At 41.0% G+C, this 288,358-nt stretch overlaps 10 protein-coding genes and 1 long non-coding RNA gene across 34 annotated transcripts; 8 read left to right on the top strand and 3 right to left on the bottom strand.

Moving 5' to 3' along the window:
- Window positions 1–33,320: 33,320 nt before the first annotated feature.
- LOC117538051 lies at window positions 33,321–36,828 on the top strand. The gene is made up of 2 exons (XR_004567817.1): window positions 33,321–33,453; window positions 34,482–36,828. It is a non-coding gene; the product is annotated as an uncharacterized LOC117538051 (long non-coding RNA).
- Window positions 35,800–43,053, bottom strand: utp6 (UTP6 small subunit processome component). Its single transcript, XM_034203555.1, has 19 exons — window positions 42,793–43,053; window positions 42,479–42,563; window positions 42,334–42,375; window positions 42,109–42,201; window positions 41,917–41,964; window positions 41,757–41,820; window positions 41,550–41,668; window positions 41,277–41,354; window positions 41,100–41,181; window positions 40,575–40,656; window positions 40,297–40,475; window positions 39,894–39,973; window positions 39,713–39,790; window positions 39,056–39,235; window positions 37,929–38,009; window positions 37,445–37,554; window positions 37,206–37,272; window positions 36,877–36,949; window positions 35,800–36,319 (listed from the first exon to the last, which is right to left on the bottom strand). Exons 1-19 carry the CDS (start codon window positions 42,882–42,884, stop codon window positions 36,165–36,167), a joined length of 1,788 nt encoding a protein of 595 aa, XP_034059446.1. The 5' UTR covers window positions 42,885–43,053; the 3' UTR covers window positions 35,800–36,164.
- Window positions 43,054–43,785: 732 nt separating this feature from the next.
- On the top strand, window positions 43,786–58,294 carry suz12b (SUZ12 polycomb repressive complex 2 subunit b). 11 transcript variants are annotated; one of them, XM_034203417.1, is made up of 17 exons: window positions 43,786–44,091; window positions 44,344–44,488; window positions 45,054–45,100; window positions 45,187–45,251; window positions 45,379–45,447; window positions 47,167–47,216; window positions 47,943–48,028; window positions 48,130–48,361; window positions 49,215–49,308; window positions 49,391–49,496; window positions 49,618–49,795; window positions 52,734–52,822; window positions 53,180–53,323; window positions 54,558–54,715; window positions 54,981–55,179; window positions 55,912–55,991; window positions 56,507–58,294. In XM_034203417.1, the coding sequence occupies exons 1-17, from the start codon at window positions 44,077–44,079 to the stop codon at window positions 56,820–56,822; spliced, it is 2,073 nt and encodes a 690-aa protein (XP_034059308.1). In that variant the 5' UTR covers window positions 43,786–44,076; the 3' UTR covers window positions 56,823–58,294. The 11 variants fall into 11 exon arrangements, with proteins under 11 accessions (XP_034059308.1, XP_034059303.1, XP_034059305.1 ...); XM_034203412.1 differs by having other exon boundaries at window positions 43,787–44,091; window positions 56,489–58,294; XM_034203414.1 differs by having other exon boundaries at window positions 43,787–44,091; window positions 49,391–49,505.
- Window positions 58,295–59,744: 1,450 nt separating this feature from the next.
- atad5b (ATPase family AAA domain containing 5b) lies at window positions 59,745–66,244 on the top strand. 3 transcript variants are annotated; one of them, XM_034203539.1, is made up of 12 exons: window positions 59,745–60,523; window positions 60,653–60,982; window positions 61,074–61,170; window positions 61,277–61,359; window positions 61,572–61,720; window positions 63,487–63,658; window positions 64,171–64,445; window positions 64,552–64,645; window positions 64,743–64,807; window positions 65,346–65,529; window positions 65,703–65,826; window positions 65,915–66,244. In XM_034203539.1, exons 1-12 carry the CDS (start codon window positions 59,968–59,970, stop codon window positions 65,952–65,954), a joined length of 2,169 nt encoding a protein of 722 aa, XP_034059430.1. In that variant the 5' UTR covers window positions 59,745–59,967; the 3' UTR covers window positions 65,955–66,244. The 3 variants fall into 3 exon arrangements, with proteins under 3 accessions (XP_034059430.1, XP_034059429.1, XP_034059432.1); XM_034203538.1 differs by having other exon boundaries at window positions 60,650–60,982; XM_034203541.1 differs by having other exon boundaries at window positions 59,784–59,852.
- A 2,429-nt stretch (window positions 66,245–68,673) lies between these two features.
- Window positions 68,674–71,916, bottom strand: tefm (transcription elongation factor, mitochondrial). Its single transcript, XM_034203542.1, has 5 exons — window positions 71,690–71,916; window positions 70,571–71,049; window positions 69,841–69,990; window positions 69,471–69,649; window positions 68,674–69,333 (listed from the first exon to the last, which is right to left on the bottom strand). The coding sequence occupies exons 1-5, from the start codon at window positions 71,730–71,732 to the stop codon at window positions 69,069–69,071; spliced, it is 1,116 nt and encodes a 371-aa protein (XP_034059433.1). The 5' UTR covers window positions 71,733–71,916; the 3' UTR covers window positions 68,674–69,068.
- A 6,392-nt stretch (window positions 71,917–78,308) lies between these two features.
- LOC117537883 (arf-GAP with dual PH domain-containing protein 2-like) lies at window positions 78,309–86,831 on the top strand. Its single transcript, XM_034203274.1, has 11 exons — window positions 78,309–78,586; window positions 79,134–79,264; window positions 79,745–79,836; window positions 80,074–80,162; window positions 80,307–80,419; window positions 80,537–80,683; window positions 85,033–85,116; window positions 85,211–85,273; window positions 85,430–85,507; window positions 85,691–85,919; window positions 86,021–86,831. Exons 1-11 carry the CDS (start codon window positions 78,499–78,501, stop codon window positions 86,047–86,049), a joined length of 1,143 nt encoding a protein of 380 aa, XP_034059165.1. The 5' UTR covers window positions 78,309–78,498; the 3' UTR covers window positions 86,050–86,831.
- Window positions 86,832–87,497: 666 nt separating this feature from the next.
- rhot1b (ras homolog family member T1) lies at window positions 87,498–101,002 on the top strand. 2 transcript variants are annotated; one of them, XM_034203489.1, is made up of 20 exons: window positions 87,498–87,842; window positions 88,817–88,875; window positions 89,192–89,273; window positions 89,412–89,455; window positions 89,549–89,602; window positions 89,759–89,811; window positions 90,194–90,302; window positions 91,454–91,555; window positions 91,811–91,909; window positions 92,019–92,127; window positions 92,220–92,340; window positions 92,578–92,662; window positions 93,426–93,571; window positions 93,734–93,834; window positions 94,443–94,573; window positions 95,342–95,425; window positions 95,905–96,027; window positions 96,709–96,911; window positions 98,657–98,779; window positions 99,494–101,002. In XM_034203489.1, the coding sequence occupies exons 1-20, from the start codon at window positions 87,806–87,808 to the stop codon at window positions 99,609–99,611; spliced, it is 1,983 nt and encodes a 660-aa protein (XP_034059380.1). In that variant the 5' UTR covers window positions 87,498–87,805; the 3' UTR covers window positions 99,612–101,002. The 2 variants fall into 2 exon arrangements, with proteins under 2 accessions (XP_034059380.1, XP_034059381.1); XM_034203490.1 differs by lacking the exon at window positions 98,657–98,779 and having other exon boundaries at window positions 99,494–99,708.
- Window positions 101,003–107,628: 6,626 nt separating this feature from the next.
- rhbdl3 (rhomboid, veinlet-like 3 (Drosophila)) lies at window positions 107,629–180,284 on the top strand. Of its 4 annotated transcripts, none has more exons than XM_034203504.1 (10): window positions 107,629–107,710; window positions 108,005–108,629; window positions 109,238–109,261; window positions 149,725–149,883; window positions 156,746–156,970; window positions 157,430–157,578; window positions 162,176–162,288; window positions 176,524–176,624; window positions 177,318–177,378; window positions 178,137–178,408. In XM_034203504.1, exons 2-10 carry the CDS (start codon window positions 108,489–108,491, stop codon window positions 178,406–178,408), a joined length of 1,245 nt encoding a protein of 414 aa, XP_034059395.1. In that variant the 5' UTR covers window positions 107,629–107,710; window positions 108,005–108,488. The 4 variants fall into 4 exon arrangements, with proteins under 4 accessions (XP_034059395.1, XP_034059393.1, XP_034059394.1 ...); XM_034203502.1 differs by having other exon boundaries at window positions 107,635–107,813; window positions 178,137–180,284; XM_034203503.1 differs by having other exon boundaries at window positions 107,635–107,883.
- Window positions 180,285–182,059: 1,775 nt separating this feature from the next.
- Window positions 182,060–189,387, top strand: znf207b (zinc finger protein 207, b). Its single transcript, XM_034203334.1, has 10 exons — window positions 182,060–182,100; window positions 182,711–182,837; window positions 182,959–183,097; window positions 183,319–183,507; window positions 184,029–184,104; window positions 184,263–184,324; window positions 184,689–184,822; window positions 185,859–186,095; window positions 186,476–186,632; window positions 188,607–189,387. The coding sequence occupies exons 1-10, from the start codon at window positions 182,060–182,062 to the stop codon at window positions 188,756–188,758; spliced, it is 1,314 nt and encodes a 437-aa protein (XP_034059225.1). The 3' UTR covers window positions 188,759–189,387.
- A 2,403-nt stretch (window positions 189,388–191,790) lies between these two features.
- LOC117537924 lies at window positions 191,791–198,939 on the top strand. 4 transcript variants are annotated; one of them, XM_034203336.1, is made up of 5 exons: window positions 191,791–193,470; window positions 194,220–194,299; window positions 194,944–195,297; window positions 197,948–198,054; window positions 198,480–198,939. In XM_034203336.1, exons 2-5 carry the CDS (start codon window positions 194,239–194,241, stop codon window positions 198,678–198,680), a joined length of 723 nt encoding a protein of 240 aa, XP_034059227.1. In that variant the 5' UTR covers window positions 191,791–193,470; window positions 194,220–194,238; the 3' UTR covers window positions 198,681–198,939. The 4 variants fall into 4 exon arrangements, 2 of the variants coding, with proteins under 2 accessions (XP_034059227.1, XP_034059226.1); XR_004567795.1 differs by lacking the exon at window positions 191,791–193,470 and adding an exon at window positions 196,270–196,651 and having other exon boundaries at window positions 193,834–194,299; window positions 198,480–198,665; XR_004567796.1 differs by lacking the exon at window positions 191,791–193,470 and adding an exon at window positions 196,273–196,651 and having other exon boundaries at window positions 193,844–194,299; window positions 198,480–198,665.
- A 661-nt stretch (window positions 198,940–199,600) lies between these two features.
- Window positions 199,601–254,519, bottom strand: tnrc6c2 (trinucleotide repeat containing adaptor 6C2). 5 transcript variants are annotated; one of them, XM_034203328.1, is made up of 23 exons: window positions 253,738–254,519; window positions 242,307–242,413; window positions 241,973–241,994; window positions 231,394–231,792; window positions 220,909–223,638; window positions 219,954–220,157; window positions 219,296–219,462; window positions 219,112–219,186; window positions 218,911–218,968; window positions 218,593–218,735; window positions 218,278–218,424; window positions 217,035–217,181; window positions 216,458–216,577; window positions 216,110–216,193; window positions 215,366–215,642; window positions 215,078–215,239; window positions 213,917–214,099; window positions 213,453–213,602; window positions 213,096–213,212; window positions 212,190–212,405; window positions 207,476–207,549; window positions 207,237–207,376; window positions 199,601–206,620 (listed from the first exon to the last, which is right to left on the bottom strand). In XM_034203328.1, exons 2-23 carry the CDS (start codon window positions 242,373–242,375, stop codon window positions 206,281–206,283), a joined length of 6,024 nt encoding a protein of 2,007 aa, XP_034059219.1. In that variant the 5' UTR covers window positions 242,376–242,413; window positions 253,738–254,519; the 3' UTR covers window positions 199,601–206,280. The 5 variants fall into 5 exon arrangements, with proteins under 5 accessions (XP_034059219.1, XP_034059221.1, XP_034059222.1 ...); XM_034203330.1 differs by lacking the exon at window positions 217,035–217,181; XM_034203329.1 differs by lacking the exon at window positions 213,096–213,212 and having other exon boundaries at window positions 206,281–206,620.
- Between the last annotated feature and the right edge of the window lie 33,839 nt (window positions 254,520–288,358).

Below are 288,358 nucleotides of genomic sequence, written 5' to 3'. Positions count from 1 at the left end.
GACAGAAGATTCCTGTATAAGAATTTGGCTGGATATAAGCCTTAAGCTATTTCAGATGTACTGGGTTAAAAAAAAAGCAATACAAGAGAATGTTTTTTTGGAAGAATGGGTTCATATTTCTATACTTCATAGTGTATGTGCCTGCGCTGTTGTGTTGGAGCTGGTTGTAGTCGGCCAGTTGCTGCCAAGCTCAGTCGAAAACATCGTAGCAGTTTCAAGGCTGTGGATTCTTGAGAAAAATTGCTGATAACTCAAGTTAATGTGGATTTATGCTGTCTGTTTGAAATATAACAGACTTTATGTTTTACTGTTAGTTATTATATTTTATGACAGTCACAAAATAGCATTCTAAAAATAGAGATCTTGAAACAGCTTTGAACTCAGCTGTTGCATCCCATCTTTGTCAAAATGTTGGACTGGAAAGTAGTTAATTTAAAATAATCCCCCTTATTTCACATTTCTTTGGAAGGCTTAACTAAAGACTGAGTAACCAATTGATGGAAAAATGAACTAAATACATTAATTATACGTTATTTACACATTTGAGATGGCTTAACTATAAAAATGGCTAAGTAATGAAATAATTGTTCAGAACTATAAACTCATAAATTACACAAACAAGAACATGGAGCAGGATTTTTAAATGTTTTTTTCTTGTTCCCTTCTGAAATTTAAAATGAATGATAAAATAAATCTTAATCTCCAGCAAATGTAGGTGTTATCAGCAAAGAGTAAAACACAGGTCAGGACAGAGAAGGGTTTTAAACAAGAATACTTAGAATAACAAAGGAAAACATCGAATTAACAGTATAAAATAAACACAAAAGTGTTAACATGTATAGACATACAGTACATCATTTAATATATTACATGTATATACATTTTAATGTGAATCTACAAGTCATACTGTACAGTTTGTACATAAGCTGAAGAAGGATTGAGGTTTTTTGAGTGGATGTTAAAGCCTTGATTGTGGAGCCTAATGGCTTCTGGTACAAAGGATTTCAGTCTTTTATAAACATTCAAATCAAACCACTCGTGAAAAGAGAACTGTTATAATTACCATGTAAATCATTACTGTGTCAGGGTGAAAAGAAAATGAAATGAACTTGGCAAAAAGGATCGTGAGGTACTAAAATTAAGGCCAATTGCTTATTTGCTTTTCTCTGGAATTATATTATCACCCCAGGTACATTTATCACTGTCAGTTCATATTCTCTTAATATAAATAATAGTTTAACACAAAACATATCACACATTTTCCCCCAAGCGGTCCACAATACATACATGCAAAATAATTGTCACTAAAATAAACTTGCACTGTGAATCATGTAAATATGAGTACATGGATAAACAGGCAAACACTCATTATTTGTTATAATAACCAGTAACAATATTAGAAGTGAAAATTAAAATAAATATGAAAATCAAAAAGTGGTGTTTTTAAGTTCAATAAGTAATAAACCACAGGGCGATAAGTTAATTAGGTTTGCATTTTAAATAGTTCCAATAAACAAGTATAATGCCATACATTATTTATTGTACTTAATTGTATAAATAATAAAAACTAGTGATTTTAATGTCATGTTGATTAAAACAGATTACTCAGACTAGCTGTATGCCAGCAGCATTTTATACATTTACAGACTGACCAACTATTTAATTTCTAGATTAATTATTATGCTTGTTGGCTCTTATAGGAACACTTTTTAATGCATGATTCTCTTAACATGGCTAATCGGTTGCCCTAAAACATTCAAATGGAAACTTTGGCATTTGTATTAAAACTTTGGCTTTTCTAAGGAGCTCCATCAGCACTTGGACTGTTTGCTATCAGTGGTGTGAAAGTATGTGTTATGTACATCTGATGTACTTTTCTCTTTTGTCTTGTGTAATTTTGTGAGCAGCGAATGAGACTCTCTGACTCCCCTCCTCGTCCCTCTCTTATTTTTGTATTGTTTCAACTCGTCTTGCACATTTTCTTTTGTTTACTTTATCTCTCTAAACTGTTGCTCTTCTGAAAATGAAACTGTTTAGCTTTTATTTCCGCTCTATTATATCACTATTTTTTTTAATTCATCACTGACCTCTGTATACCTTGAAAAAAAACTAACCAAAATCCCCTCATAGTTTCTGTCAGAAATATTAACTCCTTATCATATCCCCACCTTTAGGGAGGCTGTACAATCTTCAACTTTGTGAACATATGTGGACAAAGCCCAACAAAATGTAATATGACTACTCAGTGCAAACATATGGTTAAATGTGGTAATAATAGTGCAGCAGATTTGTTTGGCAGTGCTTTACAGTGTATTGGGTTTAACTGTTGGCTGTTATATATTTGGCCAGCTTTAATAGCTGCTCTAAAGCTAGCATTGTTTAGGGGTCCCCCAGGGCTTGTACATTGGCCCTGAACAGTTTCTGCTCTGGAAAAGCATCTGCTTTGTGCTCAGCTCTGAAGTATCATCATTCAGATCACATATCTAACCACTATACTGATCTTAATAGCTTTAGCCCACAGCCCTCTGATACACAGAGGACAAAACTCACAGAGACACTATCACATAAGCTCAGTTGGTCACTCTCGTACAAAGGACACACACAGATGTTCCATAGATAAGACACAGTATTAGATGTTTTTGTGTCTGGATCTTTACATGTGTGACATCACTTTCCAAGGCTTGATGGTCCACAAGAAATGAGTTTTGTGCAAACGGGTGTTTATGATGAACCCTTAGTTGGCCTATTTGTTTTATATGCGTTTTAAAAGGCATTGTGGAGCAACTGCTGTTCACAGTGTCACACAGCTAGCAGAGCAGTGCAATATTCAATATGTACTGTACATATATGTATGGAGGCAGACAAACCTGTGTGTGCATGCATGCCTTAGGCTTAGACAGTAGCACAGCGACACTTTGATTGAAACACGCCTATGAGACTCACATCAAACACCAACTCTTTGTCCTTCAGGGTGTTATCATATAGTAACATCTCAGGCTCAATCTTCCTCTCTGATGCCCTGAAACAAGGTAAAGACACCACAAGTAAAGGTATCAATCACTTAAGTTGCTGGTATCTTAATATCTCTGTTTCTTCCATTCCCAGCAGTTATCCGTCTTGTTAATCTGTCAGACAAGAAAAAAAGACCGAAACACAGGTTGTCTTGTCAGTCAGACTGCACATTGGTTTGCTAAGTGAACTCCTGAGGTTAGCGTACCTCAGGTCTGGGTAATGCATGGATGCTAGTGGGGCAAATGCAGTCAGTGGATAAAGACCTATTAAACTACCATTAAACCTTTGAACCCTAAGCATTTCGGGACATGTTCGGCTCATGTTACATTTCACAAGGGCCTCTTTTTTTATCTGCAATATTGAAGTCGTGCATCTCCATCACAGCTGGACGTAGGGAGAATTCAAAGTGTCTTATGTGCAGTATAATTACATTACATTGCATTTAGCTGACGCTTTTATCCAAAGCGACTTACAATAAGTACATTCGACCAGGAAGACACAACCTTGAAGAAAACAGAATCATATAAGTACATCAGGTTTCATAGAGCCAAACATTTCAAGTGCTACACACTTTATTTGACATAAAATGTAATACATTTAATATTTACATATTCCTAAATGCCTGAAATTGTAACCAATATTGGAAAAGAATGAGGGCTCCACATGCTTTAGAACTACTTACGTTTTTACAACGTTTACTTACAACACCACACTTCCTCTCCACTCTGCTCCCTGTTAACAGCTTGCAGTTCAGTCAAAGTTTGCTGATTTTATTTTTTTCATCCCAGTCATTCATTCTCAGCTTTCCAGTTGGGGTGGAAGAGCTCAAAATTGTACGTTTTTTTTAACAGGAGCTGGTTCGTGCAAAAGTTAAATTGTTGGCGCACATGGCCTGGATGACTTGATGCCACATGCTGGATGGGAACGTAGGAGGAGTCTTTGGTGAAATTATTTCAGGGAAATTTCTTTGTGACTCACACTTTGGTGCTGGCTTGTAGGGTTTGGTGAAGTCCAACATCCTCTGATCTGTTCTTCATACTGTCTGTAAAGCATGGAGGGAGAGTCAGTGTGGGGAGACAGGTTTTAACCCCCACCCTTTGTAGTCACATGCAGTCTGGGTGACACTGAGTCATCCTTGCTTTTCTAAGCTCTCCTCTTTCTTATTAGTATTCTGCATCATGCCTGTTCTCACCCCGTCCTGCCAGTGTTAGGAACACTGTACTCTGCGCTGTAGGTCTCCTCAGTCCCCTGCAGGCTTTCTTCTTTAAATCTGGGTCAGGACCCAATTGAGGAGGATAAAAATGTCCCTCAAATACTCTGAGAAAATTGCCATCTACAACTTTACTTTTTTATTAGAAAACCTAAAGCCTTCCTGTACCCTTGCTATGTTAGGATGAAATACACTGTAGCCTGTAGAGATGTCGTTTTTCATGCCAAGGGAGAGAGTTGCACCATTTCTTCAGTACAGAACTTCTAATGACGCAACTCATGCTGCAGATAACACAATAGTCTGAAAAATCTGTCTAGATTCACAGATAAAAATATGTTGAAAATACATGTACACAGTCACCATTTACTGTATATAGGTCAGTACTTTGTTGGTTTTCATCCAGTTCAGGAAATGGAATGTATTTTTAGTATTGCTTGTGGTTTGGTTTCAGTCTTGTATTCCAAACTGAAATGTCTCAACAATTATTTTATGAATTGCAAATACATTTTTTTTGCAGACATTCTCTGACAATTAGTTCTAATGACATTGGTGATCACATGACATATGTTCTATTACCACCAAGAGGTTTTACAATTGCGGTTCTGTTTGAAATGTCTCAACAACTATAGGATGGATTGCTAAGACACTTGATAAGGATACATTGTGATAATGTTGGGAATCCCCTGACCTTTCATCCTGTGCCATCATCAGATCTAAATGGATGACATTCCTATCGACCGAGCTGTACTTTTTGGTTAGATCCAATAAGCATTGTTATTGATTTAAATAAATATTGACTACCTGTCATTTTCACAGTCCGAAACTCCAAAATAATGTCCTTGAAGGTCCAAATCAATTCCAAAGACTTTCATTCAACCTTACATCACAGAACTACAGAGACATCTCCACATTTGAGAGGCTCTACTTGGGGGCGAATGAATGGATGACTGCCAAATATCAGAATATTAAAAAAAAGGGAATGAAAGATTATTAGAATGCTAAAGTTAGCATTTAGCTTAAAGCACTGCTGTCCCTGGCTTAGTACACCCTCACAGGGCAGCTTGCTAAAATAGTAACATCTGGACTGTATTACATGAGAATACACACTCCTGGCACATCCAGTACATTTCACTTCCAACTAAAGCATTAAAGCAACATTTTCCTGAGTAACATCTTTTATGATTACATATTTAATTTCCGTAAAATGTAGAAGTGAGTTGCGTCTCGCAAGAAAGATCTTGAGGTAAAATGTGCATTCATACCCATATCTTTATAACCTAGGCCATGATTGAAGGGCTCTGCTTACACTGGGCCTTAGCCAATGTAAATATATGTTTGGCTGTGCCGCCACAGTTCATTGAGCTGAGTGAAATATCTGAAATAACTCTTAGTCACAACTAAATCACTATATCACTTTATCAAGCGCAGGGAAGCTTGACATTTAACATGTTGTTACCTGACTTGATTGAAATGCTCTTTAATTTTAAACATAAGTATAATTGGTCTGTAATACAGTGAAATGTAGGCCAGGGTATATTTTCTTGACAGCCTATAGCAAGAGAACATGCAGAAGGTTTGGCAGCAGAAGCTTTTTGTGTTTGAGTACTAGTCTTATACTCACAGGTAGACGGTTCCACCAGGGATCGCTCCTACAGCCCTTAGAATATCACAGAAGATTTGATGAATCTACTTTTCGACTGACAATCTTTACCCCAATGGTCTGAGGGAACAATCATTCACAAATGGGGCTTTTCCAGTAAATAAGCTCAGCTGAATTCGTTGAGAGGCCTCTTACGTTGATTTCATGCCCACTTTAGTTTTGTTAAGCTGTCTCTCTTGGTGAAGGACTTTAACTTTAAAACCAAGCAGCAAATTACCATTACATTCCAACGTTAAATTAATAAAGAATTAAGAACTCACATCGCTAGTATTGCTGGTTGAAAACAATTGCCAGTTCACAAATATTTGAACCATAAGAATAAGGGGCCATAAAGCTGACGGTGAACTGTTTCTTCATGAACCTATTATCCCAGTCTATACATGGCACACACACTTGTGTGCGAGGCAAACTCTGTGACCCGCAGAGAGATTCCTCCTATGTAGACTGCTGGTGTGAATACTGGCATAGTGCCTAGAGAAAACATGTTTTATACGGCTGTCATGATAAACATGTTCAGGCAACATGGTGGAGATCTGGAAATTCTCCTAAAGTAATACATCGGAAAAGAAAGGGAAGGCTTTCACAAAAAATAGTAGTGAAAGCCTAAATAGTTTCTCCTCTTTGTTTAGTTGCCAGCCAGAAAGCAAACATTTCTACTATCATTGTCCTTTTCCCATTAAGCGTTATCTAGATCTTTAGTTAAATGTGCACTGATGCAATTTTAATGACTACACAACTTATCTCAGACTCCCACAGCATGTACTTTACAATAAGCACAGTCACTTGGCTGATTCTTTGAAATGCTTTACTTAGATGTAATTTTGAGATAATAAGCTATATTTCATTTACTTGCTTTCTGAGGGTTTTGTTTAAATATATTTTTTGTCCACCATTATTAAAGAGCCCCACCCAAACCAGTCAAAAGATTGCTTACAGGTTAATGATTTAATAATACAAATATAATTAAATAACCATGTAGGTAATTTTGTGTATTAAATACTTTATCAACTGTCTGAATATTTATTTGAAATGGTTTGTTCGTTGGTTTGAATACAAAATGTTATATGGGTCTTGTAACCTAATATGCATTATTAACATGGGGTAAGGCAGCTTTTACTTTTTACATGTTGAACATTGACATGTTGAACCTACATGTTGAAATTTGGGTTTGTTTATTTAGTTCATTATAATCAGTTGTTAGCTCACATAGATCTGTTTAGAATAAAACACAAGAAAATAAACAAAATTGGAAGAAACTAATGTTTTTTAGTATTGCTAGTCAGTTATTGACAAAGGGGAAAAATACAATGACATTTTAAAAAGCTTAGTCGTCCCATCCTTTTTTCGACAGATTATTTATTCTAAATTGTGTAAATAAGCCAGTTAAAAGTCTCCCTTGACCAGAGCAAAGGCCAGTGAGTGACCCTGATGGTGTGTCATGCAGGATAAAAAAGGCAACAGAGGGCTTTTTTGAGGAAGGAAATCATAGTACTTCCAAAATAGATTTGGTTTGCTCGTATGGTTTTGGCAATGACGATCTGGTTCTGCCTGGAGATTAAGAAGGGGGGGGAAGTTACTGAAGAAGAGAAGGAGTTTTTATTAAGATTGTGTGTGCGCTTGTGTATTTGCGTTGAATGGGGCTTTTTGTTCCAACGTGACTCACCGTGTTCAAGCCACGGTTGGTGCCTGAAGCGAGAGATGTAGGGAGGGTGAAAGGCACAGAAGAAAAAGAGTTGACGTGGTTAAGTCATTAGGAGACTGCTTGTTTGGTTGTCAAGCTCTGGCCTGCTTTTTTGATGAATCGATAATCCTAATGCCTGACTGTGAAAGACACACACAGAGTAGGATCTATCTTCTGGTCTGCCTGGCTCCAGATCATTAACTGTTGGCTAACTCCTCCAAAGATTATGTGTGCTACTATGGCTAAAAGTACATTCGATACATTAGTCAAGCCAGATGGTGCATGTGATTTCTCATTACGTCTTTTACATTTGTCAGCTAAATAGTTGACGTTCATGAACCTCTTGTCATGGTTCTCATTACTCTGTAAAAACACAAATGAATTCTTAGTTGATTTTTGGAAAACCACTTTTTCGACTGTTTGTTTATAAATCGTAAAAAAAAATTAAAAAAGATGTAATGACTGCCCAAAGATTCAAGTAAGACACCCACAGTATGGTGAGTGGCTCAATCCACATTTAACTTCTTTTGAAAGATTAAAAAAATCTAATATTGTTTCTACAACATTTCTACAACATTTCCCATGAGCCCCCGACCATCCTAGGCTAAAAGGCACAGCTCGGCAACAGTGGCAAGTACATAGACAAGTCAAGGCGTGGTTATTACCTCAGACATGTGTTAAATAAAATTGACTAATCAATCACCGAAAATACTTTATTAATCCAAGGGGGGAATTATGTTTAATGACAAAGTAACAGGAGAGAAAGGGAATATTTGTACACAGTTTAACAATTGGGAAATGACTTTAAAAAAGTATATATATTAACATAATTTATTTTGGATAACCAAGTTTATGTTAAGTTTGTACTTTTCACCCTCTCAAGTAATACATTTTTAACTTTTGTTAAATCACAGAAAGTCAATGACAGATTGCATTACATTTTAGAAGCTAGTGGAATAACAGCTTACCCCTTCAGGACTTCAGGCTCTCTAAATTCATGTTAAAATGTTATGAATCAAATGCCCACCACCTGTTGCTCGCACACCTCACCAGTATTTTTCGGACACCACTCCTTTGCTCCCCAACACTCAATGTCACCCAAGTGTGAAAGAAACCTCCACTTGAGGCCCACCCATGACTGCCTCTCAGGAGCTCTCCAGGAGGTGGTCACGCACTTGTTATCCCCTTCACCCCTCCACTCTAGCACGGTTTACCATGGATGTTTCAAAACCATCTGACCTGGTTGTGCTAACGGGGGACTATTTTGGGAGAGGGATGGCAAAACCGTCTGCTCCTTGCAACGGCCATTAGGGAAAAAAAGTGTGTGTGTGTGTGTGTGTGTGTGTGTGTGTGTGTGTGTGTGTGGTGTGTGTGTGTGTGTGTGTGTGTGTGTGTGTGTGTGTGTGTGTGTGTGGGTGTGTGTGTGTGTGTGTGGTGTGTGTGTGTGTGTGTGTGTGTGTGTGTGTGTGTGTGTGTGTGTGTGTGTGTGTGTGTGTGTGTGTGTGTGTGTGTGTGTGTGTGTGTGTGTGTGTGTGTGTGTGTGTGTGTGTGTGTGTGTGTGTGTGTGTGTGTGTGTGTGTGTGTGTGTGTGTGTGTGTGTGTGTGTGTGTGTGTGTGTGTGTGTGTGACCGTGTGCACGACCATGTGCACTGTTGGGGTCATATGTCGCTGTAGGCCATAGGGATTGCTGTTGAAATTGGAGATTTCGTACTCTTGCAAAACCCAGACAGACGCTTAAGTTTATTCTCTGGCAACTGCTTGTTGTCATTTCAGCCTTTCACCCATATCATTATTAACATCTTGCTCTTATAGAGGCGAAAATAGGGAGTTCTGCTTACTGTGCATCAAACTATGCTCACTTTATGTGGGAAGTCGGTATGATTTTCACAAACTTGCACATCCAGTTTTCACAAGATATCCCTACAGCTTATTAACATTTTTAAATAAATGTATCCCATCAGCTCAGGGCAGTTGGCAAACAAGCCACCTACCGCTTTTAACAGAATATTGAATTATGCATAGGCCCGTGAGGAAAGGGCCTGATCAACAGGTTTGGCAATGGAACATGCCAGCGAGTGAGCTTGGCATCTCTCTCTATTTGCATCTGAAACATCATCTCCCTGTGTGGGACTTGACTAATGCAAGCAAGGAATTGTGTGATGGTCAAAGGCATGAGTCATCATGCTCCATGCTTTTAAGGTAACTTTGCACGTATAAAAGTTGTAGGATTGCTCTAGTTCTAATATTGGTTAAAAAGTGAACAAATACTTTAAGAAGAACTGAAGAGTTTGACATTTTCTGAAAAGCCTGCATGCTCTTGATTCATGTGCAGAATTGTAAATGTACATTTCGCTGCCTTCAAATGGATCGTATTCCACTCCTGCATTAGCTCATCCTTCATTTTTACTTCTACACTTTACAGGCATTTTGTACGATGGAGTATTAGGGCCACACTTAGAAGAAAAAAAACAGAGAGATTTCGAGAATAAAGTCGTAATAATACGAGAATAAAGTCATAGTTACGAGAATAAAGTCGTAACATTACGAGAATAAAGTCGTAATGTTACGAGAATAAAGTAATAATTACGAGATTAAAGTCGTAGTTTCATAAGTGACTTGAGAAGCGGACTTGGAGGAGATTGTCTCCTTTCTGCAGGAGGAAATGGCTGGTTCTGGCCGACTACATTACATTACATTGCATTTAGCTGGCGCTTTTATCCAAAGCGACAATAAGTGCGTTCGACCAACAAGATACAAACTTGAAGAAAACAGAATCATATAAGTACATCAGGTTTCCTAGAGCCAAAACATTTCAAGTGCTACTCAACTGGCTTTAGATAAGCTAGTCCTTTATTAGTATATAAGTGCTTTGTTAGCAATTCTTTGTTAGTAATTCTATCGCTCGAAGTGAAGTCGAAAGAGAGTTTTCAGTCTGCGCCGGAAGATGTGTAAGCTTTCTGCTGTCCTGATTTCAATGGGGAGCTCATTCCGATTCCACTACAAGGCTATCGTTCGACTCCTTCTGGATCCAAAGCCTTGATTACAAGTCTCATCGTTTCTTGTGAAACAACAAACCCCCTTTGAACAGCTCGTAGATGTAACCAACGATGATAGCCTTGTAGTCGGCCAGAACCAGCCATTTCTTCCTGCAGAAAGGAGACAATCTCCTCCAAGTCCGTTTGGTTCTTTCTTCGAAATAATAGACATAGTTTCTTGCACAACCTTTTCAAAGTTCTAATACTTATGATAATCTGATGCTGATGTGCCAAAAGATTAAGTATTTCGTTATTTGAGAAACCTAAATAAAGTACTGCTCCACATTCCTCATTTTATTGCAGGACGCTCCTGTTGTCTCCTTCCCAAGTCACTTATGAAACTACGACTTTAATCTCGTAATTATGACTTTATTCTCGTAACATTATGACTTTATTCTCGTAACTATGACTTTATTCTCGTACGACTTTATTCTCGAAATCTCTCTGTTTTTTTCTTCTAAGTGTGGCCCTAATACTCCGTCGTAATTTTGTAACCATTGTGACTTGTCATATGATTTTCATCCTACTCTAAGGTGGAGACATATTACAATAAAGACTGACTCACACACACACACTCACTAGGGACCGGTCTTTAGAGTGAGTGGGCCAGTTCCTCCTTCTATTTCTCCTTATGTGTCCCTCGTGCTGGAGGTGCAGAGCTGCCAGCATTGTTCACTAGCTACACTGGACGCTAACAGCTGTGTGCATTTACCGATTATAAACACACAAGTCACTGCAGACATTTCAGGCTTGTAACAACATTTCGTTATTGTTACCAGCAGGTTGTTTGAATATAGAATGTGAGGAGCTGCATGTAATGTGTGTAGGTGTGAGTTCATCTGGGTTCTTGCCTTTGCTGTTTTATCTGCGTGTGTCTGTTCAGTGTCTGGCAGAAACGCAGCACGGATAAGGCGTGTCTGCATGTCTGAAAATCCTCCTCTGGTCCCGCTGGACTGTGTTAGCAGTTCCTCCGAAGCAGGGTGTGGATCGCGAGGCCGTATGAACTCCTGATGCCGCTCCGGGGTCAGGTTCATGAGCATTATGGGTAGGCCTTGAGATGCAGCTCCAGGGTTGGGCTTGTATGCTTTATGAATGGGCCACATGATGCAGGTCTTTGAGTGTAGAGCATTACTTCCCTCCCACAGTTATACTGCTTTTTTCACTTTTTTGGTAGGACCTCAAGTTGTTTTTTAATATTGTATAACAAGGATGACTGGCAGGAAATAGATATTGTTTTCTTTTAATTTATTAGTGTGTGCTTTTCCACAGTTCATGAGGTTTCAGAGGGTTAAATCATAATTAAGTAAGGATATTTAAATAAGACACTACTTTCTGTCACAGCAATAAGATCCTGCATATCAGCTGTCTATCATTATTTAAACTAGGCTGACATTTACAATATTACACTTTGAATTTTTCAGAGCCGTTAATAATTTGGTGGAGAGATTTGAAGGAACTCAGTGGGTTTGCCACAGATCATTAGGATATTTAGGTCATCACATACCAGATAAGGTACTTGACGCTTCGGCGATTGAAACCTGTCTGTTACAAACCAGTTTAAAGTTGCTGCATTTCTGTTGTTCTTTTAGTAAAAGTGGTTTGCTAGGTAACAGCAGCATGTAACATACCATAGAAACGGCAAAACAATGACCTAGCTTATCAAACATTTGAGAGAGAGAGAAGTGTGTTTTTATGTGCATGGAATGTCTGAGTCATTACGTGTGTGTGTGTGTGTGTGTGTGTGTGTGTGTGTGTGTGTGTGTGTGTGTGTGGTGTGTGTGTGTGTGTGTGTGTGTGTGTGTGTGTGTGTGTGTGTGTGTGTGTGTGTGGTGTGTGTGTGTGTGTGTGTGTGTGTGTGTGTGTGTGTGTGTGTGTGTGTGTGTGTGTGTGTGTGTGTGTGTGTGTGTGTGTGTGTGTGTGTGTGTGTGTGTGTGTGTGTGTGTGTGTTTAATAAGGTTAGTATGGCCATTAGATCATTTTAACACTTTTATTCTCCACACTGAGTTCGGAGCTGTACCTTTTGCTGTCACTTTGCATAGAGCATGGAGGCACAACTACTTTGTTAACATACCAGTTGAAGTCTGAACGTGTTTCTCTGTTCAAAAACTGGTGAAGCTCTCTAATTCTACCTCAAGTTTGTGTGTGTAAGTGTAATACTTGTAACAATCATTGAGTTATTCATTGTTTAATTCCTTATTTGCAACCATGTTCTGAATTCTGAAACAATTTTGTGATCAATTATTTTTAACGGGAAACCTAACGCTGTGACCCGTTCTAAAGCAAATTGATAAATCATACAGTACTGTTGCCATAATGTCATTATTCGCAGCAGGGGATAGGCATCAGAGCAGTTATCAACAAGTTAAGAAACGATGTATATACAAGTACCGTTTAGACAAATGAGCGTGTCATAAATCCTATCAGGTGTGTTTTGTACGGGGAATATTTAAAAGATAAGTCTGATGATTTACTTGTTTTTTTATTGTCAATGAATCTTATGAAAAAAACAAGAATATATTCATACTATCAAGTAGCCTATTGTCTGTGTGGCAAAAACACGTGTGAATAAACACATCAAAGTAGTCCCCAACAAAAAATCAAGTTATGTTTGCCTAAAACTACAGTACTTAGCTGGAATGTATACATCTAGCTAAACAGACGTTTAATACAATATATTTGAGACATTTGTTACATCTAGCATGAAAAGTTATAACATACAGTCATTTATTTTCCACACAAAAACGACAACACAGTTAATATTGTTTTCAACAGAATATTTATGTAATATGTTACACATATTCAGTATACATTATTCAAGAATAAAACATTTCACAAATCTTTTTTTAATCCAATTATTAATTGAACACTATGCTCTCCTCACAGTCTTCAAGGTAGTTATCGCTTGAAGGGACAGCCGTCTATTTTTGCATCTGCCTTACATCCCTCAATTCGTCTTTCAATCTTAACAATTAGCCACGGTCACATATAAGCCTGCGGTTCAAAGTCTTGTCACTTGATTTTCATGCCGCCCTCAGGACTGCAGTGAACAATCCTTCCTATTCATATCTTGTCTGTGGATGAACCCAGTAAACTTGGGTTAGTGAACACTACTCTGATTTAAAGTCCTGAGTGGCCTGTGGCCCGCTGCCTGGGGACACTGCCTCTCAATGACGCTACCTTGTGATGTGACAGCAGGCTTTTACACACACACACACACACACACACACCACACACACACACACACACACACACACACACACACACACACACACACACACACACACACACACACACACACACATATATATATATATACACATTTCTGATGAAATTGATTACACCCTTTTACACTTCACCAGCTACTAACTAAATCAAATAGGGAACATTCGGAGAAAATGTTCAGTAGTAAACTTTAACAAACCTCATCTCCTACTTTTCTCCCGCTTGCCTCCATTTTACAGATTTTTGGAAAGATACCTTGTCCTGGTGGTGAAACAATTTGTTTTATTAGCTGTCTCAACACCTTCAGAAGCATTTTAACTACCTGAATATGAAACCTTCCATGCAACATAAAAATATATGGTATAAGCCCTATCAGGCTCCAAAGCTGTGAGTGAAAACATCACCATTCATTGAGACTTCTTGGAATATTAGCATTTAGCTCTGCATGCCTATCAATAAAATACAAACCAACCATTAAGAGAATCTCATCGAGAGACATTAGGCCCTCTAGGTAAGACATTTAAGACACGAGAACAACAGGCAAAGGCCTCATTCTTGTGAAACACTGTTTAAAATAAGTCTTTAGCACTTCCTTCCCCCGGGGTTAATGGTGCTCTCCTAAAGCTAAGCAGATGATTATTGACAACGTGCCGCCAACATTTTATGGTCTTTGAACCACGAGACATGGCATGGCGAACAGGATAGAGACCTCATGACTGCCGTCAGAGAGGGAGGGCGGGGAGGCTCAGTCTCCCCATCAGCTCTCTCTGTGGGACGCTTTTGTCCGATAAGAGGTCACGCACCACACCTGATTTAAGTCATGTGCTCCTCATTGCATGATGAGTAACACAAGACAACAGGGATGTGTTCTGCTCTGTGTGTACATTTGTTTGTGTTGAGGAGAGCATCAACATCTCTGGCTGGGTACATTTTGTGCTCATCCTCATCTGAAAAAGAGCTTGTTTGTTGTTTAAGTTCATATCATTCCTCTTTCTTTCTTCTGTCTGCGTTTCACATGTGTGTCCAAGTTTGTGTTTCTTAGATACATATCCAAAGTATGTGCGAGGTTGGAGGAGAAGTGCTGTGTGTCAGTGAGTGGGGGCGAAGGGTCTGGGTCAATGCTTTTGAGACCTTAACTTTGCTCCGGAGGACTCTTACTCCACACCCACGCCTCATTCTATTAAACTCTGGACGACATCAACATTCCTGAGATTAATGTAGAGACAAACTCTAAAGCTACCCATGCACACACACAATATATTACTGCTGTGGGATACATCATATGACCTGCCAAAAAAAGCCCAAATGAGAGTGAAATATGTCCAGATACAGCTTTGATGTATCTGGACATGATGTATATCACTTTGAATGATCCTTATGTTTGCCTACATTACCAACAATGCAATTTTAGTTACGTTGAATGTTATGCTAGTAGCGACTTTTGTACACTAGCCTCAAGCAGAGATTGGTAGTGGGTTTAGAGATAAGATGATTCAACTCTTAACTCAAGACCTACAGATTGTTTAACTCTAACTTAAAGGGTCTTCAGCCCCAACTGATGCTGACTCAAATAAGATCACTTAAGCCAATAAATACAAATTTGCTCGATTCCCTCTGGAGCCACTTCAAGCTCTAAATAACTTTTCTCACATGTGCAGTAGTCCTCCCCAACCAGTGGCCAATCTATGAAGTTCTCCTTTAGCAAACAGTTTTTTATTGCCCACACTTAAACACCTTAATCATGTAGTTAATTCACCATGACTACAAATTGGCCCTTGCCTCAAACAGTTGCATAATTAAACTGTGCATTCATGTGGATGTTGGCTTAATGATTTGGTTGAAAAACGTTCTATGTTCCACTTAATTTACTAAGAAAAACATGAAGTCACGTTGTTGGTATTGTTCACAGACCCAACAACGTGCCTTTGGGGAGATTTGTTGGCACATGATTCAATGAAGCGTGTCGCTGTGGTCATTTCCTCATTTGATTGATGATCTTGTCATAGTTTCCTTAAGTCATATTTATAACGCACAATACAATTCATTCTTCTTAGTAAATGTGGTGGTCAGGTGCAAACACAGGCGGTATCAATGCTTTTACCTCATAGGTTATGTGAGCTAACAAGTACCGCCCTCAATGTTCTGTCACTAATTCATCTTTCAACATTAAATTAATTTGCAAGGGCATGATACCATGGACTTTTTTAACCTGTAAGAAACAATATACACTGTTAACTGTAGTACAATATAAACATGGAAGCAACCATAGTTGAGTTTACAGGGACAATTGGATTTCCTAATTAGGAACAGACAATGCAATGACTTACATGTGGAAAGATAGATAGATAGGCTCCAAACCAGGAGCTTGTAGGATTGGTACCTCTCTCTAAAAGAATGCTACTTTCTTCATCTCCTAATCTTGAGACGCTATGTGGGTGATCGTGTCAAAGCCATAATGGAAAAAGATTAAAATCTTCACAATGTTCGCCTCTACACAGTATATAAACCATCACATATTGATGCTGTGACTCACTTACTCACGGACACATACCTTCTTCTAAGTCTTTGATCACATACATGCTCATTTATCCCTTCATGTTTACCCAGACAGATCAATCCAGCTGATCCAGCAGCTGCCGGACTTTGACCTTAAACTTACCCTGACAGATAGCGCTCCTGTAGGACACTTCCTGTCATGTGTGCAAGCATGGTGCGCATTAGCATGTACTGTATCTATAACTGTGCATGCACTTAGTGGTCCAACGGGGCTACACTCACTGTTAGTGGGTTATGTTAGATTATGTGGTTGTACTTGCATGTGTGTGCATACATTTATCCGCACACTAACATCCAGTATTTCTGTCCATGTGGGTGTCCTGGTGTACTGTATGCTTCAATATGTATTCCACGTAAGCGTCTGCTTGCATGCATAGTGTGCATGTTTAAACTATGTGTGTTTCAGGATAAACATGTGTGCATCAGGAGCATGGGTTGTAACTCACTCTGACTGCGAGCCGCGGCCCCCGACAGGGAGAGCTGCGGCTCTGGCAGGTCTCAGCAGGGCTCTGAAGCTCAGCTCGGTTCCGCTGGTGGTTACAGGCCCGAGTCCATGTCAAACTGAAGAGGTTTTCTAGAGAACTCGTACTGGGAGGCCTCCAGAGTGAAAACGGTACAATGTCATCATGTCTTATTGTTGGCAGCCATGTGAGCTCCACAATAGGTTCGGAGCCACAGAGCGGAAAAGAAGCACGGACATTTATGCCAGCTGAACTGTACAGTGTTTGCCATTTTCCCATGATGAATGGTAGCAGGAGCGCAGGCCTGCCAAAGGCTGCTTTTAAGAATAAGGATCAGTGCTGCACCTTGTAAATCTTTAATCAAACTTTTCACTGGCCCTTTAACGGTTTACATGCAGCAAAACCTCCAATTTTCCAAAAGCGAAAGCAGGCTATTGAAGGAAACAAACACCAACTTGTTTTGTTTGACTATGAATTAGATTAAAAAAAAATATTGAATCTATTTTATTTCAGAGATTGATCTGTTCTTACCACGCTGTCTAAAAGCAAAGGTTAACAGCTTACATATATGTAATCAAGCAACTACATACATTTTAACATAGAATTTAAGCTAGCGATATATTGTAAAGCTGGGGTAGGCAAGCTTTTTACTCGCCAACAATTACTGGGACCAGTGACTTCACAGTATGTAGCACATTTTACTTAAAACTGAGATTCATTTTCAAGCCAATTCAGCCTTATAACTATTTGCTACTACCCCACTTCCCATGTTTGTTTTGTCTTGACTTGTTTTCTATTTAATACAAGTACCTGAATTGATAAATCCTGTGTTCACACCTAAGCAACAGCTGCACCTGTTTTTCTCTTAAATTAAGTAGAACTGAATAGACTTGTTGTTACAACTCATTATCTGGCTGCCACTTGACCTGCATATAAATCATATAGCTGTTCCCTACACCCCCTGATTTTAGTGAAGTAATACATTTAGATGTTAGTACATTTTTGTGGGCACAATGTTAATGTTTCCTAATTATTTTGATATCCAACTAATACCATGTTGATCTAACGATGAAGATGCCTGTGAAACACATGCAAAGCTGCTGCTGTCTCTACGGATGGCTAAGCAGCACGTGTCAGGAACAGCATACGGAGGGAAGGGAAGACAAGAAGGAGTGAATAAAAAAAAGACATGTGGATATGCAAAGTGAGTGGGGAGAAAAGGCTGTAAGAAGAAAATACAAAGAGAGGGTAGTGGGATGGGATGATTAGAAATGGGGTGCAGAGGAGGGGAATGTAGTGGGCGAGAGAGGTTACGGCTTGGAGTCTGACCCAGATTTTAAATATGGTCTCTGACAACTGGTTCTGACCATGCCGCTGTGTGGTCTTCTTTTCTTTCCATTCGTTACAGATGCATAACGACCACACGCCTCTCCACTCGGCACTCTGTGCAGTCACTCGACGAGTCAGAGCACGTTCACTTAATGCAACATTAAAACGACGACAAGCTCGGGGTCAAAGCGTCACCGGGTTCTCTTAAGGGGCTTTTGAAAACCCACATTGTGCGTTTCAGCACACGCATGTGCTCATCAAACACGGATCACACCTCAGGCTCTGAGAAAGGGCTCGAAATCAATCATATTATACAGTGCGTAGCTGCTTTAAAACCGATTTCGCTTTTATTCAAGTGTTTTTTATATACAGGCAGAAAAGATCGGCTGTGAAGGAGACAGGACATTTCTCTATGTACCAGCAGGAGAACACTGGGTGCAAGCTGAAGTCTTTGGCAGAGGTTGTTGGCAGTCCTCTTTTGCTTTTGCTGGTTTGTTGGCACTGCAGACGCCTGTTTGGTTATTTTTTATTTTACAGCCAAGCAGGAGCTATAACTAAGCCAATTCCTTTACAAGAAGAAATCAAGATTTTTGGGAGTTTGGCAGGGTTAATGGGATTCATTTTTTAATTGCCAGTATTAATAAATCAATATAAAATCATATCAAAGAAACAAACTATAGTTTGTGGTGAAGCTGAAATGTGTACTATTCAGCAACTCGAAAAGGAGGACGGACATGTCTTTACTTTTGAGAGGTATTCTAGTCTCTTTAGCATGGCTAAGTGTCGGTGTATGTTTCTTGAATTTATAACCCGCCTGCCTGGATAAACATGAGCAGACACACACACACACACACACACACACTCTAACGCCTCCTGCACTGTGTGTTAAGATTGTTGGGAGTTAGGTGACACTGACAGATGCTGAGAATGCTTGGACCTAAATTAAGCCCACTGCTTCATCAAAAACATCCTCCCTTCCTGCTTGGGCCGAGCTTACGTTGACTTTTCGTGGGGCACCCAGGTCAATTAGTGAGAGACTATCTTAATGAATTGTGCTATCAAATTCTCTCTCACTAATAGTGTATTAAATGTAAAATGTGACTTTATATTAATGCCTTTATTTACAGTTACACCTTTGTTAGCTAAAGTAGTGCAGAAAAGCTGGAAGAGCTGGCTTGTTTTCACGATTTATTTAAATGATCACATACGGCTGATTATAGATATTACTGTGATTTAGTTGCAATAGCGGTCAGGTTTAAACAATGTGTTGTTTTCTACTCATTTTAAACAGTGCTATATCTACTTCTGTTGCCTTAAATTGCAGAATGTACTCGAGGAAGTATGGCACCTCATAAGCAGATTATTCAAACACAGGTATTAGGCTATTTATTCACCTGCACACACTTGTACATGCACGCATATGACAGATGTAAAAAAAAAAAGCGAGAAAAGGAGTGAAACAAAGTCAGGTTGTCGTATAATTGTATGAAGTCATTGCATGATCTTTTTAATGACACATAATCTAATTCAAATTTGCAGCAAAAAGGTTTTATACAAAAAGCTCATGTTTGAGTTGACATGGACTGTGCAATTAGATCAACCAGAACATGAACAACTTCTTCCTGGTCATAAGTGTTCTTTTGACTCGCAAGTACACTTTGATTTAACACTTACATGCATTTACGTAAGTACAGCAAGTTATAAGCATGACCTTTATATTAAAAGCAGCATTGTTCCACTGTGTGGCTATTTTTAAACTTCAAGGTACATGTTTGAGTATTTCTTTCCATAAGCTCACTGAAATACGTATTTATCCGCATGTTCACACAATAACAGTATGACCCATGCAGTAACGGAGAGCAAAACAAATTGGGTGGGAGGCAAGGAGGAGAAGAGGGAGGAGGAGAGGAGGAGAGCTCTGCACCACCCTGCTCCAGCTCCACTTCCACTAGTGACCCCATGGCTGTAAATCTGAGAGAAGACCATTCCCTTCACCTCTTTGTTTCTTTTATTCTCCCTTTTTCTTCCCGGCACTTTACATAATCACTAACAAATAGCTACTGTCAATTTTAAATGAATTCATTATATAACCTTTTGGCAAGTCATAGACATAATGCTAATCTGTTCGGCAGATTCAGAAGGTGAAATTTCAATGTCTGGTTGAAGATGTTTTTTTAAGGAAAGCATGACATTAAACATGTGATCTGGCTAACACAATAACAAATGTCCCTGTCTCTTTGCTTTACCAGACATCGCAATCACACTGCCGTCTTGACAGATTGATTAAACAATTCATTAAGCCATTTTCTCTTGCTCATTAGGCATGTGTGTCTCCTTACACCCACTCCAAAGCTTTCTTTGTTACAGCTACCAGAAAGAAAGAAAGAGAGAATAGGTGGGAATAGAGAGGAATCAACTTCCAGGAAAACTAAACTGTAACCGCTTAATTATCTTGATGCCTGCAACACAACATATCCCTCAGAGTCAGAGCCAGGCAGATCCCACAAATGACACAACATTAAACATGGTGGTTACCAGCTTAACGGGGTAAAATATGGAGTTCTTTATACAACCCCCACTTGCTTTAACAACCAGGATTGGATCAGGTTGAAATGACTCCTAAACTGAAACTAAAGATGATAGTATCTGCAGCAGTGTCAAAGTGTCTTGCCAAATTCAACCAAATCGTCCTCGTAGTGTAACATATTATTAATGAAATACTGTTGGCTGTTGGACTTGCTTTCGGAATACAAAACTGCTTTAAAAGTGGCCAAAATGTTCATGAGTTGCCTTACTGGTAAGTGATTTAGTTTTTCTGGGCATTAGGCTCTACCTGTCTGAATGAAGTATATCCGTGCAGTCTCAGGACACTGCTTGAGTCACAGGCCTGTCGCTGGTGGGACGGATTGAATATCATTATGTTCTATTAAGCCAGAGATCCATGTCCAACATCCATTATTTATTCTGACAACTGTGATCTTAGATCATAATGCTCCGACTTTTATCTCAAACTATAGTATCAGTCCTATAAAAGCCAAACCCGACAAATGCAGGACGTTATGAATAAAATGAGTTTTGGGTGCGGACGTAGCATCTGGGACAACTTGCTGTGTCCCAAAACAAATTGACATTTATGTCAGAATTGTTTGCCTTATCTCTGCTAGTTTGACTGCTTCTACAACATGTTCACTAGTAGCATGTACAAATAAAGTGCCAACATTAAATCCGATACCAACCAGCTGCATTAATCAAGTGGTTAGTTTCAGGTGTAACGTTACAAATGGCTTGCTTAGAATTCACGTTGTAGAGCTTGTTGAGGTACATGCACAGTCTGAAAATAAGCACTGCTTGAGAAGCCACTTTCAGGGGACTGAATATCCTCTGGGAGTCGTTTTATAATCAAGTGTGTACGGTTTGCGTTCTTTATTGGATCAGTGTCATGAAAAAATACCCTGTAAAATATTTTTGCATGCAGACTTTGTTAGCTTTGCACACTGTATTAGAGCAGGTTAAATGGATGGGTTAAGAGGGGAGGATGGAGGGAAAGAAACACATTTAGTTGAATTTATCCTCTAAACTCCACCATGTTCCTTCATAACAAGTTGATTTATGACTAGCTGTTGCTGAGGCTCTGTTTTTATTTATGTCAGCTCTAGTCTACAGTATATCTTACTTTGATGTGCCTTGATTGATCTTCCCCTTAATTATAAAGCAAGAGGATATTTGACAATCAAGCACAGAGGGAGATTGAAATGTCACCAGCAGAGAGCCAACTGAGAGACTGAGATATCAGACTGTAATGCAGGTGGGGAATATCTGATCCACACGCCTTGGCACAACTCACAGTGTTAGTAGTTCCACTCAAACAACGTCTACATGTGTTATTTAGTGAGCTTAAGAGGTGCTGGCTAGTTGTCTTTATGCTAAGCTACGCTGACAGGCTTCTTGCTTTTTTATTTACTATATATAGACATAAAAGCATTGAGGTATAAAGAGAACTGGAGGGACCCGTTTATTAAATGTTACTCAGCAGCGCATTAATCCAGACTGCAGTGATAAATTACCTGGATTATCCAGTCATTTCTTGGCCCATTGAGCAACCACACCTACTGTACTTACTCACGCTGCGAGATAGTTAATTGGCATATGTCATAACATCTCATATTAACAATAACAATAGAAAAGCATTTATAGAAAATAAGTCAATGTCAAAAGTGGTGAAAGACATGACAAGGGGTATTTATCTCCAGTAATCAACATCTTTTGTATGTACTGTTCCTGCATATTGCCATACTCTATGACAATGTTTACATTCCTAAACCCACACTGCCCAAAATAAGTCAAGAATAATTTACAAGAGGGATATGGAAGAAAAAACAGTCAACCCAAATCTGAGTTATTAAAAGTCTACATATTTGGGATGCAGATGTCAAAAGATATTTCCAAAATATTAGTTTGGGAGTCAGACAGGTATTTCTGCCCAAGTATGAGAGTTCAGTAATGTGCCTTTTTAAGTTCCAAGAATGCACATTACTGAGCTTGAGATTGCCGTGGCCAGCCCGTCACATTGTGGTAACGATCACTCTGATGCGAACATAAAAAAGCTCTTCATTCAACACTAAGCCAGACATACTCCCCACACACACATACACACACACACACACACACAAACACACACAGAGGCAATTTATTCTTGTCCACATCAGTTGCAATGGTTACAGTTAGAAAAGCAAAGCAGATGCTGATATTTTTCAGCTGCACATGTGCGTTGCAGATAATACTTGCATACAACGCTAGTGGTTCCAAATCTGGGGGGCCCGTGGTTATAAAGGTCTTTATCCCCATGAAATCTGTAAACATGCCGGGTTTTGTTTTTTGCACAATAAATATGCATGCTGACATGTCAGTTTTAAGGCCTCCTCCCTAAAAGTAACTTATTCCTCCCTATTCAAGATGTCACACTCTAAAGTTGCAGTTATGCATTAATTACAACGTTTCTAATAAATCCTATAAGAGTCTTCAAGCAAATGTATCTAAAGAGGGGGACTTTGGGACTACTGCTCTAGGGGTATCACAAGTATAATAACCCATGCACACTTACACACAATCTCCCTTTCTCCTTAAAACCAACTATGATCATGCTTTTCCCGTGACTAATCATTTTGCGAAGGCGAAGACTAAAAAAACCAGCAACTGATGTTTTCCAAGGCAGCTTGAATAACTTCCATTGACAGCTTTCGATGGAAGCAGAAAATCTCTTCTCTGTATTGGAGCATGTTTTTTGGGAAGATGGGTTTTCCCTTTTTTGTAATATCCTCAAAGCCAAGCTTGGCACAGAGGCCCTCTGGACGGGAGGATGTTGGCTCGAGCCAGACAATGAGCCACCGCAGGGAGGAGAAAAGATCAGAGCAACCATGTGGCTCTGTCATGCCCCTGATTTGCTAAACATTTGTTTACTTCACTCCCTTGTTAGCCAGACATGTTACATACATTAGAAGTTTGGTGAAATTGTCAGCATGTATTGGCTGCTGTCTATTTTTTGGAGAAAAAACGAACTGGTAAAGGCCTACCACAGCTCGTCATTAGCTCTCTTAGCTCAGAAGTTGTGAAGGAGGAAGGTGCGGGGAAGTAAAATGGCTACCTTTCCATTCTAACTACTGAGGAGGATGAACAGATAAGACACTTACCGCCGCAGGTTTATTTGGTGAGTTTTGGTAGTGGAACCACTTCTTTGGCAAAGGATCTTAGTGCCAAAATAAACACCGACTTTTCCTCACCCCTTATACACATACACAAACGTGAACACACTCGCTGACTCCACACAATGGCATGACTGTTTTTTGCAGTTTCAAAAACACATTTGCCAATCGCCCTGCGGAGCTCATTATTACTTTATATCGGGGCACACAAACGACAAACCATGTTCAGCCTCCAACAAATGTAGCAATGCAAAGAGACAGTGCCAATGAGGTCTGCCAACATGCATCGTTGACCCCAAACAGCCAGAAAACAACTGGAAACTGACAGTGTGCCCATCTCTGTGGTTGGCAGAGGAGAGGAGAGAAGGAATGACTTTTCAAAAATATTTGTGGATGAACTCAAGCTCAGGCAGGGAAGAATCTATAAACTATTTCTCCTCATACTATAGCTCTAATACTTTCACATCAACACTCTGCTTACGTAGAGTATATGCAAACAGTATCACAAAGACAAACAGTGGAATAAAAAGCCCTGCTGCCGTCTTACTGAATGCATGCCGGCGCAGAAAAAGTTAAATACCTGCAAGCAGTTAAACGTTCCATATGAAAAGCAAACAGTGAGTATAGGAGAGGTTGAGAGGCGTAGAGTTAATGTGTTGAGCTGTGTGAGTGAGTATACATGTGTGTGTACACAGTGCTGACCCCTAAGTCAATTTATCTTGTTTCCATACATGTGTGAGAGACTGACACGCCTTCTACACCTACAAGATAGCTGAAGCCTGGGAGACATGTCAGTGTTTGTTGTGACCTTTTAGTCCACCTACAGGCTAAACTTACTGCAGTGCGGAGAACAGGCATATTGATATGTTTGCTCACAATTGTAGTATACTGCTGCCAGAGTTTTTCAAAAGGATCGACTCTCTTTCCTCCACAGTTTATTTATTGATGCTGTTATCATATCATGTTTAAGTTTCTTCTTGTAACCATTAGCTGTTTCAAGCAAGGTAAATGTGGTTGCTGCATAACATATTTAGTAATATCTTACAAAGTTAAGACTGAGTGATGTATACATCTGTTGCTTAGAAACATCCTATCACAATGAATCAACTATTTAAACAAGTCACAGTAGCATCAGAAGATGTAGCATAACGTCCAAAAATAATATTACGGTTGGTCAAAGAAATGTAACAACTGACTGCAAAACTTTCGTAGATATGAATGACTTTATTTTTTGTAAAAGCAAACATGAAGTAGTTAAGAGGGATTCATTCAGTTTTAAACAAGTGCAAATATCAGATTATGTTAACTTAGTTGAAGGCAATTTATGGTATTTACATATTTAAATGAAATGCCGCAAAATGGGGCACTTCTAATGTGCCAAAATGAAGAGGCTTTATATCTGACAACGTTCTGCTCTTGTAAACATTTTATTACAGTAAACAATCAATCATCTTTGATGTGTCGGTTTGGTTGCGCTTTGAACGGGTCCCCTCTGAAATTAAAAATCATCACAGCTCATTTTAAAACGGCAAGTTTCTGGTCCATATTCCATATCCAGTCAGACGGTTGTTGGAGGGATTGACGCAGGGAAGGTCCACTCCAGTTCTCCCTGCCCTCTAGCTTTTGTCTGCAGTGTTTGTTCTGGAGTTGAGTGGTTCTTTTGGTGTTGGAGCTCTGTCAGCCCACACCCTAATGCAGCCTGTGTTAGACAGAGATCTGGGACTGAGCCGCCTCTGGTAAGCAGAGGGGGCCTAAACTAGTCTTATAGGCGTGTCCCTTCTGCCTGTTGAGTCATGCCGCCATGGTGTACTCATCACCAACTTCTTATGCTGAATATGAAAAATTTGAATTAAACCTGTCAAAACAATTAAGTTATTGATTTATTTTAATAAATATAAACAAAGGCATTGACCCTTTTTCTGACCTCATATTGGCAGGTTTTCCCTACCATTATAAAACGTAAGCATTCCAAAGACATTGCACATTTTTGATAACGGAGCCTTTTTATTTATTGTTTTGGTTGTGTGGTTTTTCATTGTTTATTTATTTAGGATATTATATTTTTAAATATTTTTGGAATTTGGGGTTATTATATTGTCCTACAAAATTAGTTTTTAGGGCAGGCCTAATCAAGAGTTAGAGTAAAAGATCTTTGTGGCAGGTGTACAGGACACACATAAAGTAGAGTTGAGTGCACATGTTTACAGTTACACAAACTTCCCCCTCCACCACGGAGCTATGTGTTAATGCTTAATTCTCCACCACTCACAACCAAGGACATCTGCAGGTTCAGCTGCCGAGTCTCAAGCAGATAAAGAGAAGTCGTGGTGCACGGCGTTCCTGTGGCTTTTTCACTTTTATATTCTCCGTCCTGTCATCACTCAATACAACCCTGTCAGGCGCTCTGAAGTGGCACATTTATCACTGTAAGGATGGATTTACGCAGCAATGAAAGAGCTGTTTTATAAGCCGAGCTACAAAGAAGAAAAATAGCTACTGGACTTTAAAATGCCACCCTCTGTTCTTTATCTAGAGAAGATGCATATTCTCTCTGGTCTTTCTCCAAATTAGACAATACTGTCAAATGATGTAATCAAAGGAACTCTTTGATTACATCAAATTTACAGTCCTTTTGAAGAGTTCCTTTGATTACATCAAATTTACAGTCCTTTTGAAGAGTTCCTTTGATTACATCATTTGACAGTATTGTCTAATTTGGAGAAAGACCAGAGAAACCTGCACTGACTTGCTGTAATTTAAAACCAAAAATAAAAGCAGACCGGTTCTGAGGCACAACATTTCAAAATGCCTCAATATTTACACTTTATAATGCTCAACCTTTTGATAAAAAACCTGAGCTAGGCTGGCATCATCTTTAAAGCTGCTACTCAACTTGGCCTATCATTTGAAATATTCTCTTACACCAAGAATGACAATTGCTTATCAGGACGGCTGTTATAGCTTCTGATGAAATTCAAATAACATTTCAGATAATGATGCAGTATTTTCAACATGCACTCGCCAGTCACACGGAGACTGCGAAAAAGGCATTCGGGGGGGGGGGGAGTCATGTGACTCAGCCCTACTTGAGTGAATTCAGCTTAGATAAAAGGCTAAAAAGTCATTTACTGTCAGTTTGTGCTTCATGACGCCCTGAGGTGCTCCAACTGGAGGGGTATACGGCCTCACGTGTGAATTTTACTCCAAGCTCGCCTTGTTCAAAAAGCCAGGCTGGTGTTGAGCTTGTGCCTCAGGGAGTAATGGCGACTGGGTGGTGGCTGAGCAGCCGCCATGAGGGAAGCACACCGTCAGTCCTGTGATAGCCGTATGAGATTCCACATGCTCTGATGAGTAATTCCTCCCTCCCTGCTCCATCACTATGTGGTTCATGGCCCTGAGTCATCGTCCGCACTTTCCCTCACTCCCCGTCCGTCTGTCTCTCCCTCTCTTTCCCTCGACGTGAAGAGGATTCTTCCTTCAGCAGTGGCCGTCCCAACTCAACAGAATATCCTCCCTCCGATGACTCACTCACCAATATCAAGAGCTCCACTCCACACCACCCTCTCTCCAGCCAACACAGCCCACCTCACCACACCCAGGCCTGGATCCCAGTCCTCCACGGCCTGCTTGCCTCGATGTCTCTCTCTATCTGTGTGTTTGCCTGCATGTCTTTTCCTGTGTCTGCCTGGATGCCATTTTCTAGAACTCTCTGCGTTCCTGCTGTCTTGACAAGATGTCTCATGGTTTACCTGTCTCTATGCACCCATCTGTCTGCCAGTATTTCTACCAGCCTGTACTGTGTGCTCTCTGAGTTGTGATAGTCTGCCTTTGCCGCTTGTCTTATTTGTCAGACTAGCTGTCTATCTTCCTTTCTGTCTCTCTTTCAGTTTGTCCCTTGGCAATGATTGCAATGTCAAAATACAATAGGATAAGCAGGGTTGACTCCCCTGACTGAATATTAATCTAGGAAGACTTGTGCAGAAATACAATGACAGCGTAATTCATAAGTCTGCCAAAGGGAAACATTGGAATTGTTAGTACATACATTCAGCCAGTGCAGTTCCAGATACACTCAACAACATTTTCATCATTGTGCTTATAGGCATCAGCATATCACATTTTACGAAAGTTACTGTTGGTACTGTTCGTTTTCAGTAAATCCTTGGAGAATGCGTCTTTTCCATACACGTGTTCTGCAATTCAATAAGCGCGATTCCATGGTTTGTCTAACTAAGGTTACCGCTCTAAAAGTAGTCAATGCAACCAATACATGCAGTTTATTTGACGAGTGCCCTGGTTTTGCAGCGCGACAGGTTGTTAATGTAAGTCCCCAGACGCCGTTCACAGATCGTCTACATGTTGCGACAGGAGATTTGTTGACCATTGCAAGAGCAATAAGGATTTTTAGGGGCATTATGACTGGGTTAATAAAACACAGCTGCCCTTAAAAGTCCCTCACTTTTCTTGCTGCCTTTTTCTCTCTCCCTCCCTCCCTTTCTAGCATAATCGTTCTATGTCTCATTCCAGACTTTTGAGATCAAACTACAACATTCGCTGGCTCCTCGAGTGCGATTTGGTGCATAACTTTGGTATCTGTTCAATCGTGGCTGAAGAAATTAAACAACCAGGAGTGACCGCAATGTCTGAAGTTTGACCTTTTTAAGGGGGTCCAGGACATATATTTCATAAAAAGCCAGCACGCCTCCCAGTATTTATGAATTGTATATTTATAATAGCAGAGTTTTATTGGGATTTGCAGTGACGTTTTTAAAGGGGGTTGAATGAGTTCAGAGCAGAATTTCCGAGAAGGAGCTCGCCATGTGTTCATTAGAAGTTGAGCTTTAGCAGAGAAGGTAAACACAATGAGAAGCTTTTACCTTAGCAGAGTTGTCTATATGATGCTCACAATAACACATGTAGTAATGGAGAACTAAGTGAACCCAGAGCAGAAAACAACCTTGAGGAAAATGTAGGTAAAGTCTATTTAAAGTAAGTCCACAACTCTGCTTAGTGCTTACAAATTGCATGAGGAGAGAATATGAGACAGCCATGGTAGGGAAAAAAAATGTAAGCAACTGTGCAGTAAGTGGGGAGATGAGTCCGATTGGGCCTTTTAAACAACATGAAATGCCACTGAGAGAGGCTTGGCAGGCAGTAGCAGCCAGCACTGTTTAATATCACAACTATAATCAGCACACTTGGTGACTATCCCAGAGCTCCCCGTAGCCACGCTTATTCAAACCAGGCTCATTCCTCCAAGCCTCCCTTACTAGGCCCTCAGCTCTCATACTCACACTGGCTCGTACTCTCCTGCAGCATATATGGAGAACTTTTGGCTGGAGTGCCTTTATCTGCTTTCTGTGATGTGTCATAGTAGTGGGCTACGTTTGAGGGAATCAGTGATGATCTCGATCTGAGGTGAAAATATTTTCATCTATTCTCTATTTTTGATTTAAGTACATTTATGATATAGGATATGTTTTTCATGTTTAAAAAATGCTCTACATGTAATGTTAGATAGCAGTGTGATATCGCCTATACAATCATAATAATTAAATTGGTAATTAAAACTTAAGGGGTTACGACAAAGTGTTCTTACAGAAGTAACAAAAGGTAGCAGGTCTGTAAAAAACGAACACGCTGCCACTGATCAGTTATACACAGCCTCCAAATAACTTATGATCAGGCTTTAACGTTTTAATAAATACAACTGACGGAAAGATTAATGTAACCACTTCCCACCTACCGTGAGGCCAAGGGAGTCTTTTTCATTTACAGGACTGTTTAAGGTGCGTAGTAATAATCACGGAGGTCTCCTGTTTTTAAAATAAAAACCTCATGCTTCAGCGAATGTCTTACCTATGTGTCACTTGCAGCATGAAGATGCCACCCTGGCTCTCTGCTCTATTAATTACATAAAGCATCTAGTGTCAGGATGCTAAATTCATTAGTGAGGTATGTGTGGCATGCTAGAGTCAGGACAGATATAGAAACAGGCCTCCAAAACAACCTCTTCCCCACTTGACACATGTGTTCTACATAATGGAGTTGTGTTTTTATCAATTTCAAGCGGTTTGTGTAAAGTTTGAGCTGTAAGCTTCAATATAAATGGTTAAACTTTATATTAAACTAAATTCAAATGGGGTAATTTACCTGTAACGTAACCAATTTGTTTTGTATTTGGCGCTCTTTGAAGATGGATTAATTCAATAACTTATTGTATTTTTTGGGTTTCTTTCTAATCTCATTTCTATTCAATTTATGTCTGGGCTGAAGAATAAAGCCTGAAAAAAATATGAAAAAGGAAAACAAATCAGAAACGGTGCAGCAGAACAAGGTCAGCTGAGAAATGCAGGGCCGTTTTTTTTCTTTCTAGATAAGTGTCATGTGAAAGTTGTTCATTGTAAGCATCAAATAGAAACACCCTCTGGTTTTTGTGACTTTGAAGAAGCATGCTTCTTGCACAAGGCTGTACAGTTCAACTTCTACTTATTAAAGGTTACGCCGATTAGTAAGCATTGTCATTCACCATTTGACTCTGAGCTATTAAAAAGTAAATATTTCATGTAGGCTACATTTCATTGGGTTAAGTATCTGCAGCTGTTTGCAAATGCAATGCTCTTTTGCTCCTATATTCTTTGATTAGTTAACTGCCTGAAGCTTTTTTCATATATTTAAGACATTAAGAGATATTTTCGTATACTATGCTCTCTTTAATGGGTCTTATGGTTGCCCATGTATTAGTGGCTTCATGATGACCTATTGTACTATTATTGTACCTTTTGTTCTTTGATAGTATCGCCATATTATTCCCGACAAAATATAGAGCAGTTATTAAATCGTGTGTTTACTGACCTTATCGAGCGTTTTTGGTGAGACTTTATCTGCTGAGATGTGCGTGTGCTTTTAAAAAAAACCTTTTTATATTATCCGTAAGACTTCCCATCTGTTCCCTATTTATTTTCCTAATACGAAGCAGAAGTGAATTTTCAATGACTTGCTGGTTACATGAGCCAGAAACTGGGACTTTGTAGGCCAGTTGAACGAAGTGAGGACTCACCTTGCCCGCAAAGACCCAGCATCTAACTCACACCATCATCGTCATGGTCATCATCAGTCCCATCACTGGGGACTCGGCGTAGAGGAAACTACAAAGGTTTATCTATGGATTCTGGAAATGTCTTAAATATCCTACCACCAAATTTGACTTCCAGACGAGGTAATAAAGGAATGCGGGTGTTATAATAGTAGGGTCATTAAGCATCGTTCCCGTGCCGATACATACCAATGGATCTGTCAGTGTCTCCAGGAGCAGGCGATGCTGTCCGGTTGTTGTTACCTGCGATCCGTGCAGGTGTCAGCATCCCGCAGCCATATGGGGACTTTGCGTAAAAAGCGCCGCCTGTCTGGTTGGTTTTCTGGCTGATTGAAGGAGATCGCGTCTGCAATAGAAGTTTAACTTCACCGTCCATCCACCGCCAGCTCCAGCACCACCCCAGCAATATATGATCACTGGGTGTTGCATGCATCCCAGATTGAGCAAGATTATCCTTTTGAGGCGTGGGGGGGAACACATTGTCTTTCAGAAGCAGTCGGACAGTCCCCCCCCCCCGGCCTATATTTTCCTCTCTGTCAGGGGTGAAAAAACATGCAACAGTGTCGCGCCTGTACCAGTCTACCCCTCACTCACCCCCCCCCCCCCCCCCCTCTTAATACAAAAAAAAAATCTTCTTCGATTCCCCCCCGAGAGATCCCCGGTGCGCACCCAGCAAGGCACCCAATATCCATACTGGGAAGAGACAGCCGCGGAGAGAGAAAGGACCCTGCTGTTGGTACTGCCATGCTGCAGCCTGGCTTTTATGAGCAGGATATTCCCAAACAGCTGGAAGGAGCTGATATATGGTGCTGCGCCCTCGTGTTGGGCCCTCCCCAAAATGGACCGGTGAAAAGTGGTAACCTGGTTATTTTCAGCGCGTCACTGGCTCCTCTCCAGTTATAGGTTCCCGTCGGGGAGCAGCAATGTGGCCCCGAATTTCCAATTATTTTGCAAGAGGACTTTTAGAACAGCCAAGAGCAATACACTGAGTATTGTCCAAGCATGCGTTTGGCTGTAACGGCACACATTCCTGCGGTGTGTTGGCTCGCCCGTCCTCATGCAGGTCTCTGCCGCGCTAAGCTGCGTCTCCGGCGGCTCCTCTGCGCCTCTCTCGAGGTGTTCCCCTCTTTTATCTATGCTTCAGGAGGCTTTAAACATCCCAGGTTCATCACACCTCTCACGTTACCTCCCTGAATCGACAACATGTTAGTGGGCTGCGACCCCTGCCGGTAGGAAAGCGCCATGACACTTCATTACATGCATGTGACACTCACAATTTTATTCACGTGAGTGTTGTCACGTAAAACAGCGTGACAGTTGAATCATTTTTGAACACTCGGTGAGTTCATCACATGTATAAGACAGGAACAATTATATCCTGCTTATGTTATGAATGGACTTGTTTTCTATAAAAACATTATTGTAATTTTGCTATAATATTTGTTCACATTAGTCCGTTTTACATTGCTTCAGACGTGTGAAAAGCAAGTCAGATATTGTACTTAAATAAAAGTAGAAGTAATCAGATCTTGTACTTAAATAAAGTAGAAGTACTCAGGTCTTGTAGGCTACTTAAATAAAAGTGGAAGTGCAGTCTAGAACAAGGGAAAGTCCTTCATTCAAAAATGTTACTCAATTAAAGTAGCCTACAATAGTGGCATCTCAATGTACTTATACGTACTCATTATGCAGATTGGCCCATTTATATTATGTTTTGATTATAATTATTGATGAAATAATGTGTTTATCAGTGCTGGTAAAGGGGCAGCTAGTTTTAAAGACGTTATATACTGCAGGGTTGTAAATGTACTTTAGCTGTGACTAAAGTCTTCGTTAAGTGTTTTTATATTTCACCTCATTAATCCAAATCTGCATGTAACCAAAGATATTAAATAAATATAGTAGAGTAAAAGTACACAATTTATCTCTGATTTGTAGTAGCATTTTCTATCTCATTGTTTTTAGTATTTTTGTTATCATACTTTTTACATGTTGCATTCTATTACAATATAATTGTGTTTCTCGGTGTCATGCTTCACTTTTAGTTGGTTACCTACGCTATCATATGGTTAATGGTTTGAGTCAGCTGCTTAATTTAGACAAGCCCACAATAATACCGGAAATTGGTTGTTGTCCTACCAAAATAAAAGAAAGACCTGCAACTTTTGTCCTGAATTATTTACCCGAGTTGCAGATGTAACCTTTTTTTCCGTCACACTCCTTTTTTCGTGTTCTTTTTATATGCATTTGGGCACATTTTGTCACTAATATATTGTGTAACTGCTTGGGAAATAGATGAATCGTATTTTAAAAGGTTTGACCGGAAGCGAAGTGTTTGATTCGACGTCAAACGGCAATGTCCGACTCTGGAGGCGACCTGACAGGAACACACCCGGCTTCTCCTAAACATCGCATCGTGTCATCACTCCGGCAGCAGCAGGGCGGATGTTCTTCATCGTCTTCACCATCACATTAGCATCTGACACCCGGCGGTGAGTCTCAGTCTATGGTCGCTCTCTGTAAATGAATGACATCGCATACAGGCTATACACAATCCTCGTCTTGTTATATGTTCTAATCTCATGTCAGATCACGTGAAACTAGTTTAGTACTGGACCAATAGTCAGTTTACTGGTGCAGAGATAGACTTATGTAAAGACCCCTTTGTGTTTAAGACACTGCAAGTTGTGCCTCTGTTGCTAAAGCAGATAAAGACCACACATTACAAGCAATCAATCTTGTTTGTTTTACTGTCAACATAACGCACTGAAATTATAGAGAATTCCCGCTTTCAGTGTTAAATCTATACTTATTGAATATTAGTGCAACAACTTGAAGCATATTTACTTTATAGCCTGGGAAAGTTCTAATGTATAGTAGTTTCTCTTTCTCTTAAAATCACTGTACATTTTACATACATATATTCAGTTTAATATTTAATATGCCATCTCTCACATACTTATGTGAATATAATAACTTGCTTTATATCTTGTTAATTTGTAAATTCAACATGTATATTTTCTACTTTCTTGTTTATTTCTAGTCTTTTAATTTGTATTTCACAATGCCATGTCTTTATGCTCCTGCAACACAACAATGTCCAAAATTGGGATCAATAAAGTACTATCCTATCTCTCTCTCTTATTTTATACCCAGAATACTCTTTTTAAATTAAATTCACATGTGCAGATATATATAAGTGGAATAAAAAGTGCAATATGTGCCTCTGCAATTTAGTGAAGTAGAACTTTAAAAAGCATCAAAGAGAAACACTCACCTTGATTACAAGTTGAATAATTCAACAAATGTTTCTTTAACGCATCTTAGAAAAAGAGTGCATTGGTGTAAAGATGGCTTGTTGATCAGAAGTTTAACTCTTCACACGGTCTCTTTTTTTAACTATTTTTTATAATCTTCTCGGATGGAGTCACTCAGGATCACATGGTCTGTTCATGTTTGATGTGCATTTTGGTGGATATTAGTGTGCCCACACAGTGCTCTCTCCTCACTCTCCATGCAGTGCAGTGGTGCCGACAGGTGGCGTATGCGGGCGCCCCTCACGATGGTTTCTCCCACCATGAAAGCGTTGGTAGATGCTGTATGGGGGATTTGGAGCATCGGGGCCTCCATTTATGACTACATTCACACCAACGCCATGGAGGAGCGCATCCACGCCCTGGAGGACATCATCACCATCCACCAGTGTGTGATTGGACTTCTGTCCACAGGCGTATTGGTACTCTTTACTTACGTCTTTTTCAAGAAGCTCTGATGATGTGTGAAGGGGTGGACTGACCAGATTCAGGCATTAGGGTTCAGTGTGGTTGAGAACATTGACCAGACATTTAATGAGGGATTTGTACACATTGGGTACATCTACATGGGCACACTGTCTTTATTCAGATAGTGTCCCATGATGGGAAAAAACACCTCAAAAAGTTATTCATAATCCAATTAAATAGAGAATACGTCTGTAGGTGTCTAGGAAATGCCTCAACATCGTGATTCACAACTTTTCAAAAGGGAACATTAATGAAAATAATAATTAGCCATAACTTCTGCCTTAAAGCACATTGTTTTAAGTGTAACGATATTATTTGTTAAGTTTGCACTAATATTCTCAAGGACTGACCGAGATAACAGGAGGAACTAGTGTCGGAGTGCAGAGGTTCTTTAATAGTGTTGAATTTAAACTAAATTGTTTATTGATATTTTACTTAACTGTCATCATAGTTCTGCTATAAACATATTTCAATAGTTAGACTATTATTGAGTACGTTTTGTGATAACTTTTACCAAGCCTGTAAAGATATTTCATTTGTCTGAGATTGTCCAATGAAAGAAATTGCATCCTAAAATCCCTTTGCGATACAATTTTATAGGTGTATTATCTACACTATTAGACTCTAAATCCTACATTTGTCATGTTATACCTCCTAGCTTAAACATTACTGAGGGTGCCTCTGCAGGGATATGCGACAATTTGAAGTGTCCTTAAAAAGTAGCTATAAATATATATCTATGGACAGTTCTTGTAGCTGGCCATTGAATTATTGTATAGCAGTGATGGATATCTCAAAGTGCTACTGCTTGTATTTGTTTTTTTCGGGTTGGAGTTTGAAATATATTCTTGGTACCGACTGCACCTACTGGTTACATTTGTGAATTTAAGAAGATAAAGGATGTTTTGTCATAGTAACTTAATTAACCAACTATTCCTGCCAAGATAACTATTTGAAGAAGTGGTGGGTCATAAAAACTACTGCTGTGTGAATCCATAGTTTAGAGAAAGTGTGTTTATCTGTGTACATGTGTAATGTCTCAGAGGGACCAGGACATATTGAAAGACTGTTTTAATATCATAACAGCATCAAAGTTGGCATCACAACATTTCAAATAAATGTGGAACTCTATAAAACTGGACATCCTTACCATATTACATGCTACCAACATCAGTATGATATCAAATGTGGTAACAAACTGTCATAAATGGAAAGTTTTAAAATACAACTGCCCTTTCAAGAACATTTTACCCAACAATGCTGGAACAATTGAAGAATATTCAACAGGCCTGAAGGCAATGAAACAACTCATAGATGGTCATAGCACCAACCATGACCCTGCTGATAAACTTCTACACAATTGTTGAACACTGGCTGTTGCTATGGGAACTTACGACACTACTTGGACCTTTTTAGGTGACTCATAAGTGTCCAGTCTGCATCAGAGTAAACCTGCAGGTGAACCTCTCCACGCTCTCCCCCTCCAGGAACTTCATGGCTCTCCAGTGGATCTTGCCACTGTTCTCTGGCTGACCAAAGGTTCCCATTTCCTCCTGGATGTACTGCAGCCACAGATCTTCAGAGAAATACAAACAACAAAACATTTTTAAGGAAAGATAGTGCCAGGAAAATAAAACAATCTGACACCCAACAAGGCTTTTTTCATTTATCCCAATTAAAAAGGTTTCCTTTGGCCTTGAAACCAGATTAAAAGTGTGTTTGGGATCCAGCCACAGATACATTTTCAAGTCTAAGATTTTATTTTAAATGTATTTTGTGAACAGATACCAGCTACAGTGGAGGAAATAAGCATTTGATCCCTTGCAGATTTTGTAAGTTTGCCCACTTACAAAGAAATGAACAGTCTATCATTTTAATGGTAGATTTATTTTAACAGTGAGGGTAAGAATATCAAAAAGAAAATCCAGAAATGTACATAATATAAGGGATCAAATACTTATTTCCTCCACTCTATCTGGTCATATAACTAATACTGTATTTGGCATTGACACACGTCTTGTTATATTTTAGTCCTCTATACTTGATTACCAGGATTTTGTGAATAAATATTTTAAACAAACATTACTCTTCCGTTTGTCTCTAGTTACTTTGAGGAATTTAAACTCTGCTCACCATCATCTGAGGTACCAAACTCCTGCAGGGCCCTCTCAAAGTAGTCTCTCAGAAAGTTCATCTTTGGAGTTTCCTGGAAGAACAAACAACATTTACAGCTCAAGACTTTTCAGCTCTTGTCTAAGTTTATTGGTAGTACAAATGATATCAAGTTCACCAAATAACTGTCCCCACAATTTCTTGGTTTTTGTTCAAAGTCTTCTGTAACAATTTGTAAATCGAACTTCCGCTTATTGTCACATGATCTGTTCTCCACCTCAGACCTAAAGATTGAGGTGCAGGTTATGCAGGAGATTTTACACGTTACAAAAAGTAGTTTCTATACTCACTTGTTCCTTCTCAATATTAATCATTGTGGTGAAAAAGGCCTTGGACAAGGGACGATTTTCCTGTAAGCTGCAGAAGAAAATAAAAGATTTCTTAATTTAAAATGTACAGCTTTGTTACAGGAAACACTTCTCCAGACTTTATTTTGTATTCACACCAGTGTTTTGGGACTGATTAAATTCCCTTTCATGTTATTCATCATTTAGATTAAACAGCAGCAGACAAAGTGAAATGTTTTTACCTTGTAAAGGCCTTCCTTGCTTTCTTGTAGCCTCCGGTGGAGAATGACCAATCTAGGTAGCTCTCTTTCATCTCCATGGAAACAGCCGGTACTGCAGACAGCTGACCTCTCTGGGAACAAACACAGAACAAACTGTCTGCAAGGCATCCTCATTTCGGAGGCCAAAACACTGCAGATGAAAGGGGCTATTCATCGATTCCATTTCATCTTTTAAGTATTCACCTGCCGGTATTATCCAGAAAATAACCTGCTTTTTCTGACTTCAGTATATCTGTGTACAACATATTCCATAACTACCAAAATAATTACTATGCCTGCTTTTCCACCAAAGCCAAAAGCGTTGTTACAGGGCAAACAAATACCCGTAAATCTGTGCTAAAAGTTTACAACCTGTTAGTTATCACTGAAAAGATACATACCTGCTAATGCTGAGGAGCAGCAGCAGTTAGTTTCAAAGAGAATCAGGTGTGTTAATATGGACTACCTTAAAGACAGCTTCTGTCTCCTCAGGACTCTGGTTGGCCACACTCCACTGGACCTGCAGCTGCCAGAGAGGAAGACTCTCCTGTCGAGACAAAACGGAAAGGATTTAGCCATCAGTTGGTTTCTAATCAGCACACTGTCAGTGTTGCTTTCTGTAGCATTGAGCAGTGGTTAGTGGTTATGATATCTCCATCCTATCCTAAACTTAGCAAATATACCTAAACTTGCCAAGCTTAGATCAAACTAAGGCTTCAAGACTTAAGAACGGGTTCTTCCAATTATATGGAGCGAAAACTAGTCAGTAACCTAGTGTAGCATGTACAAATCCCCTCTTTGTTCTCAGCTGGTTCCCCCAACATGTCAACGTGCCTTTACGTCATCTTTTTTTACTAAGCTCGCCTTCTTTGCTGTGAAACATGGAAACATTTTATTGTTTGACATTCTCTGAGGGTTTACACCATTTCCCCCCACTTAAGGAGAGTGTTTCTCTTGAGGGAAAAGGCCTAATGAGTGTAGTAATCCTCCTCACACTGCTAGTCTTGTGAAACAGCCACCACAACAATAACCAGCTATTCTGCTTATTTCTGTAAAGGCTGAGACGAAGCATGTATATTCATAGACATACAGCATTATACATTTATGGTGTCAGTGTAACACAAAAACAAGGCAAATAGTGTTTATTTTAATGAACAAGCGAACAATTATGATTAGGCCCAAATATCTGATGTGCTGCAGGGGATTTTTTAATGATTAGTTCACGATCCCACCAAAGCTTACAATTCTAAAAAATCTATCGTTTCGTGTGTCTAATTTTAGTAGTTTTCACACACCGTCAGCTATCCTCACATATGGAAGGAGGCAGCTGAAGCCTATTTAATAACTTTGACATATTAAAATAGATCCTAATTGGGCCAAGGAGATGACCCACTTATACAGCTGTGTGTGTGTGTGTGTGTGTGTGTGTGTGTGTGTGTGTGTGTGTGTGTGTGTGTGATGAGAGCAATTATTATAGTGCAGTAGGAGCACAACTGATGTGGTGAATGTGCTTAATGTAAGCAAACAACATGACTAAACTGGATGTGATAGAGGAACAATTATGTAGAGTAAAAGAGTGTGTGTTATGTGCACCTTGGGATTGATGTGTGTGAGAGCCTCCTGGAATAGCCTGCCCACGTCTCCACTCCCCAGTTGCATGAGCGTCCGCAGACTCAGGCTCCACACTGACACTGATTTGCTGTAGCGCTGCGTGGCAGCCATGGCAATGCTGGCCGCTCCCTCATCATCTCCAGATGAGAGCAGGATCTTCAACTTTATATTGAAATAAAAGAAATGTAAATCACAATTAGATCTCCGTCTCCTCTTTTTTTATTTAAGCTTTGTATCTAAAAAGGTAAATAAATACTTAATACAGTCATTAATGAATGAATACCAATTAACTAGTAATTTGGAGTGGATACAAGTTATTTTTCACTTATAGAAACAACCTTGGCTTTAACCCGAAAGGCCAACATCACATTCCCTATTTACCCTGTTCTGGTCCTCTTGCCAGGCACACATGAACCCTTTGTACTTTGACATGTTCACGCCTTATGAAGTGCATTTGGAAATGGCCTGAAACCGACCATCAATCAAAACCATTATTGGCCTCCCCATATGCTTAAATAGCACTGTTCTCACAACGCCAATCAAGCTACACTAATGCTTTTGTCAACAGACATTTGATCAGTGTTCCAATTAAGGGAGACTGTAAATCCATTAACAGATTTAATTAAGTCATTATCTTACCCAGGTGGTGTAAAACTCCTCCTTCAGCAGTGAGGAGTCGTGCGCACGCTGCAGCACTCCCAGCTGCCTCTCATTCCTCTGTTACACACAAATACATAGATGCACATCAGGATTTACCCCTTGAACAGCCACCTATAAAAATACTATATCCACTGACATCTTTCAGTGTAAACGCACTTACCTTTTCCTTCAGCTCTTGGACGTTGGTCTTTCTCTTCAGCCTCTCCCAGCAGAAGGCCACATAGCAAGTCCACATGGGCTCTAGACACGGAGCACAGCAAGGGTTTCTTATATAGACACATTGAGTTGGCAGGGTATATGCAAGCAGGGCATTAATGCAGCATAGATTTCAGAAAGGCAGTTTAAGGTTGTTTGAAACTTTCAGGCTGCCTGGATAAGATTTTCTTCTTTTCTAAATAAAACTTCAATTGAAATATCCATAGGCGATTTTTATACTTGTTAAACCCCACAGGCCCCTGAAGTAATACATTGATCAAAACTATGAACCAAACCTCAATCCAACATTTGCCTTTGAAAAAATATCCCAGTTATGTCTACTTGCTCACTGTGGATGTATGACCTACCGGTGTTGAGGCTCTTGACCCCCTCCTCATACACCTGGCAGCAGCGCTCCTCTCTGCGGTTGATATCCGAGGCGCGGCCCTTGGCGGTGTGCAGCTCCTCCCCGGCCCCCGGGGCCTCCAGCTCCCTCTTAGCCATGAAGTCCCACGTCAAGCTGTCTTCTGTGTAGTTATCCTGTAAGCTGCAATACAAGAGGAGGGGAGCAGGTACATTCATGCTTAGGGATGAAGTCCTGTTTGAGTTCATGAATGCTGTGTGGCTGAGTGAGCTGCTGCCTTACTCTTGCAAGATGAAGTCCTGGAGTTCTTTGGTGAAGTCAAAGATAGCTGCTATGTTCAGAAGTGAAATGACAAACTCTGCTTCTGTTGGACAAAAAGAGCAGTGGTTCAAAGGTTAGATGTCTCAATCTGGCCATTTCTGTTGATGAACGGAGATTGGACATTTTTAGAATAACTTTTTTACAGCAAGTTGGATGTATAGATTGACACTACTTTCCAGTCTGTATCATCACTGTGACGCTAGTGGCCACCGCCAGTTAGCATAGTTTAGCATAATGAGTGATGTTGGGGGAAACAATGTGTGAACAAATTAGATTGTGGTTATACAAGGGATTATGTGTATAATCTTTGCCAAGTGAAAAAAGTGACGTACACAAATATTTTGACAAAGTTTATGTCTAATGCATAATTTTCTTACTCAAAATATAAATATACTAAATGTTTTAATAAAATTAAATATGAAATGTACAATGTTATGGTGGTTTTGTTTTGGAACAGAATCAGAGATTATTTTAGAAAAATCCTACCTTTGATTTTCCCTGTAGCATCTCTATACACAACCTCAGCCAGTTTCCCACTCAGAATCTCTGGAGAAAACTCATATTCCCCCTGAAAGAAGTGAGAAGCAGAGTATTCAGGCATTGAAAACAGTAAGAGCTTCTGTGTGTATTATTTTATTTTTTGGTGAATTTTGAAACACTCACCAGGTCCATCTTAGCTGTCTCCAGGTCGTTCTTCTGCTTCCTCAGTTTCTCACAATGCAGCAGCTCCATACGGAAGTACTAATAAAGAAGTTGTTGGATACAATTAGAAAATAATATTTGACAAATACCCAATCATCCCTCTTTCAACCACAGCTACGGCTCCTTTCACTAAACTTTGTAGAAGTAAACTAGATAAGTAAGTTCCTCAGGTTTCATTACAGCGGAAGTGATAGTGTTGGATATAAGACGAAACAAGTATATATTTTATTGTACCTCCTGGTAGACTTTCTTGTTGTTTGGATGGAAGCGCAGAGCCCTCAGAAACAAGTGTCTGGCACTTTCTGAGGAACTTCTGTCCTCCAGCTCACTCTTGGCTGCCATGATCCACAAGGCTTAAAGAGGGAGAATCACAAAGTCACTATTAAAATACAGTTCATAGTCACTTTGTTCAAACTGTCTGAAAAGCATTATCTTCTTTACCTGGTTTGTCCGGGTGTATAGCAAGCATGGCTGAGAACACTTTGCTGATCTGGCCTTTGGTAGCCTGAAGAAAAAGCAAGTTAAAGATCATTGTTACCATGAGGAGACACTGTGTTTGGTCAGAGTTGGACTTAAATCAAATTAATAGATCATTACATACCCATTTCTTACAGAAAGCGGCATGGGAGAGCCACAGCTGCACATCACCCTGTGGAGAGAAGACTATTCACTCAGTTATGCTTACAATAAACTGTCAGTCAAAGGACAAAGCATATTGATACTTTCTTGTAATAGATGAATGCATTGATTTCATTATTACACACCAAAAATGTAATATGAATGTATACATTACCTTCCACTTATTTGTTGCTCTTTTAAAGACACTATTTATTCTATGGATGATTGGGAACTCGATCTCCTCTTTTTTGAACTGGTAATGTATGTGCTGCAAAAGTAAAGTTAGAGACGGTCAAGTGATGTGACATTCACTCCAATTGTTTCGCATGCATGTTAAAGTGTACCACTAGTATACAAAAAAGGTTAATATGAATATAAAAACAAAGCATTTGCCACTTACCACTCTTCTCTTCTTGACCAGCTCTAACACATTGATTTCATACTGCAATTAAACGAAATTGTTGTTAGTACTTTTAACACTATCAGTCATAGCTTGAATAATGTGATCAAGAAAAACCTTATAGATGATGATTAGGGCACCTTACCTGGATGTATGCAATGAAGTCCTCTTTATTTACAATCAACCTATGCAGCTTGTATTCAAGAGCTGTGGCTCTTTTGATTATGGATCTGAAATAATAAAAAGGAAACAAGTTTATTTAAGATGGAATCTGACAATCCCAATTTGAGCTTATTCTTTGCAACGAGAAAGTAATAATGTGACAAAATATATGTTTTTGTCAAGTTTTCCTCTTTAATCTATCCCTATTCCTGTCAATTGCCAACACAACAAATGTGAGATGTTTGTCTGCTGAATACACACATTTGGAAACCCTCGGTAAATCAGATGTTGTCTTACTTGACTTCTTTCTTGGTGAACAGCCCCACTCTCTCCAGCTGCTCTAACTCGGGGATCCTCTCCTCGATCCGCTGCTGAACGATCTCCGCCATCTTGTCCACGCAGCTATTACGGGTTATTCGGTGATAATAAAGTTAGTAATGTCAACTTTATAACGGAATACCCAACGACTAGCAGCAATGAGGCTGGTTTTCTCCTACACATGTGTGGAAGTTGTGATCCGCCGATCACTTCCGGTTCTGTCTGCAAATAGCTCCGTCTGGAAACACGATCAGTGTGAGCAGCTTTGTGACTAAATGTAATTCTGGCCAGCTTCTGTTACTAACAAAGTGATTAGTTTGATATTAAAGAAAATTAAATAGACAACTGCTAAATAAATTCAAATGGGGATAACATAGCTATTTTTATTTGTTTTAGCTCATTTAAGAAAATGAGTCTTAGCATGTTATTATCCGTATTGTTTTTATAATGTTTTTGATACAATTAAATATAGGCTTTTTCTCTTTACAATGCACTGAAATATTTATAATATGATCAATTAATTAACAGTAATAAGTTACAGAAACGTAGAAAAAAAGGTGTATGACTATTAATTTTTGCCTTTTTTGTGTTTTTATCATGTTGTAAACTGTATGCATTTATGCAGCTTATGCAGTTCAGTTTAAATCAACACTGTGATTTAATAAAAAACGAATATAATGCAACTTTCACAATATGATGCTGTAAATTATATACAATTGTCTATATAATAATAATACAATTGTGATAATGTATTTGCACTTTTCCTAAAACATCCAGAACAAAGTGCTTTACCATAAGGGAACATTGAATAATAAGAGACTCTGAGCTGTAGGCTGAGTTTGATGAGCTTTCTGATCAACTAGATTTCCCGCAAAATCACAGAAAGCAAGAGCGGGTTGTATGTTATCTCCGGAGGTTAGCAGCCAATCACAGTGCTGGATTCTCTCAGTACGTCTCCTATTGGCTGACAACTGACTCCTGCTCTGTTGTTCAGTACAAATTGAAGGAATCCAAACCGAGAATAAATTACACAAAGATAATAAATCATTTTATCCATAATACTCCAACCAGCTCCGATATAAAACGTTATTTATAACAGTTGAATGCTGGAGAACCTCAGACATATAGAGGCTTGTTTTCTAGTAAACCATGCTAGCATTGCTAGCTAACTAGCCAGCGTCTCGTCGCCTCCTCCTCATCTTCATGGGTTTCTGCTGCTGAGTCTGCCAGGCTTGTGCTGGAGGCAGCGAGGCTAACCAATTAATGCCATCGGCCAGGGTGGGTTGTCTTTATTTATGCCCGACATTTAGGGCAAGCCGATGTTATGATTTTTGATAATCATAGTGTGAAAACACGGATGAATACTTCGCTGGAATACCAAGCTAACTAACATGTTAGCATTGTGCTCTTACCCAAGCTAGTTAGCTCGACTGCTAACTCGAGTATTTGCCTACCGGCTAACATGTTGTTTTGCCACCATTTGTTCTGTAATGATGAGTGTGTTAACATGTGCCATCGTCTGACTCGCAGAACTCAGGACATATTATGAGTGGGGCGAGTTGCAAAGCTAACGGCGCTGTGTACCCCGCCTCATCAGCAATGATGAATTCTGTGAAGAAGCCGAAGATGGAGCAGATTCAGGCCGACCATGAGCTGTTCCTGCAGGCCTTTGAAAGTGAGATTTCAACACTCGGCACTTTGTAATTTCACTTTTCTGTCTTGGTAACGCGAGAATAACTTTTCAGTGCATTCAGTTAGCATTTTGTTACCTAGTTATCTTTGCTGCTGCATATTTTGTTTACAAAAACGGCTTTTGACTGACAGGCCTCCCTACTTGACAGCCTTAAGCGAGCTCCAGATATTGATTATTTATTTTCTAACTAAATTAATTTCATTTTAGCTGTTCTAAGGGTGGCACGTAACAGACTGGAAGAAATAAATAGTTTATTATATGGTCAGTTTAACTTTGGCTGTTTTAGCTTCTAATCCACCACCTGTTAACACCCCTTATTTTGGCATGTGTAATCAACAATATGGATGACATATTTAGATGTTGACTCAGGATGGGATTAGCAGCTTGTTGTTGTTGGGCAGAAGCACTCTGTCAAAATGAGAGCAACCCGTTTGTTATGCTTATGTTACAGATTTAAGTGGATTCCTGGTTAAACGTAACCAGGAAACATAGTAACAGCATTGCGATATTTACCAAATATCATAATACAACTTTTTTATTTTTCCAGAACCAACTCAGATATACAGATTCCTCCGCACAAGGAATTTGATTGCAGTGAGTGAATTACTGTACATATGTTATTAATTACCCATCGGACTAAAAGTTAGTGACTAATTAATGCTTTTTTGTACAATTTTCAGCCCATATTTATGCACAGGACGCTCACCTTCATGTCTCATCGAAACAGCCGATCAAATGCCAGAAGGTATAAACTTATGTTTTTTCAGTTATGACATATTAATAGAGTTCCTTTTGTATAATCTGATGTATGCTCTGTCACAGTTGTAATGTATTATTTCTGAACCTTTGTTACTTGTCATCTTTCCTCTTAGAAAAACATTCAAAGTGGATGATATGTTGCAGACTGTGGAGAGGATGAAGGTAGAGCAGGATTCTCCAAGGTAACAGAGCTCTACTGTACAAGCGTTGTTGTGTCCCTTCCTAATGGTGTAGTATTTTCAAGGGACTTTAATTATTAGGGAAACTGTATTGACATCATTTACGAACATATGAACATTCATGTTAAAGGTAGGGTATGTAAGTTTGAGAAACCGGCTCGAGATCGCTAGAATTTGAAAATACACGACCGGAGAAAATCTGCCACTTCCTTACAGAGCCCCTCCTCCAACACACGAACGCCGCACATGACCAATGAGGGCACGAGATAAGTTTGTGCACAGATGGAAGGCTGACAGGCAGGTAGGCCATCCAGTTACTTTAGCCGGGCCGGCTAAAATGATTGGTCGTACTTTTTACAGTATTACGACAGTGGTTCTCAAACTTTTTTCAATAATGTACCCCCTTTGAAAAAAAAAATCAGCCAAGTACCCCCTGATCAGCGCAAAAACAATTTAAGGAAAAAATGCCTAATATAAAGAGGCGCTGCACCATCAGTGTCTGATTTATTAAAACAACAACCTTGTAACTGAGAAACACTTAAATGCTACATTTAAAATGTTTACAATCCATCACTAAATTCATGGCAAACCCATTTTAACATCATGCAATAACACTAAGACGACATTAGTTGCATTGAACTGATCTTTTTAATAAGTTGTACAATGTAGTGAGAAACATGGGCTTGTGCTTCACTGAGGATCTTTGTCATTCTGACAGGGAGGCAAACTGCAGTTATTACACTTCGCCTTTTGAAATATGTATAACTCTGTTAATATAACACCCACACTGCTCAAACTTCCTTACTTTTCCTAAAATTTGTATATTTATTCATTTAGTTATTTATTTTGGGGCGTGGGGAATGAAGAGAATATTATGAGCATGGGATTTTGACCCCTCATATAAACATTATGCATAATGCTGCGCTATACTTTGCGGCCACACGCCGTTGCCAAGCAACGCTTATTGTTTAGGTCCTTTGATAAGCAGGCAGTCATATAATTAACTAGAACTATCTAGATCTGATAGATTTGGATATAAACGCGAGTGAAGTATAACCGGACGTGAGAGAGAGATCAGATCAGCTGCTGCTGACGGAGAACACGCAGCTCTGCATGATCACAGCTCCGCCGCTGTGACGGACCGTTGAGTGGAGCAAAATTAAATACACTAAGAGTTAGACATAACACACTTGGCTAGTTTATCTACTCTGGAACTAGCTATACTAGTTATACATATCATGTGTATTATTTACTGTCGGGTCACTTATTACAGGTTCAGCGAGCTGCACGAGACTGACGGGCTGTCAGGAGAGGGAGAGGAAAAGAGAGCACCCCGTTTATATTTCCCATTTTATTATCCAGAATTACTGTAAACCTTTGAATAAAGTAGTTACTATTAGTAGTTTGTTTAAATGCATTACTTATGTTGTTTTTTTCATTAACATAAAATAAATCTCACGTACCCCCTGCAGTACTGCGACGTACCCCTAGGGGTCCGCGTACCCCCATTTGAGAACCACTGTACTACGGCTTCCACAGATTACATTTTTTTTATGGATTTTTTGTCAAAGCACTAAAGATATTCATTGCTATCGGGATGTTAAGAGCATTCCATGGAATATAACAAAAAGTGTATCTCGAGCCGGTTTCTCAAACTTACATACCTTTAATAGTATGAGCGCTTGATTTGACCTATTTTCACTTTCGTATTTTTCTCTTCAGTTTGTCTTCACATCTACAGCTAACATTCACTGGGTTCTTCCATAAGGATGGTGAGCAGGATTTACTTAACTACTTGTGTGTTGTGAATTTGTTCAAAGGGATAACATAAATCAAATCAAAGTTGAGTTTTTTGTTTTGTTTGGACTCTAGTTATGCTCTGACAATCATGTGTGTTTCACTTTAATATTATGTTGTTGTGTATCTAAAAGGGATATAACAGGGTGTCTGTGGGGTCTTAAAAAGTATTAAAAGTTGATAAATCAATTTAGCGAAAATTAAGGCTATTAAAAAGTATTAAACGGCATTTTCCAAGGTATTAAATGTTGTAGCTTGTTTTCAATAAGTATATAAATTGTCCAAAGAGGTTGTATTGTAAAGTGTGCCTGAATGTAACCATTGCATAGGTGTGCAGTGTGATTCTGTGTAGTTTATTTCTGGCATCCCGTTGGATTTGCCGTCATCTGAACAGGACATCGCACGCTCACTGCTTGATAGCGCGCGAAGGTCCGTTTACGCCAGTTGTTAAACAACATCGTTATGGGGAAATGCAAGTTTGCGTCTAAATGGTTGGAAGATAAGGAGGAAGGACAATCAATACTGTATAGTAAATGTGAGGTAAAGTGTGTCGCCAATGTAAACCGGTTAAAACTCCAAGTGGCGATGAGGTCTTAAAATGTATTAAAAGGGTCTTAAAAGGTATTACATTTGACTTCAGGATTCCTGCATATACCCTGTATAAGGACTGTCACTGAACTGAACCTTTTCTCTCCTTACAGAAAAGCCATCTCAGAATTCAGAAAATGAACAAAATTCTGTGTCTTTAGAGGTGCTACTTGTCAAAGTCTGCCATAAAAAACGCAAGGTAAAGTAACATATTAACAGTCTCTCACTTGAGCAGCCAGTCATGTTGTCTTACTTACTCGTGCTGTTTGTTAAATTAAGTTTGGTTGGTTTTTCTTTCAGGATGTCAGCTGCCCGGTAAAGCAAGTGCCTACAGGTAAAAAGCAAGTGCCTTTGAATCCTGAGAGTAACCAAACCAAGCATGGCTCCTACCCCTCCTTACTCGTCTCCAGCAATGAGTTTGAGCCCAGCAACAGCCACATGGTCAAGTCTTACTCGCTCCTGTTCAGGGTGTCACGCACAGGAAGGAGGGATACCAATGGCCTGGTCAATGGAGAGGCCAACGAGAACATTGGTAGGAAATCCACATTGAAGTCTTTTGTTATCTGTTTTGACCAAGTACAGTTTGTTGTTATGAGATCATCATAAGGAGACGATTGCTTAGTTTTCACTGCATTGCACAGCTCAACTCTTTTTTTGGTTTTCCATTAGAAAAAGTTTGTGTTCTACGCCGTCCACCGTTCCAAAAATAAATGCAATTCTTCAAACTGAAATTATCACTTCTAGGTCCGTCCTGTGGTGCCATTAGGCCCAAATATCTTTTTTACCATATACATTAATTTGGAAAGATGTGTCTGTAAATCAGATTATTATTTTTGTGTTAGCTAGCCCGTAACTGTTGTAAAATGCACAAATGGCTGACATTGGAGTTATTTTCTACCTCCCTTTATATCAGTAAGACTGAATATCTGGTAAGTGGAGTTAAGTGGAACCCTGGTGTGCTTGCTATAAGGCCCCATAGATGCAGAAAATCTGGGCAATTTCATTATTAAGTAGTTGAGCCATTTTGGCTTCTCGCACCATTAGGCAATAATCATTAGGATTAGTCTTTTTATACGTCCGTGGCTGAGCCGATACAAGAAGGTGGAGTTAACTCAGTGCCTACCACTGATTGTTGTTTTGTTTTTTTATGGCACGCACAATAAGCCATATCACTACCTATACTCTCATGCGGCATTGCTATTGCGATCATTATATATTCCCGCTTGTGCTTTTTCAGGGGCTGGTACCTGAAGTAAATCGGGCTGAGCCATGCAGTGTAAATCAAGCATACGCTAGATAGATAGATGTAACCCAAATAATTGCTGGTTTGATATGAAATATCTCACACTACTTTTGTATTTTGTTCTTGTGCAAATAAGTTACAGATGCTCCTAGTAGAAAGAAAAGAAGTTCATCCCATAGAGAAGGAGAGACCACAGAGACCTTTGTTGCACAGATGACTGTTTTCGATAAGAATAGGTAAGATTTAAGTTTTAAGATCACTGTTTTGTCGTTCCTTTGATTGTACCTTTTTTTAGAAAGCATTGCTTTTAATCTGCAGGAGATTGCAGCTGCTGGATGGAGAGTACGAAGTGTCGATGCAAGGGATGGAGGACAGCCCTGTCAGCAAGAAGCGCGCTACATGGGAAACCATTCTCGATGGAAAGGTGGGGGAGGTTTGTACATAACGTGTTTAAGGGTTTCCTCCTGTAAGCCTTCCTTTCTTGTCTTTGTTTTCATCTTCACATCAACACATTGCTGACATTACTCTTTATTACTGTCCTGCAGAAACGGCCACCATTTGAGACCTTTTCTCAGGGACCCACATTGCAGTTCATGTTGCGTTGGACAGGCGATGCTAGCGGAAAGTCCACTGCCCCAGTAGCAAAACCCCTCGCTACACGCAACTCCGACAGCTCCAGCCCCATGGAGACCAGAACCAGCAATCACCGAGCTGCCCTCATGAGTAAGTACATAAACAACGCAGGGTAGCTTGAACCTTATAAGATGAGGCTGAATTAGAATAATAGGAGGATATAAATATCATTGTCTGGAAATCACTTGAATTGCATTAAATATGTTTCTATTAAGAACAAGGGGCAAAACACATCTGTCTATATATGATGGGAAGAATAGTACATAGTGAACATGTCTGCCTTATTCCAAATGCGTCTAGGTAATACCAAGCAAAGACCTCAATAAAATCTATTTATTTCAGTCAAGATTCTCTGAAAAAAGCCAAATGGATCATGGTTTTTGATTTCTCCGCCCAATGTGGGATGGTTTATTTGTAACTGAATCTGGCAGTAGGCTGCCAGCAAGTCATTGCTGTTGAGTCTGTGCAATATTTACTTGACTATGTAACTGCTGGCAAATTAACATGTCACTCTTTTGAAAAAGGCTCTGATGCGGCTTTCACACCAGCGCCTTTCCCGTTGTAGCTCCGAGCTAGAGCTTTTCTGGTTCAGCTCCGGTTGCCCTTTTCTGCTCCCGCTTTGTTCACACCACTCAGAACCGGGATGGTATTGCCTCGTCGTTTGCGTCATGACGTAACCGTTTACATGTCTGCTTCATAAAATCCAAACCGCGCGGAAATCCCTCACCGATTGTATGGTTATGCTCTTTCCATCGTTGTGTACAAACTGGATAAAACGCAGGCATTTTGTTGTTGTTCAGGAGGTTGATCCCGCCCATGCCCCTGCCTCGACGTAAGAGAGACGTAAGCGGCCCGCCTCTTAGCTCCGGAGCTCTTGCTTCTAGACCGACAATTTTTTGGAGCTGTAAACGAACCGGATTCCGGAGCTAAGAGGCGCCGCTGCTGCGGTGTGAAGAGGACAAAACGGTACTTTTCAGGCTTTAGCTCCGAGCCGCCGCTGAAAACGCTTTGGTGTGAAAGGGGCATGAGTCAGTAGAAGTCATGCATGAAGTCTGTATATTAGTATCAAACAAAATGTTTGCCTACTGTTTAAGAGCAACAAAGACAGCAGAATTCTATGTTATACTGTTTCTAATTATAAACTAAGAGGATATGTATATTAGGGTCTCAAAGTAGGGATGTCCCGATCACCTTTTTTTGCTCCCGATCCGATTCCGATCATTTGATTTTGAAAATCTGCCGATACCGATTTTTCCCGATCCGATCTTTATGCAATGCATTAAGAGAAAAAAAAGGAAAAAAGCATTCAAGTTTATTTTTTTAATTTAAATGACAGTACCCAACTATCCATTCTATCCAACATGGATATAGCTTCTTTTGTTCACAGCAGCATTGGATCAGTTCAGTTGTGCAGCATTGGATCAAAACAAAATAAAGCTTATCAGTGGTCCACCACAAAATAACCATATAAACAAATTGAGTGCAGATAGTGCACTAACAAAACAAAAGTATTATATTTCCATCTTACTGGAGTAACACAATTCAATAGTAATCAGCAGCGAACCACTTCAACACGTGTATTCACTGCATTCATTTTGTTATTCTATCTACAGTATTGTTGTTTTATAGTTATTTGTTAATGTTTGTAACCCAATTTGTGTTCTTTGAAATTGAAAAGGATATCGCATTGTGTGTGTTACTTTCGTTGCAGTTGTATGTCTTAAGTGTAATTTGGCTTGGCTTCCTATTTATGGACATGTTTTTATTTTGAAGGAGAGTTAGCGCTGTTGACAGGAAGTTGTTGTTGCTTTGGAAACAACGTGACGGAGAAAAGTAATATCTACATATAAAGACAGAGAAAGTAAACGATAACGTTTATGGTTAAGTGTTAGCACCCCCCGAAGAGGCACAAGCTCTTACATTGATATTGGAGATTTCAATAAATTCAATTTGAAAAAAAAACTGGGAAAAAAATTAAAAAACAAATTTCCGAATAACGAAATTGAAACCCGAATAGTACTCCAACGAACGAATATTTGGATATTCGGGTACAGCCCTCGTGTACTCGCCGTGTTGTTGTTGGTGGTGTTTGTTTCTCAGGTGGCGTATTAGATTGGTCGTGTTGAACGTAGCTCTGTTCTTTCCACCACGCGGAACCTCCACCTTGCAAACATTGCATCTGGCTGTTACACTGCCTTCGCTTTCAATTTTATAATACTTCCAAACTCCTGACATTTTCTCTGTCCCGAAGTCACCAGCTGAACGAAGCCTCTCGTTAGCTTACTGCTACTATTAGACACTGCGCCCACTCTGTTGCCAGCTTTGAGAGAAATAAGAAACCAGGTCTGAAAACAAGCCCAAGAGAAGCAACACATACATGATGTTGTGTCATTTTAAACCAAAACTAAGGCCTCAGGATGACTTTAAGACGTGAACATGGTCATTTTTGTTTTGTAATATTAAATACAATTTAAAAAAAAAAAAAAATTATAAAAAAAAAAAAAAAGGATTCCCGATCTTTTTCTCCCGATTCCGATCTTTTAAAAATCAAGTGATCGGCTCCGATCCCCGATCACGTGATCGGATCGGGACATCTCTATCTCAAAGGTTGAGAAATTTGAAATGACGTCAAGGATCTCTTTAGCACTGGTCATTAATTAAGCCACAGAGAAACATTAATTCAACAGCAGAGGAATTTGTTCTAATATCCCTTGCTGATGCATCCCATGAGAAATATTTATAAAAAAAAGGTTTCCCCTCTAATTAAACTGAACTTAATAACGGTTGTGGAATGAAAGGAAAAATCAGCCAAATATTGCATGGTCATGTTATCTGTTCGACGTGTAATAAACCAGTTAAATCACCTACGTTTAAAAAGCAATAACGTTAACATGGAGATGAAACCTGCTATGTTGTGTATTAAATGTTTGGGAAATGTGTGCTTGTTTGTCTCAGTTTAAATGTGTGAAATCAAAGTGATGATTTGGCGATTGTCCAAAGAAGTAACCTGTTCATCTGTTCCCGTCAGCAGTGAAAGAGTCAGTGTGCACAGACATTCAGACGAGGAAAGAGCAGGTCCTGTGTGAGCCGCGGCAGAAGCTACGTATATTTTATCAGGTACACCACAACACAGTAAGAAACACAACTGGGCCTGGGACACTGATTAACAAGAGTCTTTTGGTGAGGTTGCTCAAAATGTACGTATAATGTCACATGTTTGGAATTACTGTCACATTTTGAGAGTTTAACTGGTTTATAAATGTACATCTAGACTAGTACAATGTTCATAAATGTAGCCAAAAAACATGTTTCACTGTTCAGACCCTGTGTGTCACTCAGTCCTTATGGTCTGTGTAGCAAAATGTGACAGTAACGCTGATGTTATGCTAGAATAGAATAGAATCATCAATTTACATCTGATGGAACCTGAGCCTCTTGTTTACCTTGTAACTAATGCAATATATCCATGTTTAGTTCTTGTACAACAATAACACACGGCAGCAAACAGAAGCGAGAGATGACCTTCACTGTCCCTGGTGTACCCTGAATTGCAGCAAACTCTACAGCCTGCTCAAACACCTCAAAATGTCTCACTCGCGCTTCATCTTCAACTACGTGGTAAGAAACCCAATGTGTTTGTCTGTAGGTGTGTGTGGTGTTGCTCATCTTAACAAGACGCCACCTGATTTGTAGCAAAGTTTAAGTAGGCCTGTCACGATTGTGGATGAAATTCTGATAAATGATTCTTTGATAAAGTTTGTCTTTTGTTGTATTTAATAAAGAAAGTCAAAACACAAGTGAAATCGATCTCAAATGCAGGGACAGAACAACTTAATCTTCAGAGGATAAAGAGGTTCTGTACCTAGAATACAGTAACAGTCACACTATATTCATGAAAGGAAGTAGCCAACTAGTCCCACCCATAAACTACCGTAGGCTTTTCTAAACACCCCCACCATTAAACCATAAAACCCCCAGCCCTATAACCATTTGCAAAAATCCCTTTTCCCCCTGTGGAATGTCAGTCCTTCACATATGTGTGTTACACACACACAAAAAATACAATTTAACAGAGTAAAAGACATGATGTATGCTTATATGTGATAATATGATATGATAATTTGACACAACAACGATAACTACTTTTGTCTGACTATATATTGTCCCAGCAGTAATTGCAGGTCGTTACACATATATAGCCACAATAGGAAAATGTGCTAGACCAATAAAGTAAAAAGATATATAACATTATTAGCCATGTAGGTTACTGTTGATGTGTCTTTTTTAAACCTGCTAGATAAGGTGCTTCAATGATCATTCTCGTAACTTGGGCCACATTGTAAAGGCTCCTCAAATCTGCATCTTTACTAGGTTTTTGTTTCAATAAATAACTCCTATTGGCCTGCCAGGTAGTGAGACTACCCTCACATAATTCATTTTTGAATACAGACATGGGAGACTGCCCTGTATCCTTTCTCTGTAATCTGCCTAGCAGCTTAATTCTGAGCTATTTACAGCTTAAACAGATCTGTTGTCTGCACCTGACCTGACTGCAGGGCAGTATCACGGTCAGATAAACAAGGGGTCTAGGAAAACTATTGTACCTACTTTTTTATAATAGCAGCTAAACATTCCTTTTTCTTACCCTCTCTACTCTCTTACAAAGCTGTCTTCCCTAGGGAACCCTTGTTTCTCTGTCTGAGCAGCACTTTTATCCAAAGCACAATGTGGCTTTCCCTTAAGTGAGAAATCACACGTATAACAATGATAACCTGCCCCTAATTTTAAAGCAAATTTCTTTAAGAGTTTCACTGATGTTCCTTTTCTTTTTGTACTTGTTTTTTTTCTGCAGCCTCACCCCAAAGGAGCGCGGATAGACGTGTCCATCAATGAGAGCTATGACGGCTCATACGTTGGCAACCCTCAGGACATCCACAGCCAGCCCGGCTTCGCTTTCAGCCGCAACGGCCCCGTTAAGAGGACGGCTGTAACTCACATACTGGTTTGCAGGTAAACTTGTGACCTCCGTTCAGAAGCGGTGTTTAAATTGAACTCAAATTGGACAATGCAATTAACTTATCAGTTAAATCTGATTTTCACAGTCTGGTTGAGTTAGTAATTCATTAAATGAACATCTAGGAGCTGTCATGAGCAGGGAGCCCGCTCAAAACAGACTAAGACCAAGAGATTGTGGCAGTATTCCGTATCAGCATATGTAATATCTAATAAAGGAGGGAGTATTACAAAAAGATGCTTTCTCTCTCCTGTCCACTAGGCCCAAAAGGATCAAAGCGAGTCTGTCAGAGTTCCTTGAGACTGAGGACGGAGAGTTGGAGCAGCAGAGGACTTATGTGAGCGGACACAACCGCCTGTACTTCCACAGTGACAGCTGCATGCCCCTGCGGCCCCAGGAGATGGAGGAGGACAGCGAGGACGAGAGGGATCCAGACTGGCTCCGAGAGAAGACTGCCACGGTGAGGAGCCATTACTCATCTGCTGTTTGGTTTCTGGCTCACTGTTGAACTGGGTATACACACACTTTGAGCTCAATTTCCCACAAAGAAAAACAAACTTATCATCTCACCTTGGCTGAGTCTTTACACCTGTGTATAATTAACCAGTTGTTCTTGATTAGGAGTAGGGATGGGTGGTGTTACCGTTTTATCCCCGTGTCACGTTCTGCCATGACATGGATTTTGTTTTATTGTGAACTCGCACGTTTGGGTTTATTGTCATTGATTTAGATTGACAACAACATTCATTTTTTGGTAACAATTTCATAAAAATGGTTTGTCCGTGTGAGTGTTTCGGAGGTTCATACTGAGTGAATATAGATTTTGGTGTCGGATTACCATGGCAACAAAGATTCAAAGCATTTGGGTCAGTCCTGCTTGCCATAAATAACTTAAAGATGCTCAGAGCAACAACTATTGAACAACACAGAACACATCTTCAGCTTGCTCTAACGCCCGTACACAATTATATATTTTAGTATTGATTCCCTGATTCTGCTAATATTGCTTTTTAAAGTTGTTCCATTGCTCTCAAGGCCAATTTTCATTAGAATGTGCTTATGTGGGTATTTGTCGAGATAACAGCAAAGGTTTTAATAAACAATAAATTACACTGCGAATAACCATGGTGCATGGTAGTTAGTCATCAGTGTTTTTGCATCACCCTAATCTCACATCTTTTCTTACCTGCAGCAACTGGATGAGTTCACAGATGTCAATGAAGGAGAGAAGGAAGTGATGAAGCTGTGGAATCTGCACGTCATGAAGTATGGGTACGTGGGAAACATTACTGCATCTTCATGAAGTATTCCTTAAAGGTCCCCTATTATGCAAAATTCACTTTCACGTCTTTTATACATCAACATGTGTCCCCTCTGTGGAAAGAGATTCTGAAAGTTTCAGGAAAAAATATTCGCTCACTTTTTGTCCTGATCCATTTATATAAAACCTGTCTGAAAATGAGCTGATCTGATTTTGGCCACTTTATGATGTCATAAAGGTTTTTTGGCTTGTGTAACCATTAGCCAATAACCAACCAAGGTAACCCCCCCCCCCACCTTATCACCTGAATCTCCTCCTGGAGCCATGTTTTGTATATAACTGAGAACTATAATATATTGATGAAAAACAGTATAATAAGGGACCTTTAAGCTTTAAGCAATATAATCGTTGGTTAATGTGTATCATTATGAATGTTAATCTTGACAGATAACGTTTGCTTAGTCACATATACAGTAGGACTAATCTTTGCAGCTCTACTCTTGTTTAGAGTTCCTCTTTTCTCCAGTTTCATAGCAGATAACCAGATGAATCAGGCCATCCTGCATTTCGCGGAGAACAATGGAGCTCACATAATCCGCCGCAAACTCTGCCGCAACTTCCTCCTGCATCTAGTCAGCATGCACGACTTCAACCTGGTGAGCACAGCCACCATCGACCATGCCATGGCCCGTCTGAAACAGATCCAGGAGGAGCTTCCAGACACAGAGGAGGAGGCGCAGCCGGGCCAGAGTCTGGTACCAGCAGCAGCCTGCAACGGCACCGTCACCCCCTCCACCGCAGGGAAACTGGGCAAGAGGACAAAAAGCACACTTACAGACTGATGAAGGATGGATGGATCAATGATTCTCGTATTGTTTTGTTTTTTTCGTTTCATCCTGAATGAACATTTCCAACTCTATGGTGCTTAGATAGGTGGCAGAAGTGGTCAGCGGAGGATCTGACCACAAGCAGACCAGTATACAAGGTAAACAAGTTTTGGGAACTTGTGAACTGAACCAAATATCACCCACATCTACACAAACCAAGATTATGAGGACTGTGGAATGTGAGTTGAACCTACTTAATGTGCATTTTGTAGGAGCCATTGAACTATCTGTCTTTGGGTGAGAGAGTGAACAAACGGTCGGATAATGTGGCGCGACCGCCTTTGGTATGTGATAGACAACTGCATCATGACTACAGTTAAAAATTTACTGGTAACATTGTCACTCTTAATTATTTGTACACATACACAATAACCTTGTTGAGAACTTACCCTTTTAGCTGATTATTTTAGCACTTGGTGTTTGTATTTAGAGAGTTTACCTTGAAATTGTTTCCTCTTTTTTTATTCCTGCTGCACCAAATGTTAAATGCAGCTTTCCCAGTGTCATCAGTGGAGACACTTTCGGGGGTCCAATTTCACTGTTGTGAATGAGACTTCCTTTTAAGGGTCTGACGGTTACAGTCAAAGTCCACACTATTGCCACCAAGTTATAGATTATATAAAGCCTGTAGAGCTTGTTAGGAACCCAATGGTTGCAATGACAATAGTACTGTACTGTAAGCATTGGGATCTGGAACCACATTAAATTATGGTTTGGGTCCATGCTAAAACTCCTACTTCATCACCCCTAAGCCTTTCGGCCTGCATTGATAACAGCTAAAGGAAAGCCAGGGAAATCACTGTTTCTGAATATTTTATTTACGTAAAACAACCAGCAGCACATCATCCCATTTATCATGCATAGCATTCAAGATAAAAGTGATCAACTTTTTCTGATTGCTTGAGTTTGTTTTCACTTTGAGCTTTCAACACGTTTAGTTTTCTTTCAACATGAATGTCGGAAGCTATTGATAGAAACGTAATCTCATCAAATGTTTAACTCTGTCCCGGTATGAATCGGATCACTTTTTAAGTTTCAACGCGATATGCTCTTTATTGGATGTTTGGTTTTCAGATCCAAGTCAATTTTATGTCCCGTTGGGTGCAATTTATGCCAAAGGGGAATATTTCATCAGTCTTTTAGTTCTGTATATTATTTAGCATATTTTCTCTTGTTCATTCCACAACATAAAAAGCAGCTGTAGTTGTGTTTTCTTGTGTGCACCTAAATTGGTGCACATCAACACTCATTCGGTTCAACAGACATCTCTTTTCTGGCTGTATGGGACAACTAAATTGACAATACTCCTCATTTCATGGAAGGTTTCTGTTTTCATCTGACATGTTCACCATTTTATGTAAAAAAAAAATGTACACTCTGGTTAGGGGGACTTTTATATTTAAAGAAATAAAATACATTTGACCTTATTCATGGCTGTCATGTTTGAGTGATTTATGGACACTAGTCATTATTACATTCTATCGTGGACTGTCTGGCAATTCCAGTTGAATAATAACTCAATTTGAATCCGCGTGGACCTTGACTTATAAAGGACATACTGTATATGTTATAATATAAAGAATGACATGTGTTATTAATTGCATAGCTGTCTTTTGAGAGAAATTACCAGCTGCATATTATGTTATAGGTCTTTTAGGTGATATAATTCAGACCTGCAAAACAGTTGGCTTTTCTTAACTTGAAAGTCACTTTTTTCTTGAACTTTTGACCACATAGTCAGACCACATCTGAATGTAGTTTGGTCAATCATTTTTAGTCGCGAAAAAAGCAAGTATCAGTAGCTGAGGTGCAGTTCTAATAAGCTTTAAAGATCAGACCCCTTTTAAAATGAATGTTCAAACAAGGCAACATTGCATCTCTCCAGTGAATATCAAAGGAAAAAGGTTACCCATCATTCTGACCTTGCAAATTTCCCAGACACATTAGGTGTATCTATATGGCGCTGGGTGTATCCAGGGAAAGCTTCTTTCTAAAGGGAAGACATATTCCATATTGTCAATTGTGTTTCTTTTGATTTCTTTTTGAAAACCGTGTTAAAATAAAGTTGTTCTGCTGTTCCTGCCGTTTCCAAAAAGTGTCAATAAATATTTCCCCTGACCTCTTGACACTCCAAAGCCATACTTTTACTCAAGCTACTGTGAAGGAAAAGGAGTGTGCACCATTGTCCAGCGTCTGGCTGTAATGAACATATTTAGGTGGCTCTCACACGTTCATGTGCTTTAAATTGCTTTCAAGGCAGAGGCTAGGTTCATATAAGAGAGTAACATGTTGTTTTGGCCAAAGCTGCCACTGGCCCACCTAGTTAGGCTTTCTTTATTTGTCTCGTGATTTTTTTCATTTAACAAATAAGCAGTGAGTTTATTTTTCAAGGGACTCACTCTTCAAATATAGAGCCTTCTAGACATTGTGGCAAGCTATTTTATTTCATTAATAATTTGTATAGCACCCTCCATCCAAGAAATGCAGCACGAAGCGCTTTACAAAAACGAAAGATGAATACAAACACATCAATAAAAAGTTATCTTCAACTTTTGTACATCCCTGTAAAGGCAAAAATACACGATCTACACAGAAGTACAATATCTGGTGACAACAGCGAGAGCTACCACTCTGCAATGAATTCCGAGGAAGAGTATTTGAGATGGGATTTTCGACGAACATCTGTATCTTATACCAATTTCACCAAGTATTGTTTATTTATTTAAGTCCGCAGTTAGTAACAACGTTTAGGCGTATGTGATGCGAAACTCAAACTATGTCCCTATGTATGCATCATGAGTTTGGTAGCCTCGCTAAACTAAACGAGAGCCTCCTCATTATTTGTATGAACACGATCTTTGTTTATATCATACGGTCTCGCGCACGTTTTAAACGTCATTTCAGGGTAGTTGGGATGTTTCTGGATTCAAAACAGAAGTTTGTTTTATTTTTGGCTTTTTCAATTCCCTGCTACAATGAATTAAGGTACTGTGGAGCCGATGAATGGGAGTCGGAGGAGTGCACTATTTAGTTCGCTCGCTTGGTTAGTGTAGCAAATTGTCGTTAGCATAATGCCAAGAGTCTTTGAATTAGGAGTACGATGCGAAACAAACTCAAGCGGAGCAACAAATGTAAAGATGCTCCATGTCCGAGCAGAGAGCAGACGAGAACAGCCGAGGTGATCAGGTTGGTGTTGTCAGACTCGAGTTGTTCCTATGATGAAACATCACCAGAGAGAGATTCAGCCTCGCTGGCTGCAGGAGACACACATGTTGCTCCTGCAGGCATCTCCACCACACAAGTTAAACCACTTCAGGAGCAGAGGAAGACTTTTTGCCCAAAATACGTTAAAATTGCACCAATTTTCTTACGTACAACTAAGCAAAGCCAGAGTAAACGGAGCCGGGATGTGAAACTGGATCAGCCTGCAGACCAGGTGCAGGAATTAGTGCTCCCTGATGTGCAGCTGGGGAAAAGTCAGCAGCGTGCATCACCTACAGAGAGAAAGAGATCCTGGAGAGCACAGCTGTCAGCCTCAGCTCTGCACATCTGCATGGAGGAAATCCAAACCTCCAACCCAGCGTTATCAGTGCAAACAGTGTTCAATACTTTGCAGAAGAAAGCGAGTGAGAGGCTGCAGAATGTGGGATCCACAGGTTAGATTGAGTCACAGTCTTTTATGTTGAGTGTGCTTTCAATTGATGATTTAGTTAGTTTATGCATTCAAAAAGTAAGTTAAAGCTTGATTTTCTTCAACTGAACTTCTGCTCTTCTTTCCGAAGCAGAAAACTCCCGTCAAATCCACTTAACTGAGAAGAGAAAACGGATAAATGAAAACTCTGAGAGGGTGTTCAAACGTCTGAGGTCTAGTGTCACAGCAGAGGATACCGTTGGTATGGGTCACTGTCCCGTGTCAACACATTTTATCCAGGAATATCCTGTCCCATTGGTCCAACAACAGCGCAGAAGCAACAAGCTCAGTCGTACTCACAGGCTGAGGCAGCAACGTGGGAGCCCAGCAGGCCTGGTGAACCACTATGAGCCCCTTCCTCTACTGATAAATCAATCAGAGTCTTGCATCCAGTCACTCAAAACCTCTGATATCCTTCAAAAAGGTAAACCTGTCAAACTATGATTGGTTTATGACATGTTTCATGCCTTCTAATAGCACACACACATAACATTTCCTCCCTTTCGTTTGTCTAGATTCCAGTTTTGAGGATGTTCTCTGGACAGACAAATACAGTCCTCAGCATATTAGTGAAGTCATTGGCAACTCCGCCTCTGTGAATAAACTACAAAGGTTGGTTTTATACAATACTCCCCCTCTGACTTTACTGATATATTGTAGTAGAAAAACACGTGAGGGCATAATCTTTTCATTTGTTGTGTGTTTTTATTGAATTCAGTTGGTTAAAGAAATGGAAACTAAGAGCTGACTGTGACGAGAGGAGAAAAATGGAGGAGAAGAAGCAAGAAGATAACAGCAATGGTATGAGCTGGTATTTATCATATTTGCTCTTGTATTTCAGGGTTCAACTTTTAACGTGGTAAATTTGGCATATTCAAATTTTTAGTATAGCAAATAATTGGTGACAAGCTTGCTTATAATGTGCACGTGAATTTTAATGACTCAGGATATTATAGAACTTTCCATGTGTGGGGTTATTTGGTTGGAAAATGCATGCCTTTCCTCCTGTGCAGACTCATGGGACTGTGGAGACTTCCAGGGTGAGGGGGGGGGCGAGGGCGACCGAGAGGAGCCGCTCTGCAACACCATGCTGATCACCGGACCTCCAGGGGTGGGAAAGACCGCCTCGGTGTACGCCTGCGCCCAGGAACTTGGCTTCAAGGTTGGGTTCAAACTGGGTCAATATCTTTGTATCTCTTCTGCCAAATGATGATCATCTACATCGATATACATATCTTAAATATAACCATGCCAAAAAATGTGCTCTTCATTTCCACCAATAATTGATGCCTGGTAGGGTTGAAAATCTCCGTTTCTCCTCACCTCTGTGAACAGCTGTGATAACAAAAATATGTCAAATCTTATCCACAAAATGCAGTAAGAGAAGACTTAGAAGAATACAAAAATATTTAAAAGGATAATATGAACAGTTTGTTAATGACTAAATAAACTGTTTCATTAAAAAACCTGGTCTCAACCCTGATTCCCTCAATAACTACCGGCCCATCTCTAACCTCCCATTCCTGTCAAAAATTCTGGAGCGAACTGTTGCCTCCCTACTAAAATCCCATTTGGACTGCAATAACCTTCATGGACCTTTTCAATCTGGTTTCTGTACTCGCCACAGCACAGAATCTGCCCTACTCAAGGTGACCAACGACATTCTCCTCTCTGCTGGCTCTGGTTCCCTCTCAATTCTCATTCTCCTTGACCTAACAGCCGCATTTGACACGATCAACCATTCCATCCTCATCAACCGCCTCCAGTCTTCCATTGGCATTACCGGTACTGCCCTCTCCTGGTTTAAATCCTATCTCTCTGACAGACATCAATTAATCTCCATTAACAACTCCAAATCCCCCACAGCCCCCGTCAATCATGGCGTCCCTCAGGGTTCTGTACTTGGTCCCCTTCTGTTCATCATCTACATCCTCCCAATTGGACAAATCCTCCGTCAACACCAACTCCAGTTCCACTGTTATGCTGATGACACGCAGCTCTACCTCTCAACAAAATCAATTTCTCCAACCACACACTCCCAGCTCAGCACCTGCCTCACTGACATTAACATTTGGATGCAAAACTATTTTCTAAAACTTAACTGTGACAAATCGGAACTTATAATCATTGGCCCAAACTCACTTACCCGCTCAACCCAAGATTTTTCTCTTACCATCGATGGCTCCATTGTCAACCCCTCCACTCACATCCGTAACCTTGGCATCATCCTCGACCCCACCCTCACTTTCCTCCCTCACATCAACCAGGTCACAAAAAACGCATCCTTCCATTTAAAGAACATCGCCCGTATTAGACCCTCCCTCTCATCGACCGCTGCTGAAACTCTGATCCATGCCTTGATAACATCCCGACTGGATTACTGCAACAGCATACTTTTTGGATCACCTGCATTCACACTAAAAACACTTCAATATGTCCAAAACTCAGCTGCCCGCTTGCTCACCTCCACCCGACGCTTGACCACATCACCCCTATCCTCCATGACCTCCACTGGCTCCCCATCAAACACCGCATTGACTTTAAAATATTCGCAGCAGCCTCCCCCACACTCTGGAACTCCCTCCCCAGCCACGTCAGATCCGCCAACACTCTCACATCATTCAAACAATCCCTCAAAACTCACCTTTTCACTCTTGCCTTCAACTCCTAATCAACTAACCCCTTGCCCTTATTCCTCCTAGCTTAGCACTTTCTACTTTTGTTGTTATTTTGTTTTACTTGCTTGTAAGCGCTTTGAGCACCAGGAAAAGCGCTTTATAAATGTAATGTATTATTATTATTATCAGTGAGATCTGAGGTTATTCCACTGACTGTTCACCAATTTAAAGCAAGTTGACCAATTCCACTGGCTAAGTAACCTAATTAAGAGGAATTCGACTTTATTTCATCTTTCATTTCCAAACAAAGGTGTTTGAGGTGAACTGCTCCTCCCAGCGCAGTGGCCGCCATGTTCTGTCCCAGCTGAAGGAAGCTACCCAGTCCCATCTAGTGGAGATGCCAGGGAAGGACCCACTGAAACCAACCTACTTCAACAACTACAGCATCAACAGCTGCACTCCTAGACCTGACACTTTACCTGGTGAGAATACACTGTGCGTTCTGAAGTCCAGATAAACATAATAATCATCTCTTACTTACTGACTTACTTAGACAAACTCGCAACAGTTTCTTTCGTAAGAAAATGATGGTGCTGGATTTAAAGGTCACCTATTGTGCAAAATCCACTTTTTCATGTCTTTTATACGTTATTATGTGTCACCTCTGTGTAAAGAGATTCTGAAAGTGTCAGGAAAAAAGATCCATCTGAAAATGAGCTGATCAGATTTAGGCCACTTTATGATGTCATAACGTTTTGGCTTGTGTAACCATTAGCCAATACCCAACCAAGGTAACCCCCCCCCCCCCCCACCTTATCACCTGAATCTCCTCCTAGAGCATTTTCTGTATATATATCTAGAGACCTATAATATATTGGTGAAAAATAGTATAATAGGGGACCTTTTTTACATAGTGTTTAAATGTATACATGAAGACAGGATTGGATGCTCCAATATCATATTTTATAGACTTTAATGTGTTTTTCTTTCACAGGAAAAACAGTGCGTCCCAAAAACATCACCTGTACCTCTAAAAGGAAAGCAGCTCAGAACTTAGGTCACCCAAGTCGCAAAGGAAAAGCAAATCAACCAACAGTCACTTTGACCAACTACTTTCAAATGAAGGCCAAAGCAGATCGCTTACACTTTGGGGATTTATTGCCATCTGATGAACCAGATGGCAGGAAATCCGTAAACCCATCACCAGGCTCTGATCAAACGGTGCCGCAGAACAAAAAGACTGCCACGTCGCTCATTCTGTTTGAAGAGGTAAACCATCTGGCAAACCCACACTGTAACACATATCATTATCTGGATTTGAGTCTGCACATGTTTAGGCTGGTCTGATCCTTTTTGCATCCGTCTGCCACCGCAGGTTGATGTCATTTTTCATGATGATGTGGGTTTCTTTTCGGCCATCAAAACGTTCATGACGACCACTAAAAGACCGGTCGTTCTGACCACCAATGGTAAACGCATACACTGTGTCGTTTTAGAAAAGCTTTCAGAACAAGTTGTGATGTAAAAGAAATAAGTATGGCTAAATCAAATAAATATCTTCTTTAGATCCCTTATTCAGGGAGAGATTTAACAGCAGCTTGGAGGAAATCATTTTCAAAACCCCATCAGTGGTAAGTCAGACTTTCATTTCTATAATATTGTACAACTTCAGTGTGACATACTTAGATGTTTCCTGAAGTAGCTCACACAGTCTATGTTTGTAACTGTAGGAGCCATATGTTAAAATGTATAATTTGATATATATATATTTGAACATTGTATTTCTTTGTTCTTAGTATTATTATATCATTTATTTAAATCCGCTGTAATACAATTTACGTCATAGCCGACCGCAGCTGCTGCTAATTAGAAGGAAAAAGAATCACGGAGCAAAATAGTTTTTTGACCTTTGAAAATATGTGTTTGTACTAATACCTTTTTCTTTAAGTAAACAGTCAATCAAACTTACCTGAGACCTACTTTTGTTGGAGTCAAGCTTATTGCTACATCCGGATATTCAGATCGTAAAATGTTGGATTAGACGGTACTACAGTGACATAAAAAGGATCTGCTTGATAGTGTGTATAGGCTTCCCACACATGCAGAATCATGATGGCAAATATTAGCATGAATAACAGTTTGTCATAAACTTCCTCCATGCATTACAAGGTGAATGTCTGCAGCTACCTGCAGCTGGTGGCTTTGGCTGAGAGCGTGCAGCTGGAGCTGGACGCTGTCAAGAGGCTGGTCAGTCTGTGCAGAGGAGACGTCAGGCGCTGTCTGCTGCAGCTGCAGCTCTGGCTGCAGAGTGGAGGAGGACAGACATCTTGTGAGGAGCTTACTCATGTACAGTGTGAGTTACTCTAAATAAATCACAATCACTCCCCTAATAGACAAGAGTTGTGTTACCAATAACATCAATTCAAATTCGCAGGATTTGCAGATTGTTCTACTTTGTATTGCAATCCCTACACTGCAATCTCAGGATATATAAAGCTCCAATTTATGTTATATTCTGTTATCTAGATTTGAGTGGTCGTAAAAGAGGACAAGATGTAGACTTCCAGCTTCCTAAATCTGACCCATGCTGTGCTGCTAGCATGCTAGGTCTCCACACTGTGACCCAAAACCAACTGGTAAACCTTTACAGGCAAGTATTGATATGTTAAGATCGTGTTTAATCACTCCATTCACTTTTTATCAGAACAAAAACTGACATCATCTGTTGATCTTTTTAGTCTAATGTTTGGTATGAAAATGACACGGAGCAGCTCCTGAGGCTCCTGGCAGAGAGCTGGAGAGGGGGTGTTCCTCTTCTGTATTCAAACCTGGAGCTTCTTCTACCCGCCGGGGCCCCGGGGTCTCGTGCTGCGCTGCAGAACGAGCCGGACCCTCCTCACATCGATCTTCACGTCAAGCAGCTTGATGGATATGTCAGTGTTAAGGCATCAGCCACCAACAGCAAATCTGTTAAGAACATCTCCAGGCTTAGCAGAAACAAATGTATCACAGCAATGATTGACGACACATCATCTTCCAGTTTGACACAAAGAACTCCATTATCATCAAAAAGGGCTCCTTCAGCAGCTGCTACTAAAAGAGACAAGACTGAAGAAAAAGCAGCCAGAGTTGAAACCGACTGCCTGGACGCTTTGACAGACTTCTTTGACCTCATGTCGTACCTTGACTCAACAATGCCAGCTGCAGCAGCGCCGCTCGTTTCAGGCCGACCTGAGACCTTTGTCTGGACGGGGGCTGAGATAAAAGATGGGATGACGGATGAGATGAGTGCAGACGATGATGTGTGCTGGACTTTGAGCCAGGAGGGGCTGCTGGACGTTCAGGCTGCTGCTGAGGGCTTGGGGTTTCACAGGTGCTGCTATCGAGTGTCTGAGGCGTGGACTGAAGCCCACAAATATAAACAGGAAGTGGGAGACGCAAGTTGGCGGAGGCTGGTGGAGAGACTGACATTACCTGCCTCTTCCAAACACCAGGGCCTCAGCTTTAGTTTTCAACCTCCGTGTGCAGCAAGGTGAGTCTACTCTCCATCCTAACTTCTGAATTATTATTATTTTTACTACCAAGCATATCAGTGTTTTTTTAAAGGTCCCATGTCATGGCCATTTCTACTGATCATAATTCCATTGTTGAGGTCTACTAGAATAGATTTACATTGTTCAATGTTCCAAAATCACATTGGTTTCTCATACAGCATCTCTGTATAGTATGTGTATTCACTCTGTCCTAAACGGCTTGTTGGAGCTCCTGCCCCCCCTCCCCCCTCCCTATGAGCCCACTGTGCTCTGATGTGTGTTTATGTGTTACAATGGCGTTTGTTAGCAACCATAAAATGACACCAGCAATGACAATAAGATGAGAATGCTGCGTGGGGTCTGGGTGCCGTGGGGTCTGGGTGCCGTGTTGGCGGGACGTTGCGGGGCTCGCTGCTCCGCCCTTTGAGGCTCGAGGAGCGGACAGTGTGAGCTGGATTACTGGTGTCGTTTGCTGGTTGCTGCGTGGGGTCTGCGAGACACCAAGGAACTCAGCCTGAGCACACACACACGTGAGTGTGTGGCGAACTGTGAGTGGAGATCCACGGAGCCGCGGCTGAGAAAAGATAAGGTGTGTGCCGGCGAAACTCCGCGGAGTAGCGCGGCTGAGAACGTGTGTGTGTGTGTATGTGTGTGTGTGTGTGTGTGTGTGTGTGTGTGTGTGTGTGTGTGTGTGTGTGTGTGTGTGTGTGTGTGTGTGTGTGTGTGTGTGTGTGTGTGTGTGTGTGTGTGTGTGTGTGTGTGTGAGAGAAGCTCCGCGGATTGGTCCATTTGGACCTGGTTATCGTTACGTCACTATACTCAGGAAGAAAAAAATGGAAAAAGACAAATCTCCAACGAGGCGTTCTGGGGCAGCATAGACAGGTCTTTTCTGTGTTAGAGTTTTACTCGCTACAGGGTGTACTTTGAGGGTTTGTGACTTTGTAGACCCTTTACATGCATAAAAAGCTACATAACACACAAGGGGACGGGTAATAACCGGAAAAGCATGACATGGGACCTTTAAGGACTGTTAGGGTTTTTTGTTTACAATGAACTTAGCAAAACAATTGTTTACAACACTATGCATGTGTCTTTCCCTCCAGTGTGTGCAGGCGGAGGTACGAGCTGAGCAGGAAAGTGCTTGGCAGTAAATCCTTCGGCCTGCTGGGGAACAGACGAGCCGTCAGTGTGGACTACATGCCCGTCCTCCGATACATCTGTCGGTCTCAGAGAGAACAGAAAGAGGAGCCAGTCGGGTGAGACGGACACATCAATTAAATTAAAGAGGCCAACTACCTTTAGTACAAGTGATTAATAATTTAGCACTGATGACAGCACTGTTTTTAACAAATTAAATCTACTATTAAGAAATACCTCGCCCGCAAAGTTATCTATTGTATCTCCATTACTCACCCTTGTTCCTTTACATATGCATGTCAGCTAGTCTTAATATTAAAACCACTTCCGCATGTACATTGTTTTGGGGGGGAGTGAGCATAGGACTTGGATTATATTGTATGAGTTTTAAGAGATGGTGAATGGATGTGTTGAAATACCTTTTTATATCTACATGTTGTGATTGTTGGTTCACAACAAGTTAGAAAACGTTTTATTTAAGAATTCATGGTAAATACAAAGGGCCATTTTTGGGTTGTAGTGTTCCTTTAACTTCATTATAATAAACTGGTGACACCAGGGCAGTCAATGTGACAGATGACACAAATAATACTTAAGACTTGCAGACAAACTCTAATGATTGCTCCCCCACTGTAGGTGTCTGAACTACCTCAGCAGCACTCGCCTGGGCCTCTCAAAGTCAACCATCCAACTCCTGGCAGAAGATTTCCCGTAGAGAACCTCACACTACCTCACATTACTCCAGTCAGTGTTTTATTTAACTTCTGTGCATTTATTTAACTTATAACAATCTCCACCTAATTACTTTCAAATGAATTTGATGCAGCTGATGAGAAATCACGTTTTATTTCTGTGAAAAGTAAATAAAATCTATTTTGGCAAATGATAATTTTTAAACGACGAGTGTTCAGGCACTTATGTGGGTTGCCTTGAGATCATTGCAGTGTTTTTCCTGAAAGTTATTGCATAATCCAGACAGCATTTACTTTATGATGAAGGTCCACTGCAGCAATAACAAAACATTGCTACAACCCTCATGCTAAGCATACCAAAACGACAGTATTAAGTGTTTCATGTAACAGAAAACATATTTATTATCTTGTATCATCACCTTCTACCAAATCTGTTCAAGAGGTAAATGTTTGTTAAAAGTCCACAAAGGCTCAGAATTCCACTCCCAGGTTTGTTTTGGCTCCTGGGATGAGATCAGACCATGTGGCGGCTAAGCGGAGGATTTGCTGAGCAGTTCGTAAAAAGCCACAGCCTGGAGCAGAGCGTTACAGAGTTCCTCTCCTTCGCCCTGGCTGCTCATCTGGAAAGCATTCCTGTACTTCATCAGCAGATTGGGGGGGAAGTTTATCCTCGGGAGGTCCTTTGTCACCGAATCTGACATCAGTTTTCGCACTATCTGCGCTCCACTGGTCCGCGAGTCGCCCACCATGAGTTCAAAGTGACGCCCCACAGCGGAACGCATCATGTTCAACGCCCTGCAGAGGAAGGAAGTCAAGGGGGGAAATTATGGAACAAGTCATTGTTCAAAGCACATTTCACAATAAAAGTCATGTGTGTAGTACAGTACAGTATTTAGGCAGCTTTTATATTGGTAAAGTTGTAATTCTCTCACTTTGGAGGTATGTTGGAGTCCTGGGCTAAGTTTCTCGGCTCCAGCAGAGAAAACAGCATGGCCTCCACAGTCCTCATGTGGGTCATGATCGGGAACAGAGCTGTATTCTGCACCGAGATGGAGCATTTCTCGATTATGTAAAAGTTAGCTGAGGGGAGGATTTTCAGAACTGCAGAAACCTGAAGGCAGACAGGAAACAGTATACATTTTGCATTAGTACTTGGGTTTATTTTGTGTGCCTTAAATGACATCTAGATGTTAACAAAAGGGAAAACAAATTGACAATAGGTGTCATATTTTCTCTCCTCAAAACGAATCAACTAGTGTAACATTTCAATTGTAACAGGGGAAATCTGGTAATTGTACTTACATCATTCAAGTAAGTAGAAGCCAGGTATGTTTTCTTAAGGAAATGTGGACATTCTAGCTCATGCCAATCCAACACCATCATCTCACGGTCCACATGAGCCCAGGCGATTTTATTAGTCCCGCACACGATTGACACAATTGCATCCGCCTTCTAAGCAGACAAATAGAGATTCATGATAGTTACAGAGAATGATCCTGATTCTGAAATAAGACACAGTCAGTGCTATGACATCCAGACAGAGACACAAAATACGGCAGCATCTTTGTATAGTCCTTTTGTATCCCGCCCCTTTGTAGTAATTTTGTTCTCTGTGGTAGTTTGTGTCTTTGACGTATTTTTGATTTTCTATGACATCATTTTCAGTCTTTGATTATGTCTCTTAATAATCATTTGCTGTTCCTCTGTAGTCGTGTGTCTTTTTGTGGTCATGCTAGTTTGTGGCTCTTGGCAGTCATTGTGTCCCTCTAGTCATCTATGTGACTTCCGCATCCCAACTTATGTTTTATATCTATTCATTGTTTTGCTTCTCTTTTGGTATTTTGTGTCTGCTTATGTTTCTGTAATTCTTTTGTGTCCACTGTGGCATTTGGTTCTTTATCCCATAAGATATGTTATCATAACTTAACAGAGTTTCCCAGCCAGTTGTGCCCCTCTAACCCCACAGGCACCCTCAGGCCAGTGATGCATGTAAAGACAAGTGCAGGTGTTTGGAAATACACAAGGACCTTACCTCCAACCAGGACCTGTCGACCTCTGGCTTGATAAACCTGGCCAACTGAATCTTCCCGTTCCCCTCCCTCTTCCCGGGGTAGAGGATAGAGTTGAACACAGTGACAGCACTTTTGTGTTTCAGCAGCGGTACGTTCACCACACTCTCCAGAGTTTTAAAAGGTCCGTTTTTAGTCCTGTATTCCACGATGTTGACTGACTTGCGGCCTCGGAGGAGCTTGACGCCTGCCAGCTCTGACGGTGAGGCGTTGTTGAGCATCTGGAGGATGGTGTCTTTTTGTTCGGATGTGTAGCAGGCATCCAGGGATCTATTGGGCTCATCGCAGGAGGGGGAGGTGATGGAGGCGTTCAGGGTCTCAAAGCCTGCCACGGGAACCCGGCTCTGCCAGCAACTTGTGCACTGGAGGTACCGCGGCTCCAGCTTCGGGAGGCAGCCATACCGAGAACGATGGAGTAAACCAGACTGTCCCGCATACTGACCTGCAGAGGAAACACAAATCAACCCTGGTAAATATATATATTTTTGTATTTATTTATTCAAGAACATATATGAACATCATATCTTGTATACGAAACGGGCTAGACATGTTAAGTAATAAGACAATTACATAAAATAAAAATACAGTTTCCTATTTCAGATTAAGTATTTGTTAAATACACAATTAGTTTTGATTGCCTTTTTAATCATAATGTTTTTTTAAATGAATTTCCCCCGAGGGAGATCAATAAAGGTTCCTCTTCTTCTGATATGACACTTAATAGTGCTACTAAGTATCAGAATCATACACTGTAGTTGTGTTATGATATTAAACATTGTGAATCTTTGAATGTTAAAATGTCTATCCTGGAGTTGTACTTTCTGTCCACCTGTGTCATATAAAACCCAAAATGCTAACAGGCTGACTCCTCAACACGTGAGAAGAAAGCCGTCGTGTCTGTTAACTCACTGTTATCTCCCTGACCTAATTTTCACTGTGAAAACTCGAGAAGAAAAAGTCTAAAAAATATAAAACTGTTGAAATAGCAACAGAACCGGCAACTGTGACAACTAGCTACACGTAATTAGCATCACACTGCTACTATGGGAATTTAAACAGTAAGACATCATTTTACAACTTACTTCTCTGAACGACCGAAGACAGAAATTGCCTGGCCAGCCACATTCTCGTTATTTAAAATAAATAGTTATATGTTTTTGTTACAACATTATACTCTATACATCCATGCATTATACAGGTTGAAGAGTTTGCCCTTTTGTCCGACTGTTTCATTACGTCGGCTTCGAACAACATCGCGACAATGGTTCCGGTTTTCTTCTTCTCTGTTTTACTTGCGGATTGCAAATGGACGTTAAAGGTTAATAGTGCCACCTAATGTATGGGAGTGTATAGTTTAATGTGGTGCTCACGTGGTAACTTTACTGTACAACAGTATTCAATAGCTGTACACAAGCAACATTTTGATGCACTTTACTGCAGTTTGTATTTCTACAACACTGCTGAATATTGTACATCTTACTCCAAATATTGGTCTATAGTTTATCAAATGTGTTTTATATATTTATTATACATGTTTTATTTAATTTGCTTCATTTTCACCAGTTTTAATATGAAAATGTTGCTTACTCTTCTGCATAATAAGTAATTGAAATACATTTAGCGGATAATGCTTTCGTAACTTTCCCTAATGGATATTTAAATGCAGGATATGACAAAGCATGTTAACATTGTGGTATTGCTACTTTCATTTTTTTTAAATCTGTAACTTTTAATAGATAGTTTTAGCTAAGCTACCTATATGAACTAAAATATTGTGTGTCCATTAGCTTGTTTTGCCGTTTGCCTGTCCCTTATATTGGCCAGAAAACATCAGTGCAGCTTTACATTTTCAGCCATCTGTATTGACCGTATACATTTCAGCAAAAAGGAAGTGCTTACGCTCAGATTTTTTCTTTTAACTTCCTGCCTACAATGGTAGGGGGATTGTGAGGCGAAGTCCCTCCCCTTCCGAAAGCCTCCATGGGACCCCGGAAGCGGAAAATTATACATTGAAGTCAATGGAGAGAGAAAGGTTATCTTTTGATCCCGTTTGAATTGTGCCACGAATGACACATATGATGTTTGTCAATTTAAAAGAACATTTTGCAAGTAAAAAAAATAAAAATGTGTCGTAAAACTGTGAAGTTACACATTTTTTCGTGTGAAACCGCTCAGTGAACTACAGGTCTCTCGTCTCGCACAATACGCGTCACCAACATAAAGATGGCCGTCACGTTAGCACATTTCACCACATTCTTTCAGAATGAGAATAAAAGTATTTTACGAGGTGAAAATCACTACAAGTCTGGGCACGTTGAGAGCTGTACCTATATGAAAGGGGAATTAGTCGGTTCTGTAAGAGCCAGCATGCGGGACCGGCTTTACAAGGTTTCGGTGAGTAATATGAGTGCAATGTGTAACGTTAATGTCAGCTAGCTAACATTAGCTAACAAGGTACACTAACGTGTTTTGTTTTAGCAACTAGTTTTCTCCTTAAGAACTTCGTGGTCTCTGTGTATGCTGTGGATAACATTAGTGTTCACAAGAACAAGGTACACTCCCGTGTTTGTTTTAGTTGCTCTTCAGATTGAAGCGGCCAGTTTTATATCGACTATACTGTATGTGTGATCTCCTTTTTCTCGTTGTGTCATTTGACTTGATTTGCTGTGTGTAGATTCAAGGATTTTGGTTATATAGGCACAGCTGCGTGTGACTCCCTCTGGTACACCGGTATGTGTTTTCCTAATGTAGAGAGCATTGATTAATTAATAAACTACACACTGAGTCTAGATCCTGACCAAATCCTTTTTTATTGTTGATCAAATGTTTTTTCAAAAATGTATTCATACACATTTAGAAAAATACAATGTACAATCACAACCAATACAACACAAATTAGAAAAAATACAGAAAAAACAAACAATAACAACAGACAAGAGGACAAAACTATGGAAAAATAAACCCTCCCAGATCCGGACCATCCTTGTATTATTGCTCATTCAATCTATTATAGCATGCTAACAAATGGTACTTACTTTATTTTTACAGATCTGCATGGGAGACGATGGCGCGATGCAGAGCGCTGTCTGTGATTGTGCACAGGAGATGTACAAATGCAGCCACGCTGCAGCATTGGCAATATTTGCCATGTGGCAGATCAGCTCCACAGATGTTGAGTGCCAGTGGAGGAAGCCTGGCACTTCCAAAGTAGTCCAGCCGGTGTCTCAACTTTACCAACAGCGAGAGGAGACATACAACCCACTGGCCAGAGACATCGCCAACTGTCAACTGGGGGGTTGTAAACCAGGCCGAAGGGGTGAAGGCTTTTGTGGAGGCCTATCAAGTGACAGTGTTCGAATCGAGTCTGGTCTCTTTGTGAGTGAGTCGGGTGTTCTGGGAGCATCACCCGATGGACTTGTGCAGCCATCTGCCCTGCTGGAGGTGAAGTGTCCACACAGCCAGAGGAACATGACCATCATGGAGGCAGTCCAGTTACCATCCTTCTGTCTCCGTGAGGAGGGTGGGTCATATATTCTCAAGGAGAATCACCCATACTGGCACCAGGTCCAAGGGCAGCTGCATATCACAGACCGGAGTCTCTGCTACTTTGTTGTGTGGACCACGAAGGAGGCGATCATCATCCCCATCCCCAAAGACCCTGCATGGCATGGAAATCTCCTCCTCCTGGAACAATTCTACACCCAGCATATGCTCCCTGTGTTGGCCAGTAGAGAGGAGGACATTTCAATAAACATACTCTTAACACCCTCGGACTCTGCGTTGTGTTTCGTATGTGTGATGGGGTGTTATGCAGAGGGGAGGAAAACAGGACACAGCAGATTGGGATTGTGGTGGAGATGCTGAGCAGTTATTTAATTGTTGCATGTAATTATTATTATACTGCGTGCTTCTTAGTTATTCCATCTTTTGCTGTAACATGGATATGTATGTAACTCTATATTTACTTGTTATCTACCACACTTCCTTCTACATCATACACCATCATTATACATGATGGTGTATATAGGATATATATATTTGTATACATATCTGTAAATTGTATAATTTTATTTAAACGTCTTTTTGATCTCTCAAACTGAGTAAGATTGACAATAAAGTTGACTTTGAAAAATATATATATTCTTTATGAAAATAGTTGAATCCAAATGAAACGTTGGACTGAACTACAACTACGCCTTTAAATCTCTACGGACTGTTTTTCAGTGGGATGGCAAGTTCCTATCTTTAAACATTTATTAGTTTTTTCTCAGAACAGATTTGATTTTCTGAAGTTAATTTAACTTTGCCGACCATGTAAGGTCATCATTAAAAGGTACAATAAATTTGTTTATGGTTGACTAAAATAATGAAAAACATTCATTTGGATAATTTACTGACAGAATAAGAAACTCAATGATGCTCTACTCACCTGTTCCCTTTTTATAAAGTGAAACAGTTGAAACGATAGATTTTAGTAAACTTAAAAACAACCTTCTCCAAAAGCTATCAAGGAATATACCGAATACTTGTTTTAGAACTTTATTACATATTTTTATATAGTTTGAATGATCCATAATTGACAGAAGCTTGTGTTTACACTGACCTGTTACTCATATATTAATGTCTTTGTAACTTCCGTAAACCACTACCTCACTAATTTATTTCATTCATCACGGTTCAGTAAACTAAGTGATACATGAACCAGTTTAATCATTATAATAACGTAGGATTGCAACTCTTTGAAAATGTATGTGGCTCTTAAAAGAGCTGTTGTGTTTGGGTGTGCTGGTCTCAGGTCAGTCTAAGCCCTCTCTCCGCGCGGATGCGGCGGGCCAGCTGGATGTCCTTGGGCATGATGGTGACCCTCTTTGCTTGGTTCATCTTACTGGGGGGCAGCTACATGGATGTCGGTGCAGTCCACAATCATTGCGCAGTTGAAGGCAGAATGAATTTATTATTGACTCCGAATGAAGCACAACTTCATGTCAAACAATGCAATGACTTTATTTGTAATTGTGTAAAAAAATATGAGCATTGATTAGCAAGCAGGACCTGCAGGAACAGAGAATGGTGATGGAGCTGGGAAGAGAGAAGAATAAAGAAAACAGATCAACTTTATTATCGGATATTAAAAATTCAATTTCAAAACAAGTTGCCGTTCCTACAGTTTTCTAGTATGTAAAGATGATTTCACATGACCTATGCAAAATATCACACTCAATACATGTGTGTCTCTGGGCGGTGCATTGTGCCTTTGATGTATATAAATAATATACCATAACCAAATACTATTACGTACAGTGGAAATCAGGTTGCCAGAGCAGGTCAGTGTGCATGTTCCTCAACGTCTCAGCAGTTACAGGTGAGGTAAAGAAAATAAAAGAGAAAAAGGTCAGTAACAACACTTTAAAGTAACAACACTTTGAATAATTATCTCTTCTAACAATTTTCTCTCAATAAGCACACAACGACTGTCTTTCCAACAAACAGATTGTCATCACAATGAAACACGTCCAGAAGAATGTCATGCAAAGCTCCATGCCTGCCTTCGACTCTCCCTGAACTGCTTCCTTAGCACCCGGTGGAGGGCGCAGTAGGCTACTCTTCAAAAGTTTCACGAAATACTTACCATCATGTTTGGTTACTGTTTAACATTTTGGTTTACTTCATGTAATAAAATAATAACTTCATGGTAAGGCTACTAAAAATGACAAGGCTAAGTAATGTAATGCTAACTAACGTGCTCGCTACTCGTCGCTACTAGCTAGGTAGCTAACTTGACTATGTTCCATGCACAACATGTATATTACCTATGATATTACCTGATATGTCTGATCCAGCGACTCCTGGTCCTTTCATCAGACGGGAATCGATAGAAGGAGCAAGTGGTATGATCACTTGTATGACTACAACCTGGTACAAAGCACACAGGCATCTTGTAAAAGTGAATTTATTTTTAGCGATCTATAATTTATTGGAGGGAATAAATCAGTTATGAGATTTTCTTCTTCTTCGCTTTAATTACGAGTCTTATTATAAATCACCGAGCATGCCTGTGACATCACTTACGCGACCCAGAATGGGATTTGGGATTTGTAGTCTTTGTAGTAGCGTATTTTTCATAGTCTTATATTTCAGCAGTTTTACGACAAAATGTGACTTTTTTGACATGGAAATGATTGTTTAAGATTGACAAACATCATATGTGTAGTTTGTGGCACAATTCAAACGGGATCAAAAGATACGTGTTCTCTCTCCATTGAATTCAATGTAAATTTTTCGCTTCCGGGGTCCCATGGTCCGGAAGTAGATGGGCGTGACTTCGCCTCTCCATATGTAATCAGGGATATGACCTTTGCTAAATGTGGATGTTTGAGAAGTAGTCGTAATTGCCACATGAACAGCATTTCTTCAGAGTTATGTAATGTGTTTGACAGCAGAGTAATCCGGTTTATTGTTTTAGAAAATGACAAAAGAATCCATTAAATGCACATTTTCACAACATACTGTAAGTCAATAGAATTTGATAGAGGGCTGACCATGTTAATTTTTAGATGAGGAAAGGTGAAGATTCTTAGGCTAGTTGGGTTATTATGTAATAACATTATTTTCTTTTATTATTAAAGGTTGTTAAGATGTCTTTATGTCTTTATTAGGATCCCCATTAGCACTAGCATGAGCATTGGCTATTCTTCCTGGGGTCCTCACACACTCAAAACATACATAAACATACATACAACAAAATTAAAACAAAACAAAACAGCTCATAATTTCATGCAATTTACAGTGAAATGAAGTGAAAACTAAAATGGTCATCCAATTATCGCCATCCTAAGGCCAAACAAAAGTAAATACAAATAAGTGTACATAATAATATATGCATACATAGCCACAGGCACAGTTCAAATTTACTTTGTAATACTTAAATATTTTTTTAGCAACCTTTTGAAATGTACTTGAGAATTTTCCTGAATGATGTGAAAAATCAAAGAGTTCCAGCTGATCATGGCTGTTTTCTGTCCCATATTTGATTTAGATTTGGGTAATACAAACCTTCCTTCTATTGTATGTCGTATTTGATAGTTATGTTGTGCATATTGCGCTACAAACCTTTGTGATAATATATCTGGTGAGTGAGTCACTGTAATATTTCTGACAACATTTAATAAAATATAAGTTGACCTCTGTCTGACAGTTAACCATTTCAGTGTCTCCAGCATTTCAGTGACTCTGGTTCTGTAGGAGCACTGCAGTGCACATCGTGCTGCCTTATTTTGTGCTACTTGTAGTTTGTTTAAATTTTTCAGCAGCACTAGACCATATAACCAAACAATAATCAAGCTGCGACAGAACCAAAGCATCCAAAACATGTCTACTGACATCCATAGGCAAATATTTTACAATTATTTTTACAAGTGACACACCCCTTCAAATTGTACATACAACACTATCAATTTGTTTAGACCAAGATAATTTATGATCCAGGGTTATACCTAGCAATCTTGTCTCCTTGACCTGTTCAATTTCAATATGGTTTAAATGTAGTTGCAATTTTGGTTCAATGTATTTTAAACAACTTCACCACACAGTGAAAATCACATTTCAAAGTCTATCATTCTCACACTCACCCTTTTACACAGTGACGTTTGTTTCACTTCCTTTCTCTGTTATTTGTGGACCTCTGCGCTTGTGTGCAGAACAATCAACTTCATGATGTTGTGCTGTTAAGAGGAAATGCTGCTACTGGGCAGTGAGAAGAAGTCAAGTTTTTCACCTGCTACCATGCAGAGCAGCTCTGTGACAATCACTGCGTAGGATCAATATGGAGGTAATACCAAGTAGCTCTTTTGTTGGGAGTCTGTCAATCTGACATAGCAAACCACCTTCACTGATGGCCTGTGTGGAGAGAAATAACAAAATCATGTTCGATTTGGTGCGACAGCCAGGCAACACCTTTTGTGCTGACTGTGGAGTTCCTGGTGAGTACGCTGACAAAGATTCATAACCACAATTTATTATTATATGATAGCAATTGTGTTGTGTGACTGATTTCCAACTATACGTGTTCTGTCAAATACCCTAACTCTGAGTGACCATGTTTACTTTATTAAAGTTAAAAGAATGAGAAAAAGTAACCTTCGGCATCAGGCCACGTGATGTTGTTTATTAACAGAATGATCTCTACATTTTATAACCAAGTCACGTTTTATAATGAACTTTCATAAGGGGAAGTGGTGGCTGCTGGATATTCTGTGGTATGACTTCATTGTTCCTTCTAACACTTTGCCACAATCACTGTCACAGACAGTTAATAATCTGTGTAGGAGGGAGAGACAAGCAATACATGAAATACTTTTTATATTCCCTAGTTTTACAGATTTGTAGTGCACATAAACTTACAACATAAACTGTGAACAAGATTGTCACTTTCAATGTACTCTATTCTAGTCTGAAGTTGCTGCTCATACAATTAGAGCGGTATTTCGTTTCTTCCTACAGTGTAAACCTTTTTTTACTTTCTTACAGATCCTGACTGGGCCTCATACACTCTTGGTGTCTTTGTGTGCCTGAACTGCTCGGGGATTCATCGTAATTTGCCTGCTGTCAGCAGAATGAAATCCATACGTCTGGATCACTGGGACGATTCACTAGTAGAGGTTTACCTTTGTATTCATTTTGTATAGAGATCTATTAACATGTTTGAATATTCTTCCAATTTAAGCATTATATTATGCATTATCTTATCCATAATACCATATGTGAACAGTCCATTTAATAGTTGGGCAATATTAATATTGAAACACGTTTTTTATTAGAAGTCAGGTGAACCTTTTTGATGCCATGAGTATTTTTATATATTTTTTTTATTCGAATTGAAATAGTTATTGTTCCATTTATTGTATTTATTATTCATAATAAGTTAAATCTTTAAAAGTATAATTTGATCCCAACATTTGGACTGTACATGTTTTCTTTATAATAGGAAGAATGTTAAGCTCTGTCTTGAATGTAAATCTTTCTGGTTTAACTCAATCAATTCACCTGTTTTGCAAGGCAGGCATCCGTCAATATGAAATGAAGGGAATTTTTTGTTAGAACTTTTAAATATCAATCTCTTTTAAATGTTGTGGTGTCAGTTCATGCAGGAAAGAGGAAATACTGTAGCCAAAGCCATATTTGAGAAGTGTGTCCCTGCCTTCTTCTACCAGCCGCTACAGAAAGACTGCATGTGAGTGACCGTACCATCCATTCACCTTATTAGACCAACGGAAGTAAAAAGTGAAGTATTTCTATTGAATGTGGGTGGAGAGGTACAGAAAGAGGAACTGAGAGTTAGGTACCAAAGTGGAGCCATCACTACAGACTATGAATAGAATCATTCATCAAAGAAACATTTCTGGTATTTACCTAAACACTTCTGTTTTGTCTATGAGGAAACATGAAACTGTGTTTTGCTTCGTTGTAGGGTTCTTAAGGATCAATGGATCCGTGCAAAGTATGAAAGAAGAGAATTCACAGGAGAAAATGAGTTCTTTAAGCAAGCTTATTGCTCAGGTAATCATTCTGCCATTATACTAACATAACAGTATTCTTCCAATCAGAATTCAGAATTATGCTTTTTTGTTTTTTATATATAAGATTATATATAAAGTTGAGTTGCCCTTCATCTCTTTTATTTATGTAATGTATCTAACGCAGAACTGTTTGAGTCAACTCTATGGAAAAAGGGCAAAGACAACAAGCAGTTTTTAAAGAGGATCTTCCAGCTGTCCCGGAAAGACTTCACCCTTAGATACTTTATTAAAGAGGATGTGAGTTTTGCCACATCATTACTTAGTCTGCAAAGTTTTATGAGCATACACAGTCAAATAAATGTAGTTTCTAAATCTTTGAATTCCTTCCTCTATCCTCTCTTTAAAAAAACCAAGTCCAAGCTACCCAAAGTTGTCATCTCCATGAAGGACCTGAATGCAGTTTTTCAGCCAGAGAAGATTGGTCACAATCACGGTCTGCAGATATCCTACGTGCATGGGGAACGCACCAGGAATCTGTTTGTTTATCACGAGAAAGGACAGGTGTGTTTGGAAGCCCTTTATTTCTATTGATCTTTCCTTTGAGTCTGATCTTCATTGACTTGTTCCATGTGTAGGACTTGAGGTAAGGTAAAAACAGGTTTTTGCAGAGAGCAGTAAGTTCCTTAAAATAATAAGATATCTGTGAATCAGGTGAAGTTATCAATTTGCCAGGATATTTTTTGTTAGTCACACAGGTGAAAAAAGAAAAAAGAAGTTTGTCTTCAAGATGCTGAAGTGCGACAACAACTAATACAACAACAAACGCATACAAAATCTTCACTCAAATGCATTGCATTACTGTTCACATACTTAAGTAAAGCAATGTGAAAGTTAACAAACCAATATGCTATTGAGTCTTAAGAAAAAAAAAATAGATATATTTCGACCAACATAAAATCTAGATTAGAACAGTTAAGCCAAACTATATTCAGTTCAATGCTTTCCCCATGATTCATACATATGTTCACACAAGACTCTAGTGCTACTTAGGATTTTAAATACCAAACAAACATTACATTTTAAATGTGCATTTATTGAAGCTGAAGGTGTTTCAGTGGGCCTTATAGACCCAGATCAGCAACATGTGCCCGGTCGGGATTTAGAAGAACTTTGGGAACCATCCCTCGCTCTTTTTGGGGATCTGGCTCTCAGCGTCCTCGACCTGCGATTTCATGGCGCTCTCAGCTTTCTGCCAGTCCTGCTCCTTCTCCTTCTCTTGCAGAGTCCTCTGGAGGCTTTCTGTGGTCTGAAGGAGGGTTGACCTGTCGTTCTTCGACTTGATGCAATCACGCTCCAACTTCTGCTCAGCCTTGGTTAGTATCTCACTGAGCTGAGTCGCATGGGAGGTTTTTCTTTGCTGGAACTCTGTCAGCAGGGATGCTTTTTCCTCCTGACAAAGGAGAAGGGCGGCTGATGATTTTTCAGCCTGCTCCTGGAGAGTGATTTTCTCCAGCTCCAAGCGGCGCCACTGCACCTGTGAGACACATTCTGCCTTTTCCAGGGCAACTTGGAGGTTCTTGTTCTCCTCTCTCTCTATTTGGAGATAGCTCTCCAGGTCCACCTCCACATTGGTCTTTGACACTGCCAGAAAGTGTCTCTCAGCATGAAGCTTATTCTGAAGGGCCTCTTTCTCTTCCTTCATGTGCTCCAATGAAACGTTCTGGTCCTTGTTTGTGGAGGTCAGTTGCATGACATCTTTCTGGGCTTGGCAAAGCATGGGGCAGATCTTTAACAGCTGAGTTTTCAGATGCTCTAGCACACTGCTGCTTTCAGCCAGCTGGGCCTTCAGGCCACCAATCTCTTTCTGCATCTCTTCTTTCTCAGGGTAGCATTTGGTGACTTCCTGTCTTTCTCTTAGAAGATCAATGAAGTTGGCCAGTGAGTCCTCTTGTATTTCCAGAAGGACTCTGCCCTCAGATTTTCCTGGGGTGATCCTCGCTTCACTGTCCTGCAGTTTACTCCGGATTTCTTCTTCCAGGTAACTCAGGTAGAAGTTAATGGGAGGGTCAACCTCAGTTGAGTCGAAATCAATGATTTCCATTTTCCAGTTTAAGTTGTGAGAGTACATGCCTTCTCTGAAACGAGCTGTTTTCTGAGTGAAGTTTGAGTCTCTAGTCCTAGACTTAAAGGGTTTTAAAGTTCTAGAATCCTACAACATCATTCGGCTTTGATGGTCATGGATTCTTTCATCAACATTCAAAGTGTCACATGATCATCAAAGAATTGATGTGTCCCTTAGAATGAAAAATGAGCGGAACACACACAAACACCCTGACAACCAGAAACATAATTTCCCCAAAGGCTTGTTCCTCTGCGAGATGATACCAATTAATTAAATGTATGTGGAACATTTGATGATATACTTCTTAATGTAAACTATATAGAATTAAGCTTTATTTGGAAACAACATTGAAATACAAATCATAACTGTGATGGGTAACTATAATACACTAATTATAAGGCAAGTCGTTTTCAATTTGTCAAGCAGAGAGTAACATTACATTACATTACATTACATTGCATTTAGCTGACGCTTTTATCCAAAGCGACTTACAATAAGTACATTCGACCAGGAAGACACAACCTTGAAGAAAACAGAATCATATAAGTACATCAGGTTTCATAGAGCCAAACATTTCAAGTGCTACTCAACTGGCTTTAGGTAAGCCAGTCCTTTATTAGTATATAAGTGCTTTGTTAATAATTCTATCGCTCGAAGTGGAGTCGAAAGAGATGAGTTTTCAGTCTGCGCCGGAAGATGTGCAAGCTATCTGCTGTCCTGATGTCAATGGGGAGCTCATTCCACCATCTTGGTGCCAGGATAGCAAACCCACGTGTTTTTGCTGATGGGAACTTGGGTCCCCCTCGCAGCGAGAACATGGGAGACGAGACTCCACAGGGATACAATCCAACTCTACGGTACGTCCACACAGTTCCGTCACGTTGAAGCTTGCCGGTGGGCGTGTCTGGCGTGCGACCAACAACCAGTCACATTAATCTCCTGCCCGGACACACAAGCACGCGGTTTGATTGGCTAGCTTGTACTGGCATATTATTTGATTGGCTGGCGCTTCTGTCGACGCTTGAAAAGTTGAACTTTTCTCAACTTTCGAAGCGAGCAACGGAGGCAAAGCGACGCGACGGAACCCCAATGCAGTTCGGCAAAGCGTGACGTCACCCCATTCAAAATGAATGGGAAGCGTCTCCATTGAAGCACGCAACGCTGCCGTGTGGACGTACCGTTAATGTTCAATCCATCAATGAATGGATTCATCTCAGACACACTATTGCTATTGCCCACGAAACTCGTGGGCAATAGCAATAGTGTGTCTGAGGTTAAACATTTTATTGATTGACTCACACACTGATCTGGTCCGATTCGACTGAGCTATACTATAATGACGCCAGGGGCAGCAGTAGCTTTACATGACGTCACAGGAAATACAACATTGTCAGGAGAAATTAGTCAGTGTTTGTCTCACAAATGGTGGTCTCCTGGGTGAGAATCCTGTGTTTCTTTGACCCATCCATGCCAAAGCGTTCTTCGGCACTCTTCATAGACGTCTGTTGTTCTGAGCGTCTACTAATGACACAGTCAAGTGTGCAGCGACAAGGTTACAGAAAGTCTAGAGTCAATTCCATTAGAGGATATATTAAAGGAGAGAACCTCAATGTCAGACTTTACTCTGTAAATGAGGCAAAGAGAGCCAGGAGGTAGTACTAGAGATGAATGCCTTAAAATCTTTCACAGGTCTCTCTGACCCATTTCCCCAAACTACTGATTCTTATCCCAGGGGAGAAAATATTCTCACCTGTGCTGAATACCCCTTCTTTAATGGTATGATTTGCACTCTGTTTATTCAAACACAACCTCAGGACATTAGATATAGTGCCTGGTGGGACCCAGCCTGCCTTCTGCATAATTGATAAGGGACTTTATATACTCTCCAAAATGTGTAATATGCTTTGACTGATATCTTTGTCAATTTTATTTTGGCAAATGTAAAATATAAGGTTAAACCAAAAACATAGAATTATAATGCCACAGTATGGAAACAAATCAGATCCAAATGTTAAAGGTGGGGTGGTAAGTTTGAGAAACCGGCTCGAGATACACTTTTTGTCATATTCCATGGAATGCTCTTAACATCCCGATAGCAATGAATATCTTAAGTGCTTTGACAAAAGATCCATATAAAAGGTCATCTGTGGAAGCCGTAGTACTGTAAAAAGCACGACCAATCATTTTAGCCGGCCCGGCTAAAATAACTGGATGGCCTACCTGCCTGTCAGCCTTCCATCTGTGCACAAACTTATCTCGTGCCCTCATTGGTCATGTGCGTGTTCGTGTGTGTTGGAGGAGGGGCTCTGTAAGGAAGTGGCAGATTTTTTCCGGCTGTGTATTTTCAAATTCTAGTGTTGGTTTCTCCAAAATTACCTACCCCACCTTTAAATTAAGTTTTTTTAATAAAAAAAAAGTATTTCTATGCTATAATTCAATTTACAAAATATATGATTCAAATGTATTTTCTAATGAAACATTTTTCTTAATATATTTTAAAAATGTACATCTTAATCCTCTTTGTTTACTGATTAATTAGCTGTGTGAAGCAATTGATTTCTACACGAAACCATTTTTAAATAGTTCTGGTCTATAATTGTCATGTAGGCATCGGTTATCAAAGAGGCCTGCAGTCACAGAGGAGTCACATCATCATTGTGGAAATGATATCAATGTTAAATTGCAGCTGTATACTGTATGTTTATTTGGTTGAATACAGCTGTTCAGCTAAAGATTTTTATTTTTTTTAAACCTAAATTATATTAAACTGTCCTATGATGTCTTATAGGTGATTGTGTCGTTGTTCAACGCTATTCGGGCAACACGCTTGGCCTACCTGCAGAGGAAACACCCCACTCTTCGAGATAATGATGTGAGAAAGATTTTTAATGAAATTAAGCTCAGATAAATTGTGTTGAACTGCAACTTTTGTTCAGTTAACGGTGTTGCCTGTGTCTCTTTCACAGTTAATACCCCAGTTAACAAGATATTGCCTGAAGGAGGGGTACATGGAGAAAACTGGGCCGACGGTTTGTCAACTATCTGAGTTCCTTACAAAATTAAGTTAAATTATTTACATTTGTTATGTCTGAAATGTGTGTCCCCCCCTCTCTCACTCTCTCTCTCTCTGTGCCTATATCTCCTTTGTCTGTGTGTCTGTTTGTTCTTGTTCGTGTTTTTTTTAGCATCGGGAGCCATTCAAGAAGAGGTGGTTCACACTGTGCTCCATGAACAGGAAACTTCTGTATTCTAAAAATCCCCTGGTAATTAACAGATAATACCACATGTTTTCACAACGTTTGTATAAAGTTCCTCCATACAAAATATTTAATTAAATATACATGTCATTTATACATATCTATACTTTTATTCAATAATCTGTTATAAATTGCGTAATTTTGGAGATGGTAGCCTATTATGCTCTTCTTTTTGCTTTTCCCCGTTAGGATGCAACAGAGCTGGGTGCTGTCTTCATCGGCACGGAGAGCCACAGCTACTCTGCTTCAGAGAGCATCGGGCGGAGTTCGAGGGGCGGCCGGTGGAACTGTGGCATCATGCTGCAAACTCCGGACAGGCAGTATGTGTTTATGTGTGAGCAGCATCAGGAGCAGAAGGAGTGGCTGGAGGCCTTCAGAAAGATCATCTCCCAACCCATGACCCCAGAGGACTACGCTAGTAAGATACGGTGTTGTTACAGATGATACAGCGCAGGTGATGTGTTCGAGTATCTTCATCTGTGAGTCGTAACTCTTCTCTCCTTTCTCTCTTTGATGCAGATGAAGCCAACATGAGGAGAGGAAAATGACTTGATCAGCTCTACTTGTTGGTTTGCATGAGTTTAGGATCCTTAATTATTGTATTGGGACCTAACAGACTGAAAGCATCTAGTTCCAAAAGATACTCCTAAACCTGTCGATGTGAAAGACTCTCTTATTTACTGGCAAAAATGGTTAACACCAATGACAAATAAATGACCAGCTCCAACATTTTGTACAGACTGCAGTGTCTGATGACACCATGGAGACCTTGGAGAAGTTACTGTCAGCTGGGATGTTGCTGCACATCATTAGCCCGAATTCCTTACATTGCTGTGGCCACATTGACATCACAGAAGTATTTTCAATACATTATTAATGCACTCAAAACTAATATTATATTTATTAATGAATATATGGGGAGAAGAATACTTTTTTTTTTACATTGTATGTATAATTTGCAATTGTTCTGTAGTTTTTTAATGTTTTTTTATTTCACTCAATTTGCACATTAGGAAAAAGTCTTTTTTTACACACATTAATTTGAGCTGTCAATAAAGCTTCAAACTGTATTAAATTGAATACATAATGTAATCCTGCTTTTAATGTTCACCAATTTTAGGGCAACAGTTGTTTATTTTGTTATTCATCAACAAATAAACACTGTAACGATGTATCATAACTAATGTATTATTTGAGGCATGGACCTGGATGCCATAATTTCATTGAAAGGTATACCAGCTAAGTGCAATACTTGGTTTTAATGCCTCTCTTATTACTGTTTATACTATGCTAACATGTTGCAAATGTCTAAATAAATGTGTACTAAACTTCTGGTTTCTGTTGTTGTTATATGGGGCCAGTATTGGCTGACAACAGTTGACAAGCGCTGTCGAGCTGTGGAAATAATTAAGATCTCTCACTCCAGGCCATTTTCAGGGGACAAAAAATGTTAAAAAATAAATAAAAAAGAGTTAACCAGCCACCGAAGAGCTAAGTCTGAAAAATATTGAGATCTCTGTATTTTAAGCAAGCAGCATTGGGAAATAGCTAACTTAAGTGCATGTACTCTTATAACTTTGAAGTTATTTTATATTGCCACATCTAACATTTCGGAAATAAATGTATAAATGTAAATTTGCTAGAATGATCTGACAACTGGAATTGCATGTTTCTTTACAGATAAAGAAATGATGTATACATTGTGTAGTTATGACTTAAAATAATTAATGAATGGGCCTACCTCAAAATAATATTATTGAATATATTTGTGTATAACTTATACTTATTTTAAATATAGCCTACACACAAATGTTTTTTCTGTAATGAAAGTTTGCTATTGTTTAGATTTTTTTAAGTTTATTTTTATTATCACTTACAGTATGTGTTTGTTTTTTTTACCATATTTTCTCCATACCCCTTTCTGACTAACTCACTGCACAAATATTCTCTCTTGAGTGGATGGGCGGGCTTTAGGTGATTACGCAGCCAGAAGGGGCGTTAGTGAATGCACTGCTAGCACTCGCAACTTGTTTAAAGATTAGCTGGCTGAAGACCGCAGCTGCAGGGCTTACTGGTCCTAGCAGCGGGGATATAGTAAAAACAACTCAGAGACCTACTGGTTTGCACAGATTCATCACGTTACGGTACACCGTGTGTTTCTGAAACAGCGTAAACCGGAGCTGTCATGCAAACGTAGCTCCGTTAGCAAGCGAGCCAGGCCGACGAGAGCCCGGCTGATTGTATCCTTCATCGAGATGGGAGCATAGATGTTTCATACAAGACAGTTTACCGACGCCGAACAAGATGCGCAAGGACGTGAGGATATTGTTGGTGGGAGAGCGTAAGTAAAGCATACATTCACATCACAGTGTGTTGATCTGTGGTCTGCAGCGTCAGCCTTTAGTAGTGACTTTGCCCTGATGCTACCAGCTGGACTTGTGATGCTGCTGACTGACACAAACCATCACGATCACACTGATGTTGTGTGCTGTTTTGCTTTAACTTGTATGTAATTTAGTGGTATTGCTGCATGTCATAGCCAGGACACTCGTAGAAAACCCTCCATTGATAAAGCTTTTTCAAAACAGTAGTAGTTTTTCTCCCCATTACACAGCTAACTGCCAGCTAAGCTAAACACAGCTTGCTGACTTTATATTTATATCTTGACCTATGCTTTACTATTGCAAGCTGACTGTCCATTGTTTTATTAAATATAACTTTGAAATCATATGGTATATGCAGAGATACTCTTCTTTTTAATAGCAAAGCTTAAGAAATAAATCATATTTTACAAGTGTAAGAAATCACTTTGAAAATCTAGCTTGGTAATGTGTGCTGTGTAAAATAGTTTTTTGTCTAGTATTTAATTCATTAAACATCATGGTTTTAAGTGGAAGTCAACATCAGAGAGTGAATTATATTTTCCATATTTCCTCCTTCTTCCCTCTGTGGGTATTTTTTTTCACAGAAAGCCCAGCTATTTTGGGAATTGTGCTGTTAGAAATATTGTTTTCATTGTATTAAAGGTTAAGTCTTTTTGAAACAAATCCAGCATGGAAGCTGCAAATCATGTTTACATCCATAAACAATTGCCCTGTGGTGTTTGTGATTTCCACGATGAGGCATTCTGTGTCTGAGTCACATGGCCCAGAAATCTTGTTGAGTTAAATTGTTAAGCTTATTCTCGTGTTAAATTAATAAATCAAGCTCCCACAGCTACAACATTTATAATGAGTTCACATTGACAATGTCAAAATGACAAGAGCTACCGAATAAACTGTCTCAACTATAACTCTTTCCTTCTTCCCTTGACAGCCAAAGTGGGGAAGACGTCTCTCATTATGTCCCTGGTCAGCGAGGAATTCCCAACTGTGGTATGTATAAATTATTATCAGATTTTGTATATCCTTGAAGATGCCTCTCTACCTTGAACTTAATCAATAATTCCCTTGGGTTGAGTTTAACACCATTAATTGTACCTGATTATCTGGTTCATTTAGTTTTTTCTCAGCATGATTACATTAAAAACTACTGGCTGGATGTTAATGAAACTTAATCGTATGGTTACTTTCTTAACATTACAAGGTCGGGCTGTGATTTGCGAAAGTCTTATTGTTGCTACTAGTTAAAGCCTTTTACCTGGTTATAAAGATGTCTGTGTAACTGATCACTATTTTGCGTTTACCCTAGGTTCCTTACCGAGCTGAGGAAATCACCATACCTGCAGATGTCACACCAGAGAGAGTTCCTACACATATTGTGGACTATTCAGGTACAGGAGTAGACATGAACTGCCCCAGACACTTCATTAAATTGTGGTGACCTTTGTTGTGAAATCATAAATATACAAGTCACCTTTTTTAGCCTAAAGAATACTTTACTTCACACTGCACATGTCTTCCTTCTACAGAGGCAGAGCAGACGGATGAGCAGTTGTTTCAGGAGATCTCCAAGGTCAGTCCACACATTATGCTTTCCTGTTAACCTGGAGAGAAGTGCTGATTCAGTTCTAAGCCTAATGGGTGTCTGTGTTGATCTCTCTCATAGGCAAATGTAATTTGCATTGTCTACTCTGTCAACAACAAGACTTCCATCGAAAAGGTGAGCTACCTCTGTGGCTGCTAGCATTTCAATAATTGGTTTGTATTACAGTTAACAGTAACATTTGTGAAGCTGTTGACTCATGTGTCACTAATTAATTTGTCCATCATAATGGTGATGATCTTTTACAGTTTTATCTATTTTTGTTTTTCAAAGGTCACCAGCCACTGGCTCCCCCTCATCAATGATAACACAGACAAGGACAGCAGGTGAGAACTATTATAAAAAGAGTTCAGAGTTTTCTGTGTTAGCTCAGTTTTGGGCAATTATGTGAAGGACCATTTCCTGTAGCAAGAGGCCAGTCATAAAAAACAACTTGTGATTGAAGCAATGACCTACAGTAACGGGGTGGAACATTTCTCACAAATGTTTCTATGTAAGCTGAGAGCTTGAGTAATACAGCATTTCACATGAGCAGATTTTGCTTTAATTTCCCTCTATTTAGAAGTTTCACTGTGGAATAAGTCGCTGCTTTACTGAGAGAGAAAATACCAAAGTACTTTTCTATAAAACCACATTTTACATGTTTATATGTTTTAAGTTTTTAGTTGTACGAATGCTTTGCAATGTGTACGTGTTTGTTGTGTCCAGGGTTCCTCTGATTCTGGTGGGGAACAAGTCGGACCTGGTGGAGCACAGCAGCATGGAGACCATTCTGCCCATCATGAACCGGCACAGTGAGATAGAGACTTGTGTCGAGGTGAGAGAGTAAACCGCCCTTTTTACTGCTCCCACTGTTTCTGAATAGTAGCACCGTAAAGTAAATGCTGTGATAATACTCATCTGTTCAGATTTACCTGATGATAAATGCTTCCGCATTGAATAAATGCAGTAGCAATGCTATTGATTCAGACATCAGGCAGACACTTATTTTGCTCAGTACACAAAGTCAAAAGGGATGTAAACAAAAATGGAAATCAATAATATAGTCATTAAGCAGAACATAAAGTGGGGAAGAGGTTTGTATTCAATAATAACCATCGGTTGGCTGTTGACATCTTCTTGTTTACTGGCAGTGCTCTGGCAGGTTTTTTCTGCCCTTTTTAAACACTTAAGTTGATTTAGAAACATTACTATCTTTATACATGGAGGTTTATTTGTTTTCTTATGATGACAATGTGGAAAGAGAATATCTACAGATAATATACAAATGTTTTCTGTCATTTCTACAGTGACATCTAAGTAAAGCCCTTTACAACCTTTTCTTATGTTAATGTTTATGATCCTCTCTATCAACCACTGAACATTGCTTCTCCCACACAATATGTCAATTGTTAGTTATGCGATTTTTAAACGGTTGAAAAGCCGAAATGGGAAAGTATTCAGCCGATAAATAATCTTGTCGATCGACCCTTTTGTAAATATTATCAGAATTGCTTTTATTGTCAAGTAGCCCAAGAATTAGCTTTGGTATGTGTACAAAGACACAGAAAGAAGAATACGAGCAAAATAAAATTATTGATTGTGATTCCTGCCCTTTTTTATAGTCACCATGATGGACGCAGTGTTTTGCACGTTTACTATATAAAGTGTTTACAACGAGGAAGCCAAGAGGATTTGATACTTGACACGTTGAGGTTAACTCGGTGTTAATTAAACCAGGCATGTTGCTCAGACTGATCCTGTGTGTTAGTACGTTGTCTGGCACCGACTTAGCTCGCACAAACACATGTACAGTCATATACACACAAACACAGACTGGTATGTGTATAGGGATAGCCCCTCTTTGTCATAACACTATATATTGACAGGGTTGCAAAGGCGTCTCTATTACAAAGTAAATCAGTATATATGATAGTATGTATAAAGTACAACTAAACTCCCTTCTCCCATTTCTTGTTTTGTTCAAAGTGTTCAGCAAAGAACCTGAAGAACATCTCAGAGCTGTTCTACTACGCCCAAAAGGCCGTTCTGCACCCCACAGGTCCTCTTTACTGCCCGGAGAAGAAAAATGTAAGAGCAGAAATATGCTGTTTGAATTCTGCACCACTGTTTTATTGAAGCAGTAGTTGTCAGCTTGTTTTTCGTCAAGAAAGAATCTCCAATGAATTCAGATTTTACAGAGTTATGTAATGCAGAATGTTTTATCTGTTTTAAGCACACATCCAAAATGGAAGGTCATTGTGGGTTTTAAACTGAATTTAAGCAAAAGGGGAACTACAAAAGGATTCTGTTGAAGTCATTTTGATTTGCCCATTTGATTCCCAGATGAAGTTACTGTGTATCAAAGCCCTGACTCGAATCTTTAAAGTGTCTGACCTGGATAATGATGGGATTCTCAATGATAACGAGCTCAACTTCTTCCAGGTAAGTCCACAGATCACTGCTGTACAAAGGTTAGTAGGTTTATCACAATTTGCACAGGACCTGTTTTGTCTCCCTTTAACAACAATGATGTTTTTGTCTGATCTTTCAGAGGACAAGCTTCAACATCCCACTGGAGTCCCAGGCGTTGGAGGATGTAAAAAATGTGGTCAGGAAGAATTTGAATGAAGGAGTGCGAGACAACGGACTCACCCTGAAAGGTAGGAATAAATGGAATGGCCTCAATATCATGTTTACATCTTCAAATTGTTTCTGAGTGTTGTTTGATGTTTATTGTGATATTCCTCTCCAGGCTTCCTCTTCCTCCACACTCTGTTCATCCAGCGGGGGCGCCATGAAACTACGTGGACCGTGCTGAGGAGGTTTGGTTACGACGATGACCTGGAGTTAAATCAAGACTACCTCTTCCCCCCGTGAGTCTCAGGCTTAATTTCTTAGTCACCCACCACCAACTCCATCCTGTGGACATGCCTTGTTAAAAGAAAAGTCATTCTGTGCCCTTATTAGATTTGCCAAGAGAGAACTGCTAAAGAACTTTGAATAGGCTACTGTATATAATATGTATCCTCTCGTTTAATCGTTTGTAGAAACTGTGTTTGTTTTGGGTTCTGCTCATTGACCGTACAATTTGCTTATTTTACTGTTTTTAGGTTGAAACTTCCTCCAGACTGCACCACAGAGCTCAACCATAACGCCTACCTCTTTCTCCAGAGCGTCTTTGACAAACATGACAAGGTACAATCCTGTAAACCTGGCTCTGCATTTACTTCACCCTCTGCCCTGGAGAGGCTTTAACAGAAAGCTGCTCAGTACGGTACACGGCACCAAACCAAAATACCCTCCCATAGCCAGCGCTGACCACCTGCTGAGGCGAGATTTAACATGTTGTCACTGAGGCGAGATTTAACATGTTGTCACTGAGGCGAGATTTAACATGTTGTCACTGAGGAGGGATTTAACATGTTGTCACTGAGGAGGGATTGACGGCAGAATTAGCCCGCGAGGTTAGAAAGTCCAAGAGGGAAATTGACTGTTTGTGCCATAATCTGCTTTCTGTCACTGTGTCAAATGTCAAACTGTGAATGTGGGCTTCGGTCATGTTTGTTTTTCTCAGTTACAAATGACTCGGTTGATCCCATATTTTCCAATTTTAAACATTTCCTGCCTTCAAGTTATTGATGGCAGTCAGCAGGCCCAAGGTTTGATGAAACAGACAGGAGCAAAGCAGTGTACAGATCTGGATGGACACATCAGTAAAATGTATGTTAGATGACGAGAAAAAGGTGTAGACTATATTTAAATTATTTTCACGCCTTTTCCGTGCTGTCAGAGACACTTCTGACAGGGAACTGAATCCACTCTCTACACTGTCTTTAAAGCCACTATACTGCTTTTACAAAAACAGTGATTTTAACTTTGGTGTTTTAAAGAGTTAGTTCAGATTCTGGCATATTTTGCTGTAGTTTCCCAGCCTATAACCAACTTCTCCTTCCATCAGGACCGTGACTGTGCCTTGTCACCAGAGGAGATGAAGGACCTGTTTGATGTGTTTCCCTACATGCCCTGGGGTCCAGATGTCCATAACACAGTTTGCACTAACGACCAGGGCTGGATCACCTACCAGGGATATCTCTCCCAGTGGACGTAAGTGGTGTTCATTTCCGTTAAAGCCTGTATGTGTGTATAATGGGCAGTATCAAAATCTCTGTACATATTTATTTTTTATAAAACACCATATCTCAGTCACGTTTGTTTCTACACTTAATACATCTTCCATTAAATCTATTTCAACTTACATTTGTTCAGGTTAACAACATATCTTGATGTCCAACGATGCCTGGAGTATATGGGTTACCTTGGTTACTCAATAGTTGCTGAGCAGGAGTCCCAAGCAGCAGGAGTAACAGGTGGATTACACCATCACATCTTCTTTTCCATATTTGTTTAACATTATAACTTGTAGATCTGTCTAATCCATGGTTGTTATTCAGGGTCATAAATCAATTGGGTAATTGCTTTACACGTCAATTAACTATTTTCAGATAGTCATGCCTTCAGTAATCTCATCAGTAAATCAACACCTTTGGACATTTGAAGCAGCTGTTCAATCTAACTGTCTGAAGACATGTGTTGTGAATAGCAGCAGTCTGAACAACGTGTGTGTGTGTGTGGGTGTGTGTGTGGGTGGTGGTGTGTGTGTGTGTGTGTGTGTGTGTGTGTGTTGTGTGTGTGTGTGATGTGTGTGTGTGTGTGTGTGTGTGTGTGTGTGTGTGGGTGTGTGTGTGTGGTGTGTGTGTGTGTGTGTGTGTGTGTGTGTGTGTGTGTGTGTGTGTGGTGTGTGTGTGTGTGTGTGTGTGTGTGTGTGTGTGTGTGTGTGTGTGTGTGTGTGTGGTGGTGTGTTTGTGTGTGTGGTGTGTGTGTGTGTGGTGTTGTGTGTGTGTGTGTTGTGTGTGTGTGTGTGTGTGTGTGTGTGTGTGGGTGTGTGTGTGTGTGTGTGTGTGTGTGTGTGTTGCAGTGACCAGAGATAAGAAGATTGACCTGCAGAAGAAGCAGACCCAGCGCAGCGTCTTCCGCTGTAATGTGTTTGGAGATGTTGGCAGCGGCAAAAGCGGCTTCCTGCAAGCCTTCCTGGGTCGAAACCTCATGGTAAACAGATTTGCATACCAGTAATGACATAATTTTAATGCATAATATCCCTTTTATCCCTTCCTCACATATATTTCACAATGTCCCAGATTTAAACAAACAATGTTGGTTTTACTTTTTCACAAGCATTAAACCCTTTGCAACACACTCCACAAATAAGTAATAATAAAGCTTTATTTATATAGCACTTTTCATACACGTGCTGCTCAAAGTGCTTTATAAAATGACACATCACAAGTTAAAAACAAACAACAAGAAATTCCCCTCAGATTATTTGTTAAGAACTTTAAAAGGTACATGCAGCAAAATATAAAATGTTATCAAGTTAATAGACACAAGGAGGTAAAATGTATGATAATAAAATAAAATAAATAATGGTTTCTCTCTTGACAGATAAGACACAAGACATCTGAGTCGATGCAACAATATAAAATAAAATAAAATATAAAACCCCATGAAACAAAGTGAACGTATAGGTACAACAGAAATACAAATAAAAAGATTAAAACCTGTAAAATAAATAAAACAATATAAAGGTAGGTAAATAATAAAGACTAAAAGAACATTTAAAGTGGGGGTTTGCTAATAAAAAGTACAGGGCTTATATGAAAAATTCATATTTCACGTCAGATATCCCGTGTTTTTTTCCACATGGCCACACACATAACTGTTGTACACTATCATAACACATAGTTGCTAAATCATAGTTTACAGACAGTTTTATGTCCTGATCTAGTTTATGATGTTCCGTCCCTTCTTTTCTTTCAGCGCCAAAACACCATTAATGAGGAACAAAGGTCCTACTATGCCATCAGCACAACCTATGTTTACGGCCAGGAGAAATACTTGCTTGTGAGTATCAAAGAAACCTTTTAATACTACTATTTTTTTGTTGCAATTTGGACTTAGTGCAGCACTATCTGGGCTGTACTTGTTATGTTCATGCAATTCTTTTGTTAAGCAAGCATTTGTACTTGCTCAAAAAAGGATGTAAATTGCAGTACTTACTTGAAACAGCACATGCAAAGCTTCCTGTGTGACAATGCATCACTGAGAGGTTGCCACTAACATGTGATTGTGAAGGAGCAGAAAAAAACATTGAATATTCCCATAGTTTCATAGATTATGAATGATATCACAATATTTGAAATAAAGTAACGTTGCTACCTTTTGGTCAACACATATGAACTCTCAAATTTGATTGCTGAACTAGAGTGATTCCCGCAGAAATTAAGTGCATTAATTTCCATCATCCATTTATCCATCCATCTAGCATGTGACTATTGCTGTTGCAATGTTCTTATAACTCTCTTTCTTCTATCTCCTCTCAGCTTCATGAAGTTTTCCCTGACTTTGACTACCTGTCTGATGATGACCTGGCCTGTGACATTGTCTGCCTGGTCTATGATACCAGCAACCCTTACTCCTTTGAATACTGCGCCAAAGTCTTCAAGGTATATGTGTGCATTATCTCAGTCAAATGACACCTTGAACCCACAACAGGGTAAAATGATATAATGTTTTCACAGCAATTTTCTGCGTTTTCTACCCACAATGTTTAAAGGTCCCCTATTATACTGTTTTTCTTCAATATATTATAGTTCTCAGATATATACAAAACATGTCTCTGAAGTGTTTGGCTCGAAATACCAAACAGATAATGCATTGTAGCATCCCATAAACCCCTCTGTTTCAGCGCTGTTCCAAAAGTGCTGATTCTGTGTCTTTTACTTTAGATGAAATATATATTTGCGAGATATTTGGTAAAAAAGAACACAATGGTGCTCTAGGAGGAGATTCAGGTGATAAGGTGGGGGGGTGTTGGTTATTGGTGATTGGCTAATGGTTACACAAGCCAAAAATGACATCATAAAGTGGCAAAAATCTGATCGGCTCATTTTCAGACAGGTTTTTATATAAATGGATCAGGACAAAAAGTGAGCGAATCTTTTTTCCTGAAACTTTCAGAATCTCTTTACGCAGAGGGGACACATGTTGATGTATAAAAAAACATGAAAAAGTGGATTTTGCATAATAGGTGACCTTTAAATATTTGGATTCAATACATAAGAAAAACACTCAATGATTTTGCCCCCTTGTCTGTGAATGTGAATTTGTTTCCTTTTCCTCCTCAGCAATACTTCATGGACAGCAAGATTCCATGTATGATGATGGCAGCGAAGTCCGACCTGCCGGAGATCAAACAGATTTACGGCTGCACTCCTCTGGACTTCTGCAGGAAGCACAAGATGCCCCCTCCCCAGTCCTTCACCTGTAACACTACAGCAGTGCCCAGCAAAGACATCTACACCAAACTTACCACCATGGCCATGTACCCGTAAGTATGGAAGAAACACACTCTAGATTTGTAATTGTTGCACTCTAGGAAAACTTATTTTATTATTGGGAAGAAAGCCATAGCAAGATGTACAGTCCTTTCTATGCCTCTAGCTAAAGCTCATGCTGATTAATAAAATAATCCTCCAATAAATCCTACCCTTAAACAGGTGTTTCTGTTATTTACGCTACCCTTTTTGATATAAATTAGCATAAGTTAGCAGAACGGATTAACAAAACCTTCATGAAGATATGATTGATCGCAGGACTGTTGTGTTTTACAACATTATCTAGGTATACCTAACAAACTGGCAACTCAGTGTATGAAGCTTACGTGCCTTTTAATATTGTGTGTCTTGTTGGTTATCACACCAGTTCATGAAGAACAGTGATGTTTGGATATGATTGAACACATCGTCCCTCACCAAGAGAAGACTTTAAATTGTGTTCCCAGTAATGAAAAAAAGAGAATTTCTGATTGTTAACTTCATTAACCATCGTATCGCTTATTCAAAAGATTACTGAAGGCCTGTGTTTTCTAAACACCCATGTAGCTGAAGGTGCTGGAAGATATTTTAACATGATACATTAATACATCCTCCTGGGTCTATAACAAATTGCACTGGCCAATTAGTGCTTTATATCCTGAGCTAAAGATCCTCTGAACAATGGCCTGAGGTGGTGAGGAACCTCAGTCACTGGTGCTTGTTTGCTCCAGTTAAACAGACAGGGTTTTTATTTGATATAAAGTTTAATATGTATTTCCTGTACGCTGTGAAATAAATTCCTGCAGTTGTACCGATGGGTTGTCTTTTAAATACAAAGCTCTCTGCACCGTGTGTAATTTCTAGGACTTCTACCTCAGGATAAACCTGCTTCTTATGGGGATGCTACCACACTCGGAGTCCTTATCAGACATGATGTACCTCAGACTATATGAATGCATTTCAATGCCCTCTGGGCGTGTTGCTTTCACATCTGAAACCACAGTGTTTTGCTCTGTGTGTTAATGTGTTTCCCTGCTGAGTGATGATGCTGATCTCTCCCAGAGGATCACACTCCTGCAGTCAGTCAGCGAGCCTGCAGTCCGCTGGCAACACACAGCGCCTCTCTGCACATCACAGTTACAGAACTACACAGACCAGCTATTATTACATCCACAACACAATAGATTACTATGATAAGATTTAGAATACATTTTAGATCAAACTCGGGGGTAGCTAACAATTAATTTCTCTTGATTAGTTGTTAAGTCTAAAAAATGTTGATTACTGTTTTTAACTGGTGGCCCAAGATGATTCCTTTAAATGCCTTGTTTTTTCCATAGCTCAAAGATATTCTGTTTACTGTAATAGAGGAGATAATAAACCAGAACATATTCACAGTTAAGATGCTAAAATCAGATAATTTTGTTCATAGAAAATGAATGTAATATGTATTTAATCTTTGCAGATGTACTTCAAACTAAATGTGTAGTTTTGTTGGGAGAACTTTACTTTCTGAATTCACAGAAAATATTGCATTTCGTTAATCGAAACTAATTCAATAATGATTGCATCTCATCGACAGGATCTTATTTGAGAAGGTTTTTTATTGTCGACCATAGATTCTGTCTCTCAGGCAATGAGCCTCAAACTACTTACTGCATGGTGGTGGCATCTTTTAACTCTTTGTTTCTTTTTCTCTCTGGTGTGTTTAATATATAATCTGTTGGTTGGTGTTTGTCTTCCTCAAATCTCTCCTCAGCCACGCCCGGCTGCGCTGCATGTGCACTTGTAACCGGTGCACCTTCTGCTTGTGTCAGAACTTCCTCAACTCTGAGCTGCTGCAGACGGTCAGGGCCAAACTCTATGCTGTTGTACTCAGAAGGTCCTTTTTTTACCTTTTTTAAAACCCTCCCTGTATCTCTGATAAGTTATTTCCCGGCATCGCACCTCAAGCTTCCCATTCAGTTCTTCTGCTTGTTGCTTGCCTTTGTGTTTTACAAAGTTGTTCTATTTTTAGGAACTGATTTCCCAGAAATGTTTCATAGGATACATGTCATTCTCAGTTTGTACATTATAGTTTACATTTTTATTTCCCCCTTGTTTCATGCTGTCAGTCCTTTGAGTCCATCTCAAAAACCATTCTATTATCTTTATTTTTGTCTACCTTTTTTGATATTGCTTGTAAGCTTCCTGTTCCACAGTAGGATTGAAACTGTACTTTTCAATTTTGATCTCAGTCTCTTTCGTCATTCCGTTGGTGTCAGCTGCTCATTGTTGTCTTCTCATGTCACTGTGCCTCAGCCGCCTCATTTAACAGAGCTGTCATAGCTCATTCCTTGTCTTGTTATCTCATGTCATAACAATAATCCCTAACGTCCCTCATGATTTTGACTGGCTTTCTATTCTACATATATATCCATGTGTCAAGGGTTCATCCCTGTTTTTCATCCATATTTTCTTATGGTTAATACCTTTTTATTTTCACATCATCCTTCCCAGCAACACCTCGTCTATTTAACATTTTTAATTATTTAGTGTCCTTCCTTTCTTCCAACCTCTTTAATGATCTTTCTTTGGTTTTATCTTTGTTTAACAGACATGTAAGCAAAGCAGATTTGAAGAGCTCCACCTTCTGGCTGCGAACGAGCGTCGGGGCCACAGTGTTTGCGGTGCTGGGCTTCGCCATGTACAGAGTGCTGCTCAAACAGCGGTGATCTAAGGGTACCCGGGTGTAACCCTCTTTATCCCATTGGTACACACAGAACTGTTTTTACCACTCACAACTTTAAGCTTGTATTAAGTAAATGCAAATATAATAAAATGTGTCATGGTTTTGTTTTCGACGTAAAGAGAAAGCTTATCTTAGCAAAGATATTTTGTGTGCATCCTCATTCCACTGTACCTTTCTCATCTGGGGAACAGAAAGAAACAATATTTAATTTTTTACAAAAAAATCCTTATTTGCTTAATCTGTTTGTTTGCAAGTTTTTGCAACTCAATATATCTATATTTATATAAATAAATGAAGGTTAAGCTGCTGATGAGTAACGGGGGTGAGTTGCCTATAAAGCTATATTTTGGTTGCTTGATGATTGAAATGAACAATTTGGTGTCAGTTGTGATGTGTGAGATTTGCAATAACATTGATGCTTTTATTAGATTGAACTATATGTAAATAGTGTAAATAATATAGACTGTACATTTGTTTGTCTTTAAAAGGGCCATGTCTGATTTATACTCATAACACTAAATGCATAGATATTAGCTTAATCAGCTTATAAACTTACAAAAATATTAGCATTGATATTAATAGTTTGCCCTTCAAAGGCAAAATTATTGGATTCTAACTTTTTGTATTGTTTACACATCTGAGTAGGGCAGTGTTTGATTTGTGCAATGTCATTGAAGGGTCTGCCGCTCTCTAATGTCTTCCCAATTTGGTCACTTTATGTGTGTGTGTTAGGGCTGCTCAATTAATCGTATTTTAATCGCAATTACGATTTTAGTTTGCAACGATTATGAAAACAACATAATCGAAATAAAACGATTATTTATTTTATTTTATTTTATTTTTTTTCAGTTGAATTATACTTAAAGTTCAGGGTAATCAACTGTTAAATACATACTGTTCAAACATTTTTTTTCAATAAATGGATGTTTTCAAAGTAATTGGATAATCGTTTTTAATAATCGTGATATCAATTATTGACCAAAAATAATCGAGATTATGATTTTTGCCATAATCGAGCTGTGGGTGTGTGTGTACTTTTTGGTTTTGCATGCTTCAAAATTCCAACCACATTCCAGAGTTTTAAGACTATACTGTATAACATAATTCCCTTTTCTCTCTCTGCTTTGCTTTCCATTCTCCAGCTATAGTAACTTTTATTGACAGTGTGCTGAACAGAAATAAATGGAGTCATAGTAAGTTTGACAGTTATTTTACCCTGTTGTGAATCCTGGTATCCTTTAAGCAGAAAATGCAAACATGTGACCCCAGTTTTAAATTTCCATCCAATAGCAACTGCTTGCCTCAAAGCTCAGTTTGTGTATATCCTCAGCCCTGCCTTTCCAAATGTTTACAATAAATGAATATCTCTATTAAGTCTGGTGTGAGGGCATTTTTTTTAAATTTCAGGATTGAAGATTTTTTTATATTTCTGCACAGCTGTATAGCTGATCATGTGTTACTTGAATATGATCAAGAAGGTACACATTTGCTTTTTTTATTTAATCAAGGAAACTTTTCTGTGAGTTGAAACTTTATCATTTATTACGCTTGTCTGTATTCCACAAATATTCAATTATGTCTTCCTCAACTCTGAGCTGCTGCAGACAGTCGGGGCCAAACTCTATGCTGTACTCAGAAGGTCCTTTTTTTACCTTTCTAAAACCCTCCCTGTATCTCTGATAAGTTCTTTGTCAGCATCGCACTTCAAGCTTCCCATTCATTTCTTATGCTTTTTTGCTTGCCTTTGTTTTTTACAGAGTTGTTCTTTTTTTAAGAACTGATTCCCTAATTGAAGATTGTAGGTTATATTCAGAGATGGCAAACGTACACATCCTTTACTTAAGTAGAAGTACATATACTCGTGTTTAAAAATACTCTGGTAAAAGTACTGACTTAACTTCTTTACTCAAGTAAAAGTAAAGAAGTATGTGCTTCGAAATGTACTTAAGTAAAAAGTACCCATAACTACCAACTGTTTTAAAGAGTAACTGACCTCCCTTTATATTAATAGAACAATAATGTTAGCTAATGAATGTTTCGATGCTGAACAACGGCAAAATGACTAAGTTTTCATTGGTACCTCTTTAGAGAACACCAGGAAATTAAGCATACACGGATTGTGTTGAAATCAATAAGCACGCAATGACTCTAAATAATAATGATCACGCCAACAAATGCAGATTAAAACTAAAGTAACAAACCTGTTTTGAAAATGTAAGAAGTAGAAAGTACAGGTATTTGTGTTAAAAATGTAAGAAGTAAAAGTAAAAAGTCGTCAGAAAAATAAGTAGTGGAGCAAAGTACTAGTATTTATACTCCACAACTTCCCACCTCTGGTTATATTTAGTGAGTTCTAATTGTAAGGAACAGGCATTTATGTGTATATGTCACTGCTGGATTTGAAACACAAGAGGGCAGCATTGCTTAAAGGAAAATGTGGATGCAACTTCTCACCTAAGTCACTACCATGTACGTATGTGTGAACTAATTCAGGTTTGTTCATGTACCCCAGCTTCAGAAATGAGCCTGTGAGGGGACAAGGACTGGGGTCAGATCAGGAGGAAGGTATTCTTGGTACCACTTTACAATAAGACTACCCTTATAAAGGATTCATAAAGGGTTTATAATTAGGTCGTGAATTAGGTTGTAAACACTTTATTAATCATTAAGAACCATTTATAAACCAATTCTAACATAGTTTTCATACATCAACACAGGCTCACTATTTGGCAAGATGACTAAGCCTTATATTGGCTACTTAGCGAGAATCAACTTGAACAACAGATACCAAGGATGCTGGCTGATGAAGAAGACGAAGTAAGCTAGATAGCCAATATAAGACTTAACAGTACAGATAAATGTGGGCTCATTTGGCAAGCAACCGGTCACAGTTGCCCTGTTTATCTCATGTCTTATAAAAGCTTATTAATGATTTATAAAGTGTTCACAACCTAATTAATAAATTAATTACAAACTATTCGTAAACCCTTTATAAGGGTAGTCTTATTGTAAAGTGGTACCGTATTCTTAGGAAGAGCTCCACCAGGAATAACACATCCATGGCTCTAATTAGAATCATTGTATTGTTTAATTATTGTTTTACAAAGATATGACTTTGATCTTAAACCCATTTTCTTTTAAACAAATAGGCTTTCTCTCTCAAGATGAATGCCTCTGGTCAAATAAATTTAAAATCTGTGTTCATCCAGCTGATACTATCACCCATGGCTCAACATAGTGGGTTCTTGGTATTGGGCCACTAATGATGTGGACTCAAATAGATTACATTACATTACATGTCACTTGTTAGACGCTTTTATCCAAAGCGACTTACATACTCAATACTGTGGGCAATCCCCACAGGAGCAATTTGGGGTGAAGTGTCTTGCCCAGGGACACAACGACATGCTGACTGCAGTGGGGTTTGAACCTGTGACCTCCTGATCCGAATACCAACTCACAACCCACTGCAAATAGATGCCATTCAAAGCATGTTATTCACACAGATATGAATCATTTTGGTGATTTTAGAATTAAGATTGGTACACCTTCAATTTTGGTGCCCACTTTACTTCAGTTTGAACTTTTTTTCATAAACATGTACTGTAATTTCTTACAAGCTAGATACGTATTAATCCAAAGCAGCTTTAGTTCGACCAACATGGCAGAATATGGTTAACTTCATGAGGAACTGAAGACAGGGTTATCTGCTTTACTTAAAGTTTTGACCTTGACTTTTTGAGACAATTTTTCAGAAGGACTCTCTTAGCTACCAACTTTGAAAAGCAGACCCAGAAATGTGTGTTAAATTAAGCAGACAGAAGAAAGCCCAAATGTATCTTGTTAAATCCATATAGTTCTGAGATAAACTACATTTGGACATCTGAAGCTGAATTATCTGGCGCAGCTGCCTTGTCACGACATTTAAAGCACCACTGCTTCTCACTAATGAGTACCCGTAATTATGTGAGACAGTCAGACACTGTGCTGCATGAAAACTCCTATTTAACCATTAAAAGGAAGTCTGTGCCAGTAAAGACTACTTCCAGGAAAGTTTGTCTAAAGGTGTTTACTTCTACAGTTTCCATTATTAGACTATACAATATTTGATACACACTTGCAATTGAAGATGCATAGACATTTTGCAAGCAGAGAAGTTGAAATATAAGCTAAAAGTAGCTGTTTATCCATCACCTTAGATAAACAGCTCAAACAGTTTTTACCTGAGGTGATGGATAACAGAATCAATAGTGTACTTGGATAAACAATAGATATAGCTGAGTAACATATGAGCAGAGTAGATAGGTTGAAATATGTTTCTTAAAGTAATTGATAAATGTCTTAAATAGTAATCAACATTTGTTGATTAATTATTGAAATAGTAATAATAATAGATCATTGTTATCCTAACATAATGAATGTAATACCAGTTAAACTATCAAATGGATTGAAAATCCAATTTCTGCTGCTCCAGTAGGAATAAATGCAAACTGCACAGTTTTTAACAGTTCTTTTTTTAGAAACAAGGCCTGCTTCTCCACAAGTGCTATAGGAAACGGCTTGTAGCTGCCACATTTCTGCCGCTCTTGGACTTGATTGATTGATTGATTGATTGATTGATTGATTGATTGATTGAAAAGTTTATTAACAGCTTGTATATTGGGTACAGTACAGTACAGCTCAAAACATACAATTGTTAAGGGGATGCAGACCAGAGAAAGACTTTCGTCTTGTTTACATCAGGGTCCCCCATTTCCAATTCATCATATCATTTAAGACATATAAGACATATTTGACATACAGATGGCTTATTTACAATTTACATACAGGTGGTTTTTTACATACAGATTGCTTATTTACAATTTTCATTTTAGATTTCGTTCTAATACATCCTAACCGGACATTTAAGACATACCAAGTCTATAGATATACAGTTAGTAACAGAGTCTAAAATGCGAGTATATACATAGATGGGGGGGGGGGGGAAGCTGTCCATTGAACGACAGGTTGAGATTTGTACCATTACCGGGGCCAAGTTTTGCAATGCTCTCCCCCGAAGGTGCTCTTTAAGAGAGGTTTTGAAGGTAAGTATAGTTTACTTTCCTTTACAGTTGTGGGAAGAGCGTTCCACCTTGATGTGGCAATCATTCGCGAAACGTGTATTCCCCCTTTTTTGTGCCAAATCTTGGGTTTCATATGATTTGTGGAGCTCCCTCTGGTGTTATGATCATGGTATTCCTTGACCTTTGGGAAGAATTTTGACATGTACATGGGTACCATAGAGGTGTAGTGGATCTTGTAGACCAGTCCCATTGCAAGTAGCTGTACTCTGTCGTCTACTCTAAGCCATCCTAGGTTGTCAAAGTGGGCAGAGGTGAGGTGGGTTCTAGATGAAAGGTCAAGCAGTAGTCTGACCAGTTTATTTACGGGGATGTTGTGTACATGAACGCCTCAGCTCACTCCCTTCATCTGCTGGACGCTGTCTACCATGGGGCTCTGAGGTTCATAACCAACTGTAAACCCCTCACACACCATTGCACTCTTTAGTCAACTGGATATCACTATCAATGCGCAGATCACTGCACTGGTACAAACTCATCTATACCGCTATGCTTGGACTGCTGCCCCTCTACATATCCACTTACATATCACACAAACAGTACAGCTATAGCCTGCCCTACGATCTCAAAATTACATCACTCTGTCCGTCCCCTCAGTATCCTACGCACAGTGCTTCGGAAAAAAGCCATATCATACTCTGCCCCCTCAACCTGGAACACACTTCAGCAGGAACTTAAGCTGACCAGTTTGATACCCATCACAGATTTTAAACTCATTTTAAGAAAGCTGGAGAAATCATCTTTGGGTGTTTGCACCTGCAATATCTGACTACTTTTTACGATGTTTTATTTGATTGTTGCCTCTGTGTTTAGTGTCCTATCTGTCTGTAACTTTGTGTGGTGGTGTTACCACTGAACAGGTCTCTATTGAGAATGAGACCTTGTGCCGACTCACCTGTTTAAATAAAGGCAAAAAAAATAATTAATCAACAAATTCAGATAAATAACGTTTTGCCGCATATCATCAAATTTCAAATCACAATGAACATTGCAAATGTTGCCAATAATCAGTAAGGGGCTGTTGTTAGACAGAAGAGATTGCTATAGCTTTTAGAATAGTTCGTACCTGCATAGCCTACCTCTAAAGACTCCTGTGAACAGAAAGCTACTCCCCATCTGTTCATTTATACATGAGCTAAGTTCTCCCTCATAGCAGCTGTTTTCCTTGCTGTATATCTTCTCTTTCGCTCCTGTTTGTTCACACTCTCTTCCCTCATCTGCCTCTCATGTCACAGCTCTTAGCTGATGTTAGCACATGCATTACCAAAGCAGCCACATCGAAGCTCTTTTTGTCCAATAAGCTGATTTTAATGGAAATTCTTAAAGGTGTCTGTAGCTAACAACACAATATCCTTTTCACTCATGTAATGTAAGTTTTAGGGAGATTGCAACATGTTTTTTTCAAATTTGTATTGATTTATCTACTTGTGTAATTGTGGGACCTAAATTATCCATTTTGATTTAATTTTCAGCATTAATATTCATACTGTGAATATTGAAGAGAGAAATAACCATGTTGTTCAACTCATACGTTTATGCAAATACATTGCATCTCTTAACAGCTTTATGCCTTTAGGTCCTTATATTCTATGAATTAATGTGCAACAGATCAACAATGCAGTCTCCACATTGTTTTGTGTTTTAATGATTATCAGTAAGAGACGTACTTCCAAAAATGTTTTTCCTCGTATAAAGACCACATGAAAATACATAACCTCAAAATTATTTTTGCTGTTCTCTGAACATCTTGTTTTAGTTCCAGACTCTTTAACTTAAACCCAACACTGTGTAGGAGTCAGTAAAAGACCCCCAGGGTTAGATATATAAACTGGCCATATTGTTTCCATGGCAATAATATGGTACCTGGGGGAGTTTCACTAGAAGGATACTGATCAACCTATACTACACCACCACATATTTTCTCCTTATACATGGCCTCCACCCAACTATTAGTTTTGTTTGATGTCTCTGGAGGTAATAGGTAGGTGTGTGTCTGAAATGGGGCCCAATCATTTGGGGGATTGTAGCAGCAGACTAGAGGGGACAGTTTGTATTCCCTCAAACAACCTGGAATTTACAACCTCCGACACTCCCTCCTTTCTGAGCCTTTAAGCAATTTCACTGTTAAAGCTGCTTGTGTGGTAGGCTACAAGACAAACTAGTATTTATAACATGAAAGGAGAATGCATTTAAATTGGACCCCATGGAGGCAATGAAAAGGGAAAAAAGTGGTGAATTACCTCTTGCATATGTCTTATTATGCACCCTTCATAAAACTTAAAATTTAAATTCGAATTAATCCCTTTCTTCTTTCACACTTTCTCTTTCCTTTTGAGGTTTTTTTTATCTGTTACAAAGACCTCCTCCATTTACCGAAATCTATAAATCAACAAAAAAAATCGTTGACCTTTACAATCAAAGGGTTTATTAATGACTGTTAAACCATGTTGACTTAGCATATTAACATTTATGACTACAAACATTATATCTCATTAGAAGGTCCAAAACCCATCTCACTTTATTCATGGTTTACCAACATAAAAATACTCCTTTTTTTAATTTGAATTGCGTTTACTGATCTGTAAAGCAGCACTGACAAATGATTTATTTACCCAAAGAAAATCCTTATTAAAAGCTGTAATGTGGTAACAATGTAACATTTTAGACAGGTGTAGTACATTACCATAATTATACAACATTTCAGCATCATGCACACATGACCCACAGCCTCTGAGCCTGTGACAGCCAGCTGTTCAGACAGGGAGCCCGGAGTTCCTCGAAACCCCTGAGAGGGAGTGTCTGGTGATCCCTCCTCACCGCCGAATCTCTCGCTCCCTCCCCTCTCTCCTCCCCCTCCCTCTCTTCGCATCTCTGTTTGTGCCTGGACTGAGGGACGCATGCGGCTGGATCAGTGTCCCGGCGTCTCCCGGAGCGGAACCAACCATCCCACCCCAGACGGCCGGTGTGTGTGTGTGTGTATGTGTGTCCCCCCCCCCCCTCTTTGAAGATTCATCAGACCGCTTTCCCCGCGCTGTACCGCCGAGCGTCAGAGAGCAGCGTGCCAGGTATCATGACGCACCACACAATTGGGCACTTGCTTGGACTTCTCTCCCTTGAGTCTTGAGACATGCGGAGGTGCCCATGCTGTTTAAGTCTTACCGGCATACGATACTTTTGCAGCCCTGTCTGTCATCTCTGACTCTGTCCTACGTTTTATGTTGTTGTCAGTGTTTGATGATGTCATTATTTATTTCAGATGGATCCTCGCTCTGTCACTGCAGCGTCGCATCTCTCCAAGTGAGAAGACTCGCTCTGCAAATGCGCTTGAACAAACTTGAACCACTGCCTCTGTCCGTGGCGAGCAAATCCAATCCAGGCTCGTCTCCAGCTCTGCAAACCTCTGTCTCTGCTGACTAACGATGTGGAGGACAGTGGTGTGACACTGCAAGGAGACTTCACAGCCCAGAACTATTACCTAACTATTCCACATCAACTTTTTAAAGCGCTATCTTTGAGGTGGAAAAAAAACTGGAGACCGCACAACTATTCGAGCGTTTTATCTTTTCACCTGGAATAAACTGACTGTCCAAAATCCAAAATAGATCCGACTCCAAGGGATGCGTAAACGAGCTTGATGCTCTGCTTTCTGTCGCTGTTAACACACATAGGGAACGAGGTCGGATTATAAACTATGTGGAGTCATTTCTGAGGATTATTGATTCGCTGCTCACCCCGGGTGTATGGAGAAGAGCAGCCCGAGGATGATGGGCGGAACCCGGGAGGCACCTGTGAACTCCTCTCCAGCGGTGGCGTCCAACGCGGAGGGCGAGGAGATCGAGGTTTTGGAAAGCACTGACGTCCTCCCCGTGGCTCAAGAGGACGTAAGTCTAACACACAGTCACCCTAAGTGCACACATGACCACTTATACAGATTCACATTTTCACTATTTCAATTACGCAGCAGGACCTCCACTTTCCTTTGCAATGCACTATTCATGCATTACGTTTGATGTTATGGAGACTCTCTAAGCTGTACAATCCATTCCAAGCTAAATTAAAAGATATACCTAAAACACATTTTAGATGTTTTTTTATCCAACATATGGATTTTAATTAGTTTTACAGAAAAATGTGAGTAGCTTTCTATGAATATTACTATATACTTCGCTCTCACACACATTACTTTTGCTCTAGTAGTTGTTTCAAACATTCACATAGCTGACTGTATAAGAAACCCCTTAGACATTATCATCAACACTTTGATATGTTATTATCTTTTGTTGTAACTAATTGAACACACTGATCGGATGATAGCAGTCTGTGATTTTAACACTGCAATTGAGGGAAATAGAGGGAAAACCTTTTGGCAAATTATAACATTATAAACATTATTTCAACACAGGTGCTCTTCTTCACTTGGGCACCTGTGTCTGAGATGTTTGTCCTATCTCTTTACGTCTTCACTTTTCTCTTTCTTTCTATGTCTAAGCAATGGAAGTCTCTGTTTGACAAGGTATGTACTGCAAGCAACAGCGGCTTGAATCTTTCACAATATGCATGTTTCACTCAGCTGTGTTGTCTCAACTATGTCTGATCTGTGGGTGACTTGACTCTGTTATTAGCTTGCCAACACAGATGTATTGACTAGATAAAGAACTCCATTGTCCTGCTTAAAGGTCATGAAACATGGGGAGATTTTAGATGAACATAATGCTATATTTCACCATAGGCATCAGTAGGAACAGGAAACAGGATAAAGTAACTTTTTTAATGTAATAACAGTCCTAGTTCAATAGGTCAATACGTCTATAAATGACTTTTGATGCTGTGGTTTTTACAGATTCTGTCCATGTATCATGGCCTTTACACCATCATTATGTTGTGACTTAAACCTGCACTACGACATGGTGCACCTTGGCACCAAGAGATAGCTGTCAGAAAGGACATGACTCATGATGCCAAACTTCACAAATATTGCTCATGTTTGCCATGCCTGCTGAGTTGTGCATCTCATGCTGCTGAATACAGCAATTATTCTACCACTCACTCAATGCTGTTTTTATATGCTGGTTAGTGCTGATTCGTTCTCCCTTTCTGTGGGTAAACATACCCGGCACCAGAATTTAATTTGGCTAAATGATGTGAACCTATCAGGTCTCAGCTGGTGGAGATGGCTCAGTATTCTCTCTGCTGATTTAGGCTGATTAGACACATTTATTTTTAGTTCAGAATCTTGCCTTGTGCAGCTTTAAATCCTTTACCTGCTGGGTAAAAATAATTATGGCATAACATGTAACCAAGCTGCAGCTTTGTCGGACCAACCTCCTGCTGAGGGGAGAGCATCAGAGGAGTGGGAGCACATTGGAGGCTGTGGGTGTGTCCGCTGACACTGACCCTGATAATGCAATTGGGGCGATACATAATCCGTGATGCATTGATCCATCAGTAAGACCGATCTTGTAAGAAACAAAAATGGGCATGCATACATACACACATGCACACCTGCACACACACACACACACACACACACACACACACACACACACACACACACACACACACACACACACACCACACACACACACACACACACACACACACACACACACACACACACACACACACACACACATATCAATAAGGCCAAGAAACCCCAGGAGAAGAGAAACAGACCGGCTGATCATGCATGTTTGATTGCCAGACGGCAAATGGGCTCCCTGCTATCTCACACACACACACACACACACACACACACACACACACACACACACACACACACACACACACACACACACACACACACACACACACACACATACACACACACACACACACACACACACACACACACACACACACACACACACACACACACACACACACACACACACACTTATGCACTCACAGCCACCTCACTGTGGGGTTTCTGCAGCACCTGCCCGTCATCTCCAACAGGGAGTTGTTTGCATGTGAGTGTGCAGGGGGATATTTAGGGTTGAGTCAGAGGCTCGTGTCAGGCTCACTCTTTCAGGAGGTCTGAGGTCCCATGGGATTACTGGAAAGGCTAGCTGGGGTGTGTTGTGTGTGTGTAAGTGGGCCTCTCAATCCGCTGTCTTTATGCGTGCGGCACAGCTTTGAATTTCCTCAAGTGGACGTCAGTCTAAAAAAAACGTGGGGTTTGACCAAATGGTGAGGTCGTGCCCGGTCTGGCAGTAACAAATGTCCTTTCACTCTTTTATTCTCCTTTCCTCCTCCCTTCTCCTCACAATGAGTTGCTTCATTTGTCAAGGGGCTAACCTTTGAGACCTCCAGCTTCTGTGACAAAGGAAGAGAAATGATGGCCACCAAAGACAAGGAAAATAAGGTTTTTCTAAACCAGTCTGGCAACCTATGTCAATGCTTGAGAGATAAAAGACAGAGCATGGTTTAGTCTTTAATTGTTTAATGCCAAAATACACCTAACAACGTTTCACTATTCTAGCATGTCAAGTGTATGTGTACTTACAAACATCAAGAATAATGGCGCATTTCCACTGCAGCAGGTAGCCCCGTTTAAGCGTCCTTAATCGTCCTCAAGCGGCCAGGCCAGTTTTGGTGGCCTTTCCATATAACGTAGCACCGGCTAGCGGGTACTTTTTCCCTCTTTTTCCGGCCCCATAAAATCGTGGTTCTATCAGGCGAGGGCCAGGGCTGAACTAGTGACGTCAACACTCTCGAATGCTGATTGGTCAGAGAGAATCGTCACAAGATCGCGCGCGAGATCATCCCTAGCATCGCATATATATCTAGAAGCAAGCTTGCAGCATTTTTATATGCAGCATTTTTGTAAACGGAGGAGCTACAAAAATGGCAACGTCAAAGAAAAGCACACCGTGGTCGACCGAGGAGGTGACGACATTCCTACATCTCATTGGGGATGATAAAATCCAGCGGGAGCTCGACGGAACAACAAAGCCGATCGCCCCGCCTACACTGCGTTGCTACCCCAGGTCTTAAACTGTAATGGAAATGCGCCATGGCCTCGGACGGCCAGCGAGGCAGCCCGAGGCAGCCCGAGGCCTGAGCGAGGTCGCTTAGGGACGCTTAAACGGGGCTACCCCGCTGCAGTGGAAATGTGCCATAACACTGTATAGACTGCGAGGACTAAATTTGAATCTGCAATTCATACATGCTTAAATGGCAAGGGCTGACCTGGGGGCACTTAGGGTTCACCATCTTTGACATTTGGACAGGAGAAGGCAGAGATAGAACTGCCAATCCTGTGATTAAAGGGCGGCTTGCTTGTCCGGGACATTTTCATTGTGACTCTAGTTGGACAACTCTTTTTGTGAACTAGTTTGTTAAACATATACTCAGCTCTTTAAAATATACAAGCTACACTTTTATATTCTGGCCAGTGACTGTCTGCAACTAATCTTATTTAATAAAATGTTCCAGTGAGGATAATGCATCGGCCAAATAAGACGTCCAGAGAAGAAGACAATGATGCATCTCTTGTGTTAATCAATTCTGGCATCCCTGCCTTATCAAATGCAGGGTGCACTCAATTCTGTCTATCCCATAAGGGATGTTTATACAGCAGAGAAAAGGCAGGATCATCTTCTCTCCCTCATACCTATCATTTTGTTTGGACTCCGACCTCCCTCCGTCTTTTTGAACACAGTCTGGGCTGTGTACAGAACCTTCCCCGTCATATCAGTTTTACCGGCCCCCGTGTGAACTCAGTACATACAGCTATCAGTTTCTGGATTTCCGACCGTGGGCTGGAATCAAAGTGCTGCGTTGCTCTGTTCGCTTTCCCCTTCACTTCTCTCTTCTGTCCCCGGAGAGGATTTTGTTGCTGTATAAGTGCTTTCCTCTTCTTGCAGGAAGTAAGAGAGCAAACCTCAGAATGCTTTGATTCATGTTTCCTATCGCCTGAAACAAACATGAACTCAACACAGATACAGCAGTCCAATGAAGCAGCTGTGATGCTGCTAGGAGGAAAGCAGCTGCACTGCCCTTTCTCTCCCTCATAATCAAAGAGTCCGAGCCTCTATCTGTCCCCTAAACACACACACACACACACACACACACACACACACACACACACACACACACACACACACACACACACACACACACACACACACACACACACACACACACACACACACACCAATCTGGAAAGTCATTGTAGCCTAATGTGTGTATCATACTAAAAAGGTTTCTTTTGGATAAAGCGTATTAAGCATGTTGTATTGCACCCTGAAATGAACGTGTGTGTTTTGTAGTTCCTGAGAAGGTTTGTTAGATGGATTTTCTTGAGCTATTGTGGCTAGAGGAGCCATATTGAAAAGGTTTTGCAGAACTTTTTTTGTCTTTTACCACAGTTTTTTGCCTCTGATATGCATCTGTAAAAACTGAAAAGCAGGAGGCTTCTCTATCTTTAAATACGGATATTTTACAAGTTGGATTATGAAAGGCTACACCTAAAGCGCAGACACACTGTATATGTCTAAGAGAACTGGGAATGTCCCAGTGCTTGTAAAGCTTGAGATTGGAAGTCCCGTAAACCTGGCTTAATTCAAAGTCGATAGAGGCAGGATCTATACTAACCATTGACTTTATATATGTAAAATATAATCAAGGCTCTTCAATGCAGCCTTGCAACAGGTCTTTGTGTCCACTGTGTGTGTGTGTGTGTGTGTGTGTGTGTGTGTGTGTGTGTGTGTGTGTGTGTGTGTGTGTGTGTGTGTGTTGTGTGTGTGTGTGTGTGTGTGTGTGTGTGTGTGTGTGTGTGTGTGTGTGTGTGTGTCTGTTTGTGTGACTGTAAGAGACAGATCCGTATGTGTGTCCACAGTTGCCTCTGTGTTGACAGCCTGCTTGCTCCTGGCACAATGGCATGTTGAAATGCCCTGTGCTTGCGCCTGCAGGAGCTTAGTGATTAAACACTTTCACATGGCTGCATACTTTCCATGGAAGTGTTTCCCCCCCCTTAATTTCTTGCTTGGTGGCATATAAAAGCCTTTAAATGTGAGTTATGATCCCAAAAATCCTCAATCAAGCCACACAAATAGAAGTCTTTCAGATCTCAGGAATGTCGTCTAGTCAGAGGGACTTTCGCTCTATGCTCGCTGTTGTAGTGAAAACTATAGGTTACTTACGTAACCCCAGTTCTCAGAGTAACATGAAGTGAGATGTCTCACTATGGGATGCGCCTCATCGCGGAGCAAACAGAAGCATCAATCTCATTACGCCAATCCTGATTGGCTGGTGATCTTGACGTCAGCGTCAGGGAATTCACCCCCTATAAGTAGCTTGCGCCACAACGCATGCATCATTCAAAATAAGCACCTCTTCTCGCTTCACCATAGCAAGGAGGGCCGTCTGGTGAGACATCTCACTTCATGTTACTCTGAGAACTGGGGTTACGTAAGTAACCTATAGTTCTCATTCATAACACTCCGTTCGATGTCTCACTATGGGAAATTGTAGCTCCCGTATTGTCAGACGAGCTTATCTCGAAAATCACCAAACCAACCAGAACTTAACAGGTAGAGCTCTGACTCAACCAGGTGCCCAGCACTGCTTGAGTCACACTGGGAGCAGAACGTCTAGCCCAGGCATCCTCAAACTACGGACTCCGGTCCGGATCCGGACCGAACCACCACTGTCTCCGGACTCTGAGCAAATTATACTTTTCATATGTATTATCTCTCTGTATTATATGTGAGACATCGCCACAACGCATTCACAACGAGTCAAAATTCTCCGCTATGTCCACTGCAAACAGCGCTCTGCATGTCTGACTGTTCCACTGTGTTCCACCTGTGTGTGTCAACGCTTTGGTCCAATCACATTCAGCATCCAGTCAGCGTTTTTTCCCCCCCAAACAATCTGCGAATCAGAGGCACAGTAGGGCGGGTCTTCGCGGAATGCGGGTGGGAAAAATGTGTGTGTCTCTTTCAACCTGTCTAAGTCAGAGCGAGAATAAAAAAAAAAAAAAGATTCAGAGCGAGAGTTAACAGCTCATCTAGTTCCATCTGTACTGTAGCTAGTAGCCTAGTTTCACCTACCGGGGTGGCAACTGACACCCTAAAAATAGGCCTTGCCACCCCAGCTGCCACCCCAGTTGGCAGCTTTGTTTTGAAAGAAAAGTTGTGGCTCATCGGACATTTATGAGAGAAAGTCTCTAATGTCCGAGTGCAAGTGAATGCAGCACAAGATGCACGTCATGTAACCCCTCCCCCGGTCCTGGCGCGAGCGTGGACATACGATTGGCGGCGATTTCATTTGAACTGGACGGCGCAAAACGAGAAGCATTCGGACCCAAGCACTGAAGGAATGAGGTATTTGCGGTCTACAATGACAGAGAAGAGACTGTCAGTTTGGCTGTACTCAGCATTGAATCAAAACGCACTAAAGCTGTTGATCTTAATACGTTTGTGAGGCGTTTTGCTGAACAAAATGGTAATCGCCGCATTCAGCTGTAATAGACATGTCAACTTGATGCTCTGCTCACGGATGAGCATACACAACTATTAAGATGATGACCTTACGTGTGTAAATATATTTTTTTCTTTGAGGGGGTCTGCCCCCAAAAAACTGTTTTAAGTCCTGAGAAAGTCAAATAAGACGGTGTGTAAAACTACACTGCCCAGCCAAAAAAAAGTAACCACTTTGATTTAACTAGGCCAGTAGGTAAGGACTTTCCACTGGATAATAACTGCAGTATAAAAGAATGCATGACTGAAGTGATGGAGACCATGTTGAAGGCAAACAAAAAGAGGAAATAACAGGTCAAATCAAGCAAATCCCCCTCTCAGATTCCACAGCAACCAGAAGAACATAAATACTGGCTGGTGATTTGATTCATCAGCTTTGTGATGGAATAAAAAATGCACAGTGCATTTCCACTGACACCACTGACAATGCTCAGTTGCTGGTGTTTGTGAGTTTTTATGATGAGGCAAAGGGGGGAGTTTGTTGAAGATGTGTTGGGCCTGACGAACCTCAGTGGACACACAAGGGGGCAAGACATTTATAAAGCAATAATGGGAATGCTGAATGAAAGAGGGTGCAGCTGCCTTTATTCATAACTGTGCAGCTCTTACACTGCAACTCTGAGGGGTCAAGCACAGACACAATAACAATGAAAACTGCTGCATACAGATTAATTTTGTTTTTGCAACCTCGTGTTAAGAATCTTGTTGCAATTGTTTAAAAGTTTGAATGACCGTAATAAACGGACCTTTGTCTTATTGAAACATTTATTTTGGACCTTTAAGATTTGTATTTGAGTACCCCTGGTCTAGCCTGTTAAGAGGCGGACAAAAGTGAGCGGCGAGGACCAGCTCGCCGCTGCACCAATGTCTTGGATGGGAGACATCCTGGACAGAGCCCAGGATGCAGCCAGACCCTGAGTCGAAAGAGCTCGCAGACCCGAGGGTGCCTGCGAACTCTGACTCATATGGGCCCCAAAGCAATTGCTTCCACAAACCAGTGGGAGAGCCATTGCTTAGTAACAGGCTTGCCCTTATAAGGGTTAGCCCAGGACACAAGGGGTTGGTCATTATGACGAAGCACCCTTGATCTGTCCCTGTACGTGCGTAAAGCACGGGCTGGACACGGCAAATCCGGCCGCTGTTCCCCGGAGGAATACAGTGGCGGGGAGGATGCCTCAATGTCAAATGTGGTACCTGAACCAACCGCCTTAAGATAAAGGTAGGGTTGGGCTTCAACCACACTCTGTTTGCCCTGGGGCAAACTGAGTGCATGAAGACTGTACAGATAGCGCATGAGTGCCACTGGCTTGCTTGGCAGCTGCCAGGGTCAGCTTCATGTCATACTGTATTCAGATTGTACCACTCACGGGCCAGGCCCATAGAGCCAAGCGCTCTGGGTGTGGGTGAAAGATCGCCCCCCCCGCTTGGGACAGTATGTCCCTGCGTAGTGGGAGCTGCCATGGCTGCCCGCACAGCAGCTGATATATCTCCGCTGGCCAGTACATAGCTGGCCAGTGCGGAGCTATCAGGATAAGTGTGTGGCGTTGCTCTCTCACTCTGGCCAGAGTTGGGGGTATCAGAGCCAGGGGTGGGAACGCATACAGAAGGCCCGGGGGCCAATCGTGCGCGAGTGCATCCACGCCTTACGGTGCATTTAGATCGCGCATCGAAAAGAACAGCTGACACTGAGCGTTGTCTTTCGATGCGAACAGATCCACCGCGGCTCTGCCGTAACGCACCCACAGCTGGCTCACAATCCTTGGATGTAGAGTCCAGTCTGCATAAAGTGGTATACCTCTGGACAGTAGATCTGCCCCGAGGTTCATCACTCCCGGTACGTGCGTCGCTCTCAGAGAGAGGAGACGTCTACCGCTCCATAGGATCAGTTTGCGCGCCAGTGTGTGTAACTGGAGAGAACGCAAACACCCTTGGCGGTTAATATACGATATTGTGGTCGTATTGTCTGTCCTCACGAGGACGTGATGTCCCCTGAGGAAAGGCAGAAAGCGTTTTAGGGTGAGAAACACCGCTAAAAGCTCCAGGTAATTTATGTGCGCCCGCTGGAGGTCTCTGCTCCAGAGACCCCTCACCGGGCGACGTTTATAAATACCTCCCCAACCTGTCAGACATGCGTCCGTGGGGACCACTTTCCGTGAAAGGACAGCACCCATAGGCACACCTCGTACTGGAAAAGTCGGGTGCAGCCAGTGGCGCAGTGCCATTACGCATTTCACAGTAACCATAACTCTCTGCGCGCCATGGCGCCGAGTTCAGGCGTAAACCCAGGAAGAGTATAGTCTGCGCGGGGCACAACATGCTCTTCTCTGTGTTTATTATGAAACCCAGGTTGAGCAGGTGCTTTACGAGGACATTTGTCTGCGTAACAGCCTCCTGCTCCGACTGTGCGAGAAGCAGCCAGTCGTCCAGGTAGGTCGCCAGGCGAATACCCTGTTGTCTTAACGGGGCTATCGCGGCTTCCGTACATCGTACAAACACCCTTGGACTGAGAGACAGACCGAAGGGGAGTACTCTGTATTCATAACAGATCCCCTGAAATGCGAATCCCAGATATTTCCTGTGTGGGTAATATACTGGGATGTACGCATCTTTCAGGTCGACTGATGTAAACCAGTCGTCTTGTCGCACGAGCCGCAGCAGAGATGTGTGAGTGAGCATTCTGAACTTATATATTTTTAGATATTTGTTCAGAGCCCTCAAATCAAGTATTGGCCGAATTCCGTTCCCTCCTCGTTTGGGAACGAGGAAGTACTTGGAATAGAAGCCGCCCTGACTCTGCTCGGCGGGTACAATAGATATAGCCCTCTTTTCTAGGAGTGAGAGAATCTCTCTCTCCAGAATATGGGCTGACTCTCCTCGGGCCTGCGAATGCAGAATGCCCGAGAAGCGAGGGGGGGGTGACGGTGACTTGGAGTCTGTAGCTCCGTGTAACTGTCTTGAGAAACCCAAGCAGATGTCGTGAGCATCTCCCGCTGTATGCTCCTTAGAGCCAGCTGAGATGTCACGTCTCTTCCCCTCTGAGTCTCTATTTATTGTGTTATGGGGCCCTCCAGTGTCTGAGCACTGTGGTACCCCATTTCGACAATCCCCACCGCCACGGTGGCGGTGGCGCCCTTACGGCTCCAGCCGGCACTGCGCATGCGCGTGACGGTGGTGCCTTCACAACACCAGCCGGCACTGCGCATGCGCGTGACGGTGGTGCCTTTACAGCTCCAGACGGTGGTGCCTTTACAGCTCCAGCCGGCACTGCGCATGCACGTGACGGTGGTGCCTTTACAGCTCCAGCCGACACTGCACATGCGCGTGGCGGTGGTGCCCTTACGGCTCCAGCCGGCACTGCGCATGCGCGTGACGGTGGTGCCTTCACAACTCCAGCCGGCACTGCGCATGCGCGTGACGGTGGTGCCTTTACAGCTCCAGCCGGCACTGCGCATGCATGTGACGGTGGTGCCTTCACGACCCCAGCTGGCACTGCGCATGCGCGTGACTGTGGTGCCTTTACAGCTCCAGCTGGCACTGCGCATGTGCGTGACGGTGGTGCCTTCACGACCCCAGCCGGCACTGCGCATGCGCGTGACGGTGGTGCCTTTACAGCTCCAGCCGGCACTGCGCATGCGCGTGACGGTGGTGCCTTTACAGCTCCAGCCGGCACTGCGCATGTGCGTGACGGTGGTGCCTTCACGACCCCAGCCGGCACTGCGCATGCGCGTGACGGTGGTGCCTTTACAGCCCCAGCCGGCACTGCGCATGCGCGTGACGGTGGTGCCTTCACAGACACGTCAATTGTCCGCCCTTTGAGAGAGGCCGTAGCTGCTCTCAGAAGGGGAACAGTTGACGGACTGTTTATTGTTTTTCTTTTCATTTTCGAGCTGCGCCCTTGGCTCGAAGCCTGGATGCGTCAGCGGAAAATGTTTTATGACAGAAAAATCAATAAGTGTGTGACATGTGTTTACGCGGACTTGAGGATGGTGTTGAGGCATCTCTCGAGGCGGCGGGAACACATTTAGAGCTGGGGAACCGTAGACTTCCAGCTCTGTCACAGAGGGGAGAAGGAGGGGCTGTCACGCCGCTCGCTTCTTCTTCCTCGACTGCTGGCCGAAATTCTGGGTTGGCTGCGCCTGGGCTGCAGCCGGAACCGGAGATTTTCTAGGCCAGCTCGCCCTCGTCCCCTGCCTGGGCTGGGGACTCGGGGCGGACTGCGACCTCTGCGTTTTCGGTATTTTGAACCGAGCAGGGTTCGGAGCAGCTTGGACGAAGGGCTGCCGCTGCGAAGGCAGCGGCTGGGCCCTTCGAGGGAGGCAGAGGTGGAGGGCCTCGAAAATCGGAGCCGAAAATCCCCTCGGGAACGATGGGCATGTCAAGCACATCCTCCTTTTCCCGGTCTGGGAGGTTGGTGAGGTTGAGCCATCTAGCTCTTTCCTGCACCACCATGATCCCCATTGTTTTGCCCGTGGCCTGGACGGCGCAGCGTTGGACACGGAGACAAATGTCTGTGACCGCGGCCAACTCATCCAGAACGGCCGGTCCAGGATTACTCAACATATCCTCACAGAGCTCCGCTTGGTATGCGGTTAGCAGTGAGGAAACGTTCAGAGCCCTGGCGGACAACGCTGCGGCTCTGTAGGACCGTTCAGTCATGGTCGACTGGAAACGGTCCACCTTCGCTGGCAGCGTGGGGTTCCTGCTTGGTGACGGGCCCATCCTCGGTAGGAGGTGGGCTGCCACCAGCAGTTCCATCGGCGGTATGCGGAGCAGGCCGAGCCTCTGCGGGCGAGACCATGGTGAGGTCTCGCCGGGAGCTCCCGCCTGGTGAGGCGTGGGGCTCCGTTCCACGCGTCTCTTGCCGCCACCGGGTCCCGGCCTGACACGGCGTGGGATCCCGGTTCCGCAGCTGCCGCTGTTAGTGAGCCCCAGACCGACACAGTGAGGGGCTCAGTCTCTGTGGCGGACGCCCCCGTGTCTTGATTGCCAAACGGCGAATCAGTGGACATGAGGGAGTCCTGTTCCAACAAGCTAGCTTGGTGTGCTAGCCGTCGGTGGAGGCTCTTTCGGGTGAAAAGGGCACAATGCCCGCACGAGCCGGGGTTGTCGATAGCCTCCTGGGCGTGTTCCAGCCCGAGGCAGGACGAGCAGACCTGGTGTGAGTCTGTGCCTGCTATCTTCAACCCGCAGCCGCATGACCGAGCCTCCGAGTCCCTGACTCCTCTGGTGTGAGGGGGAGAGGCGTCCATCTTGTTCGCCTCGTGGCGTGGAGAGGACCCGCTCGTAACAGGTACGTCGTTGAGAGAAAAAGTGTTACCAACCCGTCCTTAATCCGGAGAAAAAGGGACGGTGTGGGTCCTTTGTTCTCAAAGAATATTGACTGGTGTGTCAATATATATTCTAATCCTTTTCTCCTCCGTGAGAGAGAAAAAGAAAAGCGTCCTCGCTACCGTGGTGTCGGTAGTAAGGGGAAGCTAGCTAGCAACAGGTGCGTAGCTAGTTTGATAAAAATCAAAACCTTACCTTACTTTCCGGGGAAAGAAACGGCGAGGTCGATTTTAATACTAACTGGCGTTAGTATTACCGTCTTCTTGCGAAGCAGAAGGAGTAGCCGGCGAGCGCCCGTCGACCGAAATGGTTATATTTGGGTTCAGTCTGTGGACCGTTAAGCTTGTCCGCTTAATATAGAGATGTGCTCTGAAGCGAGAAGAGGTGTTTGAATGATGCATGCGTCGTGGCGCAAGCTACTCATAGGGGGTGAATTCCCTGACGCTGACGTCAAGATCACCAGCCAATCAGGATCGGCGTAATGAGATTGATGCTTCTGTTTGCTCCGCGATGAGGCGCATCCCATAGTGAGACATCGAACGGAGTGTTATGAATGAGAACACAGTTTTATTCATGTAAAACAGGATTTATGACCCATCACTCCTAAAATTAAGTAGCGAAAGTGAGTTCTGGTGTTCCAATAGCTCAGGTATTGCCTTTAATTCAAACAAGCAGGAATTCAATGACGGGGCAGTCACCTGTTCCCGGTGTGACTCGTCTTTTCTCTGAGTTCCTGTCAGGCCTTTCAATGAGCTTGTTAGTTAGATATTCAGTGGCCATGCCTGAGAGAAAAGGAAGATCATTATTTAAAGTCATTTTGTCTGGCACTGCTGTCTCGCCTCATCGTCCCTCCCAACCAAGACACAGCTGGCATCTTCCTCAGTGTCTCAATATTTTTCTAAAACTACACTTCAAATGAATGATCCACCGCCCAGGCAACAGGCACTTAATGGATAAGGAGCCCGCAGCTGTGTTTACCGGGGCATGCAGGGATAGCATGGCAGTTTTACCTACATTAAAAGCACAAAGGAGGGTCACAAAATTATAACAGCTATCACTGCAATCACCAATGGTTACAGCAGTAGACACTATAGCTGCAGCTGTAAAGTTATTATTGTTGAGCCGGAGAGAATGTTTTTTGTGTTTTTTACAACACACGTTAGTCACATCAGTACAAAGACTCATGAGACTAAAAGATTCAAAGGAACCCACCCACTGTGAAAGATAGAAGTATCTGAGAAGAGGTCCACTAACAGATCATTACATTTGACTAATCTTGTGACGACAATACTTCCTTTAATGCCCCTTTATGCATTTTTTCTTGGGTTTCTTTGCTTGAAGTTGTATAGATTTCTCCATCTTCTTCTCTTTTACCCATCCATCTTTGATGTATTGATGTGCATATCGAGCTAATGGCCATCGACACATTCACAGATGGTGGGGTTACAGTCTGCTGACCTGCTCATCTAACTCTACAGCAATGATTGACACCAGCTGAGTCTTGGAGATAACTCAAAGACAAACACTTTGTAGTGAATGGTCTTGTCTTGATTCAGGATCGTAAACGTATTAGGAAGGCAGCAAACAGCACCCCATGCTATTAAAAAAGCTGCAGAGCTGTGTGGTGATGAAGTAACACACAGAGCCTCAAACATTTTCAATGAAAGATTTAATCTGAGCTCATCATTTCCCGCTCCTCTGCCTCTCCCCCCTTTCTTGTCTCTAAATAGATTTCCTTAATGAAAGACACAGTTCCAGTTGGCAGAGTGTGAAAACAGTCTATGCTTTTATGCAGGGTTAAAAATAGCTGCTGTGCCTGTCGATCTGTACATGGGAAAGAGAAGATGTGCCAGTTTACCCGTAATTGGCTACAGTGTGCACACTCATGGCAGCGATGGCATGAAATTGAAATGTCTCTTCTGACAGTTGAATGCCTCAGTGATCTGGCATCTTCCATATGCTTACTGTGTTTATGTGTGTGTACATAAAGTATGGCAGTTTGTGTAAAATTGTAAATCCATTACTAGAGGTCAAAGAAGGGCAGTTCAAGTTGAAGTGACACCACACAACCCCCTGCTGTGTGTGTGTGACCTAGCATTACTATCCTTGTGGGGACCTACATCTGTTTTAGACAGTCACGTGTGGGGACTCGCCTCCCTTATGGGGACATAAGGGAGGGGAATCATTCATTTCAGGGTGAAGATTTGGTTATGGTTAAGCTTAGGATAAGTCTCCAGGAAATGCATATCAGTCAATGTAATGTCCCCTGAAGTGATGTATACATGGTATGTGTGTGTGTGTGTGTGTGTGTGTGTGTGTGTGTGTGTGTGTGTGTGTGTGTGTGTGTGTGTGTGTGTGTGTGTGTGTGTGTGTGTGTGTGTCATCTCTTTCGACTCCACTTCAAGCGATAGAACTATTAACAAAGCACTTATATACTAATAAAGGACTGGCTTATCTAAAGCCAGTTGAGTAGCACTTGAAATGTTTTTGCTCTATGAAACCTGATGTACTTATATGATTCTGTTTTCTTCAAGTTTGTATTGTTGGTCGAACGCACTTATTGTAAGTCGCTTTGGATAAAAGCGTCAGCTAAATGCAATGTAATGTAATGTGTGTGTGGTAGAGGTTCGGTTTGCCTTCTTCTTTTTAGGACCAGTGTCTGTGTAAATGGTTACGTGGCTCCTAGACATATCAGCTGTGATATTTCTGCTTTCTATCTTCCCTTTTATCTCATTTCTATCTCTCTGTCTCTCACCTTTTTTTCTGAAGTCCATGTCAGCGTTAAGTGGATGACACTGTAGATGTGAAGAGGGTTCAGTCTCAGTTTGCTTTTTGATGCTTTCATCTCATCTACTTTCATTAGCTCTGTTTAAGGTTAAACACACACGCTAGGTCATCCGTTGTATATAAATGGCACAACAACTCAAGGTAACTTAGTGGAAAAACATCACTTTCTGGGTTTATCGAGGAGCTTAGACAGTTTTTCTCTGAGGTTACATATTACAAGTGTCATTGTGAGTGCAGTGTGTCATTTCTGGTTGTTGTTCAATGATACCCGTTGAAGGGGCGCACAGTTTTTGATTATAAAACTATTTGCACCAAACCCAATGTTTTCATGTCTTCTTTATTATTATTACCAGACAGCTGAACACATATTATATGTTAATCTAATTACTCCCTGTTGATCAAGCAAACAATAAATCATGCTCAATCAATAGTCACAATAATTCAATTCAAAATAAACCCATTTTCAAAAGTAAGATAAGCTACATTTTGAATAAGGGCTCATTGAGAGTGTCGGAAGTATTTCTGTTTCACAGCCCAAGCCAATCCCTGAGCAAACATACAGTACAGGAGTGTTTGACAAAAGCTTGTATTTAACAACCAGACATTTTTTAAATAACACAAATAACACTAAGTGTGGACAGAAGGCCACAGTGGAGAAAAATATGTTTTATGTTTATTCAGCCAAAGGTATGCTAAAAAAATTCAAACTCAGATAGAAGTAAAAGTGTCTAAAGATCCAAACGTCCAAATTAAAGGTGGGGTTACTAGTGTGTATCATTAGGTTGTTGCCCCAAAACTACCTTATTTTAATTTTGATAATAACTTTCCAACCTTTAATTCACCGATCAACCGGCACTGTTGATCCGCTCCCTGTTTCAATCCGTCACTCCAGTCCTCCCGAGATCAAAGACACAGTGCAGGTTCCTTCATTCCTTATGGCTGAAACGGTATACCTTCCCACAGGTTATGGTTACAGAGCACTGACACAGTGAAGTGCTGGCCGTCAACCATCACACCGAGTCGTGTGTGTAGTTGTATGTGTGCATGAGTGTGTGACACCTCAGAAGTTTGAGGGACCTGTGAAACATGAAATGGAAAATGTCTGTTTTTGTCACAGAGCTAAAAGTCCCCACTGGAATGTTAATAGACTCACACACACATGCACATAGATATATCATTTGGGGCTTATTTCTATGCCATAGGCTGACCAGGTCTGCATACAGGTGCACTGCTGGCAAGGGTATAACCCTGTGTGTGCTGTGTACACCTGTCTGTGGGTTGCGTGTTTGTGCGTGTGTGTGCGTATTCATGTTAACTGATTTCTGTCTCTTCAGTCAAGCGCTGCCCATTAGGGAATGTTCCACACAGAGCGTACGACTCAGCCGTCTCTTTCATTCTCCCCTTGGAAAACTCTTTAGTCTGAGACAGATGGCAACGTTGACGACCACCACAAACTAAAGCTGACAACTACAAGCGCAGATGTGTAGGCGTGTGCATGGATGCCTGCTACACTTTCTGGATTTCTACTTCAAATAGTTTGCTGGCTTTCTGATCACTTATTCTTGCAATGTGCCCAGTTCAAGGAACTATGTATTCCTCCTTGTATTCCTATCCCCTCTACGTAGAGTTTGCCCTGAAGTTATGGCAACCTGCAATGTAGGCAGTATAATTTGGGACTCATATTAAGGTTAATGGCATATTTCTGTCGACATATGCATCCAAGCTAAAACTGTAGAACTGCAGGTACTCTAGTTTGCGGATCACAGCCCATCAGATACAGCTCAGTTCTTATTGTCTCATTCCTCCTCAGTGGAAGCATCTCTGGTTTGTGTTTTCATGTAAACTTTCCAGAAGCTTTAAGCTTTCCGTGCAACCAGTAAAGCAGTGTCTTTTTACTAAACACCTGGCCCTTGTCGTAAAGCAGGCGCGGTCCAAGTTAGCTTTGGGCCTGGGATGACCACGATAATCACAGTAACCACTCCTCCCACAGCAGTCATTTTCTCCATGCAGCTCTGTGTTACATTTCCTGTGTCTGACGATCACTGTAAGATTGCTCAAATAAATCAAGCAGTGCCCCAGACTCTTTGGTTGCCCCAGTTTCAAGGTCAGAGTGAAGAAAGAAAGGTAATATGACTGACACTGTTAGCATTCACCAAACAGTGAAGTTAGTGTGAATAATCTGCTGAAAACTATAGCTCATTCAAGGTTAAAGCTGCATGATCTTTCTGGTAACTAATTTTTAAGGCCATTATATTGTGCTTCCATCCATCCACCCTTCTAAAATGTATTTATTTATTTGTTTGTTTACCCAGAGAACTCCATGCTGCAGTGATGCACAACCTAATACCTTGTTATGTAAAGTGGGATTACTCTCACTTTTTTTAAAACAAATGATATCTTTATGATATCATTTATCAACTTTCTAATTTGTTTTACTCTTCAAAAACTCTGAATTGAAACATCCTGTAGTATTTACTTCGCTATGGTTACACTGGGCATTTCCTTGACACATTGATTTAATTAGGTTAACATCAGATTACTCTTAGAAAACATCATCAGTGTCACTTTCAACACGCCCTGCTGAATATTTTTTATCACAATTTTTTTTATAGGACATTAAAGCCGGGTTTTAGCTTGTAAAAAAAAAATGTATTTAGTTGTTACCCCCTGGCTGTTTTGCTGTTGTCATAGCAACTTGGCCCGTCCCAGCCTGGCAGGCTCAGCAGATGCCCAAGGTGAGCTGCAGTGCTTAGCTTTCACCCAGATCTCCGGTCCCGTCCGGTCCCCTCCGTGTCGTCTTACAGGGCATCGCTGCCAAAGCCTGCCACCGGGGCCAAAGTGCTGAGTTGAGTGCCAACTGTGACAAGGATAAAACCACATCACACACAAAAAACACACCAATAGAAAATACAGCCATTTATGCCCTTCACTCCCTGGTGGGATGTCTGACTTTGTGGCTGTGTTTTTGCTGCAGGTGTGTTTTCATGAAGAGGTACAGTACATCAAGCACTCCCTTCCTTTGCAACATCGAATTATTCAGTGTATAAGAACTTGGCCAGATGTCTTTATGATTCGTTGATGGCTGATGCCGAAATAGGTTTGAGAAAAAGGACAAAAAATAGGTCACAGATGGATTTGGTCCCACTGGTAATAAATGAACTCACATTTACCATGAAGTATGAACTATGGTATGATTCTGTTTTCCCTTCATAATAATAATTAAAAGATTGTTCAGCAATGTGGACCGCAATAAAACAAATAAATTGTCTCTTAGTATATAACCATTTAATAATGTTTTTTGTGCAGAGATTATTCTAGGGAAGAGTTGATACATTAATTTTGGTCTCGAAAATGAATACTGAAGGCCAGAAATCGTACCTTTCAAGAGGAAAATGTTTGCCCTTGAAAAAACAATTATAATAATTTAAGTTAGATTTCTGCAAATATTGACATCTGATCCTATGTTTCATAGTGTTGATGAAGGTAAAATTAGATCACACAGATAAGGTCAGTTTCGGGCAAAATTGAAATGTATTATGTTTTTATGAGACTTCCTTTACTACACTAGCTAAGTCCTGCAATGTTTAAAATATTAATGGTTAGAGACCTTTTTTTTGCAACTGCAATGAGTCTGTAATTTGTCCGTGAAATAACTAGGTTGTATATATATATTCAGCTCTGTTCATTTTTCTCAAAACTTGCTCTGAAAAAAATTATAGATACAGGTTGTTCTGGCCGGCATTCATTTTGCTGCACTTTGAGCACATAACTCCCTACAGCCCTGGGAGATCGGTTTTTATCATTCTGTGCTATGGGGTCATAAAAACTGTATTTATTGCACCAATTTAGAGGCTTCTCAAGCTTCCTTCTGTCTAGCTGTGGAATTCCTTCTTGGTGTACTTTTGCTGTATTGTATTGAATACAAAAAGCAGCTGTGTAGACAACAAGGGAGCTATCCTCCTTTTATAACCGTACATTTTAAAAGGTTTTCAGTGTGTGGATCAATCTCAAATACTTTACTAACCCCCTGGGGATTTGTGCTTTTTTGCACTCATGTGGACATGTCACCTTCAAATTTGGCTGTGGCGAATGCCAGAGTGTCCCTGATGCATTTTGGATGTAGTCACACTTATATTTACAGCTGTTTGCTTGGAATCAGATTACTGCATGTGTGCTGAATGTGAAAAAAGGGCCAAGGAGAGCCAGGCTGTCCTGTCCAGTGACAACATTATCTCCCTGACAGTGTCGCTGTGTATAGAAATCTTCTCAACATTTCATGGTCAAATGGGGGGAATTCTTATCTTTGTCCCTGGGTTTACTACAGTTGCAGGTACAACAGCTCATCGGGGTACCTGTCAGGGTGTCATTATGATTAGAGTTATCTCCTTCAGGGGACCAGCTGCCAAGGTTATGTTAACTTCAAGTTACATTACAGGTGGAATGAGGATCGCTTTTTATTGATCACTTTCACAGCCTTTCCCAAATAATTTCACTTTTTTTAATGGGGTATATGCAACATGGTTTTATTTTTGATCCTGTCTTATACCTCAACAAGAACTGCAAGTCATAAAGATATTGGCTGTTAGACTCTGTAATCGAAATACTCTTTTAATTAATCACAAAGGGATGGGTCGAAGAAGTGGCAGGCAATTTCATTTCCTATGCCTCTTAAGCTTACCTTCCTTTGAAACTTTCTGAAGGACCAAGTTCATATAAACTCCTTCATATGAACAAGACAGTCACAGGCTTATTGACAAGCAGTCAAATAGATCATGTGTTAGCTAGTGAGCTTGACAGGTGTTGCTAGATTGATTTGTTACATTTTGACAAAGCAGGATGGCAGTTTTTCACCTGTTTTGCATCTTAATGCCTATCAGTATCTGTGTACTGAGGAAAACAAACTCTAAATGCTGAACTATTCCTTTCTTTCATAGAAATGTGGTCATGTAACATCTTCATTTAAGAACAAAAAGGAAATCTTCTCCCTGTAAAAAGTAAAAATTGTCTTCATCATTTCATGAAGATGTGAATCCCTTGGCTGCTGAATGAAGACATTATATCCGCCTGACCTCTTTACAGTAGGTCCCTCAACTACTTTTTCTTAAAGTTTGAAATAACAATTTTCTCACCTTAAAGGGAAAGAGGAAAGTTGGGACTGTTTCTCGCTCCCTGACCTCTGGGGATTATGGGAATAGGATAATGAAGTTGAGGGTGCCCTAGTGGAGCTTTCCACCACCACCAAGGATCAGCAGACAGCTGACTAGCTGGCCGCCTGATTGTGGTAGATTATTAAAAGCTCCTGTTTGTACAATTGCCCCTAAAACAGTCCAGGAAGTTAAATGTCATGGGTGACGGAGGGCATTTGTCCCTCATACTGTTATAACGTATATTTGTTCTACCCTCAGCCTTATCCATCTGGCAGGGGAGGGGTTCTGGTTCAAGATTGACAGACAGTTTGAAGGGTCCCACCCGACCCAGATGGCAACCTTGAACATTTTTCCGACAGTCCTTAATTCCCCCCCCCCAGCCTTGCTAAATTCCCCCTCTTTTCATGCCTTTTCTTCTTGAGATTTAAATAAAATAAGTCGCGGGCCTCCCCTCGAGGCAGCCCCAGTCTCAGGTCCATTTGCCAACTATTAGAGATCATAAATCTCTACATTGAATGGAGCTGCTGCCATCGGTAGTGCAGGGTTTTGATGGTGTTATGGGGGGGTTGACCTCAGGACAGGCTTAGAGCAGAAGATGCGGACTGAATGGGAGAGAAAGACAGCCTGGAGACGGCTCGTTAAATAAATGTTTCTCCCTTCTTTTTGTTCCCCTTCTTATTATGTGAAGAGCTGCTGAATGCTTGCAGCAGTGGAGGGATGTTTAGTAGAGGGTTGGGCCTGCTGATAATAAGGGTTCTCACCCCGGTGTAAATGGGAGGTTTTGGGGGAAAAGGTCGCCAATCTCCATCTTTGTCTCTGTGGTGACCTGTCCGTGCCCTATTGAGTGATATGGATACTCAATCACACTGTGTATGTGTTTGTTGTAAAAATATTTAAAAGAGGATTTGACTTCTGTTGTTTTGGCGGAAGGGTCTCAGTGAGAGTGACATTAATAGCTAGATATGTCTGGCGTTGAGTCCTGCTTGTGTGTGTTTGTTTGTGTCTTTATACATTCTTCTCTCCAGTGGGAATGCTTTCATAAGCAGCGACAGGGGGTAAAGTGTTTATTTGAATGCTAGAGAGTCTGCTGAGGGCCATTTGGCTGTCTGCTGCAATCCCCTCTCCTTGTGGAGACACCCTGGGGGCGTCTTTCTCTCTCTCATTTAGGCTGTCTCTCACCCCTATTTTAAACTATCAACCTGTCTGTTATGCGCCATCTCGCCATAAAAACCTGTCCAAACGAATGAAGATCACACATATTTTTCTCTCAGTTTCGTACCTTCATCCACTCTAAGATGTCTGGCTCAGAAATTCAGCTTTTAAAATTCGGTCTAAAATGCCAGTTGTTGTGTAAAAGGAGAGAACTTAATATGTTTGTATTAAACCTTTCACAAACGTACAGTGGCAAAGAGACACCTTCAAAATGTTATTCAGCATGGCAGATGGTGTTTGTCAAGTTTAATTTAATAGGATTGTTTTCCTTTATTTTATTCTAGAAGGAGTCAGATGTTGTTGCAATTCTCCTGTAGTGAAAGTAATCTGCTTTGGTGACATTTTTGTACCAAAGCTGAGCAATGTCAGATCTGGTAGAATAACACGTGTTGACCTATTCACGGTGAGGCTTAATACAGTTTTAGTCAATTCGACATTGGTCTTTGGCGTCAACGGAATAAGCTTCAGTGAACAACCAGCACTGCAGGACTTTAATAACATCCAAGGTATGATGAACTACCTATGTTTGATATTGAAGCATCTGCCAAATAAAAGCCTTGATAATAATATGATCTCATTTTGTCTCTCTTTTCGGGATAGCAATGGAACCTGCAGGGGATTACAGTTGTACACTTTAGGGACCAAGTTTGTAGAGGGGAAGTAGGCTCTGGGCAATAATAACAGTGCAATGAACTGTGTGTGTGTCTTTATTTCTGTGTGTGTGTGTGTGTTTTAATGAATGCTCAGGGTAGAGACAGAGAATGGTGAGTGTGCTGTGTAATACATCTTAGTGCTGTCTGTGGAGCATGCTGCTGCGATATAGTGGGAATTAGCAGAGGTGTTGATTGGACAGAGGTGCAACATGTCACTGGTTGATAAAGTGTATTTATATGCCGCTACTTAGAACAATTTTCATTTGAATTAAGCTGCTCCAAGGTGGCTTCACTCCTCAGGTCTTCATGGCTGCATTGAAGAGAGTTTTCCTTTTCTAGAAGAGATTGCTTAAGGCACATTATTTTGCATTCAGCCTTAATTATTCAAGTAAGATGGAGAGTGTGGCAGCATTATTCACAGCAATTGTAGTGTTGGTTGCAGGGAAAAGAAAAGTTGCATATTTCACATCCTCAGCAAAACTAATATGACATGAGGTTCCTTGAAGTCCGAACCGGAAGACAGACTGCGTGATACACCGAGAGAAGAAGAACAGACTGCGTGATATAAACAAACAACAAATAGCGTGTGCGTTCCATTTTCACTCTACAGCGAGAAACTCATGGAGCTTTCCTGAACCTGTGTCGAGAGCTGGAGTTAAATGAAATCTCAGATTTGCCTTATTAATAGTTTGTTTGGGTCCTCACTTCCGTTTCACTTCCGTTTCACTTCTCATGCACTTCGCTAAGCTGAATAGCCAATCAGAGTGATTTCTTTCTCCGATTCAACATGTCGAATCAGCGGGGTAAGGTGTCGGCACGGCCAAAAAGACACGACGGTGCAGTACACACCAATCTGAGTAGGGCGACACGACGCTCACCAGGGGCGGACTGGGGGGAAAAAGTGGCCCGGGGATTAATTGACAGACAGGCCCACTTAATGCGCGGCATGTATCGGCCGGCCGGCGACAAAAGTATGTTACTTAACAAAAAACCCTATGCATTTAATGTTATTTTGGACAATTATTCATATAGTCATCACATTACCTGAGCCCTTGAGCAAAATAGTTACGGCATATATTTAGTGATTTTAATGTTAACAGATCATTGATGCAATAACATTTTGACCCAATTTGCCTGACTTGACACATGGAATAAAACATGGGCGTAGGAAGCATCCTCAATGTGGGTGATACAATTTAACAGAGGGTGTGGGCAGGTGGTGGATCTCACCTCCTCTAGGGGGGTCCGGGGGCAACCTCCCCCGGAAAGATTTTTTTTTAAATGTTGAAGTTAAATGCATCAATCTGGTCCATTTTGAGAGCAAAATTAGGGACTAAATCTATGGCAGTCAGTAGGGGCTTGGACTGTGAGCCGTAGGGTCGCCGGTTCAAGTCCCTGACCAGACCTACATTTGGAGTGTGGACTTCTACTTGGAGAGGTCCCAGTTCACCTCCTGCCGTGGTGCCCTTGAGCAAGGCACCGGACATCCCCCTTCCCCCCCCATCACTCCCATTGCTCCGCGGGCGCTGTACAATAGCTGCCCACTGCTCCTAGTACAAGACTCCTGGTATTAGGATAGGTTAAAAGCAGAGAACACATTTCACTGTGTGTGCTGTGTGCTCTGCATGTGTGACCATTAAAGAGGGTTTCATCCCTCCCAATTCTTCTTCTTCAACACCCATATAAAACAGAACTGTAAACAGATTAACTTTTTCTTTCAACATTTATTTGAACAGCAAGTGGAGGCAAAAGTGACTGCACCCAAAACAATAAACTTGCTAGCTAACTAGCCTAAACTCCGTAACAGAATGTGGGCAACACGTTCTTCTCCTGCAGCCGCGCGACCTCTGAGTCAGACATCACTTCCCCCTTTTCTATCCTACGGGTACAGCCGTACAGCCACTCCCCCTGAACCCTGTTGTAACAACATAATAAACTTTTTGGGGATGCAGCTTGGGATGTGAGGACATGGCTTAGAAAGGGCGTGTCGCCTTCTGTCTTGCCAGTGTTGGCAGGACATTAATTAAAATGTCGAACTCGGACTTCATTTTAAGGATATTTCGGCCAGGGGTGTAGAGCTATATTTGTTTAAGCACCGGATTGGCAAAACAGGAGAGTGTGTGCACCAGTCTGCCTTGATCTATGTATTCAGTATTCATGTCTGTGACACTCACAGTATCTGCTGCCCGCAGCTGTTTTATAGAAGGAAAACCTCCTTCACTTCATGAAATCTCTGCAGCGCCAGGAGGCAGCGGGAGGGTTAACTCAGCCTCTGAGAAGAGGAGCGCGCAGTGCCTTTCACGCACCGCCTTCAGAATCATTAGAAAGGCTAAAGAGCCACACACACACACACCAGCTTTTAGAGGCTTTAGATTACCTGTCATGCATCTATTTTTCTGATGTCCAGCCGATCTGAGGTTTTCATTTATATTCTCTAAATGTTATCGTATCTTAAAGGTTTAAACTTGATAAAAGCACCGTGTTCAGTTAAGATTATCCTCCTTCAGTCTCAGGAACATTGTGAATGCTTAATGATTACATTACATTGCATTTAGCTGACGCTTTTATCCAAAGCGACTTACAATAAGTGCGTTCGACCAACAAAATACAAACTTGAAGAAAACAGAATCATCAGGTTTCATAGAGCAAAAACATTTTAAGTGCTACTCCACTGGCTTTAGATAAGCCAGTCCTTTATTAGTATATAAGTGCTTTGTTAATAGTTCTATCGCTCGAAGTGGAGTCGAAAGAGATGAGTTTTCAGTCTGCGCCGGAAGGTGTGTAAGCTATCTGCTGTCCTGATGTCAATGGGGAGCTCATTCCACCATTTTGGAGCCAGGATAGCAAACCCATGTGTTTTTGCTGATGGGAACTTGGGTCCCCCTCGCAGTGAGGGTGCAGCGAGCTGTTTGGCTGATGCAGAGCGGAGTGCACGTGCTGGGGTGTATAGTTTAACCATGTCCTGGATGTAGGAAGGGCCAGATCCATTCGCAGCATGGTACGCAAGTACCATTGTCTTGAAGTGGATTCTAGCAGTTACCGGAAGCCAGTGAAGGGAGCGGAGGAACGGTGTGGTGTGGGAGAATTTAGGAAGGTTGAAGACCAGACGAGCCGCTGCATTCTGGATGAGCTGCAGAGGTCGGATGGCACATGCAGGTAGACCAGCCAGGAGGGAGTTGCAGTAGTCTAGGCGTGAGATGACGAGAGCCTGGACCAGAACCTGCGTCGCTTTCTGAGTCAGCTGGGGACGTATCCTCAAATGATCAAAGTAACATGGGGAATGTATTTGAAGACAGACAGCAGTGGTTGGAAAATATGAAACAGCTTGTGTGGGTTGGATGTAACCTGTTGGATCAGGGTGAAGCTGTTTCTGTGTGTTTCCTCGTCAGTCTGCCTGCTCATGTGCTGTACTGTATCTATGTGCTTCAGGTCCTGCACTATAAGGGGATCAGATGTCCAGTGATTTAATGTAATACCATATGTCTGACACCCATCCACACATCAAGCCTCATATGTGTGTGTAAATGCACATGTACCCACTGAAGACATCTTCACACAGACCAACGTTGCCTGGTTACAGGCCAGTTAGCAAGGATACGGTAACTTTCCGTGCTAATTTGTGATGGCCTCAGACGTTTTTGGGGCTGCATGTGTGTGTGAGATTATAAATGAGGGCTTCAAATCCGTCAAGCAAGACAGGTGACCCAATGCTCTGTTGATTAGACAGACATGTCCGTCATCCATGCAGCCTTCCTTAACACGCTTCTGTGATGGAAAACCATTTCAGGACTGTCTGAAATCCACATTAGTTATTTTGACTAAATTAACTATTTGGGTGACTAACTTAAACATTTTAGTATGTGTGTATCATATGTGCAATGTTTAAATCTTGCTATACATTTTGCCAGCACAGCAACGTCTGTAGGATGTGCCTTTCATTGCTATACAGCAGTGTACCAGGACTAAAGTTGAAAGAAAGTGTTGCATGTGTGTGTGTTAAAGCATAGCAGTGCAACACATGCAGGATCTGAAGATTCATTTTGGTCCCTGAATATGGGCTGCGTGTACTCAGTTATCTGTATTGTGGTGAAAAGGATGGAGGAAAATAATGAGTGCAGAATGAAAGTATATTAGAGTCCTGCATGCAAGAGAAAGCAATTACCTGTGGCAGACTACCTGCATTTCCCATCACAGAGGAGAGGAGAGCAGTGGAGAAAAGGAAATGAAAGAAGGCTGATGAGGAACAGAAAGGAGAGAGAGGAGATACTGTGGCCATCAGGGCCTGCAAGTCACTTCTCAGTGTATCGTCTGATAAGACTAATCTCAGTGAATATAGCTCTAAGTAATGCCATGAACCTGACATTTCAAAATCTTTGGTAGGATATTGGGACTTTGACTGGGCATTATTTTGCAGGTCAAAATGAACTTTAGCTTCACTGCAGGCATTTGCTGGATTTGGATTCTTCCCAATCTCTTTACATGGTTCTCAAATCTGGTCAAAATTATTATTATTATTATTATTAAAAGCGAGCTTTATTATAAAAAGCCAAAGGCATGAAAAAACAAGAAACTAATTAACAGAAACAAAACCGGGGAGCACGACAGACAGGAACAAACTTACATACGGGAACAGGCAGGAGACACGGACAAGCATGGGTGACGGTGACATGAAATTACGACGAACAGACATGGAGCACAGGGGAAGACAAGACTAAATACACAGAAGGGTAATCACAGGACAAGACACAGCTGGGCAGGGGAGGAGAAACACAAGGGCAACAGGTGAACACACTCAGACAATTAGACACACCAGGGAAACTAATGACAGGGAGGAAAAACACAGGGAGAGGGACCAGACATTGTACAAAGAGGAAAACATTTCAAAACAAAGGTGGAAAACATAAATCCAAAACCATGACACTCTCCTATCTTTATCTTGCCTAGTCTGCATTCTTTCTTTTTATTTATGCATATTTGACTAATCACTCCCCTTTCAAACTGTGTTTTTTATTTTTGTACTGACCTATAGTACACATTGGAAGGATTTCTTAACTTATTTTATATACAACTAATATTACATAGATGGAAATATTTGTTTACAAAGATGACCAAACTGTTTGAGACCCACTGAGATAATTTAGAGTCCTTTACCTCCCTGAGCTGACGTTATCTCTCGACAGGAAAGAGCTCTCCCTCTCCTTATTGTTGAAACAACTTCTAATCTCCGTTAGCTCCGAGCTAGCACCAAATGCTAACAATTCTCTCTCTCTCTCTCTCTCTCTCTCTCTCTCTCTCTCTCTCTCTCTCTCTCTCTCTCTCTCTCCTCTCTCTCTCTCTCTCTCTCTCTCTCTCTCTCTCTCTCTCTCTCTCCCATTTTTCATTGCTTTACGGAATGTGGTCGACTCCTTTGTCTTTTTCAGTTACTCACTCAGATGTTGATTTTGTTTAATGTGTTTTTTTCTAAGACAATGTTCATTTTGGGTTGTAGGTACAGCCAGAAGCAAAAGTCAGCTTTTGAATTTTTTGTTGGGGCAGGCTAAAATGGCCATCTACCTCAGCAGGAGGAATAAAGTTGCGGAATCATTGGATAACGATGCAGTTTCGATTTTCAAGCGTATGGTTAAAGCAAGACTGAAAGCGGACTACGGTTACTTTTGCTTAACAAAAAATGTGGGAGAATTTGAGGCCATGTGGTTAAAAATGCTTTGTGTTCTGTGGAGAATGAGGATCTTATTTTCAGTCGTTGTCTGAACTGACAATGTGTGTCAATGTGTCTGTTTGGTTATTTGCTTTGTGAATAACCAAATCTCTCTCTCTCTCTCTCTCTCTCTCTCTCTCTCTCTCTCTCTCTCTCTCTCTCTCTCTCTCTCTCCGGACAATTTTTTGGTGCTCGAAGCGCGAAATGAACCGGATTCCGGAGCTAAGAGGCTGCTCCGCTGCAGTGTGAACGGGAAAACCCGGTGCTTTTCAAGCACTGTGACGTGCGGTGAGGTTCATGGCTCCATGGAATGCTCTTAACATCCCGATAGCAATGAATATCTTAAGTGCTTTGACAAAAGATCCATAAAAAAATGTCATCTGTGGAAGCCGTAGTACTGTAAAAAGCACGACCAATCATTTTATTTATTTATTTTTATAAACTTATCTCGTGCCCTCATTGGTCATGTGCACATTTGTTTGTGTTGGAGGAGGGGCTCTGTAAGGAAGTAGCAGATTTCTTCCGGCTGTGTATTTTCAAATTCTAGCGCACTCGAGCTGGTTTCTCCAAAATTACCTACCCCACCTTTAATCGAAATATTCGGTTATTTTCAAAAGCTTTTTTAGTCTGATGCTTCGATTCATTTTAAACAGACCGTTCAACAAAAGGATACCCAAAATCTAAATATTGGATTGTTCTTTGTTAGTAAGATCCCATTTTCATTACAATTGTGGTCTTACCTTGACTTGAAGATGAAGTCCATGCTATCCTTCTGGACAACAATCTCTATTACTTTTTTGTAAAAGTCCTCCTTATCTTCCTCTAGTTTCAAAAGTCTAGTTTGTTGTTTGTCGACCGTCTCTGTGTAGAATAACAGTAGCAACAAGAACCTGTGGGCTCACTTGCGCCCCCTTCAGTGCGGCAGAGTTTATGGCTGCCTCCCCTGGTGCTTTTTTCATTGCCATTGTATGATGAGACCAGCGAGCTTAAATATCATATATACGTGAAATAAGTTATTTAGAGACTATGGATGGCGAGGATAAATGTAATAAAGGGATCTACAAACATTACATTGGTGACATACAGTGAGATGGTGCAGGCATGCGCTTAGGGCCCGCTTTCCAGACAGTTTCTGTGGGGTGACGCATTCTGAGTTGAGGCAGATCTCATCTGTGCCTCACCTTACCCCACAGTAACTGGCTTGAGCGCGCTCACAAAATAAGTGCCCGCGTTAAATTAGTGCCCGCGCTCCAGCAAGTTACTGTGGGCTTACGTGAGGCAGAGCTCGTCCCTGCCTCACTTCTCATCGCTACCCGTAGTTGTAGCGGAGCTCGTCAAATTTGCTGATTTTGACTATAAAAATCGATTGGAATCATACAGAAATCACATTTACAACACAGATCAGTGGAGACATTTTATTATTACTACTATTTAGTTTTTCTTTAGTTGTTTTTCCGTTACATTGGAGTATGAAAGGTGAGGCTCTGCCTCCCCTGACTGCACGTCGCTGGTCTCTCTTTCTATCTCTCTCTCACAAGATGCGCTTGTGGGGGGGACATGTCCCCCCTGTCCCCAGTGGAAATTACGCCCATGCCAGTATGTATCAGCAACATATAAAATGGTCTTTATTTTTGGCATAAATATGTCCTTAAAAAAAACGTGTTATTGTAAAAAGGCATAGCTACTTAGGGCATACGATAGAAAACACCTGTAGAATATGATGGATAACAATCTTACAGTAAGCTACCTCTGTGAAGCTTATTATGCACAACCTTTGTTGAGAATGTGTCAGAATTGTGTGCGTTTAAATCCGTTGCCTTTTTTGTGTTATTCTCTATTGTTGAATCAAAATACTTTGTGATTTTCCACTTAACTCCTAACCTTTCTATTTCAAAATGACAAACAACACTTCACAATTACCACCTGCTACTGATTAGTCCCCATCTGTTGCCTCTCTTTCTATTCCTATTTCTTCACACTTCAAAGTAGAGTGGCTTCAGTCTGCTCCCTACAATAATAATCTCCTCACACAATAAGCCGGGGAAATAATAAGTTCAAGTGTGCAGACTTTGCAACACTTGCCCTCTCACATTTTCAATGGAGTTCGCCCCGCTGAGAAAACACTGCTCACATTCAAACATGAGTAACGAGGGAAAGAAAGAAGAGTGGGTGAGCAATTGTGGAGGAGCTGCTGTTTAATGAAAGTGGGTTATAATAGAGTGCTGTGCTGGGACAAGCGAAGTCCTCTCTCAGCTTGTTGATCCTGCTGATGTATGCTATGTCAGATTGTTGCTTAATTAACTTGGTTTGTGGCCAGATGAGGGTTATCCTAACAGAGGCAGACATTTCACCTGCCAACAACTGGGGAGTTGTTTCTTCTGTTAAGCTAGGCAGGTTTATTTCAGAAAATTTAGGGTGTTTCTTTAAATATAGAAAGTAAATCATTAGTGTTAAAATGTATCCTAAACAGGGGGCTTGTGCATAAATGATATTTTTACTTGCGGTAACGACTTTGGAGGAAATCTGTAGCCATGTTCACTTCAGGCCACCTCTGAGGTCTCATCTATTTATAATTTCCCCTTTTTTATTTTTAAATCCTTCACCCATGTTTTTTTTCTTGCGTTTGTCTACTTGTTTCTTTCCAAGTCCACCACTTCTCTTCCTCTATCTCCCTCCAGTTCTCCCCTCTCTTTCCTGGCTCCATGGTGGCCTTGGCCTTAGCCTCTGAGTCTCCGTGATGTTTATAGCTGCATTAAAAGGCACTGCTGTGGCATTTTGGGGCTATTAGAGGCTCCTGTCATGGCCTATGAAGTGTGACGTGTTCAGAGCACACTGGACTGGCCAGTGGGGGCCGTGACATCCATGGTGAGCTGGTCTTTATGCAAGGCAGACGCCTGACCTTTTCCTGCAGAATCCTATGTGACAGGAGATGTGATGTCTGGGTAATTAATGGTGTGAAATCTCGACGGCTCATCACACATATCCCTTCTGCATCCTGCCCCTCTCTGCTGTCTCTGTGTCAGTGTGAAGTGATACCAGTGGGAAGTCTGACTGGAAAAACCAGGGAGGTATTGGATCTGCCCATCTGTGTTTGTCCCTGGTGGAAATGTGTTCCCACATGAGATTAAGGCAAAGTTCAATTTGAACCCTTTTGTGATAATATAATTGAAAAGAAGGATTGAGAATCTGAGTGACAGCCTGCTGAAGAGAGTCGTCTAGTTTCAGTGTCACACAAGTCAGATTGCACTGTGCTCCTTTTTTTTTTTCAGTGGAGGATTTAAAAGAAGACGAGCAGACAGAGCACAATTAGAAAAAAAATCCTTCTGGAGTTTACATTATTAGATGATGTAACATTTCTGCTTCTTCACAGTACTGGTTTTGTCTCTGTAACTCTGAATTCCCTCTCTGTCAGAGAACAATGAAACAACCCACTGGCTACTGGTTGGTACCCCGTCAGCGTCAGTGCCTGCCCGAGCCGGGAGCTGTCAGGTCGGACACAGACTGTGGTAGAGATTAGACTTGCTCATGTCAGATCGACCTCTCCGTGAGCGTGGCGCTTTATTCTTACAAACTGTCCTGACCGCTGTGTAAGCTTATACAGTATGTGGATTTATATGTGCGGTAGGCTCCACATTTCTTACAGTATGAACAATTTGCTCCTGATAAACAGTTATATGTACCATAATTACAAAGGAAAGTATGGTTCATAAGGGCTAAGCATGTACACAATGAGGCAAGGCAAGGCAAGTTTATTTATATAGCACCTTTCAACACAAGGCAATTCAAAGTGCTTTACGAAAATGAAAGACATTAAGAAAATGTCATTTAAAAACAGTCATTAAAAAGCAAAGATAATAAAATAAACAATACAAGTTACAGTGCAGTTTAAGATATGAATATATCAATTAAAAGCAGCGGCAAAAAGAAAAGTCTTCAGCCTGGATTTAAAAGTAGTAAGAGTTGCAGCGGACCTGCAGGTTTCTGGGAGTTTGTTCCAGATATTTGGAGCATAATAACTGAACGCTGCTTTACCATGTTTAGTTCTGACTCTGGGGACAGAAAGATGACCAGTCCCTGAAGACCTGAGAGACCTGGATGGTTCATAATTTAGCAGGAGGTCAGAAATGTATTTTGGGACTAAACCATTCAATCCTTTATAAACCAGCAGCAGTATTTTTTAAATAAATTATTTGACACACAGGAAGCCAGTGTAAAGACTTCAGAACAGGAGTGATGTGATCCACTTTCTTAGTGTCAGTGAGGACTCGAGCAGCAGCGTTCTGAATCAGCTGCAGCTTTCTAATAGATTTTGTTGTGAGACCTGTGAAGACACCATTGCAGTAGTCGAGTCTACTGAAGATAAAAGCATGGACAAGTTTTTCCAAATCCTGCTGTGACATTAGTCTTTTAATCCTAGATATATTCTTTAGGTGATAGTAGGCTGATTTAGTAACTGTTTTAATGTGACTGTTGAAACTCAGGTCAGAGTCCATGACTACACCTAGATTTCTGGCTTTATCCGTTGTTTTGAACATTGCAGACTGAAGCTCAGCACTAACTTTTATAAATTTTGCCTTGGCTCCAAAAACCATTACCTCAGTTTTATCTTTGTTTAATTGGAGAAAGTTCTGACTCATCCAGTCATTGATTTGTTCAATGCACTTACTCAGTGTTTGAATTGGAGCATAGTCTCCTGGTGAAATGGTTATGTAGATTTGTGTGTCATCCACATAGCTGTGGTAACTTATTTAGTTATTTTTCATTATCTGAGCCAGTGGTAGCATGTAGATGTTAAAGAGAAGAGGCCCCAGGATAGAGCCTTGAAGAACCCCAGATGTCATATTTGTCAACTCAGATGTGTATTTACCAATATAAACAAAGTTGTTTCTATCCTTTAAGTAGGATTCAAACCAATTTAGAACTGTTGCCAAAAGTCCTACCTAGTTTTCCAGTCGGTCTAGTAATATGTTGTGGTCAACAGTGAGGAAAATAAATCAAGTAGTATTGTTTTCTGAAAAAAGGTGAGACGTCTTAAAGATTCATCCTCTGGGTACCATGGATTACCAAATGTCTTGGCATACCAAGAAATGTATTCTCACATTGATGCTAGAAAAAAAGTCAGTAAGGGACGTTAAAAATCTGTACCAACTTTTATTGCAATCCATTAAATAATTGTAAGTGGTGGATGTATGTCCATAGAAATGTAGAGGGTCATAAAATATGCATTTTAAAATTTAGCCCGCTTTGTTTGGACATGGCTACTTGTTCTCACAAACATACATATACAAATATCTCACTATCCTGAGGATTTCCATCAATGATGTGTGCGTGACAGCCTTCACTGGTCTTCTGGGCCGTTTGACTTTTCACCTCTCCATCACTGCCCCCGCACATTCCCGTTCAGAGACTTCTCCAGACAACAAGCTTTCAATTCTACTCAACCCGAACAAGTCTTCTAAATGAGACAAAGTGTTGGGCCTCCATCGGGGGCGACAATATCCCCAAAACCACAGAGCGGCTCACAGCTCAGAGTGGCCAAAAGTACTGATAATGTAATCTTTTAGCTGTGTCTAATAATGTGACAAAAGGGTGTGCGTGGGTGTGAGACTTAGATAGAGGATCGAAAGATATATGAAAGACCCTCTGGTGTTGAGGGCATGGTTTGAAAAGCCTGATTAACATGAGTGTGTTTCCTTTGTACCTTCTATGTCGGAGTGTGTGTGAGTGTGTGTAAATGATAGCCAGTGAATGAGATGCCCCTGGTCTTCGCCTGTCCTCCCTCGTGCTTCAGTGTAATTATCGGAGAGACTAACGAGCTTCTCTCTGCTAACGAGGCTGGCTTTTTATTAGAACTGCTAATTGCTCCATATCAAGGGAATGCTCATGCTTTGTTTTCAGAAGCATTAGGAAACTGTACCTGTAAAAATGTGGTATTTGTGCGTATATTTGTGTATGAGTGTCTGCAATCTTTACTGGTACTCTGCAAACATCTGCACCAAACAATAGAGAACTTAGAGAAGAGATAAAAAAATGTATGTCCATTGACAGTAATATAATCGCCATGTATGATTAATTTATTAATTGTTAAAATCATTGTTAAAGCAAAAATGGCAGATATGGAGATTTTGGCTTTCCTCTGATTTATATCAAAAATATATTGATTATCTTTTATGGAATTTAAACACATCACTTGATTGACATACTTTTCAAATGTTCTGACATTTTATAGAGCGTATGTGCACCTGATTGACTTTGCATTTCTCCAATGACCAACATTAACATGAGTGTGATGGAGATGTCAATCAAGCGCAGTTCTTGAGTAGTAGGCCAATCAAGCAAAAGTGAAAACACCTGCGGCTGTACCATATCTGCAGTAGCTCTCTCAAAGCAGATATTTTCTTATCAGAGCAATAAAAGCACAGGTGAAAGAAATGTAAATGACACTGGCTCAGTTCAAGTGTCCCTGTAAGCCAGACCAGAGAGCGAGCAGGCACAATACTAATCTGGAAGGCAGTTGTTTCTCAGGGACACCTGTGCTTTTCCTGCTATTTCAAGCCATAATGTCTACAATGAAAACAGTCCTGTTTATGAAGATTAAGATTACACCCTGTTGATCAGTGATGGATTACATTTAGGCAAGATGGTTATCAATTGCTGCCTCTGGGACTCATTGCTACCAATTTTTGGTTTCTCATTTCAGATTTGAAAGTAGAAATTAAGCAATTAATGAACAATCTGACCATTGTACTATTCAGTGGCGAACCGTCAGGGCCTTCAAGGTATTCAGAGAATACCCTGGAACACTCAGATAAAACAAACAAAAAATCGATTTAATTATATAAATAAAATGTATATAAAATGAAATGGGGCGGCGGCAGCGGGGGGTGGGTGTGTCTACAGAAGGTCCAGTTGTGATAGCCACGGTTCACCACTGGTAATACTTGATATGCTACATATGATCAGTGATTTTAATTTCCTCTGGAGAATAAACTGTTTTAGTACAGTATTATTTATAGTCACATCAATACAGTTTTTTGCTCACAAAATGTTAGTGATAAATGAACACACTTTGCATTTTAAACAAGTACATCAGAGTTTTTTACGCCAACAGCCGGCAGTTCAGATGCAGTGAGGACCCTTATGACTAAGGGAAAAAAAAGGAAAGCCATGAGAAGAGAAAGACTGCCAGCTCATTAAATGGGTTGTTATAATGTCAGCTGCAGGTAATTAGTCTGTCTTGGCTAGTCTTCATGCAATAAAACAGGTTTTATTGGTAGTGCAATACACTATTACATCAGTTTTAACCCTTTGAAATAGAGGCTTGAAATTGTTCAGGAAAGAAAACATATTGACATGTTTATAGCATATGTAAAAAAGACCCTTGAAATCTGGATAATCTAATAGCTTGTTTTGTCTGTAGGTCAGCAGATTGGGCAGGTAGAGGCTGTTTCTTTTTGCACCGTACTTATAATAGCCACAACTCAGTGGTGCACACTGGTGGACTTCACGGGGGGATTGGAAGTATTTATACTCTGGGACAGGCTGCGCCCTCACTGGATTTTGCTGTACCAGTTATTGAGTTAATGATACCACAGAGATCCAATAATATAGTAATATAGTTTGAGCTTAATACCCACAATTACAGCTTGTAGCATAGAGTAAATATTTGAGATGAGGCCAGTTTTGCAGAATAATAATTGTATATTGACTGTGTTTATCAAGACATGCAATTTTGTAACAGTAATAAGGATGTTTTCTATGTGACGCATACTGTATTAACAGAAATACATTTGAGGTAAACTTGCAATTTTTTCTGATGCTTGTTAATATAAAACAATGCTGCCAAAACTATGTCTCCTGCATCGTCAAAACACACCCACACACACGCTCATAATACTTCCTCAATTCATTATTTTGTCCTCTGCACGACTATCATTACGGTCACACAGTGACTTAAGGGCTATCTGAGCTCCTGTTGCTTAGGTTACCCGTTATTGCCCCTCTCACTCAGTCTGGTCATGTGTGTCTCCATGCTGATTGGTCATGCCCTAAACTCCCTCAGCCTGGAGGATGATATCATCTAAAAGTGTGACATCTTTACTGAAGTCTCCGGCAGCAGCCATGTGTTGTTTTTATGCAGTGTGTTTACTGCTTCATGTCGTCATCCACCAACACATCTTTGCTTTCATTTTAAAGACAGGTCACACATGTTAGGGTGTTGAATGACTTGTTCATGCCTGTTACTGCATGAACCTGTACAATGGTGTTTATTTCCTGTTTACATTTGATGACTTTGTTAGGGATAAGACTTTAGTTTCCATCCCTGTCAGATTGTTATTTGATTTTTCTGCTTCATCGCAGTGATGAGTGCAGGAGTGGCTGACAGGATCTCTCACAGCAAAGGTCTTCATCCCAGTTCAAAGCCAACATTCAGTGATTACATGGACCAGTTTGAGCTGCTTCCTGCAGAGCTCCCAGGCTGAATCCTGTCTGAAATGTTGATGATGTTATTGTCAAAGGTTTTTTAGATCCGCTTTCTGCTTATGCAGCATAAGTTATACACACATTTATTGTTATGTAGCACTTTCACTACACGATGATCACACAGTGCTCTCAGCTCTTTGTTTTAAGTTTCAGTGTGTGGGCGTATGTAAGAGCCTTTTAGAGAGGCCGCCATTTTTTGCTGTTAGTAAACCAAGGTAGGATTGAGTAACTCTTTGTTGATTATGTCTGGACTCTCTCTTCATTCATGCACCATGCTTCCTCCAAGTCTGTGTCCACATGATTTCTCCAGTATCTGTGTGTAATCTTCAATAGTAAAACAACTCCCTGACCCCTTACAGACCGCCTACCCTCTTATTCCTTAATATTCAGCTTTAAGAAAATTAGGCTGAGGATAAAAAGCCTTGCATTGTGTCCAGTCAGCACCCCCTCCCCACAACCCAAACCAACCTCCTTTACATTCGGCCCCCCCCCTCCCTCTGCTGTTTTTCTCCTCCACACTGACACCAAGCTGCTGAGAGACCCTCAATATGAAAGCTCATTGGCTGCAAATGTTTTGTGGTATTATGTCTGCACCAGGATTTGTGTGTGTGTGTGTACTTATTTTAATCTGAGGGATTTGCATCACGCTCCCTTTGCTGTTCTCAAAACAAGCCTTATGGAGCAAAGACAGCAACATGGTTATGAAATTAAAAAAAATAGGCTTGGATAAAGAGTTAAGTCAAATTTACAATCTGGTGACTGCTCCGACACACACAAGCAAAGTACTCACCAGTATGTAAGTACTGCATTACCAAAAACATTCTGCTCGTATTAGTGGTGGTCTCTCAATGCAGAAAATACTTATCTCCAATGTTTTTTTATTGTAATGACCTAGTAAAAACATATTAAACTATCAGCCAATTCATTTACAGAAGATATTTCAAATGTCAAATTTGTTTGGGGTGGGTTTGGGTACCAGCATCTTAATAGTATACATTTGCTGCTATTCTTTGTCTTTTATGAGAAGAAATGTAATATATCAGTATCTGAACATTGGGGGGGGGGGGGGGGAAGTACAATTTTACATAATCTTCTTAATATTTTATCTATTTATCAAAAATGAATAATATAGGATTATTAGACAATGACAAAAAGTTGTTGGTTGCAGGCATACAATTGAGATTTTTTTCTTAAATCTGAAACACGTTCCAGTTTGACTTTTCAGTTTGTTGTGAGGCTCATGAGGTCTTGGGTGGAGATTTCTTTTTGTAATGTCCTCCTCTGCATGTACCTCTGGGTGCATCAAAAGGAAATGAACCCTAATTGGAGTGAAGGGATTGGGTGAACCTTGCATGAAATTGCCCTCGGTGTCCCATTGTTGAGTGTGTGTCCCTCCGCCGCTGCGCCCCAGCAGCCGGCCTGTTGACTTCAGACAGTGCTCACTCAACTATGATGTGTTGTAAAAGTTGAGCGAGGGAGTGTTTGTGTGAGGAAAAAGCTGCCGGCCTCTGGGAGAGACAGGAAAAGAGATAACAGGGACATGTATTGGACTATTTGTTTTTCTTCTGAGCGAGTGCAAATGTTAGCTCTGAAGAGAGAAAGTGAAAGGAGAGCATGAAGGAATAATGAATATAGGGTGAGGGGGTGTTGTGTGTGGGGCGGAGCGAGGAGGGCAAGTGGGGTTTTAGGGGTGTGTGTGTATGTTTTTGATTGTGTATTTGAGAGAGTAAAATGGGGGAGGTGAGTGTTTAGGATTTTGGATTGGACTGTAATCCTTTAGTTCTGGATAAGAATAACCATGCGCAATCTGGGTCAAACAATATGACAGGGACACACACACACACACAACATATTGTTTTGCTCACATACTGGTGGTGAGTGTTAATATAAGACTGGTTTTGCCTGTGGTTACCTCATCATGACAAAATGGCCTCGGCAGAAGGTGGCTGTTTTACTGCAAGAGAAGGTTGGTTCCTGTTTGTTAAGTATAGTTATTTTTGTGCATCTAGTGTTTGTGTTTGTGTGTGAGAGAGAAAAATATGTGTTGGTGTTTCATGCATATTCATTAGAAGGTTATGGTGTGTTTGCGGGACTCGGTAATGCAAGTCATTATTCAGGAGGTTTTTGCCTTTCCAGAAACCTAACAGTATTGTAAAATGCATTGTCATTGTAAGAGCATTCTCTAGTTTAAAGGGAATATACACATTATTTCTGCAACACACTTCCTCCTCCTCTTCTTCTGGTGGATGCCATGTGGCAGATGGCACACATTCAGACCGGTTGTCATAACTGAACAGCTGACTTCTGGTATGTTTGCGCTTGTGATCCCCAATTTGTCATGTATCCAAATACGAGAACACGTAAAATGCTTAATTTGATGGCATCAATATATGATAAGATAAGATGGACCTTTATTAATCCCTGTGGGGAAATTCAGTTGTTCAAACAGCAACAGGGTAAGGGTGAAAAACAGGATAGCACAGATTCACACAGATTAATAAAATCAAAAATAAGATCAAAGATACAAAATAATAATAATATGATAATGAGAATATAATAGAATAGAATCGTTTAATGTCATTATACATGTACAATGAGATAATAAATGCTTCTCCCTTTCAAGGGTGCCATCAAAACAAAAAACATCACAACATAAGACAACAAATACACGCAGCATACATACTTACTATGAAATAAGAAATGAATACAACAAAAATAAAAATAGAAATGAGCATATATACATATTGGGTCTTATAAACTATGAATTAAAAATGAAAATGGACATATATAAAAAATTGGGTCATATACATATTGCATATTATATATATTAACATGGGTGTGTGGAAACAGTGTGAATTTATGTCCAGTGATGATGTTACTCATAGTGCTGTCACACCTCCCACACCAGATATGTTCATTTAAGTCAACACATTATAGTTAACCCCAAACTGATCTTTCATAAATCGTTTACTCACCACATGCAACCTTGAACTCTTGAAATGTCTTAAATAATTTAAGTAAATGGAGGCCGTGTTCAACAAAAGCCAAACTATATCAAAACATTGGTTTAAACTCTCACACACAATTCTGAGTATAATCCAAGTCTTATTTATCAAGTTGTAAAGTCTCAAGCTTGCAAGAGCACTGATATGCACTTTGGACAAATCATTTCCCATATCCTTCCTCCTGTCATGCCTTCCTGCATTCACTGTCTGCTCCAGGTGTGATGGGGGTGTTGATGCCTGGAGATCCTCTTTAATTGTTATTCCATTCTTCTTAACATACTTACTATAGCATTAGCATACTTTGCCAAACAGCTATACTGAAGACACAATGATGCGATGCATTTAGAGATAATCCTCACATCACATACAGATTAACTGCAGCCAGACAAGCTGCATAAAATCAATTTTCAGGCCAAGTGTGAATGATAATAACCATCAAAGATGACATTGAGTGGAAAGCGGGCAGACAACTGTAACCTTAACTGCAAAAAAAGAAGCCGTATCACTGTTAGGTAACGTGGAGAAAAACAACATGAGGGAGAGCCAAAACCTCTTCTCCCTGTTGTCATTTGGTCGAGCTGCCAGCCTGGCTCTACTCAGCATCTGCCAACCCCGGCGTATGGCAAACACACACTCACATACACATACACACACACAGTCTCAGGCATGTACACACTAAGTATGTCTGGTTCAGGGGTGTTGGAATCTGGCAGGCGGCTCACATTGTCTGAATGTCACATCTTTATGTATGAATGCAGTGTATTTACACACACAGGCATGGCTACACTCGCAAATGCAGATTTGCAAATATATAAAGACACAGACACACACACACACACACACAGAGCTACACATGCATGCACAATCACAAACAGGCGCTCAGAGAGGCAGCAGCTGTCTTCCACTGCCTGCATCCACAAACAACTTGACATTCAAATCAAACATTCAAGTCTTTTGATTGATATGTATTTCAGGATAGTTTGTCCTTACTTGAAAATAAATACACTGCCAAACAGCTGCAGTCTTTTTTTCTGTTTATCCAGGCTTTGGGGAGCAGCTTGATGTTTTGTATTTTCCATTAGAAACAGAAAACGGTATTAAAAAAAAGGTGTATTTGCTCATTTATCTTCAATTAGTAAGCAGTTAGCCTAAGTTATAGCTTGTAGCTCTGCTGGATATATAGTGCACAATATAAAACACATAACATGCACAATACTTTATATGTTTTCAAGTGGCAGTTTCATTATGAATTGCCACTTAAGATTTGAAGCCTTAAGCTACTAAGTGCAAGAAGAGAGTGAGTGGGAGCTAAAGTCTGAGAAAAGTGCAGGGCTCTTTTCACATTCAAGTGCTTAAGTGATCACTTCTCTGAAGGTCTTTTGAATATCCAGCTTTTTTAAATGGTGTTTTGTCAGAATATCTGGTGTTTTTCAGATACATTTGAAAGCCTTCTATACTGGCTGTGAAAGCAGAAAAACAGCCCATTCTGAAACGAAGAGCTCGGTGTCATTTCATACCAAAATCCAAAGCTGTTCAAAGTTACTGCTGCGTCTTAATGGTTGGATGCTTTTTGAGCAATTCAGGCTCATTCACAAGAAGCTCAAATTGTGACTAAACAAAACCACTGCAATGTTTTTTTGAGGTTTTGATGTCTGGCTGCACAGCAATTTTTGCTAACTGCTAACAAAATGTGCATCTTCATTAGAATCATGCGCTTATTTAAAGGTGGGTTAGGTAAGTTTGAGAAACCGGCTCGAGATACACTTTTTGTTATATTCCATGGAATGCTCTTAACATCCCGATAGCAATGAATATCTTAAAAAATGTCATCTGTGGAAGCCGTAGCGCTGTAAAAAGCACGACCAATCATTTTAGCCGGCCCGGCTGAAATAACTGGATGGCCTACCTGCCTGTCAGCCTTCCATCTGTGCACAAATGTATCTCGTGCCCTCATTGGTCATGAGCGCGTTCGTGTGTGTTGGAGGAGGGGCTCTGTAAGGAAGTGGCAGATTTTTTCCGGCTGTGTATTTTCAAATTCTAGCGCACTCGAGCTGGGTTCTCCAAAATTACCTACCCCACCTTTAAATGTTATTTACCTATAATTTTCCATTACATTTTTGTATATATTATTATATATATTAACTTGCATGGTCTTTGTGTGTGTGATTTTTGCAGTATGACCCAGAGAATTCAGGCTTCATCAGTACAGAGCGCTTCAGAGACCTGTTGGCGACCCACGGCTCTGAGCTTGACCCCCACAAACTGGAAGTCCTATTGGCCCTCGCCGATGGCAACGCCGACGGAAAGATCTGCTACCAAGACTTTGTGAACCTGGTAAGATGTTTGAACCTTTTATAGGCTTCCTGACATCAGTGTTCAGTGGAAATCAATGGTTTATTGGTACCTCTTACTGTACAACATGTAATAACCTCTATGTTTGGATTTAAGGGGGGACCCTTATCAAAAAGGTTTAATTTTGATAAGGTGATGCAACATCTAATGGAAAAGCCACAAGTCCTTAGATCAACTGCAATATGACATATGCATAAATATTCCTCTATTGGTTTAGCCAATAGAGGAATATTTATGCATATATAACATTACATATTCGTGTAATTGCTAAACCCTAACTCCATAGGCGTTTCACAAAGATTCAGTCAAGATTTTATTTCCTTTACACACAAAACTAAAATAGTTATGGAAAATATATGATTGCTCCATCATAGTGTCATAGTGTGTTAATGCCGGTTATCTGTGTTCATTTGCAGATAGGTAATATCCCTCACCTGTTGCCAAAGGCCATACCCAATGATATCTGAAATTTCGCATTCAACTTTAAGGTCTTTAAAGAAGGTTACTGTGACCCTTAAAAACACTCCACAAAAACATCTACTCATTTTGCCTTTAAATGTTCTGAAAAGTATTACAATTAATAAATATAAACTTCCAGGGCTAAGAGCAATAACGTATTTCTCTGCTCTAAAGGCATTGGAATTGTTCAAGGGTATAATGACTTGTGAGAGACTGGAAACACAAAGTCTAGGATTTTGTTGACTCAGGAACTCATAGCCAATAACTTATTTGTGACTTGCAAAGAAATGTTTGTTTCCAAAACATTATAGTCTATTTTTCACACATCAAGCCTTTTTTCCATGTTAACATCAAGCCCCAAAGGCAATATTCCAATATCACCTCAACAGTAAGGTGGAGAATCCTTCCAAAAGTAAACAAGTCTGTCGGGTGATAAATTCCCCTCTCAACGCTCACCTTGTCCCACTCTTAGTTTCACCTTCAAACTGCAGCATGATGCTGTTTGTTCAAGGTCTCACTCAAGCATCTCCAGCTGTGCTCGCTGCCCCATAACCTTCTCATTTTCTGTTTTCCGCTGTCTCGCTGCTCTTCCTCATGGGAGGCTTAACTACTGACCCGGGACAGTGTGGAGTGATCTCAGAGTGGGAGTAGTGGGTGGTACACACTACACAATAACTACTGGGTGGCAGTGGGTGTGTGCGTGCGTCTGCAGAGCCTGTAGGGAATTCATTGTTGTCTGAGTGTGAGTTTGTCCATCTCTCCCTTTCCCTCTTGTTCCTCAGAGCGGTTTATTGTCTGATACAGTGGGTGAGGAATGAGGCCCGTAGGAAGCTTGGAAAAATGTCAAATGGATGTCTGCTGCTGGTTTCCAATTGGTGCTTTAATATCATGTGACAAGCTGTTGGTCACGCACGGCGTGGAAGTGGGACAGACAGGAATGGGGTGTCAGCGTCTGTGTGTACATTCGCTTTTTACATAATCACTATTGTGTACACCCCCCACAAAAGATTATACATTAACAGAGGCAGATACAACAAAAGCTAAACACAGGGAGGGGGTGTATTCATGATTATGGTAATAGGCTGTGCAATGAATGGGGTGTTGAAACAATTATTTTTGTCAGTTAGATTAATTGATTTTTTTATCATTTATCAAACAAAATTGCCATTTGCTTTTTCAGATTAGAATTGTATTTACATACTGTAATTGTCAATATTTTGGATCTTAAACTTTTGGTTGGAAACACAAGTGACATCATTATAATACAGGGTTGCCAACTCTCACGCATCTGGCGTGTGACACACGCTTTCACTCTCAATCTCACGCTCTCACGCTGCCCAAACTATTCTCACGCCAAAAACAAGATGAACCGGAGATCGTTTTTGGTTGGTTATTTACAACGTTGAGTTGACAGCTGCTCAAGCTGTCGATCCGCTCCCTCCCCGCCCCCACCACTCTTAACAACGTTAACAGACAGCAGAGCAGTGGGAGCCGGTTGGTCAATCCCCGACCCGCATTGCGCATGCGCAGATCTAAGATCCAGCATAAATGATAACAAAGTCAAAGTCTGCTGCTTATTGTTCTACTAGGCCAAAATAGAGTCAAACAGTATATGAGAGTGTGTTAATTAATATATTTGGCGGTTTGGAGTAAGTCTGTAGATTTGTGTGTGTGTGTGTGTGTTTCATGTATAGGCCTCTCACGATAATTAATTTTGTTGGATACATTTTCCCGGAAATTATTACGATAAACGATAATATTGTCGGCACCGTTGTATGACCATTTTAGACCACTGACATAATGATAATATATAATAATAATTGAAGTACATCCTTTCAAACTGCTAGTCACATCCTCATGTAAATGGAAATGTATCGAGTGCATTTTTATTTATCGTACGATAAGTCAATGAATTGCTTATCGCGACAGGCACACAATAAAACAGTGGAATCAAATGTGTTTGACTTTCATCAGTGAATGAAACTGTGTGTCCTTTATAGTCTGTGTCCAATATTGTGTATTTGTATATATTGTATATATATCCTATATATATGCTAAGGTCCCGCTACTGACACGATAGCAGTCATTTAGTGCGCATAAGTGTAATTAAATATCAAAATCTCACTCCAGCCAGGAACCCAAATTTGGCAACCGTGTTATAATAATACATACTTTAAATAAATAACAAAATAGTACGAAACTCTTTGCTTCTAAAGTAGAAGTATAAACTGCCTTTTTTAAAAACATTTTCATGAGTTGGTCAGACCAAAGAAGTAATTCTAACACATTACCTTGGGTCCTTTACATTTTTGTACAGGTATATCTTCACTTTCTTGACATTTACAGACGGAGCCAGTAGAATAGATGAGTCCTATATTGACTCAAATTAAAGGTTAAAGGCTAAACTGTACAACCAGCAAAAATATAACTGAAGTCTATGCACTAAAAGTAAGAGACTCTGTGTTTCAGGGGACACTTATTCAAGGTTAAGTGTTCGGTCTTATCTACAAGGATTTCAGCCTTTTTCTGAATCCACACTTTTGTGAAAAAAGCGTGTTAATATGATATCAATAACTCAAGGTATGTCAATATGATATGATGAACCTTCGAAGGAGCAGGCATTAATGGTTTCTAAGATAAAGATCAAAAGGGTCAAAGCATATCAGTACTTGAGCGAGAGTTATAATTATTTTCACAATCTAATTGTCAGTGCCTGGTTTCTGTTGGTACATCTCTATCTCTCCAGCTCTGCTGCCTCTGCACCACAGCTCTTCCATCAATGTGATTGTCAGTAATTGCGTGCTCACTGCTTCGTCACAGTCAGCATTCAAATCATCGCTCACTCCCTGTCTTTACCTCCTCCCCCCTTCATCTTCTCTCACTCTTTACCTTCTCCCTTCTTGTCTTCTTCCTTATCAATGCCTTCCTTCTTCTTCTTTCTGTCCATCCATCTTCTCCTGTCTGACTCTTTCTCATAAACCACACTGCGGCTGTTCTGTGAAGAAGCTGGCTCAGTAATATGTTTATACTTCCTAAAATATCTACAAACAGCTTTGAACTGCTCACATTTTACCTGTGGGATGAAATTGTGGGATGATTTAGATGCTGGTGTTTACAGATGCACTCATGTATATCCTGTGTGTATGCCTGATTGTGTTTTAGATACACTATGTTCACAATCCTCCTATATATACTCCTATGTTATAAACCTAACGGTACATCCACACGGCAGCGTCGCGTTGAAGGCGTGTCTGGTGCGCGACCAACAACCAATCACATTGATCTCCCGCCCCGGACACACAAGCACGCGGTTTGATTGGCTAGGGCTTGTACTGGCATATGATTTGATTGGCTAGCGCTTCCGTCGACGCTTGAAAAGTTGAACTTTTTTCAACTTTCGAAGCGAGCGACGGAGGCAAAGCGACACGACGGAACCACAATGCAGTTCGGCAAAGCGTGACGTCACCCCATTCAAAGTGAATGGGAAGCATCTCCGTTGGACGTACCGGAAGGCACACAATGATTTCATATTTAATTATTAGACAAAAGTTCCTGTGTTTTTTGCTGGATCAATTTCTTTAAAGAGTTCTTATACTGGAAACCCTTGATGCATTTCACTGTCTTAAATAAAATGAAACAAAAACATTTGATCAATCCCTCTTTCCTGGCCTTCTTACGTTCCCCCAACTTCCTTTTTTCATCTGTTCATCTCTATCTTTTCCTCTCTCTTTTTGTATATCTCTTCCCTGTCCCTCTCCTCTGACTCTGCCTTCTATTGATACAACAGTGAAATTGTCTATTGCTGGCCGAACCCCCATTTGTCCCCTTCACCTCTTTCCCTCTCCTCTTGCCAGTGGGCAAACAGACAGAACGTCATTCTCTCTTTTGTGTCGTACAAAGACGAGAGGAATTGCAGTCACTTCACACGAAGAATTGACTGTCTTTATGGAGCATGCCTGCCTGGGGGATGTGTGTGTGTGTGTGTGTGTGTGTGTGTGTGTGTGTGTGTGTGTGTGTGTGTGTGGTGTGTGTGTGTGTGTGTGTGTGTGTGTGTGTGTGGTGTGTGTGTGTGTGTGTGTGTGTGTGTGTGTGTGTGTGTGTGTGTGTGTGTGTGTGTGTGTGGTGTGTGTGTGTGTGTGTGTGTGTGTGTGTGTGTGTGTTGGTGTGTGTGTGTGTGCTTTCTTTGGTATGTGGACTAGAAGTGCCCATGGTCACCCGTAATCATTTCCCCACAGTCCTCTGTAGCTAACATAAAGGCTGAAATAATTGGCTTTTTCGGAAGTTGATCTCCAAACAGTGACCCGTGCAGAGACACTAACGTCACATTAAACAGTGCCAGAAGCACCATCAGCCTGCTGTGTATACAGAGATTTTATTGATATTCTGATTTTGTATCTGTCATCTTATCGCTGTTTCTCGCCTTACTATGTTTGCTTCTCCTATTGTTTGCAACGTGTTCACAGATAAGTATGTCCACTATCTTCAAACTGAAATGTTCCTTATTTCTCTGATAAGTGAGTGCTTGTACCTGAATAAACATCAATCACTGCCTCAGGTGACACTTCAAAGTTGTAGCTTTTGAAGTCAAGGTAGTTACGATACAATAATAGTTATTGTCAGATGGAGTCTGACATTTTTCTTGCATCTCGGCAGCTCCTTTTGCAACATCAATAAGGACAAATATTTTTAAAAACATACATGGAAACAGACATTTAACATAACATCACATCACTGAAGAGAAACACGCTCAAGACCTTCTATCGACCTGGGATTTGACTTTGTATTTAATTTGAGGATTGACTGGTGCACAAATGAAAACTTCAGTCTGACCTTATTAAATCATAATATTATCAATCATCATTCTTATTTGACTTGTATTAATGATTATTAAAGTAATCTATCTTGCAAATCTCTGCCCTTGCTTAAAACAATATCACTCACTCATGCTGCCTTAAATAACACCAGCTTACATCTGTAATATTAGAGACACAAACACAGTAGCAGGTTTGAGTTATGGAGTGTGACATAAACAGAGCGGAGTGAGGAAGAGACTAGGTGTGAAGTGGGACAGATGTCTTGCATCGTCATGGAGAATGTAATAAAACACACAGCAAGTGTAATAAAATGCACAAAGCTTGGAGACAGCAGTGATTTAGTAACAAAGCTATGGCTGCCTCCGAAGAGATTAACAAGAATCAGTTTCACATCTATGCAAAGGAATGCTAAATGTTTTAACACTGCTTTTTAGATCAAGCTCTTTTAACTTAATATTTTAAATGACAAATGATATTCATGCATGATAGCATGCAAGGTTGTTTATTATAATGAATACAAGTAGTATTTTGCATTTCCATTGCTCCCTCTATGAATATGCTTCTTCTCGAATAATAATACCCAAGTGTGTTTATAATGTAAACAAATGTACAGCATTGTCACATATTCTCACTTTTTACCTGCTTGTTATACTGTCACTGAATTGTTGCCATTCAAAGAATAACTGTTTAAAATTGGCACAAAAAAAGCGTTATATGATAAAGCTTGTGATCGTTCTTTAGTTGTAGACGTTGCACTCAGATGAGATGTTCACTTTCCACTCATTGCTTGGGGTGAGGAATAAATGCACATGCTCTCGTCATTTCTGCCTCTAAATGTCAAGGACATTTTTCTGCCATTTAAAAATAGATTCTCTATCTGAACTATACATTTGGTCCAAGGGAGGTCAAGGAATAATTAGAACATGAGATTCAGAGGAGGAAAAACATCCCTAAAATCATCTCTGTGGTCACTATTGTGTGTTAGGCCTGTGTGTTTTCAACAAGAAATCTGTGCATCTGTGTACTACCTATATGGAGGTGCATTAAGTCACGTGCAAGCAATTTTGAAAATAAGAAGCCCAGAAGTTGTCAAATCTGAAACCTGTGCTATAAACCTGATTGCTTCAAATTAAAAAAGATGGTACCGCTCAGAAAACACATTTTGTTTCTGAGTGATGAACTTCTTCCCGCTCCTCAGGAATGGACATATGTATGCTTTGAAATGAACTCTATGACGGAGAGGGATTAAGAGAGGGGTTTGGTGGTTGCTAGGTGATGTGACAGGCATTCTGCAGCCATGGCAGGCTCCGTCACAGTGCTGATGTGTGCGTGAAGCCTGCACCCAGTGTGTTCACACACTCTGTCTGTGTACATCGAGTCATTTGGCAATATATTTCACACAAAAAAGTATCTCAAAGTGTTTACATGATAAATAAGGCAGGATGATCATCGATTTAAAAACATGCTCAACCACTGATGAGCAAATCTCTCATTGTCTCCTCTTTCTTCCTACATCTCTTTTTCAGCCATTAAAAACTGTCTACTGTTTATATTTCCCCCCCTTTCTCCAGATGAGTAACAAGCGCTCCAATAGTTTCCGGAGGGCCATCCTGCAGGGGAGCCGGCAGCTGAAGGGCTGCAGTCTCAGAGATGAGGCGGGGCTGGGTCTGTCTCAGCGTCTGGTCCGACACGTCGCCTACGAGACGCTGCCCCGAGAGGTCGACCGCAAGTGGTACTTTGACAGCTACACCTACTGTCCCCCACCCTGGCTCATCCTGGCTATCACCATTGCTGAGGTAAATAGTTTAGCAGATGATGGCAATGCAAGAATGGACACATCATGTTTTAAAACAAGTAAGTTACATTAAACAAGTAATAACTTGACAAAATCCCACCTAAAGTCCCGCATGATAAGATGCAATTCTCTGCATATTGCAGATTCTTACAATTCATTTTGTGCAATATATATTTTCATCATCTCTTTTTAAATGTTTGTCACATGTCATTATTTGTTCATATAAAACACATTACCTACAAAAAAATCGTGATATATCATTTGCTCTTAGAAAATTGATAATAGCTTTTTTTCAATTTTAGTTCTAATATAATTTGGGTGTTTGGGTTCAACTTTCATATAATCCCAAAAGCACTTTGGTCTTCTTTAAGATGTTGAGCATTATTTCTTATGTGTTGTATAGTGTGTAGACTGCTACCACTCCTCCTAAAGTCACACACTATCCACCTGTGTTCCTCAGGTAGCCGTGTTCATGTACTATGGCTTCCAGCTGGACCGCCTGGTGCTGCAGGTCTCCAGCCCGTCCTTCCTGAAGAGCCCCTTACCATACCACCCCCAGCTGCGAGCGCAGGCCTGGAGGTACCTCACCTACATTTTCATGCACACTGGGTGAGTTCACATGTCTCTATTTTCATGTACTGTATTATCTCAAGAAAGAAATGCCACAATAACACTAATATAATTATTATATAATTATTATAATAATATAATATAATAATATATATATCATGTTTTAAAAACAAGCATTATTTAATTGTTGGAACAATGTGTATATATGACAATACTGCTGTCATTTCTGAGTGTGGAGAACATTTATCCCTATCATTTTATTAAAACCATCACGATACTTCCTTTTCTCTTCTCTTGGGGAGCTGATTCTTAATTTCTAGAGCTTTTTGATTGTTTACTGGCTGTGTGTTTTCACTTTGTTTTTTTCTGTTTGTTGTTCTCTTCCCTCAAGTGAAGAGGTAAAAGTGGTATGCTGAAAGTGCAATATAAAAGGGACCTTAAAAACCAAAAACCTTTCCTCTCCTCTCCTCTCCTCTCCTCTCCTCTCCTCTCCTCTCCTCTCCTCTCCTCTCCTCTCCTCTCCTCTCCTCTCCTCTCCTCTCCTCTCCTCTCCTCTCCTCTCCTCTCCTCTCCTCTCCTCTCCTCTCCCACTACAAGCACCAGCCTATTGTATTACCCGGTCAGGCAGGTCATCCAGGTTTAATTAACCTTATGGGTAAATGTAGTCTCAGGCAATAGTGAGAACTAATAAAATGGTAATTTAATTAGGAGAACGTGGTAGGTGCCAGGGAGAGACGGTAGGGATGACGGTGTGTGATAGGATGAGACAGAGGGGATGAATATTAGGTTAAAAGGAGGGAGGTGGTGTGTTTAATGTGCACTAATTACAGAGGAACATATCGAAATGATTTAGGTACTCAAGGGAAGAGGCTTATAAAAGAGCTTTTGGGAATGAATTTGTGTCTACCAATGTGTCCAATTACAGTATGTGGTGTTGTATGATGTTGTCTGAAGACAGCAGATGGATATTGCTGCTTCAGCTCCCATCTGAAAAGGGCTGTCCTGCGGCGAGGTAAAGCGGTGACAATATTCTGAAGATAGGGTTCACTAAAACTGGTATAGATTTTTTTAGGTGGGCCTTTCTTTCTAGGTGGCATCCATGTTTTGCTGCTTCCCCCCGTTTACAGCAGTTCATTGTTTTGCCCCCCTGCTAGTACTCCTGTCTGTTTCTCCAAACTGGGGGCGTGCTGACCGACATGTACTGTTGCCAATACACTGACAATGGATAAGTACCTCATAAAACCCCACTTCAAACAATTAAAACTAAACTAACTGGTCTAGCAGATTTTGTAGATGCGTGTTTCAAAAGGGTGATTGGGTTTTAATGCACACAACTTCTGAAATATGCGTGGCTCAACAAAAAAAACACTTTAAATAATTCAGTGAGTATAAACATTTAATTACTGGTTTAGATTTTATCCTTTGGGGTAGAGCAACATTACTTGTTGTTTTGCTGGTGGGCTAAACCATTTCAGCTAATTTGCTGATGCTGATTTGGTTTCTAATGGGACCTTCATTAGAATCAAGACACATTTTTTAATGTCTCTGTATTTGAAATCCTACCACGAGGTACATTTCTCGTAAAAAAATCCCTATTTGGAGAGATGGTGAGCATGGAGCTTCATAACGCCAGCCTACCTGTTGCTGAAGGTGCTGTGTTAGTTAATGTGTGTCACACAAACAGCATAAAGAAAGTGCCCCACTTCCTGTTACATACTAGGAAAAAATATCATTGACTTGTCCTCCAATTTCATATGTTCTAGGTTATGGAGGCAAAGTTACCCAAAATAGCTATGTTTATGTTTATATGTGGCAGTGATAAAATAACCTTTAGCATAGGTCAAAGAGATAAATAAAAAGCATGACACTATGTTTACACACACATACACACTGTCTTTCTCTCACACACATCTACAAACCATGTAATCCTATCAACGGCTCAGAATGACTGATCCTTCCCAATTCTCAACACTAAAACAGAGTGTAAATATTGGCCCCGAAACATCCCTCAGCTACGCATTATGCAGACTCTGTCGTTTTTTTTTTTTAACTCTTTCTCATTCACAAAAAATGTGTGTCAGTAGCAGCTGCAAAACATTCAGGAAGATATTGAGATTCAAACCATGACTCTAAACATTATCTAGCAAAAATGTTATTTCCAGTTTGTCCTACTTCTTTTTAGCTGCCCTATGAAAAGTGTGGCCTATAATCATACATTATACTCCATTAGTACAATCTAAAATCAGGTTTCTTTTGAGGGAACTCAAAACTGTCTCAGTTTGATGTCGTTTGGACTTAAAAAGAAGTTTCCCTGAGATCAGCTCTTGAATTGTGCAGTGAACTCAGCTAATTGTAAAAGTTCAGCTGTAGTTTGGAGCTGGGGATAAAAGAAAAAGGGAAAAAAGATAAAACAGCGCCTTTGTCGAGCGCACTGAAAGACACCATGGTCATCTGGACACAATAGGATCTCTCATGGGTGTCCACAGATCTGCCTGACAGTGCAGCCCATCCCTCACAGCCTCATTAGCAGTATAGAAGTAGATAGCGTCTGTTGTGTGGAGTGGAGTTGTCCTTGTGCATTTGGACAGGCCTCTCCCAGTTAATCAATATCCCTTATTGTCTCTCTGATCACTGGAACGATCCTCTCTGTCGGCTCTGGAGAAGAAGTGGCTGGGTTGTTTTAAACTAAATAGATTATCAGCCTTGTCTTGTTTTTCCCTCCTGTCTGTATTGGGGGATTGTGTGTGTGTGCTTGCTTGTTTGTTTGTGTGAATATCTATGTTCATTTCTAGGATGTAGAAGCTGTCTGTTGAATGAATGCACAGTCAGGACACACAGCATTCATCGGTTGTTTGTTAAACTGACAAACGAGTAAAAAAAGAAAGAGTCATCTCTCTTTCTACCACTTTAATTCTGTCATCTCTCTGTCTTTGCGCAATGTGAAATATAAATGACACTATAATTGGGACTGAGGCAGTAAACAGAGGAGAGCAGTGATTGAAGCGAGTGAGAGACAATGAGGAAGATTATGAGAGGGAGGGGAAAGGATTATTCTGTGACACCCGAATGTGTCTGTGCTGCTCACTGAGGTTGGCTGGAAGGACTTTCACACTTAATATGGTGTTTGGGGGAACAAAAGCAGGTAATAATGTTATAATAAAAACGATACACTCTTATGCTCTATGAAGGTAATATCAATCTAAACCAGACGGATATAATGTTATCTGTGGCAAACTGTATGCTTGTAGATTTCCTCTAATATTGCTTCAGTTGTTTGTTTTAAACGTGTGCCAATTGTGGGGGAAACTTCTGTGTAGCAATGCAGGAGGAGTCACCGACTCAGGAAGGAGACGCGAGGAGAGCAGGAGCTATGATGTCAAACACTGATGGTTTATTTAGGAGCTTCGGCCAGAGAATTCACAAAACAAGTCCAAGAGTCAGAGGTTATGACTTCACGGTAGAGTTGCCACGCCAATTCTGAAGAACTCTACCCTAGACCCGTGTATTTAGCTAGTTCAGAGAGAATAATCAACATTGTGCATAACAAGATAGAATGATAACACCTCGATCAGCTGACGCCAACAGGCAGGAACAGGGAGACAGAACACTGAGAGCACAGCAGCCAAGGTTACAGGTGCGTGTGCTCAGTCAGGACAGTTTGAACTGATAAACTGGGTCAAAGTTATGGGCCTTAGAAAATATTTCCCCAACACCAATCATCTGGGTTACCCTTTTCTCTTTCCGTTTTCTGTTCATGTCTGCAGTATTTATAATTTGAAATGTTTTTTTGATTTGATCACAGTTCATGTTTTATCACTGTCTGGTGCCAGAGTTGAGTGTGTTTCCTGTCTATCATCTAACACCTCACCCCCATGAGGAATCAGAAGCATGTTGTCTGTTCTTACACTATACACACATCCATGTATTTAGAGTTTGACCATTCTACTAACAGGGGAATTATTTCATTTTCAAGCTGATTGTGATTGCAAGAATGTGTACAAATCTAAATAAGTGCAGTATGGTCAGAAAGATTACGAAAGAAATAGACAAAATGACATGGTGAGTATTGGCAGTTTTCTTTTGCAGTGTTTAGAAGCTACAATGAAACATTTTCTTTGCAATTTAGTTGTAAATGTTCATCGTCAATAACAGCAGACACACACAAATAAACATGTTATCCTGGCGAGAGCTCAGCAGAGCCTCAGAATCTTCAAACCAATAGAGAGTGTACATATTTACTGTAGCAACGCGCTAATGACTCTGTCTTTTCTTTTTTGCATATACTTGTATCAAATAATACCTTTGGCAATGCATAGGACACAGGACAAAGTAATGCTGATTCAATGTGATTTCTCAAAACACAATGAACTACGCTCTATAGGTACTTTTTTCACTCCTGAGATACATTAATTGGTATCATTTACTAAATGAAAGTGTTTTTTACTTTATTTCAGACCCTTTTAGCCCTTGGAGGTAAATAAGAATACTAAAATAATCAACAACTAATACCAAATGACCATAACTACCAATATTAGTTTGCTTTCTATCATTACATTTCTGTTGTTATTGTGGCCATATTTTCTTGAGATGTATGATTAAATATGGATTTAATAGAGTGTGTGTGTGTCTTTTACAGAATTGAGCACCTGAGCCTGAACATGGCCATGCAGCTGCTGGTGGGAGTCCCTCTAGAAATGGTCCACGGAGCCCTGCGGATTGGACTGGTCTACGTGTGTGGTGTGCTGGCAGGTGGGCCTGTCCTCTCACACACACATGCAACAATTACAATCCCACTTATGCCGACATTTCCCTGCCTTTTATCTACACACTCACTCTACCCCAGAGACAAAACAAACACACACTAGAGTTTAGCCTTTCCACTGCACCGTTGTTCCATCTGCTTGTTGTATGTTTTTTGTGAATTGAACGGCCTATCAAGTTGCAGACGGTCTGTTAGTGGACACTGGTCAATGAGAACATTTTGAGTGTGTGAGTGTGTGTGTGGGGTGTTCAGGATCAGGGCAGATGGCCTTGTGTTTCTGTTTTCATGGCAGACGTGCTGGGATGTAGGGGGTTGTCAGTGCCCCATCAAAGCCTTTTCATCCCCCTACGGTCATGTACAATAGGGCAGAGCAGAGAGAGTGAAATCTCAAATGGAGCCCAATCATAAGAACACAATCAGGAGAACACACAAGCACACACACATGGTATTAGTGAAATAGCAGGGTCAGTGTGAAATGTAGGGATGAAGAGGGGGAAGAGACGGAGGAGGGGAGATGGATTCATAAGTGTTAATAAGCCTGAGAGGGTTTGGAGAGGGGGATCAGGATATGAGAAACGTGGGGATGGGAGAGAAGTGGAAGTGGGTGAGATTAGGGAGAAACAGAGCGAGCAACTGCATATGTGAAAGAGAAGCAAGCACACAGCGAAATGTCACTTCTCCATTCCTACTTCTCTATCAACCTCAGGCACTGGGGCAATATCAGGATTGAGACTAGTTCAGCAGAGAGTATGTAAGCTCTGATTTTCTTTACTGAAGAGGTACAAACAACAGTCATCCACTCCACCATGTATTTGTTTCATTCACCCCATAACAAATATTGTAGGAATAAAAAAGAAAAAAAGTATTTGGTTCCCAGGGATGACACTATCAGCTTTGAGGTTACTGGAGTGGAATCATTGGGATACTTGTTGAAATCAGTGTTTTCAGCCGAAATCGTGATGCCTTGTGGCAGTGAGTAGGTGATGTGTATTGGGTGGTACTGATGTCAGGGGACAGGAGAGAGGATTGTGGAATATTAATTGCAGATAGTGAGATTTTATATAAATATTCATGAAAATGATGTGTCTATTTCTCTCTCTCCATGTCTGATTGACCGTTTGTGTGTCTCTCAATGTGTGTGTGTGTGTGTGTGTGTGTGTGTGTGTGTGTGTGTGTGTGTGTGTGTGTGTGTGTGTTTGTGTGTGTGTTTTTCCTCTTTTCAAAGGGAGGTTAATGCTACAGGCCACCACAGCTGGTATCCCCAGGGTGTTTGTCACTGACCCCAACACACACACACACAAACACACACACACATATGTCTGCTGTTTTAATTAGATATCGACCACCAAAGGGGGAGGCACGCTCTGGTTGCGTTTGGAGGTGATGTTTTTGGTTGTTTTGTCTGACTGGGATTTTCTAGATTTTCTAGATAGATGGACAGATAGATTGATGGATAGATGGATAGATAGATAGATAGATAGATAGATAGATAGATAGATAGATAAATAGATAGATAGATAGATAGATAGATAGATAGATAGATAGATAGATAGATAGATAGATAGATAGATAGATAGATAGATGGAAATATAGATAGATAGATAGATAGATGGAAAGATAGATAGATAGATAGATAGATAGATAGATAAATAGATAGATAGATAGATAGATAGATAGATAGATAGATAGATAGATAGATAGATAGATGGAAAGATAGATAGATAGATAGATAGATAGATGGAAAGATAGATAGATAGATAGATAGATAGATGGAAAGATAGATAGATAGATAGATAGATAGATAGATAGATAGATAGATAGATAGATAGATAGATAGATAGATAGATAGATAGATAGATAGATAGATAGATAGATAGATAGATAGATAGATAGATAGATAGATAGATAGATAGATGGAAGATAGATAGACAAATTGGGAAATTGTGTACAGGCATTAAAATCTTCAAATCTTTAATGGTGGAAGAAAGTAAAAACATAAAAGTAACATAAATGAACCAAATTGAGAGATCAATGACAAAAGTGTTTGTTAAATAATCCATATCAGTTTCCACACACACATGTTTTTCTTTGTATATATAAGTATTTTTGCCTTCGAACAACTCACAGAAAAGAGTGTGTATGTGTGTGTTTGTATGTACATTAGTATATGATCACCGATCATCCATACTTACTGCTTAATCTATATGCATTTTTAAATATTAGACGTTAACAATTGGTAAAATACAAAAGTCAACTTAACATTTGCTGCACAGTGATACTTCCTGATTGTGTGAAGAAGCACAACAAGCTAAAGTGAACAGAGCGGGGCTCAGCTGGCACACACAGAGGTCAAAACAGAGTTCAGAGGTCAAGTAATGACTCCGAGAGGGGTCGATGGCCCTCTGGGGCCAACACAAACTCTGATACTTTAATGGAAACAATGGACTTTGCTTGTAAACACAAATAACTTATTTATGGACAATGAACAAATATGTAGACACAAAAAACAGAGATCTGCCTGTATGAAGAGCAGAAGACAGGTGCAGCAACAAGTGTATCATCAGAGGATTAGGCAATTAGGCACAAAACAGACGTGTAGACAAGAAAGTAAACAAAAGACACAAAGGGAAGTCAAAGTCAGTCAACGAATCTCCGACTAAACTCATTGTACGACTTTGTAGAGTCAGTCAACTCAACACGCAACCAAACTTGACTGTTATCATTATGAATGCTGATCTGTATTATTATCACCCATCATGTTACCGGTTCTTTCTCTGCAGTTAGGATGAACAGCAAAGATATATTAGATGCCACTTCTCGACTCTAAAAACTGCACACCTCCTGGGGCCTGCTGAAGGACAATGAGAGACTGTGTCCTTGTCTTTGTGTGTGTTTGTGTGCACATGCAACCACAACTAAAATAATGTTATCAAGCAAAGTTAATTACAGGGATGGAGGTCATCCTGCCTAGTCACACTTCCTAAACACAGGAACTACAGAGGTGGAGGCGTCTTGAACCAGGTGTTGGGGATGTGGGTGCTGAGGAAGGAAGAAATGTAGAGTAGGCTACTTATAAAAGGGTGTAACCTAGGGAGTGGTATCCTTTGTGCATATTACAACTCAAATGTATTTATGGGGGTCATAATTCAAATGTGTGTTTCATTACCGCCACCATGGAGGTTATGTTTTTGGTTCGGTTTGTGAGTTTGTCAGCAGAATTAGAGAAAGACTGGCCCAATTTGCATTAAACTCTTATTTATGGAGCTGATCTCAATTTTGGGATGGACACATGCTTTATACTATACTTTATACTACTAACAGGTCTTGTTTTAGAAAAATATTTTGGGATTAACTTTGAGAATCGATTTAACGTAGAATGGAAAGGATCCAAGCCCTTGCATGCCACATTTTGTCGTGGTAAAGAGAGGAACGTTTGTGGGTGTGTGTTTGAGGGTGTATTCACTCACCTAGATCACCCTGCAGTGTTAATTGAGCTCAGATGCTGGTAGTATCACCTCGGTGGGCTGCCATTAGGGTTCATAAACCTGACCGGGAAACATATTAGACAAAGAAGAAACTCCTATTTGGGGGCTAAATGTAACCTGCTTTTGAAAAGTCCTTTTCTTTCACGTGTCACATATTTCATTCAAAACCAGCAAAATTATCACAGTGTTAAAAGGTTCTCTACTGTGTGTGGATAATTAAGCTCTTTTGATTGACCAACATTACATTACATATCACTTGTTAGACGTTTTTATCCAAAGCGACTTACTGTCAATACTGTGGGCAATCCCCACAGGAACAATTTGGGGTGAAGTGTCTTGTCCAAGGACACAGCGGAATGTTGACTGCAGCGGGATTCGAACCAGTGCCCAAAGATCAGCGCACTAACCACTGAGCCACAACCTCCCAACAGTACCACATCGGGAACCATTGTAATACCCATGGCATGGCCATTTCTATCATAATTCCATTGTTGAGGTATACTAAAATAGATTTATATTGTGCAATTTTCCAAACACATTGGTTTCTCATACAGCATCTCTGTATAGTAGCCTATGTGTATTCACTCTCTGCGTGTCTCTCAATGTCGAGGAAGGCTGCTCCAGAGCCACTATTTCAAGCATACCACATCATCGAGTGCCGCAGAGGGACTGTTCCAATGTCCAGCATACTCGGAATTCTACCGAGCCCGGCGAGAAATTTCGAGGCTGCACATGTGTAGACTCCACGGTCTTAAAATCCCCACAATGCTTTGCGCACGGACCAATTTCCCCAAATCTGTGGTGGAAAATGTAAGGCGGGGCCTCTCATATGACGCACACTTGCTCGCCTGTTCCACTCTTCGTTTTCCGAATGCCAGGAAGGATTCTTGCCTAGCTTCTGAAGGAAGTGACTCGGAAGACATGTGCTACCAAGCAAGCGTCCTCGACATTGAGAAACACCCTCTGTCCTAAACGGCTTGTTGGAGCTCCTGCCCCCCCCTCCCTATGAGCCGAGTGCGCTCTGATTGGTCAGCTTGCCCACTCTGTTCTGATGAGTCTACCACAGGTCTACCACCGTTACAGCGGAACATCAGTGATTATGTGTTACAATGGCGTTAGCAACCAGAAAATGACACCAGCAATGACAAACAGATGAGAATGCGCGTGGGGTCTGGGTGCCGTGTTGGCGGGACGTTGCGGGGCTCGCTGCTGGAGCGGACAGTTTGAGCTGGCTTGCTGCGGGGGATCTGCGAGACAGCGAGACACAGCGAAACCTAGCCTGAACCCAGCCCGAGCACACACACACACCTGCAGCCTGGCTGTGAAACTGCGTGTGTGCTCAGAACGAGCCCAGAACGAGCCCAGAACGAGCCCAGAACGAGCCCAGGCCGAGCCCAGGCCGAGCCCAGGCCGAGCCCTGGCCGAGCCCAGGCCGAGCCCAGGCCGAGCCCCGCCGCGTCTCACCGTCTCAGGCTGAGTTCAGGCTGAGTTCAGGCTGAGAAATCCGCGGAGCTGCAGCTGAGAAAAGATTGAGTGTGTGTGTGTGAGGAAGTCGGAGATGTTACGTCACTATACCCAATACGTCACTGTACTTACTACACTATAAGAAGAAAACAATGGAAAAAGAAAAATCTCCAACGAGGCGTTCTGGGGCAGCATAGACAGGTATTTTCTGTGTTAGAGTTTTACTCGCTACAGGGTGTACTTTGAGGGTTTGTGACTGCAGACCGTTTACATGCATAAAAAGCTACATAACACACAAGGGGACGGGTAATAACCGGAAAAGCATGACATGGGACCTTTAAAACTATAACCCTAACATCAATATTATTAGGAGACATTTAAAGATGAAATAAATTCATGTTTTGTGGATTTTTTTAAAGGGTTTATAACATTTGCATTCAGTCAATGTGGAAATGCCTTTATGAACCTCTGCTTTTGTGAACCCCAGGATCAGTTTTCTTTCCAAAGTCAGTCACTGAATTCCCTCTGGACCGTCTGCTGTGTATCCCCATTCCTCATCTAGGAACATTGGCAAATAAATGCATGCAACTCATAATCTGTTTCCTACAGAATTATAATGCATTATTTTTAGTCTTTGCAGTGCATTATTTTCAAAATACAATACCGTAAAATGTAATATAAAAAGCAAAACTCTTTTAATGTACTGACAGAATGAGGCCACTTTAAGGATGCATGTATCAAGGGAATTCAGTTTTACTCATTTTTGTCAAATGTGTGGATGGTGTGCGTGTATACCGTATGTGTTTTGTTATGATGGTTCCTCGTTCATCAGTCCCATAAATAGCATCATGACTTAAATGCCATGGCTTATTCCATCATCCCTCTTTATGGTGATTTAACATCTATGAACTGCAGAGCCCTTTCTGTCTGTTATAATTATATACAGTTTGCTGTATAGTGTAGTATTGCGTACTATGTGGTTGTGCATGTGTGCGTGTGTGTGTGTGTGTACACGTGTGTGAGAGAGAGACTAAACTAATCTTTGTGAAATGGAGCTAAATGTGGAGCATCTTCCAAACCACACAAAGGCATTAAATGCACAAAATTACGAGGTCGGCTCCAGCTTAGTCGGATGATTTTACAGTTATAAGAGCGCAGAGCTGGGCTGGCTGCATTTTTACCAGAAGTTATACACTTGAATATCTAAATTGAGGACATTTGGAGTCGTTTGTCAAAAAGTGGATCAAACTCTCACCAATAAGATATATGATACATACAACAAACTAACTTAATCAGCTTGCTCTAAGCACCAGCCAGCAATGTCATTCTGATCCATAGCCTCAAGACTCAAGAAAATGAACATTGACAGTGGTACCCCATTATGTAGGCCTATGCACATTTGAATATGCAGTATACTTGCATACATGCGTGTATGTGTTGTGCAAACCAACTGTATTTGAGAGAGAACGATAGAGTGGGAAGACCGTGGGTAGTTTTGTCTCATAAACTTAGCATCAATATTGTACAGAGGTTAGATCCATGGAGATATGGAAAGGAAAATATGTACAAGAGCATATGCACAGTAGAGAGAGAAGAAGAAAGAAAAAAAGCAAAGAGAGAGACAATGAGAGAGTTTGTGATTGTGTCAATTAATAGTCCAACAAAACACATCCCTCTCCTTTGTTCTTTTATCTTTTCTCTTGCACACAAACTGCAGTGAGAACACATTTCCTCTTGTGACTCTGTCTCTGAATGTCGCCACATCCAAACTTTTGAATGCTTGATTGGGTCCTTTGTGCATGTGATGAATTGGTACCAAGGTGCTAAAGAGAGCAAGTTCTTGTTTGCGGAAGCCCACTTTGTTTGAATGCCTTTGTTTTTACATAGAATCCAAGTGTAAGCTGGTACAGTGTGAGCAAGCCTCTTTTCATGAATAACTATTCAAAACACAACCTCATTGAATAGCGAGAAGTTAACTGTCTTTATGTGTTACAAAATGTATGTTTTCAATTGGTAACAGATAGTACAAAAACTGTTTAAATTGGTCACTTAATCAAAGTGACTGCCAGTATGATCCCCTGAGAGAAAAATAATGAACAAAAATTAAAGCCCAGGCTTAAGGCAAGGCAAGTTTATTTATATAGCACCTTTCAACACAAGGCAATTCAAGGTGCTTTACAAAAATGAAAGACATTCAGACAAAGGCATTTAAAAAAAAAAAGATAATAAAAGAAACATTAAAAGAAAAAATACATGAATAAAAATGACATGAATAAAAAGTTACAGTGCAGTTTAAGATATGAATAGTTCACACACAAGTTCCACTTTACTGATGAACACAACGGCTCAGTTTCAATTAAAAGCAGCGACAAAAAGAAAAGTCTTCAGCCTGGATTTAAAAGTAGTAAGAGTTGCAGTGGACCTGCAGGTTTCTGGGAGTTTGTTCCAGATATTTGAAGCATAATAACTGAACGCTGCTTTACCATGTTTAGTTCTGACTCTGGGGACAGAAAGCTGACCAGTCCCTGAAGACCTGAGAGATCTGGATGGTTCATAATTTAGCAGGAGGTCAGAAATGTATTTTGGGCCTAAACCATTCAGTGCTTTATAAACCAGCAGCAGTATTTTGAAATCTATTCTTTGACACACAGGAAGCCAGTGTAAAGACTTCAGAACAGGAGTGATGTGATCCACTTTCTTAGTGTTAGTGAGGACTCGAGCAGCGGCGTTCTGAATCAGCTGCAGCTTTCTAATAGATTTTTTAGTGAGACCTGCAAAGACACCATTACAGTAGTCGAGTCTACTGAAGATAAAGGCATGGACAAGTCTTTCCAAATCCTGCTGTGACATTAGTCTTTTAATCCTAGATATATTCTTTAGGTGATAGTAGGCTGATTTAGTAACTGTTTTAATGTGACTGTTGAAACTCAGGTCAGAGTCCATGACTACACCTAGATTTCTGGCTTTATCTGTTGTTTTGAACATTGCAGACTGAAGCTCAGCGCTAACTTTTATACGTTCTGCCTTGGCTCCAAAAACCATTACCTCAGTTTTATCTTTGTTTAATTGGAGAAAGTTCTGACACATCCAGTCATTGATTTGTTCAATGCACTTACTCAGTGTTTGAATTGGAGCATAGTCTCCTGGTGAAATTGTTACATACATTTGTGTGTCATCCGCATAGCTATGGTAACTTATTTTGTTGTTTTTCTTTTTTTTTAATTCTTTATTTATTTGGGGTCACATTATAATACAAGTACAGTTTTTCAAATCATATATTTTTAGAGACCCGAAAGTGACAAATGAAATAGCAAACAAAATTAGTCAAAATAAAATAAAAACGAAAAAGTACACAGGGGTTGTTTGAAATAGCAAATGTCTACACATGTACATATGCATTCATATCAACATGCATATATGCATACAATACACACACACATACATGTGTCCATACATACACATCTATATACATTCAATCGGTGTATAGGAACAGTCAAACAAGGGATGGTCGTCTTTGGGATATGTAGATTCTCCACTTTTTCCATATTTCCTCAAATGTGTTTTCCTGTAGCCTCATTGAGAATGTGATTCTTTCCATGATATAGATTTCATGGATTTTTTCATACCAGTTGTCAAGAGAGGGGATGTCTGCTTTGAGCCATTTTCTAGTTATTGCTTTTTTTGCTGCAACAGTAAGAATTCCAAATAATTGTTTTGTTTTTAAGTTTGAGGGGATTGAATGTACGAGCCCAAATAGAAATTCGTCCCAGTTTAATGGGATTTTTTCCTGTAGTATTATTTCAATTTCTACATGGATCTTTTGCCAAAAAGTTACTATTAAAGGGCAAGTCCAAAACAAATGGTAGTGATGTGCTAACTGAGAACCACATTTCCTCCAGCAGCTGGGGGGCCCTAGCTGATGTGATGACTGGGCAGGGCTGAAAAAATACCTGCTCAGCATCTTCCAACTAAACATTCTGTAGGTGCCTGAGCTAGAGATCTTCCATTGAAAAGTACAGTAGCTTGTCCAAACTTCGTCAGGGATGGGTTTTTTTGTTTCGTTTTCCCATTTGTGTTTTATATACTGGTGAAAACTATTAATAAAGGGTTTTCAAGGGCCTTCTGGCTGTCTGACAGGGAACTATTTAAGTAATGGCGTACCTGTAGAAATCTAAAAAAATCACCGTTATTCAACCCATATCGTTTTTTTAATGTTTGAAAATCAAACATAGTTCCTTTGCTGAAAAATGTGCAATATGAAGTAAGGCCATGTTTGGCCCAGCCTTTAAATGTTGTATCTAGCTTGCTTGGGGTGAAATCAAGATCATGTGAGCACCATCTTAATATCTTCATTTCCTCCAGCAAGTCACTCCTGGTGATGGCCCTCAGCCATAGTTTTAAAGAGAGGTTGATCCAGCGGTTATCTTTTTCCAGTAAGTTTTTAATATGTTTTTTATCCCCTAACCTTGCCTCGATTGGTACTTCTCCTGATACATTATTCTCAATTTCTTTCCATCTAGCTCTGTAGTCTGGCTTGCACCAGCAGAACAAGCTTCTTAATTGGGCTGATATATAGTAGTCCTTCAAGCAGGGGAGCGCTACTCCTCCCTTGTTTTTTGCTAGTTGAAGAGTACAGAATCTAATCCTTGGTTTCTTCCCTTGCCAAATGTACCTTGATATGGTTTTATCCCATTCGTTAAACTGCTTGTCTGTGATTTCAATTGGTAGATTCTGGAAAAGGTATAAAAGTCTAGGTAGGATGTTCATTTTCACTGATTCTATTCGAGATTCAAAGCTCAGCACTGGGATCAAGTTCCATCTATTTATGTCTTCTTTTATTTTCTGATTTAGAGGGTTGAAATTTAGTGTATACAAGTCCTCTGAATCTTTAGAAATGTTTACTCCCAGATATTTTAAGTGGTCCAGTTCCCAATTAAGAACAATGGTCGAGTTTATATGTTGGCTTGGCTTGTAATTAAAGCTCAGTATTTGGGTTTTTGTTATATTGAGTTTGTACCCTGAGACAGAACTATAAGTATCCAAAAAGGTCAGTAAACTCAAGAATGATTCATCTGGGTTTGACAGGTATATTAATATATCATCAGTGAATAATGATAATTTATGTTCCTGGCCATATACTTTTATGCCGGTAATGTTGTTATTTTGAGTAACCCCCAAACTCAGAGCTTCGATATAAATTGCGAATAACAGAGGGCTAATTGGACATCCCTGTCGTGTCCCTCTCTCAAGGTTGAAAGAATTTGATATGGCTCCATTTATTTTTATTCTTGCATAAGGGTTGTCGTACAATGCTTGAACAGTATTAATAAATGTCTTGTGAAAGCCAAACTTTTCAAGAACTTGGTATAGGAATTTCCAATTAACTCGATCGAAGGCTTTTTCTGCATCAAGGCTCAAAAGTACTGCCTGGAGTTTGTTTTTGGATATATGTTCAACTATATGTAGAGTTCTGAGGATATTATCTTGAGTTTGCCGTTGTTTGATAAATCCTGTCTGATCTAGATTTATTATCCGAGGGAGGATTTCTTCGAGTCTTTTTGCCAAAATGTGGGTAAAGATCTTATAGTCTTGATTTAGCACACTTATTGGACGATAGCTTCCACAGTCACATTTGTCTTTCCCTTCCTTTGGTATCAGGGAGATTACTGCTTCGCCCCATGAGGGGGGAGCTATACCTGTCTGAAGCACGTGGTTAAAAGCATCCCTCATTGTTGGGATCAGTAGATCCATCATTTCCCTGTACCATTCAGAAGGGAAACCGTCTGGGCCTGGGGCTTTATTGGGTTTTAAATCAGCGATTGCCTTTTCTATTTCTTTTCCCGTAATTTCTCTAATTAAATTGTGATTTTGCTCATCCCTCACTTTAGGGAAAGTGATCAAGTCAAGGAAACTCCTGATGTTGGTTTTATCTATTTTAGGCTGTGTGTATAGGTTTTTATAGAAACAGACAAACGTTTGTTGTATGTATTTTAGATTACTATGTATAATACTTGTTTCAGGGTCTTTTATTTTGTAAATTGTGTTTTCTACCTGTTGTTTTTTTAGTTTGTAAGCCAATAGTTTTGCTGATTTACCTCCTACCTCATAGTAACTTTGTTTTAGAAAGATCATTTTATTTTTTATGTCGTTAGAGAGGATTTCATGGAGTTCGTTCTTTTTTTTATCTATTTCCATTTTAGTTTTTGTATTTAGGGTTTTCTTATGTATATTTTCTAGATGTTTTAGTTCTGTTTGAAGCTGATTTGTTTTCTCTTTTCTTTGCTTATTTATGTTTGAGGAATAGCCAATTATTTTTCCTCTTAGGACAGCTTTGCATGCATCCCACAAGATTATTGGGGACACTTCTCCATTGTCATTGTCGTTCAGATAATCTTTTATATGGGTCCTGATTTGAGGCCTAATTTGGTTAAGAATTCCTGTGTTCAATCTCCAGATTGTGCTTTTCCTTTCTAGTCCTATAGTGCCATGGAGACCGGGGCATGGTCTGATAAGTCCGTGGTCCCTATACTGCAATTTTGGACCCTGTAAAAATCTTTCTGATACATAAACAGATAATCGAGCCTTGAGTATACTGAGTGTGGATGTGAGTAAAAGGTAAAATCTTTCGTAGACGGATTTAGGTCTCGCCATATATCTGAGAGCCCTAGGTCTCCCAAGATCAATGTAATGTTCTTGGTGATTTTTTTCCCTCCTGAGGGAAGGGGTTTTGATGTATCTAAAGTTGGGTTAAGTCTAACATTGAAATCTCCCCCACAAATTAGAATTCCTTGGGCCTCCAATGTTATTATTTCAAAAATGTGTTTGTAAAATGACCATTCAGATCCCGGGGGGGCATATACATTCAGGAGGGTAACTAAAGTACCCTCCAAATTTCCCCGAATCAGTACATATCTCCCATCTTTGTCCTTTTTTTCACATGTGCATTCAAAGTTTAATTTACTGGAGATTAAGATTGTTACGCCCCTCCTGGATCCCTTTCTGTATGAGGATGAATATGAACTGAAGTTCCACTTTTTAAGTTTTTGGTGTTCCTGTTCTGTTAGATGAGTCTCCTGAAGGAGGGCTATTTCAACTCCATCTCTTTTTAATTTTGACATGACTTTATTCCTTTTAATTGGGTTTCCCAGACCGTTCACATTGTATGTAATTACTTTAATTGACCCTTTACTCTGCATGCTGATTATTTGCCTTTATTTTAAATCCATGAGTTCCTACATTTAAATCATTTCCAACATCCCCTGTTGTATATATAACATTAATAAAATACAAAACTATAACCAAAAAAAATGTAACAGAATAATATCCACAAACATAAATGACATTGACTTCCAGATTTAAGGCCACATATTGTGCCTTGGAGTGTTGGAATGTGGAGGGAAAGTCTCTTCCTCTTAGTGATGGAAGGGGGCCCTCTTCAGCCCTTAAGCTGGTACATAGGTCCATAAAATACAGAGGGTAGCAAACCGACCCGAAATGTGCCCACATGTGCCCGTGGTATAAGCGTTCTATTCAGTTTGATCTCAACCTTTGGGTAGAGAGGAAAATAATAATAGTAAAGGCAAGGAGGAAGGAAGAAAAAAGAAAATAGTCTCAGTGCTACTTATCGGGTATCCCGATGTCGAAAGCTTCGAAGCCGTTCCTTGAAGTGTAACTTGGAGCTCGGGTGCAGTTGATCTCCTCGCTTTCTGCTGGGTTCCCAGGTCAGCCGGTTAATCTGGTCCATTAACGAGCTTGGGTTCTGCAGGACAGACACTGGTATCCCTCTCTTCACCATGTCTGCTGTTGCCTCCTCAGCCGAGTTGTAGACCACTGGATTGTCCTCATAGAACACTTTTAATCTGGCCGGGAATGGGCTCTGGAATCTTATGTTTCTTTCCTTAAGTGCCGATTTGGCTTCCGCATACTGCCTTCTCCTTCTCTGCAATTCAGGTGCGTAATCGTGGTCCACGTTGACCTTTTTTCTTTGAAATAAAAACCCTTTTTCTGCCAGGCTTTTTTGATTACGTCTTCTTTCATTTTAAAACTTGAGAATTTCACCACCAGTGATCTCGGTGAGGCCTCTGCCTGAGGTTTGGGGCCGAGCGCACGGTGCGCCCTCTCGATCTGTAGCGTAGAGGGGGTCAGTTCCAGGCCTTTAACTAGTAGCTCTTCCACAAAAGCGATCACAGATGTCGACATGGCTTCTGCACCTTCCTCTACTCCGTAGATCCTTATGTTCTCGCGCCGTGTTCGTCCCTCCAGGTCCGTCAGTTTAGCCTCGGTCTGTACCTGTAGCTTCACTAGGCCTGTCACCACCTCTTCCCATGACTGGATCCTGGTCTCCGCTGCGTCAATTCGTTCCTCTGCTTCCTCCATTCTTTTGTTAATTTTATTGATGTCTTCCTTTATTCCATTGAGTTGTTGGCAGGAGTCTTTTCTAAAGTCTCGCAGCTCTTTTAGAATTAAACTCATATTAGCCTCCCCGCTGTGATCTGCGTCATCTGGCTGCTTGTCATCATCCATGCTGTTGCTTGCTTGAGACAGCTGATCGATTTCTTCCTCGTCGTGCTTTTTACTTTGGGTATTGATTTTCTTTCCCTTTCTGGACATTTTTCGTTAGTCCGATATTTCCCCGTTGATTTAAATGCTCTCAGAGAGTTGGATTGCGTTGTTCGGACAGTGTTTTTAGATATTTTGGGTCGGGAGCGTGTTGCTCTATGCTTCCATCTCTGTGTCGGACCGGAAGTCTATTTTGTTGTTTTTCATTATCTGAGCCAGTGGTAGCATGTAGATGTTAAAGAGAAGAGGCCCCAAGATGGAGCCTTGAGGTACCCCACATGTCATATTTGTCAACTCAGATGTGTATTTATTTGTATCTCTAAATTGAAGCACAAGACACATTTCAAATATAGAGATAATGCACTTCATCATTTATTATTCTATTGCATTAGAGAACCAAAATAGCCAGTCAGTGAAAACAAATCTAGTTCAGTTGAGTAAATATTGTCACCCCAAGGTCATATGCTGCTCTGGAGCTTTTGATTATATGACATATTCGTCATCATGCAATACCGATTCTCCCCAAAAAAATTGAGAACATTTCATAGATGCTTTAATCATTATAAAACTGAGGTAATGGCTCCTTGTTGTTTCCTCATAGTGGTGAACCCACAGAGAATCATCCCTGCACTTGCTTTCTTTAAGATGTTGATGATACAAGAATGCTTCTTATTGATTATTAACCTAAAGCTTGTTCCTTCCTCATCACTGCAGGGTCTCTGGCAGTGTCTGTCACCGATATGACGGCTCCTGTGGTCGGCTCATCTGGAGGAGTGTACGCTCTGGTCTCAGCACATTTGGCCAACGTAGTAATGGTAGGTTTTCAAGAATCAAGATTTTTGATTGTCACTCTGGTTATACATGTACAATCCTGTGAGATGCTTCTGCTGGGAGGCCCCATTAAAGACAAAAAGTTAATATAAAAAAACATAAAATACATTGTGTGTGTGTTTGTTGTGCGTGTGGATGGTTATCACATCACTCAGTCGCCCTGTCACACAGAGCTTTGCCACATCATCAGAGCATCAAAGCAGCCTGTTTTGGGGCCCAGCAGGTGCTGCTCTATCTACAGATGCCATACATTCCTCACCTCCGCCATCAGTTTTTGAAGAATTTACATCCTACTGCACTCTCTGACATCTGCTCTGTGTGGTCAAAACTGCCCATCCTGTGTGCCATATAAACACACTCAGGTGAACATCCATTATGTGTAATACAGTACTTATTTTGTAACCTGCTATATCTTCCACAACATTGTTGCCGTTTGCGAATATCCTTCTGCTGAAATCTTATTATCGAACAGGGCAAAAACAGATTGGGGGTCAGAGTGTGTGGGGCTTTCCAAATTGAGGTGAATTTAGACAGAGGGCGAGATCTCATGTCTTCTCATGTGCAGTGCTCCTGTCTGAGAAGGACTTGACCTTCTCACACTTTGTTCCGTCTTCATCACCAGATCTTGAAATGACCTTCTGAATGACTTCATTCTCTCTTTCTCTCTCTTTCTGTAGAATTGGTCGGGAATGAAGTGTCAGTTTAAGTTATTCCGGATGGCCATGGCTCTGGTTTGCAGTAAGTCTGAATAAAAATGAATCTCTCCCCTTTCACCTCAACTTCAGTATCATTTTTCAAAAAAGTACTTTTAATCTATTTGTCGAGCTATTCCATCACCAGAATTTAATATCCTTATTAGAGAAAAAGTGATTTTGCTCCAAAGGCAGCAACAATAAAATGTCTGGCTTCAGCTTATTGAGGATGTTTCAATAAGACCCAGTGAACACGGCAATCCAAACTCTGCCACGATTTCATGTCTTTACTTGCCTCGGATACATGCCTGTGAGGGGGACAAGATCATATTTGTATTTTCTTTTATATGTCCCTCTTTTCCAAGATACAAATACAAACAAAAGGAGGTGAAAAAATAGTGGTATGTTCACTTGCTTACATTATTTAAAAGCAAGCAGAATCACTACTAGATTGTGACCTGCAACACAGCCCCAAAGCACTGAGTGAGCTGATAAATTAAATGAATTTATTTATCTAAAGTTGATATGTTAATAAATGTTAACAACTTGTGTTTGACACATCTACTTAGTAAACTCCTAAGTTACATAAGTTAACCTCCCTGAGTATTATAGTAAAATAAATCCATCTTTCTGTTGTTATCTATCCATGACAGCTCAGAAAATGTTAAAATAAGTCTTTGTTGGCCATCGACTCTAAAGTGCATCATTGTTTTATAACATTTTCACAAGTGCACTGTAGGTCAGGAACTAAGAACAAACCTTGCTTACATTGTGTTTTCTCTGTCTCCCTCTGTCTGCTCTCAGTGAGTGTAGAGTTTGGTCGGGCTGTGTGGCTGCGCTTCTACCCCCCGGCCTTTCCTCCGTGCCCCAATCCCAGCTTCGTAGCCCACCTGGGAGGGGTGATGGTTGGGCTGACGCTGGGTGTAGTGGTCCTGCAGAACTACGAGCAGCGCCTCCAGGAGCAGTCCCTGTTTTGGATCTTCTTCTGCGTCTACACCTTGTTTGTGCTCTGCGCTGTCTTCTGGAATATCTTTGCCTACAGCCTGCTTGACGTGCGACTGCCTCCACCACCTTGACTTGATTATCAGAGGCAGATTTGACACTGTATCCCCATTATTTCTCCATCGGTAGATCCCTTACCACCTCGCTGGATGACTCACCCAGCCCTGATACTCTCTGATGCAGGGATGCACCTGACATGCAGAGGCCCATGGTTGCCGGTTATGTCATACCTTTTTCAGCCCATCTGTTCCTTATTGGTTAAATGTTGCCGTTGTTTTTCGCTTACCATACAAGCTAACCTCAGCCTGCTCTTTGTCAACATCTCTCTTGGACATTTGTCTAAAAAGTAACAGTCAGTTGGAAATGTTTAGACATCACAATGACAAATGAGAAGCCTCGGATCTAACGCGACAGGATCAAGCAGGAATAGTCCTGTAAACCTGGCTAAACTTCCTCTGCCTATTCCTTCTCAATTCAACGGTGCCTTCTCATGGAGACGTCAGCCTGATGAAAGTATTTCTGCACAGTCACACCTTGTGTTTCATGACAGCAGTAAAACCCTGCTGTACAAACCGTTTTCAGAAAGAAGAGTTCCTGAAAATATTTTACTCTGCCTGCAGCCCAATTGTCAGTAAATGAAGAATAAGGTCATGCTAGAATGTAGGCATAGTTTGTGTTTTGTCATCATTTCAAGCAGCCTATAAATAAGCAGGAGAGGTTAATATTAAAACAGATGGCAGGATAGCCAAACCTTCCCAAAATTGTAGGTGGAGTTACCGCAACTTTCAAAAGTTATGAATTTTTCTTTGAAGAAAAGTGTGGGTTACTATTCAGTGTTGCCTCACTCATGTGACACTTGCCCAGATAATTATGTTTTGTGTTCAACACTATTTGAACCTTAAACGTGTGTCTTTTGACTTTTGTGTGTGCAAGGAGTGTGACAATTGTTCATACAGAAAAAAAGAAAAAGAAGCAGAAGTGCCATTTAGACTTTTAAGCTTTCAAACACGATGCCAAAACTACTACTAGCACTGGAGGGAAAGAGCACATCCCCAGAAAATAATAGTTTTTGTGCAATGAAAATGAATCTATTTTTGTTCTGTTATGTATCGATCATACAGTATGTGACAGAAAAAGGTCATGATCTCTAAGGAATCTCTCACCTTGGGGGAACCCTAAAATGAAGTCGATTATTTGTAATTGTGTTGTCCCCTCTGGGCAATTGCAGTAATTGTTTGTGATTGGTTGAAAAATACCGATGAAGTGGCAACAATTTATTTATTGATTGGTGAGTAGGTGAATTACGTCAAATGGGATCAGACTAAAGCAACATCCACCAGTGTGGACAACTGGGCCATTTTGAAGAAATGTAGTATTTTCTCATTACCAAACATAGAAGAGCACACATGCCTGACCTCGCCTACATCCGGGCTGGGGTCGTTTAACTCATATCAGGAGGCGTTGGGGGAGAGAAGTAAATCAATGCTCCCTCATTACTTCTTGTCACAACGTAAATTGTTAATTGATTGAACTGGGATAGAAAACGACCCCAGCCCTAAGCTGTAAGTCTCAAACTGTACTGTACTTTAACCTCATGTTACGCTGGTAACTGCTTCGCACAAACATTATTATAATGTAATTATATACAGATGAATATTTTAACATGCATTTGCTGTTGATTTTTTTGTATCTACTTGGTGATTATTGGTATGTTGTGTAAATTGTTTGGTCGGTCTGCATTGTGATATGTTAGCTCTATCTTATATGTAGGCTATCCTATGTAAACATGTGTTAAAAGTAGTGTGGGGTTGTATATAATAAGGGCTATGACACAAACAAGATTGAGGGGGGTAAATGCTGATAATATTTTAACATTGTTCATTCATTCAAATTTTGTAGATTTGATATGTACATACTGGAGTGCATTAAACTGTTTTATACAGAAACAAACAATGATTTATGTGCTCTTATTTATATCAGTGATGACTCAGGTCACATATACACGCATACACACATACCATTTTTGACAATATTCTCAGGAAATGAATTACTCCCAATTGTGCAAAGAAAAGTGTTCAACCAAGCAGGTTTGCAGACTTCAAACCAGATTCGCCTCAATTTGTTATCGAAGTGTTTAAAGAGAGCTCAGGGCCCCAGATTGGAAAGCAGGGATAAGAGCCGTTGTGAAAAAAGCAGACGTCAAAGTGATCAATGAAAGGTGCGAGCACACAAGAATACGCCATAATTCATTCAGAGAAGAGACTCCTTAAGCTGTCACTGAATGTCTTCTCTGTCTAGCCGGTACAACCATATGGAGAGCAGCGTTTTGAAGGCACAATGAAAAATTGATTAGGCAGCCAAGGAAAGCCGCCTCAGTTGTGTTTCCCCTTCATAAATCTCCAATTTCAGAAGTAATCATTCACCTTGGTGAGAAAGAGAAGGCAAATAAAGCTGCAGGGGAAGGGAAATCTGAGTGAATGCATTTGGAGTCTGTTTCTTTTATGTTGCTTTCTGAGAGCAGCTCTTACAATTCGGCCAAGTTTTCATTTCACGTCTTTTAAGTTACAAGCAAGAAGAAGGACATAGTTAAACAGTTTGCACAACATTGATTCTAATGCTTTTGCGTGTAAATTATCTCAATTGATACACATTAGGATCACAGATCCTCATATAAGATTGACTTCCTGGGACCTTCATCCTAAATGTTTTGGTTTTTAGTTATAATTAGTCAAATAAAAGTTGAGGTTATAACCATGGAGGATGTAAAAGTATCAGAATAGTGGCTTTCATGAAATTCACTCAAATTGGGCTGATTATAGTTCTATAGTGAAATAAATGATAAACTATTCTCTATTTTTCTGCGTCTTGAATGGCTGGTAGAAACCACTTGTCTTAAAAAGTAGTGAATGCTACGACATAAGGATTTCCCTTTGGAATGGAGGAAATCATGAAAAAACAACTAAATGATCAAAAAGATTCATGACAGGAGTATCTACATCCGTCTACATCCGTCTTTCCGTATGTTATTTTGCACCAAATACACATGCCTATGAAAAATCCTGGATTTAATGCTAACATTCATCCATAAAATCAAGGCTAAACCATGCAGAGACCATGTAAAGGGCTAGACCCAGTTTCCATATCTGCACCGCTGTCTCCATCAAGGGGACGCTTACTGAATTACAAGTTGCAATTGTATGTTATGCACGTCAGTAGAATTTGTTTTCATGAATAATACTATATATACAGTAATTCATATGTGAACATCATTTAATTTAGAACATCTACCCCCAATAAGCAACACTTGAGGTGTCTGTTCGTGCTACTTTTTCTGGCCCACTGCAGACTCAGATGTTGTCGCCTTCGTTTTTTTTATATAGGTAATACCTTTATATGACAATGTATTATTTTAAGTTAAGCTTTTATTGTCAAGAAAATAGTCAAAACTTTACCAGCTACAACATCACTCTGTGATGTTTGGCCTAACTTCTATGAGATATGAATCTTTGTTTAATTTTATTTTGAATGAATGAGTGGGGGTTTGGTTTGAATACACTACATGATTCAGGGGCGTGTCTTGACATGACGTCTATTTTCTGCACTACAACTTCCTCCATCAAAGCGCCATTTTCGGCGTTGTTACGGGACTACAGCATGCTGTTGTCAAAAAGATAATAAGACTACTATTTCAAGTTGTAAGAAATCGTTTTCATTATCCATTGGCAATGGGGCGAAAAAAGAAGAAGCAGATGAAGCCATGGTGCTGGTATCCTTTTGACCGGATGACAACAAAGCAACGTAGAAATGCCAGAGGCTAATCGTTAGCTTGACAAAAGGAAGGCCTAAGCTAGCCTCTCTTTAGGTTTTATCGGCTTGTATGCTAACATTAGCCTAACCATTTGGCTTTGGAGTCTAGCCATTCGTTTTGAAGATTGCTTTTTCCCAGTGTATATTTAATATCGGTCAAATATTCGGCTCCGACTACACGTAACTGATAAAAGTTTACGTTCAATTCACTGGATTGCTAAGAAGAAAGTATTGCTAGCTACCTTCGGAACGGAGGTAGCTGGCTAACATGTTAGCCATGCATTGATGATTCCGGGTAGCATTAACGTTGAACGGTATGATTCATGGTTCAGGGCGGTTAAGTGTGAAACCTTATTTTTACCGAGATGTTTTGTAACCTAACGGCTTGCTATGCCCTTCATTGATCATGAATGGGGATTAGGACTCACGCTACACCTCGGAGCTTTTATTCAGGCAGCATTAGGGTTTGTTTTGAATGCTTGCGTGTGATTCTCTGACTTTGTGAACTTAGTAGCTTAGTATTTGTTCATGTTTTCTCTTTCTATACATTCCTTAACTTCTTTCTCAAGGTACTGTAATCGAGACTTTGATGATGAAAAGATCCTCATTCAGCATCAGAAGGCAAAGCATTTTAAATGCCATATTTGTCACAAGAAGTTGTACACAGGCCCAGGATTGGCTATTCATTGCATGCAGGTGGGTAGCTTTTTTGTCTTTTTGTCCTGGTTTAGTTCATAGCTCTAACTTATCATACACTGGACAATAGGTGTTCTCTTTAGATATGAATATGCACTGGCTCACTTTGCATGCGTTTCAGGTACACAAAGAGACGATTGACAGTGTTCCAAATGCAATTCCTGGAAGAGTTGACATTGAGCTGGAGATCTACGGTATGGAGGGGATTCCAGAGAAAGACATGCAGGAAAGAAGACGAACATTAGAACAGAAATCACAAGGTTTGTAAACCTATAAGCTCTTTCTTGCCAATTTAGAATAAAAGCCTAGATTTCCAAAATGTGTAATAATGTTGTGTATTTGGAATCATTTAAGATTAATCGTAAATCTTTGAATATGTTTGTTTATTGTGTGATCTATTACTACTTCATTTTTATAATGCTGTGGGTTGATGTAATTTGATCATTCTTAAAGCTTCACCACAACCTTTTCTTTTCTTTAGAGAGTCAAAAGAAGAAGTCAAATAATCAGGACGACTCTGATGAGGATGAGGATGATGATGATGAAGCAGGACCATCAGTTCCGCAGCCGGCTGTTGTCCAGCCCCAGCAAAGCTACGCTGCTCCAATGGCCCAGCTTGGGATGCCTCCTGTGGCTGGCGTACCTGGGATGCACCCTGGAGCATATCAAGGCAAGGAACCTTAGTGAAAAGCAGAAGTTCGGAATAATCACTAAAAACTTTTTTTAAAACACCAAACATTTGGTCAGTTTGATCTAAACCAACCACAACGACAAGAATGGTTGAACATGTTCCTGATTATGTCGTCAATGTATCACTTGGTTTTTGTGCTAGCTTATATTTAATTAATAGCAATGCCAAATGTTAGGCTCTCCCTGTAATTCCTACATGTTGTCTTCATCAAATCACTGCATTTAATAAGCTGTTTATGGTGTTGCTATTTTAGTCCTGGTTTCTGTGTTTGCAATGTATAGTTTATACCGAAACGAGGACACACTGTTATTGTTGTGACGCACCTACAGTGTGAGAACGTTTAGACCTGGAATTGAACAGAAATGAAGATGAATCAGCGGGGATAGAGATTACTGCACATGTATTCTTGTGTTCGGTTTCCTAGACATGTAGCTGCCTGTTTTCAGTGATGTAGTGTTGAGTTTCTAGTAAACAGAACATGTCCCCTCTCATTGTTAAAGGCATGCCTCCCATGATGCCAGGCGTTCCTCCCATGATGCACGGCATGCCCCATGCCATGCATGGAATGCCACCTGGGTAAGAGATGTCTCATTGACTGTGTCTAATGTTATTTCATGTCCAATGCTTCTTTAGTTTACTCTTAATGATATGCCACTATTTAGTTTGTGGGTAATTATTGTATCACATTCTATTGTAATTATAGTAACACCAAACAATCCTTCTGTCTTTTGCAGCATGATGCAAATGGGTGGAATGATGCCTCCCATGATGCCAGGGATGCCTGGTATGCCACACGGTGAGTTGCGGTTGTATTCTCCACTGGGGTTACACAAGAAATGTATTATCTATTCCGAAAATAAATTAAGAGTTTGTCATATAATAGTATATAGTAACCCTATTAAATCACATTTTTAATCCCTATCATAGCACAAACTGTTTGTTGCTTCCATGTTTAGATGGTTAGGCAAATGTAGCTGATATGTTAACTGTTTATTTGTTAGGTGAATGTTTTCATATTGACATAATGGACCAGTCTTTAGAGACAGACATTGGCTTTTTAAATGATTGTTCCTTCTTTGTGTACCTTGTTTATTTAGCCTTTTGTGGTTCCAATGCAATGCTGGCAGAAGGGTTGATTGAGCTGTTTGGTTGATGTTTAGGAATGCCCCATCACATGGCTCCCAGGCCAGGGATGCCCCACATGGCCCAGGCAGTCGGACTGATGGCCAGCCGACCGGCGGTCCCAGGGGTCCAGCCCGCCGTCTCCAAACCTCTTTTCCCCAGTGCAGCGCAGGTGGGCAACACACACACACTTTTCTGTGTGTTTACAGGTGTCTCTAAAGTCTCTAAATGAAAGGCTTTATTCTGTTTCTTAAGAACACGATACTTAGCGACGTTATTTCATACTTCTTGTTTCTGGATTCCTGGTTCCTCTTTTATGTAGCCAGCTGTTCTTCTTTTCTTTTCCGATCTTTCTTTCATTATTATGTAGCATATTTAGTTCTTATAATTACATTTTGCATAGTATGTGGACATGTTACATGCCAATACTGTGATCTTTCCACCATGCTGCAGATGGGCGCTATGTGCAGCACAGCAGCTGTTTCTTCTCCAGCTGCAGACCTTCAGTCTGCCTCCTCCCAGCCTCCCTTTCCTAACACGCCTCAAGTACGCTCACAGACAGGCCTCTGAAGCTGTGGCAGCTGCATGTTGCTAATGGCATTACTGTCTGTGTTAAACTAGGCTGATAACTGAACAGTGTTTGCCTTGTGCATCAACATTGGCTATGACGTTGGTGTCAGAGGATAGTTGTCCCTGACAACAACTGACATATTTTTTAGTTTGTGAGCGTCATTTACTGCATGTGCTTAAATTAATGCAGAATGAGGCATAACAATCGATTTACATTTATACCATCATACATCATTCACAACTCATACCCTCTGAAGCATGAATTCTGCCATACTAACTCATTATGCTTTGACTGTGTGTGCTGCAGAGGTGCATAACACACTGCCAGTTTTTCAATCTGAACTCTAAGTCTATCGATTTATCAGAATTTGTTCATCATCCAATGATTGTTGAAAGTAAATGATGTAAATGTATAAAGAAAAAACGTAAATGATTATTTGGACGATATTATATATTTAAAGTTAAATCCAAATACTACTTCGGTAGAATAACTAAATGTAACTTTGATTGTTTAAAAAGGCAAACCTACTGAAATTGATTGTTGGGCTTTGAATCTCTAGCACTCTGTTATGTAATGATTAGGACAAAGTTATAGTGCATTTATTAAGGACTTTTGACTGCATTGTGTCTTTGTACAGGCCCAGCAGAGCACTTCAGGAGTTCCAGCTTCAAACCCTCACGGTGCCGTCTCCTCCGACCCTCCCAAAGCAACATTCCCTGCCTACACCCAGCCCTCTGTCTCCTCTTCCACTTCTTCTAATCCCTCTAGCGGCGCTGTGGCCAAACCCCCGGCCACAGTGGCCACCAAGCCCGCCACCCTCACCACCACGAGTGCAACTAGTAAGTTGATCCATCCTGATGAGGATATCTCACTGGTAAGTCGCTTGAGCTTTCTATTTTGCCCTTTCCACAGTAAGTAATGACTGATATATATAATATAGTACGTATACTGATTAATGGGTTGACTCAATATTTAACCATCAATCTGGTTGTGAATGTCAATAACATAACAAACATGAAGTAAGATACTAAGGGGATATCTGCCAGGCATTCATTCTTACTTTTACTTAGTAGTTACTCTTACGTGGATATGTGGAAAGATGATTCTGAACTTAAATATCCTTGAGATCAGGGCACGCCAACATTGGTTACCTATTCCTCATCATTTTTGTGAGTGTTTAACTTTGCACTGTGAGGGGCCAAATTGTGTTTCTTTAGTCTGAGTGTTTGCCCTGTGTGTTGTCCCCGCCAACAGGAAGAGATGAAGGCACAGTTGCCTCGTTACCAGCGTCTCACGGCCCGGCAGGGTCAGGCCCATGTGGCTGCCCCCCCGGTGGTGTCTGTGGGCGGGATAATGCCCCCACAGCAAGGAATGCCACCACAGCAGCCCGGCATGAGGCATCCCATGCATGGTAAGGGAATGGTTGTTAGTGTGTGAAATACCCATCATATTACCGACATTTTGAGTCAGTCATTTTGCATACATGTTAGGGCTGCACGGTATTGAAAAAAACTGACATCGTGGTTTTTTCCCCCCCTGCGGTATATATTGCGGTTTTTTTAACCTGTTAAACCCCAAAGTCCCGGCTGGTACTTTACTTTTTTTTTTTACGACAGTGTCTCAGGGGATCGTAATATTTAAGAACCTATTAATGTGTTATACCAGATTAACGGAAATAATCTCAGCTAACTGACGATACAAACCATTTTTACCAAAACAAAACACAAGTCTCATAAGAAGCATCTAAATGACCCCTGAGCGAAAAATGCTAACGCACTTTGGCACAGAACTCAAGATAAAAGTACCCTTATTACTTATCGTAGCTGCACTTACAAGATATCCGATTAAAGCTGAGGTTCCACAGATTATTTAGGTATATAGTATCATCACTGAGTGATCTGAACTCGGACAGGGGAAGCAAACGCAGACATCACGACACGTACCTTTACGTAGCTTCGAGGGGAGATGTCTCACCGTAGCTGTCAATCTGATCAAAAGACGTGTTCAATGGCATTAAAACGAGAAAGAAAAAACGCGGCTGAATCGGTTAATCCATAGGTTTTTAACGTCTCTGTATAAAAAAAATGATTTAATTATAATCCATAATTCCATTTTTATGTAAATATCGCAGAGCAAAAGTTAGCTGCTAATGGTAGCCACCAGAGTGGCTGCTGCTTCCGGTCTTGGCGATGCGGAAGTCTCTCACACACACATTACCAAATAAGGACTGTGTGATTTCCCCTCGATTCCATTGGCTCTGACGGTCAGAAAGAGATGTCACATGTCAAAATCCAGCAAGGTGGGCCAGAGATATGGAAAATCCACCCAAATGGCCCCAAAAGAGTGTTTTTTTGGTGCTAAATCTGTCTAAAAAGGTCAAATATCAGGGGAAGTTCTACACACACCAACACATGAACAAATAAGGAGTGAGAGTGACGCGTAGCCAAAACCGGAAGCTGCATACCACCAAGGTGGCTACCATTAGCAGCTAACTTTTGTGATCCGATTTTTACATACAAATGGAATTATGGATTATAAACAATTGCTTCAAAGCCACAGATACATTATCAACCTATGGATCAACCGATTCAGCCGCGTTTTTTTCTTTCTCGTTTTAATGCCATTGAACACGTCTTTTGATCAGATTGACAGCTACGGTGAGACGATCTCCCGTAAAAGCTCCATAAAAGGTATGTGTTGTGATGTCTGTGTTTGGTTCCCCTGTTGCGAGATCGGATCGCTTAGATACTATACTTAAATAATCTGTGGAGTCTCAGCTTTAATCGGATATATTGTATGTGCAGTTTCGATAAGTAATAAGGGTATCTTTATTTTGAATTCTGTGCTAAAGTGCGTTAGCATTTTTTTTTAAAAAATGAATAAAACTGCACGTCCCTGCGGTGTGAATACCGCGCATGCGCATACCGCGGTTATCGCCATGACACGGTATATCGTTCAGCCCTAATACATGTTACAATCAAAACCATTTGTCATGTTGTCAGTTATTGGGGCCCTGGTCTACAGTTACACTGAAGCCTTTTTTTGAATAAATAAATGTTATTAAAGACAATTTAATGCCATTATTTGAAAGTCGAGAGACAGTCAAGAAGTGTTGGGAAAGAGAGACATGTAATCGGTAGATGGTCCAAACTGGGGACTAGCTCAGGTCATTTGTGCCCATGTTCTCTGTGGCCAAATCACGCTGTCTGGTCACCCCAAACTCCCTCTAAAAGTATTTTTTGACACACGAAGAGCTAAAGTTAAAACTGTTCCTTTGCTTGAAATAGAAAAGTTTAGCAACAGGATTAATGTTAATTGGTATGTAATTGACTAAACCTTTGAATGGCTGCAGTGATCATTGTTCTCTCCCTGTGTTTCCCTGCAGGTCAGTATGGCGCCCCTCCTCAGGGCATGCCCAGCTACATGCCTGGGGGGATGCCTCCTTATGGGCAGGGTCCTCCTATGGTGCCCTCTTACCAGGGAGGCCCTCCCATGGGCATGAGGCCGCCCGTCATGTCTCCGGCAGGACGCTACTGAAGCAGCAAAGCAGCCACCACATTAGGTTTGAGGTTCACACCTTTCTCTCATCCTTGTGCTTTTTCAAACCTAGCTGCAAGCAAAGAGCAGTAAGACCAGTGGCGGTGAAGACAAACGTTGTTTGTTAGAACTAATGGACATTTAATGTAACATCTTTATTGGAAACAGCCAAACACCACTCAACTTCCTGAAAGTTATGTCGTTGTCATTTGATTACATGTGAGGATATATTTTCTCCCCCTTAGGTTTCACTCAGGTTTATAGAGGTGAAGTGTTAAAATGATTCATATTTCTTTTGAAGCTGCTGGAGTTACATGAACGTACCAACCCCTTACAAAGGCAAGTTTCTCTTGTAAACATTTGATTTTTTTTTTCTTTCGGTAGCTTGATTGAGGCCCTCACAGCATGCTTAGGTGCTGTTGGACTTGCGTCCCCAACCTTGGTTGGTGAGGGTCTCAGTGATGAAGATGATTCCAACTAAGTAGTGTTATAAATTCATGACTCATCAGTCTCTAGCTTTATCCTTATTTCAGGTTTGTTTTTAATATTTTCTGGTTAAAAGGGTACCTGTATGCATCCTTTGTAATGTTTTATGAATCTGTTGTAATAAAATACATCTTGAAATCCAATGCTGGTTTGTCCTGACGTGCGTGGAGGTGAGTGATGAAGGTTTGTACGGGTGCTCTTCCCTTATGGCTCAGGTTTTCATCAGGTATTTAAAAACCAAGTTTGCCATCATCTATTTTTTGAGGAGTCCTCTTGACCTTGCCTTGATAAGACTTTAAGTATACATTGTTGGTTCAGAAACAGAATAAAGACTTATTGTGCTCAAAGCTCGTGTACTACCAGCCCAAAAGATGTTGGCCAACTTCTGGTTCCAAATACTGCATGTTACCTCATGATAATGATGGAAATAACTTCAGATTAAATAACGGTTCTTGTTCATATAGTGCATTTACACAAAAGTGAAAAGGAAACTAAATGTAAACTCATTCACCTTTTCCTTCAGTTATCAAACATGCATGAGTGCTTTAATGTTTGTCACAGCTCAGTCATGTCCCATAATGCACTACAGAGGGCAAGCAAAACAACAAACCCAGCAGTGGAGCAGCTCTGTGGTAAATCCCAATTTTGTGAAGCTCCGTTTTCAGTTTTCTTTTAGATTATAAGGTAAATGAAGGCACTATATTCTACTGACGGTTGATCCCCGTTTGAATGACTAGGGAATGTCTTACGATGGTTGTCGACACATACTGCTAAATAACAACCTAGTTTGTGTCTAGTTGGGATTTACAGCAGCAATATCCTGAATTGCTTGTGCAACCATTCCTACAAACAAAAGTAGAAAGATTGATGTTATGAAATAATCCAAATGGCTGGAGCATGTAGGAACAGAGGTCACAAGGCCTCACCATCTCTGTTAACGGAGACCTAACTATTTATTTCGAGATGGTTTAGAGAAAAACAGCTGTTAGATTGTTATTTACTGCGGCGCTGTTTTGTATTGCTGGGTGTTTTTTTGTTTTGTCCATCCTTTCTATTCTCAACTCTCATCCCTTGGTGGAGATTGCTGTAAAGAAGACAATCTCCGAGCGAATACATTATTCATGCACACATGTAGCGGCAGGGACACACATTTGAGTCTATAGTGCGCGCATTAATCTAAAGACATGGTGACGAGCAGTTTCTCTAGGTATTATTTAGTTTGGCACTATTTCTCCCTCTGCACATATCACTTACTGCTCTGTATTTGTTTTTGTTGTCTGTAGCCCATCCATATCAGCCTTAAAACGCACTCAGCTGGCATGAAAGGTCAGTTAAACCCAGTAAGTACCTGATGTTTATTATAGTGTGGCTTACCCTCTACAACTGGATGCGAAGCCTTTTATTACCTTATTTATTGGTTAATAGTTTGTTTTTCAAAGTTACTAGATCATTAAAGACTTAATAACAAAAGCATGCCTTGATTAACACGAACTATATTTTATTTATTCAAAGGTACGTAGACTTGGGCATTGAAATGTAAATGAAATTGTAATTTTTCTTTTCTGTCTAGTACGAAATGGATTAATATGGTCAGTTATGTTAAAGGGTCAGCTCACCTTAATGAGAACATAATCTCAAGTCTAAGGCCGTGGTTCCCTGACCCCTTAAAGATGTATTCCATTTAAATTAAGTTGGGTCTTTTTTGTTAGATCCTCAAACTCCACACCTCCAGTTTAAAATGCCGGTTTTCTTTGTATAGAGCTTAAATTCAGGTAATTGTTTCAGACTTCAGAGCCACACAGAACAAAACACAACAACTTGTGGAGGGGCCCTTTTCAATGGAGCAACCTTTACTTGTGACTGCATGACACAGGTGTTGGTCTTATTCAATCAGGAAGTCCCTCTTAGTCTTTTCTGAAACTTTATAAAGCGACTTTTTCTTTCAAATAAAATTCAAGCAGTATGAGGTTGACAACCCATATCAATACCTAGATAAAATCAAAGCGACACTATCAGCGTTACTCAATGCTTATAAGTGAAGACATGGTTTCTGTTTATTTTATTTGGGTGAACTGACTCTTTAAATAGAAACTCAGATGTTGTTGGCAACAACATTTACTTGAGTATTAAATGTAAATATATTAATCATTCAGGTTTCTTAGTGAAATTTGAAATGTATACATTTTTACATGTCTACAAGTCTATCACTGATACTATTTTTGAACTAGTTTTCAAGGACTAAAAGAATAACTGTCAAAGGAGCAGCTTTGCGTCTCTATGAATGTTACCAAAGTCAGATTTCTTGTCTTTTTAAATAAAATGGTTGCATTATTTTTGATGTCACTTGTTTTCTTTTGATTCAAACTTGGGGTGAAATCCACCAATCACACCTTCAGCTGCTCAGTGTGGTGGAACCAGTGCACCACCTAGTGGACTATGGGGGAATAATATTAACCTTTCACATATCCACACTACAACCATCACCACTCCCCATTAGCAATACTGAGAACATCTGTTCCACTAGACTAGACAAAGTCTCTCATTTATTGTTGACAGTATATACTATAATGTTAGACAGTAGCTATAATAAGGAGTATAAAGCCTGATTATAGTACATAATATTTAGAAAACCTACACAGAGAAATGATACTGTAGCACTACTGCAGCCATTTTGATGAAAAATAATTGGTGTTACTTATTAAATGTTAACTTATAAAGTGGCCATTAAGGGAATATAAACTTTTAAATACAGAATATTTACTAGTAAACGATTCTAAGAATATATAAAACGTTTTTTTAATTTTATTATATATAATTACATCCCAATGTGATCCCAATGTAAAGTACATTGCTTAAGCTTTATTTGAATTGAAATGATTATTACCCATTGTACCTATTAGGCAATAAAGCGAGAAATAAATACATGGAAACTTAAGCTTAATGTTGTTTGTTTCTTAGTTTCGAGTGCTGTTTGTACAAACATTTCGAGGATATAGTCATACGTTTCTTTAATAATGGAACGTGGTCACAAGCATCATGGCGCCACACGCTAGAAATAAAGTGCTTGAGTGGTTTGAGGCCTCACAAACATTTTGCCTCAACAGACTTTATGAGTGCATTTATGGGCATCGCCATTCAAGTTTAGCCAATCGATAAAAGTGCACGAAAACATTTGAACCAATACCTCTCAAAATGCAGCACCCTTGAGCATTAGCACTAAGTAAACAGCTTTAAAACAACTGTTGTACATGAGAACCTTGTATATGTGGTTTCCTGCTGGACGAGTAGAAACCTAAACCACAGTGTAAAGAGAGAAATGCAGTCTACCACGTTTTGTACCTGAAGTGAAAAACAAGTCTGGTGTGATGAATAACAAGGTTTATGCTTCTGCCAGTTCTTAGTTTAATTTATCCACTTTTTCATTTCAAAGTCTGCATTTCAATTCTGTCCAGGGCCTTTTTATGGTGAATAATTTACTGCGTCATATTTTCATTCTGTTTCATTACGTTTTAGTGTTTTTCTAGTCTCTAACCTGAAACACAAGTTAAAATGCCTGTAAATCTTTGACATTCAGAAATTAAAAAGGCTCTCGGAACAGTAGAAAATAGAAAAAAAACGACACATCCAGCTGCCTTTGCTTTAATCTAAAAGCTAAATGTAAAAGTTATTTCAAATCTTTTAAATTGTAGTCTTTTCGTCTCGAACATTTGAACACGTTCCCTTTAAAACGTTTTGAAAAGCTAGGTTATCATTTGAGACCATTTCAATAGTCTTACTGCATGTCTATACATTGAAAACACAATTAGTCCTTATTATTTCAGTAATTCCTTCTTTCCAAATTGTGAATATAATTGATATTGAATATGTTTTGAATGCTTAAGTCTTATAATCAAATATTAAAGCTGTACTTGGCTTCAATTCTTTTGTTTTTTGCAGCCAAGCCTTGAGCTCACATTATTGTCAATTGAGTCAGATGGCACGAGCCCTTCAGTCTTCAGGATGTGTGACGGAGGTCTGTCCACTGATGAACATTATCAAGCAGCAGACGCATCCTAACAGGCATTCTGAATCATTTCCTCTACGATATACACTTGGTTGTAATGCTTATTAAATTCCAGAGCCAGGTCTAGAGCAGAAAAGCTTGGATCCTAAGTGACCTGCACACGCTGGCTCTTACAGAGGGCACACACAGAAAAATATACCGAGGGCTGGGCCACTCGCTAGAGGTGAGTTACAGTATATTGCCTCATAAGTTCAGTTATAAGTTAGCAAAAGCAATCAAATGTAGGTAAACTATGCTTGATACTTGAAAATGCCTTTTTTTAAACAGTCTACATCAAAGCACTTTATATGGTTTCATTTATTCTGTAACAAACAGTGTTGCAGCTCATCCCTTAAAACAGGAGCCTCAGATTGCTCATACTAAGGGGAAATAGGAAGGGTGTATTTCAAGCTTGTTATGTAAATAAGTTATTGGGCTTTTTTCTTATCAACTTAAATTTGAAAATGTTTCCAACTTTTAATTGACTGCATTTATTTGAAAAGTTGGCTTATGAATTCTACTGTGTAATATATGTTTTAGATATATATATTTAAGAAGTACAATATAAGACAAGCACAAGTTTCAGGTGTGGGCCATATTCCATTATTCTTTTAGAATTTCCTGAGGGCCGATTCAAAATGGCCCCCGGCCGTAGTTTGGACACCCCTGTGTTAGATCATTCTTAATCTGATCCTTAACTGTCAGTCTTTTGTTTTATTGTTAATTTATTTCCATAGTGCCTCAGAAGGAACTTGCATTGTGTTGGTTAGCGCGTGCTTCCTCTTGTCTTCATCTTGAGGTTTGAAGGTGGAGCTTCATGGAGTTCCTCTTGGTTTCATTTACTGTCAACCACACTTTTAACATCCAGTTCTTAAGTGTTGCATGTGTGCTGTCATGTTTTACATCACTGACTTACCTTAGGATCTTATTTAGTCTTCTGACAGTAATCAAGATGAAGGGGATCCAGTACCTGGCTTTCCTCGGGACTCTTTTCATCACACAGACTGGATTTGGTAAATTGAACATTTGCTACTTTTTCCAGTTTGAAATATACTTGGAGTGTAATATGAGCAGTGGCGAACCGTCAGGGCCTTCAAGGTATTCAGAGAATACCCTGGAACACTCAGATAAAACAAAAATCGATTTAATTTTATAAATCAAATGTATATAAAATGAATAAATGAGAATTGTATCTGTGTTCTGTAATATTACAGTGTTACGTTGATTTGTTTGTCCTTCTCGGACCATGCACTACGCATTTCAGTGGTTTTGTGTTAGAAAATAAATGCAACCAATCAGATTGTGTTCTGGGTCTCTGGGTAGAATATCCTTCAACCAAGGTATTCTACAGGACCAAATAACAGGAACAATGCACAAAATGTAATATAGCAACTATGGAGAAATTGTGACAGATTGATTTACGTTTGTTCGATTCCTGGACTGATGTTTTTTGTGATATCAAGTTAAATTATAATATGAGGTGTTTTTAAAAAATGTATATTGAACCGGCCCAATCGTCAATTGAATGTTTTATATTGTCAGGCATGAATATTAATCTAATATTACCACAACAGTTGATCTTCAAAATGTTTCTTAATAAGCAACTTTTATTTATCACTGACACACTCACAAATGTTCCTTTTTTATTTTAATTAAGTGTGCAGTGACATGGAGTTCCTGGAGAGGAATGAGGGGGGTTCTGTGGTGTTTCCCTGTGAGGTGGAGCAAAGGAACCCTTCCCCTTACGGCGTCTACCTAAAGCGCAGCTGGCTGAATCAAATTGAAGTTCTGTTCCAGTTCACCAAGACTGACTTCACTGTGGAAGAAATGTATGACAAGAAGCGCATCAGTGTCAGTGGAGACCCGAGCACACACTCTCTGAATGTGACCATCTCTCAGCTGAGTGCCAGCGACACGGACCGCTACTACTGTGAGTTTGTGGTGGACAACCCTTCCTCTGAAGACATAATAATACGTGGGAAGACTGAATTCTTCCTCCTTGTTAAAGCTGGTGAGTGATTCAATGTTTTCCATCCCACTACTCTGTATATCACCCACAGGGGGTTAAGCTTTCCAAAATAAGCACGACAAATGTCAAATACAAGTGGTTGACATTCAGAAATTGTGCTTGGTGCTGTTTGTTCAGTGTGCTCCAACTAAGCCCCACTGTCTAATAAGGCATTCATTAAAATAGGTTGAGAACTATTATGATTGTTAATAATGAAGGTTTGGTCAAGGTGCCCTGCGACCAGAAGGATTGTGGTGGAACTGTAAATGTAGGGAGCATCAAAGAGATAACTAAGGATAGGTTTAATGCAGGGGTGTCCAAACTACGGCCCGGGGGCCAAAAGCGGCTCACGTACCATTTTGAATCGGCCCTCACACAGCAAATAAAAAATGAGCTGCTAACAAAACAAATGAAACCCTATGGAGCTGTGATGTGGGCTGTTTTTTTCTTACATTTTCAAGTATCGAGAACAATTTACCTACATTCTTCCAACTTATAACTGCACTTACGAGGCAATATACCTCGCCTCTAGGGAGTGGCCCAGCCCTTGGTATATTTTTCTGTATGTAGCCCTCGTGAAAAAAGTGTGGACACCCCTGGTTTAATGGGAAGGATATTGGCCTACTTCAGTACAACCAAAAGTCACCCTCATTGAGTTTCACTGACTTGTAAAGTTGTAATAATTCTTATAATCCTCATATCAATTATGCCTTTTTAAAACTGGCTACCATTATTAAGTATTTTTGCTAAGACTGTGTTGTTAATAGCTAAATACTCAGGGAAAGTGGAAAAAACTGTCAAAATCCCCATTCTGTAGGCCAATATCTAAACTTTCTCTCTAACCAAATCACACAATTTGAAATAAATCCACTGAGAAATCCTCCTAAAAACCCTTTGGCAGATATGTTGATTATTCAGAGGAAATAGGATTTTAGCATATAAATCTTATTTTAAGTTGTATTCCTTTCCCCTCTGGAGACGCCCCTGGGTCTGTGGACATTGGGTTGGTAGAGACGTGTTCTGGGGGCTCGGCTGTACTCCCCTGCCTCCCCCCCCCATGGGGAGGCCATGGCCGTGGAGGGGGTGAGTCTGAAGCGGCAGAGGGGCCGGGGACCTGTGGAGGTATTGTACAATTCAAAGCACCAACATGGCAGCAGCCCCCCCTCCTCCTCCCTGTTCCCCGTTGAGAGGGTGCAGCTGTCCTCGGCTCCGGGCCCCAGGGGCCTCACCTACAACCTCACCCTGCAGCACCTGCAGCCGGACGACAGCGCCCTGTACAGCTGCCAGCTGCTTCTGCAGGGCGGGCCCCACACCAGCACCCGTCTAGGCAGACAAGTGTTTTTTGTCTCAGTGCAAGGTGGGTCACAGGAGGACTGGATCGCCAGGTTCATACTAACTCCATTTGGCTTTTTCAGGCCTTTGAAAATGAATGTTTCCTTTTCATACTAACCGTTGTTCTGTTGTTCCACTATTTGGTTCCTCCTTCTGGTTTGTGCTCTTGTCTCAATGGTTTCAGTGTGCGATGTCAGTCCAGCTCTGATATCTCAGGATGTCAGCCTTTGACTAACATAACTGCAACTAATGAAATCAATATCAATGGCTATAACTGTATATCACTGTTGTTGCATTATTGTTTGTTACTTTTCAGCTAATGGTTTTGTAGACCATGTTCTGGGACTTAGAAAGTAATTTTGCATATCTCTTCTGTCAGTTTCACAAACACTTACACAAAACAAATTATGCGTGAGGTGGAATCAAACTTCCGTGGGTCACTTCACTGTAACTCTGAACTAACTCACCACCTCTCTTTATTGAGTTTAAATCCAGCTTCTATTTGATATAAGTTGTTATGAAAAGATAACTTCCATGTCAGGTGACACAGTAGCTCTAAGACAATGCAGTTTTGTATGACTACACTGGACAAGTAGGACACCCCTCTTTTTATCCTATGACAAAAACAGCAGTTTATTGTGTTTTAAGGTTTTTACTACACACAAATATTGTGTTTGAAAATGTGCTGAAGGCTCTATTTTAATATTGTACATTTGTTATTATTAATAATATAATTTGTCCTTAAATAGAAGGTGCAGTGAAACCCAATGAAAACAGGTGTGCCCTGTTTGTTGTAGCGTAGTAATAGTGAAAGTTATTAATTTAAAGTCACTGGGTCACAACAAAATGTAAACTGACTTTTATTTCGTATAAAAATAGAAGTGCTAAATTCCAATAAAGAGTTGTGTCCTACTTGTCCGGTGTATTAATACACCCAAACCAACAATGTATTGCTCTGACTAACAAGTGCTGTCTATTTCACTAAAGCCTGATACAGCTTATTCCTCTGGGCCATAGCGCTCAATGATTGTCTAAAAACACAAAGTTAGCTACACTGCTACTCTTGGTAACATGTTCCTTTGTTACAACCAACACATTGGTTTAGTTTTCGTCTTTGAATGCTAAGCAGTTGACCTCCACCTTTTACTAAAGCCCCACAATGACAATCAAACATATATTCAAACTGCAGTCTACCACTAGGAAGGGAGTGAGAAGTTGGGAATACCTTACTCTAATCTAATTTCAGTGGAGAGTATGCGTGTTTGCGTCCAGTTAATGTGTCTCTTTTATCTTCAACATTTCTCTCTCTGCTTCTTCACAGGAGGTCAGTGTGGCTGCTCCCGGTACTCCATTCTGCTGTATGCTTTGTCCTCAGCTGTGGTGGTTCTCCTCTTCCTGCTTCTCCTGGGATTTGTGGTGATTTCTAAAGTGAGTGGCGCTGCTCTAATACGACACTGAGAGGGGGAAATATGAGTGGCAGCACCTGCCTGTAGAGAGCGTGCCAGAGAGTTCCTCTGCAGCTCACCACAAAACCACACAAGTTTCATCACAACTTGTTGCTATCAGTTGTCAGCATGTTTTCCTTCGATGTAATGAGGAAGGCAGTGACAGACTTATTCTACTTTTTAGTTCAGTTTTAAGACCTTTTTATTAGTAAGGAACTCCTGTTATGTAACTGTTACCAGAAAACACATCATAGTTGGAATTTGACTTTGTATGGACTTCCTTTTAAAGATGCTGCCTCTCGACTAAAAAAATGACTAACTCTGATTTGAACAGGAAATCGAGAGTGCGTTCAACCTGTTTTCTCACCTCACTGATTTGTTTTTTTCCACTCTTTTGATGTCTCTCAGAGCAAAGCACGCCGCAGTGTCAGATCACACCCTCAGGCCCCCATCTACGAGGAGATGACCGGCAGTCGGAAACAGGCACCCCGAAATCTGGAGGAAATGGAGCCTTCTGAGTACACAAACTGCTCTGTGAAGAAATCCTGTCCTCAAAACCATTACGAAAGCCCGAGAGGGACCCTCTGCCCCAGGACTGAGTCTGAATAATGAAATATTAGATCCTGTTACCGACATGGTTTACTAAAACATCTCACACTCTGCTACCTGAAACTCACTCCATTCAGTGCTCTTAAGTTTCTCTAACATCATTTACCTGAAAGATTATCCACATGCTCTTTATATTAGTTGCATCTGTTGACTGTTGGTAGTTTAAAGTCTTCTTGTGTTTTGAAGTTTTCTGAAGAACCTTTTTAAATGTCTGTTTTTGGCCTTTTCAGCAAATTAAAGTTGGCTTGTAGAATTGTTACTGCTCATGAATTATTGTGCCTTGTTTGTCTTCAGGGGAAAACAACACGTTGAAAGCATTTCCTTCCTCATATTGACAAACTTGGTTTTTAGATTTGTAAATTTCTTGAGAAATGACAGCATGACAACATTTGATCTGTGGCTCTTTACTGCACCTCATACCCTCTCCCAGCTGTATACTCTCTATGTTTAGCTGTATACAATAAAGTAAAAAAAAAACATAAATACAAAAAAAACTAACAACTGAAACATATTTTAAGAGTAAGAATTCCTGCACAGAACCAGAGACTGATCCCTGGATTTCTTTAGATAAAGCCTTAAGAATATTCAAGACATTCGCAGCATACCGTTTATGATTGAGTGCTGGTTTTTTGTAATCATTATTTATCAGAAAAAAATATGACTTTTTAAATGGTATAATATATTAAATAGTTTTGACATTTTTGACATTCTGTAACTATATTTGTATTCTTTTTATTGCGTAATATTCTATGACTTTTTTTAAAGGTCACTGTATACAGTATCAACATAGCTCTCACTCCTAATAAACATTATATTTTCACTTCTGTCTCTTTACTGCTCTCATTCAGTGTGCATTGAAATGATCAAATGAATCAAACATGAAATCAGAAACCATAAAAAAAAAGTGACAAAACACGGAGTAACAGCAAGAAAATGTGTATTTATTAATATAGTCCGAAAGAAGCTCCATAATTCATAGAAACATTATTTTCCGGTGCATGTCCTTAACAATCACATTCTATGAGGAGAAAAAAGAACAACATTAAAAGCCACAACTTTGTATTTCAGTTACAGACATTTTTCCTTAATGTTTTTTTTCAAAGTAAAGAGAAAGGCAAAGGCAAAGTACCCCCATTCCATCCCCCACCCTCGTCCCCTTTAAAAAACTGACAGCCTTAAAAGTCATGGGCTTTTTTTCCCAGTACAACCCACAGTGCTTTAGCCGAAGGATAAGCGCTCATTGGTTAAGGATTACACAGCATGGCAACACAATGTAACATTTTGCTAAAACATTAGATGACGATGATGAAAAAGGAGGAAGGGGGAAGTGAAGGAAATGTGAGCAAGAGACAAAACAAGAACAACCCTACATCAAACCCTGAACCCCAGACTGAGTCGACAAACGCCCGCAGTACAGCAGCTGGGTTTGGACTCTTCCCTCCCACTTGTGCATAGATCATGATCCTTTAAAAACCAGCTTTCCTCCTCCACTTCAAATCTGCCTCTGAAAACCTTCCGTTACATGTTAAGAAAACCTCTTAACTATTGAACTACCTGTCACATGTTAGCAGACAGGAGAGATGATTAAAAACAAACACATACACTTCTTGCACAATGCTCCTGAACTACAGGATGGAAACGTTAAGTCAAAACATACAAATGCATTTTTATGTCACTGCCTTTTTGACAATCAAACCATTGATCAGGTTAAATGTAAAGCAATTCTACTTAGATTTCACATGTAAAGCACTCCACTTTTTTCAAAGTTGATTCTCAGTCTTATTTGGTAAATATATAACTTGCTACGAACATTTGTGTTGTTGCTTTCGAGAAAACAATGGTACTCTATGTTCTGTTTAAACTCATGACCTTCAGTGCCTGCTTGGAGTTTAATTGTTTTCAGTTGGGTTTTTTTCACACGAAGATTAAACCTAGAAATGAAGGAGTTGGTATCTGGAACCCTGGCCTTCCTGAGACATAATCCACATCTTTTATGAGTGTGCAAGATCGTGAGCAAACTGCGTTGCTTACAGGAAACATAACAACTTACAGAATACAGACAGATAGTCTGTCGACGCCGAAAGAGAACTTAAAAATTGAAATATGACAACACTGATCAATCCCAGAGTTCTTAAAGTAGCATAAATCTTCATTTTGCAAAAATGTCATGATTTCTTTTTTTACAACATTCCTGTTATAAATTTGTATTTCCTTGAACTTCAGACAAATGAAATGCTTGTAAACGACAGGTGGCTTTTGCAACAAAAAACACAACCCCCCCCCCCCCAAAACAAGATAGGCACCTCTGAAATGAGTCTTGTAACAAACTCACCTCCCACACTTTATCCCTTTCCATTTCTCCATGAAGTTAACATAGGGATTACAAGTCCTTCTACAACTATCTATGGCAACAGTTCTTTGTTTTTTTACCCCCTTTTTTGTTTTTCTAGGTTTTTTTTGTCTTTGTATTTTAAGATTTTTTTCATTTTTTATATAATTGGAACATAATGGTGCAATACTCAATGATAATCCTTGTATTGGATTACTCCACAATAAAAGCCACTATAAGGTAGATACACTTTTTTACAGATAAAATGAAACAAAATCCATTAAGTCCTTGAGTAAACATGTACACATGAATTGTCACCATCTCCCCTCCGTACTTAGACTCGTTTATCTACGATTAGCTGAGTGAGGGGTAGAAGACACTCAGTGCAACGTTAGAAGATAATAACATGTCTATCAAAACAGTTTTTGACAGGACAACAAAAAAAAGAAAAAAACAGACACAAAATATAACATACTGAGTGGAACACAACAACAGGCCATTTGCCTGGTACACAGTTTCTTGCGCACACATTCATACAAACATCTGACTTTCAAGCACACATCTAAGATGACTTTGCATTTTTACCTCTAAGATTTTGTATTTGTAACTCAATGCAATACATTTTTAATATTCTCTAAGAGTCCCCCAAGTGTACCTGTCAGATGGAGAGAACTAGAAGAGAATGACTGACTTCACATTACATTATTGGCGCTCCATGATTCAAGTATTTGTGTTCAATATTTTGTCGTGTTTTGATATGTTTGAGATTTTTTTTAGCGACTGGTTGGGTTGGGCTTTTAGACAGGCTAATTGACAAACAAAAACACATATTTACAGTACAAGCACTTCAAAGTACTGTAATATGTCATCAAAGCCAGAACGTGCATATCCAACTCTGTGAGAAAGGCGTAGCTTTCAATCAAGTATCAGTTTACACCCGACCCAAATTCTTTCCTTCGTTTCGCTTATTTGCGGGGAAAATACATATTGCTCATTTTTCAGTTGTATTTAACCAAGACCTTTCAAACGAAAATGAAACGTTTCAGAGGTTACGATCCAAGAAGTCTGAAGAGGTGATACCACACACTGAACTCACAGATATATATGTATACTTACTGTAGTGTATACATATATACTGTCATCTAGAACAGAGCTATAGAGAGGAGAACCTCTCGATGCTGGTGCAGCATGGGAAACCCCCCTCACTGTCAGGGTTCTCCAGTTAGTACAGGATGCTGGGAGGTCCTCGGCTATTGGGTCTGTCTGAGCTTGGATCAAGGCAGTTACAGAAACAGGCAATAGTGATTTTTGCTTGTGTGCTGCAGGACCGCAAGTCCTGAAAGGTAGCCTTTTCCCGTTTTCTTGTTAATTTTTTTTGTTTTTTAAACTTTTTTTTAGAATGTTTTTTAAGACTTTGTACCTCTTGAAATGTGCCCCTCCCCTCCTGCTGATGCAGAGCGAGGAGAGCGAGGCTGATACAGTGGGCCCAAGCCATCTGGGTCTGTGGAAATGTACAGTTCAGTGGGCCTGCTTTGAGCAGGACACAAACATAAAAACGAGATAAATACAGCATCCACAAAAAGGCACCCCGGCCACCACTCTACTCCGTTAGATGGTGGACGTAGAGGCTGATGAGCGGAGACGTTTCAGCTAGAAGTGCAGAGATTTAACATATTATAGATCTTTTTTTTCACTTAGATTTTTTAGCATTTTTAAGATTTTTATGTCAAACTTCATAAAAATGACGTTAAAATGCAATTTCATTTTTGGTTTTAAAAAAATATGTACCCGGGATTACCCATCATCAACTGTGCACTGTAGCAAACTGGAACCCCCAACTGAGTAAAGATTTTCTCCTTAGCATGAGGCATTCCCAACAAAAACACACAAAAAAAAAGAATCTCAGTCATTTAAGGGTGTGATGCTGCTGCCCATTGGTTTGATCCCTCCTGTCCCCCGCTTCACCCTCTGCAAAGGTTATCAAAGTTCCTCCCAACAGGGAACAGAAGTGCTCTCTATAAAGATACAGTATGACACAGCAAATTTATATTGGCACATTACGTTGGCAACTTTTACACGCAATAATTGGCCCCGAAACAGTAACAATAGGCCACCTTTTGAGGAAAAGGATTCAATACAAGCCTTTTCCCTTCCAATTAGGATTACGTTCGAGGCATGAGGTCCGTAAAAATTGTTGCACAGATGGCCTTTTAATTTTAGACTTTGCTCTCACAGTAGAAAGGACATATATATATATATATATATACGGAGAGCTGCATCTCATACTTGGTATCATCTACTCCTCTACCCTGAGATCAAGCTGGACAGAAGTGTCTTCAGCGCAGAGAGAAAGACCGACTTCGAGTAAGTGTTCGGACTTTAATATATGACAGTGTTCTGGTGGCTGATCCTGACTTTAAAGAAACGGCGGCCATTTTTAAGTGCTGACAGAAGCGCACAGAGGGTGCAAGGGTTGGGTGTGCCAAGCTCTGGGAGGAGTGCTCATTCCCGAGTCAGGTTTGGCGTGCTGTAAAGGGCCCCAGCCTCTAGTCTTTTGCATAGAAACAGATAGGAGGGCCTGGTAGGGGGGGGGCTACTGGGTCTGGTCAAGGAGGAGGTCATAGCGTAGCAGCTAGGCAAAGGGCAAGGGGGGGACAGCCTGCGGGCAGGCGGAGCAGCTTGGAGCAACAAATACCCACACCCGTCTGAGACACCCTATTTTTACACATCTCAAGATACTACCTGGAAGTACTACAGAATACTGTCAAACAAAAGCATGATCAGTTAAAAACAAATAGACAATCAATAACGCTCTGTAGTATTGATCCTTGGTTTGCATTCAATACACAGGATGAACATACAGAGGCACCTCTGACCAAAGTGTTTCTGCATATGAACAGTGAAGGGCTAGTTCAGCAGCCGGTATATTGTAGACCACTGCATGTAGACACCAATAACAATATAACACATTGAAAAAAATAAAGTCAAAATGATCTTTTTCCCAAGACATAAAAAGTACACTGGCAAAAACTCCAGAAATATGACTATTACATCTTCCAGCTAAAGTGATCTTTGTGTCAAAGGACTGAGAGATGGGGGAGAGGGCGAGACGCCAGCGGGGTCGGGTGGTGGCGGCCCCCCCCTTTGGAGATGTTATGTGGGGCGGAGAGCCGTGATTGGCCGGTTTTGGAGGGGCCGCTTTCTTTGCCAGACTGAGGGAGGGTCAAGTGGAGCCCAGGAGGAAGTGCTGCGCTGTGGGGCTGCCACTTGACACCCAGAGGACCACAGCAGAGAGGCACTCAGTGGACACTCTCTCCCCTCCCCCCCCCCGACTCCCTTCCGACTCACCCACCGACTGACTGGCCAGCGGGCGTCAGAGACAGCTGACATTGTCTAGTGCCTCCAAGCAGAACAAGGCTTAACATTTGGAGTAACAGTGATATTCACTTCGATATTGTTCAAAGAAGGAACAAATAAATCAGACTGCATTTTTTTCCCCAAAGTCCAACGGTACAATTCAGTTCCGTTTCCCTTCGTCCTGCTACCATAGGAACAACGCCAGACACATTTCCAAGGAATAGATATAGTACATAAAAGAGCAGTATTTTTAGTTTTCAATGTTTATGCTGCTCCTTTTTAGATTTATTGGATTGCAGTTGAAGCGATTTGCTCTTCATAAGTGCTATGATAAAACCCTTTGAATTTATAAAAGTCTTAGTTTCATTTGTTTGTACAGTACCAAACGCAAGGAACACTCGTAGGTCTACTGCATTAGGAGAAACCCCTCTTATTTGGTATTGTGCCAGATACCCAAACCGTCCAATCCCACTGTGGATTCAGTCTCTGTTGGGTGTGGCTGTGGCACGCAGAGAGGAAGTGTGCATTATTGTGTACCCAGTGTCATTCTTGTGTACAGTTTGCTGCATGCACAGTTCAAAAGCTGTTGCTTCCTCTTTGCAGAGTTTTCCAGGGGGACTGGCGGCCTGGGGGGAATCCAAGTTTTGAAAAAAGGGGGTAAGGTTTGTGAAGTTCCAAAGTCTTTTTGCTGCAATCGGCAACAATCGAAAAAAGCTAAACCAGCTCCGGTGGACGTAGAGTATGGACGGAAGAAAGGTCTATGGTGTATATTGCACAATGTAACTGTCACATGAAGGTAAATTGTGTCCTTTTTTTTCCTCCAAAAACTGGCTGACCATACAGACCGCTGGGCTTCATAACAAATCGGACAATAGAAAATTCAACACAGCACCGGTAAGCGCCCGGGTTGAAGGTGACCAGAAGGATCTGGGCTTGCAGACGTCAATGATTAGGTGCCACCGGACATAATAGGCATGTACGGAAACAGAGACACGCAGCGAGGTCGACAAATAATCTTCTGTCAGCTTATATGTTGTAATAGATATAAAATAATGCGCTTGGGTCTAGGCCTACAAATAAAGAGGACATTTAACAGCTGTGTCTATCCCTTTGAGAATACAAATCAAATAGTTAAGCTGATGATTGGTAGGGCCAGTCACGTGGCCAGGCCTTCTCTCTGCCCAGTGACAGAGTCGGTCACCAGTCATGTCCTGTACCACCTGCTGGCTCAGAGGTGAAACTGTGCAAGATTTCAGCTATTTCTTCAGTTACAAAATAAACTAAAAAAGGCGGCTTGGGAAGGACCTAGGCCAGAGAGCACTTAAGGCTAATATTAGTGCTGAGAAACAAACGTTAACATAACTAGTAAAGGTCTTTGAACCACATCATTGGCCATGGACATGCTGGGAATGGTTGTTTTAAGTTCTTATTTTGGGATGATTCTTCTTCTTTTTTTGGAGGGAAAAGGAAAGTCTCAGATGGCAGCTTTGATTGCTTCTCATAAAAAACTTCACACAGAATGTCATGTATACTTATGGAAAAACTAAAAACACTTAAAAGGTTTCTTTGTGTTGTGTCTCATTTCAGTTAGTTTTACATGATCAAAAATACCAAAGGGAAAAAATGTTTGCTTCTTTTCCCCAAAGGAGGTAAAACCGAACCAAAAAAAAAGGGACAAAAGCGAAGCAGAAGGACTGGAGTCAGCAGTCTGTGTGGTAGGGACTCCCGCCTTCTGATTCACAATTCACAGTTCAAATTGATACTGATTATCGCCACATGATTTGCTTGGGTTTTGCTCCTGTTTGTATAGACTTTTTTTATTTTTTATCACCCACCCACCCACCACCAATGCCTTACGTGACATGGTGGTGGTGGTGGTGGTAGGTTGGTTGTTTAGTGTATTGTAGCATCCTCCTACATGGACTCCCCACTCAGCAGGTCTCCAGGCAGCAGGGTGTTGATGGAAGTGGGGCTCCCGATCCCCCTATGGTCCTCTCCGCTCGGGGGTCCCCACAGGCTGGAGTACTGGGGCACGTTGCCCCACAGCAAGTCGCCTCCGCTGGGCTTGCCTCCGCTGCTCCACTGGCTCATGGAGTGGGACTGTCCGCCTCCGCCCATCCTGTTCTGATTGGCTCCAGGGTTGGCCTGCCAGCTGGTGGTGTTAGCCCCCAGCGACTGGCCTTGTGCAAAGAAGCGGTTCACCTCCTCCTCCCCGGCAAACTCCGCCAGGATGGTGGTGTTCCCAAGCACACACCTTACAGAGGATAAAAGAGGACATGTTAATGCTTTTGTATTTGAAATTGTTATTTTTACATTTCTATTCAAACAGAGATAAAGGGACTCATAGTTTTCAAATAGGACAGGACATAACTGACATTCTTTTTAAAGCGAATGGTACTGTTTTTTAAAGCGCGCTGCCAAGCTTATGTGGTTTTTAGACCTTGCTAAAACCACATTTCATGCTGCTGATATTTAAAAGTGGGTCACACAGATGGTTTCCATGACAACCATCTGCAGTGGCTGCCACTATTAGCAAAGCTAAATTAAGGACAAACTAAATACACAACCAGTTTGGCTCTGAGATGGGGTTTACACCCATTCAACTTTGACTATAACAAAAAACACCGTAACGTTTCAATACAGCTGACTACAGCATGACTCGCCACCTCCACTCTCATGTGACTGCCTAGTTACAAAAACAACATTGTCTACAGCAAGGGAAATCACCATTAATAAATCAGGAACATAGGGTTTTCCCCAAGTGTTGACCTTTTTCTCTTCAATTAGTTGCTTCACTTGGATATATAAAGGCAGAGGAAGTTGAGAAAAAACCAGTGAATGTCTGGTGTCAGGGATTGGCTGAGGCTTACATGTGCAGAGACTTCTGGGCTTTTGCAGCCTCGTCCTTGGAGCTGTAGCGCACCACAGCGTTCCCCTGGGTCAGGTTGAGGTGGAATGTGATCAGGGGGCCGTGCTGCATGCACAGGGTCCGCAGAGTTGAGCCATCAATCTGAAGCACAAACAAACAAAAGCATTTAAAACAATTGCAAACCGAAAGCACAACATCGTATTTGGCTTAAATCAAGCAATAGCAGCACAGAGCACGTACCTGTGGGGTGAGATTCCTCAGCACCAGCCAGCTGCTGGTTCTGTTGGAGCTGTCCGTACTCCAGGTGGTTGTCTCTGTAACAGAAATGTCCAATATTATGTTAAGTGTTAATAGTAATAAGAACAATTAAGTAGCTGAGCTGCAGAGTTTGTGATGATAAAGTAATGTCATTTTTCCCAAAAGCAATTATTTTGAGTTGGTTTAATATATAGAGCAGGGGTGCCCAACCTTTTTTGAACCGAGAGCTACTTTTAAAGTTGCCAGTCTGCCGAGATCTACCAGTCCAAGCGTCCAGGCGTAGCCATTACTGACAGCCTACTACCAGGTAAATACACACTTCTACTTGTGTAAAACTGAGTAGTGTTGCTACAAAAGTATAAATGAGGCTTTCTAATAAGACAACTCAGATCTGAAGCTACTCAGGAATATGCTGCCAAAGTGCAATAAAAAAGACAAGCAACGTGTAAACAAGCCTCAACCCCAAGTGAGCTTGTAGTCTTAATTAATGTTAGCATGTGTGCTTAGCTGTAAACACAGTCGGATGGGGGACCAAAACGTCCCTGTTTTCCGGGCAAAGTCCCCATTTTCGGAATGTGCGTTAAAAAACATAGAGCAAGGTGAAATAAAATGTTACATGTCAGTAAAAACAGAGTAACAGTGTTGTGCCTGTTTGTAGCGTTAGTGTATTTATTTTTCTAATACTTCTTCTTCTTCTACTTCTTCTTCTTCCTCTACTTCTTCTACCTCTACTTCTTCTTCTACCTCTACTTCTTCTTCTACCTCTACTTCTTCTTCTTCTACCTCTACTTCTTCTTCTTCTACCTCTACTTCTTCTTCTTCTACCTCTACTTCTTCTTCTTCTACCTCTACTTCTTCTTCTTCTACCTCTACTTCTTCTTCTTCTACCTCTACCTCTACTTCCTTTACTTCTTCTTCTACCTCTACTTCTTCTTCTACCTCTACTTCTTCTACCTCTACTTCTTCTACCCATGGATGTATAATAAGAAGCTTATAATTCAATGTACCTTCCCGCAAAATATTGGACAAAAGAAAGTCGGCTAGTAGTGTCAACTAAATCCATAGTATTAGAACAAATGTGATTTAAACGAGGTAAATTACGAATGTATGTTCTCAATCGCCAAGTGTGGGATTGAATATTAAATTAGTTTAGATTAGATTTATTGTCCCCAGGGGGAAATTCATTTCCACAGCTCTGTGAAAACAAGATGAAATCGACAAAAAATAGAACAACTACAGATAGCACCACACATGATGCTTACCTGTTATTATTTAGGGCTGCCTGTATGGATCAGGCTTTTGCCAAAGCGAGCCCTTTTACTATAATAATAATATGTTATTATTATATAAACCGTATTGGTACAATGAGTGACGGATTTTTAATCTGTGTCTGTCCATTTGGTGTAGTATTTGATCCAATATTACATTTGGTTTATATATTAGTCACTTTCTTATGGAATGCCAGGTTTTAGGTCTTGGTTTGAACATTCAATCCTGAAAATAAAAAATCAACCAGATTAATTTGTCTTTAATCCTGACATGACTAGAGTAGATAGTAAATAATAAATACAGTAAATAAATCTGTATAGGAAGACGAGTTAAGGGATAGAGGAGAAAAGGTTATGGTATAATTACAGAGCCTGTCCATTTATAAATTGAGGAAATCAATGTTAGTCTGTTAACGTGACTAACAAAGTGCAGGCATCTAATAATGTACTATCTATTATTAAAGATCAGAGGAAAATAACAGAATGAGAGGGGTCAATCCGGAATACAAATAAAGAAGCAAAGAGATTGTAGAGCAGTGAGAATGAAAAAAACTTGGTGAGTCAATTCATTACATTGCCAGTATTTTTCGTTGTTGTGAAAAAAAAGTCGCCCCCTAGGATTTTTGAACAGCCCCCTCAGTCATTTCAGCCTGGAAAGACTTCATGTGTTTCGCAAGAACGTGACTGACACGATAAGATGCTCTGGTAGCAGCCTTGCTCTTGTTGTTGGGCCTGGTGAAAATGGACTGCTGTGCATTTAGCTGTGCTCTCAGGCCCCTCCCCTTTTGGGAGCGTAGGGCAGAATTAGGAGGGAATTCCGTCTCGTAGCGTTTGTGCACTGTTTTGAAATGCCGCTCCTAAATTACCCTTCTTCGATAAAGCCACGCTCGCATTGCAGATGAGACAGATGGACTTTGAATTGGAATAGATACAAAAATAATCATCCTCCCACTCGGAGTGAAAATTATATATTTTGGGCTTTTTTGCTTCTGCCATAATTGCGGTCTTGTGTGTGTGTCAGACACATGGGGTCACGCCGGCCAATCACAAAGCTTTGATGCGTTCAAGTGCATTATTCTGGCACAGGAAGATTATTTTACAGGACATTAACGATAAAACAGAATATTGTTGTTCTTTTTTTAGACACATATCGTGATCGACTGGTTGGGCACCCCTGGTATATAGAGTAATAGAGTATGGAACAAATACATTGTATTTGTAATATAACTCTAAAAAGGGAGACTGTTTAAACTTTACTTTCTTAGTCTTAGTAATGCTTCTTCAAGGGCATAGAGTTTCTTCTTTTTTTTTTTAAACAGAAGAACATCTGTTATCTATTCCCACACCTGATTCTTGTTTCTACTACTAGTAGTACTAATAAATGTACCGTTTCCTCTTCGGTCTTCAACGTGTTGTGTCAAAAAAGGTGCATGCATGTAGTTTAAATGAGGCTTCTTGCAGAGCCGGTAACCTCAAAATGTCAGTTTAGCAGGGTGTGTTCACCCTGCCTTTATTTAGCGAGCGCTGTCAGTGAAGGGTCGTGCCTGTGAACTTCAGCACTCCTACACATCCTGCAGTCAAGTCTGTGGTGGCAGGGTGTGAACTACATCATTAAGATTCATATCGGTAGCTTTCACTTGGTGAAAATCAAGTTTTTAATTTAAGAGCTATTTTGAAAACTCTCATTATAAATTACATATTTTGGAAGAAAAAGTCTCAGCAGCAACATCACGTTTCCTCATAAGTTAATGGTGATTGTATCAGAATCAGAACTCTTTTATTTGACCCGCAGCGGGGACATTTACGGAATTACAGCAGCAAAGGTACAGTGCAGAATAAAGTAAAAAGAGTAGACTTAAGTATTATAAAAAGGCAGGCACACGTTAAAAATAAACAAGATTTTTACTAGATTTTAAAGAGATCTAGACTAGTGAAAATGAAACATGAGACTCAGAAGTGTCAATAGACTAAGCCAGGGGTGTCAAACTCAATTTCATCGCGGGCTACATTAGCATTATGGTTGCACTCAAAGGGCCGGTGGTAACTATATAAATATACATATATAAATTAGGGCTGTCAGTCGATTAAAATATTTAATCGCGATTAATCGCATGATTGTCCATAGTTAATTGCGATTAATCGCACATTTTGTATCTGTTCTAAATGTACCTTAGAGGAATATTTTTCAAGTTTTTAATACTGTTATCAACATATGAGTGGACAAATATGCTTTATGCAAATGTTTATTATCATTTGAACAATGACAAATATTCTCATGAATATTAAACACAACAACCTATGAATATTACAAATATTCGCCTCAATTCAACCTGGAACCTCTCTCATACAATAATACAATACGTGTGTGTGTGTGTGTGTGTGTGTGTGTGTGTGTGTGTGTGTGTGTGTGTGTGTGTGTGTGTGTGTCGTTGGCGCTATGTGCAACTCAAGGCATATGCTCGAACGGGAGCTGCCTGGACGCTGCAATCATGTTGCGCACTATCCGTGCTGAGTGTGCTGACTTTTCGTACAATGTCCCACTGTCTGGCTTCCTGCATAAAGTCAAGTGCTCGGCGCAGTTGTGGCGAAATGTCGCTCCTCTGTTTTCATTTAAACAGCTCCTTATATCCGTTAGCGCAGCTAGCTAGCACCAGATGCTAACAACAACAATGCACGTAAGGTCTCTCTCTCGCTCGCTCGTGCCACACATACACACACCCTCCCGGTCCTCCCAATAGCCAGTCGGTGCCTGCGATGCGCTCTGAAACTACGGGGCGGCCGAGGAAAAAAAATACATATGCGTTAATCGCGTTAAAATAATTAGTGGCGTTAATTTGTTTTTGCGTTAACGCGTTATTAACGCGTTAACTTGACAGCCCTAATATAAATATACATATATATATAACATAATGTATTATATGACATTATTGCCTCTGAATTGGATTATTATCGGATAGGGTAATAACTTGGTAATTAACTAAGTCTGAAAGCAGAAGTCCAGGGCAAATAATTGCAAGTTTCTTCAGTGCGCATGTCACAAAACGAGATGCATTGTGGGACATGTAGTTTATGGGCAACCTGCTTCTGTAAAGTGGCATGTAACCGTATAATAAACGTATTATATTCTTTGCAAGCTCTTGCGGGCCACATCAAATGAAGTCACGGGCCGGATTTGGCCCCCGGGCCTTGAGTTTGACACCCCTGGACTAAGCAATGTTTTCGATGTATAGAATTCATGTGACCCACCCATCTAAGAAGATGCAACATTTTGGAATGAAGATTTTCTTTAAATATTATGATCTGAAATGCAGTTTAAATTATAGTTTGGTTGAAAGGTTTAGAGCAATTGTTTGTAATAAGGACGGTTTAACGTCAGTTCATCAGGTGCTGCTAATAGGTTTGAATGCATTACAGTTCAGAGCACTAACCAGAGGTGTAGGAGTTGCTCCAGCCTTGGGCCAGGCCCAGGGAGTTGCCTCCCCAGGTGGAGGAGGGCTTGTTGTGGCTGAGACCCGGTGGAGGCCGGGAGGGGGCCGGGTTGCTGCGGGGCCCCTGAGGAACCTTCCACAGCTCGTGGGACAGAGAGGCCTGGCTCTGAGAGATGGGCCCTTGGGACCAGGTGGACTTCATGTCAGACATTTTTCCTTTAAATGGAGAGAGGGTAGAGGGTGAGGAGAGCAGTAACAGAGAGTAACACAGATGTTATATTCCCTGGTCAACTAACTGGCTCTGCTCATGGCAACACTAGCCTAAGTGGTTCTTAATGTTAAATCATGTTTTCCTTTTCATTTTAAAAACTAACAATATGCAGTGCATCTATCTGAAATTGTTCTGCTGTAAAAGTGTAATAACTCATAATTCAAACACATGTTAAAGTTCTGAAAATAGAAACTATGTTTAAAAAAAACCGTCAAGTTTATTTTTCAGTTTCTAGTGTTGCTTTCTGGATTTATGCTGAATCTCTTTCCTTTAACCTCTGTGTAAATGCAAAAAAAAGAATCTTAAAGCACAAACAAGCACAGGGTGTGTCTGGATGTCATGACCGACAAGGCCCAAGGGTGAGGTTTTCTTGTGGGTTGGGGAGGAACAGATGGTTGAAGGTCACGTTTAGGGGAGGGTTCTCTCTTAGTATTGTTAAAGATTCTAAAAGCACTGAATGCACAGGTTTACAGAGTGAATTGGGGTGAAAGAAGGGTCATAAACAGAGGTCAGGAGTTGGGTAAGGTATAGGATAAGTAGGGAGCCTCGGACTGAGTGCAGAATCGGGGCTTCAATTTGGACGGGGAGAGGTTTGGCAGGTCCACACATGGAGGGAAGATACGCTGGATGTGTACCTGAGCTGTCTTCATCAGAGGAAGACAGACTGAAAGAGCTATTGTAGCCACTGAATGGCCAGTCGCTGCTGGGGGGGGGCAGAGAGCCATTCTCCAGTGACGGAGCTGGGGAAGTGGCTATATGGTGGTAGAGGTGACCGTGTTGTAACCAGAGACAGAGAGGGAAAAGAAAAAGAAGAACGTCATGTATGCATCAGCACAAGCACATGATTTTAGCGCCTGTGGTGTAGCCGAGAGCACAAGTCAGCATGTGTAAGTGAAGTTATTATTAATGTTGTCACTTAAGACCGCATGTTTTGGGTTAAGGACTTGTGGTTATCTTAAATTAATACTTGTGGCTTTTGTTTCTGTTCATACCTCCATTCCTGTCCCGCAGTAGGTATCGATTGACGTCGTGGATGTTGGTGTTGATGGTGGGACCGCTGGGGACGCTGCCAGGGGTCATGTTGGGGTCATTCTCAGGGTCGATGTTCTGAAGACCCTTCCATGGCACACCGGGGCAGAACTCTGATGGGGGGAAAAAAAGGTGCTTAAAAGACGGTTGAAAACCACAAATAATAATCTTTCACCATCTCATGACTTCCTCACAGTTTAAGCGATTCACACAAGCCTCACAGCCACTGCTATCTACATACTTCTTCTTAAAGCTATGCAACCAATGCAGGAAATGTCACTTCCTATTTTTTTTCATGCTGTATTCATTTTATATTACATTATGCCACACAACTGTATGAATACAGGTTCAGCTGAGAATAGATGTAATTAGAAAACATATGGATTTATGGGTATTTTTAACATCTTTATTTGCATCTTTTCCTCACCTGGGGGCCAGTTAATGTTGGTCCCATTGGAGATCTTTTCATTCTGGATCTTGCCAGGGCCCCAGCTATCTTGGGGGCTGGTGGGGGACTCAGAGCTGGACATTAGATTGTAGGGGCTGTATGAGTCCTCCATATGGGGGGGCTTCCCAGGGGGGCCGAGGGAAGAGGCAGCAGATATGGCACCTAGTTTATGCAAAGACAAATAAAACAGATTAAACTTAAACTAGTTTTACTTTGAAATGAGGACAAACTATAGGAACATACTCTTTTGAACTCATTCTTGTTCATCATAACATCAGCTGTAAGAGTCCACCATCCATAATATAAATTCACAAGAACGCTTTTTAAGAATAACATGCAGTCATTTTATTTAAATGATGCTCTGAGTGTTTTTTAAGGACATCAATTCATCTTTCCATAGGACATGGAAATCAAACATTGATGACACTTACAGATAAGTGTATGAAGCTGATATCATGTTTTTTCGTGTGGGAAGAAAATGCCCAGAGCAAAGATTGATTACATCTCAAGTGTTGAAATGGAAGGCGTAGGAGTCAACAAACATCAGTTATAGCTAGTTTTCATCTCAAAACAATGTGCAAGCCAAATGTGTTGCGGCAGAGTAAACATTTGGGTGCTTCAACTTAAACTATTGCCTTAAATAATGTGTTGTCAGGGCTCCGATTTAGGAGAGGAGAGGTTTAGCAGATCAGGCACCTAAGCGACAAACTGTAAGAGCTTGAGCCACACCATGACATTGCACTAACAATGTGTGAAAACAACATGTCCTTCGCTCAAATGTGTGAGAGCGGTTGGCTGAAGAACTAGATTGTAATTTTGATTAATCATGTGTTACAGCAGTTGAGAAAGACATCATTATCAAGTTTACAGATTTACTGTGATACAAATAAGTCTTAGCTATAAGAAATTACAAATATTCAAAAATCTCAAAAGGTCCTAAATAAAATTGTATTTACTTGAAGAAATTATATTTTCCTCATAATTAAAATCCTTATTTATGTATAGCTACTATTATAAAATATATAAGCTGCCTAGCTGAACTTAATAATAATGCAAATGTACAGGGGGCATGTATTTATGGATGACATGCACATTTATGTAAATAATAACTTCTTGGACATAGTTAAAGGGTGGTGTTACCGTGCTTGTTGAGGTTCTCCATGTTTGAGGAGTTGCCAGAGAGGCTGTCCATGGAGTTGGAGTGTGTCCACTGGGACAGGCGGGATTGGGGCTGAGGGGACTCCTTCAGGGAAAGACCCCCAACCTCCATACAGTTTACATTCATGTTTGGATTCAGTCCAGCTGCACATAAACAAAACACATTGTTTAATGGGCTGCAGAGGGAAACTGCTAATCTCGACAATTGGCAGCATCAGTATAACATCAGATTCTAATTGTTTGAGCAGAAGTATCCGCCTTGAGACTCACAGAGAGGGTAGGAGCTGTAGGCGTTGGGCGAAGACAGCGCCTCTTTGGTGTGCATTGAGTCGGAGAGGCCCGGGGACTGGTGTTGGCCTGTGTAGGGGTCATGGGTTGATTTGCCGGAACCATGGCCTCCGGCGTGGCCACCAGGGGGATGCAGACCAGCGGAGGAAGAGGAGGAGGAATGAGAAGGAACTTGCTGCTGCTTCATCAGCAGCGCTTGGTACAGCTGACGCTGGTGCTGCTGGATCTGCTGCTGCATGTTGGTGATTGTACGTGCAACCTGGGAGAGGAAAGACAATGTTAAAACAATTCATTGTGAAAAGCAATTTGGGAGGTAAACAAAGAGATGATTTGAATAATTTAGTGGCAAAAGCAAGATGGAAGAAACAATTATGAAAATATATAAAAGAGAAAGTGGGAGGAGGAACGAACCAGAAATATTAGAAAAAAGAGGATGATTAGGTTTTGGACAAAGCAAAAAGGTAGTCAGTAAAGCAAGTGGAAAAAAACCGTGTGAGAAGCAATCCTTTCAACATGCGGTTAGCTGATGATCAACAAGAAGTAACCTGTTCCCATGCTTTAAAAAAAAGGTTTGAGCAACTCCTGCTAACATTTCATAATACACCACCTTCCTCTATGTTCTCATGTGAGCATCAACATATTTGTTGAGAAAAAGATCATATGAGGTCTCACACAAGAAACGGATGACCTTCATGATCATACTTCCATACAGACTTGTTGACTCACTTGCTGCTCTTGTTGTCTAATGGGGCCGGAAACATTGCGTTGCGCCTGCATCATCTGCTGCTGGATTTGTAAACGCTGGTACGCCTGAAAGAAAAAGGAACCATAAGAGATTACAAATAAAAGAGGCCAATTGTATCTACAGTGTCTGATACACCTTATTAACCCTTCTATCCTTTGTCATGCATCTATACATGAACACATCCTTAAGTCTTGTCTTGTCACCAGTAATTAAATCATGAACTGTGTGCCTGGTTTCCTTTCCCTTTAGATTTAAGTCCAACACACACACCCTCTGCCTCAGACCTCTAAATACACACTGCATTGCTAACGGGGATAGCTCTGACTCACCATTTGCAGTTGCTGAAGTTGGTACAAGAGAGTCATTTGTTGAGGGTTTATTGGTGAGGTTAAAAGTGCAGGGTTCAGACCAATGTTTTTTGCTGCAAACTGTAAGAGCTGTGCTTGGACCTGGAGGCAGGTATGGAAGAATGGTGATACGGAAGAGAGAGATGACAGGTTAGTCATTGCAATTCACAACCACTGTACAAAAGTAGCTTCGGGCAAGGTAAAACTAGTCGCTGATACATGCACGCAAGGAGGAAAAGAGGAGAGAGGGTCTGCAAGAGGAGTCTTGTCAAGCCAAAAGGTGTAGGAGTAGTATGCTTCCCAGAGAAATAAATGTAGGTGGTGATGTTTTTTGACAGTCTTCACAATATATTTCTGCTTTTATAAAGAGTAGGATACTGAAATGATACCAACAGTGTTCTTGTCAAGTATGTAACTCAGTGAACGAGTCACAGTGTGTGTTTACTCGTTTTGGGAAAGCCAGCACTATCTGCCAGCCAACTTTTACGTGATCTTGTGTGTAATTGACCTATATAGCTCTGCACATTAAATATGTACGTGATTATGTGTGTGTTTCTACCTGAGGGGAGAGAAACTGAGGCACTTGAGCACGTAGACTAGGCTGGGAGGAGCTGAGAGGTGGCACTGGTGGCTGAGGAGGCTGCTGCTGCTGCTGCATGGCCCGGGTTTGTGCTGCTCCACTACTGCCAAACATTCCACTGGGTATCTAAACGCAGGAGTCATAAAGGTAAAGAGGAAACTTCTTTAAATCCTCCATGTTTAAAGAATCGACTAAAGCGCTGAGCCACTGAATTCTGAATGAAGGAGTGTATTCTTGACCACTCAGAAAACCTTAAGAGTAAGGTCAAGAGTTGACCACCCAACTGTCAAGTCTTTATCCATTTGATGGGTTCATTCAGTACATGAAGTATACTTGATTTGAATGAGAAAGCGCACTCAAAAGCAAACCTTGGGTCGATTACATTTCTATCCCACATAGCAATATCTAATAACATTTCAAAGCATTTTCTTTCAAGGTCTATCTTCACACTACACCCGGTCCACATTCTGAGCACTAACAGAGCAGCTAGTTGTTAGTTCATGAAATTGCAACTATTTTCTCCATTTAACACTTCATCAAGTAGCCCAATACAATCAGCTCTTAAAAGGAAGCTTAATCCATAATTTCTGATTCAATGTTGTTCGAGAGGTCTTTTCTTTCAGTGCAAAAAGGCCCGCTCACAGTGCCTTTGTTTGGGCTTCAAGGACACACTGCAATTTTTTCTGGGCCATGAATACCTCTGGGGTGATATTTGATAGAGCATAACTATCTGATTACAATGGGCACTTCAGGCAAGGTCATTCACATATAAGTGAGCAGGAGAAAAGTGGAGACTCAGGAGAGCATGTGGGTTGAGAGGGTTTAAATGATGGCCATACATCTGCAGTGTGATAAACATAGATGGTTGATTGAAATATTTTTGCAATGAATGAGGTTTGTTAGCACAGTCTGTCAGAAAATATATTCAACACATGTAATTCCTAAAAACTTACATTTCTTTCTCCTAAGCTGGGAATATTTGCTATCTGTTTTTTATTTTATTTTTTAATTAAGAACTGTTTCTTCTACACATTAAACAAGAGGGAAATGAACCAACTTAACAACATGTTGCTGCTGTTTGTATTCATGCCCATGCTCTACAATATCGTTTTACTGCAGCTCTATTTTATGGATTGTGTAACACTTTAAATGTTTCTGTTCTCTTTCCCAATTTAAGTTAGGTGATAGTGTGTGTTATAACTGTGTGTGCTCAATATGTTACCTGTCTGTTGTTCAAGTTTTGCATGGCCAGCCCCGGGTTGCCCTGTCCCAGACCCTGCCCAGGAAGGCTACTATTGGCCTGGGGGAGCTTCATGCTGGGGGAAGGCAGAAACGGTGATTGGGGGGCTTCATCTGACAGAATACCATCCTGGAACAGAGAAAATAAAAGGTTTAAGGGGATTAATAAGACGTAACACATTTTTTTATTAAGCAATAAACACATAAATATGAACTTGATTCGATTATCAGATGATGAAATAATTTCAACAGATGTTGGGAAAAGGCCTGATGGCTGGTCAGTTGCTTAATGTCTAACCTTGTCAAGATAGGAGTTGCGGTCGGAGGGGTCTTTGGAGAGTGCTGAGGGCCGACACACCATGGGCTTGTTCATGCCGTTGCTGTAATCAGACATTCCCATGCCCCGCTTGTCCAGGTCTGTCTTCTTCTCCAACAGGGCGCCTGGGAACAGGAAAGAGGTAGATTGATTATATTATAAATCTAGACGTAGAGCAATATCGTGGCACACAATCTAATGAGAATATTTCAATGTATTGATGTGATGGAATTCTGGCATTTGACTGTAAGTTGTAGTATTGCAATACACACACAAGGACACAAGTATGTGCAAACTTACTCATGGCCTGGTCAAGGTTCATGTTGTTGCTCTTCAAAGCCTCCTCAGCAGGGTCTCTCTGTAAAACACCAATAACAGTCCTGTCACTGACAATAGTGGATTTTTATGAAAGGTTCAGAGTTTTAACTTTTTACTGTTATATTATTGGTGGCTGGATTTATCATTGGATGGTTTAGACCCCCCATCAGTTTCACGACTTACCGGAAAGCCCATGTCAGTGAGTTGTTTAATGAGACGGTTCATGATCCAAGCCTCATCTGGCTTGCCTATCTTCGCCTAAAAACACACAAGCAAAGTATTAAGTTATAGAAAAGTTAATGTACATGAAATTAATTACCACCAATAAAAAGTGTATTTATGACAAGAGTCAGCTGTGTTCTCTCACCTTGCTTGGGCCTTTCTTGGGTCCATTGCCCCAGGAGTTGCAAGAAGAGCTGCTTTCCTGGGAGGTGGGGCTGTTCCACATGTCCCCCTCCTCAGTGTCCCATTGCCCGGACGACATGCCCATATCCTCTCCTCCATTTCCCCAGCTCTCTTGCATAGGTTTTGGGCCTAAGAAAGTGATTAAATAACATGACCATAAGCATTTAGTCAGTATCTATGTTGGATCATATATGCACTTTAATAATACACAAGCCAATCCAGAGTGTGAGACACAATTCATTTTAAACTTGACCACTTGGTGCCACTGTTGCCTTTTGGTACCCTGCCTTTTCCCCTACACCTCTCTACTATTTCCAACAAACTAATAGCACAAATAACCAAGATCTGCTGAGGCGTGGAATTGCTTTCATCCCAGCAACACTTCAGTAGCACTAACAAACGCTGGCAGAATTGGCACACACGGTAAAGGTCTGAGGAAACTTCCTATTTGTGTCCCCTTCACTGAAGTCTGGAAATGCACACCAAATTTCAAATGCCATTATTGCCAAGGTGATGTTAATAATACATTTATTTTTGCCATAGCCTTTGAAATTGGTACATGTTGATTTACTGTGGTACATATTGCATCACTGTTAATATAATTCATCTGTGGGTGTTACCTGGCTTGCAGGGTGCAGAACCTGTGGGTCCGTTTGCCCTGCCGTAGGGTCCAGAGGGCTCGTGGCCACCATCTCCCCATCCTCCTGCTCCCCCTGTGGACTTGCCCCAGGCGGAGGTGCCATTGTCCACAGATGATGTTGGAGCTGCTGGCTCACCCCAAGCAGGTTCTGACTTGGGCTGAACACTGGGAACCTCTCCCCAACCTGGAAGAAAGAGGTGAAATAGATTTAGTTGGAAAATAAGTTCACTGCTGAAACTAACATTTTCATTGACTAGCCATTTTTACTTTTAACTTGCAGTTATACATCAGTCCCCCTTAGGACATTGAATTAAAGACACCGTTTAAAACACCCTGAAATCTGTATCACATAATGATGTAATGATAATCCAAGTACCTGAAATAATCATCATTGTGGCATTTAACTATCAAAACTGAAAAAGCTTTGATAGTTAAATGCCGTCTACATAACTATCTATACTATAGGCTTCAGTACAGATGGGAAATAATGTATAGCTGTTCTCAGCATAAGTATGTCTTAAGGTGGCCATGATGCATTTTTGTAGCTGCAGTGTAATTGGTAAACAGCAGGGGGCAATGTTTTCATTCAGAATTAAAAAGATAGAACTTTGGGCATAAAGCTGTGCTATGTCTACATGCATGGCCTTTGTCTTAAAATATGTATTTGAACAGGCTGCAGAGCTAACTTAAGCTTGTTGTAAATAATTACAACAATGATTTTATTAGTCATTTTGTAAATCGATTGTAGAGTAAAAAATAGTTACAAAATGAATTGTGCTCATAATCAAGTAAAACATGTCAGATCATCACAAATGTGGATTCAAGAAAACATCAAGCTTTTAGGTTATTTAAGGAAAATCTGCTTAGTAGATCAATTCTGCATTTCTAAACATCTCTTTTATGTTTTTAACACAACAGCACAGATATACTGCTACCTGGGTTGGCGAGGGGGGGTCTACCCTGGGGGCCCACGCCTGGATGTTGAGTGCCATTGGTGGATGACCCATTGTTGTTTCCATGATGTTGCAGGTGAGTTGGGGGCTGGATATGATTGGGCTGGCTATGATTGGGATGGTGGTGCATGTGGTGAGTGTGATGGTGATTGTTGTTGCCGGGGCCAACTGAGTGATTGTTGTTGTTATTGTTGGGGATAATCACTCCACCATTCTTACTGGGAGGTGGGCCGCTGTTGTCTGGGTTATTATTGGGTTTGTTTCGATCCCACATGTTGACAGTCTTGCCGCTGTTTGGGGCAGGATTGCCGCTGTTTGGGGCAGGATTACCGCTGTTGGGGGCAGGATTGCTACTGTTGGGGGCAGGATTGCCACTGTTGGGGGCAGGATTGCCGCTGTTGGGGGCAGGATTGCCGCTGTTGGGGGCAGGATTGCCGCTGTTGGGGGCAGGATTGCCCCAGGTGGACGTTCCATCATCTATTTCCATCTTCCTGCGCATGGAGGGAGGGGAGGGCTCTTCCCAGCCACTGCGATCCATGCCCTGCTCCTGTTTGCTGCTATTGCCCCAGCTTGATGGGTTCTGCTTCACAGTACCAGGACCACCCCATGAACCCATACTGCCACCTCCTCCACTGCCAGTGCTACTGCTGCTGCTACTGCTGTTATTTTCCTGGGGCTTGGAAGAGCCCCAGCCTCCCTGCGCTGGGCCATTGGCATGTGGGGTCTCCCCCCAGCTGTTATTACTTACAGTAGGAGCAGGTTTACTCCAGTTTCCTCCTCTATTTCCTCCCCTGGGGCTTTCCTTCCATCCACCATCTCCACCACGTCCACCTCCACCACCACCACCACCACCACCTCCTCCATTCCCACCACCACCTCCATTCCCACCACCATTCCCTCCTTCTCCTTCCCACATGCTGCTGGAGGATCCATTCTTCTTGACCTCTGCCTGTCCCCAATCCCCTGTACTGGAGTTGTTGGGGCCCCCATTACTATTGCCCCATCCATGAGAGCTTTTAGGACCCTCTTCCCAGCCTGGGTTAGTGTTAGGCTGACTTTTTGTCATGCCATTGTTCCAACTGGGTGACTTGTCCTCAGAACCCCAGGATGATTTGCCTCCGTTTCTAGGAACATTGGTAGGCAAAGGTTCGCCCCAGCCACTGGGACCACTAGTACCATTTGGCGCCTTGCTGTGTGACTGTGGTTGGTCCCCCCATCCTGATCCAGTCTGGGTAGGCTGAGGTGGATTGGCTCTCCAGCCAGAGGATGGTAACCCTTCACTGTCACTCTTTTCTCCAGACCCAGACCTCTGACTGGGGCTAATTTGTGGATTGATGGTACCTCCAGTGTTGGATGAGGGTCCACCAGTGGATTTGGAGACTGCCATGGCATCTGAGCAGCTTTTTCTCTTCTCATCATCAGAGTTAGCTTCTTCCATCTCCCATACAGTGTGCTGTCGAATGGGGGTCTGTCCCCAACCCGTGTTACTCAGCACCCTAGGGTCCAGATCCTGCCGGGGTAGAAGAGGGGTACAATCCGTGCTGGAGGTCCTGTCTCTGTGGTCAGTTTGACTTTCGGTGCTGTCCCTACTACCCTCACTTTCTGGGGCTGGTCTTGGCTGCTGGCCCCATGAGCTAAGTGGCGGTTCTTTGCCTGAACCAGAAATACCAGCGTCTACTGAGTCCCAGCCTTTAGTTGCTTCTTTGCTTCCACCAGAAGATTTCCCCCAGTCACCCCAGCCACCACTTCCTCCGCTGCCCCCACCACCACTGCCTTGGCGGCCCCATGCAGAATGCCCTCCAGATGGAGTCGAGTCCCAGCTGGATTCCTTGGGGGAGTCAGCTGCCTTGGTTTCTCCACTACCCCATACAGAGCTGCCTGTTGTGTCCCCATTGAGCTGGGATGATTCAGTGGGGGACTGGCCTCCCCAGCCAGTTAACCCATGAATAGGGCTCATAGGCTCCTGAGCTTGCTGCTGCTTAGTGTGGTTTGGTCCATCAGTGTTAAGGTTAGAAGGTTCCATTTTGTAGGACATGTTTGTGTTGGTTGAAGGGTGCTGTTGATCATGTTCATTGGAACTAATCAGGCCACCCCAACCTCCACCACCATTCTCTGCACCTCCCAGTCTCCCATCTCCCATGTTTCCATTGCCATTAATACCTGGTGGAAGGGATGGGGAGTTTGACACTGCATTAGGGCCAATACCACAACCAGCCTCTTGGCCGAGAACAGGCCAGGCTGATGGGTTGGCATTGGGATTGAGGTTCATGTTAAAATTGGGAACCCCCCAGTTATTGGGCATTCCTACTCTGCCACCATTCATACCATCTTGTTTCCCATCTGCGCCCCAACCTCTACTACCACACGTATTGGCTGGCCCATGTCCTGTCATCATGTTATTGTTGGCTTTAAGAGAGGGGTAGTGGGCCGGCTGGCCTGCCGCACCTGTGGCCATACTCAGATTTCTACAACTACTGGTGGTTGTGACAGCACTGTTGTCTGTGTTTGAGCTAGCTGAGCCCAAGGTGCATTCTTGTGCTGCGGTATGGCTGGTGTCACTACTGTGGTTGATGGAGGGCCAAGCTTCCGTGTCACTTTTGTCAATATTCACTTTGTCCCAGCTGTTGGCACTGGAGCAGCTGTCAACTGGCAAAGAGGCTCCCCAATGAGAGGTCTCATACTGGGCAATACAGCCACTCTGGAGGGATATGTCTGAAGAGAAAAGAAAGAGAGAAAGAGAGGCAAAGTTGAACACAGGAATACATCAAGAGGTAATTGTAAATAACCAGTCAGTCAGAGAGAAACAAAAGAAGATTTGAGCCACATAATATGCAGAAATGCAAGAAGAGATTGAGTAACAGGAGTAGACACAAAGAATAGCAAATCAAAATAGGAAAAAAGGTGGTGTGGGGAGGATGAAAAATATACATTTGGCTAGGCTAAGAGAAATTGTGTAATACAGCCCCTGTAACTCTCGAGGACCAATTTTATCTTCTTGGTTGGTTAATGCTAGCTATCAGGCTTCTTGGCAGGAGATGGTCACACTCGCACATTCCACAATCTAACACATAATCAGAATGCACAACCAAGCGTGCTCCATGTCATATCAGCTATGGCATATCCATATATCCTTGCTTGGTGCAGTCGGCAATACAGAAACAGGGAGATGGAGCCTTTGCTTTCACTTCCATCCTTCATTCTCTTTCCAACTTGTTTCCTCTTTCACGGCAACTGTTTTATCCCTTATGTCCATCGAACTATTTAACTACCCTTATCTATTATTACCCCCCTTCCCTTTTCTTTCTCTGTCCATGTAACCTCCCCTTACTTTCTGCCCCTGCATCTCTTTCCTCACCCTTTAACTTCTCCCTCTCTCCCCTTTGCTCTCTTCTAACACGCAGCAGTGAGAGGCCCATCCGTCTACATCGTGGTTTCACTGGCTGGGGCGGTGAAGGGAAGCCCAAGTGGAACGCCGCTCATCCATCACTCCCTATGCTCCGCCAGGCCTACTCCTCCTCTGCACTAAGAAACCACCAAACTACACAAGCTTGTGTACATTTGTGTGCATGTGCTAGCCAACATTTTGAAATATGCATACCAGCATTTCTATCACAATTTAGGAACTAAGGATTGAATGTAAATGTTGTCCTACAAATTAAAGGCGGTTTAAGCATGATCAAAATTAAGTATTCTCAACAGTTCCCTTACCAACATGGCACAAAAGCAATTTCATTTGGCACAAAAGCATCCCATAAGAGGGGGAACTAATTATAGACTGATTCAATGCTGTAAAGGGGTAATCTATCAGTGGGAGGCAGCTAATCAATTATCTTATTAATGCTAGTGGATGAGAGAAGGGAGAGTATCGATCCAGCATGCAAACATTCTAACCACTGGGCCAGCTTCATGTAATGGGCCGAAAACCAATGAGAACAGCTAGGAGCACACAAAAAGAACACAGGATAACAAAGGCTATCAAGGGATATATTCATCAAATAACTTATGAGGAGAAAGGAAAATTAATGTGTATCATATACCAACTAATATGTGTGCATGAAAGCTAGATATTTATCCCAGTATGAGTGTTATTAAACATTTCTCAAATGTTGATGTCTTAGTAGTGAAACAGCAGACACATTACTGTAAATACAATGTCTTCTAATGCAAATATAGTTCCTTATGACAAAATACATGCCTCATATATCTTTTGATGGTTGTAATGCATTAAACATGAGCACAGTGTGATGCCAGACCATATACAACACATTCAGTCTTTTCCAACAAGCATTAGAAGTCTATTAGACAATAATACATTTCTGGCTACCCTCCTGAGCTGCTACAGGAACCGTGCCTCACTAACCTTTAATTAGAAGACCCAGGCTGTGTTTGTAAAACATTTCCCTTCTTTGGTTATTAAACTGTTTTACCTCCCATTACTATTCCATTAGTTTCAATCAGATCGTTGCTGTGATTTCCATAATAGCTATACGTTATCCATCATGAGATAAAGACCCAGTGGTCAAAACAATCCAGTCTGGATAGTCTGTTTGTTTGACACACAAACGCGCAGATATGTTGCTTTAAGATACTGTGCAACACACCACTCGGTGGCTGTGAATGCAATTTCCATCTGAACACACTTATCTTCACTCCCCAGGCAGCCTTATCGCACAGTGTCATCAGAGTGATGGCTCACACACGCACGTACGTACAGACACCAGTATGCAGTCATTTGGCAATAAGTAGACCACAAAATAAACAAATAAAACGTCAAAGTTAAAAGGCCTGATTTGGGTTTGTATGAAAAATGTCAATAGTAGTCCAGACAACTAAAGTAATGCTTACACATAAACCTGTTAAATCAAAGCTTGATTACCAATTGTTGCTGCCTGGTGTCTAAGTGACAACAAACTAATATAGCTTTAAGGAATAATTGTAGAAGATATTTCAGGGATTTAGAATGTAACTCCATTATATATGAGTGTCAAAGATAATGGATAAAGTGAAGGATGACATCCATAGTGTTCATTTTTGCGTATAGGAAAGTAGTGAATATTTATTGAGTGCACGAGATTTCACTATAGCTGAACTCATTGAAGTCAACTGAAGGCATTTTCTGTACAAGGACAACATTATATGTTTAAATGTATCTCAGGTATGTACACTTAGTCTTTTTCTTAAATAAATCTAAATGTATTTTTCTTTTGTTTGGACTTCCACCAACATAGTGATTTATGTGTATCTTCTTAAACAAAGCCTGGTTTGGAACTATTTCAAGTCTATTGAATGTGGCGCATGCCTGCTAAGGCCAGTGGGTGTGAAGAAATAAATCAAATATCTATCTTTCTCTCAGTTATATTTGCAAATGTTCTCTTGTTACATTAGAAGTGCATCAAAGCCTGGAATGCAGCCATCTCTTTAGCACTCCTGTCACAGACACTGCAACAAACCAACATTTAACACAAAAAAACATAGAAAGGAATGTGTGTTGCCTGTGTTCTCAAAAAGGGGTCATCCAGGGAGAGAGTGGAAAAATACCTGAGAAGAGGTGCTCCAGCGCCACTCTTTTAAAGCCATTACACAGATGTCTTCTATGTCTGCAAGCTAGCTACCCGGTTGTTTCTTAAACCAATAGTATGTGGATTATGTGCAGGCATTAGTGGAACTGTGTGCAGTGTATATAGAAAATGTGTGCAGATATGTAACATTATAAGCTCGACCAAATAAATATTTGATGTGAATTATTGAATTGTTTTTTTCTCTAGACATCATTGGTGCTAATGCTATTGAGTCTACCCCTTTAAATGTGTACATGCTGTGTGCCTGTATGGACTAATGCAGAACAGCCTCTCTGCTTTCACCTCAACATGCACTGATTGTTCGCCCTTGACTCCCTCCCCAGACATTCCAATAGAAAGGTCTGACTGATTCTTGGCAAAGCAGCGATATAGCAGGGGGAGACGAGAGCAAGCTCAACATGAAAAACAAAGAAAAGGGGACAGTTATTTCCATCCACCATTTGCAATCATGTGTCAGTTATGTGGTGCTGCTTTCAGTCTGCGTGCAATTAGGAGGGCAGGCTCCTATTATCCTTTGTGAATGAAAAGGGTTTCAAAAAACGACGGGTTCCTTTCCCTTTCTGCTTGTCATGCACCCAACACTGAGCAAGGTTCTTTCTTTTGGTATATACGAGTCTATGCATGAAGATGCAGCCTTGATCTCTTCATAGGAGAAATAATAATAACAACAAATTCCTAATGATGAGCACGCACGCATTATTTTTGCTCGAAAAGTGAGAGACAACAGCAACAACACATTGGCAGGCTGGCTTCGAGGTTTCAGAGTTGAAACAAAGATACGCATAGATCTTCGAGATTGAAACGAGCTGCCATCATAGAAAATGGGCAGGTAGCCAATAATGAAATGCCTCTCCTCCCCTTTAAATTAAATGAGGGGCAGGGTGAGCGCAAGAGAGAGAGTTGTAGGGAAAGATGGAGGAAAGTATTGGGGGAAGGGTTGGCACTTGCAGTGGCAAGGGAAAAGAAAGGGAGACAGTGGGAGAACATACATGAACAGGCTATAAGAGATGGTGAGACAAAAACTGGAATCCTTCATTTCACTGTGAGCGCAAGACTACACTTCGATTTCTCACTGCAAAACGTGGGATGACATAACACCAGAACCAGAGGGGACATTTAGTAGTCTTTTGTCCCCAAATAGACCCTCTCCATCTCTCTTTGAGGGGTGCTTTATGCCCACTCGGATCAAAGACAGCATGTACTTGTTTCTCCGGAAGCAGGGAGGAAAAGAAAGAGTAAGGAAATGGTCACAGGAGGCTTTAAAAAGTTCATTATTCATGTCTGTATACCTCTGCTTAGAGAAGAGAAAAAAAGGGAGAGTGAGATCATTGTGACTTCTCTGGTTTCCCTGACAGAGGCTGGATTAATTAAGCCACTAGGGGGTTCTCTCACGTGTGTGTGTGTGTGTGTGTGTGTGTGTGTGTGTGTGTGTGTGTGTGTGTGTGTGTGTGTGTGTGTGTGTGTGTGTGTGTGTGTGTGTGTGTGTGTGTGTGTGTGTGTGTGTGTGTGTGTGTGTGTGTGTGTGTGTGTGTGTGTGTGTGTGTGTGTGTGTGTGTGTGTGTGTGTGTGTGACAGCCATTCACATGGGGCAATCTATACCTCTCCGGCTTCATTATGGCAAAGTGCTCTTGTGATTATGATTTTAAAACATACAAGATTTAAGTGGAGGTTATTTTACATCTCAAGTGTACCAAGGTTGATGAGGCAGATCTGCCTTTCCTTAAGAAAGTACTTGAAGAAAATAACATGTTCTAAAAAATGTATTCGATTTTTTCAAATTACAACCTATATTTTAGTTAACGATTTCAAAATACCCATTTTAACTTAAAGCGACACTCTGTTCCATCTCCACATTTAACTCAAATTAGATATGCTCCAATGCCTGACTGCTTTACCTGCAAAACAAAGAGAGCCCAAGTGAAAGGGATAAGTGTTTTAGCAGCACCCGGCAGAGTGCCTTCTGGCTATAAGCTGTGTCTGGGTGACGAGCAAACAGCTGTTGGGCTGCAGTTCCCACAGTCTTAAGAGACCCCCACTCAAGCACCTGCTACTGGGGAGTCTGTCTGGACGGCTGCTGGCTGACGGCTACTTAATGGTCCCCAGTCAGCTGGAGAGACTGGGATGGTGGGGGTGATGCAGGGAGGGGAGAGGGGACAGGGGGTCTCTGTCTGCTGTTGGGGACACTCAAAAAGGGTTTGGAAAGCGGAGGTTAGGTGGGAGTGGTGTGACTGCCCTTGAATTTAGAGGGGGTTGCCTTTCAGACTTTGGGGATGGGGCGGTGTGTGTGCTGTTCCTGCTGGAATCTTATAAATCACACACAATTACATTTAATAGGGCTTCTAAATTAAATCAGTAGGATTGTTCTGAACCAAACAGAGGAAAGCAACGAAACAAATGGGTCAAAATTAATTAATTTTAAGCACCTAAGCATATACTGTATATCGAATAATACTGCAGTATGAACTAACATGCGTGTGCGTGTAGTGTACCCTTTAAACCCTGAGCCAGCTGGCCTGCAAGGCAGACACAGATCTGAGAGGACACAACTAGGTCAGACTAGTGTGTTCTTCCTGATGTGTATCCACTACATCTATCCACATGTGTTTGTGATTGCATGTGCACAAGTGAAAAAGTTCCTGCTTGAACATTATCACGTCCCTTTGGGCCACAGTCACCTCCCCAGAGAGGTCAGAACAATGTCCTCAAAACAGAGTTCATCCCTCACTTACAGTTACACTAAGGAAGTAAACGTGTGTGTATTTGCAGGCAGGCTGCATTAAATAATACATGAACATGATACTGGGATTTTGACAAAAGTAGACATTTAGATTCATAATATGGCAGAAATGATTCTCTTGCGTAAGATAATGCTGTACATAATTCTTGACTTGAAGATCAACTTAATTGCATGACCTTTGTTTAAATGGATGAATAAGTTCAAAACACAAATTGCAAATGTGTAGTCTTCCAAACATAGAAATCATGCAAAAATAAGATGTTATTTTTAGGTTATTTTTCATGCTCTTCTAATACAAAAGTAGTAGTTTGTGTAAATGAAGCAAAAAGCCTTAACCTTCTAGCACAGGGTAGAAAGTTTAACTACAATGTCCACTCTTTAAATTATGCACGCCAGAATATTTGCAACAACAGGGCCACTAGCTTGCGGCTATTACTGGTGCAGACAGGATAGAACAGGCTGGGCAGGCAGTGAGAGGCCCCTGGGAAAACCAGGGCGAGGTAAAGGATAAACAGGATAACCAGCGCTGAACTATGACGATTATAAGGACAGTATAGGTTAATAAACTGAACAAGGCGAGCTTTCTGAAGCCATTACTTTATTTAAATTTGAAGGCTTATAGGTATTGCAGAGTGGTCCTACTTATTACTAAAATGTTGTTTGTGAAAGGCTCAAAGAAAGCTGTATAATTCAGTCTTATTTATCTTTCATCATATGGACTACTAAATACACAAGACACAACACAGAACTCTTAACATATTCAGGCTCCATATTTGTTTGGAGCTGGGATTAGTGGCATAGGCCCAAGTACAAGCACATCAGTGACTAGACGAAGACTAGGACCGGTTTCCTCTGTGATGGCTGCTGACTAGCAAGCCTTGCACCACAGCTGCTGCAGATTTATTTACCGAGTACCTGGTGTTGTTCCAGCAAATGTTGAGACAGTAATGAAAGGCAGAACAGAGTAGCAAAGGAGCACTGATGAAAAGAGAGAAAGATAAAAAGGACTCTGGAGAGAAGAGAAGCTCAACAAAGATGAGAGCAGATTCTCATGCAAGCTCCTGCTAACCTGAACATGAAAACACTGCGTGGCATCCTACAGAAATATCTTTGCATCTATTCCTACAGAGAGACCGAGTGTTGTGTTAGAGGATGTGAGGAGCATCTTTGTGTCTGTTGACATTATTAAGCAGATGGTTGTGATTGGTTTACAAAGGAACACCTTGCAAAAAGCAGAAATAATGATTACAGAAATCAAAACATCTCGCGCATGAAAGCGAAAAGAAACACCGAAGTCAATAAACTGAGAGAAAAATAAATGCAATAATGATATAAATAAATCATAGCCATCTTTTATCACCCCATTACTTGCATATAAATACACCCAAGCAGCCACACAATCAGCACCTTAAGGCAGGTTCAGTATTAGTGATCTTAGGGGCCACCGGTGAGTTCATTAAAAGATTACCGCTGGCTACAGAAGTCTGAGAGAGTGTGTGCGTATTAATGTGTGTGTGGCCCTGAGTCTAGCACTAACTATTTTCTTCTCAATTAGACTTAAAAATCTAAACAAGATTTTTCCAAGGCTTTTAAATAATTTACCGTTATTATTCCTGGTGTTAAAAGCACCGGGATCCAGACCAGCACACTAATAGCACAGACCCTTGGAAACACGCATTAAGCTATCTGAATCCGTTTAGAATGCCAAGGAAGGGAAACATTGAAAAGCAGAGGTAGCAGCCATTTGTAAATTAGTGTAGACTTGAGTCTTACATTTTAATTTGGCTTCAAATTGGTCAGCTTCCTACATAATTTAGGAGCTGCTGTAGCTCATCATTATGTACACTGACAGGAAGTGAAAGTGTGCCTTTAAACTACAATTATAATCACCATCATGTATTATGCCCATAATGCAGTTAATGTCTCAATGCTGCCTTGCATACCACTGTCTCTCTGCCAAGCCAATTTCACAACATTTGGAGAAGTCAAAGTGAGAAGTATGAGGCAAAATGATCGATTTGTATGAAGTTAAAAAGGTGAACATTTTGCACACAGCCACCACAAAAGCTTTAAATAAAAAAAAAAAAGGGATGACAAATTGAAATCAGGATATGATCCAGGGTATTTTGTGTTCACTGTATTGACACCAACCTGGGTGGCGTTTGTTCGCAGCGGACGTGGCAGAGTTTGGGGATGTGCTGCCGGTAGTCGTAGAAGAATAAGATGATGAGGGCGAAGAGGAGGAGGAGGACGAGGAGAGGGTGAGAGCGCTGAGGGCTCCTGCAGGCAGTGGCTGGCCTCTCTTCAGTAGCTGCTTGTGCTCCTGCTGGCGGAAGCGGGGTGGCACCTCTCTGGGCGGGTAGCGAGCACTGGCAGAGGACAACTGGCACTGCTGCTGAGGGGGGGTCTGAGTCTGGAGCTGGCTACTGGAGGAGGCGCGCTTGCCATTGCCAGAAGAAGAAGAAGAGGAGGAGAGGGGCAGCGTAGGGCTGGCAGGGTGGAAGTGGTGGGGGGGGCCGGGACTGGGCTTAGTGGGAGCAGGGTCTGGCACTGGATGGATACAATACACAGACAGAAAGACACACGCAGGTAGCAAGGTATTAATGTCTGGGTCAACTCTTTTAGTCCTTTGTATAACAGATATTACATTTGGCTGATATCTGACAACTTGTTCCAAAAAAATAGTAACTCAAACTTTTTGTAAGAGGGAAATCCTGTAGAAAATTAATCTCAAGTTATATTCTAGCAGTATGTGATGGAGTGGTCATATGCATGGGGAGGATGTTTACAGATTGCACAGCAGTCATGTTTTACTTTCAGTTCATGCAGTCTCCAGAAATGACATTGTGTATTGTATTTGTTGTATAGCATTCTGCAGGTGTTTTTCATTTGTATGCACTGTATGGTGCTGTGGACTGTCCCTTTAAGTTAACCGCCTCATGCAGCTTTTGAGCCAACATATGTTACCGGCCCAGACGCACTCTATGAAAAGGTCATATTATTTTCTGCTGACTGAACACAGACACACATAAACACATAGACACCTCCTTTCCTCCTCATTACACAGTCTTCTCTTGCAACCCCACACACACACATACACAAGGACACTCTCACACACACCTTTCCCTGCTGGTTTGGCCTCAGCCTGGCCCTTTCCCTGTGGTTGAAGTGACCAGCCAGCTATCTAACTGAGTGTTAGCCTGAAAGGTGTTATTATTAGTAGGATCTGGACAGCTAGCACCAACCAGATTGGCTTGTCTAACATTTCCTCCCCACGTTGCTGAGAGAAGGAAAAAACACACCGTCTGATCTATACACTGAATACTTCTTTATTAAGCTGGAGAGTCTGTTGCTGCATGCACCTAGGAGGAAACCGAACTAGGTCTGATTAGGCACCACTCTACCTGAGAGGTTCCTGCTGCGCACAAACAGCTGCTTTCATAATGCCTGCCAACTGCTAGTGACCTAAAAGCTGCCGTAAATTACAGTTTCTTGGTCCATGGCTGAATGCATGATGAATAGAGCTGATGATGTTGTTTTCTCTAGTCCCTAGATAGATATGCCTGTTCTACACAACAGCTGAGACTGCCTTCACTCAGGGGAGCAAAGAGAGACGAGGGGACACAGGTTGTGTGAGTGTGTGTAGAGGGAAGGGGGATGTTTTTTTCTTTCAAACAATGAAATAGTGGCAAATTGATGGCATGGAAATTATGTTTTCATTAAAGCTTCACTCTGTCCAGCATCATAACTATTCCTATAGCAGGCCTGCACTGCAGTGCTGGCAATGACCCACAAAGTAACACACAGGCCAAATCTGCCACACTGGAGGTTAAAGTGAATTCAGAGGGCAGAGGTATTCAATGTGTCTGCCAAAATCTTGTGGAAAAGTGGGAAAAAAGGGCTCTCAGTGAGCACAACAATAATCCAGATGGCTGCCTAGCTGCTGTTTCTGACAAACAAACAGAAACATTTAAGAAACTTGAATTTGCAGACAAAGCCAAAATATAACTATTTATATGGATAACCTGTTTTTCTTCTAGTCATACCTAAAGATAAGCAAATCTCCACGTGTATAAACGTGTGGGCCTCTATGTGTTTCCTCAAAAGTTCAAGACACAAAAAAGACAGTTTCACAATTGTTTTTACCCCCTTTGACCGATGAAGTTTTAGTGAAACACACATGCAGAGAGGGGGAGGGAGAACGAGAGAGAGAGAGAGAGAGAGAGAGAGAGAGAGAGAGAGAGAGAGAGAGAGAGAGAGAGAGAGCCCTCCAGCAGTATCTGCCTGGCTGTTGGCTTTGAACTGCAGCTGGTGACGCACATCTCTGATTAAATTCATGTCGGCCCGCCTGACGCTGCCTCGTCCAATCAGACAGCAGGACAGTGAATGCACGCTGCCCTGCCCCCTCCCTCCTCTGTCTTTCCATCAGCAGCTTGCACCGTATCCTCACTGCATCTCCCTTTCTCTTGTCTGTGCCTACCTGTCTCTCAGCCTGGCGTTCTCTTCCCACTTTGTTCTTCTCCCTCTGGGCCTTTATCCATCTTGATCCTTTTTCTCCTCCTTCTCTCTTCTCTCCCTTGTCTCGTTTCTGTCTTCTTACCTTGCCATTTCCCTGATTCCAGACATCAATCTCCTGACTCCAAATGACTACCTCAGCCCAGAATCTCTCTCCCAGCTTTCTTTTTCTTTCATCTCTTCCAACTCCAACAAATGTGTCTACTTGGAACACATTGTGTGCCCCTCTCTACTGTGAGGTGCTACTATAGAAGGTTTTGAGAAAATGTTTGAATAAACCTAATTAAGTCAGATTTGTAATGGCTCATGAACAACCATGATGCAGTTTGCACCAGGTGTTGCTCACTACTGAAACAGAAGCAGAGATAAAATGGGTTCAGAATGCATGCATATTAGGTGCACATAATGGTTGTTATAACTTATAATGCAGTTTAGACCCAGAGTAAGGACTTTCATTTAAAATGTAAATGATAGTTAATGTACCCAAGTACTGACTCGTTGACAAGCAAAAAACACAATTAAAAATAACTGTATTTACCAATAGTTTTGGTGTACGAAAATGTCTTTTTTAGCTGCAGTACTTCAAAGATGGGCGTTTTGGTTCTCTGCCTCTTATGATCTACTTCCCGACAAACATCAAAGTTTGCAAAAACATAAGTTTGCAAACAAAAGGAATTCCTTCTTTACCACATCTTTGCAATTCATACACATGGGTTTCCAGAGCTCCTGAGATTTAGTCTTAGTTCCCTGAACAATTTAGTAAAAAAGACACATAAGGAAGTTACTCAGTCAGCTCACTGTTCATTTCTGCTGCCAGCATGGAACAGGAAGCAGATGAACACAAACAGACAAGCAAGTCCATTAGCTTTGGTTTGCCTCATACACCCATTGCTTCATACAGCCTGTGTTTGTGTTGTTGTAGTAACAAGGATGTATCCATGCTCCCTGATGTCACTGATGACCACATCTAATATCTGCTGCACAAGCAATGACACAAGTATCCAAAAAGAAAGCATGACCCATTTAGAGCACATGGTCACAAACCTATTCAACATTATTCTATGCTCGCAGAAAAAAAAAATGATAAAATGATCTCAAATCTTTTAAGGAAAGTGCTGCCATAACAGCATCCAGTTGGGTTATGTGTAACCATCTAAAGTGTAATCTGTATTAAACAAGTATATCAGTGATAATTAGCGTTCTTTTGAGAGGGAATGAGTGTCTGGTTGCAGACATACATACACAAGTGAGAAGAAAAGAAAGTCGGTCTGAATGATTAATGCCCCGGCCACACGAGGACGAAAACGGTCGTTTGCGTTACTGTTTAGTGTCATATAGACCGTTCGGCCACACGAGGACGACCGAATACGGCACTAAACGACTGCGGAAACGATAACGGATCCCAAGGTGGATAGAACGGCATACGCAACGCTCTGGGGGGGTCCAACGGCACCGTGTGTACGCCCTATACGATCATTTTCTGATAATGATGAGGCAATAGCCCCGCCTCTCCCCACCTCTGCTGCTCACCCCTGCGTCAAAGTAAACTGCACACTGAATTCAGATTATTTATCTTTCTCTCGATATGGACATAAACGCGAGTGAAGTCTAATCTGACAGGACGGAGACACCTCTCAAACTACCTAAACTAGTTATAAATATGTTTATTTTTACTGTCGGCCGGGTCACTCATTACTGGATCAGCTGCTGCATGAAACAGACACTGGCGCTGTCCGAAGAGAGGGAGGAACAAGAGAGGCTCCGTGTATTTTATTATTATATTATATAGATTCGTTATTCATTTGTTTTAAAGCTCAATAAATAACAAAGAAGACTTTTGACCGGCACTTTTATAATTTTGGCGGAAGATTTAAACTTTAATACACGTTGACTGGCGAAAAACTCTGCCCGGTTCCCTCGGCCCCCACCGCGGAGAATAAACAGAAGGGCAACCATGACAACCATGCTTCTTCGCTGCTTTTGTGGAGGAAGTTACAGCGCCACGTACAGGCTTGGCATATGTACTGCAGCTTCTCCAGCGGTTGGAGCTAAACGGAGCGGTCTCGTGTGGACAGACACTATCCGGATGACTATTGCGTGTGGACGGAAGCTTGTTTGAGATTGCGTTTGTGTTAATCCTATGCGTTTAGCCGTTTTCGTCCTCGTGTGGCCGGGCATAAGATGTGAGAAGAAGAGTACGTGAGAGAGAGCTTCTATAAGAGAGATTTTATCTATAATCTATAATGGATGAGTACATGCTTTTGAAGAGTTGGTGGTTAGAAAAAAAGACTATTAAGGGGAAAAAAAGAGAAAAGTGGGGAAATCCCTTAGAAAAAGGTGTGTAAGGAAAGTGAAGAGCATGCTGGTTACACCTACTGCAAGTGAAAGGCGATTGAATAGACACATTTAATTAGTTATAGCTTATATAACTGTATGACTTACAGCTTGATTGAGAGAGGTAAATACAGGGGTATTAAAGTTACAGCAGAGCAAGTCAGTGTTGTGTTTTAAAAGCCACATTAAGACTCATGTGGTGGTGGCCTTAGCACCTCTAATTGAAGTTGAAAAGGAGAGCCGATTAAATTAGCATTTGTATCAAGTGCACTGTAAATTCCATTAAACCCTCCAGCTGAGGCGCTCTCTGCAACCTTGCACCAAACTTTTAATTACAGCCCTTCTTCACACTAAATGGTTAATTACACACAATGAGAGAGAGCGAGACAAAGAGCAACTGCATAAAAATAGAGAACAAGTGAGCATAGATGAAGAAAATTAAATCATACAAGGCAGAGGGAAATGCACAAATGAATCAGATATAGAGCTAAACAAAACAAACAAGGCTTATTGGGCAAGAAGTAATGATATCTGCTTTTGTAAACAACAACTGTGGTTGGTTGGTTCCCTGCGCCGGGTGCCAGGCAGCGCCGGTTCCCACATCTCTTCTGTCTATTGTCTGCAGAGCCACTTTATTATGCAGCCATGTTTATAGAAGGGGGAGGGAAGGACGCAACACACAGGCCTATATGCCCTACACAATGGTGCATTTCTTAATCCAATAAGAGCTAAGAAGTAGGAGGAGGAACAGAAATACAGCATGTTTGTCTGTGTATTGTATATCTGCTGCTGTAGTGGTTTTAAAAGAAGTGCTCAGTTATGTGCATCAATGTTTTATTTTAGCTTATGAAAAAAAAAAAATCATGCCTTATGAGAGCAACAAGGCCCACTTTTGTGAAATAAATCAAAAACAAATAGTACACGGGGCAGAGGCACAAATAATAGTTTCTCCAAGTCCATTAAATGCGTGTACTGTGAAAACGATGATTAAGTAAGTTAAAGAGATACTCAGTTTGGAGTTCATGACCTTTTCTGTATGTCTCACTTCCTTCTGCAAATTCTCTGTTGAAGCAGATTTAGGCTCCCACTCATTTCATCAGCTTCCCCTTCTATGGAAGTATAGTAACTTCATCATTTTGTTCCGCAATCCACAAGATCTGCGACTCCTTTTTGGGGGCACTTGGTTGTTTTTTTACAAGGTAACCAAAATGATTTTCAGTCACATAAGGCAGATGTATGCACACAAGGGGGGGTGTTTCTCTATGAGGTTCCATCTGTCAGTATTAGTGGGGAAAAACAGACACATCCTCAGTCGCATATAACTGGCTGTTGCCATAGAGACTGACAGTTGCCTAACGCACCTCCATTTGCCTTGTGACACCATGTGCCTCTGGTGACCTCTGACCAAACCACGCCTCTTCCACCCTCTCTCTATAATTAGACCACCTCCACTTCTTAGTGCCAAACTTGTTTCCCTCCCTGGTCATGTCAGCTCTGCCTCTCTGCCCTGTTGAGATTATGACAGAATTGACCAATGAAACCCCTTTTTGCTTTTGAGTCATAATGGAAGCTAAATCACTCTCCGAGTAAAGAGCTTTAAGGGTATTATACTACACCTCCACCCAAGGTCAATGCCAAAGGGCAACAACTGCCTGAGGATGGACGTCATTTGAATTTGATAGATATGTAGAATGATGTATGGTATCTCAAACATTGAAACGCTGACATATGAATCAAAGATGTGATCTCTTCGGGGGTCATTGGGGAGTATGGGGATTAACAATAGAACATTGGAGTACTTCTCATTTGCAGTCCCAATGTGAATTTCATAGTCGTATGGAATATGGAATATGACTTGTATTGCTTGGCATTATCCCCCTTGACTATATATGATTAACAGGAATAATCTTATCAAGTCAAATGAAACTAGTATTATTCTTCTTCTGCTGATTCACAATGGCCTGAGGGAACGAGGGGCCCCTATGCAGTCTTACCAGCACTCTTTGAACTTTACATATACATAATATAGGTGAACACCTAGGCCTCAAAGCAAAGGCTGAACTGTCATTCATAACTATAAGTTGAGCTATTAATGTGCCTGGTGTTTGACATGAAGCAGCTCACCATTGGGGAACAGGGGGTGAGGCACCAAATGGGCTCTCTTGTCAGAAGATTGTGAGCGATCACACAACGTGAATACGCAGAGGAAGCATTGTTCTAGGCTTTGCGCCCCGCATTTTTTCTTTCTCTGTGCCCCGTTTCTCTCCTTCCATACCTCACTCTCCTCTGGCACTTGACATGCAGGCGGGGTGAGCACACGGGGGGTAGAGGAAAAACAATCATGCTTGGCAGTCATAAATCCACAGGATGTAATTCACCAGCTATTCACTATTAATTCATTGAGTGTTTATAAATGTGGTTAACAAAAGAGAAAAGCAGTCTGAATGCTAAAGTAAATTAGCCTGTAATTAGACTGTGATTCATGAAATTCCCTTTCAAAAGTGTTGACACAATTAATAGCATGTGAAATTGCTAAATAATCCAATACAGAATGATACGACACACTTGTGTTTATGTGCCTCTCGCCTCTTTGAAAAACATAATCCCGTTATCACTGTGGTGACACCGTGTAAATATGTTTCTCCTCAGATGTGGTCGCCGGAACCGAGCATAACGTCGGCGAAATGAAACAGGCGGAAGAAACAGTGTGAGCAAGACGGCAAGTTATGGACGTGACAGTGACAGGCATTATATTTGTTCTATAACCTTTCAGCGTTGAAAAGTGCGTTCGCAGCAAAAATGGAGATTTCTTGATTATCGGGGTGTGGGATTGAACAGATGCAGTGTGGCTTTCTGTGCCCGTGTGTAGTCTCCTTACATTTGTGTAACTCCCTCTCAACTTAATATTTACGTGTGTGTGCATGCTAAAAACAAAATGTGGGTAGTGAAAGACGCCCTTGCTGCTTTTCAATTCTACAATGTAAGCATTTGCTTCAGTCACAGATTAGATTCAAAGTTGCTGAAGAGAGAAATGTGTCTTTTAATATGATTGTGGGACTATAAAAACACACATATGCAGCTTGACAGATACTCGGCATGCAGTCCTGTGTGTGTGTGTGTGTGTGTGTGTGTGTCTTAGCATGTGCAAGTTTCTGTATAGTATGTGTAGCATTAAAACTGACTGATTGTGATTGCAGTGGTGGCAGGGATTGTGATGAAGCTGCGTGTGTGCTGGGGGTGAATAATCAGCATCCCTCTGAGGTAATGGGGACCAGAAGGGGGGGGAGAGAGGGAGGGAGGTCCAGCCTGTGTGTGTGTGTCTGTGTGGGGGAGGTGGGTTAGGGCAGTGGTACATTGCCTCCTGGAACCCGGCCTTCAATGAAGCTCCCTCCGTAATGGGGGGCAGAGAAGTTAATTCCACTGCGCCGAAGCTTTATCTCATTTTCATACATATGAACGCACCGGGCCCGAGATCGATTACTGCAAACAAATTGAAATGCCTGGGACCAAGGGGGGCCCGCGGAGAGGAAAGCAGGAAAAAAGCAATGGGGGAGGTGGTGTGCATGTGTCTATGAATTTCTGAGAGTGTATAAGGAAGGCAGAATTCTCTGATATGGATGGAAAGACACAAATCACTACTGCATACTGATTTTTCTCCCCACTCGCATATATACACACACCTCTATTATTTAGAGTCACGCCTGAAAACTCAACTCATTCCAGTCGATGCCACCTTCCTTTTAAGAGATATTGCAAAAGGGAGCAACCTCCTGATGGCTCACTGAACGATTAGACTCCAAACAGGTCCTTTTTTCCTGTTTCCTCCATCTTCCTGGCTGCATGAGAAACCACTACATACACACAATCAGTTTCTCATTCAATGTCCCTTTCTCTCTTCATCTCTCATTAAACATAGCATAAAACAAATGTCCATGTCATTAGTCCTCTTCTATATTAGCACCGTCATTGACTCCCAATGGTCATTTTTGGCACTCGTTGAAAGTGCTCTCTGCTTCATTACGTTCTTTCCCTGACTTTCCTTCCTCCATTGTTGCTTTTATGTGGCCCCAGAATGCCCTGTTCTACTTCCTCGTTCATACTCTTTTTTTATTTTCTCTTTCCTCCTCCCTCCTTCTTGTTTGTAGCCGTGCCCCTGGCAATGGGCCTCTCTCACAGACATAGTTTTCAATATTTCCTCTCTGACTCAGCATTTCCTTTATCGGTCCTGTAAAACACACACACACACACACACACTCGATGTCAGCACATTGAACTGAAATAGAACAATGGATATCTGACTATCAGATCATTAAAGAAAACAAGAAAACCAATGAGCTGTTCTATAGTCAAACTATAGGCCTATCAAAGCACCACTAAGGAAGATACATTCACAGACACGGCCCCTCATGCTGAGGCCTTAGCTCAGTTTGTGTGACATTTATTATTGCCCACATAATCCTTTGGGCCAAGTGGATCGTCACCATCTGACACCCACAAAAATAACCTCCGGCCTTATTTTAGTCAACAGTATACGGAGACAAATAAAACGCAGCACTCTATCCTGCCTCATCACATTCATTTGTATCACTAATATACTGCATGGCACTTAAAGTGCAAAAGTAAAGTGGCCTAGAGATAAGACTGTGGCTGTTAAAAACAGCGTCCAGGTGTGAATTCCTGGAAAACAGCATTCAAACTCTGCTGTGTGTAACTAACACTTAACAAACATATGCCGTAACCAATAAAATAGGCTTGTTCTCTCCTAAAGTTTTCTGTTGATCTCTAAATACTATTTGTGACAAGAACCACCTGTCAGGGTAATATACTTTTAGATATTTTTGGGTTGAATTATAATAAAGCCTGGACAGGTCGGATTTTCTTTGGCTGAGAAAAGTATCACCGTCTTAATCACTCAAGCATAAGAACAACGGCATTAAATGTATATCCAAATCAGAAGTGGCAAGCTTTGTGTGGCGGCTTTGAAACTTGGATAATAGGCCAAGCTCACAGTCAGGTCAGTCTGGGGGGGCAATTAAATAGACAGGTCATAGTACAAGGCAAGCTGTAGTGACCTTTGTTAAACCCAACAGTTACACCCAGATGGTCAAGCTGCTGCTCACACTGCGCGAGGATTAGCACGGGCGCTAACAAACACACTATTGGGATTTAAAAGGTAGCTGCTTTGCTCACATTCTTTGCCGTCTTAACCCAAGCCCAATGACGCAAAATCCTTGAAAAGCGTTAGCGAAATCATATCCAACTGTAAAATAATCCTAGGTACAACCGATTCTTTATTTTTGATGCAACTGAGAGCAGCAGATGCAACTCTAGGTAACATTTCAATAGTATTTCACAGCAATGTTCTCTTTAGATATATGTTAGCATCTTAAGAGAACACCAAGGGCATGTGAGGACACAGTTCTTTCAGACCCAGTCTTTCTGCATTTCATCTGAACTTCATGCTCTTCTTTTGTTCCACTCTTCCTCTTTTCCCCCCATCCCCCCATCCCTCCACAAACACCACATCCAGTGTGCTGTCTGGGTGCCCTCACGCATCACTGCCTGGTGCTGCGGGCAAACTGGGCGTCACTCTGCATCATTCTGCATTAGACTCCACTGTATTAGCTTTGCTGTGTGTGTGCATGTGTGTGCGCATGTGTGTTTGAGAACATAGTCGAACGGCACAATTGTGCATGCATGTGCAAAATGTGTGTGTCCATCTGTGTAGGAGAATGCTAAATGCTATGTGTGTGTGCAACGCGTGAATAATGTGTGTGTGCCTTTACGGGTCAGAGCTGATTAATGCAGATCTGCAGTTGGAATGTGGTTTTAGAAAATCAGTAAGATGAGAGGGTGAAGTGTAATTGATCATGACACTCACCTTTGGGTTTCTGATCAGAAGCCTGCAGGGAAAACAAGTAGAATAGAGAGAGTAAGAAACTGAATAGTGAGTGGAATTGAAATAATTATTCAAAACATTATAACAAAACCTAACCTTTATTTAACCAGAAGAGGGCTAGTGTTAAGTATATGTTGATTATATGTGATTGAATAATGTTGTAATTGTTTAGGTCAGTTGTAGTTGCTCTACACAGGATGTTTGCTATTTCATTGAAAGCCATTAGTAAGAAAAAGATTGAAGGTTTCAAAAAGCACAAAATAGATAAGCACAGCTTCTTTTATATGTGTAATGTATGAACATGCATCATTTTCACCTTCACCTTTTCTGTGCGACGTCCGTCTTGTTCTTTTCTTCTTGTTTTTTTCTTTTTCTTTTCTTCCATCAAATGGTTCTCTTCCTTCTGTCGCTAGCTTCTCTCAGCTGTGAAACAAGAAAGGGAAAGAGTAATGAGTGGAACATGAAGGAGAACGGTAGGGATTCAGCTTAAGTGTCCATCCATTTTTCATTCTTATAATAATGTAGACCCAAACGCATCACACGGTTTACAAATTAAAAGACATTCAGGTACATTCACAAAAGAAATACCCTTTAAAAATGCACATTTATGTTCGCCAACTCGCCCCCTTTGCATATAAACTTTCAACCCCTTCCCTTTGATCCATGTGTAAGCCAGAGCCAAAGTGCACTCTGCATGGAAAAACTCCATCCAAACTAATCACCTCATAAGAAAATCATGTCAGACACTTCTGAGAAATAGTTTCCTTCATGGTCAAAATAATGTAAAAGGAGAAGGCGGAATGAAAAAGGGAAAGGAAAAATGGCACATGTGAATTAAACAAAGTGAGCTAAAGTAAGAATGAAGACTGTAAAGGCCAACAGAATAGGATGCAATGCCTTTTTTTTTGACAGAAATCTGCCTTAGTGGGCGTTCGTAGAACTAGGTAGATAGCTCGCCTGAGGACTGGGAAAACTAAGTGCTTATTTTCAGCCTGTATTTCCTTTAGCTCAGCGTATATGACTGCTCCTGGAAACTATTATAGGCACGGGCTGGGCCATAGGGAATGAATGAGTGTGCTTTTAGTCATCACTAAGTGCAATGGACACCAATTTATAATACGGCACTATGTCATATCAAATCAATGAAACCACTTTCTAAAATGTGCAACTACAATCGATCATCTTCATCTTCTATTGCTATTTGTTAGCCATCCCGCTGAATACATACATGACTGCTTTGTAAAATACGCTATTGTGCTTTACCCTCATGGACTTTTTAAGAATACTGTCCCAATGCTCTAGCAATATGTTGAACGTCATACTTAAAAAAATCTATCAGCCTTCTTGTTAGATAGGAATCGACTTCTATGCCAACAGATATCAGACGATCAATGAACCATCACCATGGTAGTCTGCCATAACAACAGAAGATTATTTGGATTGCATGTACTGCACTGTGTGTACTGCGTGTCATATTTCTGACCATGAAATGTGTCTTTGAGAGACCTAATAACGTCGGACTGCTTTGATAAAATGATAAATGTGGTCTGACAATTCATCATTTAAAGTTATTCATAAAAAAAGGTTGCCATTCAAACTTATAGTTTGTGATTTTAGACAGTGCATCCGCTGAAAAAGGCAAACATAATGATTCACAGTTTATGACGTAAAACAAATCCTTGTGAATGAAATTGAAAAAAAATAATAATAATTCCCTGACATGTAAACTAAACGCAACATAAAAATGGTGCCAAGACACGGCCTAGAAAATTAATAATGTGAATGTATGAATGAATCATAACACTCATAACAGAAGATTAATGAAGGCCTGCATCCCACTGTGCTGCCCACTGGCAGGGGGAGGGAGCTGTCAATCAGAAAGACAGGAGAGGCCTCACAGAGGCTCTCTGATGGCGGGGTAATGTCTCCATGGCAGTAAGAGGAAGAAAGAAGAGAGAGTAGAAAAGGGTTAGACAGACATACAGATGGGCAAGAGACAGAAAGCGGAAGAAAGACATTGAACGCTTGTCAACAGTGAGTTTTTATTTTATTTTATCCTGTCGTACTCGAATCACCGTAGTCATCCTAATTTGTTTGCCAATTGCTATTGTGCTGTCTCTCTGGCTGTTTATAAAAAAATGTAATTAAAAAAATAAATAAAAAATGCAAAAAAAGTGGTGACCTGTTCCGTCGTTTACACTGATAAATAACAACAACAAAAAAACGAGAAAAAAAAACCAGTGAGTTTAGATCCAAACCATGGGGAAGACTGCCAGACTAGTGGCCATGGCAGCAGGGTGAATTCAAAGAAAGGAGATACATCACATTACTGTTTTGCCTCAATCTGGATTTTCTTCTTTTCATTCCCTGTTAATGGTCTCTTTCCACCCCCTCTCTCTTGCATTCACACAGTCCTATTTTTCATACTGAGTGAGGAGTCTGTGTTTGTGCGTCATTGTGCCATCTCAGCAGCAATGGGGAAGGCAGCCCTCAGGTGATAAATAGGAGCTCACAGTATGTGTGGGTGTGTGTGTGCATTCAGATAATTGTATGCAGCATGTGAATGTGCAGTAGTCCATTTCTCAGTCATATCTCTGAGATGAGACACAGCGGCAGCATGCAGGCAGAGAAAGGGATGGGAGATGCAAATGGGAAGAAAGTGGCTTTTGCCATTAACACTGTGCTTTTTATTTTCACCATAAGTTGCAGCGCCTCTGAACTACGATTGACCGTGTCATCGTGATGGTCTCACATTTTAACCCAGATAATATGGTGGACCCAACCTATCCGGTTACTACTGCTGCTGTCACATAGAACAAGGAGTACAAATACTATAAACAGCCTTTAGTATTTTTTGTTATTTACTGTAATATTGGAGGCAGCCGGGTGTGGAATCCAGTTTTGTGAAATGTGAGATACCGGTTGTCTTTTGCGCTGACGTTGTCATTGCCAAAGTTAGCTTCCTCTTGACCTCCCCTGCCCCACATATTTCCTTACCTGCCTCTCCCTGTGTCCCTCCCTCTCACTGAGTACTGCTGACACTAGCACCTCCTCAGCACTGACCCCGGGGTGTTTTCTTCGCTGCCGCCCAGCATCAGGTTTACCCTCGCTGGCAGTATGACACAGCAATTAGGCAAAATATGTCCTGTTTTCAGGTTACTGACCTACATGGCCACAGTGCGTCTCAGTGTTCTCTTACATTGAAGGGACTTGGATCACCTTACAACATAATGTAGCCAGTAACTAAACTAGTAAGTGCATGCCCTTCTTGCCCTTAAACACAAAACCATTGGAGGATTTCTCATTTGTTGTCACCTTATCTAGGGTTTATTGAGAAGAGAAATATTAAAGCAAGATATCTCTGTATTGCTTTTAGATCAAATAGCACAGATAGCTTCAATGAAGTGCAAACTATATACTTCAAAGGAAAGCAAAACTTTTTTTTTTTTTTTCTTGCATCATGTTAGCTAGCAAGCTGTTTGCCAATTTCTCTACAGGGCATATGGGTTTTTTCTAAGTTGCAAATGTATGCAAAGCTGGCAGATGCTTCAGTTTGTTGGTCAAAAATGAGCTTTGATGCAAAAGCTAAGAACTTCTAAACCACAATGTTTCATCACAAAGCTATGTTGTATTCAGTGCACATATTCTATGTATTCATACAGCAAAACATTTAAACAGCATTAGTCATATTATAGTATATCATGTTGAATATCATAGTATTACTATCGTCCAAATCTCAGTAATACAATATACATGCACATCTCTACTGGGACTGATGCTTTAAGTTGCACACAGATATGCACGTCGTTAGAGCCAACATTTCTACTTTACCCCTAACATTTATAAAGCAATCCTACCTGAATACCCCCTTCTGCTCCCTCAAAACCCTAACCTAACAAATGTTGCTACATTGACTCTGTGGCTTTTCTTAAGAATACAGAGTTGAGCAGGAAACCATCCTAAGTCTAAGCAAACCGGAGCCGCTGGGAAATGTGGAGGAATTGCATAATGAGGCAGTATACCGTCTTCCTGTGCTGCACAAAACAGTTCCATATCCTGGGACTATAGGGCTAAGCTATAGAGAAGGAAGCATGTCAACAGGAACCCGCTGTACAGGAATGAAGGAGCTAGAAACTCACAACAAACACACACACACACACAGTCACATAACAACACACAGCTCACAGTTAAGCTTGATGTACACAGGCAGGAGGCAGTCAGTCTGATGTCTCTCTTTTTCCGCCAAGGATGCAGAGGAGATATAGGTGGGAGGAGGAGAAGGGGAGATGAGTATGGGGGGGGGGGGTGAGAGGAAGGGAAAACAGGCGGAGGATGAAAGCAGACGCAGAGCAACACCAATTAAGAACGACAGCCGCCGGAGAACCAGACATGGCACAGAGAGAAAGAAGAGAGACTATGCTGGGAGAGGGAAAACACAAAAATAATCCTCACTGGAGAAATGGAGGAGTTTGAAAAAAAACAAACAGAACGGAGCACTATTGAGGCTGGCAGACAAGGAGAGAGGGGGGAGGCTGCGAGGAGGGGGGAGAAAGAGGAACCAAAATATCTACGCACCTTGATCGCTAGTATCTAGAGATGCAGGGAGAAAAGCAAGGGGTGAGGGGGGGGAAAACTATGCGAGGGTGAAGGTTGAGTAAAAAGAGCTGAGCTGGTGTGAAGAAGACCGAGCAAGACAAAGGAGGAGAGACACCGAGAGAACTTGAAAGGGAGAAGAGATGCAAGGAAACGCCTGTCAGTTCAACCGCAGACACAACACCAATCCCCAAGGATGGAGGAGGAAGAAGAAGAGGAAAGACTTTCCTCTCTCAGCAAAAAAAAAGAAAAGAAAGTATGGTCAGGTTCTGTGGCCGCAGAATGTGGTAAATTCCCTCTCCACCAAAATTACCACACAGCTGGCAACCCATTCCTGTGGCATTTGTGAAGCCACGGGGCTCTCCGGAGCCTTATTACATGGAACATTATCATCCTTTACCTGGGAAATAACTCCCCAAAACTTGCTACTGTTGCTCAAGACCTCAACTACTCTCCACAAATGTGTGTGTGTGCATTTGTGTTCACTCGACCTGTATGGCTTGGGGAGAAAAAGCCTGTAAATTCCACAGTTGATATGCAGCAATAACATGTTTTTCTGTGAGTGTTTCCACCCCTCAGTCTCACTGGATGCTTGGTTTGTAAGCACTCCGCAACAACCAGCTTTGCTTTCAGCAGGTGGGGAGAGTGGCATGTGAAGAGATACTGCACACTTTAGTGCTACTAGGCTGGACTTGCTCAATGAACCGTGGCAGAAATATTCTTGGTTGTTGGAATCTGTAGACGAGGGACTGATTGAGGGCGAGTGGAGAGCAGCGATGAACGGCGAAGCAAGATGGAGAAAGAAAGTCAAAGAATCAGATATTGGGGGAGGCAGACCTGCATTCAAAACAGCTTTGAGGTTTGCCTGCAGAAAATTAGCGCTGAGTGTCTTGGCTGCTTCCTCTGCCAAGTCGATATGAAACTTTAACACGATGGCAGCTCATTAAATAGGAAAACAGCACAAAGCACCAGACCAAGCAGGCCTGCTCCCTGCCAGCACCACAGCTAAAGCTTATTGAATTCAAGTAGAAGGTGTCAAAGTGTGTTGGTGTTCGCTTATGAAAATAGTTGGTTGTGCATATTCTGCATGTGTATGCGTATTTGTTTTAATCTGTGTGCTTGCCTGGCAGCTTGGAGGCTGCGAGGTGACTCCCTGTCTAGAAAGGTCTTGTTAGTGATGAGGTGCTATTAGCTTTGATAAAATGCCTGACCTCTTATGATTAACCTTAAGCAGGAATTACTCAAACTTTGTGCCAAAGACCAAAACTGAGTAACTTGAAATATACACTGGAGTTTAGTAGGGTTTGTACAACAGCCACAGAAATAATTAGTTTTAAGTGTAGTTTTTATCACCATTCGGTCTACAGTAAATCAGGCTGCAGCTCATCATAGTAATATGCAATATCGATAGAAAAACTGCTGCTTAAGATCAATCAAATAACATGAAGTTATGTGTTCATTCTTACAGTGACTTATTTAGATGCAGGGTCAGACAAGTAAAACAGGGCTCACAACAAAGTGTTGTCTTTGGGGCATCTCTTAGCTAATGTTGGGAACATAGTAGGCTCTTAAAATGGTAACTGTTCACGGCCCCCATCAAATTAGATGGAAGGACACATACCGATGCACAATGCAGCCTAACTAGGACAGGACACACAAGCTAATCGGCTGGTCTATACTCCCCTCAAAGTTACTTTGACATGCCTCCGCTCTATACCCACATATATAAAATGTCAGTCAACAATTCCCCAGCTGTCAACAGTGTAAGCAATTACATAGACTAACAGGGGGACGGGAGATACGCCTGCTCAGATGTAAGAAGGACAGAGATGAAAACATGAAGAATCAGGGAGAGAGATCTTGGTGCCAGCCCCATGATTGAGAGGTGGGCACAACAGCGTAGGTGTAGAAATATCAGCCAAAGCTGATAGGAGTGGACATGTTTCTTTCTTGAGTAAATATTTGCTATATTGTTTTATTGAACTTCACTCTTAATATCTTCAGTAATATCTTACATTGTATTCTCCCGATGACAAAGTTATGTAAATGCTGAGAATACAACAAATAAGAGCAATTTCAATATAAGAAAATGTTTTTGTCATAGCAATTGAAATATTTGATTGCTATCGGGATGTAAAGACTATTTTAAGAAATATAATGAAAAAGGTTCAATAACAAACAATCTACCTTAGATTTAATTAAAACAAAATAAGCTATGCCACAATTGTGATTTACAAATCAAGCATCACAAGAAATGTTTTGTTGTAAAGCAGTTCTGTTTCATCAAAATAAGTCCTTAAAATGCAATCTAGCAATCAAAATACACAAAGTAAAAGTACTTCATTGATAGCTCTCCAGTTAATTAAGGCAATAAAACTCTGACAAACAAATGCCCTGAGCTTAAAGAGCCTAACACGTGGACTGTGCATTGGGGCAAGCACTGCATGCTACTGCTATTTCTATAGCCATAACTGAAGGCTGTTGGAGTGCTGTAGGCCCAAGTCTTTTTACATAATAGGTAAGGCTGGCTAGTGTCCATTTGGAGCAGGAAAAAGGGAACACTGTAGGTCGGATGTCGTGCATATTCTCTGTCATCTTCCATGTGATGGCCCTCTTCTTCTCCCCACGTCTCTCCAATTAGCCGACATGCAGCAGAGGGAGGGACGAGGGCCCCCACCAAGCCTCGGCACATTGAACATTCCCCTGGACCCCTGCCAAGACTCACAGGCAGCAGCTCGCCGGTTTCAGCTTTGCTACCCCCATCCCCCTGCTTCCATCCAGGCCTGGGTTACCCCTGGTGGGCCCCCTAAGCTCTGCCCCCTTCATTGGCACACACGATTGACAAGGAGGTGGAGGTTACACAGACCCCCCAACCACACCAACACCCATAGTCATCTTTGGTCACAACTTTTCCATACCTCTTCCATGCAAAAGCCCCGTCTGACATAATAATGTACAGGAGAACCATCTGTGTTTGTCCTCTTACACAAGACTAATGGTCACCTTCAAATACCTGATACCTGCCGTTCACCCAGACTAAACCTATACTTTGAATTAGGGATGCACGATTATTATATTAGGAATTATGACGTCATCCCGATACCAGTATTAATAGCCCCGATAATATACAATATATGTTTTGGGTAAAAAATAAATTAAAAAATACTGCGGTGTGGGTGGATTGGGATGAGGGGCGCTTGTTTTTCACTCGGCTCCTCCCGTTTTGCCAGTACTGTGGTATTAGTGGTTTAGGAAGAGGGGAGTTCTTCACAAATCCAGCGCTCCCTAACTCGTGAAGCCAGGACCGTAAACAAACATGTCGTCGGTGGTATGGGCGTTGGAGCTATGTGCAACTCAAGGCATATGCTCGAACCGGAGCTGCCTGGACGCTGCAATCATGTTGCGCACTATCCCTGCTGAGTGTGCTGACTTTTCGTACAATGTCCCACTGTCTGGCTTCCTGCATAAAGTCAAGTGCTCGGCGCAGTTGTGGCGAAATGTCGCTCCTCTGTTTTCATTTAAACAGCTCCGTATATCCGTTAGCGCAGCTAGCTAGCACCAGATGCTAACAACAACAATGCACGTAAGGTCTCTCTCGCTCGCTACACACACCCTCCCGGTCCTCCCAACAGCCAGTCGGTGCCTGCCGGTGAGCGTGGAAGTGTGGTCTGCCACAAGCGGGCGGCAGGAGCGGGGCTGTCAGCATCAGCTTGTAGATGGTATTTTAAACTCGATGCGCTCTGAAAAACCAATATCGTGCATCCCTACTTTGAATCTTCTGAAAAATATGTTTTATGTTTTAATTAAAGTGAAAGCTTGAGCTGAGTTTGCACACATGCAATCAAGAAGTGTTGAATTTAGGGCTGGGAGCACTAGAAGATAAGATTATCACAGCTTCATACCAAAGCAGATTAGTGTCAGACCTGAAGTGAATCCTGGCTAAGACCAAGCAGACACAGTTTGCATAAACCGTGCAGACAAAACAAAGCAGACCACACCTCCCAGAGGAGATGTCACTGGGCATATGGAAGTGGAAGTTTGTTTTCTGGGTGTTTTCCATCCAACTAAAGATACTACAACTATTTCTGGCTACCTATAGATTCTAATGCAACAAAGTAAACATACACTCCCCCCTCGCTGGCCCTTACACACAATACATAAACAAATGTCATGAAGCAGAATGGCCACACCAAACACAACTGCATAGAGAGTCTTTTATTGCCCCCCTTGACTTCAACATAGCCATCCATATAACTGAAGAATAGGGTCTCAGCTTTTGGCAGCCTCCCATTGAATCCAGCAGATTGTACAGTCAGTGCATCTCTACTGCAGCAGCAGCCTGCAGAAGTGTTAAGCGTGTTATCTATCAGCACCAAGCCAATTGTTTGCAAAGCCTCATAATCACCGTCTCTGTAACTACCACAGACAGGGAATATAGGGAATGACAACAAAGGGCCATTTTTCAAAGCATGACTAAGTGGGATTTACCAAAGCAAACACAAAATGTTCGACGAGGGATACGAATAACTTTTTGTTTATTTGAATGTTCAAGTCCCCAGGGCAAGAGATGAACTCTAAAACAGGAGAACCAATACTATATGGGGATACAGCAGTATAAGTCAAGCAGGTCCACTCCAGTTACATTTTTGAAGTGAAAAGCAGGCTAATGATAGCCACCTGAACATTGGACATGTTTAGTCTGCAAAGGGTTGGACAAGGGGACTCAAGCTTCAGATTATTTTTAACTAATGATCCCACCTTCTCTATGATGAAGGCCTGCAGTGTGTCTGTAGTGCTGTGGTTCCTGCAAGGGTTGGTCCTTGTGGCATTTTTTATTAAAAAAATGTAATGAAAACAATGTCTAGATGCCAACAGCCTAAAGCATAGTTGAGTCAAAAGCCAACATGGGTTATGGGTTTCCTGCATGTGAGCTCCCAAAATGGCAAAATATGTAATATAATTCATTGAATCTGGGCCCCAGTGAATATATTTTTCATTTTGGGTCTTGTTTCAATGGGAACTAACCAATTATAAACCCAAAGACTGAGATAATGTGGGTCCAAAAAATGTCTGTCTAGATTTTCACAGGTTGGCATTAATTGATACACTATCCAGGCTCTCCTGGTTCTCCCAGTGAGTGAATCATGTATGGATTACTGTAGAACCAAATTGAACAAAGGAAAACTTTTATTCAGTAAAACAGATCGAAAAGGAGATCTTCTGGCCTCTTCTTTGCAACATTACATGCCGTTCCTCAGGGGTAAACACAGTGCTAGTGACCTACCTAACAACTACACACATCCCCTATTTGCCCCAGTGCCCTCCAGAGGAGCCACCTGCTGTGGCTGCAGTGGTAGTTATGGTGCTAAAGCAGTTATGTCTGGGAAGGGTAAGCCTAACTATATGGTGTTTAAGAAAACTAGAAGACTCCCTCCTCCTCTTACCCTGCTTTAAGTCTTTCTTTTCACCCTATTCACTCATTTTACATACACACCAGAAGGGCCCCTGAAACATCTTTTCACAGCCACCCCCTTACTGCGTGCTCTGCAGCCTTTTGGGCGTGCGCATGGAAAGGAGAAGGACCCTTGACCCTGGGTAAGAAGAGGGCTCTGTGTGTGTGTGTCTGAGAGTCAGCTGGGTTTCTAAGATATGCAGGAGGCAGCTCACAACCTGAACAAAAGCAGGGCATTAACCAACTGCCCAGGCTTTGAGCTTGACCTAAATGCTAACACATTCCCATGGCAAAAACGGCAGGCGTTCCACGTGTCTACATATTGACTGGATGACTCAAACACACAACAATTGCAACAACATGCTTACATTCCAGACATGGCACAGTCATACACACATAGGCTTGGAGACATACTCATAAGTGTGTGTGTGTGTGTGTGTGATGTACGCAGGAATAAATACCCTAACAGTCTTCCCCATCGTACTGCAAATGTACATGCATGTGTGCCAGTGCCACTCACGCACATTTTTCATTTAATCATCAATGTGACGACAGAGATAAGACAGTGGTGACAGAGATGCCAGAAGGGGGGGAATGAATATGGGGGTTTGAAATTGAACGGGAAATTATGTACTTCAATTAAGACACACGGAGGAGATATTAAAAGCTATACTCCAGTGCCTGGGGACAGGATGCAGGAAGGGGGGATGCAATAGAAGGCGACAGTTCAATCAGTATCTCCGGCTTTCTAACAAAGTCAGGGGGGGAGGGAAGGAGGGAAGAGAGACAGGACAGCTATGTTTAATAATGTACTTGGAATTAGTGTAGTGGAATGTACAATAGTGTACAAGATACAGAAAGTGATATAACTATGAATGAAAGATACAAGGAAGAGCAGTGACAACGAGAAATCGGGATAATGTAAGAATATGTCCTAGTATGAAAACACTGTCGATTCAATGTGCTGGAAAATAATAGATAGAAATGTGTTAACAAAAAAGCCTAGTAATACAACATTATATTCAAATGACTACAACAACATTGAAAAAGCTGAGGCAATTCTCTCAGTCAGTTCAAGAAACCTACACATTAGACGCTCACATGTACCGAGTGTGTTCTGTCTATTCAGCCAATCATGAAAGAGCTATGATATCACAAAAGTTCCCAACATTTTCCTGTCAATCCCCTTCAAATAAACATAGCAAATATCGTCATCTACTTCATAATGAATATCCAAAAGCAGCACATTCTCTGCGTTCTGTAGGGTTTTCTTATCAATCCAACATTACATAAATCATTTGCAGGGGACTCCCTTCAAATATCCTCCGGGTGCTTGGATGTCTGTCTCAAGATCATATAATACCCTGTATAATTTCTGAGGTTCTAAAACATGAATATTTTCAGGAAATCCTTCAACGGTGACACCACAAATAAGCACAGATCATTGTTAATGGGTGTTTTAATTAAGTGGCACTTGACATTGCTACTGTAGTGTTAATGCGCAGTTGTAACTCGGCTGAATGGAGATATTAAACCATAGAGCCATGTGTTAATGCTGTGAAAAATAATGGCGTGATATTATGGTCAGTTTGGCTTTTTTATTTGACATTGTCGGTCCACTATCCTCTAACCACTATTGTCAAACACTGAACAGCAATAACATTCATTCCCAAGAGTAAAACGCAATTCATTTGGAACGTACCTTTCGTTAACCACAGATTTGGCAGATGTCAGTGAAGAGAAGGTTCATGGCAGAATAAAATATGCAGAAAAGCATTATCCGATGTCTTCTCTGAAGTTACCCGTAAAGAGATGGAGGAGAGATTCAGTCGCAGTTCAAGTCGGACTTGGCAGAGAGCCGACTGCTGCTGAAGATACCGAGGTAAACAACGGCTACTCAGCCAGATATACGCACAGCAAGTACGGTAATGTTTGTTTTCAGCAAAAAATATGCCGTGAAATTACCCTCGCCGATGAAACAGTTTGTTAAAAACGTCACACAATATTGAGGGGCGGGGAAGGGAAACGAAGCACCACTAACAACAAAAACAAAAGAAAAAACACGAATAAAAATGACTTTTAAAAGCAGCTGAAGGATGCAAGCTAACGTGAGCTGGTTGACGCTGTTAATCGTCGATGATTGCGAGGTTTTGCAAAACCAGAGAAATCAGCACGCAGTTTTCGTTAAAAATCGCCGATGAGTTCTCGCGTATAGGGAGCAAGCCGACGGCCGTCAGTCAGCCAGCCAACTTGTTCTAAAGTGCAAACAAAAAAATGTGTTTAGGTCGCCAACTGGACGACTAGCGACGGGCTGGCTACCGCAAATACAAAGTGAGAAACGACTCCGTGGAAATACATTCTGTTTGGATCCAGACAGCGGAGCGGATAGTCATGGTAGGCGTTCAGTGAGCTCTCGTTGACAGTGGTCTCGCAGCCATTTTGTTCAAACTAACAACACTGCAGCAGTCTCGCTTTCCTCCTCCCAGAGAGCAGACCAGGAAGTGGCTTCAGGTACGTCACTCCCTACCAATCAAAACAGCAGCATGAAAACTCCGCCCACCGCCCTGCGGCCCGCCCCCCTCCCGTTTGACAAAACCTCCAAGCGCCCACAGAGGATGCACAGCACAGGCGGGCAGCTCACATTGCTGAAGCTTGCAGCCAAAAAGAAAAACATGTTGTAGATTTTAGGAAGGTGTTGTAAATATACCTTTTTTTGTATTTCACCACTGGCTCCTGACAGCTATAGCCTATATTTTGTAAAGCTTAGAAATTAGATACCCCAAATAGTGCAACGACAAAAAAACTGAAATAGATTGTAAAGTCGTAAAGTCTCAAGAAATTTGGAATGTGCATCATGAGCTTTTTTTTTATCCCACTCAAATGTTAAAGGGCCGGCCCACCCCAAGTTTCACAACCCAAGATGACCTTTTGTCAAGAATCTCTTGATCACATAATGTCCAGAAACATGGGGCGATAATTCCAGGCTATTCACAAGATGATGGATGAGGTCGCCCTTGTGCCCCCCTGAACCGAGTCTGCTGCCGTCTCAGAGAAAGAAAATGCGGCCCCTGTCCATTCTCTGCACTCCTTTTTCATGGAAATGACTTTTCAGGCACGGACACACACACGGACACGGACACACACTCACACACTGTGAGGTGGGAATAGGTCAAGGCTGCAGCCCACAAAGGGGAAGGCTGACCAGTGAGAACTCTCTCAGCAAAGCTTTGGGCTCTATACATCACTGGGAGAGACTGCTAATGAAAGCAAGGGGCCCCAGCCCAAACTTTTTTTTCCTTCTTTTCGAGGCAAGATGCCCAGAGCTATTAAAATAGCGAGCTACAACTGAATGGAGAAAGCAGATGTTCCATACTCAGGGTTAAGAGAGGTGAGAGCAGCGGGGAATGCCTTCAGAAGCAGCTGAAGCGATATGTAGTTCACTTCATATCACAGACTATTAAACTGTATTTAGATGTTTGCAGATTATTCACGGCACTTAAATAAATTATGTTCCACGTAAACTATTTTATACATTTTGTTATTTATGTATTCGTTAATGTAGGTGCAAGTCAGTGATTTATAAATAAACAGGTTACAGTAACTACATTACCTGTAGCCTTAATCTCCTTCATGTAGACTCAACTTAATCATCAAACATGTAGATGGAAATCTATGCACCACAAAAGGCAACCGAGACTTAAAAAGATAGTGGTTTGGCATGATCTTAGCCATCAAAGGCTAGAACTACTCAGTATGTGATAATGTTGGTAAGAAGAGAAAAGCCGTGTGTGTGTGTGTGTGTGTGTGTGCAGCATATATTTATGTTAGTATTCGCCCACTCTTCCTTCTGCACATCCACTTTCCATCTCATCACAGCTATTCTGAAATGTTTCTTTGACTCCACCAATTTCCCCAATTGCTTTCACATTTAAGCAGACTGCTGACAGAAGCAAGCCAATGGGAAATGTCCGCCTGACATTCTGATAGGAAACAGCCCAGACACGATCTGTAGGACTGTAGCAGAGGCAATCGCTCACTCCTTCCCCTCTCAGACAAAACACTTCTCTTCTTCTCCTCTCTCCATTTTTTCAGGGTGCTCTTCTGCCTTTTGTTTTAATTCCAGTCCAATCATGAGCCGCGTTCCGCATAAGGTTTTAATTTCAAGCCTGCTGCCGGAGACTGCCAGGATCACACATGCACACGTTCACACAAGAATGCATGTGCATACGCCCAACCACAGATTCCTACCATACACACACTCACTTTTACTCTCACATAACACACACACACACACACACACACGTGTCTACTACGTGGCTATATGCATATTTGATGCATTTCTTATGTCGCTACATTTATATTATTTTATATGTTTCCCATGAGACAAAGTAACTTCATCTAGAAACATTAATAAACACACACATTCATAAAAGGCATACACATCGCCAGACAAATTACATAAAAAAGAATTGCAACAGGCTATATTTTTTGCTTTAAAAGTCAAAACATGTTTGAGTTTATGACCAACCATTTGAATGTATACGATCATCAGTACATTTTTCTGTACTCACAATACATTTTGTATCTTACTCTTAAATACAAAGCCACTTTCCAAATGCTTCACATTTAATCTGAATAAACCAAACCTGATCTGAGGAGTAGCCAAACATTTAATGAAAGCACTGAATTCAAAAGCAGATCTCGGTTTTAATTCCTTATTCCCCAGACTCTGCATTCTAGAAGAAGACATTCATAGTTTACTGTGTGATGCAGAATGACTGATGAGTTGGGGGTGTCAGTATTTTTGGTATTGATTATGAATCGTCCTCCACAGTCTGGACTTTATGTGAGTTATCAAAATGCAGACAGGGAGCTACTGCTGCTTCCCTCAAAGTGACATTTCCAAAGGCATGACTTGACATATGCTAAAGGACCGTCATGATGATAATTCTGACAGAGGAAGGAGCAAAATAAAACCATCTCTAACTGCACATAAAAGTGTTGCACAGTGAGTCTCCTGTGCCCGCAACTTCAAGGCAAAACATGTGCAATAAGCCACTGTGCGATAGAGCTGAAACGTTCATTGAGTTTTTCTCACTCTGATTAGCATTGTGATTGAAGTGTCTTTCCATTAAATAATAGTGAAAGCAGTAAAACCCTGCTGAGTTGCTCATTGCTCATCTCAAGGTCTGCAGTATTGCATTGATAGATAAGACAGACTGCAAGTATTGCTGAAGGCATGGCAGTCCATAAGAAGAGGAGGAGGGATCCTTTTCATTAACTTTCATTAAGACTAAAGAGTGAATTACCCTGAACAGAAGAGGTCCAACACATATAATTCATTAAGTAGGGAAATATATGCACTCTCATTCTCCCCTGCACTTAAACACACATTCATACATGTATTAATATAACAACGAATGCAGTCGATTCACATACACACACTATTACACTATAGTATACAAATACACTGCAGACCTTGGCAGCGAAATGCTTCCAATACTGCTTTGCCTCTGCATATATATTATGGGGGGAGGACAATAGTAAGAAGAATCAGTCTTAGCAGCGTCTGGTGAAGGGGCAATGCTAGGGGTGGGGAGGGGCTTAATGTGTAGTCTTTGTGTGTATGTGAGGGTGTTTTCTGTGTGCATGAATGCTCGTGTGAGTGCATGTCCACAGTATATGTCTGTATGTTTGTGTGTGTCCATATGTGTGTGCTGTATGGGTGGAGGGAGGCAGGGCAGAGCGGAGCGTTGCAGTGCAGTTGGACAGCGTTTCTGAGCTGTGGTAATTTCCCTTGAGGCGAGCAAGCAGGTAAAGGCCAGCGAGAGAGGGAGGGATGGAGAGAGAGAGAGGGATAGAAGGAGGCTGAAATAAAGGGAGGAAGGCAGAGAGGCAGCGAGCAAGTGTGTCAGAGAATAATGAGTGGCGGTGGCGGAAAAGAGGCCGGCAGATTTTCCCAATCAAACACACACACTGCATTAACAGCATCTCAAGGTTGAATATAGTCACTCTCATTGTCAACACATTAACGTTTCTATTTTCGTTTCTAATGCCTTATCTTGTTAATGAGTGTTTTTCATTGTTTTTGTAATGAATTCATCTATTAATTACAAGTGTGCCTTTTCCTGATGACCTTGCTTTATTTTGATACACACAACAGACCTTAATATTAGCATACATTAAGCCGTGCTTATCTTTCATCCCCGAATGCTAATACATTAAATTATCACCCGAGAAAAAAGAGCATCAAACACAATAGTGGTTTGTAAACCTGGGGTGTGTGCGTGGGCATATGTTTGTGTTTGTGGGTGAGCACCCTCACTTATTAGCCCCCCCCTCCATACTTGAAAACTCATTACCAGGGTATAAGGTGTTTTGGGAACTGACTGGTTAATCAGATGTATTGCACACTTAAGCTTAATTGATTGCCTTTATGTATTCAAATGAATAATTAAGTGCTAACAAGCCTAGTTTCTGTTTCATCATTTTGAAATGATGATAATGACCCATAGAGAGAGAAGGTATCAAGGTGTCAATCATAAAATGCCAACCTCACAGATCCACTTTTCAGCCATAGTCTTCTGTTTGCTTAAGAAACTGATTATAAAAATGCCCATGTTTAAACTATTCTACTTGCCTATAACTCAAAACACTGACACAAACACATTGTGCACTATTAGGGCTACACCAATATCATGTTTTCACAACACTATTATTGTGACCAAAACAATTCGGTTAACAATATCTAATGACATTTATTGAAGCTTTCTAATAAGTGAAACCCATTTTGTCCTTTTTTAGCATATCTATTACACTCTTTTGTTTGTGTGGAGGTCTGGGACAGAGACAAAGCATAAATGAGAGAAAACTATTAAATGGTGCTGGATTGTTCATAGGATGTTATCATATGTTTATTATAAATCATTTAACTGTATTTTATTTTTATTGTCAATCCGGTACATTGCGACACCCCTGCTGTCCAACTGATCTTTAAACTTGCGCTTGTAAAATCCTAAAGCCAGAGATATACTTTCTGTCCACTCCACTTTATGGGCCCTCTGCTGTTATATTTGATGTTTCTATTAGCAATGAAGTAGTATATGCTGTAATATACCGGCAGTGAAAGGACAAACAGTGTATTAATATCAAGGCGGTCCAAACAGAGACAACATATCCTGACCTTCAGATGATCTTCATCAGATCAATACTATCATCAGCGCAGACGAGCAGTCACAGATTAACCCAGTCTCCTATAACCATCCTCCAACCCAAACACACACCCATGCTCTCTCCCCCTCACACACCTGATTCAGTAAAAGCCCTCTGTGTATTGATTGGTTTGTATTGACCGACACACAGGACCACCACATATACACACTTGCTTGTTGACTCTGTTTTTCGCTGGCTGGCTGGCCTAACAGAGTGGGGAGGGTGGGGGAATAAAACTGTATATTTGGGTCAGGGAAGTCCTATTGTAGCTGTATGGATCCCTAATTGTAGGTAGTCTCTCTGTGGAAAGATTAATGCATTGGTCTACACTTTTCCTATGAGCGGGTTGTTCTCAGGCAGCATTCGCATCTCAATGTGAAGTAGGAATAATCAAGAGGGACAAAGTCCACATAGGGTGAGGTTGGCGTGAAGAGACGGGTCCAAAAATACAGGCCTTTTAACCAGTAAACTGCTATTTGTGTCATGTGAAAACATTGATTGATTTATCTTGTTCCGTACACAACAAAGTATTTAATTCAACCCAAATGTTGACTTATTTCTAATGTAACTTTTGTTGTAGTTATTTTAACCCAAGCCGTGTTTTCCTGTGAAGACAGAAATGTATATTATAAAATATGTATGCTTCTAACACGGGGAAATCAACACATGTTGCTGTATATTCGTAAGAGAACACACACAAAGAGAGGAATAATTTTTCAGAAGATAACTCGTACAAATCTTTGTATGACGATACCATGCCATGAACCAAAAGATAGTTTTTTTATGTGAATGTCTGACAAGGTTTCAAAATGACTGAAAATGAATTGCTTCTCTAAGCCTACGTACAGCTGACTGTAGGTCAAAACTGTGCAATGTTGTGCAAAATATGATTGCTTCTGTATTTACATGTGTGTTTGACATGCGAGGAAAGGGCATGATAAAGGCTACATGAATAGGCCGACATAAGAGGTCTGGCAATGCATTTTTCACATACCTCTGCACATTCATCACACACACACACACACACACACACACACACACACACACACACACACACACACACACACACACACACACACACACACACACACACACACCACACACACACACACACACACACACACACACACACACACACACACACACACACACACACACACACACACACACACACACATCACAATCTGATTACCCACAAGCCATGGTCACAAAATATGCATCAACGCAAAGAGCAAAACAAGTCAATCGATATCTACATGTCTGCCAGTCGCCAGAAGGCAACTAGCTCAATCTCATAGCCAATGTAAATGTTGGTGGCATATCCACAGGCAAGGGCTGATATTTAGAAGGCCATTAACACAGGGTGGAGATGGGTTAATTCACTGTTTGTAGCCGGGGATCCAGAGAGGGTTAAGGGCATGCAAAGAGGGGGGAGGATGGAGACGGATGATGGGAAAAAGAAGGAGAGAGAAGGAAGAAAATGGAAGAGGGTATAAGCAAGACAACATAAAAAGAAAAACATAAAATATAAGAAGACAGAGAAAGAATGCAAATCAATGTGTTAGAGGTGGTGCTGGTGTTGATAGTTGGGTGAGTGTTTGGGGGGGTTGTTGTGAGCATTGCTGCTATCATCCGCCTCAGCCTGGGCGTCAGTTTGATTAATGCTGCTTTCCTGCAACTGACCTCCAAGGTCACAGGAAGAGTGGGTACTCAGCCGCTTCCATTCGCTGCCGCACCGGAGGGGGGTAACGGCCGCATAATACGCTCCCCCAGAGGCTCTTCCTCTACTTTTTTCTGTTTCCCCTCTTTCCCTCTGTCTGTCCCTCATTTCAACTCTTTCTTTCATCCTCCCCATCCGTCTGTCTGTCCGTGTGTCTCCTTTATCTGCCCTTCCTGTCTTCTTACGTTCTCCATCTCTAATCCTTCTCTTTCTCTTGGCCATCGTCTCTTCTTCTCTATCTGCCTGTCTAGCTGACTGCTTTGCTCTCTTTCCACCAGCGCTCTCTAATCTGAAATGCAATCAAAAGCGGCAATAATGTAATGTGTTTGAGGATGCTGGAGAGAAATAGAGGGAACAAGCCTGCTAGGGACTATTATAAGGCACCCAGTGAGGTTTGGATAAACACATACACATTACACATTACACACCACCACCACAACCACTCTCTCCCTCCCCTCCCCTGCTCGCAGACAGACTGCCAATGTGAAGGCACATGAATAGAGTTGTCCTATACTCCAATAGATACTTGGCAATGACACACTTCCTCTGGCTGGTAAGCTTGTAGCAAATCCTACTTTTGTGCCAACCGGTCTCTCCTGGCAAAGACCTGGAGTTACATCTCAAGAGGACAGAAGAGTTGTGAATGCCCCAACCTTCTAACACTAATCATCATATATAAGAGTTGTTTGTAAGGTGACCTACAACCTTTGCTGACTAAAAAACTATTTTTCAAAAGTGTAAGGTATTATTTAGCTGTGAAGGAATATGAATGTGTAACATTCTTTCATCACAATGACACAAATAAATGCATCTGTCTGCAGCAAACCACACTCAAAACAGTGTGGCAACAAGCTTGTGACCAATAATTGACATGTGTATTTGTGTGTAGATTGCCACTTGTTAAACTCCAGACAAACATTACTGCATAAAAAACAGTTATGTCAGCGAGCTGGCACAGTTATGGGTCTGGCAGGTGTTTTCAGGTGTTTACTTCTTCTTTCTTTGTGTTAAACGCTGTTTACTGGTGTCTGATAAGTGTTTAAACCCATGAATTTATCACATACTCAAGTTCAGAGTTGTATTTGATCACATCAGTACCTGTAGCAACACGCCCACACACAACATCTTGCCATTTTTATCCTGTTGCTATTTCAGGTGTGAACGCCCACACTCAGTTATATGAAAATCTCTCAAGGCTGGATTTTCACAGGTCTGCTTACTTATTACTGTATTGCACGGCAGCCACATTTTTTTGGCCTATATTTTAAATCAGATATCGGGTGTTTTCTCTCCATTCTGTGTAACAGAGATCTGGATGGTACCCATTCCAAATTATACTCAGTCTAACCAGGTTGGGTAGGGTTGTGTTTTATTGTCATCTCTGTCATGTCTTTGTGACAATATATGAAATAATCGTATGAATCCTCAATATACTCCGTATTGGCTTTGGTTATGTGAACATTTGTGTGTCAAACTTTTGCAATCCATGATTTCTGTTAGTCCAGCTTTACCAAGATGGCGTCTGAGAGTAGTATGATCGCAGCCTGGAGAGTTAGCCTCGCTGTGCACCATCAATTTGTCTCACACTCTGTACCCTCAACCGCCCCCACCCTCTTTCTTTTCCTCTCTGTTTCCTTTTTCCAGTCAGTGCCTGAGCGTGAGGGACACACACACACACACTCCCGAGCATCATGAATCTTTCATGCGAGCGGCCAGTATAATCCCTGAGGCGTGCTCTCTGAGACCCACACACCCGCCTCCATCACCTTGCACCAGGAGAGAGGGAGAGACAGGCAGAAGGGAGGGAGAGGGCGAGTGACAGAAAGATAGATGGAGAGTGGTAGACATGCAAAGGGAAGGAGGGGGGAGGGCAGGGGAGGGAACAGAAAAAAGACAAATTCAAGGTGTGAAGTAGGACCTGGCTGGAATTACCTTCCTTCATTCGACCATTGAGGGAGGGATGAAAGAGGAGGAGGACGACGTGATAACAATGGAGAGGTTTGCTCTTTCTCATCTTGGCCGCTGAAGGAGGCAGTGGAAAGTCAATTGGCTTCTCATTACTAGACCTTGTCTGATGGAAGCTAAACACTTTGTCCAACCCCCCCCTCCCCCTACACCCGCATTAGTGATGGGGAAGAACTGGCGATGATGAATCTACAGTATGCCCTTTAAACGGCTTTAATCACGCATACGCATGGTGCCCACACACATTCAGTTAGACTTATAATGTCATACAAACAAAGAACATACATGCAGATTTTCCATCTTTTGAAGAGCCCAATGTTTCTTAGATCTATCTAGATGAACTATAAAAGGGAAAGTGTGATACGTTTCCGTCCACCTCTTTAAAATGACACTGACTTGAACTAAATGTAAATTGTCAGTTCATCAGTGTTTAGCGAAAAACTATTTGATGCTAGTTTGTTGTGTTTCCTGCTGTCAGAGGATACTTACTACCATCATTTAGAGTCATGTTTTTGTAGTGATGTCTTTTAACAAGCTCTGCTCAGAAAAAATCGCATTGCATTTGTAGAAAGTAAAGAGAAAATTGGGGAGAAAGGTTAGAACTGCAAAATAAACAAATACACAACTCTGACATATTTTCAGTTCATTAAGTTATTATAGCTATTATGTCAGTGAACAATATCACAGAACTAGCAGAGTTGTGTTTTTTAGGCCAAATCCACTATCCCCTGCACTTATAGTACTGTTGCACTGTTTGGTTGATCAGTCATTATAGTGTGAGTGACCTTTTCCCCTCTTTTCCCTGAAGTAAAAGACGGACATGAATTCAAGGCCATGAATTCAATAAAACATATTTGAATTATGCACAAAAAATCCATAATGAAAACAAAACCAACAAAAGTGTTAATGTACAACTTAGTTACCTAAATAAAACAGAATGAGGAACAGCTTAGGTATTGCGTCCTTTGCATCAATATGTTTCAAAATGAGACTTTTGTTGTATGCCATCCCCTCTTAATCTCCTCTCATTGAGGTGTTAAGTTAAATACTAAATAAAAGCTCCTCACACAGTTGATTAGCGTCATATTGGCTTTCTATGGTGCGTGACAACACAAATGCAGGTAGTCCAGCTTAGTTGCTAATGGAGTGACAATGGGACACACACAGGGGACTGGACAGCACCGTTGTGGCTGCTGCTTTAATTACCTGAGACCAGTCAACACAGCAGCAGAGGAAACCTTCTTACCGGCTAGATGAGCTTATTATACCACCCAACCTCACACCCCAGGCCTCTGATTTACTATGACACTGATTAACAAGGCTGTCTGAGAGGAAAAGGTGGAAGTCTGCGCATGTGGGCAGATATGTTTAAAGGTATGACTGTGTATGTGTCTGAAATCATAAAGGCCGTATAAATGCATGTATTGAGAAAACATGTTATTAACGTTGTCATTGTGCACAAAGAGCTTTATATAGTCCACACTGAGACATCTCAAGGTCTCCAGCATACACAGCCCAGGAAGAGGTTCAATAAAGGAGATTGAGTGCAATAACCCCTTGATGCACATTTGCATTCATTAACTAATAATTTGTGTTGATGTACGAAAAATATGCAGGGGATGTGTTTGACTTTGTCAGAATGCATATGTGTTTCCTTACAGTGTTTTTGTACGTGTGCCATCTTAAATGCTCAGTTGACCCTCAAGGTCTGAAAAAAGACGCCACTACCTTGAACCTGCATTCTTTCTAATGGCAACAATGGGACTTCACTCATTTCAATGATGAGTCTGATAATGTTTAGAAGTCGATAAGATAGTAACCTTATTTCTAAAATGATTTATTACCTCAGGGTACCTCAGGCAAGCAGGGTACTTATCATTTCAAACCTTTATTTAACCAGGTTGTCCCATTGAGATCATCGATCTCTTTTTCAAGGGAGACCTGCAGCAAGTAATAAATGTTTTGCATCACTTATGGTTTTCGAAACAGAAGTCCACAGACCAATAGTTTGTCACGGTCAATATGTCCCCTTCTTATATATAGTATATAGTATATTCACAAGTGTGTATTTTATGCTTACTGAGGTGAGCGTGTTAATGTGAGTGTGTGTGTGTCCACGCCAAATGCATAATGTGTGTTTTTAGGGGCCAATAGGTTGGTCGTTTCCCTCCTTCCAGCACCCTGCCCTCTCTTCCATTACTGTTCTCACACGGTCTCAGCTACATTTCACCATGCACTCTACGTCTGGAACCACCTACAAAATACAATTAAGGTGAGTTATGACCACTCCATAGGAGGGGCAGCGAGGTTGGGGTGAAGTGTGTATGTGTGTGTGTTTACGAAGAGATATATATTGTGTGAGGGAACAAGAGCATGCATCACTTGGGCAAGGCAAACAGAAGTGTCATACGTAGCTTACTGTGGTACAGACACACCGCACACACGAGTGCTATAGTCAGTGCAGACATGGCCCCTTCCTCGGTGACACGGAGTGGAGGGGGCAAGCAGGCGGTAGGTTAAGATTGGGGAGTGTGTGGAGGGTGCAGTGCCAATTTCACGCCTCCGCTCATCTCTGCCTCTTCCAGCTGCATGCTCTCCTCTTCTCTCAAGCTCTCCTCCCCCAACTAAGCTTTACCCCCCTATACACACACACAACCCTTTCTCCAATGACTGTACCTCCCACCCCCAACCCAACCATCCCTCCTTGCCTCTCCCTGCCTACATCCATAGGTTGGAGTATGACAGCGCAGTGGCCTTGGGGTTTCCAATACTAAATAACAACCAAGAGCGCATAACAAACCACATCAGAGCTGCATTGGAAAGAGAAAAGAGAGACAAAGGGATAAAATAAGCAACTCAGCAGCAGTGGGAACAGCATGCAAAGATCCCCGTCCTTGTTCAATCCTTTAGCACCCACATCCAGCTCAAGATGGATGCCTCTTTACGTTTGTGCTCACGTCTCCCGCTTGGCGGCGAAAGGATAAAAAGAGGGCACAGGAAAAAAAAAGAGCAGCTTGATTTGCATTCATAAAGGTAACATTTGTTTATAGCGCGTGCGACACCTCTCTAACGACCCCGCCGCTGATTGAAGCAAGCTTCCTAATTAAGCATTAATTACTCAACAATAGAAGTGGTAATTTGGCACCAGCAACGCAACGCTGACATATTCCCACCTGGGCTAATGTCAACACAGCATTATTACCATCACCGCCTAAATCTAAACAGCCATAAACGTCAGCCCTGGCATATTGTACCACAGTTGCTATACAATATGTTTTCCCTCTCTCTGACAGTCTCTCTCTTCTGGTAAACACCAGCAGACGGCAAACAAGCGGTGAGTTTCTCCCCTGTTAATTGGTGAAATCACAGGCGTGAAGGTTTTCCCCTTTGTAGTGGCACTGTGTTTACAGTTCTGCTGCAGCGCAGGCTCGGGCCACGTGGATGCTGCCTTTGTTTGCGCCACATCACACAGAGACAGAAGATAAACCCTACTGCTTTTCACATCACACACAGATACGTACAATACACAGAAACGCACAGACAGACACACAAACTCAAACACACCTGACAGAGAGAGATGGGGGATTAGAGAGTGATTGGTGGACAGTGTCTGTGCGTGTGTGTGTGTGTGTGTGTGTGTGTGTGTGTGTGTGTGTGTGTGTGTGGGGGGGGTTGTGTGTTTTACAAGCCATGAGATTAATTTAGTCATTTGGATATATGGGTTTTATGACCACATCAAATTGAGGAGGCGAAGATGAACAACAGTGAAAAAGAAGGTGGTCAACTGGAGTGTTTCACTGGAGTGTGTGTGACAGCAGTAAGCATATCAATGTGGAGATAAAGAGTAAGTGGTGGTTGGAATGAGATTATAGGTTAGAGAGAGGGAAGTCAACAAGGAGGTGAGGATTAATCTGACAGTGGAAACGTTTTCCAAATGAAGCGAGATGATGAGAGCAAATTCTCATCAATATATATATACGATTAATTTGCATGATACTTAAAGGCTGACTGCAATGAAGAGTGGGGGGCTAGATGTGTTCTCTTTAAATAACAGATGTTGTTCCCACATGTTCAGCATCTCTGGATGTTCTTTCTCGGAAAAGCCTGTGATGAGGATTTCACACATGAACTGCTTTTGTCTTTGGGCTAACTAAGCAATATGAAAATCATCTCAATCCCGATCCGCCGTTCCCTTTGGCCCATTTCCCACACCCCTAAATGAGTGAAATTTTCACAAAACGGGATACATTAGGGAGGGATCAGGGCAAATGGCACATTATGAAAACTGTCAGAAGTGGCCTATTAGAGTGGAATCAGACATTATCGACGCCTATACGTATCTGGAGAGCAATCTCAGTTAAGTTAATAATGTGCAATTAATCATAAGTCACTTAGCGCAGTGTGGGGTATAACATACCGCAGTGGAGGCAGCCCTAATCTGCTGTCCATCCGTCCAGAGGAAGAGCGAGAGATGGATGGAGGAAGGCTGGCTAACTGTAATCTCGATGGGGAGCTGGCTTTGGTTTTTGACAGATAGCCAGATATTGAATGGCTGAGGCTAACCACTTGTCACTATCGTATAGCTTCACTCAGCGGGTCCTTAGGGTACTTCCAATTACATTACAGATAAGCATTGTTCATGAAATATAAGGCAAAATGATTCTTCATTATATTCTTATAACATATACAGTCTTACTGGGCTACTGTGTGGCATGGTGGTGAGATACAGTCACCTCAGAGGACGACGAGCAAGGATCAAATGTGAATGGGGTCTCCCTGCATGGTCATTAAAGTTTCCTCCGGTTCCTCGGGTTTAAAAACATGTTGCATAGCTCCACTCAAGCAGTGACCTTACATCACAAGCTGTCAAGTGTTGAACCACTGCTCCTACATTTAAATGTGTCCAATGTAGAAAACGACTTTTCCCATATGACCTGGAGGAATTTACTGAAAATGCTTTGTACAGACTACTTCAACATCCAGAGAGACACCTGCTCATTGTCATTCTTCTCTGGAGCACTCACTCTCAGAAATAAAAAGGTGGAGAGTTTTGGAGGGACTTTTATCACCAGCCCGCGCCCTCTAATGGAGTTTAGCTGATGGATTTCACGCAGAATGGGTCTGAGTTCAATAAGGATGCAAACCTGCCTACTGCTGAGAGGACTTTGTACCAGACACATTGAAAATCCATGTATTTCAAATGCATGCATGTATGAAGCCAGTTGTGCTGTGAGCTAATGTTGTCATTATATAATTCACAGTATGGTATGAATAACATTAAATTAAACCTTCTATTAAGCTATTGAATTCTCAGTATTTAGGAGTGAGCTTTGTTATATTTCCAGAATCTTCCACATGACTTGCCTATATAATTTTGCGACCTATTTTGTACCACCTAAAATACCCCATTTTAATTATAGAAAAAACATGCATATTAAGATAACCCAACATCAAACTAGCAAAAACACGTATGATAAAATGCCATGCTCCTGTAATTGAAAAAATCAACTCTATATTGGTATAGAAAATGCTTTACCAAAAATAATCAAAATTCATACGATACTTATTATGTCCCAAAAAGGTTGAGCAGATGGATGAACCAACCGCTGAACTGATCTTATCTCATAACCAAAGAGCAAACAAATGGCTGAGAGCCATCGAGGCTTTTGGATGTTGTGTTTTTTTAATTTGTTTTATTTGTTTTATCACAAATTGAGGCAACAAAATATCAACAAAATATTTGTATAAATCATGAATCATTCCATCCATGTTTTGATTTCTTAAAGGCTTTAACTTTTAAAACAGGGAACATAGTGACAAAAGAGAAGCCTGTCGACATAAGAAGACAGACAGGTACCACAAACAGAGGATAAGAGAGTATTATCTGACATCGCAACAGCATTGTAAAGGAAACAGGAATATAATCCATTGCTCAGTGACAGGGAAGAGATGTGAGGGACAGAGAAGATGAGGGAGAGGTGGAGGAAGAGAGGCAGTGAGAGGAGACAAGCAGGGGAAAAATTCACTTCCACAGTTGGCTGATCTAGGAAATCCTGCAATATCGCAGCAGCCAGAAAGCAGCAGCAGATGAGCCATGTCTCTCCATCCCTCATCCCCTCTCTCTATCCATCTTCCTCCCTTATTTTCCTCTCACCCTCCTTCTGCAGAGTCTTCTTTCTTTTTTCACTCCTTTGTTCTCCCTCCTATCACTCACAATCTTTAGGATTGTCTGTTTCTCTCTTCCTTACGCCTTCACCTCACTGCACTCTCTCTCCCATAATGTCTGGAGCTGTTTGACTAGTGCTCAAGCCAGACTATAGCCCCCAGTGGGCTCATTTCACACCTCCGGGCCTAATGCCAGCCAGTCAGGCAGCGTGTGTGGTGTTACAACTGACAGACATACAGCACCCTGCATCTCTGCTGGCCCTGATTAGGATGCATACAGTGGACTGGAAGGAAGAAAGGGAAGGAAAAAAGACACCCTTTAGTGTGGCAGGTTCATTTTCTCCTTTATTTAGATGAGTTGGGAGAGAGGAGTTCGGGTGATAAAATGTTTTCATATAGTTTGGTTGCGTTGTATGTCTGTATCTGAATTTCAATTGTGTGTATCCATGCTGTAGCTGGTAGGTTACAGGAGGTGTCTGCCCATTGGGCATCTGTGTGTGTTACATAGAATACCAATTGCCACTGATACAGCCAAAGCCTCCAGGCTACCTCATTGTACTTCACAGCAAACCAGCCATCACCAGCGAAAGCCCACTTCTCTCCATAAAGACAATAAAGACAATTCGCAGAATAATAACAGAATGGGGGTGTCACATATTACATAGCGGGTCAAGTATGGATGAGCGTGTGCATTGTATAATGGCAGGAGTAAACGGCGCACAACAAGGACACATTGAGACGCTCTAACAAAGCAATTACATCTTCTAATAAAGCTGTAATTGTGTTTCATTATGGCGAGACGACATCTATTTGCATCATCTTTCATTCCCTTGCTCATCGAGTGGGGCCGCGTGCTAACCTCTGACTGACTCAAACAATGCTTATTATGCTTACGGTGGTGATCACACAAAACAACTGGCAACACATAAATGCATACACACTCACACACACAACGCGCACAAGCCAGACAATGAAGTGAGGCAAGCCTCTAGCGTCACGTCGTAGATCTCTCCATTGAGAACCTGTAATTATAGACCCTGTCTCAAGATAAATCAATTAACGCCAACATATAGCTTTTAATTTAATCCGGAGCTAATTAAAGTGAGGAGACAAGCGGGAGGGGTGGAGGGAGCGAGGGAGTGAGAGAGAGTGGTGGTGGTGATGGAGGTAAGACGGTGTATGTGTAGAGGCTGGGGGATTGTCTCAGTCCCCGGGTTCAACTGTGCATGGCAGAGATGATTGAAATGAATTCCTCTGGCAGTTTGGTTCGGGGATGAGGATCTGTGATGTTGGCTCAACAGTACCTAACATCACCTGGAGCTGTATGACTGACAGGTGTCAGTTAATTGAAATATGTAGTGGCTCATTAAGGGAGAAAGACTAAACCTCGCTATGGGAGAACAGGAGCGATGGGAGAGTGTGTATGTTAAAAACAGGAATGCAGACAAAGAGAGCAATTTGTCTGCAAGGAGCCTTTTTCTCTGTGCCCTGCAGATGCAAAGAAGTCAAAACTGACACAGTCTCGGAGCTGCTGACGGTGTCTCTTATTACACAGAATAGGAGAGTAGAGAGTCATTCTTACCCTGCCTTTGCCATGCCAACGGCCTATTTGTGCTTTACAAGGTAACCAAATGCTTGTGTGATGAGTCTGATAAAGACTGTGCATGTATGATGACATGTTTTATTAAAGAGTCCAGGCGTATCTCATACACCCCCTCACTAATCGTGGCTAGAATCTCCGCTGGTTGTGGTATGAATCCCAGTGCTGACGGAAATCAAATCGGTTTTTAATTTAGCCATCGCAGTTTTGTCAGGGTTTAACAAGATGTGGTTCCGGTCCTGCTGATTATCTGCTTTTTGAATACTGCCACCCCACACCGCTATCAGCTATCCATCTACGCAAACTATAAATTCAGGCAAACCTAAAGCCACTGTGTCTCACTACAATTGACAGAGAGATGTCCATTTCAGAGATGTTTAAAGGTAAACAAAAATTCCAAGTAAAGTCTCCATACTGGCACCTACTCTATTATTGTTGACGACAGGGCTATTTCCAGAAATGTCACTTAATATGATTAATATAGTATATATTAATAAACATGTGTACTTGCAATAACTATGCTGACTGAAGGGCCACTCTGTATCCAGATATCATAAACGATGGCTCTACTTCATTCAATTGTCCTGGTAAGCAATGACAGTGAGCCAGCAAGTACAATACCAAAAACCTTTCAAAGCCATGAAGTTATTTCGACGGCTGAAACACTTTGTTTTTCTACGCACCTGCTGTATAAAAGTCTCAGTGTGCAAGTTTCCATTAAACTGGATAACCAGTTCTAGCCTTCAGTAAAACACAGATACACAGCCAAATGTGCATAAGATGGCTACATTTGGCTGCGTTGATCATCAGATCAAGGGGCGTTGGTGAACTCCAGTTCGAAACCCAGGCCGTTGTGTCCTTGGCCAAGACACTTTACCCGCATTTGCTCCTGTGGGTAATGTCCACAGTAATGACTCTTACATGTCTAATATGTGTAATTACGCAGTTTTTTCAATAGGTTACCATTTCTAAAGTAATCTGTTAACTGTTGACAAGATCCATCAAAAAGGCACACAATGTCATGTATTATGATATTGAAATGGTTAGATGATTTAATTCAATTTGTATAACTGTCAAGGCCATGGAAAGAGATGCTAATACCTATGTGTGGTGGGCCGACGATACAGTAATAAACCATGAGGAGAATAAATGTTTTCTAGGCGCTCAGTGAAAAACGTTCATGTGTTGGCGTCATATTGAAAAACGTTAAATAAGTTCCCTTAAGCCCCTGTCCCACTGTCCCGAAATTGACACCAGATTGACACACGATAAAGGAAATGTTCAAATTCGGCTCTGATCGTAACAACATCGGGCCATTCGTGAGGGCATCTTAAGCCATCGTATGACCGCCGGTGGAGTTTCTCAGGCTCCGGCAGCAACTTTGTGAGCGGTGGCAAAATCAAAAATTGCCGAAAGACCTTGCGAAGGTTCATTTGCGTGTTGAATTTGTATGTCCATTTTGCCCTTCATCGGTACCATCGGACATTTTTCACCCCGATGGCACAGATGAAGGGCAAAATGGACACACAAATTCAACACAAATTTGAACATTTCCTTTATCGTGTGTCCATCTGGTTGTTTTATTGCACAACAAAATCATGTAAACATATTATGTAAATAACCCAATTTGTGTTCTGTGAAACTGAAAAGGATATTACATTGTTTTTGTTACTTTCGTTGCAGAAAACTTAATATCTTCTACATATAAAGACGGAGAAAGTAAAGAACTGCAAATATCAGTACAGTATCATAGTACTTTAACATAATTGTTTGTGTTACTTTCGTTGCAGTTGTATGTCTTAAATGTAATGTAAATGTTGCCTTTGTGTGTAGTTCAGGGCCATCTTTGTGCGAAATTCACAATTCCATATTCGTGTGTCCATCTGGTGTCAATTTCGGGACAGTGTGACAGGGGCTTAAATATACAGATGATTGAGAGCCTTCTTACTTTTTTCAAACCAAAAAAGTAATTCATATCATGTGAACAATAATTTAATACGGTAAGGTTATTCTAGAGTGAACTCTATCTTGTGGACAACTTTTGCGACACAAAGCAAAAATAACAAGAGAAAACAAAATAATGAGTAGAAAAAAAACTATTGAACGACAGCGAACAGTGACATATCTGTCTATGCTCTCTCATTACTTGGCCCCACGATGCCCTGTGAGGTGACAGCACATTGTGTTGCCAAACATGCACTCACAAAAACACAACTTTACAAAAGCACGTTTTATCCCACACTGCTCTCATTTGATCTTGATCTTTCCTTTGAGTTTTATGTCATCACATCCAGTGCGCTCAAAACTTGTTTGCATTAATGGTTGGCAGATCATTAGGGAAAGAGAAGGAAGGGCAGAAATGTTGGTTGCGCTGTATCTGGACAGTTTTGTCATAAATTAAGGTGAACATTTGACTTGGTGAAAAAACATGGTGAGTTGTTCACCTTCATGTCTTTAAAATGTTGAAATGTGGCTGGAGGGAGGCCGACTGAAGCATTGCCCTGATATTTGGCTGAGAAAGTCGCCTTTCAGACCCACTGGGGTAATTAAAGACACAAATTAACTCAATAAGGACATCAGTCACTTTACATATTTGGGCGAAAAAGAGAGAGAATGAACTGAGACAAAGAGAGGGAGAGAGGAGAACGAAGGCACAGACCAATCAAAGATAAATAGAGCGATATTCCATCTATCTGTCCTAACATACTCATAAAAAAGCTAAACTGCTCTTATGTTTCTAACAAAGAATGAAATGCCTATTATATTTAATAGTTCTCCATAGCATAATCCATATGGACACAACATATTGAAGGAGTGTGTGTGTACATAGAGCACATGACCATTCTCGCAAACCCTTTCTGCCCTGGGGGATCATAAAATGCTCATTAATTCCTTAAATTAGCTTAAATGCCCTTATTGAACGCAACCTTCATGATTATTTTTGCTTATTAACTATTCCCTAAGTGGGCTGCTGAGGGTCCTGTCAGGTCAAAGGATTGGTGTGTGGTTGAGTAAGTGTGTGTGTTTTTGTGTGTGTGTGTCAGGGGAGAGGAGAAGTCAGTGCCGATGCAGACCTACACACCCCCCTCCTCCCCATGTCTCTCTCTCTCTCTCTCGCCAAGCACAGGGGCCTATCGCTGTTGCCTTGGTGACGCTGGCTGGCAGCCGATAGGAAAAGAGGCAGGCAAATGGAAAATGTCAATTACTGCTGAAGATATGTAGATCCGAGTGAGAGACTGCTGCAGAGAGAGAGAGAGAGAAAAAGATGGAGAGAGAGAGCAGGAGGAGAGGAAGAGGAGAAGAGGGAAAAGAAGAAGAGGGAGTGAAGAACGGGTAGGGTAGAAAACCAAATAAAAAAGAGATGGGGTGTCAGAATGCAGCAGGGAAGAGACAGAGGATAAAAAGAAGGGGGGGGGATTGATGGCCAAATATAGCAAGAGGTTGGGAAGGGATGGCACGAGGGTGTTAATGCAGGAGATGAGAGGCTGAATTGAACGCTGTCTGCTGACAGAGAACGTCTGTCCACATCTATTATAACACCTTTCCCTTCTCTGAGGCCGAGCGGGGCTGCATGGCCGTGTTCATTATTCCTCTCTTTCTCACTCTGACACTCTCTCTCTCCCGGGCTATCTCCCATCCACAACCTTCATCACCAGCATACCTCTAACTGGCAATTTGATTAAGCCTGGGAGATAGGGTCGCACAGGAGAGCAGAGCAGGGATGATGGGGGGGGGGGGGGGGGGGGGTGCGAGACAGAGCTACAGCCATTCTGGTGTAATCACTGCATTGATCTCCTAAGCATGTGGCCAGTATAGATTATGGGACAGAGTTAGGTCCATCATGGGCTTTGGAGTCCATATGTGTGTGTATGTGCCTGCCTGTGTGTATACATCTGAAACCAGGGCAGTTAATCATGCATGTGTATCCTGCGTGATTCACCGTATTTGTATGTGTGTATATATTTAGCCTTTAGGTTGATGTATGCATCTCCTATAGGTGTGTGGATGTGTTTGTGTGCACTTCAGGGCATGAGCATATCCCATTTGGGTGTGTATCACTGAACCTAAGTTGAATTAATGTGTCCCTACCCCCATTCCAATTTCCATCAGGGGTCTCTTGACCCTCCCACTCTGCAGACACATAATGGTCCATTTGGGGTTTAGCAGCAGGCATTACCAGGGAGCATGGAGACAGTGAGCGAGACTGTATTTCCATAAGACTGGGACACAGGGGCCCTTCTATACATATATTACCTCCTTTGTGTCTGAGAGGTCTCATGTGGGGCCTGTATACACCAATGCATGTGCAGAGGCAAGTGTACACACACACACACACACACACACACACACACACACACACACACACACACACACACACACACACACACACACACACACACACACACACACACACACACACACACACACACACACACACACACACACACACACACTTGCTTAAACGCAGTGACACACAAGACAGCATTTGCAGCATGACAGAAGACACATACTGTACACAAAAGTAATAAGATATTCAGAAGCACAGGCCGTATATGAACCTACGTACACAGATATTACTGTATAATGGGACCTACACACTGGCTGTGATTGACACTTATGAGCACTGAAGGGAGACATCCCACTCTTGCTGTCATACAGTCACACAGCTGTGGTCTAATGCATTTGCTTAGCTTTGATACATTAGATAAGGGTCTCTCCCAATCAAGTGTAGATGTTTTTCACAGCATATATTTTGGTTTGTCACAGCAGGAAAAGCACAGGTGATTACTTTAAAATGAAACATTTAAAAAATAGATGATCGTCTACCATGAAATAGGTCTAGTGGAATCTAAGGCTGCTGCCAACACCAAGGTTTCCAGGGTGAAAAATCCAACTCTGAATAATTTTTAAAGAGAAGAATGCTACACGGTGTTCCTGTTCTGTAATTATGAGTGATTACATCTGTTAATTTAGTTTCTCATAAATGGAACATAATTAGCAGCAATCAAAGTCATATTTCATCTCAAGACTAATTTTCTCGCTCAAATTCCCTTTGTAGTAAAAGGTGGAACTTCATCTTGATGCTTCAACTATATCATTTTCCCTCGGTAGATGAAAGAAAAAACGGTTGAAGTGACTTTAATGGAACAATTTCATCCAAAATCAAAGGTTTCATTGGTAATGGAAAGAAATGTTCAATTTGATTTCAATAGTATATCTTCAGTTTTATGGAGTGCCTCTAATATACACAAATTGCCAGTAAGAGCTTGAATTGACTTCAACCGTTAGGGCTGGACTGTTATCACCGAATCATTTGATCATGAGTACGCAAGACCCCGAGAGCACCTTAATGAACACAGCGCCGGGCTTACTCACATCAATGTACATCTCTCTCTCTCTCTCTGTCCCCCCCCCACACAACACACACACACACACACACACACACACACACACACACACACACACACACACACACACACACACACACACACACACACACACACACACACACACACACACACACACACACACACACACACACCACACACACACACCACACACACACACACACACACACACACACACACACACACACACACACACACACACACACACACACACACACACAGTCTCTCTCTACAAATATCAGCAAACAGCTGACATTGCTCTCTGTTGACCCACTTCCAATAGTATCGTCTTCAAAGAGAAAATGGAACTTAAAATCAAACAAAGAGGAAGGAGAAAAGGGGCGAGAAGGAATTAAATTGAAGAAAAGAGTAATTGACCAGTGTTTTTTTTATCTGAGCGAGTTTAAAGACCTTTGCGCTGAGTAGGTAGGTTTAGGTTGGGTTACCCAGAGGCAGAAATGCTCCCTGTTCATTTACAATTTACAGGCTGCTGCTGTTTGAAGCCAGCAACTCATCTTCATTTGGGATTCACATACGCCTGCCTGTGGCAGATGGCTATTTCATCATCATCACACACATGCTCACACGCACACACTCACACACATGCTCACACACACAAAAACAAAGTAGCTGGCATGCTGATGAAGTAAGGTGGCATCTGTGCGTGCACGAGTGTGTTTGTGTGTGTGCTGGTGGTTTGGGGATTCCAAAGTATCATTATTTCAGCATAATTGGCTGACAGGAGCATTTGGAGTTAATTGGTTGGCTGACAGTGTAAACCCTAGGGTTTATGGGTATTGTAGTACGGATAATGCCAACATTCTGCTAGGTCACAGCCTGACGGAGACGATTATTTGAAAGCTTGAACACATGTATCAATGGCTTTTTATCCCCTCTGGGAATCAGAAGATCTTTTAGACAGGATGAAAATAGGATTTAGTTTTCATAATTACACAACAATAAAAAGGTCTTACAAAGTTGAATATTATATAAACAGAGAAAAGCATATTGAGAAGCTGCCTTTGTTTATGAAAACTTGGAAATATATGTTTCAGCAAATCAACTAATCGATTAGTTAAACTGTTAGCTGCTTACTTTTAGGCGATAATATGCTCAACTGGTTACCACCAATCCAAAATAATCCTTTAACAGATATACTAGTAAAGCAGTCGTTATGATGCAGAAAATACACATACATCTTTCAAACCTTTATGTAGACTTTAACTACTGAAGACGATTTTCAGTAGCTTTACAGTTATTGCTAGAGAATGCATATAGTACATCTAGACTTTATTCCTTAAATATAATCATGAGAAGAAGGGATTGCTTTTGGCAGCCAGCCAGTTATCTGGCAAATGTACGTTTTGTACAGTGCTTATTCAGTAGTACTTGTCCTTTGATGGAAGAGTGATGTTAAATGAGCTATCTATGATAGTGAGCACTGTGGGTCTGGGTCAACAGCAGAGCGATTCTGCTCTCAGAAATCAAAGTAAAGAAAGTATTGAATTAAACTATGCCCCTGAGGCAAACTTTGACTCTGGCAAAGCAGTAGCTGCTGAGAGTTGCTGCCACCTACAGCAGAAATGTACCAAGCCTGGTGCCTGGTAATGAATTCAGCTCAACACACAGCAGCAGAGAAAGAGCCTCCGGCAAATACGAACAGAGGTTCCCAAATCTGCTGCAATAAAACTCAATCATACGCTACTTAGGCTGACTGACAGTCAGTCAAAACAGAGGCGTGAGTCACCACATTAAAAGGTGAAATAGAGTAGAAGAAGATAAAATGGAATTGTCAGTCGCTTATTAAGTAGGCTGTTGTAAAATTCCCATCTCCTGCAGGATTATGGCCCTCAACAGAAGAAGCTGAACTTTCTTGATGGCTGTTTCAGTGGAAAAACAAGAATGTAAGGAACATTATAAATGTGCCATTCAAAGTAATAAACCCATGCTTTTCTCTGAGTTCATTTCAGAAAATATAAAGACTATTACACACAAGTTTGTTCTGTTCACACTCTCCTGGAGATATGTGCCTTTGAGACAATGGCAAACGAAAGATAGAGTGACAGGAAAAAAAGCGAAATTCACTTGTCGTTGGTTTGTGTGTGTGTGTGTGTGTGTGTGTGTGTGTGTGTGTGTGTGTGTGTGGTGTGTGTGTGTGTGTGTGTGTGTGTGTGTGTGTGTGTGTGTGTGTGTGTGTGTGTGTGTGTGTGTGTGTGTGTGTGTGTGTGTGTGTGTGTGTGTTAAGAAGGGCAGTAAATAAATCAACCAGCCCGAATGTGAGAATTGCCTCGGGGCCGAGACAAAAGGACACGGCGACCAGCGAAAGGTCAAGGGGAAGCCAGGAGGAGAGGCACTGGGAAAAGGTTGGCTGGCGACAGAGAAAATTGGGTGGATATGAGCAAAATAATGTGGAGGCGTCAGGAACAACGTGGTCCCTAACCTCATTGGGAAGGGTGAGAAAGTAGGGTTACTGATGCCTGATGAAATTAATGAGTGGATGCAATAAAAGTGTGAGGCCATCATGTGGTTTTCATGTACGGATGTGTCTCTTCTTTATTTTCCCGTGTGAGAGTATACAAAATAATAATTAGAGCACCAGAGGAAATGGCCTAATTTCATACACACATGAGTAATAGACAGAAAGATCACAATAACTCAAACAACAATGCAGTGTAACACAAGTGATATTCCAATGAAAACACACAGAGCTCTAATGTCATTAAATCCTAAACACACCCTCAAATTAATCTATCACCTTCATGTTATTCCTAACACACACACACATACAACGATTAAAGAACTGACTCGGAACATGAATTACATCATTATGATTATGACTGTCATAATTACGAGCGCTGTTATCACTCTCATTATTAATAGCAATGGCACTGTTATTAGCCTGTCTGCTGCAGGCTAATTACTGTGTCTGACTGTCCAGGCATGGTGCTGGTCTACAGCTACAAGGTCACACACCTTCTCCTCCTCTCGTCAAGGGGCTCACACACTTACTTAATTCTGCCACTCATAATCTCCTATAATCTCGTAAATGATAGTGAAAGCACTCATTCTCTCCCGCGCAATTTATTAGTGTGTGTTTGTGCTACCGAGAACCATCAGTGCATTACTGTCAGGGCTAATCCAATTAGTGTGGATGTATCTAGCCGGCCCTAAGGGGGGAAGAGGAGCGGAGGGAAGGGGCTCAGGTAGTAGCAGGAAGACAGTGCCCCCCGCTGTGGGGAGAGCACATTAGGGAGACTCCCCTCCTGCGCCCAGTGTCTTTTTATCACCGCTGTGATAGCCTGAAAATTGGTGTGTGATCTCAGGAGGGATAGAGGGATAGTGGAAATATGGAGCATCACTCAGTGAGTGTCTGTGTTATTGTTTACACAGCTGAGGTGGTGTGATGATGAGGTCCTTATGGGGCATTTCTTTTTATCATCATCCTCGCCAACATTGGGTGTTTTGTCATTATTGTAACAATCAGGGGACTGAATCAGGATGTGAAGCTGTTTTTAAGGGAAGCTGGTCTGTTTGAGGATGACACTGTAGGAGAGAAATTACAAAAGAGAGGACTTGCTGTGCTGTTTATGTTATGCCCAGTGACAGTAGCTTTTCTGTATCCATTTGAGGGTACTCAAACTGATTTTCCTCAACAAAAGCTATGGACATTTTACAAAAGATGAATTCTACCTCTTTTCCAACCAATGTCCATACAAATGTCTAAGCATTGGAATATACCAATTCAACATGTTTCTTTTAAATAAGCCTATCTGTTTAAATGGATGTTTGCACTGATGTTACTGTATGAAATCACAGTTGAAGTATTTTCTTCTGCAAGAAAAGAGGGAGGTCCTCTAGCTGTGAGCCAATCTCAGAAATAGCTTCCAGTTAAAGAAAGTGAAAGAACGTAAGGGAAAGCACAAGCTTGCGGTTTCTCGATGATAACCCTTGATTTGCGAAACTTTGTGCAAAGTCTTACGAAATATTTAGGTTAATGCGTAACCCCAATAAATCTTGAGAGAATTTCACGATTTAAGGGTTACCTTGTAGATATTATTGGACAAGTTAGCTGCTGAATACACATGAGCCCCTTAGAATTATTACCAAATCAGTAAACATTTAAACTATAGAAAGTACGCATTCCACATTTGTATAATTAAAAATCGGATTATAAAAACTGGAAATACTTGTGATTGCTGTTTAAGTAGCACTTACATTTAATTGTAGGCATAATATCCCTGATCTACAGCTTTTGAAATGGAATAATCTTCATTAGCGAAAACTAAAAATGGCTCCCATGTGCATTGTGATCTTTGCTGCTGATGATTCACCAAATCGTGCTGTGGTTGAATAACACTGCTTCTCCTGATTACTCACAGAAACAGTGTTTGCAGCACTTGTGACACCGATGATAACATAGGCTTTAATTAAAGAAGACAGGAAATCATCCACAGGGAACAAAAACAACAGTTTGCCTGCTGTTAAATACCAAAATCACTCTCATTGCTGCAATTATGATGTGACAGCAAACTGACAAAATGATACAAAATGCTCAGCGTTGTCGAACAAAAACAACAGTATTGACATGTGTCTGTGTTTTTGTGGTTAAAAAAATAGTATTCTTTAAAAAGAAAAAGATGAGTTGAAAATGGAAAGATAAAATGTTCTGCTTTACTCAGAGAAAAATTGCAATAACGTATATGCTGTTATAGCACGTTATACACTTTTTTCAAGTACATTTTACCAAGAACGACATGTTAAAAAAGGGGCTCAAAGCACACCATTCACACAAACACACCCTCATCAAAAGACATTACCACTCACCTGCCAACAACCCATTTGTCCTCATTACTAGTCTTCTTATCTTAAAAGGGCAAACGCATCTCTCGAGACAGTGATAAGTGACAGAAGAAGAGAATGCATTTAGTCAAGGATGTGGGATCCTTGTGAGCTCTTCAATGTCAGCGTCCAATTTTATTAATCAGTGCTATTGTCCCGGTCCCTTCACAAACATCGGAACAGGATGTACCCTTTGTGTGTGTGAGGTTGAGTGTGTGTGTGTGTGTGTGCGTGTTTAAAAAAAAAAAGAGAAAGAGACTGCGTCAGTGCACGTTTAGGTTTGAGTGCTTTTGTGTTTTTAGTACTGCTCAAGCAACTTGCACTTTTGAAACTGTAATTATGTATATATTTATTTGGTCTACAGCTACTCACAACCACTGCAGACTATTGAAAATGTAACGAGGACTAACATCTTCAGAAATGTCAAAAACATGTTAACTCAATTTGAAAATGCACAATAAAAAAGGACAGTGGTGGTTATGGTGCCCTAGGCAATCTTTCTTTCATTGCCGTACGTTACTAATGAAGCATGAACTGCAATGGCTGATATATAATGTTGGCCAGTTGGGAAAGAGAAAAGAAGTTGGTAACACTTTATATTAAGGGACACAAATTAACCACCAACTAGTTGTTAGTTAGCATGCATATTAGCAGTATATTGGCTCTTTATTAGCCATTATAAAACACTTATTAATGCCTTATTCTACATGACCATATTCTACAAGTAATAAGCCATTAGTTGAGAGTTTTTCCTCAATAACCCTCTAATTGGTGCTTATTTATTGCAAGTAAGGAAGTTGTTGTACATGAGTTTTGGTCTTAATATGCTCTGCTCAATATGGGCCTAATAAGGCAGTAGTACCACAATAATAGTTATTCTCCCATAATAACACTTAACAAATATAATCTATTCTTATGTAACAAGACATGAAACTATAAGTGTTAATTGTGTCTAAATAACTCAAAATTAGTTATTTCTATCTAAGGATATGTTCCCTATTTTAAAGTGAAGTCTTGTTCATAACCAATAAGCTAGTAGTTTGACTCTAATTAGGTATTTCTATCCAAGAATATGTTCTAATTGACCTGAACATGTTCCCTATTCTAAAGTTGCCTCCTCTTCACACTTTGTAAATATACATTATAGCACACAACTACTGAAATTAACCTCAACAGTACATGAACAAAGTAGGCTCACGTTGAAATATCTGTTTTATTAATGAACCACTGAAGAGAGGTTCAGACACATACCAAAACATGTCAAGTTTCTCCAAGGCTGAGAACACATAATGCAGCCTGTACGTCAGGGTTGCCAACTCTCACGCATCTGGCGTGTGACACACGCTTTCACTCTCAATCTCACGCTCTCACGCTGCCCAAACTATTCTCACACCAAAAACAAGATGAACCGGCGATCGTTTTTGGTTGGTTATTTACAATGTTGAGTATCTGGCCCGCCGGTATCGATCCGCTCCCTCCCCGCCCCCACCACTCTTAACAACGTTAACAGACAGCAGACCAGTGGGAGCCGGTTGGTCAATCCCCGACCCGTATTGCACAGATCTAAGATCCAGTAGAAATGATAACAAGTAAAAGTCTGCTGCTTATTGTTCTACTAGGCCAAAATAGAGTCAAGAGTATATGAGAGTGAGAGTGTGTTAATTAATATATTTGGCGGTTTGGAGTAAGTCTGTAGATTTGTTTGTGTGTGTGTGTTTCATGTGCCTCTCACGATAATTAATTTTGTTGGATTCATTTTCCTGGAAATTATTGCGATAAACGATAATATTGTCGGCACCGTTGTATGACCATTTTAGACCACTGACATAATGATAATATATAATAATAATTCAAGTACATCCTTTCAAACTGCTAGTCACATCCTCATGTAAATGGAAATGTATCGAGTGCATTTTTATTTATCGTACGATAAGTCAATGAATTGCTTATCGCGACAAAACAGTGGAAAAAAACATGTGTTTGATTTTCATTAGTGAATGAAACTTTATCGTCTGTGTCCAATATTGTGTATTTGTATATATTGTGTATATATCTTATATCAGGGTTCATACACTTTTTCACCAATGATTTTCAATGACTTTTCCATGACTTCTCAATGACCTTTACCTAATTTTCCATGACCAAAAAAAAATGACCACTGAAAATGGTTTATTTTAACATGGAACAGGAAAATAAGGTCTGCATATGAAACATGTTGTGCCTTTCTGAAACAAATCAAATAGTAGGCTTACTAGCTTCTACACGCTAAAGCAACTGTAGTCAGGGATGCAAACTCATCAGGTATGAAAAAGGTGACAAGGATCCGAGCCCTCGACCCCACGGAATATCGGCTTTCAAATGAGGAATAACAGGATGTTAGCAGTCAGAACAACTAAAGCAGCAGTTAATAATAACAGAAACGTTAAAGAGTCACATCTAATAGAAATATATAAAAGCATTTATTTTAATTGTGTAACTTTATAATTTTGAAAATGTATTTTCATGCCTCTGTGCAAGGCTTAGTCTTTCTATCTTTATAGTTAACTAGTTGATGATTAATTTGTGTACCTTAATATAAAGTGTTACCAAGAAGTTGGATGGCACAAACACAACTGGACATAATCACCTCTTTATTTGTTAGGCAAACTTCTTTGCAAACAGTTGCTTATTTACACATTCAACAGATAGCGAACACTATCCTCTTTGCTTTGGAATCAAGTTTTTCTAGGTACATAGCAAAGTACAATATAAACTCTCTACCTCTGTGTTTGGCCTCTATCAACTCCTTAGGGAAATATCTCTTTATCCAACTGCTCCTCCATTAGTAATCACTACATATCCCTGTCTGATGTGAGCAGAGAGTGCTTGTTGCCAATGAACACATATGAGAACAGTAAGAGATAACCAAAAAAGTAAAGTATCAGACCACACAAAGAAAAAAGGGCTGAAACTAACTGTAAAACTCTGTAAAGCCAAGGAATAATTCATAGCATCAATCTCTCCCATGTTTTGTTGCAGGACAGATCTTATTTTCCAGACTGAAAATATAAACACATTATTAGTAAACTAAGAACTTAATATATCAAAAATATAAGAGCCCCCTCTCTAAACAGGAATAAAATACTAATTTGTCGAGCAAAGACCTGCTGTAGCCGTCAAAATTATCACAATGAGTTGGATTTATAAACAGGCAGAACTGTGCCAGGACAACTTAAAGATCTGAAAAGATCTTTGTGTAATCGCTTTTATAAAGTATATTCATACTGTGGAAATGTGAAAAGATCCAGGAGGCACTTCCGCTGTTTCCTTCCTCTGATGATAAAAAGCACAACGAAAGAGGGGTCAAGCTGCTTCTTGGCTGACAAGAGACATTCTGAAAATCCATTAGTGACTCAATGCAGCATTATTATCGCCAGCTGCTTAAGCATACAATGTGCCGGCTTTGAATGTTTTGTTTTCAAGGCATTTTCCTTTGAGGGGAGTTTCAAAATACCACATGCATTAGAAAAAGTAGAGAAGGAAAGGTTCCTTTAATGGAGAAAAGCAGGGGTGTGGTATTTATAAATCCATTTTATGCTTCCATTAAAAGGATAAGTCAGCTTTCAACATATTTCACATATTATGTGAACCTTGTAAGGGCATTAGGAAGCTTGAATAGGTCCGTGAAAAAAAAAGGGACACCAGAAGCTTACAGAGCAATCAGAAGAATACAGAACAAGTCATCGTAAGACCCCCCCGAAAAAAGAGTTTGTTATTTTTTCTTGATAAGGAGAAGGTCCTTATCCAGATCTAATCTATGCTCTGACTTTAATGATTGAGGGTGTTGTAGGCTGTACAGATAGTAAAACCGTAAGGATATATAAATTAGATCGACTGGATGCATGTTTCAGTAAGATTGTAAACATTAATGCAACAATAAAAACACATGTTTAGCTTTTTCTTAAACAGTTAATAGACCTAACTACTAGCCTGCGTTAAAAATAAGACTCAATGTAAAGTGGACTTTTCTTTTAAATGTGTCTTATAAAATATATAAGGGACGATATTTCGAATAAAGCGGCGGTTCCTTATTTATTTTTGGACGGTCTATCGACAATAGTAAATTCAGTTTTTAAATGTGATTATGTTTCATCTCTGACATTTGTCTTTACTTCCATATCACACAAATCCTTTGCTAATACAACACATTCAATAATGGACCTTTAAAGAAAGTTAAGTTTTACCTAGGTTTCCTCGAATCGTGTTAGGTTGGGGCACACATACGCGCACACACACACATACACAAGTCACACATGGCTGGCCTGAGGTGGCGCAGAGCCAGGCTGTGGGGGTTTGAGCTGGTGTTCCTGTAAAATTGCTCATGCTGGAGCTATTTGTTCTATGTGAGTAGAGGCTTATTAAAGGTGGCCCAGTTTCCCTCCGGAACAAGTGAGATTGGTGTTGCAAAGGGCTAACACAAAACCACAAAGATACAGGCTTCTGACACACACACACACACACACACACACACACACACACACACACACACACACACACACACACACACACACACCACACACAACACACACACACACACACACACACACACACACACACACACACACACACACACACACACACACACACACACACACACACACACACACACACACACACACACACACACACACACACACACACACACACACACACACACACACACACACACACACACACACACACACACACACACACATACAACACACACACACACACACACACACATAGACTCTCAGAAGCCTGTGGCACTGTCTTATCACAGCCAGTACGTATTTCTGTGTAGTTGTCTCAAAGGAGTCTCCATGCTGGGCTTACAGCTCCCTGGTGAATGCCAACCCAGTGTGTGCATGTGTCTTGATCATTTCTTGATCACAGCGGCATATTCTGTCACACAGAGGGATAGTTAGTGATTTAAGAAGCTACAGGACAGGTCAGGTGAGGAGAGATAACTGTAGTGAGAAGAGAAATGCAGAGATTGAGGTTTTTGGCTTAAGAAGGGGGGTGAAAGTAAAAAGAAAGAGAAGCCCTGAACATGTGTGGACTTGTTATTTTAGAAACAGAAAAATAGAAAAAATTCAGCAAGTCTTGCTGTAAAACTGCCAAAAGTGAACTAACAAAATTAGAGTTGTTTTAATTCAATCCAGACTGGATTCAAGAGAAAGGATAAATATTGGCACATGTGCATTCATCCTGTGAGCTCTCTGTAGTCCACTCTCTCATATGCGGACTCTCAGACACATACCCCCAGGACACAACCTCATTTTACTGCCCTGTGACACAAAATGGGATTTCTGTGTTTGAGCAGCTACAGAGGGACACATGAAGAGGTGAGGGCTTTATAATCGCTGATGCCAGATTGGATGTCAGCTGCAGCATAAGTGACGATCTATCAGCAGCGTGCCGCACGTGAAGAGGCCTCTTTATAGACGGCTAGACTTCAGACGGCACAAAAAAAGCCTCCTTCCAGCCCACTCCACTGCCCTGCAGGAGGGATTGCAAAACATGCACACAGAGGCCTGCATTCATGCATACATTCACAAAGCAAGCAGATACACACATGGTGTTCACCCATACCCCTGTCAACATTCATACACATGCAGGGACAGAGAAACGTTTTGAAAACACACACACACGCTCATTTGCATTGCATCTCACACACGACTCCTTCTTCAGAAAACACATCACAGACAGAGCCTTGGGCCTCCTCCAAGCACTCGCACACACACACATTGGCACAAACGCGAGCTCACACATTTATATTTTTTCTGCGAGTGCATAGCAGTTCACTGCATTGCTCACATTCATAGTAGCAGCAGTACTGCCAGTGGCCGTCAGCTTAGAGGAGGTCGGAAGCAGGGCAGGTGTATAACATTTCAGTAAATAAATGAGTTCAACTTCTTAATTGTAATGGTTATAGTTTTGTTTTTCCTTCCATTAAACACTTGAGATGGAGTGGTGTTTAAGTGGTAATGTATAGGTTCAAGAGAGTTGACCAGTGGTATTCAAATGCTTTCTAAGTATTAATACATCTCCATTGCAAGAAAAAGTCCTGAATTGAAAAGTCTAATCAGAAAAATGAACTGTAAATTAAAAAATATATATATTATATAAAAGCGAAGACCCTTCCAATAGAAAAAAATGCCAAATTATAAAAACATAAAATGAGATACGTATGTATTCTTTTTTCTTGTGCAGTATAGTGTCATGCAGTAAAAACAAAATAACATGATAAGAAAATACTCAAATAAAGTTATAGTACAGCAATTGTGTACCTTAATAGCAAGTGACTCTCCCCCTCAGGGAGTGACAAAGAAACAAAGAAAGAGAGAGAGGGAACGTGCTTCTGGAGAAAGGTGGAGAGAAACAGTTTTTGTTTTCATTCCTGGGATCCTAACCATGCATGTAATTTGCTCTCCAGCCTCTATTAGTGCATGTGTGTTTCTGTGTGTGTGTGTAAGTGTGATTATGGGATAATGCATAGTCTCTGTCTGCAAGTGTCCACATGTATAACATGTGTGCTGTGTCTGTGTGTCTGTGTGTCTGTGTGTGTGTCTGTGTGTGTGTGTATTGTGTGGCAGCAGCGGCAGATGCTAATCTGCGCTGAGAGTCATTATCTGTGTTTCCTGGGCCATTAGACTAATGCTAAGGGATAACACAGAGAAGTAGATGAGACCTGACGCTAACAGGGGCTAATCATCGGGACCACCTCTCACTGTGAGTTCAGCTATGACACTAAATATCCCTCAGAGGCAGGAACCTCAGGCACTTGCAATCAGATAATTACAGGAGCCTGGAGCATTTTATTAATAACATTTCAATAAATTGCCTCAAATATTTGAACTAGCTGAGGTGTGTGTGATTTCATTTGACACTTGAATGGCCTCAGAAGTGCTAACATCCCTTTTGTCACCATTATTAATTATAAATAATCTCAAATACTGATAATTTCATTGTTGAGCTTTTTTTTCTCCAGTCCAATAAGCAGCCTGAGTGAACATGAAGTTGTATTAGATTTTGAAAGAATCTTCAGGAATACCAGATCTTTTAAATTTGGCAGAGAAATTATGCACAAAGCTTGCGGAAAGAGAAACAGGTGTATTTCTTAGAGCTCCACTAACCCCCAAATTTCCCCTAGCAACAACCATCTCTGAATATTCCCGGCATGTGGTGCTGGTGGAGCTTTCTCTTTGCCAGGCATTGGCACAGCAGGTCTGCTCTAATCAGCATATCACCTGATCTGACCAATGAATCGCTTCCTATTAGATCATTCCATTTGACCTAGCAACCAAAAGCAGCCAGCAAACATTGAAATCCACAGGACCTGAAGAATCAAACGTCGAAGAAAGAGCTAACGAGGAGGGTTTCTGAGCCTATT

This window comes from Gymnodraco acuticeps, unplaced genomic scaffold (genome assembly GCF_902827175.1).
Source record: "Gymnodraco acuticeps unplaced genomic scaffold, fGymAcu1.1, whole genome shotgun sequence".
NCBI lineage: Eukaryota > Metazoa > Chordata > Actinopteri > Perciformes > Bathydraconidae > Gymnodraco > Gymnodraco acuticeps.
The sequence above is the reverse complement of the archived record's forward strand: the minus strand, read 5'-3'. Positions and strand labels throughout refer to the sequence as shown.

What these genes read in the sequence shown, in the direction of transcription:
- znf207b (XM_034203334.1), top strand. Translation starts at nt 182,060, where the DNA reads ATGGGGCGAAAAAAGAAGAAGCAGATGAAGCCATGGTGCTG. An exon ending in ATTAGAACAGAAATCACAAG is followed by an intron (nt 183,098 to 183,318) that starts GTTTGTAAACCT and finishes TCTTTTCTTTAG; the next exon opens with AGAGTCAAAAGAAGAAGTCA. An exon ending in TTTTCCCCAGTGCAGCGCAG is followed by an intron (nt 184,823 to 185,858) that starts GTGGGCAACACA and finishes GTCTTTGTACAG; the next exon opens with GCCCAGCAGAGCACTTCAGG.
- suz12b (XM_034203407.1), top strand. An exon ending in AGCCGATCAAATGCCAGAAG is followed by an intron (nt 45,252 to 45,378) that starts GTATAAACTTAT and finishes CTTTCCTCTTAG; the next exon opens with AAAAACATTCAAAGTGGATG. An exon ending in TCGATGGAAAGGTGGGGGAG is followed by an intron (nt 49,506 to 49,617) that starts GTTTGTACATAA and finishes ACTGTCCTGCAG; the next exon opens with AAACGGCCACCATTTGAGAC.
- tefm (XM_034203542.1), bottom strand. Translation starts at nt 71,732, where the DNA reads ATGTGGCTGGCCAGGCAATTTCTGTCTTCGGTCGTTCAGAGAA. An exon ending in CTTCTACTTACTTGAATGAT is followed by an intron (nt 69,650 to 69,840) that starts GTAAGTACAATT and finishes GTCTGCCTTCAG; the next exon opens with GTTTCTGCAGTTCTGAAAAT. An exon ending in GACTCCAACATACCTCCAAA is followed by an intron (nt 69,334 to 69,470) that starts GTGAGAGAATTA and finishes CTTCCTCTGCAG; the next exon opens with GGCGTTGAACATGATGCGTT.
- LOC117537924 (XM_034203335.1), top strand. Translation starts at nt 194,104, where the DNA reads ATGGAGTTCCTCTTGGTTTCATTTACTGTCAACCACACTTTTAACATC. An exon ending in CATCACACAGACTGGATTTG is followed by an intron (nt 194,300 to 194,943) that starts GTAAATTGAACA and finishes ATTTTAATTAAG; the next exon opens with TGTGCAGTGACATGGAGTTC. An exon ending in GATTTGTGGTGATTTCTAAA is followed by an intron (nt 198,055 to 198,479) that starts GTGAGTGGCGCT and finishes GATGTCTCTCAG; the next exon opens with AGCAAAGCACGCCGCAGTGT.
- atad5b (XM_034203538.1), top strand. Translation starts at nt 59,968, where the DNA reads ATGCGAAACAAACTCAAGCGGAGCAACAAATGTAAAGATGCTCCATGT. An exon ending in TCTGTGAATAAACTACAAAG is followed by an intron (nt 61,171 to 61,276) that starts GTTGGTTTTATA and finishes TATTGAATTCAG; the next exon opens with TTGGTTAAAGAAATGGAAAC. An exon ending in GGAGCTTACTCATGTACAGT is followed by an intron (nt 65,530 to 65,702) that starts GTGAGTTACTCT and finishes TCTGTTATCTAG; the next exon opens with ATTTGAGTGGTCGTAAAAGA.
- rhot1b (XM_034203489.1), top strand. Translation starts at nt 87,806, where the DNA reads ATGCGCAAGGACGTGAGGATATTGTTGGTGGGAGAGC. An exon ending in ACATATTGTGGACTATTCAG is followed by an intron (nt 89,274 to 89,411) that starts GTACAGGAGTAG and finishes TTCCTTCTACAG; the next exon opens with AGGCAGAGCAGACGGATGAG. An exon ending in CCAAGCAGCAGGAGTAACAG is followed by an intron (nt 93,835 to 94,442) that starts GTGGATTACACC and finishes TGTGTGTTGCAG; the next exon opens with TGACCAGAGATAAGAAGATT.
- utp6 (XM_034203555.1), bottom strand. Translation starts at nt 42,884, where the DNA reads ATGGCGGAGATCGTTCAGCAGCGGATCGAGGAGAGGATCCCCGAGTTA. An exon ending in CAGGACTTCATCTTGCAAGA is followed by an intron (nt 40,476 to 40,574) that starts GTAAGGCAGCAG and finishes CTTGTATTGCAG; the next exon opens with CTTACAGGATAACTACACAG. An exon ending in AGGAGTTTTACACCACCTGG is followed by an intron (nt 39,236 to 39,712) that starts GTAAGATAATGA and finishes TTCAATATAAAG; the next exon opens with TTGAAGATCCTGCTCTCATC.
- LOC117537883 (XM_034203274.1), top strand. Translation starts at nt 78,499, where the DNA reads ATGGCCTGTGTGGAGAGAAATAACAAAATCATGTTCGATTTGGTGCGA. An exon ending in GGGACGATTCACTAGTAGAG is followed by an intron (nt 79,265 to 79,744) that starts GTTTACCTTTGT and finishes TTGTGGTGTCAG; the next exon opens with TTCATGCAGGAAAGAGGAAA. An exon ending in TTTATCACGAGAAAGGACAG is followed by an intron (nt 80,684 to 85,032) that starts GTGTGTTTGGAA and finishes GATGTCTTATAG; the next exon opens with GTGATTGTGTCGTTGTTCAA.
- rhbdl3 (XM_034203502.1), top strand. Translation starts at nt 108,489, where the DNA reads ATGGAGAAGAGCAGCCCGAGGATGATGGGCGGAACCCGGGAGGCACCT. An exon ending in ACCAAGACTTTGTGAACCTG is followed by an intron (nt 149,884 to 156,745) that starts GTAAGATGTTTG and finishes CCCTTTCTCCAG; the next exon opens with ATGAGTAACAAGCGCTCCAA. An exon ending in CGTGTGTGGTGTGCTGGCAG is followed by an intron (nt 162,289 to 176,523) that starts GTGGGCCTGTCC and finishes TCATCACTGCAG; the next exon opens with GGTCTCTGGCAGTGTCTGTC.
- tnrc6c2 (XM_034203328.1), bottom strand. Translation starts at nt 242,375, where the DNA reads ATGGAAGAAAAGAAAAAGAAAAAAACAAGAAGAAAAGAACAAGACGGA. An exon ending in GCAACTCCTATCTTGACAAG is followed by an intron (nt 218,425 to 218,592) that starts GTTAGACATTAA and finishes TCTCTGTTCCAG; the next exon opens with GATGGTATTCTGTCAGATGA. An exon ending in AAAACTTGAACAACAGACAG is followed by an intron (nt 217,182 to 218,277) that starts GTAACATATTGA and finishes TCCTGCGTTTAG; the next exon opens with ATACCCAGTGGAATGTTTGG.